Genomic DNA, 288,358 nt, shown 5'->3' with positions numbered 1-288,358 from the left:
CAGAACTCCTGGCTAGGGATGCCAATGAGGAAATGAGACATACGACACCTTACTTATCCTTGATACACACAGGAGACAAAGTGCCTAAGGACACCGTTATCCAAAGAGTCTGTGCATGAGGATAGCAGATGGAAGAACAGGACATGCCATAAGCAAAGAAATCAAACTACAGTTGGGATCAGCAAGGTGGTATGTATTCATAGTGTCTTCAAAGATCTTATTTACCAAGAACTGAAATAGTTGCAATAATTTTTGTGCAGTAGATTCCTTTCCCTTCAAATAGTAGAGATGGCCTTGTTCTGCTGACCTCTGGTTCCATAAAGAATAGGCATGATGTGATGTACGTTCAAGTTCCAATATACAAACCAGTCTTTAAAAGTCTAAAACTAAGGCTGTAGCCAACTTCTAAGGCAGGGATTCAGTGGTTCCTCCCATTACTGACTGTTTTTAAGGCCTGTAGGGTGCTATTAAAAGCATCTAGTCCAACCCCTTCCACACTGTGGGTCACATTATTTTATCTAGTGATAGGAATTTTTGCCAGGCTTTGAGAAATGAAATCCGCATCTCAAAATTACAAGGAAAAAATTGATTCTAAAAGCATCTGTGATATTTCTGCTTATTACTTTAAGAAAATGAAAGTCTGCAAATGTACTGAATACAGCGGAAGGGTGCTTGAGGATGAGGGAACTGAAGGATTTGGAATTGAAGTCTTTAGCTTTGAAAGATGAAACTTTGAGGGGATTTTGCCATGTCGCAGAATCTGTATCTTATAACACACTGACAAGTCACAGAGGTAGGTGGAATGTGCTTTTGAAAAGGGCACTGCTGTTACAATATGTACCATACTTCTTCTATGTCCTTTCTTCTTTCCTTCTCAGTAATGTACAGGAAATGGATAAAGTAATAGGTGCATTTTTCATAAAGTAACCTGGAATATCTGGTGTCATCACTGAGAGGATCTGGATTCTTCTCTTGAAACACTTGTATATACTGGTGTGATGTGCAGACAATGATGGCAAGTTCACGGTAGAAGTGAATGACAAGTGGGAATGGTCTGTCAGCAGTTGCCTGGGCCAAAGTGAAAAAGTGAATGAAGAGGAAGAGAGGATGGAAGGAAAGAAAGAAGGAAGAAAGGAAGGAAGGAGGGGAGAAAGCATGCATTGTTGGTGATACCATGGCTCAGTGGTGTGTTTATGGTCTGTGCACGAGTACACAGTTTCTGAAGCAGAATATGACAGTGAGTTCACTTGGTTAAAGCATCTGTTTCCTAAATGAGTGGCACTTGTCATTGCACGCAACTGATGCTTGGCTGGACTACCTGAAAAGGAGAGCTAAAGAAATTGGGCTTGCCTAAGGTACGAGCTGTGCTGTGCTTGTCAAGACCGTGTTTGTCAGGAAAAGTCAAAATTCATGGACACTCTTCACCATGTTTTGCAGTGAAGCTACAACAGAATAATTCCCGTTGCATGGTTTTACCTTGTCTCTCCTTCCAACCCTTTTTCCGATTAAAGCACAACAAGAGAAGACCACACAAGAAGCATTAGACTCAGCATTATTACACTAGCATGAGCATTAGGCAGAGTCAAAGATGAAATAAGCCCCATTTTATAATCAAAAGAAATAAAATTATCTGAATGGCATTTAAGAGAATGCCAAATGCCAGCTTGGCCTGAAAATGACCTAGTAAGAGAGTCAGTAGCATTTTGCACCAGCTCAGTATGACCTGTGCGCTTACCTGAATCCCCTCTAGGTGGTAGGAGCTAGCTTGAACATCACATAATATCCTTTTATACTAATTCTATGCAAATGTATAGGTCTTTCTTAGTTTCTCTTTTCTCACTCTCTTTTCTTCACCTTTACACTGCTCGTCAGATCTTCACATTTCACCTGTGGGCTGAGTTCTGCAGTGATAGCATCTCAGTAGTTTGCTCACATTAGGGTTGAATTCATATTCCACAAAGTATTTTCCCTGAGTCCAGCTGGATCCTGCTATGATCCACAGGCTAGCATTCTTGTTCTCCTTGTTCTCTGTGAAGTCAAAGTTTGTAAAAGGCAGATATGTATTTTTCTGCAGTAAGACAAAATAGGATAAGATAGAAGCTAGGACATCCAAGTATTACCAGAACAATGCACAGAGCTGCACGTGAAAGCTTGATATTTTTTTTCTTTCTTAAGTTAGAGTTATTGAAGATGGCACAATGGGAATTGTGGAATCCCTGGCTGAAAATGCCTTGGAAAGCAATAAATGAAATATTCACACACTCATTGAACAGTGATACTGCATCTGGTTTCCTTGCTTTGATGAACCTGTGTGTCAGGGAGAAACATTAAGTGAATAGTTAGCATTGTTTCAGCTTTTGACACATTTATGCACAGATTCACTTCCCTGAGATGCTGGACAGGGATTTTGAGCTTTCAGACCATTAGCATGAACTCCCCAGCTGAACAGAAATCTATCTGCTATGGTACATTTGGAGGGAGTAGTAGGATGAAATGCTGTCTTCCTCCAGAGGCTGCAATGATATTTGTACTGTGACAAGTCAGAGCTGACCTGTCAAAACACTGTGACTGAAGAGATGATTCCCAGGGCAACATAATCTTCAGCCTCTACCAAGAGGAGGGACATCAGCCTTTTCTGTGGGCCAACTGGTGGCAGTGAGAAAAAGATGGGAGAAATCACAGGAAATTACAGGAAACAGGTAAATCCCAGGGGCTATTTAGGAAGTAACCCATGTGGCACAAGTTCTCTTTGCTTTCGGACACACTGCAAAGAAAGATAGGGAAAAAATGGGATGTGATGTTGGGAAGCTATCCAGTTCCCCCCCCCACCCCCCTTCTGCCTAAGTTATTGGTACCTGGACAGAGCCGGAGAGGCTTTTGGTGACCCTCAAATGGACCATAAACGTACACATCAAGCTCTATCTGCTTTCACTTTCCTCTGCAGGATTTCAGTTACATGGACCCTTGCTCATGGTTTGAATGCTGCACTTGATATAAACAGCTACCCCGACATGCTTTCCACCTGGCTAAGGCTTCTGTTGTTCAAGATATAAAGCATCGTGCAAAGACACAGCCTTAATACCATTTTTGACAGTTAAAAGAGCTGATGCTCCCTCTTGATCCAAGATCCTTGCTCTAATGCCATGATGAAGTAAGTGAATGACAGCCCCCAGATTATCTGGACACCCATATCTGTGCAGGAGATTTCTAACAATGTCCAAGACTGGTTAGGCTGGTAAGTCTCGATGTACATCTTCACTCTATTTCTTGCACTTCTATCTGAATTTGCCTAGTAACAAAACTATATTGACTTTATCTTGATGCACTGACATCCTTCCCCCTGCCCTCCCTTTGACAGCCTTCTGAGCAAATCTGTTGACTGTTTCTCTCCTGAGGATTTATATAGCAGCGTGAGAAGTGAGATATCATAGTAGTTATCACAGCATGAGCTGTCACCTTTCTGTTCATGGAAGTGGATGATGTTTGTATCCTGGAGTGTCCAAGCAACTGTCTTGTTATCCCATCTGATGGTAAACAGCTGCACTAGTTCTCTGGCTGGAAAGCTAGACATGTTTGCATATGTTAACAGGGGTGCCGGTGGCTCCTGCTCCATTGCCCTCTGACACTGATAGTTTAGCATTTCTGCTGCAGTTGGTGGTGTTTCCAGCTGCTTCTGGATGGATAATTGTGGAATTTTGTTCAGTGCATCAGCAGAACGGGCAGACAGAGAGATTACCTAACCTCTGAAAACATTGCAGCAGAAACAGGTCCTTTTGACCGCTTCCCACTGTTTGCCTCTTTCACTTAGTGAGCGAGAATCCTCTGGCTTTAGGTCCAATTGCTGTTTAAAGGTGGGAGGGGGTTGACCTCCGTGTTTCCTGCCCATTTGCCTTTCTTGCTGTACCTGCACTTCCCATTTCTCTGTCTGCTAAGCAGATGCCACACTTGTGGACTGCATGGATGACTAGGGCAGTGGGAAATGCCTCAGTTTAACACTTGCAGTAGCAAGGCAGAGTTGTCACTTGCTGAGCAAGAATTGTGCACAAATTATTGTAATGCATCTGCACATCCTCTGTGGCACTGCAGAAATCATGTGCTTGGCTGAAATCGTTTTTCTTGGAAGAGAGGGGAGCATTGCAATTCTGTTCAGTCCAAACCCTCCTAACTTTTCAGAGACACAGCATCATGAGTAGACCAGCTCGTTTTCCTGAAGCCAAACTCATGCTTAAATAGCATGTTCCATCTTTTCCATGGACCATTTCTGTGTACCCCTGGCACCTTGTATGAATGATCTTTTCTTTGGGAAAAAAATGTTGATAATTACTGAGATAAGGCATGAAGCTAGATCATGGACTCTAATATGTCTGCTTATAGCCATACTGCACATTAAAGTGTTTTGCCATGAGAGCCTGTGTTATAGATCTTGGGAACAGGTTGGAAGACTTCTAAAAGTCAGAAAGGAGATGTCTGTGTGTAGCTAATAGGAAGTTTTTCAAATAGCCTGCCATCTGCATGGCATAAAACCGTGTACTTAGTTTTGGGATTATCATCCTGGACTGCCATTTACTGTATTTTTACCATTTTTTAACATGATTTTGTCCTGAACCTCAGTGAAGTGCTTGACAAGGGGAAGTCGAGTGTGTTTAGGCATGGTAAAGACTTGATACTGCATAAAACTGACAGGATAAACTGTATTTTGGAAAATCAGTAACTGAAGTATGTTGGATGTAGGTGCCTCGTGCACAGAAGGGTGTAGGAAGGGAATTGCTCTGTGAATATTCCTCAGATTTGTCTGATAATGTTTGCTTTTTCACTCTTAGTGAGAGGAAAGGACACCTCATCTACAACTTGCATACGTGTGTGGCATTGTGGCTCTCTTGGTTATGGAATTACTCCGTGAGCAGATGCATCAGTCCCTAAATACCCCTGAAGGGTATTTCTTGGCCTTTTACACATAAATGACGATAAAATGATTCTGAAATCTTTCAACTAGCATGAAGTATAGCTCTGGGATATCGCACAGCCGCCTCCCTGCTGGTTTTATAGGCCCACCCCAGAGCTGGGGAGCAAACGCCTGAGCTCTTGGTGACCCCCCACCGATGTCTCCAAAGCAGCTTTGTGCCTTGTCACAGCCTGTTTCTCACCTGGCAGAAACAGCGTCGAGAGCCGGGTGTGCAGGAGGCAGCGTTCGCCACCGGAGCTGACACTGGGGCTCAATAAACACCAGCGGGATAGGGAGAGGCGGGGGATTCTTTGGAGGAGGTATCGATGTTTCCTAGGTAATGCCAACAAAAGAATGCCTCTGCTAATTGGCTCCACTACAAATATTTACAGCTGTGAAAAGAAGTTTGCCGATCCCACCCCGGTAGCCATGGTTGCCTATCTTTTTAGCTGCTGTTGCGCTGGTGAGAAGCATGAATAGGTTGCAAGAATCCCTCATTGGCTTTGTAGCAGGAACATTTGCGGATCCAAGTGTGGAAGCCAATTAAGCTCTAAAGCTTCTGTGTGTTTTTCTGGTAAGCTTTGCCATTTGTCCTGTTCATTAGCAGGGGCTGCAACAAATCCAGTGCCTATTACCATTTATATTAGTTGTGTGTGTATAAATAACATATTATGCTTCAATATAATATTAATGCATTGGAGAATTAGAATTCCTGTCCTGCAACTATTTGTTTGCAGACCTATATAGTCAATCAACCCCTTGAAGTAGAAGTGTTCGCACAACATGTTTTAATATCTTTTCGGAAATTACCTATTGCTTTCAATGTGTACTCATTCCCGATGGGAGGGAATAAAGAAGACAGAGCCAGAATCTTCTCAGTGGTGTCCAGTAACAGGCCAAGAGGTAATGAGCATAAATTAAAGTACAGGAAATTCCATTTAAATATAAGAAAAAAACCTTCTTTATTGTGAGGGTGGTCAAACACTGGAACTGGTTTCCCAGAGAGACTGTGAAGTCTCCATCCTTGGAGATATTCAAAATCTGAACGGACATGACCCTTAGCAACTTGCCCTAGGAGACCTGGCTCTGAGCAGGAGAAGCTGGACTGGATGATCTCCAGAGGTCCCTTCCAACCCCAACCATTCTTTGATTCTCTGAATATGTCATAAATTCTATGCCTTCAGTATTAACACTGGTTCGTGTCTTGTACAATGAATATTTCCTTTTAAATAATGGATTTAAAGTCCAATAGAGCGAACCCTTAATCACAGAAGGTGTGGTACATTGACTACCACATTACATATTACATGTTGACAACCTGCTAAGTTGTCCTTTGTAATTCCCAAGTTTGCTGCCCTGGTGCACCAAATTCCATCCTCATTTTATGAGCTGGACAGGAGTTAGAATACGTCCGGCAGACTTTGTTCTCAAAGACGTCATGATAGCTAGCCATGAAAATTTAATCACATCACTGCCTGTTGGTGGCTGTGTCCTAAAGTGGGAGTAAGGTATGAACATTACTGGATCAGCTTTCAAGAAACTAACATAATGCCGTATTTTTCAAGAGGTGAATGTCCCCAAAGGTTGCTATTCCTTCCACGCTTCAAGCTTCAGCAAAATATTATAGCATGCTCTAAATGTAAATGCAAAAACTGCAAAATGTATTTCTTTTCAATCAGATGAAATGTGGGTTCCCATACTGTGCTGATATTTCTTCCCCATTTTCCAGCCAGCTCTTGAAAGTGGCTCATAAATGCACAGTGAATTATTAACATCTGTTTGCTTTCACTTTAGTTCTAGAAACTTCTCATGAGGTTTGTACCTTCTTGCTTAATGCAGTGCTTTGATGGGCCTTACTTCTCATGGTTCCTGCTGTCAGCATCGGGTCTTGAGCTGAAACTGATGCTTCTTACTACCTGATATGTGACATAATGTGGCCATTCATGCGGGAACTTTCTGTAGATATGCAATGTAGTTTCAGTCAGTAAATTAAAGATTAAGTTTATGTGTTGGTTTTGTATGTCAGCAATTTGTCAGGAGAGAATTCCATAGTGATTTAGTATGCATGTACATTGGGAAATTATGAATTAGGCTTCAACTCATGATGAATTATCCAAAAGGTGCATGTGCAAGCAAATATGATTTTGGTGGTGACTCAGAGCACTGACAGATGGGATCATAAAGATAGGTTATCTCACTGATAAATCAACCAGTTGGTACTCCATTTTTCTCTAAAGTTCTATTAAGCTGTTAGCATTTCTAATATCATTGGAAGACGTACAGTGCTTTTTTTTTTTTTTTTTTTTTTTTTTTTTTTTTTTTTTTTGCCTGTTCCACAGAACTGTGATTTTTCCTGGACTATAAACAGCAAGGCATGGTCTTTAGTTGCAATAGCTGATCCTTTCCTTTGTCTCTTGGGCCTTGTAGTTTGTGTGCAACAAGAACAGAAATGCCAACTTCAGGAACATGTAAAAACCATTAGTTCCCTTCTTATTAAAATTCTTCTCTTTTCTTGTGATCTTTTTTCCTAACTCTGCCCCATGATTTAAACTATGCCTTCTACTCATTGTTCCTCTGCCTTGAATTTATTCCGTACCATCTCAAACTCAGACTCACGTATTTTTGACTGCAGGAACTCTGGGTGGCTCTTGCTGCTGGAAACATTGACCCTTTCTACATATTCTAAATGAAAATATGAAACAGTTTGACTCAAGGCTACCTGTCTTGACACAGTCTTTGTTGGTATTAAATTGACTGTTGCATATTTTGGAGCTGGGAGAGTGAAAGGTCACCTTTCTCAGATGTATTCAGTTGCACGTTTTGTGTGCAGTGAAATAATGACCTTCCCATCTGCCTGTGAAGGTGTGAGATCATCTTTCTGTCCGATTCTCTTTGCTCTGACTATGGTATTTAATTGCTACCCAGGAATTTCTCAATTTTGTTGAAATTTCTGTGCACTTGTTCTGAGTATTCCCTAACTTCATGACTACGAGAAGATGCATATGGTTACATTCTGCTCTAAGTCTGAAGCACCCTACTCGCTGCATCTGGCAGAAGTAGTTCACTGGGAGCACAACTGAACTAAATGTTGGTATGCTCTTTCCTCATCATTTGTGGCTTCCTGGAGGGATAGCTGATGAAAATTACATGCAACCTTTCAGAAAACTGCAAGGTTGAGCTTTCTTCTGGAGGGAGAGCATTTTTTTTTTTTTTTCAGGATTTCCATTATAGTCCAGTTCATTCTTTCTGCTTGGCTTCCACTACGGGAATGGTAGCATTTCATGATGTTACTTGAAAAGCTAATATTTTTGTTCACATCCCCTCGATACACCCCTTCTGGAAAACACTGATTGCACCCGTGTGGGATCAGTGGTCAGGATAGGATTAATTCCAGTGGAAACCAACTCTCTCTGCTGGACAAACAGTCTTCTACCACTAACTTCATTTTTTCTTTTCTCCTCACATTTGTGACAACTGCCTTATGGAACTGAGCTGGGATCTGCAATCTGCTCTGTTCATATAGAGATACCTGATAACATGTGAATTTTTAGGCTTGGTGGCATTACCTTGTTTAGGCTGTCATTATACTATACACTGAGTTGTTACTCATTCACGCATTCCCTGATGTTCCCTCCATCACGTTTTGGGGCTATTAGCTCATTTCCTGCACATACACCCAAGTTTTGTCAGCTCCAACTTCCTTTCTTCCTTTTCCTACTAATTTTTAGCATCTATTCCTTCATAATCGTTGCTTAGATTTGTATCATTTTTTCCCCATTTTTTTGCAAATGCATCTGCCTATGTTCTGTGCATTGTGTTGCGTTTTACTGATCTTAGTCTTTATTTTTAATGTAAATTGTTACTCAGCATCCATACTTTTTGTCAGTGTCTATCCCATTGCAGTGGGCAGTCACTTTCCTCCCTGTGAGCTTTTGCCTCCACTCTCCTCAGTTATTTTCATCCTTTCTGTCGCTGCCTTAGCTAGCACAGCAACATGGTACGTTTGAGCTGGTTCCCATCCATAGCTGCCTTGTTTGTTTTTTCCCACAAAGGAGGTCAGGTCACTAGGGTCTGGCAAGCCTACCTGGATCCCAAGTGAAAAGTAATGCTGGGGGTGATGAAACTTTCCTCTCGGTCCATGACCACAGCTGACAATTCTGCAGCTCTGCAGCTCTACAGATCTGCGGTTCTGCAGTTCTCACCGTGCTGAATGAGCACAGTGAGAGCCTGACAGATTTCTCTAACTGATCTAGTTAGAAGGCAAGACCAATTTTAGATTACCTTCTAACATACTGTGATGATCCACTAATAAATCCAACCTGATATGCTTCAGCTTTATTTAGGAAGGTGAGATTTGCCCTTTGGTAAGAAGTACTCATGGGTTAACAGATCACACTATGTATGTTTATGAGGAACTTCTTTGGTGGCCTCTCCCACTTGGTACAGAAGTTGCATTTAAGCTTAGGCCCTTGCGTTAGGTCCTTCCCTGGGATGAATATGCCTGTGTCTAGCTTCGTACCTGCCAACTCTGATCTTGCCTTGCTGACATGACTTCCTGGCTTGACACTGAATCTGCCTCATCAGCACAGATATTGTCTGATGATGCCTGGACGTCTGCAAGACCTTGGTTACTGTTACCAGATCTGCTCTGCTGTCCTTGCTTGAGTGCTGCAGGACTGCATGCTTGTCAGTGATTGCATTGCCCCAGGCTGCCTTGTGGCCACCCTCAGCTCCCGGCTCATCTTCCCTTGCAGGGCTGCCCCACTCTCATTGATCCCTGACAGTGTGATAGCCATTGGACCTCTTTTCCTTTGTGCTTGAAGATTAGTGTTCACTGGAGGCAGGTTCCGTATTGCCAGAATAACTCCACATGTGCTGCTGTCATTTTTTCCCCAGATTACTCTGTATTGCTCCCAGATCTGTTTCTATGGTACAAACATCTATCATGAAAGGTTTGTTTCGGTTTGCACTCTCCAAATAAGAAGTTCGAGTGTTTAGGTGTTGATGCTTCTAGCTGTTTTTGCTTTGGTGACTGATAAGAAGAACAACTTTTTTGTATTCTAAGTAATGTTTTCAACAGTATCTAGTTCATCCTCAGAAGTCTTTCAGGATAGTGACATCACTAAGCAGAGGAAGCTGCATAACTAACTGCAGCCTTGGTCTGTGAGCATTTCACTCTTCTGTATAAAGAGATTTCCAAGAAATTCAGTACAGTCTGAACAAAACAAAGCTTTTATTCTGCCTCATTTAAGATCTGCTCTAGAAGAACGAAGAGTGTTCCACCTCTTGTTTACATCAGAGGACATGATCCACACAGACAGTCACACTCTTCCTTCCGGCGGGTCTGATCTACAATTTGAGGCATGTGCAAATGTGAAAAAAACAGAAACCTCGGGGTACTCTGGTCAAAATATATTGCCTTGCATGGAGCGCAGAAGTGAACCTTAGCTGGTAGTCATGATGCAGGGATATTGTCTCCAATCCGTTTGAAATATCTAGGACAAAGATGGCTCCATGTCACAATTACAGCTATCATATAGTGTTAAGAGGTGATTCTGAGTGCTGACTCAGGGGTGACCTTCCTCAATGCCAGTTAATTAATGGCTGTCTGACATACAGTGTCTGATTTCACTGTCAAAATATGAGATTTGTGTGAAGGACTTATCTCTAGTAACATTCCCTGTTGTCCTGCAGAGTTAATTTAAGAGTTCAGCTTTTCTTGGAATAGTACTTCTTTGGACATAACAATAGTTATGTACTCAGTCTTTTAAATACTGAGTTCATGGAGTTTCTGTATTTTAAGTGCCAAGGAAGGTATTATGATTTGCTTTGTAAAACTGTCTATCTCTCTTCATTGCCTACAAAAGGAGTATAGAGAATTAGCTCAGACTGGACTTTAAGTAGCTACAACTAGGTGAGATGAACCCAGTTCTTTATGGACACAAACACCTACAGTGGCAATAAAAAACCCATAAACTTTTCTGCAGACAGACACAGAGGAGATCTTGACCGTGGAAGGGATGACACATTCAGCCTGCCTGCAACCTCCAGGCTCAGATGGTCCGTCTCGTCCATCTTTTCTCATATATGTCCTGTTTGGTACCTGCCACATAGCCTATTGTCATTGCCATGTTACCTGTGGGTATGTCTCTCTGGTCCCCAACAGTCTTGGGGAAGAATGTGATCAGAAGTAATGCTTTGGGAGATTGCTGGTGTTACTTTTCCTCTTCCGGCACATATTATAAAAATGGAGAATTGTGTCAGTGTTTGTGCCAAAGGCTCTTACACATATGTACTAGTTACTCCACAGATTCACAACCCATTTCTCATACCTGTGATAGATGAGAGAAGGAAAGCAGCATCGTAGTATGGATTTCCACACTTCACAGCTTGCTGCTGCTGCTGCTGCTGTGGCTGAATTGTGATTTTTGTCTTGAATTTAGTTTTGTTAGAAGTCTCTAATGACTTCCTGAGATAAGACCACACAAGAGCATAGAGGAATTTAATAACCCCAGAGGACAATTCTGAACAGTTCTGATTTTGATGAAGATTGTGTCACCTAGCAGCACCAGAGCTCCACTATCTTTGTTAATAATCTGGTAGAATAAATGTGCTTTGGCTTTTACTAGCTTTTCAAGCAAGGTGATCCTGATCTTCTCAAGTCTTCTTCCTCCCTCCCTTCCTCCCTTCCTCCCTTCCTCCCTTCCTTTTTTTTTTTTTTCTTTGTTAAGAGGACTTTATGAGTGTGTAATTGAATTTAAAACTCATTATGGAACTTCAGAAAGCAGAGGAAAAAGATGAGGAAAAGAAATGCCAAGTGGAGGCATTCTGTAGTAACACAAAGAGACTTTTGCGATAGGGTATTGCTTCCTGCAGTGAAGTATGCCTGGGAACCAGTGAAAAGGAACATGTTTTACAAGCCACAGGAGAGAAATCAATACAACAAGAGTCAGTGTGCAAAACGAACAACATTTTTTCTGACTCAGCTATCTAAGCAAGGCCAACAATAATATTATTTGAAAGGGTGCCATATGAACAGTGTGTGAAGAGATTGGATTTTCCACCCAATGAAACCAAATTGTGCTGTTGCTGCCTGCAGCTGAATTTCTGCACTCACATGTGAAAAAGATGCTGGTAGGAGAATGCAGAACCAAGTCCCTAGCTTTGCTGAAGACAATAAGCTTTGGATCACATCCTTAAAGCCTGTTACCATGGAGTATGTACAACTTCTTTAGCCATGCTAGGAACAGTGGCATAAAACAAGTCTTGACCTCATCAGCGGTTCTTCCTCTTCTCTGCCCAATAAGCACAGTGACTACCGTTACGAGTTTGGTCACAGAGCTCTGCACAGATGCAGTGCAATTATATCATTTGTGAATCATTTAGTCTTGTTGTTCAGACTAATCATCTTTCCAGCTATTTATAGGTTGCAGCTGCCAACTGGAAAGCCAGCAAACATGGGAACAGTAGAGAAAAAAAACAGTTTGTTAAGTGCTTGTAGGCTGAAAATGAATGCTTTAACCAATCTTGAGGCAAAGCTAATTATTCCTCTAGAGCATAGTTTCCTTGCCAAATAAGAGTCTGCGGTAACACCATATAAATCTCCACCCCAAAATACAGTTGCCAAGGAAGAGTTTCCAAGTTATTCTTCCTTTGCTACTGTACATTTCCTCGCATTTATGGTGTGGATCTTCATCTAAGGAGAAGCTCTACTGACTTGCAAAGAACCATGCTGATTAGTATTAGCTAAAGAATTTACTTCCACCAGTGTGATTCTTGGAAACTGCAGACACTAACATGACTTCCATCTGTTTCAGGATACTTGGTCGCTTCAGCAGGAAGGGAGTGGGATTCATACAGCAGTGTTACGTCAGGGTATAGTATATAGATAAAGTATGCTTTATTTCCTTAAGAAATAGGAAGAGAATATTTCTGCTGTAAGCAATGGGAATGTATAGCTTTGCCCTATGCAGTGAGTGAGCACTGGACCTTCTTATTCTTCCCTTTGCTTCTAGAATTGAGAGAGACAATTATTGTCATTTATTCTCTTGTTTGTGCTTGTGCTTGAATATCTGGCAAAGGAATCAGAATCTGTCCCCTTTCTTTGCCTTACTTTACTTTCCTCTTACTTCAACATGACAAGGCAAGAAATAGCCAAATCTACATATTCCTGCAGTTAGTAGATCAGTCCAAAAGTGTTTTGAGATATTTTTGTGAAACTTCTTTCACTTACAACAACCTTACAACACTTACCACTTACAAGTGGCTGGTACTAACATTTAAATCCTTATTTGTTTAGCAAATGTGGTGGATAACAGTGAAGACGATCCTGGGATGTAGGGTTTTCTGTGAAAATCCTTCTATAGATTGTCCCAAAAAGGAGATATAGCTTCAATAACTTTACTTCTTCATGTGATGTTCTACTTAAAGTAGAAATAAGGTTTCAGGCATCTGATGAATGGAGGGCTGTCCTCTGCTTGCCCCAAAAGGATTTTCCAAGGGAGTAGGCAAGGCTTATTTCATTGCCAGTCAATGTGGGCAGCTTTGGGACATCACCACTGCTTCCATTCTTACCTTGAGATGCTACCGCTAAGCTGATGAGTTGAACCAATGGAAAGGTGAAACATTTCCCACTGAAATCCTGTGGAAAGCAAAATTGTGAATGGAGCCCAGTAACCTGGCCCTCCTCACTGTTGTTATTGGTGCTTCTGCTTCTAGGTGCTTGTAGGTGCTTGTTGGCATTGGACTGAATCAGCCAACGGCCTACTAGTCGTAGTCTAATTGCTTCCTGCCTGACCATCAGGCTGAGGAAAGGAAATAACCATGTTAATTCAATACTTTGAAAATCCAGTGCTGTGTTACAATACCTGCTATGGTCTTCTTTCACTTAGAAGCTATCTGGAATTTGTTACAATTCTGGAGCTCAGTGTCCTGAATTATGGGACATTTAGGGTGGAATTCATCTAACTTGAGTTAAAGCAGTTAAAAAGTAAATGGCTAATTTTGAGCTTGTCACACTGGGCTCCCTGTATTTATATATATATATATATATATATATATATATATATATATATATATATATATATATACATATATATATATAGATATTTTAACAGGGCAGTTTCTCCCATTCTAGGACAGGTACGTCTTGAAGAGTAAAATAAATCAGCTCTGCAGGTACCCATTTCTTCCTATATGACTGTAAGAGAAGCCTGTGGCAAGCAAATTACAAGCAAACAAACAAAAATTCCCAGCTATGGTGTTAGTTTTCCATGCTGGTCATATCTAAATCCTGCAAGAACGGCACCTGGAAAAATATCGGCCTGTGGATGAAATAGATTTTTTGCTAAAGTCTATTTAGTATCCTCTGTGTGCATGAGCATGGAATAAGACCTGCAAGCTCTGACCTTGTTCTCAAGATTTCTCTTCCAATAGTGATGCTCAGTAGGTTGCTGCTTCATTGCTTATTCATGGCAAGAAGCTGTTCAAGATGAGAGATAAAAATAAATCAACAGTATTCTTTCAAACTGCGTGTTTATTTTTAAAAGTACTGTGGATGAACAGCTTTCACAGACTCATGTTGTTGCTGTGCCAACTTACTGGGCCCTTGGAGATGCTGGTATGTGCAGTTTCAATATCATTTTATAAGTTACTGTTACTAACCATACTCATCAGATAACTAACAGAAACAAGTATCAGTTAGCTGTGCAATGAGAGGTGGGGGGTGAGATGAGCATTTGCAAGTCACACACATACTAAGTTCTTAAAGAAAAAAATCCTTATCTCTTTGCATGTCACATAAATTAAGAGATGAAGATGCTCTCCAAACAAATGAAGTGGCTTCTGTTGGCAGCCTAAACATCTGACTGAATGGGTTCCCCAGCCAACATACGGTCTCTAAATACCATCATGCTCCTCAAGCCAGCTGCTAGGCCCAGAGGATGCACAAGGAACAGCAGGGAAATGCATGACATCAAATTTGGAAATCCAGCTACCCATAACATTTATTTTGTGCCTGTAGAAGATTGCTCTAATTTTTGCCAAAGTACTGAGAAGACTGACCCTCTTCTCTTCCTCATAGGACTGGGAATTTTCCATTCATGCTATTCTGAAGACCTTGCCAATTTTCTGTCATGCCTCTGCAAAAAGCATCTTCGGTGTACCTGTACCAGTGCTTATTGCTGAAGATCCAGCTTATCCATTGCTTCTGTGGGATCACATCAAACCTGGGGCTGACCTGACTAAATGTAGATGCCTATACAGGTACACCGGGTTCCTTGATGGTCAGCAAAGAACTGATCGGCATAGTCAGTGATTTCTAGGGTACAATTTTTCTCCTCTTAATGTAGATGCAGAGACCACATTGCTCTCTAAATGTTTCACTGTAAACTCACTAGCTGCCCAGTTAGCTGCTCAGTGTGCTGTGAAAGAAGAGCAAGCAGCATGCATGTGTATTGCAAAGGAATTGGGATAAATGGACATTTACATGTTCCCTCAGCTGGACAGCAAGCCAAAGAATAATTATGGTCCAGCCACAGATGGGTGAGGTGGATTTGGGATTAATTATAGAGGGGGACAAGGATTAATATATAGGAAATTGGAAAATTACAGTTTGGCTTCTAATCTGAGTAATCAGTCCACCTGTTCTGTGATGGCTGGGGTTTGCAACCGCACTGGCTTTTTAATATAAGGGCTCTTGCAAGTTAATAGTCTTCCCATTGGCTTTACAAAATTTGATTCTTACTAACAGCATTGCCAAGTGTTTTTGTGGCATTCTCTTGCTCACGTTTTGTCCCTTTGGTTTGGTCTCTTCTTCAGCAACTCCAGGGATGCTGAGAAACTGCATGTAAAGGAAAAAAAATTACTATTGCATTTCTCTGGAGGAGAGGAGAAGTGTCTGTGCACATATCACTGGTGAAAGGTTTCCCTACAGCAAACCACAACAAGTGTTGGTTTGGGATTGAATGGAGTTGAGGAGATAATCCAGAACAGCCTATGGGTATGGATATGCTCAGCAATTAATGTTTTACTTTTTTAAGTAGGAAAATTTCTGCAACCAGAAAAGTTGAATTTTTTATGTCCTAAGTACTGCAAGGTGGAAAGTTTGCAAATAAGTATGGCCTGCTGAGTGAGGGTTGAATGATGCCTGAGGAGTGCTGGAGAAATGGCAGACCTTAGTAGAGCTCCTGTGAGTGTAAAACTGTCCATGCCTCAGTTTGCCCAGTGCAACTGAATAGCTAGTCCAAGACTGATGGGGTAGAAGAAACCTAGAGAAAAAGAGCATACTTGAATGCCTGCATCCTCATCTTCAACAGCCTTCTGTGGTGCAGCAAACATGATGGTAGAGAATGAAACAGCAGTGGACATTGCACATGTTCAGAGAAGGCTTGAAGACTCCTTACAAGTATATAAACAATTCCTTGCATCAACATGTTTAACCACATGTGTTTATCTTATTTTGAAGTGGATTGGTAATTCATGCTCTTTAGGAACACAATATTTATCTTTTCAGAACACTATTACTGATCTTATTGTTACAAGTGACGACAGATCATATCACTCCATGACAGTTTTTTTCAAATTTTCAAGTTCCTCTTTTTCTGAAAAGTAGACCACAAGCTGAGGTGAACCATTAGCCAGATAAATCTGCAGCCTGCCTGTCCATATTTCTCTCCTCCAAAATTAATTTGGTGTCCTTAGTCTTTCCAGGATTTGTATTTAGGAATGGCTTAAAGGTGAACTAAGTATTTCAAACATGTAAAAGGAATAAATGCTTCACATAAATCTAACTATAATTCATACAATAGTAATAAAGTAGAACCACAATTTTTTTCTTGAAGAAGGCAATAGATGAAGGACTGAGATCTATAGGTAATATTTTCCAAAGATTAACTTTCAGTAGTGATCACCAATAAGAGATTGCTTAGGAGAACTGTACTATAAGTCCTCATCCCTGATTAACTCAACAGAGACTTCTGATTCTTATCTCCTGAGTAGATTATTCTCAAACTTACATTTCTTTGAGATGACAGTCAGGTCTGGTGCACTGATAAAGAAGGTGAAGAATGAATGTTCCAACATTGTGCATTTCACTTAGCAATGTCCAGATGTAGCCAAACTGTTTCACTAAAACTGAAGTCCATGAAAAAATGTCTGCTATGAGAGCTTGGTGAACACTTGAAATTCTGCAAAAGGTTAGTTACAACTCAGAAATATGTGCAGACATCTGAAGGATATCTGAGCTTATTTGCATAAAACTCATGCATGGTCATTCTCCCCTGTGTTCCACCTAAAGCTCTCAGAGCACTGGACAGACAGCTGTGAATTAAACATCCTTTTGTTTCACATTAATATTCTGAGTTAGGAAGGCACTTTGGGCCAGATCATCTGCTGGAGTAAAATGGCTGCTTTCTGTCAAAATGAAGGCACACTGATTTATGCTTGCTGAAGATCTGATCTCAGCCAAACTATCGCAACATGGAGTGCCTGGTTTATTTTTTAGAGAAAAGTCTTCTCAGCATCTCTGTTGGACCATATGGCATGAGCTGGAAAGCAAAGGATGAGGGAGCAAGAAAGCCCAGATAAAAGTGATTTGCCCACAGTACTTAGAGAAGGCCAGGGCTGCCTGGGATAGGACTAAGGGTGGTCTTGCCTGACCTCAGCTACCTAAACATTGCGCATCTAGTTTCAGACAATCATTAGACTCCCCCTTCATCCAGCCGAGAAAGTCACAGGTTCGTCCTCAGTTGCATACTGAAGATGAGTCTTATGGTGTGGAAGAGGAAATGTTTGGGCTTGTGCTGCCCTGTATTTCTGGATCATGTACAAACCTCAACTGGTGACATATTTGAGTTGCCCTCAGATGGTTCTGGTTCATACAGAGACACAGATGTGCAGTGGCTGACTCATCTAACTTGATTTAGTTACCTCTCAAAGGATGGTGTGGAGCACCTTCTCTAGGTACCTGCTTTGGTGGGTTGGTTTGTTTGTTTGTAATTTACTACTGACTGTAGAGGAAGCTTGGAACACTTGGATTTACACGTCAAAATTTCACATGTCTACACAGTTCTACTTTACAATTTATCAAATACCACCTTAAGTTGAATCACTGAAGTAGTGTTTAGCCCAAACTTGCAAATATTAAAGCCATGCAAATCTATTTACTTGAGACAGTAACTCACATATGCCTTTTAAAGGAAATAATGTATAAGATAGCTGAAGGTCTGAGTTTCCACTTTTTCAGGGAATAAATTTAATTTGGCACGTATTTGAATACAGTCATTCTTAACACAAGCATGTTCCTATGACTAGCTAAAAGCAACTCACTTGAGAAGAAGAAGCTACTAGTGTTGCTGTTTATTATCATGTCAGTGTGACTTTTAAAAGCACATTAGGATCATGTTCACTAATGATTGTTGTACCACAGGTTTCATTTTGTGCGGTTATCAAGAGCACAAAATTGTTTCATGGCTTTTAACTCATATCAGACCGCTGTTTTAAGTGCTCACTGAAGCTGGCAGACTCCAACAGGTTCTTACTGGAGATGTTTTTTCCCCTTTAAAGAGTCAAATATTATCTGAAAAATGATCATAGATGTAGTTCTAAAGCCTATTTCCCGCACTACTGAGTTTAACTGAATACCTCCAGAAGTGGAATTCATGCCATTTTAATTGTACAAAAATTACTCTTTTTCTTAACTGGTCCATCATTTACAGGCAATAGAGAGAAACAGGTTCCTCCAGATGGTGGGTCAGCTCATTTCACTGCTGGTGCCCAAGACAGACCAGCTGAGCTGCCCTCCAGAAATGTGTATTTCATTCCTCTGACTCCTAGCAGCATGGTATTTGTACAACTTCCAACAAATGCCCCAATGTCTACTTTAGGAGGGTGAAAGGGCTTTCTGAACTCCATTGTCTATACCTAATGGGCAGCTCACCTGCTACACATAGGCAAATAAATTAAAGTGTCCTAATCTGTAGCTGAATCCCCTCTCCTAAAACAAATCAGATGAATTCTGCCTTAAGAGTGCCTGATTCTGCTCTGTTCTTATAACCCAGAGTGCTAAATTCAGATACAAGTGTCAACATGCCAGCTATGTGAGATGAGACCTCCTCGTTTTGTCCAGGGCAGATTAATGAGATGGGATGGCCTTCCCTAGGCATAAGTACCTTATGTCATATGAGAAGCCTTGAGGTGTACAAGGTTTTTGCCTGGTGTTGGCAAACATGATAAAGGATTTTCCACAGAATTCTGCACTGGCAGCTAGATGTCAGGCAGGTGTAATGCACAGCACGTGATTCCCATTGGAACTATCCCATCCATTGATTCTGACCCATAAAACTAACTATGAATGAGTCCAGAATGGTGTTAGCTGCTCCTGGCCAGTTACAACCATCTCTCCATGGGGTAATAATGGAGTATGGGACAATGATGCCATTTCCAGAAGAAAAAACAGATGTTGATATTACTAAATATTCTTTAAATCAATGCTTGTTTCTTGAATATGTTATGACTACAGCTGTTTTTGTATAACAGCTAAGATTAGGCTCATAATCAGTCTACTGTCAAAGTGGGCATTGCTGCTCCTAGAACAGCCGTAACATGTTCATTCATGCCTTTGTACTGGTCTTGGGAATTTTTACTCCATTTGAGCTGCTAAAGGAGCCCTTCAGCAAGTCAGGAAAGGTTGTTTTCTTCACACTGTTTATGGCAGCTCTTTTTCACATGAAGCTGTGAAGTAATCCACATATCTTCTGTTCACCAGGGTTTAAATACTCACTGTGGATGGTGTCAGAAGAAAAAAGATTACAATCAAAGCGTACCTTCGTTTGGCTAACTGAGACAGTTTCAAGTGTAAAACCAATGAGATTGCACTTATCAGGAAAATTTCCAAAACCACAGCTTCAGACAGAATGATTATCACTGCAAAATATGACTACACCTTAAACCTCCGAGAATTAGGTGATATGTAGAGCACTTTGAGTTATCCAGAACACTCATCCAGTAGCCATATACAATGACTAACCAAGATAACACAGATGTGTTCTGGACATCATGTGTTGCTGCTGAAAAATAAATAGTGTCAAGGAATTTTCCTCAGCAAATGAGACCACTTTCACTTTCAGTAGTGATCAATTGGTACACGGGTTTCCTAGAAAATTTTTGAATTGAGTATCAATCTGCAATAAAACAGATCTATTTTGTCAAGTGGTTGTATAATCCAGTGAAACAGCTAATAACATTCACATGCCTAACTTGACTGGGGAGTTCTGCTCAGCTCCACCAGCAAAATATTCCATCCTGAAGCACCTTGGAAGATTCTCTTTAAACATAGGTGAAAGGATATAAGGACTTTTATCCCTCATTTGTCTCTGATTCTAAGCAATACTCTTCAGCCAGATCCTGGTCCAAAAGATATATAGGCCTGCATCAGGTACAGATGAACATTTGTTCAAAATCATTTGGGATATCAGTTGGTATTTCACAGATTTATGCTCTCACCTTCTGACAATGGGGTTCTGCGCAAACTAGCATCAAAATCGTTGTCCCATTAAACCCAATACCTAAGAGCAAAGGAAAATGACAGCAGTCAAAGAATGGAAAAAGATTTCTTCTTAAAGAAAATTGGTGAGATACTCTATAGATAGCCTGATGGAATGGGATTATTAGGAGATCCTAGAGAGTGAAGAGGGAGTTTTATGTAGAAATTTAGGGATGTCATAATAATCCCCCTCTATCTGGTACTTGTAAGATCACATCTGGAGTACTCCATCCAGTTTTGGGCCCCAGGGCAAGACAGACACTGACAAGCAAGTTCAGCAGAAAGCCACCGAGATGGCCAGGGTCTGGAGCACTTGCCTTGTGAGGAGAGGCTCAGGAAGCTGGGCTTGTTCAGCCTGGAGGAGAAAAGGCTTCAGGGGAATCTTGTCACTGTCTACAGATACCCAGTCAGAGGCTACAAAGAAGATGGTCCTTCTCAGAAGGAAGACAAGAGATTGTGGCATCTTGATTCTTGGAGAGTCTTGACTGGACACAGCCCTGAGCAACCTGATCTGATTAGACCTCCTTCGAGCAGGGTGGTGAACTATATGACCTCCAAAGGTTCCTTCTCACAAAATCATTCTGTAATTCTTTATTTCTGAGACCACAAAGCATGTGTCTCTTCTTGCACTCCTATTCTAGTATCAGGAAGGACTTTAGTGACAGCCTGCTATGTGGAAGCAGGCCTACAGGAGAGTAACAGATGGAGCATTACTTTGTCTGTGCCTTGATGCTCTGGGGCAATTCAGGCTGGGATAAGTAAAAAGCAAGGGGGACCAGTGTTTAAACTTCCATAGACTTCAGTGAACACACAACTTCAACTGGGCATGTAAACTTGAGGGTACTTCTTAGTGACATTTTCTATTACATTTTCCACTGAATTTAAGGCCTACTGAATTTATAAACTCAGTTACTGGAGCATGCCATAAATGTACTTGCTTTCTCTTCTTTCCCTCCTCTCTGATTTAAAGTAATTTAAAAGTCATTTAAAAAACAAAGGTTTTTTGTCTGACACCCACTTTCCCAAATGTCAAGGGACTGAAATAATAAGTTTGTTTGCAATCACAGATCTTCGTGTGATTAATGCAGTAAATCATTGTTGGGAAATACCTCCATACTATTTAAGTACCCTTCAAAGCTAAGGAATGTAGACTGGAAATTGAGATGACTTTTTCCCTCTTTGTATGTCTGTGGGTATGCCTTTATGACTGAAAAGGCTCAATGGATTTTCTTCACATGTATGAACACCTATTGTCAACTAAATAAAAATTCCTCTGGGGAAAAGTCTTTTGATAATTACGGAACATATTTATCTTGTAAAGACATTAACATTGTAAATATGATTATAAATTTTTGATATGCGATACTATCAAAGAAGTGTTATTATCTAAGCCAAAATTGTGGCAGGATTCTTAATCTGGTTGCTGGCAATATTGGGTATGTGCTAAGAAAGGGCTAAAAAAAGACCATCCAAGTTATCACTGCAAAGTACTACACATGACTTGGGAGTGACTTCTACAAACAAGTGTGTGAAGAAATGTATTACCAAGAAACCATGCAACAAAATTACTCGATATGTCACCCATTTGATGAAACATTCAGAGGAGGCCTGTAAGAGGCACCTCCATCACACTGCAGGGAGACGAAAGGGATGGAGACAACCACGTCCCTGAGGGCCACCCTTTATGAGGAGATCACTGAAGCTGACTCAGACACTGAGGGAAGGCAGAAGCTGCTGGGCTTTGGCAGCCTGCTCAAGCTGCAGTCTACATGGCCCACAACTACAGTGAAGCTCAGAATAACAAGTGGAGCCTTCTGGCTCTGTCATTGTCACTTTTCCAAAAAAGGTGGGAAAAAAGCAAAAAAAAAATTTTTTTCCCCAGAATTTACCTTCCTGGGGGAAAACTCAACTTTTTTTTCTAATTAAAAATTTGAAATTCTGTAACTTCCTGTACTACAAAAAATTATTTTCTTACCAGCAATGGGAGTAAATACACCTGATACACCCATGTGGCAAGGCTCAGCACTAAGAACACTGATAAATTAAGCCTGTGAAGGAGTGAGAAGATCTAGTGGGTCCAAAAATCCTGCTTTTGCAGACCACCGGTGTAGATATACATCTTTGAGTATGTTCCACTCAGAAGATCGAGCGAGAAAAAAGCGATCTGGCATTAGCAACTACCTCCAAGAATTTTATCAAAGGCTAGAGACAGCTTAGGCTCTCAGGCTTCCATGAGAAACATCTCCTTGGCTGCTCCAATAGCAACTAAAGGGACAACTTTCTGCCCCTGGGGCTCTCTACAGGGCTGTTACATGTCCGCATGAAGGTATCTGGCCTGATGCATTTGGCGACACCCATGTTAGCAGGTTAATATGTTTCACTTTGACTCTTGCACAACGGGAGAAGTGCCAGCTGCCTCTAGGGCTCTGTCTTGAGGTTTAGCTTTCCAGTAATACATCAAGAGAATTTGTCTGCAGAATTTTGACATGAGTAAATTAGGAGAGGAATTCTCTGCAGAGTGCATTGCTTTCATTGGTGGTTCTGCACAAATCCTATGGCTCTTTAGTAGGCAGGACAAAAATGGAAATTGAAATGCAGCAAAAGAAACTCATGGTCTAAAAAGAGGGCTTGTAGCACTGTGTATCTGACAACTTTACTGCTTGAGTTGTGGTAGACTGCATTTCCATGAATCCCAGTCAAATGGACACCATGTAATATTTAGAAAAAATAATAAAAAATAAAATAAATCTCATACTCATAATAATCTCATTCACAGTGAGCCTGGCATATCGTGGGCATATCCATCCAATTTTGGACATGTGAACATTGACAAATATGAATATGTTACCTGCCAAACATAACTCTTTAGATTGTGCAAGATGATAAATTCCTCCGTTGACAATGGTAGTTGATTTCCTGTGGTGTGATAATGTCGAAGAGGAAATTCTTACTAGGACTGCATGCTTTAGATCAACAAATCAAGATTTTTTATATAGGGTCAAGAAACGCCCAGAAGCTGAAGACATGAGGCCAATGTCTTTGTGGTGACAGTAGCAGCAAGAGGAGTGTTTAGCTAGAAGATATCAAGGAAAAGAGAGGAGGACAATATTCGGAGAGCAGAGACAGAGCTTGCATCATGGGATAATGTCATTTTTAAGTTGCTTTGCTGACTTCTTCAGCAACTTGCTACAAAGTAACTCATACTGATGGTTTTTCACAGCACTGTCACTGATTTATAAGAACTTAATGTTTATATCCCACTGGATAATGCACTAATTATTTTGGGTTTTTGTTACTTTATCAAACACGATAATGATGGAAATCGCATGTTAGAGTAGCTTTTACAGGGGAACACTAGGAGTGTTTTCAAAAAGGGACTATGGCAGTGTGGCAAAAGATTCACATTTTCAGCAAATTAAGATGCATTTACATCTTCAGAAAAAACTGAAATATTTTCTTGTTTCTGTACTTTAAAGAACCAGTACCTCCTCTTTTGTTCACTGTAGCATCTTATGTTAAAAGGACCAAACCGGTGAGTGGCTGAATATTTTTTGATCTGCTGATGGCCAAGACAAAGGAACTGGGAAACAGCAGCCAGGACATACTGTGATTCTGGCCTTTTAAACGAGGGAGTAAGGAAAGAGACTGGATTCATTACTCCAACTTAGATATAGGTGCATTTACAAAAGCAACTGCTGGAGTGTAAAGACCTTCAGACTTTCTCATTATCTGTGAGATGACTGGTCTCACTGCAGGCAACAGAAGAGGAAAATTGATAGACACCTGGTGACAGGGTCTAACGCACCTTCAGGGCATGCTAGCACATCAAGTGTTGCTTCCGTTAATTTATTCTGAAATTCCATCTCTTAACTCCGTTACACTATAATGCATCACAATAGTAACTGCAGTATGAATTTCTTACTATATTATCATTGTCACGATGAACTAAGAAAAATACATAAATACATTAAGACTGACCAAGGCTAATATACTGTGGCTGGAAAAAGGAGCTGAATCCCTTATTCATTTTGGGCATCATGAAGACTAGCTGTGGCCTGGAAAACAAAACTAAAAGGCTTTGTCCTGGAAAGTTGAACAGAAGTTGATGGAAAGAGTGTCTTCACACTGTAATCATTGCTGTGAATCATATTTCAGATATCAGACTCAATGGATCAGTATTGTGATGATATGTCTATTAACGCAGCATGGTCGTGCAAAAAGATTCAGGCTTTATTCACCCTGGGAGCCTAAGTCACTCCCTCCATGCTATGTTCATACAGCAACTTGACTCCCATTCACTCTGCTCTGTGGATATCCTCTGCTCGTGTGATTCCAAAACCACAAATGCTTTGGTAGTATTAGAGCAGGAGAGTGCAATCTGTCTCTATCCACGAAATAAGCAGAACAGGCAAGTAAATACCAGCATGGGAAAAGGCAAACAAGCCTCAGCACATGGGTTACTCTCTCTATGCCACTCCAAAAAGTACTTCCTGCTCCTCAGCTCACCATAGGAACAAGTAGAAAAAAAAAGCATTACCCCAGGAACATAGAAATCAAGTTGTTCCCTTCCCCTGCTTCCTCCCTTGCACTGTTTGGAAAAGAAAAGGAACTGGAATACTGCCAGATGTCACTGCACAGAGGAGTCCTCAGCTGGCGCAGAGCCGGCATAACATTTCTTGCAACCTTGTTTTTCTGATGGGATTCATCTTCTCTAACCTTCACCATCTAATAATTAGGTATCTAATCTAAGCCATTCATTATGCTCTCTCTGGAGTCAATGGGAAGAGAGAGGTTGGATGAATTGCCCACTGGGGGTACTTGTCTCTGTGTGTTGACAACAGAGTCAGCCTAAATGACTGTCTTAGAATAGACAGCTAACTTTTTGGCAGCTAAAATTAAATTAGATGAATCCTAGCATCAGCTGCACTACTGTGACTGGCAGACTGGCTCAGAGCAAGTCACAGCCAGCTAGGGTACTTTAAATGCTCAACAGAAGCCAGGATATTTCTGGCCTCAGGATCACTGAGCATATCTTTAGCCCTGCAAAGAGTTCGGACCAACATATTTTGTCTGTATGTGTAAGTACTGGGGCAGCTAAGTAGATGCCCAAATAAATGAGGAAATAATGATGAATTCAATATGATCTGTGTGGACATATGTGATAAAAGGACAGTGAGCTGCTGGCCTCAAAGAGTTGTGATCAGAGTCACAAAGTCCAGCTGGAGGCCAGTCACTAGTGGTCACCCCAGGCATCGATACTGGGACCAAGACTGCTTAACATCTTTACTAATGAGCTGCATGATGGGACTGAACACACCCTCAGCAAGTTTGCAGATGACACAAAACTGGCAGGAGTGGCTGACACACCAGATGGTTGTGTTGCAACTCAGAGGGACCTCGACAGGCTGGAGAAATGGGGCAACGGGAATCTCTTGGAGTTCAGCAAGGGAAATGCAAAGTCCTGCACCTGTGGAAATATAACCCCATGCACCAGTAAAGGCTGGGGACTGACAGGCTGGAAAACAGCTTTGCAGAAAAGGACCTGGGGGATCCTGATGGACAGCAAGTTGAACACAGGCCAGCAGTGTGCCCTTGCAGCAAAAGCAACCGTTCCATGGGCTGCATTAAGAAGAACATTGCCAGCAGGTCAAGGGAGGTGATCTCTGTGAGCTCTACTCAGCCCTGGTGAGGCCACACCTGGAGTGCTCTGTCCAGTGCTGGGCTTCCCAGCACAATAAAGACATGGACACACTGGAACGAGTCCAGCAAAGGGCCACAAAGATGATTAAGTGACTGGAGCATCTCTCATACAAAGAGACACTGAGAAAGATGAGACTGCTCAGTCTAGAGAAGAGAAGCCTGGGGGGGGGGGGGGTGGATCTTATCAGTATATATAAATGTATGATTAGAGGGTGTAAAGAGGACAGAGACAGGGTCTTCTCAGTGGTGTCCAATCAAAGGATGAGATGCAATGGGGACAAACTGAAATACAGGACCTTCCATTTAAACACGAGAAGAACTTTGTTACTATCAGGGTAGTAAAACACTGGAACAAGTGACCCAGAGAGGTTGTGGCTTCCCCATTCTTGGAACTATTCAAAGCCCAGCTGGACATGGTCCCAGGCAACCTGCTCTGGATGACCTTGCTCTGAGCTAGAGACTTAGGCTAGACCATCTCCAGAGGTCCCTGCTGACCTCAGCCATTCTGTGCAGTTTTGTGTATATTCCATCTTCCTGGTAAATGAAGAAACAGTAAGCTCAATCTGATAAAATGGAAGTCTCTTTCTTTCCCACATTGTAAGAAATTATTTTTTTTGATATCAGTTTTATAGAGTGCAATAAAAAGGAATCACATTGACTATTTCCTCTGAGATACTTTCTGATCCGTTCTAATTGTTCAAAAGTAGAGCAGAACTGGAGCATGAAATTCTGACACATATGTCTATAAAACACATGAATTATACTCCAAAAATAATGCAAAAGAGGACATGGATATTCATTAGATTTTTTTCAATACTTTTGCAGCAGTGGTCATGCTCATTACAGTTTCTCAGATACTGAAAAAAATCAGTGTGTTGACAAAAATCTTCAAAAGAAATTTTAGACTATAACAGTGCCATTGTATGGCAGAAGTACTTAAACACTTGCACAGTCAGGAACCAGAAAAAATTGCTTTGGTGAATCATCTCATTTAACATTAACCTTCTAAAAATGCAGTGTCTAGCCTAAGATATTTGCCTGTATTTTCTCTCTAGTCGGCTCAGAGAAATAAATGCATTAAATTACTCTCTAGAGACATCTTCTCTCTCCATTGATTATAGAGGAAGCCTAAAGGCAGCATTCAGTTGTCCAGATATGGATATCTAATACCACTGAGGATGCCCTGGAATATCCTTCTGGGCTTCCTAAAGAGGTATCATACAGGTACCGGTCCCAGCTAGATCTTATGTCATGTCTGCCACCTCGTAGAGGTGTCTTGAATAACCTCAGTGCTTCTCAGATGGCTGAACTTGAGGGAGACTAATTTATTCTTTCTATTTTCACTAAAATGTTTATATAAAGCCTTGAATGAATTTGAAGGATCTTCATACAGTCACAGAATTAAACATAGTGTTGTTACATAAAAGAGGGACGACTGCTTGAACAAGCCTCAAATTTCTTGTGTACCTGTGTAAAATATATTATGAACTACGTAATGTGTTTAAGTCACAAGAAATACATTTACTGACCTTCCTCTCTTTGTCTTTGCATGGTTTTATATCATTGTTCAACGGCATTTCTCACAAATCTTGTTAATCATGTGGCCATTCTAGATGTTGTTCCTCTTTTTTTATTTATTTATTTTTTCCCCCCCCCAGATAAATAATAACATCTCTTTGCTTGTTGCTCAGAAAGACAGAGCTCATGTTGGCAGGTCCTGGTGCAAATTTGAAATGTGCTTCTTTGAGGTCTCGAGCTTATGAACTAGAAATTCCTTTCTAGATTCAGTCATACTTTTAGGGAACAGTTCCAAAAATATTGAGTCTCTCCAGAATTACAATTTTCATTTCAGATGCTCAGATTTTTGCAAAAAGCACATTTAAGTGTGTTTTCCTGAAATATTTGCACTGGATACATGGTCAGTTAGGCCTACAGATACCCTGGCCAACACTGAACATTTAAAAAAGGTATCAACATTTGGTTTTTACATTCTTCCCAGGTCTTTTTGCACTCCATAGAAGGGGTTAGGTTCCTGGCTGTACTGAATCACCTCTGGAGATGTATTTCTCTTTGTACTGGGTGTAGAGGGTACACCAAGAGACTATGGGTATAGATGTCTACAATTCACTTAATGCAATGATTCCTTCAAGACTTTAAAATAGCATAGGCGGCATCTAGCCTGAGGGGTTTTTCCCCAAATACATTTAAGATACAGATTCAGAAATATTATCTTACCTTGTACAGTGATTAAGCATTCACTTAAATTCATTAAAGACAGTGGAAACTGAACATATATAAAGCAGGTTAATGGTGAATCATTTTCTCTAAGGATAGCTGTGATTCTAATGTTTGAATTCCTATCCTTATATTGTAAGAATAGTTTTAATTACATATTGCTGCATGTATAATTTTAAGATAATTATATAGCAACTAGATTTAGTTCTTATTTACTTATCAAGCCTGAAGAGCTCATTTAGCAATTACTTAATATTCACCTAATGTAAAACTGTCCTATTAAATCTAGGCTGAATATCAGAGACTTTCTTTTTTCTTTTTTTTTTACTTTTTATTAGACAAATTCAGAACTCTGTAAGGAAGGACTAGAACTGTCAGACATTTACAGAGGAAGAGTATCCAATAGTTGATTATTATAAGTCAGTTTGGGTTTTCTTAAAGAAATGCATATGACATACATTTATTGATGCTGACGCTGACCAGAGAGGTCACAGTATGTCTCCCTTCCCAATAACACAGTGTGTGTGGTGTATAAACTTCCAGCTGTGGGATAGAAGCATATCTACCACTCTCTGGATACAAGCGTCTTGGCCAGCTCTTTGCTCTTAGATTCCTTAGAAAGATCCCATGTGAAGGGGTTTTCCACTGTAAGAGTAAGCAGCCATGTCCTAGTACTCATCTGAACAGGATGAACCAGCTCTAACAGAATTCAGTCTTGGGAAGGAGACACCAAGAGGGGGGAATAACATAGGGGATCAGCCAAAAATAAAGCTGACCACCATTGCACTTAAGCTGATCCACACACGTGTGCACACACACACAGACACACACACATCTCTCTAAATATATGTATGGTACCTTGACACCTTCAAGTCATACCGCAGGCTGTGCCTGAAAGATTCCATTGTTTTCATAAGACTGGAGGGAAATTTAATACAGTACCTTAACAGTATAAAAGTTCAGACATTTATCACTGCAGGATCAGTGCCCACCATGAAAAGGAAAAGAAACTGGAGCCCTTGTGTGTCTTTGAGAGAGCAAATGCTCAAGTGATGACCAGCACTTGTGAACCTCTGCTTTGTAAGCTTTATGCCAGATGCCTTACTGACAAACAAAAGCACGCTGGGTTTAATAGAGTGTACATATCTCAGATCTCGTCCGCCTGCTTCAGGTTTTCCAGCAGTTACCACTGGGTCCTCCTTTGACAAGTGCAGTCGTACTCTGTTTGAAACCTAGCATTGTCTGTTCTCTATAATAAGTCACACACTTGCTCATTGCTAAAGCGTCTGTGATTGTTGCATGTGTGGTAAGCCATAGACTATCCCTTTACCACCTAAGAACATATATAGTATTTCTACAGATACCTCTATGCTGGTATGATCTTTGATCAAACTGTTTCAGAATTTTGTTGATGTCATTTAAGCTCCCTAAAATTTCTGGAGGCAAGGAGATGTATTCTGTTTTTAAAGTGAGCTACACATGTCAGAGAGATCAAGTAAATATATCAGTGAGGCAAGGGCAATCATCAGCATAGATAGGGCACAGACTGAACCTTAATTGTGTTTTGACTCTAGCCAGTCCTAGATGTCTGTGATAAATTCTCTTTCACACTGTTTTATCTGCTTTTTCACATAAGAGGGGTGAATCCCTTAACTAGATGCTATGTATAAGTAAGATATATGTAGTAAGACCTATTTTCCTATTAGACTGAATCCATGGCTCTCATGTATATTTAACATACAGCTGATCTTGTGAGCCATGGTTCACTGACAGCTGCTAAAGACAAACACCTTCATCAACCAATCAATTGAAGGTTTATCTTTTTAGGGAGGAATTAAGATTCTGGTGATTTATGATCATACCTTTAAACCTTGAATAAATAACCATGAATCAGTACAAACCAGAGCTGTCTTGTTTCCTTCCTGCAGCCACGGGACTTGTTGACTCAGTCGTTTGTGCTGGCTAAGCTTCCCAAACGATGTTTTCTAGAAACAAAGAGGGTAGTCCAAGCATTCAGAGCAGGAAGCACAAGCTAATTTATAATAGGATTAACTGTGCTCCACCATCCCCCCTGTGGCTTTGCTGAGCTTTCAGTGGTAAGATCTCTACTACAGCTGCCCTGTTTGATTACAATTCTGCCCATGTCTCCTCTCTGCTGCAAGGCAGGGGCTGGTTTTGTGTTTGTTTGGGTTGTTTTGTTTACCCCACTCACCATACATAGCCACCTCCACAATAGCTGAATGTCTCTTAGCAATGCTGTAGAGAATGGGTGATATTCACACGGACTTCTTTGAGAGGCACAAGTCTCGCCTTTCGTATTTGCCATGCATGACTCTGAAATTACGCAGTGGCCCTATGCAAAACATCCAGCCTTGGGAACTACAGAGTGTGCTATGCTTGGATCTGCTGATCTTGCAGTAGCAAAAGCATGGCTCTACCTGAAGATAGAATAGCTGGAGTGAGATTTGGCCAAAGATCAAAACAACTAAATTTAACTAAACATTTAGGCATTTACATGAGTGGTGTGTTTCAGTCTCGCTGCACTCAGTAGAAAACTAGATCTGATTTAGTTGCCCACCTCTTTGCATCTCATGCCATTTGCAATACTCTGGGTTATCCTGCCTGAACTCCACCTGCCGTTGCAAGAGAACAAATGATACAGAGAAGGCAGAGATACTGAGTGCCTTCTTTGCTTCAGTGCTTACTGCTAAGACCAGCCCTCAGGGGAAGTGTGGGATAGACGAGCAGACAGTGAGGTGGATTGAGAACTGGCTGAATGGCAGAGCTCAGAGGGCTGTGTTCAGTGGCACAAAGTCTACTTGGAGGCCTGTAGCTAGCGGTGTACCCCAGGGATCAATACTGGGTCCAGCATTGTTCAACATAGTCATCAATGACCTAGATAAAGGGACAGAGTGCACTCTCAGCAAGTTTGCTGATGATACAAAACCAGGAGGAGCGGTTGATACACCAGTGGGCTGTCTGCCATTCAGAGGACCTCGACAGGCTGGAGAAATGGGCAAAGAGCAACCTCATGGCGTTCAACAAAGGGAAGTGCAGAGTGCTGCACTGAGGGAGGAATAACCCCATGCCCCAGGACAGACTGGGGGCTGACCTGCTGGAAAGCAGCCTGGAAGAGAAGGACCTGCGGGTCCTGGTGGACAGCAAGTTGACCATAAGCCAGCAATGTGCCCTTGTGGCCAAGAGGGCCAGTGGTACCCTGGGATGCATTAGGAAGAGCATTGCCAGCAGGTCGAGAGATGTGATCCTCCCCCTCTACTTAGCCCTGGTGAGGTAACATCTGGAGAGCTGGGACCAGTTCTGGGCTCCTCACTACAAGAGAGACATGGAGCTACTGGACCAAGTCCAGCGGAAGGCTACTAAGATGATGAAGGGACTGGAGCATCTCTCCTATGAGGAGAGGCTGAGAGAGCTGGGACTGTTCAGCCTGGACAACAGAAGGCTGAGGGGGGATCTTATCAATGCGTATAAGTGTCTGAAGGGAGGGTGTAAAGAGGATGGGGCCAGACTCTTTCCAGTGGTGCCCAGAGATAGGATGAGAGGCAACCGGCACAAACCGAAACATAGGAAGTTCTGTCTGAACATGAGGAAAAACTTCTTTACTGTGAGGGTAACAGAGCACTGGAACAGGTTGCCCAGAGAGGTTGTGGAGTCTCGTTCTGTGGAGATATTCAAAAGCCGTCTGGACACGGTCTTGGGCAACATGCTCTGGGTGACCCTGTTTGTCCAAGGGGGTTGGACTGGGTGATCTCCAGAGGTCCCTTCCAACCTCGACCATTCTGTGATTCTGTGAACACGGATCTTCCTTAGCCCCCAAAATCGGATCTGCCCACCCTGTTATAGATGTCTCAGATATCCTAGGTTGTCTCAAATGGTGTTACCTGACTGTATGAGGGTAACTAAACCTAGACCCTGTTCAGAAAAGTCTACAGGATGGTTCAGTGCCTACTTTAGGATAAGAAAAGGATGAAATCTGTTGCTTTAACTAGACCTCTCAAGTAAGATTCATTTGCATAAACATATGCAGTTAGTGCCATTGTAGGGACCGCCGACTATGACACCTTGCCTACAGCTGCTGCTGAAGAAGAAAAGAGGACAAGGTCATTCTTCTATCACATTTGTGAGCCTCATGTAGTTTTCTTAGATATTTTAAGGTATCCCCAACGACACTGTATGCCTTTGTTGAGGCTGATGAATTATATCCCACCTTCACACTAATGAGAGATTGGGTACTTAGCTAACATGTAGACATCTCCTTGCTGACACATAAATGTAGTTGTTTGTTAGCTGAGTCACGCCATTGGTGTCACGAAGAAGCAGCTTAAAAATTCAGTGTTTAATCATGACATCTATTAGACTGGCCCTAGAAATGGTCATTCTTATAGTGGTGGCTAAGGAGAGTGGGTCACATTCTAAAAAATTTAGGTGTCTGCACCTGTGGCATTCTTGATAGACATTTTTTAACTTTTGAGCATCTGGAACTGAAGGATTTTTTTTTTTCCTTTGCTTTTGAACAATTCTGGAAAAATTGCGCCCACAAAAGAATTTGGAATCCCACTGCACCTTGCCAAGCATTTTCTGCCAATACAATCTCATTAAGTGTGAAAATAAAAAATATTCTAAGTACAGAACACCATCACATTTTGTAAAGTTCTGAAGCAGTGGCAAAGGATGACACTCTCTTACTTCAAACCTTTATCCAATTTATCTATTAGATTATAAAAAAAATATGAAAAGGGATGTGTATGGCTGTTTTATGCCTAACACAAGAGATCTCATTTCAGTTCACCAACCCAACATTCTCATGAAAGGCTTTTTATATTAAATATAATGTAATGCAACATAACATAATACAATGTAATGTAATGTAATTTATTTAAAGATGCTATAAAGTGATTAACAGTCCCTTGCATATACTATTAACTCACAGGAATAATGTGTCTCTGTAACGGCCTTAGAAGAGGAGGGGAAAGAAAATCTGTATCAGTAGAAAATTTATAGGCAAAGTGTTTGTCAGAGTTTCTTGACCCTCACATTGGTAATATCTCATCCAGCTCTGTGACAATTATTAAATGGCCATGGGTTTCTGATAACCTGCTGTTACTGACACCTGTGTTTAATAGCTTGTCTGAGACATTGGTTAGATGCTCTGGTGAGATTAAAGTTCCATCTGACTCAGCACCGTGCCTGAGCAAATTTATAAAAAAAACAGGGCCAATATAACCTGGTCCTTGCCTGGACATGTTCTTTCAGCTCCTGAAAATCAGCTGTTTCAGTAAGCTGACTTTTTTTTATTTAAGAAAAGCAATTCATGTTGTTTGGATTCCATAGTTCAGAGGCTAAGCAGCTCTCCCATGTCTGTACTCTGAAAATGCAGTTTTGGAGAAGACACTTTAATTTCATTTTGGCTGTAGTCTTGAAACTTTATCAGGAAGCCAAAGACTCAAAGAACATTCTAATGTCAAGGCTTTACTGTCTTCTTTTTTTTCCCACTGAAAAATGAGTTAACAACTAAGTCTGTCAATAGTTGGTTCTCATAAAATCATAGCCATTTTCATTATACACTTTTTAGCATTATCACTGTGATTCAACAGACACTTTGTTCTTTCAGAGTTTCTGATTAAAGTGTGATGTGAATGAATCTTTAGAAACCTTTCTATATTTTTTTCCCTATATTTCCTGTATTGGTGCTAGAAACTATAATCAAAATCATTGCATTAAAAGACTTAAAATAGGACATGGTCTCATCTCCTTGAGATACATTTCCCTCTCTCTATGACATAATGCTGGGGTAAGATTTCTATCACTTTTTCTAAAAGTTAAACATTTGAGTTAGTTATGGCAGGTTCATTTTACAGTTAAATAGTTACCAATAGAAAGGATAATTCAGGTCATGTTAACCTAACTACCTGAGCTAGACAACACTAGAGTTTTAGTTATTGTACTTAACTCCTATTGATTAAAAAGGGTGTCAAGAATGACCAGCTCCGATTTAGATATCTACCCATTAGGAGTTCACATTACAATAGATAGATCCCAGCTTTGGTAGCTTAGCAACATATAATTAAAAGGGCACTTTGACCATCTAGGGAGGCTAATCAGGGAGTCAGTGACTGGAGATCATAAAAGGAAAGGTCTCTTGTCAGTCACTGTACAGAAAGCATTAGGCAGAAAAGAGCCTGAAGAGAGAATACTTTTAAGGCAAGCAGAGCCAAAAATCAAAGAAAATCTACTTGAAGCAGGGAAAAAAGAGGAGGCGGGCAAATAAGAGAGACTGGTTCAGAGGAAAAAATCAGATTGAAGATATCTTGAAGAACGGCCTATAGTGATGAGGAGTCTAAGGCGGGAAAATGCCCATTCCATCGTCCAGAATAAATTAATATGCCTATCATGCTACTTAAATGAAAGGTAATTTGCCTATGCTTAATATGCTTAAAATTCATAGACATGGGGCGGGGAGACCTGTCTTTCTTTTGTAGAGAAGGGTCCCCCCCTCCTGCTACTTTTGCACCCAGAAAGGGTACATCATTGCTGTTGAGCAGCCTGTTTAGAATGAGGGAACCTGAAAAAAAATGAGTCCTGTGGATCAGGAATCAGGATAACAGCTAGTGGCTGATTTGAGCAAAGTTTGCTAGGGCTATGTCTGCTATTTTTCTGTAAGCAATTTCAGAGCATGTGATGTGTAGTCTTCCTGTGGAAACTGGAGCACTGAAGTTTGAAGCAACCAGTTTTCTACTAGGATAAACGTTTGTTGTAAAATAGCATGTTCAATTTAAACTGCAGCAAGGATTGTTTCTTCTCCGAAGTAAGGAATGGTTCTTTTAAACCAAGCTGCCTAGCTATGCCTAGATCACTAAGCTGAGACATGAGAAATACACTTCTGGGTTTATTCCTGGGATATTTTGGATGTAACTTTTCTTTCCCATCTGTAAAATGGGAATGACAGTATAGTCATCTGCATCTGCAGATCTCAAGGCCTTTTACAAATATGAAGTATTCCTATTTTAATTCTTCGATTTTTGAGACTGATTAATATAAAGACTCGGGAGAATATTTTGATCATCGAAGGTAAGGAGAACCACCAATTTTCTTTGATTTTGAAGGTAAGAAAGCACAATCAGTGCTCCATAGAACCAGACCTTTCAAATTATCTAACTCAGTAAAACTGATGTGCTGAAACTCATTTGATTCGGAGGGATTTCTGTGAGTTTTATTATTTGGAAAGTGCTCTGAGAGACTCCTGAGATGAGAGAACCTATAGACAAGTAATGTTTTTATTTTTCTACTTCTCTTTTGTGTGCTTTTGGCTAATCAAATGGACATTTGAACTCATTTCTAAGAACAAAGAGATACAGGGAGTGCCATTAATATCTTGATGTTTACTGTTCCCAGTAATTGCATTTAGCAGAGTTTTCAAAGCAATCTTCCTTCTAAACATGGTAAATGCAGGGGGTCAGGTAAATGTTATTATTCAGTAAACATTGAGGCTTTCATGGTAACATAAGGGGCACGTGAGGAGACAGGCACTGAAGACCTTAATTTCCACTCACTACCTAAACAAGGATTTATTTTTGCATTTCAGCTCAATAGTGCTTAAAATTACCAAGGCCTACACCAGGGAAAGAGTCAGTATTTCCATGTGACACTTCCTGCAGTCTAAAGAAAACAGTTCTGAGCCTGATAACGTAATCAAGTCATTCTGGAGGGAGAGGAGCACCCTGCCCTAGAAGAGTCAGTAGTCTGGGGGTCACAGCTCATGTCTTGAGTGTGACAGACTCACATTTGAGTCTCTAGTTCTCTTGCTACCGGAGAAAGATTTGATCCCACCTTTTCCAAACGGGAGTGTCCTGTGGAGTGTCCGTTCATAACTCTCTTGGTAGGGCCAAACTCAGAATATTTCTCACTGGTGTAGCTCTTCTCCTCACATAGGCATGTCTCATCACCTTGTGGAATTCAAATGGACTTCTGTGGAAATAGTAAAAGGTGCATCTCTAGGGGTAAAGCCACGCCACCCCTGCCCAGCGTTCAGTCCCAGCCCCACATCTGAGGAAGGGGAAGGAAGGAGGAGGAGTGGGCAGAATTTTCCTAAGAAAAGGCAGATTTTTAATCCTAGAGTTTTCACAGAAATTTTATATATACCTAAAGCTCAGCTGGAGAAAGAGGACCACAAAGAAAAATGGAGTGATTAATGGATTGACACCTTCTGGCATCTTCTGGCAAGAGGGTCTCAGGTCAGGATCTGTTTATCAAGCCCAGTCCATAATATTCACTTTGCAAGCACTGGAAGAAGAACTTCTCTTGACTATCTATCTCTTTGCTTGATAGCTAATTAGTACAATGAGCACAGGGTAAAATCCTAAGCAGAAAAATAATCAATAACAATTATAGCTGAGGTTGCAGATACTGCGAGTTTTCTTCTCATCTCTTTCAAACTCCTGATGGTCCTACAGCTCAGCCTTGGGACAGAAGTTTGTAGACTATCAAGTCTGTAAGCTTTGATGCTAAGTGTATGCAAAGAATTCTTTGTGACAGTTTCCCTGTCTGGAAAATGGGTTTAATGATACCTTTCTTCTCTCTCTTCTTTCAGCCCTGATAACAAAACAGATCATGTGATGGTTAAAATTAAATCATTTGGACAGGATCAGGCCTCTTGAGATGCAAATAATAAGTCTTATGTAGTTACCAGGTGACCATGTCAGAGTGTTATCTTTCCTCCTGAATGATTTTCTATTTATTATTTTTTTTAATGCACTTAATGGGAAAAGGGAACAAATGTTTCAGCCCTGGGACCTCACTTCAGGGTTGCACATTGTACAAAAGTGCATTATGAAAAACCTTTTATACTAACTGTAATTAGAGATAATCACCAGCAGTCTAGCTGTTCATTTTCAGGAACCAGGCATAGGAGATTATCTCTGTTTAAAATGTCCATCATATTTGTGCCCGCTAGCATGTTTTTATAGCAAGCACTTCTACAATTTTACTTAAGGATATGAAAGAATAATTTACAGCATGGCTAAGTACCTGCAAATATGTGGTGTGGAAAGCCCACTTTAGCTCTGATGCTTGGAGAGTAGCAGTGCTCTTCTTGCATAAAATTAGATTGCGGCCTGGTCAAATGAATTCACCTATTGATTCCACTTTATGGGACCTCAGTAAAGTAACTTTACTTTCTGTATAACCTGAATAACATTACTCAATTCTCTCTACCTTAGTTTATCAATTTACACAGAACAAAAGAGTAGGACATAGTAAAGAATTACTACCTTAGATGAGATTCATGTCAAACAAACTCTTGACAGCTAACATGTAGACATGTACCAGGCACTCTTTCTAGCCAATAGAAGCACTTTTAGGAAACAATTCATATGATCTATTTTAGAAGTGATCTGTCCCCAAAATGCCTTTTTCTCTCCTTCAAATATAAAGGGAGCCAGAAGTGACTAGAACAAAGGTAGACATCTGCATTGCACATGTCTGCATTTAGTCAGATCAGTCCCATCCCTTGTATTTCTAAGATGTGGATGGTGTCAGGTCCGAGGCAACGTGGAAGGCAAATATACACATGGAATACAAATTAAGGAATATGAGGAATTATCCCACTTTATAGCTGAAAAATGGGACACAGCTCAAATGACTTGATCTACATAATGCAGGAAGCAAAAGGCAGAACCAAAAGCAAACTCAGATTTTTCTGAATCATCCTACAGGGTTTTATTTGCAAACTACACTTACTGTCAGCATAATTGAAGTAGCAATTAATACCAAAGTAGCAACCTTAAATAACTTGACCTAGGCAAATCACTGAGTCATCATTCTAGTTTGATATTTGTCTTGCTTACTTTGGAGGAGGAATTACTTAGATACCATCTGTGTCCTTTTAGCTGAATTCCAAGAAAAAAAAGATAAAAATGTGTTTTAAGTAAATCTAATACTTTCAGTCACTCTAGTTAACAGCCATGTGCATCCTTGTTACAAATGAGTGCTCAGGAAACATTCAGGAGAAGGTCTGGCATGTATGATAGAGTCACAACCTGTGGCTTACCAGTTATTGGCAACAGTAAGGTAAGATGTCTCATATCTTTATGAGCATTCTTTTACCTTTGCCTAGAGGAAAGTTCGGAGGAAGTTCATGTTATTTCTGTTTCTGTTCACTGATTTGCAGTTGTGCAAATATTTTGCCTAATGCAGTGTTACAGTCCTTTGGGAACTGGACTGAGTCTACTGGACACATTTCTCATGATCATTTTGTCCATGCCTATTAATCTCTGTAAAACAGTTCCCAGTCCTCAGGACAAGATCCTCACTGTATTATTGTGCAGTGCCAGAAGCAGAAAAAGCAGTAATTTGTCAGGAAATGAGCATACTTATTTAGAATGATTCTACCTAAGACTTTTTAAAAATAGGACCCTAAAATTAAGCCCGTAGATTCATGTCTTGAGTACTGCAAAAGGTCTTGCAGTTGTGACTTCCAGAGGCTCAGAGTATGATACTCCTGGAATTTTATAAAACAGATCAGTCTTGATTCTTACCTTTAATTAAAGACCCTTAAATGAATTTCCTCTGCTAGGAATGTCATCGGCATTGAAGTGGATGTCTTCAGATTTTTAGAAGGTCTTCTATAGCAAAGGAAGAAATGCCACCCAACCTTTACAGAACTTATAATCAAAGAGAACATGTGCAAAGAGCCAGAAGAACATGTGCATTTGATGTTACACTTTGTGGTTAATACTAATAGATCATTGTTATCTGTGTCTGCCTCCCTATTGTTTGACATGGTGAACCTATTCTGATCAGAGGGAGAACAAATTGCTGCTACTCTTATTTATCATGCATCCCAGTTGTACAGCTATTAATTTGAACACAAAAGGATTATTTTTGCCCATTAATCTCCTGTATCTCCATGAGTGAAACATCAAATCTTTAAATCCTATCCACCATTGGTATATAAAGGGTTTCTTAATGAAAGCCTATAAGACACTTATTATCTAGTTGAGTTTCTAAGTAGAAGCTGTGTTGTGCTTAAAGCTCAGTTGGTAGAAGAGATTTAAACCTGAAGAAAACAGAATATGTGGCTCTAGTTCAAAAAAATCTAATAAGCATATGCTTAAAACCTAGTAATGCATATGCTTGAAGTTGCACATAGTTGCAGCAGTCAGCTGAATCAGGGGTAGAAATCATTCATTTGTTTTTCAAATTCTCGATACAGCCAACTGAAATATTTGCTGTTTTCCTATCACTGGAAAGAGCAGTTTAAAAAAAAAAAAAAAGTCTTCTCCCTTTTCAGCTGAAGAAATCCCTTGCTTTATGAATAGATTTTCTATTATATTAGAGAATGAGGTTCACTAAATATCATATAAATCACATAATAGTTTTGCTTAAATTTACTTTACTGTTAACTAACCTGTAGACTCAGGGAGGAAACTGAATTCACGAAATTTCTAAAAATGGCTTTCTTAATGATTTTCATGTCAAATGTCATATAAAGCAAGCTTGACAACTTTTTTTGGCTAGGTTGTAATTATTCTATAACAGTAACAGAAGACAATCCTATACTGTAAAGTAGGAGAAGATTGTATAGGGATAGAAGGAGGGAGAGCTCTTCAGGTAATTCTAATTTCTCTGTCTGGTGGAGTCACTTCACCCCAGCAGAAGGTCAGGACCTGAATGTGCGAATTACAGGCATCAAGTAACTGCTTCAGCTTAATGAAATGCAGAATGCAGCACAGTGAGAAATGAAAAGTAGCTTGATGTAGTTTTAACAGCTTGAGGGAATGGAGTAATTAAAGAACAAATAGTCTACATATTTATACAGTGTGGGCAACAACACTGAGGATAAATATATAAATCTTCACCAAACTGCTCTAGTTGCAAAAGTAATTTAGAAAGGAAAGAATAAGGATCTCCTTTAGTAGGAGACTTTGCAAAATCTGGTTTCCTTTCTAACCTGTAGATTCTCTGGTGTCAAATATTGTGACTGAGAACATCCTATCCTGTAGCTGCAACACCAGCTGTGGTCTGTCTGCTCTTTCTTCCTAGCTATTGTTAACGGTCTTAATATCTTTGAAACATATACCTCCTGTCTAACCGTGGTTGAATCTGGCCAACACAGTCAGTGACTAAAGGGACTGGCAGACCTACAGCAGGATGGCAAAAGCTTCCTTTCCTTAGGAAACCAATCCAGAAATGATGGAGACTTCTTTTGTGTCTTGCATTTTGTAGCTTATTAGAGGTCCAGCAAGTCGAAATGGAACTGAGAGCAGATTTTGGCTCAGCAATTAAGAGTTAGGAAGTATATAATTAAGGTGATATTACAAGTCTGTAGTTCTAATCAGAACCTTATAAGCATATAGACATGTGGATGTCCAGGGCTGCGTGTGTGCAAGAATATCTCACCTGGGAAAAAAGCTGTCCTCTAAAGGTCTGGTGAGGGGACAGCTGAGAAACAGGACAGATTTTATAAGTCCCTGCCAACTCCTTTCAGCCATGCGAGCTTTGCAAAAAACATCTGCTGTTCTGGAAACCTGACATTCCCGAATCCCTGCAGCCTCGGTGCTGGTCAGTCTCAGGTCAACTGCTCCTCTCAGCTCTGCCTGCCCTCCCCAAGGGCAGGAACCCTGCAGAAGGTGCAGCTTAATTGGCATGAAAATAAGTGTGGAGGATCAGAACCTGTCAGTCTCTTTTCCCTGATTGTTGCTCTTTCGCTCTCCTCAGCTACTCACCACTCTGTGAAGGTGTCACTCAGTGCTGCAGTTATACAGTCTCTTATTCACTGAGCTTAATATCTTAAGTTGCAAGCCAGGACTGCTGGCTTCAGTGGAGTTTCACACCACTACCTTTCCATAAGATGGCACAGAAACTTGCAAAAGGATAAAGAGTTTGGCTTGCCTCACTTTTGGGAAAGCTTTCAGTCCACATTGTATCTTTGTCTTCTTCATTGGGCCAACTGATTCAAAGAGGAACAGAGTAGGAAATACAGTTTCCAGATGTCTCCACCATCTTAAGCTGACGATAAAGGAACAGGGAGAGGAACTGCACAGAGCCAAATCACACAGAATGCCACTTCAACTCAGACGCTTCAGCATGCCCAAGCAGTGGTGACGACATCCAAATAGTGTGGCTGGCTTGTACTTGCAAACCCAGGACCATAGAGTGAGACAGCCCAAAAGATTCAGTATTTTCTAATATCTCTTCAAATTGTCAGCTATTTCTTCACTGAAAAATATCACATTAACTTATTTAAAACGTCCTGATTCATTAAGGTAATCTTATGATTATGGAAGGCATGGCTGGAATATGACGCCTATCTATGGTCAAGTGCCATCAAGTAATTACAAAAAGGAAATGTTACCGTTTATTCTAGTGCAGCTTAGGTGCACAATTTAATATCTTCGATCTTTGCTGAGCTCCATCTGCTTTCCATTGTTGACTTCCCATTGTCCATTCTGTCAAATCAAAATGGGTTTTTAATTCTGAGGCCAGGTTTTAACATTTGCTTTCCTTCCCTTCCACAGCTCTCACAATTCTAGTTGTGCTCCATGCTGAACTGAGGCCATTCTGCCTTGCTTCTTTAAACCCATTTGTTTTTCACCCATGAGAAATAATGACCTGAAGAAACAGATCAGCAGAGAATCAGGCCCACTGTGGGCTGTATGAGGGAACCACAGATTAAAATTATGATGTTTGTTTTCCATAATAAATCGTCACAATGGCAGCTCCTGGCCTTAATTTCACTCTGTGTGTCACTAAAACAGCAATGGAGAACTGAATCTCTTTCACAATATTTTTACATTCAAGGTTGTATATAGCTATTTTAGACTTCTTAGAGAGATATATTTGTATTCGTCTGGTTAGTTCCTCTTATTGTTATGGACACTGCTTCCATGCTACAAAATAAAAGAATGAAAAGGTATAGGGAGTTTGTTTCATGCTATAACCAGAGATAAAGATTTCTAGATATTTGTGACTTCTTTTGTTCCCTGAATGTAAGCAGCTGTAATGATCTTGAAGGGTTGATAGCTTAATCTCTACGGAATAGTAAAGGTGAAAGGAAAATGTCATACTCTGACAGTAATTGCGTAAGTATGATTAAGCTAAACTACTGAATGAATGCCTACAAACTTTGATTGTGGCAAAGCTAGGGGAAAAGCAAAATTGTTTCCTGCTTCAGAGTAGCAAACAGGAAAAATATATTTTAATTTTTGATATATCAAATGACAGAAGAATGAAACCCCAGCATTTTATTTATACAAATATACTTGGGGATGTAGAATGATAGCTCAAGGAGGGAATTTTCATTGTGCATTATCCAGAGTCATTAAGACAATAATCTAATTTGTGATAATGGAGAGAAAAGGAAAATGTGGATAAAAGTGATGCTGTGAACATGCGTGTGTGTAAATATAGCAGTATGAAGTGGTAAAATACAGCAGTCTGCAGTGATAAACTATGATTATTTTGGAAACTGTGCAAAGACAGCAGAGACATGACCTGTTTTTCTCTTTCTTATGTATTCTGGAGGGAATTGGGAATACTTTGTTCAGTTTAGCCTTATTTTCATCCATCTTTGATTCAACAGAGCTATGTTGTGCTTATTCTCTTGGGTCTAGATCCACAACTGGTATAACTTGACCCAGCACAATTGACTTCACTAGAATCACACCAATTTGCTATATTTGAGATTTTAGCCTGTGCTGATTTTTTTCTTCTTACAATAGCATTTTCTAGTCTGCTGTTGCCTTGTTTTTTTTTTTTTTTTTTTTTGATTTAATATGTTCTTTCACAGCTTATTAAACCCTGTTGTTTGCACACAGTCAATGCAGCAAAGGTTAACATGTTGGGTTATGCTTCCTGATATGAATGCTTTGGCTTGACTGAGGCCACCAGGAAATGATTTTAAAGAGCTACAAATTGCTCACTGGAATCTCTGAAAAAAACTATTGTCTTTAGAAGACTTCAACTAATACCATATCAGCTAAATTCCAAATGGCTGTCAAAAAGTAGAATACGTTCCCTACAATTGGAGGATCATAACGGTACATATCTGTACCCTGTGTGCTTGGTATGTGCTGTAGTGGCCAGAATCAAATACTTCATATAACAGTGAAAGAAATTAGAAGCTGACAGATTCATCATAATTTCATCTGTCCAAGCAGGCCTTTTTCCTGGAAAACTCTTGTGCATTAATTTGTCCTTATCCTTCTCAGCTTCCACTCACCTTGCAAAAGCACAGCAAAGCTGATAAAGTGGCAGGAATGTGGCAAACCTTCTCATGCAGGTGCTATCTATCTCAAAGACTCTTGTTAAATTTTCTTCTGTGAGATGTTGATCAGTGTCTTCCAAAAGGGAAGCTGGTGAAGACAGATTTATAACAGTGTCTGTCTCAAGAAAAACATTTCAAGGGATGGTTTTTGGGCAATAGGGAATGGATGCACGGAGGAAAGGAAGGGAGAGAAGAAAGGGAGGAATCTGGTCCTGACCTGGCATGGAAGAGTGCTTCCTTTTCCTCCTGAAAGCTAGATGTTTTCTGTGGGATGGAAATCTTCTTCCAGGCAGCACACATCTTATATTCCTTCCAGAAAGTTTTGTCTAAGCCCTCAGGGCAGAATCCTTCACCGCACCACCACCAAAAGAGCTGAGGACTTTGAAGGAGTTCGGCACCTGATGGCCCAAAGGTCCAGGCACAGCTGATTCTCTTGGACTGACTGCCACGTGTAGGAGCAGTGTTCAGAACAAGTCAATTATATGCAAGCATATCATACCGGTCATTTTCAAATCCTCCAGTGGTTATGCAGAAATATTCTTTTCTTCATTGGTACAATGGCTAAACTATATCCCAAGGTGTGAATTCTAGCACTTTTTTATTGGCCAGGGCCTGTGTTCCTGTTATGAAGCATGGTCAAAGCTCTTCCACCTTCTCATCTATTCTGTATAAGACATGCTTGGATGCACATTATTGGTCTTTTTCTCTTCAGTTTACAGGTGATAGTAGTTGTTCTGGTGGTTAACTGGAGGGGTTTGAATCTGCAGTTCAAGGCTGTGAATGCAGTTTGTGCCTTTGTGTCTGGCACTCCTTGTTTCAGTTCCCAGAGGGCTGGTCATGATGTTGGCCCTACTGCAACCTCTGACCATGCCAATCAATTTTTACCTGAATTAGTGCATGAACCAGATTACAGGAGGGTGTAATGTTGCTGTGCTTTCTAAAGAGACTCCTTTAAGCACAGACCTCTGCTACACAGTGCCCGTTTTGTGGCTGCTGCATAGCACCACTGTCTCTTGCCTTTGCAAGGATCTCTTACACTAGAGCTGGTTTTTACTGATGAGCTTACCAGCTGGGCCTGCCATGTAGCAGCTGCAGGAGAAATAGTTCCCTGCTGCACTGCCAGCATTTCTATTGCAACCACCACAGCTACATGGTGAGGACATGTGAGGCAGAAAAGGGGGCACTGAATGATCCTTACGTATGAGGTGTTGGCTTTATGGTGATGCTGGAACAATATCCCCATGAACTGCTGTCCTCCCCTTGGGTGGGATTTTCTACACTTCTTGTCTGCAATGCAGACGTGTGTGAGCCTCTTACCCTGGGCTTCCCTCACCATCAGTGGACAAAAATAGCCACTTTTACAACACAGCCAATCTGACCTATATTAGATGTCTAGTTGAGGATGAGATGAATTGAAGCTTAGAGTCCATTGATGGAATTGATTAGATCTCCTGAAGGAGCCCCAGGGGACCAGCTCAGACAGAAGTGCCTACACTGCAGGTGTTTATGAGCAATGAGGTGAATCCTTTCCTTTGCATTGTGATAGATCTTGTCTCTGTTCTCCTTTCACACAGATGCCTAGAGTCCAATTTTTTGTCCAGAGCTTTCTGTTTGCTTTATTTTTTATTTTTATTTTTTTAATTACTATGAAATCTGCACACAAGATATCTGTTGCTCCAGGAATTTCTCTCTTCCTCTTTTTATATCCTCACCTAGAAAAGCCTTTTTTTTCCCAGGCCTCATAATTATCTCCACAGCAACTAATGGGGATTCTCAAACAAAGGGTTGTTTTTTTCAGCTGAAAAATAAGCAGCAGGAGCAGATACATGACTGTAAGCAGCAGAGATGCTGTTTGGCCTGCTTTTCAGAGATCCTGAGCATTCCCTGTTCCGTTCTATTCAAAAGAAATGACTCCAGTGTCAGTTTGAGAGCATAACCCTTTTCTTGCATATTCTTGCTACCAAAAAGAAGGAATTCAGTACACATTGAAAAAAGCTTTTGAATCCCCATATAAGAATTTCAGAGAATATTTTTCAAGGTAATTACACACCTAAGTCGCATGTAAGTCGATCTACTACCTTTATATATTTATTTCTCTAGGAGATAGGTGTATGGCCTGGATTAATCATGACTTTGGAAGTGAATAATTTAGGAGTATAGTCATTTTGACTCCCTCTAATATCAAACGAGACAACCTTTGGAAGGAAAAAATCAGCCATTTTAGGTGCTTCTCCCTCTGTCCCCCATCCTGCATCCACATCCCACTTTTGCATTACTCATTTTCCTAGCCCTAGAGACCAAACTCTAGAGATCTAGGTAGGCACCTAGAGACCATCTTAGATGAAACAGTCTAAGATCTGAATATACTCAGAAGTCTCAAGTGGTACTTTTTAAATGCATACATCTTGATTTATTTATGCATAATGTATAATGTCTTGAAAGTTCCTTGAAAAACACTTCTGTCCTTTGTGTTCAGTGGTAGATCTTGCATTCTGCACAAAATATACTTCACCCTCCTTAGCAATCAAAGACATGCTAAAAGAAGTATGACAACAAATCACCCATCTTAAGCAGTGCTGAGGAAACGATTAGACTACAAAGTGCTTGTGAAAAATGACCTAAGCGTTCAAGTTGTTTTCACTGGGTTTACTATATGTTCTGTTCCATCGAAAAGCACAGATATTTGTAAGGAATAAAAAGGTACTTTGTGGAGTTTCCTTGCAAACCAGGAAGCAACTGAATGTTCTTGTGTTGCAAGCAAGACTGGAGAGGAAAACCTGACATGCAGTGACTGGATAGGCTGTGGTTAGATCTGATTTTTAATCTTTTTACCTTAACTAATCCTAGCAGCTTATCTGAGTTTTCTCTATTTAAAGTTTGTGTAGCTCTAGTTTGTTTTCTAATGCAACTGAGCAGACAGCTTCAAAACACTTTAGATGTGCTTCTTGCAAGGAAAAAGTGCAGAGCCACCTCAAGCTCTGGGTATCTTTGTTCTGCATTTGTACAGCACCAAGCACAAAGTCATTCTCATTCAAGGCAGGGAATTCAAAGCATTATTGGTGTGTGTTATCTAATGCTAAACAATCACTGCAAGTTTAGCCAGTTAGTCAAAAGGCAGCTTGCACTCAGTCCACTCAAATGCCTACATACAATCATTTTACATTTTCTTTTTTTTAATATTTCTTCTCTTGGTAGGGTAAAAAGCCGCGCTGATGGACTGAACAACAGATTTCTCTCGCTTTAGTTGGCCTCCCAGGAAGAAAAAAGCAACAAAATAATTTTTTTCTTTGTCATTCTTAGTGACAGTTGCAGAAATTTTCTCAATTATTTCCTCTGTTCAAGCAAAAGAAAAGACTTTTTTTTTCATCATGAAGAGGAAAAAATATGCTTTTTGGCTGCCTGAAATCACTGTGTGCTGCAGCTTAGAGGTGAGAATGAAGGGTACGCCTAAACGTGTTACTGCATTGTCTTTTCCCTCTATCTCTGTCAATATAGCAAGACCTTGGCAGTAAGGGAAAGGGAAGGGAGGGTGCGCAGCTTCCAGGAGAGACACCAGAAGATCCTGTGAAACACTTCCAAAGAAATCAGTCCTGACATTCAGGAGAGCAGTAACCAATATTTCTAGTGTCATTAGTGTTATATGGCGGTATTGAGAGAAAGCCCTTCACTGAGGAACAGAGTGTTAGGTGATGAACAAACTGAGATTTAAGAGCAGCGTCTCACTGATGAGATGAGGGTGGGAGGGAAAGCAGAGAAGTACTTCAGGGATTAATTGAAATACTTTCAAGCTGGTGGCAAGAACAGAATGGATACCTGTCCCTGGGGACCAGGTCCTAATCACACATCAAATGGTTAAAACACACTTTGTTTATCTTGAAACTTCCCCCCCTCCCCTTGAAGTAACAACAGATTAACTTTTGCATTACAATTGCAATGCAACAGCCTGTGCAGAAGGAGCAAGCCCTCCAAGCAGAGGAGGAGGCAGACCTTTGCTTTAAGTCCTGTCAGCTGGAATTGGTGCAACAGATACAGGACAGGTCAGACACACAAAGGTCACCCCAACAGCTGGCACTCCTGATGCATGGTTCCACCAGCTGCTGTTGCCAGGCCCCTTACTCGCCCCAGCTGCTGGCACCATGGACACAGGGGGCCACGCTGTCACCTGAGGTCTGACTCCAGCTGCTGCTCTGAATTCACTGACTCGTGTCTCTCCAGTTTCTGGCACCTGGTCCTTACAGCACTCACACCTGGGACAGAGAGTGAGATTACAGAGAAAGATTGTTAAGAAAGGATTTAAGAAGAAGGTGGAATGGACTGCAATGATCAGGCACGGGGCTCGTCACATAAACGTACTGACCAGCAACTGCTTACAGCAGCCCCTTTTATACCCTCTCCTCTCTATTCCCCTCTTTGTTCTTCCTTGACCTCCTTCCCTCAAATTTCCTTATGAAGGTTCGTACGCTATCATAGGCCCCTCTCTCATTTAAAAATCATCACATTCCTCTTGTTTCCTCCTTCTTCACAAAGTCCTGGTCTTGCAGTTTCTTAATGGCCCACCAAATAGTGATGGGAGACTTTTGGTCTTGGTCATTGCCTCTGTTATTGCTTGTATGTCAGGTGTGTGTCTCTGTGTGTTTTGTTTACGGCTTCCCCCTTTGCTTACTAACCCTTTTGCACTGAAAAGGTCCTTGATTAGATAACGTTAATGAAGCAGATGCTCTCACGCAACCACATATCCTTACACCATGTGAGAACATGTGGAAAATGCTGCCAAATTCATGATAAACACCATCTACAGCTCTCCACTTACCAGCACATCCATTTATTTCCTCACAGAAGATAGGTTGGTCAAGAATGCTTTTCCCTTATTAAGTTCATGTTGGCTGTTTTTAATCATCTTCTCCTCCATGTGCCTTAAAAATGCCTTTTATGAGGAGCTGTTGCATAATTTTTCCAAGGGTCGAGGTATCACTGATTGCCATGTAGTTCTTGGTACCCTCCTTCTTGCCTTTTTTTTTTTTTTTTAATGGTCATTGGGGACTTCTCTTAATCATTACAAACTTTCAAAGAAGACAGAAGTGGCTTCACAACTGTGTCAGCCAACTCACTGCTGGATACATCCCATCTGGTTCCAGGACTTGTATGTATCCAGTTTGCCAACCTCAGGAGTTTAGCAGACTCTCAAATCACAAACACAGTGCTTGAATTTCTTTCTCTCTGAGACAAGAGAGCTATTTTCTTTTCTGTTCCTCTTTAAATCCATCACCCTAATTATTATGAACAGCCACAGCTGAGGCATACAGTATCTACAACATTTCAATTAGTGCTCTATTGAAAACACTCAGGGCTGCATGTATTCACTATGCCACTTCCATCCATCCTCCTTTTTTCCCTCCCAATCTTAACAGAAGCCAGATGGAAGAAAAAATGTGTGCAGCAAACCATACGTTCCTTTCAGGTCACCACAGCGAGGCATGTAAAATGGATTGACATCGTGCATAGCATGACAGAGGCAAGTTTTGTCTGTCTAGCCCCATTTGTTCAGCTGGAGAGCCTGTGCTTGACAGAAGATAGCTTAAGGTGAGAAGCAGTTTTGTCTGTCAGAGTGGTTGTTTGGCCCACCATCCATGGTCCAAACATGTGTTGTGGATGCAGCTGTAGACTGGAGCATTTCCAGAGGTGTTTGTTCTTCTCCCATCTGGTATATGACCTTCGAAGGCTGTTGGACACCCAGGTAAAGCCATAAGTACAGTGCAGGCTGAAGTCACCTCCTTTCTCCTTTGGGAGAGCAGGAAGAAAATAGTAACCTTTCCCTGAGTTTGCCTGGGATGAAGGGAGACGGTAGTGTATCAGACAAATACTCCCTGCAGTGACGAATTCACAGCTGCAGTGACCTTCTTCAGTTTGGACCTCTTTGTGCCAATGCTACAGAATGAGAGGGCCAAATGTGATATAGAGTATGGTTATTTGTTACCCTCAGCTGATGCTATATACACCCGTAAGCAGTGGACCAGCAAGATCCAACTGACTAAATGTGGACATCAGCATTGCAGACATTTAATTTTGAGGTGGACAACTTCAGTTACTCTCTTTCTAGTCAATGTAGATGCAGGGAAGGATTCTGTTTGCTACTGTAATAGCGTGCTGGTGTCCTGTTTGCATCACAGCTGCACACCAGAAGGACAGAAACCTCCCACACATCCCGTGTCATGTTTGCCAGGCCTGTGCAGATGTCCAGGGTGCCCCTCAACACAAGGGCATCTCAAATGTCGCCGGGCACCTCTGCTTAAGTACATGAACCTCCTTTGAAGTTAGTGGATGTTAAATTGCACCCACATGGGCTAATTCATTTCCATTGCTGGCTGTGTCTTTAGTTCAGGTCCAGATGGCTAAAATAAGATTCCTCTTTTATCAGAGGGAAAAAAAAAAAAACACTGCTCCTTGATTAAAATGTTATTTTATTCCTTTCTGAAAGGGTTCCCTAAATGGCGTGGGAAACAAACTGAAATTTTAACAATGACAAATGTGATCAATATGTTGGAAGAGCTGATAATTTTATCTTTCCAATGAAAAAGCTTTGTCATCCAAATAATAGAAAGCATTTTTAAATAGGTTTTTGGTGAAAAAAAATAGTCAGAGTTATAATTTTAACCAGCTTCTTTTTTCTTCCTGGAAACATTTTTTTCCAAAATTGTAGGAAGTGAGGATTTACTTTTTTATTTACCTTTCTGGGTCATCACTGTTTTCATACTGTTAAGTCTCCCCTATCACACAGAATGATGTCTGTCTCACGGAAATGAGATATTTAGTACATTTCATGCAACACCTCATCAGATGACATTTTCAGATACAGAAATAATGTACTTTACTGAACACCTTAGGATACTCTCACAAGAAGATTAAATCAAACAATTAATTAAAACAATTTTGCTGTGGAGTGAGTATTTTGCTTAAAAATCACTTTAATTTAGTGTAACAGGTTTCTTATGATTCATTTTGTTCTTGTGGGGTCCATTATGGGACTAGAGCATCTCCACCACCCTGGCTGGGCCAGAAGATGCAGATATGATATGGAGATGCATGTGAATGCACCTCAACTACATGCCAGGACAAAACTATCCTACTATGTGGCCTGGCTTCTTTTGGATGGAAGCCTGGCTGTGCAGATGGAAAAGAGAGAGTCTTAAGGCACTGCAGGAAGCCAGGATGAGCAGGGGGACACCTTTTTAGCAGTGTAGACAAAGCTGTTCCTGATGAGGAGCAAGACATAAACACAAGGGTGAAATCTTCACTTGAGATTCCTCTAGATTTCACCAATTATCATCTTCTTTTTTTTCCTTCTTTTTTTTCGGCTGCAATTATTCAAGAAGAGGTATAATTTTTCCCCCCCTTGAGATATTCCCCGATTCACAGTAGTGAGAAGATTTTGAAGAACATGGCTAGGCTGTCTTTGAAGGCAGGGCTCTATAAGAAGTTGCTTTCCTCATCTCAGCTGGAAGTTACAGCATACAGGTAGACTGCAGTTTTGCAGTCAGGTTACTCTGGTCCAGCTGCAGGCTGCTGCTGAAAAATGTGGCTTTTGATGCCAGCTAGGAGTCCTGTGCCGTGTTCTAGCACCATTGCTCGTGCAAGTTGGTGTTGAACTGTATCTAACATCGAATGGATAAGTCTCCCATTTGGAGAACCTATCTCTCCATAAAGTGGGAAAGGAATCTAAGAAGACTAGTTTGTAGCTGGATGGTTAGCCATTAGACACCAGGGGCTGGATAGGAGACAGTTGCCTAAACAAGGTCACCTTGGGCATCTGACATACATTCATGGGGAAGTTGCTTTTGACAGAGGACCCACTGGAAAGCTGTACCTTTCTGATATGGTATCTGAGGGCCAGTCAAGAGACCCTAGATGTCATTTTTTAAGCAATTAATTCCCCCCTGGATGTCTTTTTAGGGCCCTAATGGGCTATTCTGCTGTCCTTCAATCACTGATCTAGAAGGCATTGGTCTCTTCTAGTTCCTGTGTAGTATCTACCAGCCCAATGTGAACATCTTGTATAACCTAGGATGGCTGAAATAGCACTAGAAGCCTAAAATCGAATTATATGGATCAACCTTTTAGCAGCATAGACCATTCTGACAGATTGTCCAATTGTGAGCCCAATCGGAAGAGATTAAGAAAAAGTTCAGTAAAAAATAAAGTCAAAGAGGATGTGAAAACTAAAATTAAAGAGGAAATGATAAAGTCCTCAGTGTGTTAACCAGACCTTCTGAAAATCCTCTTTCCCTCCAGGACAGGGCTTTGTTTGAAAAGAAGAGAGAAATTAGAGAAAGGTCTTCAAGGGAAAGCAACAAAAATGACAACCTGCCAGAAGGTAGGGATGACATACAGGGGAATGATGATGATGACAGAAAACTCTGTGCATGTGAAAAATTTGGCAATATAAATGTTATTTCCAGAGTACAGAGATGCCTGGAGTACCAACCATAACTAAATACAGTGCTGTCAAAATATAGACATTTTATAGAACAAAGGAGATATGAACACCATATGAGAACACAATTCCTTCCAACAAAGTGTTGCAGCTCATTTGCTTTAGTGTGTATCTTGGACTTATCTTTCCTTGTCTTTTCTTTCTTACTTACTTTCTTATTTCCACTCTGTCTCCCTGTCAGAAGTTTTATTCCAGGAGTGCAAAGGCAGCGATAAACGCAAGCAAGTGCCTTTGCCTGCCAAGACTTGGGAAATATTGCTGCTGAAAGATCAGCCATCAGGTCACTCTTAGCACTCATTAATTTGACTATAATATTTCTTATGTAGTGACTACTCAACTGCATAGAAGTGGAAAGCTGCAAGACCATTTCTAGGCAAAAGCATTAGCTAGGCCTGACATCAATAGTGTTAATGGGCTGCTCAGTTCAAGGTGTGGCCAGGAAGATCCAGTTGCTCATAAAGTACACAACTGCATCATTTTTAGGTTTGGCAAGCAGCAAGTCCTCCCTTGTGCATATATTTGCTAAGGGGTTAAAAAAAGAGAGAGAAGATTACTTAAATCAAAGATATCTTCTGCATGACAAACTCCTCTGCAGCCATGTGCTCTGAATAAAATTTTATGCAAAATATGGACTGAATATAAACATTTACTTCTGGATGAGATTTACAAACTTCTCTGGTTAAAAACTTGCATTCTTGTGAAAAAGAGAAGCCTAAATACCAGACAATGCTTTGAGGTTTGTTTGCTTTTTTGTGGAGGGAGATGGAGTTTACAGACACTATCTGATTTTCTTTTTTGGAAAGATTATCAGCACAAATGTAAAAGGAAGATGTATGGAAAATTGAAATTGTTCTATAAATATATGGCCAAAAGGTAATTTTTCTGGACCAGGGAAATAAAGGAAGAAAGGGAGAGAAGGAATAGAGAAATAATGTGAATTGGAGCTCTTAGTATGGTCATAATTGAAAATCAGAACTCTAACACTGAGCGCTCACAAGATCTGTTGATTTGTTCTGCAGAAGAAGGTCAAAATGTTACTCTGCGGAGAAAAAGAATAGTCTTGACCCCCAAATCCTACATGTAGAGACCATCACCCAGAAGTAATGAAGATTCATGAAGCTTTACATTGCTTGGGTTTTGGTCTTTTGCTTGGGCTCTCCCTTGTGCTTGGAAAGAATTTCTAATAGAAGCACATCACATCTCATTATCTTCCTGTAAATATATTTTTTTCGTTCTTTTTTTCCCTGCAATTATATTGCCAATTTAAAAAGCTGTCGACAATGACCTATAATTCTGATTAGTATTTTTGACCAATAGTTTATTTATAATTTTCTTTAGAGATTAACTAATCTAAAAGAATGTGTATGTGCATGTGTGTTTGTATTTCACTGTTTGCATCATGTGGTCTCTCTTCTTGCAGGTGTATTCCAAAAGTTTTATTCAGGCACCTAATTTAGAAGTTTTATCTGTTCAGGAGGCATCTGGGGTCAATGGAGAGATGTTTTTCCCAAAAGAGTGTTCAGATCTGCCAGGATAGCTTCTTGTTAGTCCACCTGGAGCCAGCAGTAGTTGATACTGCTTTGCATTATCTGCAGACAGGTCCAGCATGCTAAGTCACCTGAAGTAGTGGCAGAATGGAGATAGGACCACGTAAAGACAGCCAACAGCTGCATTACTTATTCTTGTAAGAGTTTTAGAAAAGCTTCAGCTGTCCTCATCAATAAAAAAAGAAAAAAAGTAACATATTCCTGCAGGCAAAAAACAGAGACAACTTTTTATATAGTGATGTTGCCGTAGTTTGGTGTAGGATAAAACAGATAAACAACAAAAACAGTCTTGTCAAACACGAGGTTGTTTTACTAATTAATGATTTATAACATAATTATAATCCCATGTTTAGATGGCAGCCAAGGTCTTCCACTATAAATATTTCATAAGGCAATGATCAAAATTCAGATGTAGCAGGTTATAGGAGATGTAATAACATAGGAAGTGACAGAAGGCAGAACCCAGGCCACAGGCACTAGATGTGGAGCTGAGATGTTGAGATGTACCTAAGCAGTTGTGTGACCCCAACAGGAAGATTTAATTAGTCTAAAATAGTTTGTGATGTATACAGTCTTTGAGGATACATTGGCAATGTCATGTGAAGTATCTGAGACCCTCTCTTCTGGAGCTCAGGGAACACATTGAATATAACCTTCTTTTTCAGACCCAGACTTGGGCACCATCTTCTGAGGAAAAATGCCTAAATGAGCAAAGCTCTTCTACTCTCTTCCCTCCGTTCACTTAGTAGCCAAGTGACCAAAATGCTCCCACTAGAAAGGATGGATTCAGCTCTTTACTGCCTCACATGGAGAGAGCTTGGATCTACCACTTCTGGGAAGAGTTTATGGTCAGCGGCCCATGGGTTACTTTAGGAGGGTGATGATGGATCGTGAAGGACCGCAAGAAGGTGAAGGAATGAAGCTGTAAATATCCATGTACACATAACTGGACATTGCCAAACAAAAGCAAATCATGTCTGATGATGAGAAATCACAGCACTGATAATAAACCCGAATGAGGGAAGTTTGCAGGTAGGTGGAGAATGTGTCATTGCCCCAGACATTAAAAGGTGGCAGTATTTGAAAATGAGCTGCTTGTCTGATCCAATAACAGCAATGAGGTGGTTAAGATGAACTGAGAAGTCTTACCATCTTTAATTTCAGTGCTATCAATCTATGATTGACTGTTTCTTTTGTAATTTGACACTTGCTCAATAATGTAGTAGCTCTGGTATACTGCATGTTTCAAAGTTTCTTTTAAAGAGACATCTGGAATTATGTGAAAGCTGTCAAGTGACAGATTTGCGAATTAAGCTATAAATGGAGTTGGGATACGCAATTAGTGTTTCTGACATGTTATCTAATTTTCCTCTGAAATTTGTTTTTTTGAGGAGGGCCAGGTCTGCAGCTAGTATAAAGCAGTCCAGCTTCTCTTCCTCCACTGGAGAGTCTACTTCTATGTTGTGAGGGCCCTTTTTTTTCTTTCAGATGGATATAATCCCAAATCAAATTTGATGGTTTTCCTTTTATGAGGTATACAGAAACTGATTTTAGCAGATGGACAAGATGTGTCTCCCTCTCCCATTCTCCATCTGCATTATCAATCCGTCCATCAATCCTAACAAAAATAATAATCTGAACTTTAAATTATTTCAGTTTTATTTTGGGGAGATTTGTCCATAGTGAAAGTTAGAGTGGTGCTGATAAACAAATATTTTTGTCTGCTTTGACTTCATCACGTTTCTTAAGTGTCTGGAGCATAAAAGCCACAGACTGAGGCATCAGACCTTGCCTTAAACTGTGTCAAATCCAGATGGGATCTTGTATTGAATGAATACCTTTAGCGCCTGCTCCAGGGAATATCAAGACTGTCAATGGTGTAACTTGCTGAGAAAAAGCTTTTCTGTGCAGACCAGCCTTCACTGGACAAAGATCTAATGAACGCATTAGTCCTAATCAGGGCAGCAATCCCAAAAGCTTTGTTAGAATTTGTGGCAACCAATTTATCTGGCAAAGACAAGATATTTTATGTTCATTTGGTGTATATCTTCCTTACTAAATGTTTGTGTCCCTGTTTAAGTGGCTGAATCGTATAAAAAATAGGAGCCTGTTCAAGCTAACAAATGGAGTTCTCTCTAAACCTAAACTACATTTTTTTAAATAAATATTCTAAATTTTTTATTTGGTTTTGATAATTTCTGAGATTTGTTGCACACCACAATTTCACATACTAAAACCAATCCAAAACAAAACAGAAACACCCAAGACTCTTGTTCAGGTCATCTTTTTGTAAATAAAGAGAAATTGTTTTCCATGAGCAAGAAAAATGAGTGGACTCACTTTTGTTGCACATTACTTTAAGAAAGAGAAAGGGAAAGAGAGAGAGAGAAAAAAAAGAAAGAAGAAGAAGGAGAAAGAAGGAATTATCTCTATTTCAGATTACAATATTTGACAAATTTAGAGACAAATTAAATAGGAAATATAACACCTTGGTTCTTAACCTGGAATACGGGAGAGCCGTGAAGATATGGCAGTGGGTCAGGATAGCTCTCCTGCTCCTGTGTTAGACTGTGCTCCCTGTTACTTCTGACACAGGACTAGAGAAAACAGTCCAGCTTTCTGACATAGGGAATGTTTAAACTCATGGAGTTTACAGTAGAAGTCACCATCTAACACGACCTAATATAATCCTAATATATAATATTATATGATCACCTAACATAATGCATGCCAAAGCCCACCTCAGTGTTACTAGCATTCGCACCCTGGTTGACAGGCCAGTATGGTTTTGCGAATCACAGAATCACAGAATGGTTGAGGTTGGACGGGACCTCTGGAGATCACCTAGTCCAACCCACCTGCTCGAGCAGGGTCACCTACAGCATATTGCCCAGGATGGTGTCCAGAGAGTAGCAGCTTTCTTGCCACCGCTTGTGCTGGAAGAAAGAAGAAATCTGCACCAGCCCAGACAGACGGATCATGTTGGTTAGTACCTGCGTGTAGGGGGACGTTGTGCGACCTGCGCAAATGCAGTTCTGTACAAACCAATCCTTTAGATTTCCAGTGTGCTGAATTTCCGTGTATTCACAGAAATAAAACTGTTCCCAAATGCTTTATTAATGTCATTATTAATAACATTATAAGCAAAACTGAAAAGGATCATTTAAGTTTTAAGGACTGTATGGGTGAAATTCAACCCATGCTGAGCTTGTGTTGTCATTTGTGTCTGGCTATAGCATCTCTTCCAGACAGACATTTATTTTGATTTTGAAGACCTCAGAAAGGAAGAATTTATGGTTTACCCTTGGAGTTGTTTACTACCTTAAGTATTAAAAACATGCTTTATTTCTAATATGAAGTAATTCCACTTTAATTTCCAGCCATTCTTCCTGTGCCTTTTGCAACTAGATAAAAGAGCTGGTCAAAATGCCTTATTTCCTTCCAATACAGTATACGTATATTAGAGTGTTATCAGTCATCTCTCCGTCATCTTTCTGATAAACAAAACAGACTGCTTTTCTTGTCTTTCAGTCTGGGATTTATACAATGAAATGCCAGTTTTTACAATAGAGATAGCTCCACTGGAGCTCCTCCCTCTCAACTCTTTGCACCTCATTGGAGATCGAGTCAAAACAGTGGAATCCAGGCCATGATTTACCTCACCTTAAAATAAATGCTTAAAATATGCTATATGACCTGTGCCTGAACAGTGCCTATTTCTAGCAAAAAATATCTGTTTTGGAGATGTTTAGTGTCAATGTCAAAACATTTTCTGTAACCTTTAGTCAGTTAATTTTTTTCACCAATAATCCACATGGGCTGCAGTTTTCCAGGATGAATGCCACTGAAACAGTATAGAGAGGAAAAATAACCTATTATTCTCTTGTTCATAGATCAAAAAATTGCTTCTACCCTCTTTCCCACAGCCTGACTCAGGGTCACAGGGCATCTTATCTGCTTTCCCTCCAAATCCTTTCTGGAATCACTGCTTGTCAAAATACAGCCCCTGTTATGTCTTATGTTGCTAATTCTCAGATGTGTAACTCTCCAAACAGCTGGAAATCATTGCACTGGTCTTCTTGCATTAAATTATTTTCTGGAAAATAGACCTCATATAGAAGTAGCATCCCTCCCCCCCCCCCCCCCCCCCAATGAAAGCCCAGGTTTAATAATGGTCAGCAGCCTTGTTAATTCTGATCATTAGAGCTATCCCGCATCTGGGCTTCCATTTCATCTTGAATCTAGGCTACATCAGGATGTTGCAATAATCAATTAGCCTCACTGTGTGCAAAGAAAAAGAGACCCAGAACTGCTGGATTTTGTGATGATTTTAGCTGCAGTAAAATGAAGATTTGGCCATGTGAAAGCAGTTGCATTTACAAATGCAAAAGTGTCTGCAACACCGAGCTTCCTTCCTGATTAATCCCTTTGCGTGAGACTGAAAGGGTTGTCTATGCACTGTATCAAATCATATTAACATTTATCATCAGCACTGGATAGGGATCTTGCAGTCAGCTTCTAACCTTCGCTTTTAAAGCTCTTACATTTGTCGGCTCATGATCTGAAATGCTTTCCACATCTTTAATCTCCCTTACTAATTTTTTAAGACTATCTGTAATGCCTGTTACCAGGTAGGATATGCAGCTGTAATATTTTAGTACTACCCTTCCTGACATTTAGAAAAAACTCCCCAGTTTGCTTTAATGGGAATGATGGGAATTGATTCCTCCCAGATCTCACCCCCATATCACAGAAATGCTGCACACAGCAAGCAAGTGCTGCTGCCTTTCCTGAGTGATGTATGATGCTGAAAACACCCTGTTTGGGATTTAGGGAGCCCAGGCAGACTCCAGTGCCATCGCTGCTCTGTTCCTCTGTGCAGCACAGTGCGGCAGAGATAACAAGCCCAGCTATAAAACTGCCAGAAACTTAAAAAAAAAAAAAAAAAAAAAAAAAAAGCCAAAACACCATAACAAAATCCAAGGCACTCGGGGGCAGTTCAGCTTCGATTTGCTGCATGCTGTAATTGTTTGCAATTTCAAGGCGATCACGAGAATAATTCCCTGCTCTTTCTTTTTCTGGCCATATACTGCTTGGGAAAAAAGAGAATCAGAGGATATGGGACGTTATGGGATGTTAGAGGGCTCCTGGAAGACAACTGGATGTTTCTGATTTCCTCCTGAAGGAGATGAGGTACAGGTATTTGTCCTTCCCTCCCAGTCTTGACCCTAACCAGGTTTATTTGTGAATGGACAGTTATTGCCTATCAAGACCCAATCGGATATAATGAATGGTTCTGCAAAATAAAGTATTACTTGGAAGAGGGGGAAATTTTTAGGCCATGATTGGAAGACCTTGTCTAAAGGACAAACAGAAGCTGTCACAAACTCCTTGCAAAGATATGCACAAGAGTTGGATCACATTTACCTGTATGCTAGGAAATTAAGCCTATTTAATTGACATTCCTTTGAGATCAGAGGCATTCTGGACATGCTGAAAAGTGGTGGAAAGCTAACAGGATCTCAGAAAGAAGGAACTGTAACAAAACAGGATTGGCAGTAGCTGTTTCACTGGGGAGATGAAGTGATAATGATGGACCTCTAAATTACACTGCTAAGCAGCTATTATATGATAAGAATTTTCTTTCCCAGAGCAGAAGGAAAGTTATATTCAAAATCTTTCCCAAACTTTGTGCCAGATCCCTTCAGTGGCTTGGGTTGTGTTGTTCTTTATTTCCTTTTTTTTTTCTTTCCTATTTTTCATTATTAGTTAATATTCAGATTATACCACCTCCTGTTCACAATCTGAGTATGATTTCTCTGGGATAATGAATGTGCCTTGGACACCTTGACCATAAAGCTTATGCTGTGCAGAGTTTATCTGAGGCCAGTAGCCTTGCTAACATAGACCTAGCATGAATGCAGTGAGATAGCTTTCAAGGTCAGATCTGGTCCAGGAAGAGATTAGCTGCTTTCCCACAGCATGGAGCCCAAGCATATATACTTTGAAAATCAAATGCTGGGCACTACAAGCCAGGTTGAGAGACCTCCTTCTCTCAGCAGCTCTGCAAGTGGCCACTTGGACCTTGCTGGGCTTGCTAACTCCAGCTCAGTGCTGCAAACCATAGCTGAGTCCTGTACACCAAATCGGATAACTCATTGGGTACCAAGTCTTCTGATAAATATTATCTTTCTGGAAAAAAGGCAGGTGGTTTTCCTCCCTCTTGTCTCTCTTTCCCCACTCCCTGGTGTTTATTATGTGCCCATTTCTGTGCAATATGAGTTTGCAACGTGATTGTTTAAATATAAGCTTATAATAAAAGCAGATGTATTATCAAACATAGTAATTAATAAAATTGATCTGTCTCCTCAGTTATAGCCTTTGTGCTTTCCAAATGTCCCACTATTTTAATGGTTTCCTTTTCCTCTCCCTGTTCTGTCCTCTCCCATGGCCATGAATATACAGCTACCAAGGCCCACCCCAGAGGTGAGTGCATCTTTGAAGAGGGCTAAATCCAATTCTGCTGCATTGGTATCACAATCCAAAGCCTTCCTGGACTGAAGATGGGGCTGGTGTCATTGTGTTCCTCCTTTCCTGCTTATTTGCTTTTTCAGAGGCTTAGAAGGTAATAATTTTGAATTACTCTAGAATGATATTTGACCCGTTGTCCCTGATGGCTTGTGGTAGCTGAGATAGCTGAGCTGTTTGTAGGCTTACAGTTGCTATATAGCACTGGAGGGGAAGAAAATATAGCAGTTCACAGACGGGAAGATATTGAAAACCACTGGTTTAGATTTACACTGAAGGAAACAAGAAGGAACTTGGCAAACTGCCTGCCCTGGTTTCTGAACTCATTCAAAAGGGAAAGTCCATATGGACAATAGTGCTTGTAGTTTCCCAGGTCTGGTTACTTAGGTAGCTCCCTAAGAGAGAGACCCCATCAGGTACCTAAAATGCCTTAAAAATCCTAGTCTGTTTATCAGCAATGTCAAATCTGTAAAATACTCCCTTTTCCTTCCCCTTTTATTTTTTTCCTCTATCATGTCTATATATATTTTAAATTCACTTGGGCAGGAGAAATACTGTTGTGTTTGGAAACTGTCTAATGCAAAGAGGGCAGGGGATGAGGCTACCTGAACATCTGTGTGAGCTTCTATCCCTGCTGTAACGCCACATTATCGTGTGTTGTGCTCCGTTAGCAGGTACCGTGCTTCTCTTCAGCGACACGGCATGTTTTTAGCGGTGCCGGATACGAAACCTGTATCTGACTGCCTGGGGGCATCACACCATTCTGAGATGAACCGTGTTACAGGCACAGAGGGTAATTATTATTTCGCCAACACTTTCTTCATTATTCTTCAGGAATCCCCAGGCTGCTCGATTCCCCCGTAGAGCTACGTCCGCTTCACGTTGCAAATTTCTGCCTACGATTCCCCCGCAGCTATAATGAAGTACTTCAAATCAGAGCAACCACTGACAATTTTACCGCTGTGTCTTGGAGGGAATTCTGTGCAATGTGAAATGATTGTGTTAAACCAGACTACTTGTCTGTCATGATGTGGGAAGCTCTTAAAAAAAGAAAAAAGAAGAGAGAAGTCCACAGAAATTGCAGCTCCACAACATATAAACTCTTTATTGCCAGTGATGACATTCTGTTTTGTTTTTTTTTCTAGATTTCCAATCCATGTTCATTCAGAGCATTTCATTATGGTCCTAAGTGTAAAAGAGCAGAATTGATAGAATGATGTGCTTTATTGCTCATAAAAAAAGAACTAGAAATGAATAAAGGGAACATTTCGTGTTCAGAGGAGCTGTGGCTGGAGTGTGTTCTCATGCTTATTGCAAAGAACTGGAGAGTGCTACAGTGTTACTGCCTCCGTGGATTCTTGAAATATTTATCAGCAAAACAGATTCTGCAAAGTTGCTATCATGGTCGTGAATATGTGGAGAACCACGCTCATTTTGATCTCTCCATGCTGCTCACAAAATCTTAATGGAATGTGGATTACCACAAACAGGAGTGCCAATCACTAGTCCCAAAGGAAACAGCAGGTATTTTTCCCAGTGTTGTGTTGTTTTAACTATAGTGCGTGTTTAATTATGTGCCTCCAAGAGAAAGTGGCAAAAATACTATATATTTCATGGTTGCTTTGCTGGCACTTTCTAGAAGAAAATTTCCCCATTTTTACATGGGGAAACTGAGGAAGAGAAGGAGAAATCACATCCAAACAAACCATTGAGGTCACTGCCAAAACTTTAGCTCAAGTCTTCAATACATCAAGCATAGCCATTACTTTTAAAACAGAATCTGCCTTGGCTTGATTCTTGATGTATCTGCAGGATATGTTTTTTTGACTTAAAAGTAATACATTCATAGAGAAATAGATTTGGAAATATTATATGATACTGTAGCAATCTTGCAATCTGTAATTTCATCCTGTATGTAGAACTGATCAAGTGTACACATACTTGGTGAAAAGCTAAGGATATCATGGGAGACATCTGAGAGATGTATTTGGTCTGTGACTGCTAAACACTCATTAAAATGGCATTAGAGATGTGTACTACAACAAGAGTTAACCTTAGTTCTACATAGTATGTGCCCATATGGAGGAGGACGCTGTTGCAATAGTCCCTCCCCATTTATATATGCTAACATTTATACCATAGACACCTTCACTTAGTGGAACAAACCCATCCTAGAGTGTTATTTTCACAGGAGACAAGTGGTGTTTTAAGGATCCCTCCACTAGCTATAAGAGCGACACTGTGACACTCACCCTTGCTATTGAAATGGGTCGAATAATGGCATCCTGGATTTTTAGATTTTCCATACCAATATTTCTAAAATCTGATATTTCACCACTTCCAATAAGGTGGTAAATTTACTCCTGGAGGTTGGGAGATCCTCAGGTGTGACCCAGAGGAGGGCTGCAGAAGCTTCTGAAATGGCCTAAGTGGATCAGATGAACATCTCACCGAGTTTCCTCTTTGGAAAGGTCCACAGAAGAATGAGAAGATGAACCGAGGAAGTGAAAGACAATAGATAGGCATGTGAAATGAGTGTCTTTAAGGCAACAGCCCAGATGGATGGAAGTCAGAGGAATGAAAACTAGGAGAGAGATGCAAACAACTACACTTGGATATAGTACAAAGCTTTGCACTGATTAAAGAGAGAATGTTGCAGCCTTTATACAAGATTTAAACTAAAATGAGTAAGAAAAAATTAGATTGTAAGACAGAAAGTTAGTGAATTTATGATTTTCTGATGAAATAAAGAAGAAGAATGATTTGTCCCAGACATGAGTAGTAGTTGATTCTTGCTAATCTTGCTGTTGCAAGGCAATAAACCTCACAGCCTGCCAATATTTTAGGATGAGAATGCATTATATCTACCTTATGCTGTGTCAACTTGCTAGGATCAGACTGTGCTTTGACTGAACAGAAAGCAGGAACAAAACTGCTATTTAAAATGAGATGTGAGGAACTCTTCATTTCAGATGCTGGATGTGTGTAGAGCTAAGCTAAATTCTGATATATTACCCTGACAAAGATACAAAACAAGTTATATTAAACCTGTTGACTTTATGCACTAATTTTATTGTAAGGTTATGTAAAACAAGCATCACTGATTAAAAAAATGCAAGTTAAACACCTTGAAAATAAAGAGTGTTAAATAATAACTTTTTGGATCTTTTCCCCCAAAGTGACACTCTGCTTTGTCTTGTTTCTGCCACAGTAGGCTGTGAAGTTTGAAGTCTTTTGTTCAGCATGACTTTGATTTTAGCTATTAAGGCAAATAACTCTCATTGTGTTTGTGCAACATGCATTTCCCTATGTAACTCTAATAACTTTTGTTATTATTGTTGAAAGAGAACTGACAAATTCAAGAATCCCACAACCTATTTAAACAAAATATTAGAGCTTTAGTAAGCAAAATCACAAATCTCAGCACAAAATCCAGATGGAAAGATAAGGACAGAGTTTGTTTATTGATTAATTTATTTACATCAGAAACTAAGACAAACAGGTTTCCTTTTCTTCACTTATTGCTATGTGACATGTCTAGGAAGTTTTGGGAATGTAGGGATCTCCTGATTCTGTCACAACGAATGCCCACCTAATTCTGTCTTCAGTAGCGTCCAGGACAAGATACATCAGACGAACGTGTAAGGACCTAATACCTAGGCTAATATGTATTCTGTGTTAGTCTTGCCCTGGTCTTTGATAATTATGGACTGATTAAAGCTTCTAAGTAATAGCTTTAATATCTCCTATTAAATTTATTTCATCATTATTAATGTTTTCTCTGGATGCTTGTGATATTATTATTATTTTCCAATTTCCAATGCAATCATGTCTTACAAAGTATTTCCTTTTATTAGGCTAGAGTTCCCAACTGTTTATTCATCTGACCATCATAAGCTACTAAATTTAATTCAATCACTGAGATCAATGATTTATGTTTGGATAAAGTACCTCCTTAGAGTGACAACTGGACTTGTTTTGTAGACAACTAGAGTGGGATTCATCTTACCTGTCTTTAGATGTTGACTACATAATTACTGAAGTCTGACCCAAGGGTCCTTCATAGTTAATGGAGAGAAATAACACTTTTAGGGTGTGATTTTCTCATTTATTTTACATGTCTCCCTGATGTTGAGATGAATCCTGCACTGATTGTGCTGACTGTATGGGTTAGACGTCTGGCAGATGGAAACAGAGCCAAGGATTAATTCAGCTACAGACACTGCAGGTGTTCATCTAACTTTTGATTAGATGAATCCCTTAGAGATAAAGAATCTTCCCCTTCCTCTGGTATCCTATTCCAGTGGTTAATTTTCTTCCCCATTTAAGAAAGTATTTCTTATGTCTTAAGTGAATTTGTCTGGCTTTTGCTTCCAACCGCTAGCTTTAGCTTTTCTTTTCTCTGCTAGATTTGATAGACCTTAAGGAGCAAGTATATTCTTGCTGTGAAGATTTAATCTAATCTAATATTTTCTTGTAGTCATATTAAAAGAAAGGAGGACAGAAGTCTCATGAATCTGCCATGATTTTTTGTGTTGTGTTGTCATGGTCAGACATTGTATTGTCATGGTCAGAGAAGGGAAATGGATAGTCAAAGACACTATATTCTCCCATAGGTGATCAGATTTCCTATCAATGTCCACTGGACTACAGAAAGTGTCATGAAATGTGTGGACAGCTGATGCAAAAACTTCTAGAAGTGGACAGAAGAAGAATTTTATCTTTGTGATATTTGACAAAGACAGTTGGCTTTCAGCCAGAAGTAGAGGGAAACAATTTAAGTAGAAAAAGGGGGGGGGGGGGGGAAAGAAGTGGCAGAGAAAAAAAGAACCTATCTGAAAACATTTACCACTGATAGTCCAGCGACAAAGCATATTCATCATTATAGATGATGAATAGTCTGGCTTACTAAATGTACGTCAATCTACTACTAGCAACACATATAGCTGTTCTGTCGATGTAAGTGCAAGTGGGAGAAATTTTGTAATAGTTGAAGTCCCATCTTTGTCCACTGCTAATGACTCACACTGGAAAGTATTATTTCACATAATAAACACTATATAACACCTAGGATCTGAGGTAACACAACAGGAAAAGCAAATATATGTAATAAAAGAAGTAGGAAAATGAGGTGGTGAAGATATTCTGGAAGAAATGTGAGAGGAACAAACTTGGTTCTCTAGATAAATGATGGTTTGTTTGTGCCAAACAAAAAGATTACATCAGTTAAAACAACAAAAACAGGCATAAAAACAGCCTCAAACAAGAAAACTTTGTGAACTGCATTTGTAGATGTAGTAGTGAGCTGCTTCTACCACCACCTTTTGATTATGGCTTATCTAACATGAATTTGCTGCTCAAACCAATCATACACCTTCTGTAGCCCACATTACAGTGGTATTTGCTTCTGTATTATCCTACTTTGAAGAAAAAGAGATGCATTGGTCTGCTTCTATAGCTGTATTTTTTTTCCAGCTCTCTGCCTTCAGCAGGAGAGAAAAATCTTCTTCCAAAGGTCTTCCATGCAACAAGAGAACTCCAGATGTTAGACTTCAGTAATTTTGAGTGCCAGAATCAGGGACTATGACCATAGCATTTGGACGATCTTCACCTTGCAAAGAGGAGGGCAGTAAGGATTTTATCTCAAGACAGCCTGTCAGACAAATCAGCAGAAAATCATTTGATTGCAGGGTTGGGAGAGCCATCTATGCTTGCAGGCGAAGGAAGACAGAATGATACAAAGTGAGAAAAACACCTTGTAATTCACGATAATTCTGATAGGAAGTGGGACCTTTGAAGTCAACCACAAACTAGTCATTAATAACTAGCTGTCTAGGGAGGATGGAATGCATCTTCCATCTGCTGCAAAAGGAGACCTGGTCAGAGAGATGAAGGAAGCTCAGTGTCAGTTGAAGATGGAAGCTGGATGGATCAGTGACTTCTTCCCCAAATCTGCTTCACTAGTGCCTTTCTTGTGCTTTAATAAAGGAGAAACTGGCTAGATCAGGACTTATGCCCTAAATTCTCAAGTCATCATTTGCAAAGTGAGAATTTTCTTATGTACTCACCGTAAACCACCTTTCAGGTTTGAAGACTGAGGTGAAAACTTTATAGAGTGGGTTTGATTCTAAGAAAAACTTTAAAAAGTGTTGTTAAGTATCCACACTTCTCTTCCTGATAAAAGTCCATGAAGGTTTGTATACTTGTGGGGAACTCTTTCCATATTTGTTGGAAAACATGAATAACTGACAACATTCAGTCTCCAGGGGACACCTATTTCTTCTAACAGCTTATGGACTTCATCCCACTATAACATCCACTGGCCTAAGGTAAATATTGATAACGCACTCTATCCTCATTTCTCCCATGCTCTACTAAAAAAACCCACCACAATTCCCACCTCAATAAATAAAACAAGCCAAAAAAAAAACTATTTGAAAACTGCAATCTTCTACTTCTCTAAAAATCCTGTTGACACTTATGCGTAGTATATAGCTCTACTGCTCTGAGCAGACTCACTAAATTGGTGGGATGATTCATGAAAACAAAGTAAAGGACACAAGCAAGTGTTCTCAGGACTGTGACCCTAACAGAAGCCTTAATAGTCCTAGTGATCCCTTTTTTGTCTCCACGTAACACCTCCTGTGCTGCAAGCCAGCCTGCCTTGTGTGCTCTGAGATGTCCTTGAGCAGGATGTGAGTCATAGCACAGAGACCGTCCCTAAGAGCTTCTCAGCACTTGGTTGCTGACTTCCAGTTCTGACCAGACCTAGCAGTGCACAATGCATTTTCTTCCCTGCCTTCCTAGAAGGCAAAAGACTTAATTCACCTATGATTATATATTCTTGGCTGCAGTGGTCTGAGAACCAGTCTTCCAGGAACAAAGAAAATGAAATCAGTAGACTGACTCTCATCTCAGCTGAGCAGTGCTAATGTCAGCCGTTGCCTTCCATTCGAAACTTGAGTCTGACTTCGGATGTGACAACAGCAGGTTCACAGGCTCATCAAGACAAAATCCAGAGCCCCGGTCTGAGCTTAATACACAGTTTGAACGCAGCCTGTCTCTGCATCCTTGCTATATTGGAGGTGCTCTTCCTTAACCAGCATCAGCTTTGCATCCTGTACAAAGACAACTTTTTGTGTCCTGTGCTTTCTGAGTCATTGTGTATCTATTCCTCCTGCCCTCTGATAAGGAAAACGGTGCTGTCAGAACATAATCTCTGTTTCTTTTGCCAGATATGGAAAGTGAGTGCCAGATATTGAGATGCAGTGTAATCATTTTTGGTGTCTTCTCCAGTTCCAGTCATATCTAGGTCTGGGAAGGAAAGAAACTCCCAGCTGTTTCATCAAGGACCTGGGAAAATGTCCTCATGGAGAGCTGAATGGTAGAAGGTGGATATCATCTCTTCAGATGTCATCTCTTCATTTCAACTTCAGCTCCCTTTAGCACCATCTGCTCCAATGTTCCTTCTCACATCAGCATAGTGTGATCACATCTGCATGATTAGGCAGTTCTTACTATTTAGAACAAGAATGCATCCCCATCTGGTTGTTTTTACATATGTTACTCACATTTCTCATCCATACTTTCCCCCTGAAAAAATTAACATAAGAAAATCAGTAAGGAGGAGGGGGAGGTAAAGTAGAGTTTAGCAAACACTCACTATAATTATTAGCAAATAATTTGTCTAGAGAATTTGCACTTTGCATTTTCAAAGCTCAAAACTTTTTCGCTTTCTCCAAACTTTCTGCAAACTTTTGGTGGGTCAGATTTCAAGATTGTTTTGCAAGTCAACATAGAAATTGAACCTTAAATACACAAACATGAATGTTTGGTTACCCAACCAAGGAGCAGAAACATTATTGCATAATTAAAGTAAAAATCAAACAAAGTTTTCTTATGAATGTCTGTTGGCTGAACACAGACATCAGAGGGCCTTACACTCACAGAATACTTTAGAAAACATAGTTATAAAAGCAGGTAAGACAATGGACTACATTCAAGGAACTGACTTTGAGAGATGGCTCAACTACCAAGAATGCCACCAGTAGAAGTATTATTTGACATTGATTTGTTCAAGTTTAATAGTAAGATCCTCTTTTAGAGATAATACTTTTGCAAATCATTTTCTCCTAAATAGCAGTATCTTAGGTCCTTGTACTAAGAAACTGAAAATACTAATTAGGTTGCGTATGTGATATACACGTATTACACATTCATCTCACATAACTAGAGGTACTTTAATGAGATTAAGAATATAGCCACTGTGGGCTCCTTCGTATAGTCAGTGGACAAAGACTGGTATCTCAGAGGTATCCCAACACTCACCTGAGGGGTCTATCTCTAGAAACAAGGTGCAAGGAAAAGTCAAAGCAAGGGAAGTCCTGAAAAAACTCACTTATCTAAGTGCCTAAAATGTATCTTGGCCACATAGCAACAGAGAGGTTGCAAGTAGGCTGTGAGAATGCTGGAGATTTTCAGTTCACATCTGAACAGTAATTGAAAAAAATATATATATATATATTTAAGAATCAATTTGTGTTAATCCAAAGCATCTTTTCCCCCACACAATCTGAAAAAAAGTACAAAACTTCTTTCCAAATTGACTCAAGCATTTTGCTAAACATGTCAAAAAGGAAACCAAACTGTCAAAACACTTTGTTGAGAAAGCACTGAAATGAAACTTCTCCATCCTTTTTTTCTCTTATTCATCACACCCAACCTGATCCACTACAATTTTGTTCCTTGAAACTGTTTTTTTTCTTTTTTTAAAAAAAAAGCTTTATTGCCCCAGTTGTGAAAGGAACTCCTGAATAGAGAAAAATTGAATGTCAAGTTACCTTGCATGAGGACGTCAATGGCATTGTATATTTCTGAAAGATGTCTAATGAAGTCTGTGCTTTAGATATGCTCTAAAAATAAAATGGCTGATGCATAAAGTGTCTCTTGGTAGGCTGTGGCTAGTCACAGTACGGAGAGGTAAGTTACTACCTTGCAGTTGTCTACCTGGATCTTCCGTTAGAGGTAACTGTCCTCAAAATTGAGTTGGCAGAAACAAGTGTGTCTCAGCCTCCCAGCTAGACAGCTCAGAGCCTAGTGATCAAAGTCAAAAAATCCATCTACTTTTGCCAATACCAGGTCCCTCAAAAAGAATATAAGGTGAGGGCAAGTATATAGGCATAAGTGCCCTAAATGCTCTCCCAGCATGTATAGAGCTGTGCCTCAGAGACACTCTGAGCCAGAAGTGGTCTTTTGGTATTTAATTGCCTCTATAAACATTTCCTCCATGGATTTGTTTTAAAACTTTGGAAACTTTTAATGTCGTGTAACAAGTTAGGTTAAGATTTTTTATGTTGTGAGCCAGACCCCCACTGGTTTTAGTTTGACATCTTCTAGTACTTGTATTAGGAAGGACAATGAGCATTTTTTTCCTTATTCATCTTCTCAGTGCCAGTCATGATTTTATCAACTTCCAGCATTTTCCCTGTCTCTTTTGAGAGCTGAAGAGTCCTACTCTATTCAGTCCTTATAGATAAGTCATTCCATATATTTGATCATCTTGCTGACGTCCTGTTGTATCTGGTACCTTTTGCCCATTTCCTCTACATCAGAGAAGCTGATACACATTCCCTTCCACTCAATGGGAATGCAGCTTCCAACGGAGGGATGATTCGCCCAATGAAATTTCTTTAACCATCTGATTGTGAATCACAGGAGCTTGTCAGAGGGCATCTTTGGCTTATTTACCTGAGAAGAGGAATGAACAGAGAGGAATGATCAAGAGAGGCTGGGACTCCAGAAAGAGGGAGAATTTCAGATAGGGAAGATAATTTTGACTTTAATGAAAACTTTGCTCTAGACTTGAGGAAGGATAGGATTTCACACTGGCACAGGAGCCTTGCATTTGTCACCTGAACTGTACTCTGCATTAGCAGACCTAGTGTATCTAAGACATCCTCTTGAGGCTGGCAGATTTAATACAGGAGCTACTGGAGACCCACAGCCCTCCTGGACCTGCAGCTGGGGACAGAAAAGATCCTCTAGGGCATCTCAAAAAGCACTGGACACTCATCTTTAGGCAACTGACTGTTCCCTGAATCTTACCTAAGTTGTAGATATGTAGTGAGCCACCAGAGTACAAGGAGCTGTTGACCACATGGAAGTATCTATGTTAGAGTGAGCTGAATATATCCCCAGGCTTCACTGACTAGAGTGACTACATCTCCATTGACTATAATGGGAATGTAATTGCCTAGCTCAGATGTGGACACCTACATTTACCTTTCTTAATCTGCAAGCTGAATCCCACCTTTTGCCTTTGAGATGTTATGTGTTGTTGTGTAGCAGTCTATGAAGGCAGATCAAGGTAAGGTGTGCTTGCCACAATTCAAATAAGTATGTTCTTCTTTATAGCTGACCTGCAAACTAGCTAGCAGAGCGTGTTTTTCTACTGTGCCTATCTTCTGGTGGGGTGATCTTTGCATTCGGAGAAGCTGGAGTCAGAGGCAAGTTAGCCTAACATGCATGCACTGTAAACCAAGCTTAGTATGTATCTTCTCCCATTGATTTTTCAGTGTGGCCAGCTGCAGCATCACCTGTAGCAGCATGTGTGTGAGGAAAGAGTGAGGAACTGATGAGAGAAGGTGTAGCTGTTCTCCAGTAAACCTCCTTACAGGGCCAGGGCAGGAAGAGAAAGGGAAGACGACCGGATACCAGGACTCAGGGCTTTGATTCAGTTAAATTCCCTTTGAGGATGGCCATATAAACAGCCTCCTGTCCAGTCAGGAGTGAATTTAGGGCACCTCAGCTCCTCAGTGATATCTGCTCTCATGCCCACTACTACCTCCAAGCCCCCTAAGGTGAACATCACTGTGGGCTAAACTTCCTTATATTTACTACAGAGTAAGAGTACACACACAACAAGATACATAATGTTCCGTAAGTTCAGACCTTGAGTTAACCTCATTTTAACATGAACTTGTAGACCTTTGTCTGCATACCAGCAATGTCCTATTTAATCAACCCAGGATATTTAGCATTATGCATTTTCCTTTTCTGTGGGCACAGTTCTACTAGTAGAAATGTCTTAAACTACTACAGATCACTTCCATAGCCAGAAAGGAAATAAAAGACTGCCTTTGCTTGCATAATAGCTGCATTTTCTCCCACTCTCTACCTCCACCAGATCTTACTCTTGGAACTAGATGGGATCTGTTGCTGACTGTCAGTCCCTCATGCTGACTAAGATAATTGGTGTCATACTTCACACACATTTAAATGATGATTTATTTAATAGACTGCTCACGAGCATAGAAATAAGGCACCGCAGCCTTAAAATGGCTTGTTTTATCCTAAAGAAAATCATATTCTCTGGAGAGCAAAGTTCTTAGACAGACTCTCCTGCCTATTTCAGTAGGAAACCTGAAACGGATATCAGCTGAGATCATCTAAGGCAGTGCAGTCCAACTGCAGCTGGATTCGAGCCACTAGATGATTCTCTTGGCCCATTGCCCCTCTCCTGGGAAAGATAGGGAGCAGATGTTGGAGCAGCACATAATAATTGAACAGCTGGGAACCTTCTTCCATGCTTAGCATCCCAAGGGAAAATTCCATAGTGGGACTCCTGGTTTTTGAGGTAGCACTGCCATAACCTCTGAAGTTTTGAGGGAGCAAAGCTGAGTTTTTTTTTTTTTTTAATCTATCTATTTATCTATCTATCTATCTACAGGGTGAGCGTAGGTGCTCTTCTTGGGAAGATCAATCACTTTGCTATGGAGATTTCTCTGTTCTGCGTCTTACCCTTTAGGATGTAGTAAAATAAGGCTTGTTGTGATACATCTGAATAAGTGATAGGTGTCTACATCTGATTTGTTTACTCTTGCCTCCCTTTATAGTTTTAGGAAATTAAATGGGATATTATTCTAAGGTAGACATATAAAGTAGGTTTGACAGATAACAAATTTCTCTCACTGCTGTCTCTAAAGACTGCATAGGGTTTTTATCTCAGCTGTCTGATGTAGACATCTAATTCTTTTTTTTTTTCTTTCATTCAGCAAGGTTGCTAAAAAATGTGAGGTGTGGCTAGAGAAGCTGGCATAACCAGAGAAGGAGAAACTGCAAAGGAAAGCTTTGAAATGTCCGGCTGATTCTCTGGCCTACTCCTTGTTGCTGGAATAAAAAGTAGAGCTGCATGCCTCCACACTGTGTCTGTGCACGCATTTCTCAGGAGAAGGTGGCTATGCAGCCATGCATGGGGCTCTCGCTGTGACAGGGGACGGGGAACGTGCACGCTGCCTTGTCCAGTGGTTCTGCTGCGGAGCTGCATCCCCCTCACTGACTTAACATACAAGTGACCACCGGACTGGTACAGTTTTGGTTGCTCTTGTGACTGAATTAACTTGTTTTTCCTTTGTTTAGTCTGAAAACAGGGTAAAGGCAAAGAGAATTTGAAGTGCTTTTACATGCTAATAGAAATGGAAGGTGGAGGATACTTGGAAGGGAGATGCAGAAGATGAAGGGAAAGGGGTGAAAGGCAAGTGGAGGGAAGGGCCTCCACACTGGGAAGAGCCACAGGATTGGTATCGCAGGGGCTGTGAAATTTTACGGTCATTGGAAGACCCTCATAAGCAGGCAGGTGCTCATGCAGCACAGGTCTTAGGGAATTTGGCTAGGGATGCAGGCTTTCAGTGTCTCCAGTTCCTGACATGGATCTGCGGGGCCTGGGAGCAGTATGGTTGTAGAAGCAGAGGGCTCCTCTGGATCACTGTCCCTGCTGAAGATTTTTAGGCTTTTAGTGATCAGTTCCCTGGGTCTGGGAGAGGTTTTTGCTCTCCGCTGAAGGGAGCAGAGACCGGATGCTTTTGAGAGATTCCCTTGCGGGGCATGAGCCTCCTTGCTACTATCCAGACACCAGGCAAAGGACCCAGCTGGACATCCCTTCTCCTCTCACCAGCCACTTTGGTCCTCTCTACAGCTCCGCTCCAGTTCCAGCAACAGGTTCCCCTCTTGCACCGCTTGCTGAGGGGGAGCCTCACACCGTGTAGCCGTGAGACGAGTCTTGTGCAGCCACTGTTGTTCCTGTGCAGTCACTTCCCTTCGTGGGTGTGTGTCCTCCTGGTGTGGGAGGGGAAGGGATGCTTCCCACAAGCTCAGAGGGCTCGTCCTGGACACGGGCCACCTGCCCATCTGCAAACACCATCTGCAAAATGACGCTTCTAGGTGAAATTCCTGCTCCGCTTCCCCTCCCTGACAACTTGAGCTACTTTGTGGCTTTTCTTTGCCACCAACTCTTCTGCAGCTCAAGGGAGAAACTGCCTCCCTCCTCCCTCCCACACTCCCTTCCTCCTTCCAGCAGTGATGCCATCCTCTCTCCATCACTGTATTTTGCTGACTCTGTCTCACGAATTGAAAAATCTGTGGGGCAGAAGAGAGAGTGTTTAGGGGACAGGGAGAAGGAGGAGCTGGGGGGGGGGCAAAGAGGGGGGAAAGAAAAAGAAAAAAAACAAGAGTTTGATTTAAGCAACTTAATTTGAATAAACCCCTCCTCCCCCTCGTCCTCATTGGTTTCTTTCTCTCTCCTCCATACTAATGAGACTAGCCAAGGAGAAGCGATTGGCTCCATGTCGCCTTTCCTTTCCTCAGGCACTCGGGGGAGGAGGTGTTTGCATTTCTCCGCAGGACCAGCTCGCTTTGCAGAGCATTGTCTGGGTATGAGAACCGCGCACACGCACAGAAACACAGCGGCGAGCGCACCATCGCCCTGACTCGCAGGCAGCGCCGCCGATCCAGCCCGCGCCCCCTGCTCCTCCCGCCGCTTCTCCTCCCCACCCCGAAGCCACAACAATTTCCAAAAAAAAAAAAAAAAAAAAAAGAAAAAAAAGAAAAAAAGCAGAGAGAGGGAGAGAGAGAGAAAAAAAAAGTTTGCAAATCTCCTGCCTCCCTTCTTTGCTGCTTTTTTTTTTTTTTTTTTTTTTTGGATTTAGCGATGGCACATTCCTTCATGGCCAGGACATGGCCCATCATCCCCTGTGCACGGGCAGCCTGGACATGAGCGGCGGGAGAGGGAGGAGGAATTTTGCCTTGCCTCGGAGGCGCCGACCCCTCCTCCGCCCGGTGTGAGCGAGGAGGAGGAGGGGGAGGAGGGGGGGGAGGAAGGAGCCGGGCTCCTCTCTCTCCCGGTCAGTTTCACCTCGGGGCCAGCTGGTCAATTTCTCCGGAGAAAGGGTGGTTTTTTGGGGGGGGAGCTGGTCAATTTCAGCGCTCCGAGCCGACCACCCCGCCCCGCCTCGCCCCGCGGGGTAACGCAGCATCTCTCCGGCGCCGCGACGGACTCCCCCCCCCCGCAGCCGCGGTAAGTGCCGCTCCGCCGCCCGCCGCGCTCCGCGTCCCCCCGCCGCCGCCGCCGCCGCCGCCGCCGCCGCCTCCGCTCCGGCGCCGCCGGCAGCGCCGAGCACCTCCGCGCATCTCCGCGCATCCCCGCGCATCCCCGCGCCCTGCCCCGCTCTTGCCCAGCGCCCGCGGGAGGCCGCTTCGGAGCGACGCATTTTTCCCTTCTTTTCTTTTCCCCCCTTCTCTGTTCAAAGCAATACATCTCCCCTCGCGCGCCGTGACAGGTTAACGTGCTTGGTATGGGAAGCACGTCTGTTTTTAACACAATATGGCTGGTAAATAAAACCTGATTGCTAACAGACCCAGCGCTGCTGTTGGCATTTGCAGGCTCAAGGCTCCCTTTGCAGCTCTGCATCCTCACCTGCCGCAGAAACTCTGATTCACCCTTGGACCGGTGCACCGAGGCAGGACTTCTCTATTTTTACTGTAGGGTAGTAGTCAAAACTGATGTTAATGTGCCTTTGACCTCTGCTTGCACGCCTCTGTGCACTTCTCATCAGTATTTGAACAGCTGGCTCTGATATGACCGTCCCTATGCAAAGCACATCCCAGTCGGAGGGCTAGCATACAGGACAGGCTCGTTACCGCTATGCTGTGAATTTAACGTATGAACGGGTCCAGGTATGTACTGGAATCTTAACGGCACTGCCAGCATGAGAGAGATGATGCAGCGTGGTGTTCAGGAGTGGAAAAGGCACGAGCGAAAGCGAAGCAGATTTGTTTAGTGACATAGCGATGTTTATGGCTAGATGATCATCCCACTTGCATAGAAGTTCATCTGGAAGAACTCCCTGGAAGTCGGTGGCTTTCCTCCGCATTGAATCTGCTGGTAAACAGAATCTGGCCGTTAGCTTGAGGTAGAACTGTAAGTAATTGTGATAACAATAATAATAATAAAATGTTAACCAAAATGGATAGGGCAGCAGAGTGACCTGGTTCTTTCCTAGGGAATTATGGATTACCATCTGTCTTGTTTGTGTATGTTAATTACAGTGCGTGTGTTGGACTGATATTGCAATATGCGATGTGACTGAAGTAGTTTGTTGGGGTTTTTATAATCTGCTGGAGTCAACAAAAATACAAATAGATTTGCATTTGATGTTATTTGGGTACACAAATGTCTCCCTTCTGTACCCTTTCTATGCAACACCAGTGAGGTTCAGTGGGGAAATGTTTCCATGGCTAATACATTCTAATCAAAGAGAATATATGATTGCTTAAAGTTACTGTCGATGATAGCAGGAAGGCAAACTGCTTAAAATGATGCAGATATAGCTGCAGAAAAAGAACGCCTTATGCAAGCATCCTTGCTTGGCTAATGCAAAACACACTGGAACTGTCTTGAAAGAAGTTGTCCTAAAGGATGAGTAAAATGACACTGCTCCAGTCTAATGAATAGCTAAGTAGTGCTACTCAGTGCAGTAATGGGAGCTGCATTAAAGTTGGTGACTCCATTTATATCTCAGTTGTAGTTCTGGATTTTTTATATATATATTCACATATACATATGTATATATATATAGTCTTTAAATATATATATATGTATTTCCTGTTTTTATGTGCTGAGGGCAGCAGTTGCTGCTTCGTTGTCCGTTCAGGGCAACGACGATTGATCTGTTATTGTACTGGCAATCTCTCCTGGACGTTGTGGAGTGGAAGGCTTCTCTTGTTTTGTTTTCCCAAATTGAAGGCATGTGTGCAGTGGCTGGAAGGATAACCATCGGCACCGAACTGCCTCGAAGGTCGTGGGGGCTCCTCGGGAAGTCAGAAGGAAAGCCCGCCAGCCCAGCACACTGATCTTTAAGCAGGGAACTAGTGTTGCAATTGCTCCTTGGCTCGAGCCGTCCGGCTTTCGTTGTTGTCCCTGCAAGAAAGCAAGAGTGCTCCTTCTTCCCTGTACATTTAAGATGTCTGCTGTTCGCGTGGTGGTGTCACAGCCGTATACAGCGCTGTGGATCTCCCGTTGGCAGTGTATATGTGAATCTCATAAACACGGAGGCAGACGCCTTGTTGTGGCTTTGTTTCTACCAGGGAGGAAAGAAACAGAGATCTCTGAGATTGTGGGCTGTGCTGTTGATCACGTTCAAACCTTTGTTCATCACATCGCTCTTGATTTGGCTGACTGAGCCGGCGTCCCGGAGATATTCTTTTTCTGGGGTTGAGTTCCATATGTGCCTACGCCTTTGATCAGTTGGGACCTCTGTCCCCAAGCTGATTCATTTGAATATAGCAGATTTTGTTTTTCTTTCCTTCCTTCTGAGCACACTTAGTACAAACAGTCTAATTCCTAAATTAGCTCAGATTATCTTCTGATGAAACCAGCAGTATTTGAATTACGAATCACAGAGGGGGAAAAAAAAAAAGAAAAAAGAAAAAGTAAACTCAGGACAGGATCATGCTGCAACTTATACCAGGGTGAAAGACTTGCAGGAATAAATCAGCTCTTACAGTTTCTCTTGATTTAACAGAAGAGTCATGTACTTACCAGGAGGCTCAGGGGAGTTAAGCTGATATCAGGATATACAGGACAGTGGAGATACTCAATTTTACATCATCCTACTACCTGGCCCAGAGACAACAGCCTCAACCTTTAAGTCAGCAACGCGCATTTTCATACTGGCTTGTGTTCCCTTGTTTTCTCCTTTGGTGTCTGAGATCTGGTCATCCTGTGTCACCTGTGAGGACAGCAGGGGCTGGACTCAGAGCACACTGCGCTCCCCAGGACATTGGAGCGAGCCCTCGCACCGAGGCAAAACTGGAACAACCCTGTCGAAAGGTGTGTAAACAGACCAGTGAGGGGCTTTCTCTTTTTTGCTATCCACAACTTTTGAGTCGTCTTTAGCGGTGATGTGTTGGCAGGGACAGCTTTAATACCACCGTGGTTCAGAGTACTCCTACTACCCGCTATATACGGCATCCTTTGGTGAGATAATTTTCCAGTTCCCTCTGTGCTGAATTCTTAAGAAAGGCTTTGCATGCAAAAAAAGTATTTGGTAGTTGTCCACAACCAGTAATAAATACCAGAATCCATATGTGTGTGGTGGCTATTGGAAACTGTTTGGGTATCAATTGTACACACATGGCAAGAATGGCAGACTTCTTTGCAAAACGCTTTGTGGGGTTTTTTGCCCCCTCTTTGTTTTGCTTGTCTTTTGTTCTCTGACCACTTTTTGTAAATTCGCTCTCTCAATTTAATGACCTGTTTTCTTTGGCTTGAACTTTTTTCTCCAAAAGGCAAGCAAGCGACTCCTGCAAAATAGGCCAGATTCTTAGAGTCTTCTTTTGGTAATTCACTGTAATTTGTTGTTTGTATCCCTGTGCAAACTGATGGGCTGATCTGTAGAGTAATCTGTCTAATAATTTCAGGGTATAGCTCCTGAGAAGGCACCAAATCATTCCATCTCCCCCCCAGAACAGGAGCATCATCACACAGAGCATTTTGTGCTGGGGAATATTCGCTCAGAAAGAATCCCGCACAAATACGCAGACACAGCTGCTGGGACTCTTGTTTGCTGCTTTAATTCTGTGCTGCTGCTGTATCCAAATTCTTCCAGCACAACTGTCCCGGGAAATGAGCTGATTTACATTTGACACCTGAGTTTATCTGCCCTGGAGTCATTCTGACAGTCTCCTTCCCACTCGTTCAGGTGTCAGCCTTTACCCTTGGATGGGATGAGGTATTGCTACTTGAACCATTTTAATGCCTCATTTTCAAACTGTATCATAGGACCGTGATCTTAAACTACTCTGATTTATACATTTAATGCATTTTTTAAAATGTTTTAAAAGGTGTGAAAACCTCTGCTTAAAATCATTGAAATATTTTATATATAAAAAAAGCAAAACAATAATTCTAGTTTGTACTAACATAACTCATAATTCACCCTAAAGATGGTAAAAAGGGGGTAAATATTTATATGGCCTAATTCCTTTTCTTCTTCTTAACAGTAATGATGATAATAACAATAATAACAATGTCTGTTTATAACATGCCGGAAACTTTGTAGTCCAACAGCTCCTTCCTGAACGTACACCGTTACACTTCTGCCATATCTGTTTGGAAGTTTGTCTGTCTGTTGTTGAGGTATTGCACAAAATATCTAAACCACAATGGTATTTGCATTCTCGGGTCACAATTGCTCAGTAGCTGCGAAGGGAAGGATGATTATAGTCCCTTATCTGGGATTCCTTGGGCCTGCTAAAAGGAGCTGAGGATCAGGGCAGCAAAAGTTCTTTTTATCTGCATGCTGGGTTAATAGCATAGATTTTTATTGCTCAGTTCTTCCAAATGAGACAAGTTCTGCTATTTTTTCCTACGAGGGACAGTGTATTCCCTTCCTGATTGCATGGGAATTATGATGGGAAATTTTCTTATTTAGAGGATATGTGGCAGAATTTTGTTTTTTTGTCATAGGTAGCAGACGAATCATAAGGTCCTGCAGCAGCTGGGGGAGGTGTACATTACCCTATTCTCAAGATGAAATCTTGACTCCAAGGAATCCCCTGGCAAAACCCTCATTCATTTCACAGGGAAAAAGGCTTTTGGTCGGGAGGGGTGTTCGGCATACTACAGTGACTTGCATGTACTCTCACTTAGGCATCTGAAAAACTAGATGGTCACCTCTGGGCAAATCCTCCCTGATTCTCTGTACTATCCATGCAGAGATTCCCTGTATTATCCATGAAGAATTCCCTGTATTATCCATGCAGGATGAGTTCATCTCATCCTGAAGAGGGTCAGATGAATCGCTTTACAGGGATTCCTGCAGTAACTGGTGCAAAGCTTCACATCTGAGTTTGGTGAGATGAATCCCACCACATTATCTTGGAGACATGCTTGAGAAGCATAATCCCTCCCTTGCTCCCGCATTTGCTCAGGGGAAGACTAGTAATTTCATGTTAGCTCATAGCAATGACAAATCATGATAGATGCCCAGTTTTCTAAACTGGCTAAGCCTGCTGTGGTGGGGCCCACAGCTTCATCACTGCCTTCTTCCATTTTCCCAACCAGCAGCAGGTTCAGCCTGTCCCTTGCATGGATCATTCATGTCACACATCCCAGGCAACACCCTATATATTTGTATATTTTACTTATTGATTACTTTGGATCTCAGAGGCTTCCTCACTGTATCAACACTGCCTTCAGAGCACATCCAGTTCCTATGAGGGATTTGCCAGCTGAAGCTTGTTTGTCATTCTGTGACCGGGTGGGGACACATCCACACGAGAGTATGTCTAGGACAGCGACATGATTTTTCGCAGGCACACGCAAGCTCGCCTCGCCTGTTCCCTGAGCCAGCCAGAAGCTGTGCAATGCTCCAAGCCTGATCTAATACACCCGACTCGTGAATAGCTACACTGTATGTTGCGAGAAGATGCAAATGAATGCTGACCAGATCTCATTAGCTTAGGGCTGGCACCCTGTGAAATACATTTTGGCCAGCTTGGAGCACTTGACATGCCTAGAATTAGGTGACCTGAAAGCCAGTTTTCTGCCATAAATCAATAGCTCAATGCTTTCTTATTATAATGCACCCTCTGTCCTAAGCTAACAAAATCCAACTGTCCGTTGATAAATGGATTTAACTAACACCTTTCTCCTTAACTATGGCTTTTAAAAATATTTACTGAAATCCAAATAATGAAAAAGGAATACAGACAAACCTCTCACAACACAATGATATGTAGACTGGAATTAAAGTCTCAGAAGTAAAAGATATACCTCTCTACAGCTGAAAGAAATTATATTTATTTAGAAAGGCAATTTGAAATAGGTAAGATATTCTTAACTGTTAATTCATTTTTCTGGAATGCTTTATTAGGCTTTAATAAATCATAACATTTCTGCTTCTGCTTTTGCTGACACTTTTGTGAAGTAGGTTTATAAAAAGACTTTGTTTTTTGGAAAAATACAAAATGAGACATTCGTACTTAGAAGTAAAATAATTTCTTTAAAAAATCCTATAATAATGATATTTATACCCATATATAAATATTTAAATAGGTACAACCTGTGCACCAAAATCCGAATACAAGCATGGGCTTAGTACATTGTATTCGCATTTCAAAGATGCCAGACAGACAACAGGACTTTCTCAAAATTGGCCCAGAAACAAATTATATGAAGAAGCCAGTACAAGTGCGTTATATAAAGGCCCAAGTTAAAGTTAGTAAAGTTACTCATTTCCTGTGTTTTAGAGGACTGGATCTTTGGATTCTTTCCATCTTAAGATGCAGAGGAGATGAGAGAGCCTCAGAAATACCGCAGATGCTTAAGCTCATCATGACTAAGGCTGTGAATGTGTCACAGCTGTCATCGGAGCCTTGAATTCCACAATCCACATTCATTCATTCAAGTTGCATTAAGTTTGACAGCTTGGATGGTGTTTTTGTGCTAGTGAATGGGTTAGTTAGCCGAGATGATTATGTACAGTGGGCGAACAGCTGGAACAAACTTTATTTGAGAAAATAGTACTTGGTGATTGCAGAGGAGAGACCAGCATGAAAGGCCATTATTAGCCATGTTCAAGCTGCTTCTCCATAGCATTCAAATCCCTAGACATTGCTCTGTGTTCTTTAGCTTTTTCTTCTCTGACTTGCTTTTTACACCACAGCTGGATGCAGTAATGGTGGTGATGCAAAAGAGCTTTCAGAGGAGACTACCAAGCCTGAAAGTTACTCAGGAGAGGAGAAGAAATGAATATCACTACCTTTTTGGTTCCCCCAGCAAATGTATCTCTGACAGATTTTCCTCCCTGGTCTTCATCTCCTTTGCTTTCCTCTGCATGGAAGTCTTCCAGGTCTCTTTTGATAAGATAGTTTCTATCCCAGTGACCAGAAATGGGTTTCACCTCACAGGTTAAGACATCTAAAGGTAGGTATGTACTTTGAAGCATTTGCCTATGAGCTAAGTGCCTAAACTCCCCTCATAGTCAAAGAAGATTTAGGACAGCTTCAGTCACCTAAACAGAGGTATCAAGTGCCATCTGAGATCCCCTAGGACATCTAACATCCACTCGGGGCTAGGAGGTATGATGATGATCTACACCGGACCTTTTCTCTTCTGTATGAGACTAGGTGGGTAGCCTGGGGCATTAGTGACACCAAATGCCAGTGTGTGGGCTACTGACTTTGGCCCCAGAGCGATACAGTGAAACAATCCCAGAGGGAGAGGTTCATCTAAATAAATATAGGTATCCACTTTAGAGTGAGCTACGTAGCTCTTTAGCCTGAAAGGTCCTGAACAAACGCCACTGAGATGGCTTAACTGAACCCTGCCCTGGGTTTTTAACCCCTCCTGATGGTTCAGAATGAAATTCTGATTGAATCTTGGAGAATGTCCGGTAGGCATCTGCTTTGGTGAAGACTTCTATTGCTTTTCATTGCTTTTTTTCAGGCAAGTTCTCTGTCTACAGAAGAAATGGAGGGGGGTCTGAGCTGACTAAAGGAAATCATGACCTATTTAGAACAAAAAGATTTCAAAGCACTAGTCCTTAATATTATTCTGATAGGCTCAGCTCCTTCAAGCCCTTCTGGGGAGTTTGTTTCTATGTATCAGTTCGGAAAACCTCTGACATAACCCTTCCTGAGACAAAGTGATTTAATTTTTAAAAATCCATTTGATTTATAGCTTCCTGATCTGGGGAAGCAAGTGTCACATCTTCCTGGCAGACAAAATAAAGGATGCCCCGAAACTAAGTGCCCCCCTATTGACTCTATTGTCTTGATCTTTTTTTCTTTTTTTTCTGATATACTGATGTTTTTCTCACATATTGACCTCTTGCTTTTCTTCCCACTGTCCTTACTGGGTTGGAGTAACATGGGCGTATTTTAACTTCTCTGCTTTTCACAAACAGATTCTGAGACAGACCTCGATAGTTATGTATATGCTGAAGTTATTACGCAGAAGTTCCGTGAGCACCTCTGCTTCATTCTACACCACCAACCCGTTGTCAGAGCTATTCACAGACACAGGAAGTTTAGTGGGTGAAATATGGATAAGATGCTTATGAAAGCAACAGTGTGATAGCTTAAGCAGATGATTTAGTTCAGATAATTTGTATAACATGGCCATTTCCTTAAAAGATGGAAAGGAAGCTCACCTGAATGTTAACATGACCTCCATTTCTTTGGTATCTGACTGGAGAAACTCTTACCTGGCATTTCTACCTGACAGACTATCCCACAATGAAATGTTATAATTTTGATATCTTTTTGTTTAAATCAGAGAAATAACATTCTGAATTTTCAGACAATCGTAGCATAAGTAATTTTGCATAACTTGGCTTTTGCTTCTCTTGTAGTTACTTGCTCTAAACATAAATCATTTTTGTGTTTGCAGATTTTGGGGATGGACCTATTCTTTATATGCTTTCTTTATAGGTAGTGGAGTCCAGACTGCAATTCTTTTCATCACATAGTAGGTTTCTAAAATAATCCACGTGAATTGGACATTTTTCTTTTTTCCTTTTTCTTTTTTTTATTTCTTTTCTCCATTAACTATAAGGAGATACTGGGCAGGAATTGCTGTCAAAGAGCTAGGAAGGATAGGCAAGATGATTTTAAAAAGTGAAATTTGATCTAATCGTTTCATCTACACTGACCAGATTCAAAAGAATCTGCATTCACGTCTTTCTGCACATCCAAGATGATCCATATCACTGTCTTTAACAGCATGTTCAAACTTGCATTTTATATATCAGTTTTGAGAGCTTTAAGCCAAAATCTCACAGCTTGTGGTCCATGGACCAGTTCAAGCCTGCCAGGTATTTCTACACTTTCTGCTGTGCCCTTGCCATTTCCAAAGTGCACCACCCCCCTGTGCTACCACTTCTATATGACTCTGAAAAATGACCAGCTTTAGTGCCTCAGTAGTCACTCAGCCTACAACAGGTAAAAGATCAGACCACAGATCATGACCTATAAACAATACAGGAAATTTAATGCACATGTGTATCAGGACTGGCAAAGACAAAGATAAACTCTGAAAAGGCTGAACCTATCTTGCTGTTCCACATCTATACAAGTTCTCACAATATATAATAACCTACACCTTTCCTTATAATTCATTTCAAGACCTGGCTTCCTAGACTGGTGGAGCAACTGAGCCCAGAATGTGGTCCCACCATTCTCCTAACTTGGCTTCCAGCATTTGTAAACATCATAGTAACCTTTGTACTGAATTATCCTCCTCTATGACCAAAAAGACTAAGAGAAATGACTGATGCAAGAGAACATGAAGAGGAAAAAAAGTCTTTCATGCCCTAAACCAAACTGGTAGTAGTGCTGTCTCCTGAAGCTGACCTTAGCCTTCAAAGAAGATTCAGTCTCTAAAAAGAGAAAAACTCCTTCCTACCCAGCAAAATGAACCACACTGATCTGCCAGCCTATGTAATAATCAAATGAGCAAAAGGGTAAACCAATAAGCATCCTTCCAATGACATTCTGCTTCCCCTTGTGCTATGAATTGTTCGGTATTGTTTTTGCTATGCGTCCTCTTTGTTCAAAGGGATTCAGGCTCTTACCAATACCATGACTTCAGCTGACACTAGGAAGATCAGCTCCTTGACTAGCAGCCATATATTTTCATGTCTGGATTTACAGACTGTCCTCAGTCATTTCACCTCCTATTCTTTATTGTCTGTATCCGTAGACTGCTGTCTTTAGTGATCGTAAGTAACAATACAAAGTAGGTCGAGTACAGTGGGACTTTGCTCTACCTGTTGCTTTGAGTTTTCTCTTAGTTTCCTGTGAGCAGTTTTAGAGGAGCTTCTATAGGATGGTTTGCAATGAGCTAAGGGAAGGAGCTACTAACATTAATGTGGGCAAGGCTGATATGTTTGTCAAATAGATTCTTCTTGCTTGTTGCAGCCTGACCTTATTGCAGTACCATTGAATTGGTAAGAGGTGATCCTGCTTTCTTAATATATCTCTTCGCAAATATCCTATCAATATGTTCTTTGGTTTATTTTAAAATAAACCATTTAAATGAATCAGTCCATATACTTAAACTTGTTTGTTTATTTGGTAATTTCTTCAACATGCCGCTCCAGTAGAGACCAGAACTCGATTGTGAAAGCACAGCAAACATTCTTCCCATGAGACACTTGGAGAGCTTATAGTTTAAAAAGATTTCTGGAAGATATCTGTATCTGAGATAGATCTAGGCATAATAATGTAGGGTGCAATTCATTTTATCCTGGAGTAGGAATATAAAATAAATCAGATGAACTGTTCCCCCATATTGCCTGTTCCCTCCACTGGCCATCAAGAGAGCCTGGGATAACTTACTTATCTGTAGACATCTACAAACTATATGCCTGAAGTTACCAGAAGGAAACCCACTCTGATTTGCCTGAAGATGTATAGAAAATTTGAAGTTGCTATCACATTATCACCACTCTCATAGATTTACAGAACAAAGACCTTCCAAGCACATAGTAACAGATTTTACAGGTTACAGGTTAACAGATTAAAATGAAAAAAAAACCCAAAATATTTCATTTTCTAGATTCAAAGAATTTAAGAGTGAATACTTACTCTTCTTCTTCCAAAGAATTTCTTTAAAGGATCATTATCATTATCCTAAATTGAGAGTTAACAATGAATGATCTGTTGAAAATGCAGAACCTCAGAGCTCTTATATGCTCAGAGCATCAAAGTATCATCCTCCAACATTTACCAGTTGCTTAGGTTTTCCAGTATGTCACTTTATTATCACAGTATGCAGCGACTGAAATTTCTGTTCTCTTTTCAAGGTAGAATACATCTCCCATGATGTGGAAGAGACTGCTTTCAGCAAGACCTGTTTAGCAATGATACAATTGCTTGACTCAGCATTGCATGAATGTTAATTAGACTAGAAATAGTTGGGAAAATAGATAATCATTTACACTGCTGGAATGGGTGAAAAAAAAGACAAAAAGAATCTGCTGTAAGCTGGAAGAATATGATTTCCAAGTGAATTGTCCTCTATACAACTTTTAATAAAGGACATCTTTGAAAAATGAGAGCTGACAGCACCCTTTCAAACAATGCTCAAAGATGGTTAATGAAACCCCATGGCTCAGGGACTGTTCCCAAATGCAGTTTGGATAAGACCATTCCTATTTGGGGCAAAGCAGTTTAGGAGAGTGGATGCAAGTGGTGCCATGTTACTTGGCCTCAAGGCCAAAGAAAGATCCCTGACCTGTTTTATTTTGCAATACAGATGTAATATTAGCGTCCATTTCTTTTTTGTGACCCTGCAGTGAAACCTCCATGGGTTGTTGTTGGCTACTGAGTTGCTTCCTCATGCTCCTTTTCGATCACAAGGAAGTAGCTGACAAAACAGTTCTAATACCAAGGTGGGTGGTGAATTTAGCATAAAAGCAGAGGCTCCTGGCTGGCTGGACAGATAGATTTACCTTGGTAAAGGATTGCTCAGTGTTATTGAATTGCTGACATTGACAGATGGATTCACTGTGGTCCAGCTGTTTACTTGGACAGAATGGCTTTGCTTTTAGACCTTTTAAGCATTTTTGGTCTAGAAGCTGCACAAAGGTGATTTATAGAGAGCCAGATTATGTTTATACATGCAGGGAAGGCAGATAGAAGACTAGAGCTAGGGACACATCAGTGACAACCCTATCTACAGCGAGATGTTCTTGGCTCTTGGATAAACATCACAGAACATAAGTTCTCTTGACAGATGCCAAGGAATGGCAGGAGGTGGAATCTGACACGGACACCTGTCAGTGGTAACGACAGAGAATTTGAAAAGCTCAAATGTTCTGAAACTATTTTATATTAGTGGAGTCTTTCCATGTATTCCATTTGGCCCATTGTCTGCAAGACTTGGCTGAGTCCCCTGGTTAAAATAAATCATTCTGTTCCATAGTTGCAGCCCATTATAAGTTGTATCTCTTTTAAAATAATTCAGCCCCAACAATTATTGCTCACATGTTTCTGACTCTGCAGGAGAACTGGTGATGGGGGATGTCTGCAGGCACACTACTATCCAAATATGTTTTAGCAGAGCACATTGTTTATCAAGTTCTTTGGAATACAAGGAACTCTACAGCTGTGGAACACACTATTTGTGCCTATACTGGGAAACTGAAGTGCATCAGGGAACATCCTGCATCATTGGAATTTGATGATTTAATTGTTAATAGATTATTATTAAATTAATGTAAAATTATTCTCATGGCATGTTGCATGGGTTTGGGTACAGGCCAGCTAGCAATCTTCTTTAGAGTGCCTGGGCACAGAAATTATCAAAGAGCATACATGATTCCCAACAGGCAGTTCACAGGCGGCCACCCTATTTGAAAGACTAAAATAGTTCAACAATCTATAGGTAGCCTGTTCTGTGCCAGCTAGTGTCAGCACCAAGAAAAATCACAGATGCTTTATTAGTATGCATCTAAATTATAGGGGAAAGAAGTATGGCTGAAAACAGCAAAACAACTGAAAGGACGAGAAAACGGTCCATTTTGTGCCTCCCATATTCCTTAGCTCCTATGTTATTCTAGGTCTCCTGGCACTGCTGTTGAACCCTAGGGGGGGGGATCCTGAGGCAAAAACCCTTGGCTTAGTCATGACTCTACGCTTTGATGTCTCATGTTGTGGCAAGTTTGGAATATGGCTTTTCCGGAGCATCAAAGTTCAGCTTCCACGTGAAGCAAGGATGCTGCTGGGATGGAGCAGGAGAGGTCCCCCTTGGCAGGCAGACCAGATTCCCCAGAGAGCTGGGAAGTGTGTTGGAAGAGGGAGTTGGCTACACATCAGAGAGTTTGTGTACTAAACTTGCAGATTCCTACGGAGTCGTTTCCTTAGTGACAATGACAACACGAGCAATTTTAACATATTTTCTTCATGTCTGCTTTCAGTGGCTGGGATATACTCAGAAGTCAGAGTACAATTGGCATTTCCCAGCAGAAAAATTTTCTTTTTTCTTTTTTTTCCCCCTTTTCTCTTCGGGAGCTCATACAGGCATAGAGATAATGTTCGTAAGTCTGTCGTAATATTGCTGGCATTTCTAAACCCACACAGTGATAGCTGAAAGAACAGATCCTCCAGAATTCTTAACACATCTTGTGAATGGTAATGAGTTGGGAGGTTCTCTCTACACAGCAAATGCTGTGGGGCTAGCAGGTAGATATACTTTAAAGCCTACCCAGCTCCAATGAGGACATGCCAACTCTCAAAAACAGGCTTATAATGGGAAAGAGTAGGCAAACGAAATGGAAAAAACAGCAGAAAGCTGTGTTTAAAGAAACAAATCTTGACATAAGCCAGGGCCTTCCATATTTGCCACTATACACAGCAGGTTTGGAAAACAAATTATGGACCTTGATTTAGGGGGAAAAAGATGTCTTATTAGCTGCAGAATTGGACTACTTAGCAATGAGAGTAATTTTTTGTTTTAGTGTTTGCTGAAGAAACTTTGCAGAATGAACATCTACTCTATCTCCTGACGCTGAGTGCAACCAGAGGAGTGAAGCTTTCATTTCCAGGAAAACATAATTTTGACTGAAACTGGCACACAGATGTGCAGTTTGGAAGCTTGGAGAGCTTTCAGAGGTCACAAGGCACAAAGGAAACAGAGGAGTAACTAGAAAAAAAGTGAAAGGACTTACAAGTTGTGACAAGAGGAAGTTCTAAGAAGTGAAGCCCTGAAGTTAATACTGAAGAACAATCTCCATTACCGTGTCTGAATTAGGCGTGCAGTCAAGATAGGCTTCCTCCATAACCTGTGAAGACAGCTAGGCAACTCCAAAGACTGTCTGAAGTCAAAAAAATATGGTTCATGCTGGGTAGGTGCTTAGCTCTCTTCATCAGCTGTAGAACGAGATTAAAATAGCTGTGCTTACAATTCAGAAACTAATAATCAAGTGGGGAAACCCAAGCCTTGCTTACCAGGAACAGTCCAGTCAGTTCACTAACACCACGTAACACTTCCTTTGTTCAGGACACCACATAATTATAAATAAAATTCAGTGTCTTGAGGAACCTTATTTTTCCTTCTATAGTCAGGGTAGAGGGTGTTAAACATGGGGGTGGGGGAGAGTGCATGTTCAAATGAGTCAGTGCTGCCACGGTAAATCATGATTAAAATATGATTGTCACAAAGTAAATCATCATGCATCATATGACATAGTCTAATATAGCAAAGCATATTAAAGTAATAACTAAAATAGATTAGACACTTAAAATCTTGCCAAAATATATTCCCCAGTTATCAAAAGAATTCCCCAATTGTGTTTCCCAAATCAATTCACAGAAACCCTTCTTTCGGGAAAAAAGCTAAAAATATATATGCTGAATGGAAGTGGTACTTAAGACTGAAATATAGATTTCCCATTTGCTATTTTAATGTTTTAATTCAAACCATTAATTTAAAAGGAAATCACTGATAACTATCCAGGAAGGTTAATTAAACTTAAAGTCCTGCTTTGGATCACTTCTGCTGATATTTACTTTCCACGTTAGTGCTTTTGGATGTTATTTTAATCTATCCAGTAAACTGTTCTTGCCCTTATGCAACTACTTTTTTCAATAACTCCCCATTGCGGTGAGTGGTTCCAGTCTGGCCCTGAGTCTTTAGTCTTCCATCAAAAAGCTGATCAGGACTGAATCAGCTCTGGCATGAGTGGATGATAAAATCTGGAATCACAAACTGTGCACTGCATGTGCATTTTACATTAAATCACCCAGTAGTATGCAAGAAAATGAAAGTGATTTTTCTAAGCTTCAGCCTGCCGGGCTTTTTTGTGGGAGAATGTATTACAGCAGAATACCAAATTAGGAATTAAAAGATTTACTAGGTTAAATCAGAGAAATTCCACATGGGATGCAAAATGATATGCTGGTTATGTATTGAGGAAGGGGGAAGTCCGGGGGAGGAAAAGGAACCAAAATAAGAGTTGAATGAATTAAACTGACACTGCACCATTTAATGTGCATGACAGGAATACATGGATTAAGTGGCAAATGAAATGGCAGGAGAATTTACTGTATATTTTCTTCCTGAAACATGTTTCTAGTAACAAAATTAGAACATATGCATTACGACGACCCTTTTTCAGCTGCTCTGTCGAGAATGGCAGAATGAATGTACCAGTTGGTAGTTGAAACAATGAGCATCAGGAGTGAGGAACAGTAGATTTAAAAAAAATCAGCCATCATGTCATATGACAACAAGTGGTTTATGAGCTCTGTAACCTGAAGTATATCTCACTGCTGTAAAGGCCCCTGACCAGCAACCCAGCTGGTCACCAACCAGGCTCAGCCCATAGCTGAGGGCATCACCACCTCCAGCCCACCCCACCGTCTTGTCACCATCCCGTGAATCTGCCAGGTGAACTGCTCGCAAGAGTGCTCCCAAACTTGATTAAATCAGATTGACCTTGGTTAGCAAAGCCCTATTATTTAAGCTAACCCAATTTATCTGCAGTGAATCAGGTTAGGCAAGGCTCATGCAATCAGCTCAGCTGGTAGATTGGAGGCAGTGTAACACAGATTAACAGCTCTAAGATGACTGAGAGTAATGTTCTTTTCAGCAAGGCTACAGCTGGAAAGAGATATGTCCACAGCCTAATGCAGATGTCAAGAGCTGACAGTCACTTGAAGCATTCGCATAGAATTTATATAGGATGGTGGGCATCTCATTTCTAGAGAGGGCCAGCAGAAGAAAAGAAATGACAGTGTTTTCATGAAGAAATCTCAGCTATTTTTCAGTTAAAACAAACAAACAAAACATCTTGACCATCTCTATTAACTGTCTGGAAAATAGTTAAAAAGGAAAGCACTGTCAGTGAATAATAAAGCATATTTTTTTGTTACCACCCACATTGGCAATCAGAGGAGATGCAATTGGTTGTCTGGGGAGATTAGTCCCAGGTGTATCTGTAATACTGGAGTTATCTGGATGTGAAGAGAATGCCCTCATTTCCCACTCAAGTCGCTACAGGAAGAAGTTACTACTCATCTCTTTAGAAATATAGGCCATTTCATTTGCTTTATGGATTCACTGATACGCAAACTGTGAGGGGTAACCCTAGGGCAAATATGCATTAGATCTTCAACAACAGTTTATATTTCTTTGTAGATGAAATAACTTTAAAGACTAGCATTGCCTGTAGAGTGTGTTTATATGTGTGAGCACACTGAGGTGTTTGGCTTGCTTTGAAAAGCAGGTACCAAAAAAGAAGAAAGACATGCTTTCCCAGTTTAGAGATGTTCTGATCTGTTTCAGAATACAAGGAAGATTCTGGCCTCTTGGATTTGAGTCGGATGACTGATATTGAACAACAGATTGCTGGATTTAGGCTTGATTCACCTACATATTTATGACCTCTGAGCCTTAATCTCTTGTCTTTTTCTTTCTTTCTTTTTTGTATTTTGTGGAATTGTTTTATCGTAACCCTGCATTTCTTTTAATTATGATTATTATTTTCATGACTGGCTTGAAGGTAACACAGAATACATCCACTCCCTCACAGAAAGTGAGCCAGAATAATTTCTGTAAAGTTTATGATCATTGCCCATCAAGGAAGCAGAAATTGCACCCTGTAGATTTTGTGACCAGTTGCAGCCAGGCTATGATGCATAAAATTAAAGAATCAAAAGCACAGCTAAAAAAACATGTCACAAAATGTTGGTGTCTTCTAAGTGGGAGACAAGCACACTCACAAATTGTACAAAACATGTTAGGAAAAATTCTTCTCTTCCTACATACCTTTTTCATTTCATGGCCATTTCCTAAATAAGGCAGTCAATAAAATGTCCAGTTCTTTGGACAGGTGTAACTGCAACAAAGCTGTGCTTTGGAGAAGCCAGCAGCACAGTGACTGTGTACCGTCCTACCCAGACCCTCTCACACAGTTTGTTCTGCTTATCCAAAACAGCTTCACTTTGCATTGACTTCAGGCTATTAGACTTTGAATTTTATTTGCCGAGTTGCAATTCTTCCCTCCCTTTCCCCTACTGCCTGTACCCTGATCTCCCCAGTGAGTGACACATTTCAACACAACATACAAACTCATCTCATACTTCATTTATTCCAGCTGGCTACAAACTCTAGGGACAGAAGTGAACTCTGGGACACCTTTTCTACTGTGCATGGAGGATTTTTTTTCATGTTTTTCATCTGCTTGGTGCCTGAACTGAAGCGCTGATCTTTGCTGCAGAATACATGCCCAGAGCACAGCACCAAAAGGCTCTGAACTGCCCCTTCAAGCAGATTTTGTATCAGTGAGTCAAATTTAGAGAGAACTCAGTTATTCCTATCCAGTTTATCAGATTGCTTTCACATTTAGGGTTATCAGGCTGTTAGCCGGTGCACAGATGCACCATTAAACTTTGGCCTGTGTTTTGCTAGCTGACCCTCACATAATGCTAGTAGTGTCTCCTCCTTTGCTTTGTTCTCCTGGCCCAGCTTTAGTTCTCCACCTTGCTGGGGAAAGAAGAAGCCAAGAAGGCTACTTGGATATAGCTCTTTGCCATCTGCAGGTTGAGAAGACCGTTAATAGTGCAGTGGGTGGAAACAAGGGCTTTGGGACTCATCTTAATAAACTGCATTCTTTGGAGACTGCTGAATTGGATCTCCCAGTGCTGGAGATCAATAATGTTTTCTCTCTCTTAGGCTGCTTTTCCTTTTAAAATGTTTTGTCAGATGCTGACTAGGACGGGCAGGTGCTGTGTTTCTGTGTGAAGGCTACCAACCTGAGAAGCAGTGCCTGCCCACAGCAATGTCGCTGTAGTTACTTGAAAAGATTATTTGGAAACCTCTTTATGGAGCATATGAGAAAACAGAGGAAGAATGGAGAACTGCTGTGTTATACACTACGGTAAAACCACAAAATCTTTGGGAAAAATCCCTTGACCTAATGGGTTTCTGGAGGGTCAAGGTTTCACCCACAAAGTGTTTGAAAGGCACAGGTTGATCATCCATTCCTTGAGCTCAAACACTCGGCCAACATTTGGTAATGCTGAAGGTTCAGGATAGTTGTGGTTTTTGAGATCTCTGAACAGTACTACTGGAAAGCAGGTTGCAGACCCATATGGACCTTGTCAGCACTTTTAGATCTTGTCAAGGGAGTTTTCTTTTTTGGAACAATTAACCTAAATAATCTTTGCCTTACATGACTGTTCTATCTCCTTCTTAAGCCAGTATTTCTTTGGTGTCATTCCTGCTGGGCTGGAATTATATATTAAACTCAGGAAGCATGCAAATGAAAACCTGGACAGGATTTAGACTTGACCTAATGTGAGGAGAATAAAGGGAGGTAGGAAGAAAACCAAAAAAACTTTTATTATTAGACACTTCATATTAGACTTTTATATGCTACTAATCAGTTGAGTATATCTTTAATTGTCTGAGCTGAATTTGTATCCTGTGTGTCTGTCTTAGGTCTCTCTCCTCCTGTCCTCCCTCCCTTCTTCTCTCCCTCTAGATCAGTTGATTCTAAGATCAAAGCAAAGCCAAGTGCTTTGCACATTCTGGTGACTCTTTTAATTAAGAATTTCCAATGCCCCATGATTTGGAACTAGGAACTGAAATTTCACAGGAGGGAAAGGATGGCTTTGGTGATCACTGATATGTCTTTTGTTATCTGTCTCAAGACAGTATTTCCCTAAATTGAAAGTCTTTGGAAATGTTCAGAAAATGTTCACAGTCTTGCTGGAACATGGGAGCTGCAATATGGACAGAGCATGCCTCAGCTTGGGTGTGAGCAGTTTGCCTGAACACAAAGGCATGCTGAATGCCCTGAAAAAAATCAGCTTGTGCTTAATATTTTGTACCCAAAATGAGTGAACCCCTTTGGCATTAACATTACTGTGTTGGATTAACCTCACCTGCCTTCATCTGTTTATGGTGTAGACCTCTTCAGTTGAATTTGTCAATTTAGGATTTGCTGAATACGAACAATCAATCCTGAAAAAGATAAGTTGTTGCATTTCTTATCTATACTGTCATAGTACATAGGAAGCACAGCCTTGGTCCGTAACCTGTCATGGTGGTGTTCTATAGGTAGAAGAGAAAAAGACAGTATTTGTCCTGAAAATTGTATAATTTAAGAACATATTCTCTGCCCTTAGCTATGAGATGAATTTAACTGTAGGCTGCATTTTCAGCAAACATAAACCATTGACTTAAGTGGTCCTATGCCTGTAAAGAAGTTTCTCTTCCATATTTTATTGATTGTGACTGTGAAATACAGAAAGTAGCTTACCTAAAGTTGTGTGTGCTAGAATAAAATTACAGTATGTCAGACTGATCACTTGCCTTACTTGATTAGCACTTGTGACTTGCATAATGAAAGTATTTAAACTACTAGCTGGGCTGAACAGGTGGGATTAATTTTATCTAAATGTAAATGTTTCTAACAAAAAAAAAAGCAAACTACTACTAATCTGTTCACTCAAGTCTTCCTTTAAAGCAAATGGAGAGAAATAGGACCAGACTGATCTGATGTTGTAAGACATGTATTTTAGGATGATCTGGACTGTGCTCTGAACTCTACTGGCTATGCTGGCTATGAACCAGTCACTACAAGAGAAGTCTGCAGAAATTAGATCGCTTTTAGGTGTATACATTTCGTGGAATAACTCTCACCCAAGGCCCTGAAAGAATACCAGTGCAGTACAGGCATTTTCACCATGTCTTTGCAACAACTATTTCAAACTGAGCAATGGGCATTTCGAAGATAAGGAGGTTCCAGCCTGACTGAATTTACATCCTTGTATCCCAGGTTTTGCTGGAATGAATGAATCTCAAAGCAATCCAGTGGAAAGTAAGAACAGTTTAGTTGTCTACCAGCCCACATGGAATATCCAGATTCCACGTGATTTTGAAAGGTAAACATGAGTTCATAGTAAGTTCATTTGCATCTGGTCTCAGGAACTGCCTGTCAGTTTGTAAACTTCAGCATCACACACCTCAATATCCATAATCAGAGTTTTTAGCCCTCAGCACAGCATCTGCACTCAATACAGCAGAATAGCACAATTTTATAGATCCCTTTGACTCCTGTTCTCATGGCTTTTAAGTTTCTGTGTATCAGGAGAATTCCACTGTAATAAATTGGAGTTCCACTGACATAAAAAAAAGCAATAATGGAAACAGCTGATCTCTGCTAATTTTCTTTCCTTTTTTTTATTGACACCTGCTGCAGCAATTAAAGGAGGGAGTATATCATATCTCAGTCAACAAATTTTGCATTTCTTCATGTGTGTTTATGTGTGTTTATATTAACCTATTTTGATCCTGCATTGTTGAAACATTCCCAGCTATTCACTTAGAGCCAGATTTTGCTGCTGTATCAGTTAGAATTGTCCCATGGAAATCCATGAGCAGATCATGAAGATGCATGTAGAAATCATTGGGTTTTACAGGCTAATTACAGGCTGAAGGGTTGATTATGTGGGAATGAATTACTCCCATTTGTTTTTACATTTACTTGTTTCTGAAAGGACAGTGGTAGTCCTGCTCTGTTCAGAAATGGTGATGCCTTTTGGGGGAGATAGAAGCACTTCCATGGAACTGGTTGCCAGAAATATGCTAGAAATAACTAGCCAAGTGAGGGTGAAGTTTCAAGGCTGATCCAAGTCTGGGATGATAAAAGAATAGCTTTTCCTCACCCCTCCAGCCCCTCTGCCCCTCATCTTTTCCCTGTGAACAAAACAAATTTGATGAATGTGTTGGGTCACACACGTGCTAGGGCAAGCACATAGGAGGAAAAAAGAAGTTGAGGTCAAGGGTGTGAGTGTGGGACTACTTTGTTCACTGGCCGCTCAGACTTCGGCCAATTCCAGCTCATGATAAAGGCACACCCCAAGTTACTCTGCAGATGTGCAGCCGTTGGTGTTCTTCTAGCTTTGCTACAGGGTACGGGGAAGAAGAGTAAGCACCATGGCTTGGGAAATCACTTTTATAGCATTGAATAATTGTGCAGTGCTACTCAGGATAGTAGGGTTCTCAGCTCCTTCTAGAAGTATTTGAGGTGCCGCTTTTTAATTTATTATTATTTTCTTTTTTTCCCCCAAACAACCTAGAGATAAGCTCAGAGAAGAAAATAGCTCCAATACACTTCTCTCAAAGGGCTGGGATTGCATGCAACATTATCATTGTGTCTTGAGTGTGTCCTTGCTTTGTGAGGAAGAGTGAAAAGGCCTTCGTAACCTGAAGTTAAAAAAAAAAAAGAAGAAGGAAAAGAAAAAGAATCCCACAACAATTCCTATAGACTCAATTTCATTTCTCGCTATGTCAGACTGAAGGAAAGACTCTTGGACTGCCCTTTATGTGAGTAGGAACATTTCTGTCAAGGCCTGAATGCCTCCTGTCTGTCTATCTAAGCTGTAATCACACTCATCACCCATTACCAAGAAAAGCTCAGCATCCTCGACTGCCTCTAAGTTAGCAGGAACAGAAAAGGCTAAGAACACATTTCAGCCTTTCTCCTAAAACACAAGTTCGCTCTGTGCTTTAAGGTGGCTGGATGGGAGCCAGCTGAGTCAGAAGTCATGTGACTGGGAACCTATGTGCATTACCACTGCTAATAATCCAGATGTCAGAGAAAGTGGTTTAGAAAATATTCGAATTATATCAAATCTTCTTACAATTATAACCTTGTTTTTCTCCCCCTCCTCCTTCTGGAAGGCAGTTCTAGGGCATCTTCCTGCCGATGGTTAGAAGTTTTCCTCAAATTCCCAGCTTATATATATTTTTCTGCCAGCACTGACTTTAGTTTCAATTATTTTTCTTCCTCCTTTGTTTATACTTGTATTATGCTCAAGGCTTTCCCTACTCAACACACCTTCTTCTAAGCTAATCAAACTGAGTTTACTACTTTATTAGCTCTCTGCTTACCAAGATGAGTAGCACATTGTCCCAGAGCAAGAATAACCCGTGCGATGCTGAAGGGAATTGCCCATCTTTTATTCACTATAAAGAGAGACTAGCTTGGATGTAGACATTTCACTTCTAGATAGAGAAATTCATGTGACATGAATTTCATCCCTGGTTTTGCAAGAACACATGCTGTGGAAGGTCATAATACTGTCGAACTAGGATATGCAAATAATGAGTTCATTAACTGCAAGTTGGGATATAGCCCAGCCAAACTTAGACCTTTCGAGGTACAATAAAAATAGATGGCAACAGGAAATGTGGGTGGAAAAAAATGAATTAAGCAACTTGCCAGTTCTCCTGCAGTGACTTAACCTTATCTTTCAGTGTAGGAATTAGACTCTTACAATAAAGCAGTATTTTCACCTCCCTAAAGACAGAAGTGACAGTGTTGCAGTCCCAGGCCTATTCTGGGATACATTTCTTTGACGGCTGAACATTCTGTACTTGAGGGATCACAGGAGTAGGGGAATCTTTTTCTCTACCCATTGGGGAATAAGGAAAAGTATTGTATCTACTTTTCTTCCTCAAGATAGTCTGAACTTTGGCCCATGTTGTTCAGATTTGTGGAGGAGGCCAACGGATGGTCATCTGGACATCAGTGTAGATTGCTAAGTCAGAGTGCTTACTGAAGTATAAGATATTATACTCAGAATAGCTCTGCTGTCTCTGTGGGAAAATAACAGCAAGGAATTGTACATATAAAACAAGGAGAGACCATTTGGTTGCCCTCTCTGAACGCCTTGGCAATTTTGCCAGAGTTCCAACATCCCCAGAGTGCCAAAGTTGTATCAAACTGTTTTCTGCACACCAGAGTCACATATTTACTTCTTTGGCACGAGGCAATTGCTCATTGTATTTACTACCTTCTGAGGCAACAGATATCTCTCCCTTCCTTTGTTTATTTTCTTCCTTTAATCCTCTTTTGAGATGGGAAGGGCATACGCCCTGTTTCGCAGAGACAGTATGACCTGAGTATGCTCTTACTGGATCTGAGAGACTGGTTTCTGCCTATGGGTCCATTACCGACTGCACAACCACTCCTTTGGAGCGTATCAGTAGTACATAGTGTAGTGTCATATTAAAGACAGCCATGATATTTCCTCACCAGTGATAGCATGCAACACATGAGCATGTGAATAGAGCACATGAGAACACATGAGCAACTTGAACAGAGACTAGTTTGGGTCTTTGGAGCAAGAGAGCTTCATGATGATAACTTTGTCCTTGAGCTAATCACTTCAGCTAATTAGCCTAAGTGTGGCATCACACTCAAGTGAATAGGCCTCTATTTTAGGTGTTCAGGACTAGAGTTAGATGTAATATTCCAGATACATTGACAAATAGATAAGCCAAATCAGATTTTGCTTACAAATCAGGTAGAGCTTTGGTTTATAAATATACCATTTTCTTCACCTTTTACGTCATATGAGAGCACAGAAAAGTCATCTGATTTGTCTGATTGCATTCTTATGTGAGGTCCTTAACTCTTCAGTTTTTCTATTTTATCAATCAACAATATGTGAAAGAGAATCTCTTTAGTGGCTAACCAACAACAGAAAGAAACATCCTGACCAACAGAAGTGGTAAACACTTCTTAAAATATAGGCAGAAGAGGATTCTTTTCTTACACCTTAAGGCAGTAGTGTGCAGTCACAAGTGATAATGATGAGCACATTGGATTACGGCTGGGGCATGCAGCAATTTGGATCTCCTGATTTCCTGCAGGGAGGTTGTAAGCGCTGCATTGGTCTTCATGTTGTAGACTGTGAATAGGAGCAGTTGGGAAAATTAGAAATTTCTCAGCAAAGATTTTTGAATGTCATCAAACTTCCCATGAGAAATATGAGGCTTCTCAAGCTGTGGATGGCCGCCTTGTTAGGACTAAGTTCCTGACCAGTCCTGAGCTGTGTTTTTCCTGTCTTCTTGATCAAGCCCCTTAAGACCTACTCAGCTCTGAAGTTGTCAGACTCAGAGAGAAGGAAACTAAAAACATAAGAAATGAAGTAAATCAAGTAACTGATGCAGTTGAACAGACATCTAGCCAAACTAGACGGGTTCAAAGCGGAGACGGATGGCAATGTGGACTGACAGGTAACAGTCCTTGCAAGCTCCTGTGTAGTACTGAAAAACAGTGCAGCTACACCTATGACCAGGGCAGGAACTGCACATGACTACTCAAGGAAAGGAAATTAATCAAGTACCTGTCACAAATATTTGATATGAAACTTGGATATGCCAGGTGGAGAATGCATTTTATTTTTTGGGGGGGGTGGGGGGGGGCGGATCTTGCCAACAAGCACTTAAAGTTACGCTGGAATGGAGCAGAATATAGTTACCTTCATGATCTCATATTAGATGCATATTAGCTATAAAGTGCTGTATACATCATGGATGTTTGAAAAGGGCAATTAACCTGCCTAAAAAGGTAAAAAGAAAACTTCTCATACCATGTTTTACTTTGCCTACTAATGCTTCTTAAATACACTGTAGTTTATAGATATTTCCTTGCAAATGACTGTTCATGGTCTTTAAAGAAGTCATGCCATTCTGCCAGTTCTCTGAGGAAGTCAACAAAATAAGGGCAGAAGAGAGAATTGGTAGATGATACAATAGGGAGAACAATCCCTGTCAAGGCAAGAACTGATGGATAAATTTTATGTGTGATGTTATATGGGAGCCTGTCAAGAACGGCTATTCTTGCAGCCTATGTACATGGAGTTATCAATTATATTCCACAGACTCTGCTTTCATGAGTCTCTAGCTGCTATAATTACAAAGGTAAGCTAGAAAAACTTGACCTATGGGTAAATGATTCACCCATGCCCATTGGAGGATGCAGAAAGCCTGAAACAATGGTCATAATAGATTTCCAAAGTCATTATGATGTCTGCATGCTCAGATATCCAGAACGATCCTTTAGATTTCAATATCCTTCAATAATTTATTAACTCTTGTATATATGGGTGAAACACCATAATATGAAGGATAAGAATTATCATATCATGAAGATTTCTTTCACTCATAAAAGCCAAGCATTTTACCTGGAGTTCATCTAAAGAGTTGAGGATCGCTTAGTTTTATACTTCATCTCCTGAAATGGCATAAATTTTCAAAGCTCAAGAAAGGCTGGGCTTTATGATCACAGATATGAATGTGCAAAATATACTGGATTTGGATTTTCAAAAAGTTTTTGATAATATCCTTACTGAAGAAGGAAGGCAGGCATTAGCTGAGGTCAGAAGAGCTGAGCTGCTCAGGCGTATGATTGAGTTACCTTAACTTAAGAGGTTCCTGCACATCAGCTGCCCTCTAGTAACTTCCTACGTGATCTTGCCTATGATAAATGCAAGACAGTGAAACTTAGCCTATTGACAATGAAAGTGGACTAAAATTAAATTGCACTGCCTTTAATTTGAACCAAGAGGCACATGTATCCTTACTGTATATCAGCTGAGAGATAATAACTGGGTAAGTTGTAAAAATCTGTGTATCTGAGCCTTAAACAAAGAGAAAACAAAGCAGCAGGAATATATGATCGTTTCTCAGCCTGATAGAAAATTAATAGCAAGCGTCACAAGGAGATATGCTAGAGTATCCTGTGGAAGGTCTGAAAGATGGTGAACAATATGTTAGAAAAATTTTCAGACGATCAAAAATTGATTCACATCTTCATAAGGTGTAAATTGGCATATCTTTCTTTAATTGGCTGAGTGAAACTTATTAAAATCTGTTCCAGATCTGGCCTATTCAGAAGAGTTTTGAGAGGATTCTTTGAAATGTTAGGAAAATTCTATAACATTAGAGGACTAGGAAATACAAGAGCCAACAGGTTGTATAGAAATGATAAGGGGAGTACTTTGTAAGGACCAATTATAATACTCTTACATCTTCAGGGAATTTCAAGTTAATTGAAACCACTCAAAGGAAAAGAAAAAAAAAATCCCATAATTATAATCAGGGATAGCTGAAATAAAGTATGCACAGAAGTTATTGGGCTGTGTTAAAAAAAGGATTAGAGATAGTACTGAAAGTACGGAAAGGCTATGACATAAATGGAATTCAGTGCTCAGTGTTGCTTACTATCAGCTCTTAGGAGGTGTCTTAAATTTAGCAGATGGAATTTTCTCTGCTCACCCTTGTCTTCCTTAGTAGACAATGGGAAAAAATTGACACTTTCAAAAGAGTAACTCACTTTGTCTAAAATTAAACATCTAGCATTAGGACAGAGAAATTGCTCCCTGGAGATACTTACCTCCTCTCTATTGCCTATAAAGGGAGCCTAGATAGACTGGGCTGAACCGGGAATGTCTAACATTTGGATGTCTAAAGTCAGGTGAGATCCTGGAAACAATTTCCAAATATATTAAGGACAAGAAGGTAATCAGCACGGATCATCCTGATAACTTTATAAGAGAAGATGACTGGCTTGGTGGATGAAGTGAGAACAGTGGATGCTATTTATCCTGACTGTAGTAAGGCTTTTGACAGTGTCTGCCATAATATCCTCATAGACAAACTGAGGAAATACAGTCTAGATAAGAGGACAGTGAGGGGGATTAAAAACTGGTTGAACTGCTGGGCTCAAAGGGTTGTGATCAGCAGCATGAAGTCCAGCTGGAGGCCAGTCACTTGTCATGTACCCCAGGCATTGATAAGGGACCAATACTAGTTAACATCATCATTAATACCTGGACAATGGCACCAAATGCACTCTTAGCAAGCTTGCTGATGATACAAACTGGGAGGAGTGGCTGATACACCAAATGGTTGCTCTGCCATTAAAAGGGCCCTCAACAGTCTGGAGAAATGGGCAGAGAGGAATCACATGACATTCAACACAGGGAAATGCAAAGTCCTGCAGCTAGGGAGGAATAACCCCACGCACCAGTACACTCTGAGGGCCGACTACCTGGAAAGCAGCTTTGCAGAGAAGGACCTGGGGGTCCTGGTGGACAACAAGTCAAACATGAGCCAGCAATGTGCCTTTGCAGCAAACAAGGCCAATGGTATCATGGACTACATTAAGAAGAGTGTTGCCAGTAGGTTGAGTGAGGCGATCCTTCTCTCTGCACTGGTGAGGACACACCTGGAGTGCTGTGACCAGTTCTGGGCTCCCCAATACAAGAAAGACATAGGCATACTGGTGTGATTCCAGTGAAGGGCCACAAAGATGATTAAGGGGTTGGACCATCTCATACAAGGAGATGCTGAAAAAGCTGAGACTTCTTAGCCTAGAGAAGAGAAGGCTAAGGGGGATCTCATGAGTATAAATACCTGATGGGAGGGGTAAAGAAGGCAGAGCCAGACACTTTTAAGTGGAATCAGTGAAAGGATGAGAGGCAATGGGCATAAATTGAAATGCAGGACATTCAATTTAAACATAAAAAAAAAATACTGTAAGGATGATTAAACATTACAACAGATTACCCAAAGCGGTCGTGGCCTATCCTCTCTTGGAGATATTCAAAAGCTGACTAGACACACCGCTGAGCAACCTGCTCTGGCTGACCCTGCTCTGAGCAGCGAGTTGGACTAGACAATCTCCAGAGGTGCCTTCAAACATCAGTGAGTCCGTGATTCTATGAATCTCCCTTATCAATTATTCTTTTTTCTTGCAAAACTTCATTGCTATGATTTCTTTCTTACATAACCTAGGAACAGAAGTTCTCCAGACTTCCATTTCCATATGGGAGTCACAGCATTGGAAATTTACCATTTTCTATTTTTGTAATTACATCTCTATCTTCACTTTGAAAAAACCCAAAGTGTACTAGTAGAATTCATAGGTGTTTCCTGCATTTGAAGCATGCAAAAAGAAGTCAAAGCATAACACACACTTATTCCTTCAGTTAGAAGAAAGACTGCTACTGACAGGTTTTGGGTTTTTTTTTTAATATCAAAATGCCTAAGCCAGGCAGCAACATGAGTATATTACTCTCAACTATATCCATGCACAATGACTGTCAGAATTGTGTCAGCTCCTTGTTTTAATTCTGTTCTCTGAGGCTGAAAGCAACCATTCTTTTGAACACTGAAGACATTGGGTGTTAGAAGAGACTACATGACTGCATCCATCACCAGTAAGTGACCTTTACATCAGTCCAAATGTTAGAATGATGGCTAGATGTCCTACAGGCTGCATCCTTCTTTGTGGACAATCCTGTTACAAAATCCATGTTGCTTGTTGCCAAGTCTTTCAGACAAAGCTGTGACATTTCTTCCTGAGGCCCCAAAGACATTCATGAATAGCTGGAAAGGACTGACCTGTACCTTGTAGCAGTAAATCCTTTCTGAAAATCTACCTCTTTCATTAGACCTCCTGATGCAATTTCCCTTCAACACCTATGCTTCTGTCACTGACAACAGACATGGTGAGTGGAAGCAAGAACATCAGACACTTTTCCAGCTAAGCATGCAAGGGGCAATAGGTGAATAAATGTCTTCTTTGTGTTTAAGAGAAATATAGTGCCACATTCACAGCTGCTGTGAATCCACACAGACCTTCTAAATTCAGTGAATTTGCAAGATTAAAGCAAGTAAACCAAAACAACTTAAAATAGTTAAAGCCCACAAAATAATAAGTGGTATATCAGAGATAGTAGAAAAGTCACGATGTCATTTGTGACTGTCAGTGTAGGGTTGCTCCTTACTGACTACTTTCTATGAGAGAATTTAGAGATCTTGCTGCCTGGAAGAGTCACTTGGTATTCAACTAAATTTCCTTTTATTTTTTTCAGTTACCTAAATATTTCAGTATCAACCTACTGACACCCTAAACAATCTTATTCTTTCTGAAGCCTTTGTGGTAGGCCAAACTTTGCTATTTTGGGTTTCATATTGCTGATCCACACACTTCCAAAGAGACTGAGGGTGGGATTATTCTGTCCAAATTTAGATATCCACAATGTAGATGTCAACATATGAGCTAGCTGTTAAGAATTCCTTTACACTCAAGGGAGAGAAGTAGGAATGCTTAAAGTAGACAGCTAAAATAGGTCAGACAAATTGCTTTCTGCATACGTCTCCTTCTTTCCATTGATTATATAAAAAGAGACTTGAAAACGAGCTCATATGTGAAGATCTGTCTTCCAGGTTTCTAAAATTAGGTGACATGTCCTAGGTCACTGACTGGCTGCTTCCCCAGCCTTGCTTATTTCTTGCTAGTAAGAGTCTCAGTTGGTGTGGGAGAGGTACACCTTGCCCTCTAATATAAATTATGAAGTTGGTATACTTCATTCAGGTTGTTTTCGGAGGGAAATAATGAATGCACAGGATTCCACACCTTCTATTGAGATCCTAAAGAAGATGAACAGAGTATCAATTACATAACTCCTGTTCCTATATAAGCCAGAGATATTCAGCTAGCAAACTTTGTGCCTGTGGAGTTCCCTTCTCTGGGGAGAACTTGGAAATGCAGAGGGAGTGGTCTGTGAACCAGGCAGATTGGTGACAGTTGGAGTGTACTCCTCGGCATCTTCTGTCTTTTGCACCACATCATTCTCCATCCATGTTTTTTCTGCATAAGGGAATACATTTAATTCCACTAGGAAGAACTGGAGAATTGTGCATGGACTAGAAGACTTTGCTTCAATGCAGAGTATCCAGCCTGCACATGCTCAGCTGGTCCTGCATGTTCTCAAAAGCCTTTGGATTTCTGCACTTGTGCAGTAGTTCAGTCATGCTGCAGGAAAAGGATGTGGAGGGGAGCTCTGGCTAGAAACTGAATTAAGATTAATTAATTAATGAATTCAAATTTGGTCAACACTGATCTAAGCCACTGTGGGTCAGCTTCAAAATTTATTGCTTTCCTTCAAACTGCTGGCAGAAATCCCAGAGCACCAAAACCAAGAGCCCAGCAGATCAGGTTGTTTCTTTCTTTTGGGTAAAATCTTAATAGCAGGTCATAACTGCCTTATATGGTTACCAAAAATCCTCTCTCACTCATCCTACACGAGTTCAACTTAGTTCTAGATACTGTATGTATGGTGAGGAGGGAATCTTTTAGGCAATGATTTTTTAATCCCTCCCTAAGAGTAGGAACCCCCGACTTGGAAAGGTCTCACTATCTCTTTTTGTTTGATTAGTGACATCATATTCCACTTACTAAAAAGCTGCCCTTACCATATGCACTTGACACTGACTGGCTTCTCCTGATGGGATTCTTCTCACCAGCTGCTAGGCCTCTACAGCATAAAGTCCACAGATGAGCTAAGCACTCCAAAGTTCCTTTATACAGAGGGGAAAGAAGCAGGAACCAACAGCAGAACACATTTTATCAGAGCTGCTCCAGCCTGCCCATGAAGGGCCTGTTATTCTCCACTGAGTAACACAAAGAACCTGCTATGCCACTGAAGATGTCTACAGTGGAAAGATGAATCCTCCTTTATAGATACATGTTTTTCATAAGTCATCGGGTGACCAAAACAAGCTTTTTTTTTTTCTTTTTTCTTTTTTTTTTTTCCCCCTTCCTATATTTCAGCCATGCTTGAAATAATACCCCGAAAACCTTGTAGGACGTCCCACTCCATTTTGGAAGATCTTGTTATTTCGGGCACCTGTGTTTTTCTCCTTCAAGGGTGCAACCCCTGCACTGTTGACTATTCTGGCTTTACTAATTTTAATTACTGTAGCAGATGCAGATACAAGAAAGGGATGAAGTGTCAACATCTCTAATTTACTAATGAAATTGTAGGATTTGGCTATCAGTGGCATCAGGAGTCTATTTAATAATCCAATTGTTCCTTCCAAATCCCATATTCACATTTTTATTTCTTTTCACAGTATTGAAATGGAGATGCTTTATAAATATTGCCCTTATTTTCAAAAGTTCATCTTTTTCATAAAATATGTTTGACTGTACCTTGTGAGATAATTAGCGATTTATTGGTAATAGAAGGACTCTGAACCTGTTCAAAATATCACACATGTTACGAGTGGCCGAAACTACAGATAACTCTGCAGGTCCAGGGAGCAGGATCTGCAAGACTGGTAGCTGTTATTACCTAATAAGCCCTTGGGCTTCTGTGGATGATATGAAAGCCTCAGTCCAGTTTGTGATTCAAGTTTCCATGACTACCTTGAAGGCAAAAATGAAGTTGATTCATTTACTTTCTCTGGAAAATGTCAAAGAAAGGCAGCAAAATGGTTTGCAGAGGTCCTCCTTGTCTCTTTAGAAGTTCCTCTGAAACTAAAGTAAAGGGGAAAAGCTTCTACTCTCTGTTCTTCAAGCCTGGTGGATGCTAGGTTAAACCAAAGCAGGGTCTTCAAATACTGGAAAGAGTGTATTCTAAAAGTTATCATTTTCCCACAGGATATTTGTCCATTCATTTAGTCAGTCATATCCCATCCTTCCATTGCATTTATATTGTATTTCTGATGCATAATAGTGGCAGAAGCTGACGATAGAATTCAATCTCCACAAAACCCTTTGGCCTTTCTGGCCAGGCCTGTGCACGGGAGTGCCAATTATCAAGAAATAATTTTAAATCCGATGTCTGCTGATGCATCTGTCTGGTTTTCTGTTCCTTCTGCTAATGGAGTGACTTTCCTTTTCCATCTCTCTGCTGCTGAATGTCACCATGGATGTTTTCTGTTCTCCTCAGCTGAGATCTTATCAGTCCCTCATTATTTGATAAACCATCAGAAATACAGTTAAGTAATTAAATTCAGTACCAGAGCAGAGCAAGAGTGACTGATCGAGTGAGGATAGAAGAAGGCAGACCAGTTCAGAGGGATTTTATGAATCATTGTCCTTCATTTAGTAAGGATCTGGATAGAGAGGACAGAAATATATAGATGGCTTAATTTTCCTTTTCTATTTTTTAATTGAAAGACTCTCTCCCTTCTGATTGCTGATGTCTTGGCAGTACCTTGAAGTCAGTATAAAAATCGAGTGTCCCCTGATTACAACGTTCTTTCATATTTCCCTTGTGATTTCTTTATTTACCTTCTGTCTTTAGTCTGGTTTTTTTTACTTCTTCCTCCTTTGTTATATTTCCTCACATTTTCTCTGATTTTTATTTTGTAATACTTTCCCAATATACGTATTCCCATTGTTTTTTTGTTTCTTAATTTTCTTCATTGTTTCTGTATCCTTTGTTCCTCTTTTATTATTAGCTGTGATCACTGTTTTTCCTCTCATATATTTATTCATCTGTTTAAACATTTCTGTAGTTGTGAAGATACATGTCAGTCTCATTTATGCCCACAGAGGTGATAGGTGGTGGAATGCAGAAATCCTACATCAGACAAGAAGTTTTTAATAAAAATATGAATAATAGTAGATATATAAAATGGAAGAAGGACAGTTCTCTGGCTCTGAGACAAACTGGTGTGACAGAGTTTATGTCCATGGGGATAAACTCCCCTAAGCAAAGAGGTCCCATCTTCACTACTATAAATATAAGCAAAGGACCTTCAGCTGACCTCATTTTGGAGCAATAAGGTTTACTAGGTAGAAACAAGATGAAGGGGAGCCATCTCAGGTGAGGAGTGATTAGGGAAAGAAAACAAATAAATCTGAAAGTATACCTCAGGGATAATAGCCTGCCTGTAGTTAGGCGGTCAAGTGAGACCTCTGTGTCACCAAGGTATGAATATATTAGGCAAGATAATGTTTAAAAAGGTGACACTGAGTAATGTGATTTTCATCCAGACAGAAACTGAGACAGAGAGGTTCTCTTGAATATCATATAACTATCTGGCAGCTCATCATGACCCTGACTGGGTGGGAATTTTGAAACACTAGGTCATGGCAGGAGGTGTTTGGACAGAACTAAAGTCAGGACTGTAGTTCTGGTGACATCCTGATCACCTGTTTAGCCTGTTGGCTGAAACCAAGCAGTAAAAGTCACATATATGCATGACACTGTCACCAACGTAAGTCAGTCCTAACTTACGTCATAGATGAATCTCCAGGCTTTCTGAAGGCACATTTCATTCCTTTGTGTCTCTACTGTTAAGTGCCTAAAAAGCTATTAGATTAACAGCTCTGAACATAGATTTTGGTATCTGGACAAGTGATCTCAGGGAGTAAATCATCAAGTCATACAATCTCTTAAAAAGCCTTCAAATAGTCACAGTTTTGAGCCTCTGCTGAAAACCATGAAGGTCAAATCATGACTTCAGAACGGAAGCAGACATTCAGGTCCTTTTTCTGGTTAAAAATGCTTTATTCTGCCTTTCCTTTGGATACAATTTAGGTCTTTGTTATCACAAAATCTATTTCAGTAGTTTCTATGATCCAAGTTATTGATCACACAGCCATGTCCTCGGGCTTTACATTAAATATCCAAGACCAGCTATACAGCTGCAAAACAGACAAGTATGGTTGATCTCTAATATACAAAACTCACAGTTGAGGTGCTGTGTTCTCTGTTTTATGTCCACTTCTTTCTCATTCTCTTCAGGTTTTCTATATTTATAATCATTATCCTGTTTCACTGCAGAGATCTGAGCCTTGACGTGAAGACATTGACAATAGCATCTGCAGAGAGCGTGTGCTTCGGCCCTAATAAGCATTAAAAAAGCAGAATTTGACTAAAGATAAAAATCAAGAGAGATGGCCATCAATTGGAAGACCTGCTTCTTCAGTCTCGTGTTGCTTCCTCTGGTAAGGAAAGATGTCTTTATTTATGTTGTGGTCATTTAAATGCATGTTCTCAAGGCCAACACTTGCTTAAGGTGAATGATCTGTCGTTGACACTGATTCTGGCTTTTTTCTGTGTGACTCCATAGTTTTGGTTAGGTCTTTTCCAGCTTTCTTCATGGATGCAGTAGAACTGTGTTCATGTGGCTGGGCTGGGACTTGGCCATGTAACTTCATTCTTGCCCATTGTCGCCATCTACATAGTGGCTGCATCTAGCCTCACACAAAAGCCATAAGACCACTGACAAAAGAATGTCTTTTCCCTTTGTAACCATAGGGAATAGTATACAACCCCTATAATTAAATCATCTCTCATTTCAGCCCAGTTCTTGCCAGACCATTGTTCATAACTGCTTTTCACTACTTCTGAATAAGCATTTTAGTGAGGAATATTGTGAGAAATAGCACTCTAAAATCCTCTGTCTTGTTCTTCTTAATAGCTCTCTATAACTTTGACAAAAATGCTTTACAAATGCTTAATATACAGACATTTGCATGTTTCTACACTTTAAAAGCCAGACATCTAAAAGATTCTTGAAATATATTCTATTTTTATTTTTAAATTAAAACTATTTAATATAATAGCAACATGTCCAGAATACATTTCAGCATTTTTAGAGTTTCTTGCTGATATATGTTGACTATGAAACAAGTCTTTTACAATGCATAGCAGTCAGCATACAGTGCTGCTCTTTATTTTGACTCACATAAATACTCTTTCTTTCCTCTTAGATCTTATTTAGAGACCATTTTAATTAACAGTATGTCAAAAATTTAGCATTAGTCAGCTAAATTCTGTAGAATGGGAGTGGAAGTGGTAGAGTATTTCTGTTAATCCAAATAATACAGTCTATCGCTTACCATACAAATATCTGATCTTTGGATTAATTTCTAGTTCACCATGCTTATAACTGTTACCTAGCTTTTCTGGTCAGGTAGAAAATATTATTTATAAACAAAGTGGGTAGGCTTAACTTTTATATTGCATGTCTGAGCTAGTCACACTAGACTTCCTCTAAGCTAAAGGCTGGCAGGAGGGAACGACCCAACAACAAACATATTTTAGATGCTTATGTTAATATGAGGTCTTCTGTCTGTCTGCTGGAATTGCATATATCTCTCCATTAACAATAAAGGGAGGTTAGCTCACATGTTGTGTTTTTAGACATAAATTTGATTACATAACCCCACCTTGTCCTTTCTGGTTTGAGACCCAGATATGACAACAGAGCTCTTAGGAATTACCATCAGTCTCACTGACACTGCTACTGGATGCTTATCTTTTACGTGGATAGTATCAGTGAGACTCATCGTACACTAAGTGAAACTGGAAAGCATATTGGTAGAATGATTGAATTCCTGGGTATGAAAACACATTTTTTGTACTGGAAAAAAAATAATTACATGATCATATGAAGGGAAGAGCAAAAGATATTTTTTAGTGACCAGTGAACTTGAACTTTTCAGAATTTTTGGTGTTTAGCTTAAGACATCCAAAAGGTATCTTCTTTTTTAGAGGTGAACTGCTTTTAATTAAGGAAAATAAATGTGACTTAACATATCTCTTGAGCTTTCAGATGACCTTCCTGGCAAATGTAAAAGGACAGCAAGTCACAGTTTCCAAGTGGTAGCATTTCAGGACATAGCTGTGATCGCTGAGCTGGATAATTAGTGATCAGCTCTGGCTTTTGGAAAGAACAGCTCTCTAATGAAATACTGTGAAGCAAACCAGAGTTAATAAGAACAAATATGCTTTTATCTGTGTTGTTTTTGCAATGGTTATGAGCTTGTTTATGAGTGCAAGATTTTATTATAGTTTCCTGCAGGAATACAGGCAATAAAATTAGCTATTTTACACACATGAGCTTTTATATATGCACACATACCTTGGTCAGTGAAGAGACTTAGGCCCATGGCAGATATTGTACTGTAAATTGTATATACTGAATTATTCATTCCTTATTTCCTTTCTGAAGTTTCTTTTCATGGGCTGGAGCTCAAGGAATAGTATGCTATTTACAGTCCTGCTCTTGCTGGGACTCTTTTGTAATGCTTACGGTAACAGATTCTCTCTCCACTGGGACAAACTTGCTCTTCAAACCACCTCTTACATGCTGTGTTGATGTTCTCAGATTGATATTTTCCTGTCATGTAGATTTTCAGATTTTCTTCCAAGGGAGTGGATGTGACACTCCAAGATATTTAGAGTAAATTTAATTATTCTCCTAGCCTCTAAAAGGTCTCTGAAAATATCTTCTACATTGTTTTTCTCTAAACACAGCTGGTACTGTTCAAGAAATTTCCATTTGCTTTCAAGGAGAGCTACTGTTTTCAGCTGTGAAAACTGCATGCCCATTTCATGGAGCACTTCTCCATCCTTCACAGTTGTTGTGGAAGCATCAGCTCCTGAATCTGTACACCTGCATGGATGTGCACTTTTTTGCCTTAACAGTCTTACAGTCTTAACAGTGACTAGGTGCCAATCCTTCCTCTTCCAATTATGTGGAGGCACTAGGGTTGGCTCCCGATCCTAAGCTCTTCTCATGTGCAGCAATGACAGAAGTTATCTAGATATTAAATATGAGATAGGAAGGTGCTAATAGTCCCATTTTACACACAGAAGACCAAAGTGCCCAGACTAAGGTCCAGAGCCACAAATGGCTCAGAAAAATGCAGAGAGGACAAAGGATTCAGTTTCCTAACCACTTGGGTTATGGACATTTTTGATCTGGCCTGCATCATGATTTGTTTTTGACAATCCAATCATGGAAGTGCTTTGCTACACCTTCTCTACTTGTACCATCAGAATCCTATTGCAGTTGGCCCTGTATAGCTCCCATATGCTAAATCAACTGTTGGTGGAACTTGGATTGATAAGACTTGCGTTCTCAAAAAGAATAGGACAAAGCACCAAGTTTTTGCAGCTAACATTCTTCAAAATATGCCCTTGTAATAAGCTAGCAATGTAGCTGAGAGCATGGGTTTAACACGATATATTAGTTAATGATTTTTATAATAGGTGATTGATGGAAAAACCTTGTGTTAGTCCACCTTGAAGAAGATAGCTGGAGCTAAATTTCCTGCAAAGGAGAGGGAAAAAAGGTGCACTAGGAGGACAGTAAAACTCAGGAAATATGTTGAATAGAAAAGGCAGAAACTCCCTAGATAAACTATTGATATTTTAGTTGCATAGAATCAAATACTGTATCTGAGTGTAAGGGAAAAACACGTGAACCGTTAGCCTGCAAAGACTGATCAACCTCCGCAAAAACTGAAATCTTGAGTTACCAAAGCACACAGAAGGAATGCTTTTATTAAGTATAGGCTAGCTGTATGTCATTTTCTTTTGTAGTCTTATGTTTCCAAACCTTGAGCCTCTATCACTAAATGTTGTCTTTGTCCCATTGCTAAATCTGTCTGGGTTTGGGAGGCAGTAAAAAAAGGAACAAAATTGATGGAGAAGCCTAGGTGTGTCATTTTCAGTGAGCTGAGAGACTGATATAGCTCTGTGTGCAGGGGTGGGACCCAGCCATTCTCAGACACGTAGTGTGAGGAGTTGTTCTGCCAACTGTAGTGTCCTGTGGAGAAGTTACTCTCAGGGGACATGAATGAGTTGACCTTCTGCAAGATGGCAAAGGAAAAGAGAGACCAAAGGCTCTGAATAAATTCTGTGGTGCCATCGGCTTGTCACAGAAGCTCCACCTTGACTGGAAGTGGTGTTACTTCAAGACACATCTTCTAGGGATTGGAGTTCATAGCTGAGTTTTGACCTCCATATGGAATATGCTGAACCAATCTCAGGGCACTCTTATGTGTGCATTCATGGAAAATTCTAGGTGGCCTCAAACCAAAGTGTCTATATTGCTATTTTAGTTGTTGTTCTTTAATGTATTTGTTGTTATCTAGACTGTTTATTTTCAATCTCTCTTTTTTTTTGTCTTGTATGAACATGTTCTGTTTTCATCTGCACATCAGTTGTCTTGATCCTACCTACTTTTTCCTTCTGAATTTACTTTCACTGCCATTTGCTTGATTTCTCATTCCATTCATCCGTGATAGCAGTAGATTTTTTTTAAATATTAACAAAAGTTATCATAAAATTTTTGAGGGGACAGGATCCTGAAACATGGTTCCTTTGTGTAGTTCCAAATGTACTTGAGAAACAATGAAATTCATGACTCACAAAGTTGGCTTAGTATATGAAGTGAATTTAAATGTAACTGCAATGCAGGTGTTCTAACTGTCTGTAATAATTCAATCAGATGTATTTCTTGAACTAATACTTGGAATGTCTTGTGGATGCATATTTAATATTGCTAAGCTTAAAAGTTTCGGATGATAAGATATTCCTTGTAGCGTTTCATTAGCCAGGCAACTTATGTTCATCAACGTTCCTAAAAAAAAAAAAAAAAGAGAGAGAGAGAGACAGAGAGACAGAGATGAAAATGAAAGGTGAAACTGATGCCTCTTGTGTACTAACATTGAGGTGTGATTACTGGGTGAGGGTCAGGTAAGTAAACAGAAATTTGGATACGCTGGCAGCGTCTCACAGATCAGAGAACCAGGTCTCTACCTGGCGACGTTCAAGCCTCCATTCATTAAGAGATGAGGAGAGGAACTAGATCTGTTTGCTCAGATCCTGTTTGCTGAATCGGAAAATATTTCTCAGTCTGTTAAAGGTATATCTCTGCTGAGGAGAGAGCTATCTGTATTCTCCATTATTCATGTGTGGCTGTCATTTCCAGTACCAGGGTACATTCAAATAGGACCATCTATGTTTCAATCTCTGCCAGTTTTTAAAGATGAGAGACAGTATTTCAGATGCACTGTTCCACTAGTTTCTCTCCTTCCCTGTTATATTTATGAGGGTATCCATTTTCTGTTGCAGCCCAAATGTGATGTTCCTCAGATACAAACATAAATGGTCGTGTTATTCCCTGCTTTTTAAATAACCTTTTTTTTTTTACCTGTAGGACTTAATGAACCAATTTTTAATGAGTTTATCTGACTTACGGTTTATAAGATCTCATAACTGGACTAGAAAAGTCAAGTTCTCTTTAGAATTACAACAGTCCCTAACACAATACAAACTTACATGGGACTTACCTGTTACTTGTGCAACACCGAGGAGGTTCCTGTACAAATATGGCTAGGGACCTCCTCCAGAAGAGAAAAACCTCAGCAAGCCAAGATGTTGCTGTTGCTACAGCTTTTCTTTTTTAACATAAGGAGATGGTGCTCGGGAAAACCAGCAAAACATAAAGTTGACTTAAAAGTCTATGCCTTGTTAAATACATACATATATATATATATATATTTATATTTATATAAAGATGTGTAATAGTGGGTCGTTTCAAAAAGAAGGTTGAGAATTTCTGGTATGGTCTACCACAAATATCACCTGAGGCAATCCATGTTGCAAAATAATTCTGGTGCCCCTTGATACTATCCAACCTCAAGTGCCTTTCTGAGGCACAAAAATTAGGATCCTCATTTCCAGATGGTACTTAGGCTCTCAGCAAGGTGAGATGGGCACTTTCAGAGGGTGACTGAGTCCACCTGAGATCTCTGCAAGTCCCAGTGTTTCTCAGAGAAAGCCTAGTAGTTGACACTTCTGTCTCAGACGCTCAAAGCTGGTGGGAGACCTTGGTGTGGTATTGGTGCTCTGTCTAGTACTCTGGCATGTGTGATCTCAGGCTGGGGACTTCAGGTGTCAGTTATGATTTTAGTGGAAGGTGTCAAAAGACACACACAGTTAAAATGTTATTAAGCTTATTTTTTAATACTTTTACGTGAATTGCAACTGAAAAAGAAACTCTAGAAATAGGTTCTACCAATGCCTGATTCATAATGCTACGCACACACATAGGTATCTGCATGTAGCTTTCCTTATTTATACTGGCAAGGTATTTGGGTCTTAGAAATTCATGGTAGCAGATTACAAAGCAGGAAATGGCTGCCCTACATTATTGCCTTCACTTTTTTACCCTCCGGTAGTAGTAATAATTTCTGTGTCAGGCAAATAATATGATGACAGCACTGATTTAGGGACATTAATATGATTCTTTTCCCTGCTGGTTTTGTATTCATGAGCTTGGAGGAGCATTGGATGAGCAGTCAAATAACAAATTAGGAAATAAAAAAGATCTCTTCGAAAATGAGCCTGTAAAAAAATTCAGAATCAGTGATTTTTCATGTTGCTCAGCTATTAATATCCAGCACCTGGAGGGATATTATTCAAGTCTATAGCAAGTGTGAGGCTGGCCTCTTCTTCCTTGGGTTTGCTGAGTCAGCAGCCTAAGAAGATTTACTGTAGAGTCAGCTCAAAGTGAGCTAGCTGGGATGCAGAACCAAAGCTGCATTAAAGGGAGGTGGGGAAAGGAAGCAGAAGAGTAGGAAGAGAGGAAAAAATATGAAACATTTATATTACTGCCCTGTTAGGGTCTGGTCTTTTATATGTCCTCCTGCCCCTCTCTCTGTAGCTTATAATAAATAGCTAAATCTTTATTTTTGCTTCCCAATCTGTAAAATAAACACTTCCCTGCTTCTCTTATGGTGACAACTGGGCCCTCCCTGGGGACCAAGTAGCTACCCCATAAACTGCCCTTGTGGAGCATGCAGAATCAGCACTTCCCAAAGGTTACACACCTTAAGGCGTTCCAGACGAGCGGTCCATAGGTTGTCTATGAATTAGTCATAGGGACAAGAAGCAGATGAGAGGCAGAATGCTGCTTCTAGGGCTTCTTTTTCAAAGTAGTAGAGATACAGCGATTTAATCAAAATCTGTGAGGCCCATTAAAGAGAAAATCACTGCCAACCATGAAGCCTAGGTGCTGCTACCGTTGCAGTCCCCAAGGGCAAAGAACCCAACCCAACAAAGCCCTCTTTGTTCCTCTGGGCAAGTGGTGAATAGCTCACTCCAGGCTACCTTGTGCTCGCGTTCCCGAAAAGAAAACAGAATTTCTCTCAGAGCTCTTTTTCCCATGTGGAAACTGCTTAGAAGAGAGGATTTGGGAGATATGGATCCCCTTCAACTCTAAAACATGCTGACCTCTTTGGTACGGTTATTCCATGCTATATAACACTAGCTGTGATTGAAACAGTAAATATCACCTTCCTAATGAATGGGACCTGCCTCTGTACCTGTTAAAGCTGAGCCATATATATAAATGGTGTCAGCAAATGCACTTAGGCCAATATATAGCCACTTAGAAGCTGGATGTCTAATATAGGATATCTATTGATATTAGTATCTACCAAAAACTCTGCTATAGTCAATGGAAATGGACAGACACTTCCAGACAATGGTATATCCCATTCTAAACATCCCTAGGGCTCTCCTTACTGCAGGATGACCAGAAAATTAGCTTAAATTAGACTTTATTTCCTTTAGCTTTTTGACACCTAATCCTTATTGAGTAGTAAGTTACCTTTTCTGGATGTCATGTTGATGAACAGATGAACGTAAGTTCACCTTGCCCAGTGATTCAGCTGTTGATTGAGTTGCGTTATCAGTATCCTAGATCCATCACAAGGTGGTTTCCCACAGTATCACACAAAAGCTGTTTATTACCTTTCCTGGAATAATTAAGCTCTGAATGTGTGTACTTGTTTGCAGGAGGGCAGGTGCCAATGGATTATTAGGTCTTTAGCCAAAAAAAGAAAAAAAAATCTGTTATGTTAAATATTTCAGGATCTTTGAAAAAAGGAAAGATGAATTTTAGAGAAAATGGGAAAATATTTTTCCCCTAAAATAATATCTTTAAAAAATATTTTGTAGTAGGTTGATCAGAATTTTTCTTTCTAGAAAAGTTTGGAGCATTTCATTTCAATTTGAACCCCTTTTTCTATTTTTTTTTTTTTTTTTTGTACAGAACAAAATAAAATTCCAAATAAATATCCTTTTCAAACAAGACATTTACATAACGGAAAAGGAACATTTTCTACTCCCTCTCCCCTTTCTAAGAATGAACAAATAACAATATATTTTTTGGTCATTGATATGGTTTAGACTATATGCTTAATCAATATGTTGTTTCCCGAGGGAAAATGGTCTCAATGGGCATCTTTCAGTCAGATTTTGTTTGTGTCAGTTGGTGGGTTTAATGATTGTCAGCCTTTGTATGCCCTTAGTGGCTGCGTTCACTGTTCCAATATACTTAATATATATGTACGCTTGCTCTAAACTGCTAAAAAGTTCTGCTGAAGATTGCAAAGTGACAAAGTTTTTACTGTGCCTGGCCTTCTGATAACGTGTGTACAATGTTCTTTTCCATCAAAGATTGCTCTGCAGGCTCCTTTAGGAGAGTGAAATTCTTATTAATTCTCCAGGAGCTTTACACAGAAAAAGAAAAAGCTTTAACTTCTGTGTACTCGTTTCAAAAGCTTTGGGTCTCTCAGTCTGACTCAGCATCTGTGGCCAAAATGTGTTATTTAGGCTAAATACAGGCTGGTGATTTGGTCTTTTGAAGACTCTCAAAAAGGTTTGCAAATAATTTGAGCTACTAGTGTTTGCAGATTTAGAGAGGGAAAATTTAGAGGTGTTTTTTTTTCCTTTTTTTGTCTTAGATGATAGCCATATTTGAGCATTTTACATGTTTTAGCTTAAAACTCTTCTGACCTTTATTTTGGCTTTGTCATTTGCTAAGTGCTTGCCAGATAATTGATAATGCAAAATGCATGTTGGATGAGACTAGAGATACACTGAAGCTCAAGGGTATAGGTTTGTGTTTACTCCTTCACAAATATTAAAATGTATTTTTTCTTGCTGCCCTCTGGCTGAGCTCTTTTTATTTGTTGTATCTCTGTTAGCCAGCTTTATGATAATATGCTCCATTACTTAAAAGTATAACAGAATGCATGACATATTTGCACTGTGATATAAACAAAATTCTGATGTAATTACAGGCTAAGATATTCCATTTTAGTATCTCTTCCAGCACTGTAGATGTGTAAAATCTAAACTTTTTTTCCCATCACACATTGCCTAATATGTCTGAACCAATGGCAAGAAAACCAGATGAATGTATTGTGTGCTAATTTAAAATAACTGTTGAATCTGACTGCGTGTCTGCAGCCATCTCTGACATCAAACAGGATTAAATTACTTCTCCCCATGTAACCTACATTATCTTGCCCATGCCATTTGCAGAGCAACTGTGGTAGAGCCAGGAAGTTCACAGAGGCAGGCAACACCAGTGGGAATGTGCAGTAAGACAGTGAAGGGCCTTTGATATATGAAGGAAGGCAGAGTTATATGATCACATCTATGCATATGTGTTTTTTTCTATTTTCCCTCTCTCCAGGGCATCTCCACCAAAATTCTGAATGTGTTGGGTGGTTTCAACTAAATTTGACAGAAGGGCTGAAGTCTCAAGTAGTTTAAGTTTCTAAAAGTTTCAAGCAAATAAACTGCTTGGGTAAAGACAGAGATTTTGTTAATTCCCTAGGGAAAAATGAACTTCATCATAAGCTCAAATCCTCTGATGTTAGACATCAGAGTATCCAAACAGGAGCCCACTCAGGAGACACTAATCCATGCGAACAGTGAGTAAAGCCTTGTGTTACTGCTCCCAAAATGAGTTAGCTTTGTTTTTCAGAACATCTTACAGCCAGTTCAGGTATCACTGGCTAAATGGCAATTAGAGCAATAACCTAAGACGTGAGAGCTGAAAGTTCAAAACCTCTCCGTGCCCCAGATTTAGCGCTTGATTTGAGCAGTGCTGCAGCTTATTGTTCCTCAGTTCTCTACGTGTCAAATGAGGTCGGCTGCACTGCCCTGTCTCTGAGGTGTGGACAGGATAAATCCACTTAAGGCTAAGGTGTGATCAAGTATTGGAGTGATGATGCCAAAGACAGCTGTTTGGAGATATCAGATGTTTTGTTAATCTCAGTGCTAGGCTACTGAGAAGCGCGTACTAATGAGCTGCCTGGAAATCTGCATATAAATACACGGCTTGGGAGCTCTGTGAGAGACCTGGCTTTCAGACATGCTGAGCCCTAGACCTTCAACTAGCCCCTCAAAATGTTGGGTTCTGCATTAGGTCTATTTTGCGGGTCAAATTGTAAGCAAAGACAGCAGTCATATCTGAGAGAAGCATGATGACGTTATTTTCCTGTTCTTTCATTTTGTGTGGTCTTCTACACTTTTTTGTACCTTACCTGCTATCTAACTTACTTTCACCCATAAAATCTATGTACTTGGAACCAGAAGTTTGTCTGCAGTGGCATCTTTGTTGTGGACTGAGAGTACATGGCACGGCAGTGAAGGCAGCACTGGGATCTCTGGAAAAGCAGAAATGGAGATAGTCAGTACACACTGGAGAGCACTGCAAAGGAAGCTGTGCCACCAGCGTTTGCTAACATTAATATGAAGGCTCAAGTATATCTACCTTCATCTTGGAGCTGACCTACTTATTCCCTCTCAACTCCACAGGATTTTATTTGTTCTAATTATTTAACCGTGTTTACACTCTCCCTTGGAAATTTCTTAGGGATTTTTCTGTGAGTCAAAGGAGTAGATGGAGACCAGAAATAATGTTGAATCTGCTTTGGTTTTCTCACTGCTAGCTAGTGGTTAAGATAAATCATTAATTCTGCAGATATTTAATTATAGGAAGCAAAGATGGAAATTCTAACTTTTTTCCCTTTTGCATGCATGGATTTTTCCTCTATCCCTGATAACACTTGTTGTGGACCACGATTATTATTAGAGGGGCAGGTCATGTTGTCTGGATGTCAACTCCTACTGCGCAGCACAGCTTATAACTGGAGGCCCTTGGATGTTGAACAATTTAATGCTACCACTTCAAGGGCTTCAGATCTACATATCTTTTACATATAAGCCACATTATAACTCAGAAATAAGTAGATTTGAGACTCTAGAACATTTACCTTTGGAAAAAAAGCTTTGTACCCTTGCACCTGTGAGCATACAGGAGTGACATGAAGGGACCAGAGTCCCTGAAAACTGAAAATAGGATGAACCATGGGACTGAGTTTTCTTCCTAAAACTGGGAATACATTAGCAGAGGAGAAATAAACTTTTTGGGAGGAAAGGATAAGATTAGGGAGTTGGAAATGAAGGTAATAAGGTTAACATCTGAGAAATGCTGGTCACTTCAGGTTCTGGGCAGGCTTTCACATTGCGGTATCCCTCTGAACCTGAGCGCCAACCTTCTCTGAGACTCTTGTGTTGCCAAGAGCAGCCACCAAGGCAAAGTGATAGCCATGAACTCCTGGCAGGCAGGCAAACCAAGGTCTCTCTCCTGAGGTCATCTGCAGGTATCGGGTGGCTCTCACACCAGGCAGCAATGTCAATCTTAAAGGTGAGATTTGCCTTGCCCTGCTGGGATGTGTATTACATCAGGACTGTGGGGATCCAGGATGGCTGAAGATTTCAGAAAGCAGTATCAGTGAGGTTATGATGCAGTCAGAGCCACTGAGGAAATCAGCATTTTCAAGCCCAGAAATATAAAGGTAGGCTCTCTTGGTCAATATATAAAGACACTATTAAATGTGGCATACATAAATACCCCAGCAGAACCCTTCCCTCTTTCTCTGGGATGCCAGTTTACTGAAGCTTCCGTTGATTTAGCAAGCTGTGTTTGGGAAGAGAGGATTAAAAATATTGAACAACATATATTCTTCAGTGCACAGTAGTAACTGTGCACACTTGGGCATTACAGTTATTTTTCTTTATTCCATCTTTTTTTTTTTTTTGGACACTGAAAAATTGTGTCTTGCTTAAGTATGCAAAAGATTCTGAGTCCTAAATGTCTGTGCATTGCAGTCAGCTGCAAACAGGACAGCTGAAGCATCTGTTATCCTTGGAGAGAGCCCCTGTGCCACCGTGTTCTGCATTAAAAATGTCCTTGTACCTGCCAGCCGGTGTGGCTGTCTTAACACTTTAGATGTCTGCTTCATTTTGTTGGGGATGAACACAACATGGGATGTACCACGGGGGAAATAAAATGCCTCCTGATTCGGTCCTTATCCAGTAAGGTCTCGCTTCAGCTATCTGAGCAAATTTATTTATTGTGGTAGAGCAGAAAATGCTGGAGTAGAATCTGGGTCAAGACAGGATTCTGCACGCGAGACCTGTGGCTTAGTTGTCAGGGTCTGAAAAGGATCCAAGTCCTGCAGACTTTTTTGGAATAAAATCACCCTTTGAAGGGCAGATCTGCTCTTAGAAGACAACCTTCTCCATCCCTGCATGCTGTCCCTCCTTGAAGCAAAACATATCCTGTAATGATAAAAGAACAAAATAGGAATCTGAGATAAGGGTATACAACCTGGCACTTCATGGATTTTTTTTTAGTAACTTTGCAACTGTATTTTGTAACACATCGTATATCAGAACTTCTTGAAGCCTGCTTGAGGATCTGCTCATGTAGTATAGAGGAGTCACAGGTAACATTGTATAACAACATCTCACAAGTAGGGCATAGCACAGCATGTTAGAAAAAAAAAATATATATATATAAACAGGAGGTTTCAGGGCTGGTTTCTGGAGGTCAGGATTTACCGAGTATTAGAAGGCTATAGCTGCCCCAGTGGTATTGTGTAGCATACAGTTTACACCGACTAGTGTGTGATGTGGGACTGGCTAGACACTTCATCCCCCACTGCTAGTCCATCTTTCTGCTCCCTATCCATAGTTTTGCTGCTCCCAGCTCCTCAGAAAATTGATTTATATTGGCAGGTCAGGATTTTTTTTTAGTGTATAAAAAGAAAATGCCACTATGCGTCACACTGAACGTCATCTAAGGTGTTTTGGACTTCAACTCCTGTGACTAAAGAGAGGAATTGGGTGGATTTTTTATTTGTGGGGAGTACAGATCCAATTGCACACTGGTGGGATTGTGTTCCTGTAACACCTAAGCGCTTTTGAAAATCCCAGTTATTGCTGTGTGCCTACTGTGTTTATATTGTGGCTAATACATGGGCGACAACTGATAGTGAGTCTGGGCATATGATTCTATTTAATGGAGTATGTGAAAGCCATATTTTTTACTGTTCTGTTGTAATATCTGGAGTCAGGAATTGAGGTTCAATATTGCACTCTGTCACCTGTTCACTGCATGTGCTTGAGCGAGGTACACTCGAATTACATTCAGATCGCAAGGCATGAGCCTATTTCAAAGCTGCATGTTCTCAGGTCCTGAAAATATAGGTAATGGGATTAAACACAGATCCACATCTCCCAGTGCAAAGCATTATTTGTCAATATACATTGGTTGAAGAGCCGGGTCCTTTACTTTAACAAGATAAATACTACGCAACAGGTAATGTGATTGCTTATTTTCAGTGATTTCTAGGGCATCTTTAAACATATATCGTTTTAAAGCTTACAAATGTCCAAGAGAGAAATATTGCATGTGGCTAAATTACTATGAATCACAAACATACTGACTCCTGGCTGCTGCGTCAGTGCAGGGAATCGTGTTGGTGGTGCTGATCATGCCTTTGGCAACGGTTTGCCTACCCAAAACTTAGTAATTCTCCATCATGATATAATGGCATGTCACCAGAGATTATGTTTTCTGAGACTGTCAAAGAGCTCTTGGAGATCAGGCATGATTAGATCTGGTGCCCAATGAGAGTCTAATACTTCGGATGGCCCATAAAAATCTGAGGTGTTGAGGTGGGAAAACAACACACAAATAACAGCTTTCAACAAGAGTGGGTATGGGATTTACCTCATAAAGTTTTCAGCAGCTGTAGTACAATGCCTACAACTGCACAAGTCACCCTGGGATCTCATTTTGGTCACTAGAGAGAAACAAGCACTGATGTTGCAAGTCTGTTTCCAAACCAAGTTTTTCACCAGATAACTTAGGCCAGAAATATTCATCAACACTGAGTGCCCAAACCATTCACTGGCTGTGAGAGGAGTTTCTTCTGATACATCTCAGCAGCAGAGCAATGAGGCGGTCCTAAATATGGAGATAAGGTAGTGATCATTTAGGCAATCATGACAATAGTACCCCTACTATATTAGGTCATCCGATTCATCTCTGTAGTAGCATTCTCTGTGGTACAAATCCAGACTGAAGGCTTACAGTGGTTGATGACTTTATACAGGGAAAATTTGGAATTTTCTATCACATGGAAAACTCAGTTGTTTCAATATTTTTTCCATCCTGATCTAACAGGGATATATTCATCTATCTAGACATATCTTTTTTCACAGAGTAAATTTCATCACCTTTGAAAAATTTGATTCCAAAACAGTATAATATTCCATTACTGACACCTGTAAGCAGAGTAAAAGCTTTCATTATTCCTGAATGAACTAGATCACCTGAGTGACACCTCTGCTCCTCAACTGATCAGCGCAACATTTTGTATTGCTGGTAGCTGTCTTTGAACCTCATCAATGCTAAATGAGTGTGAATGTTACAGATGCATGGGAAAGCATAATTATGTCATATTCTTCACAGTCATAACTTGGGACTGCAGAGTAGCTCACGTCCCACAGCTCTGCCAGCAATATCTTGCAGCCACCACTGTGCATTCCTCCATGGAAGTGCTTACAGCCCAAGGGCAACCAGAGCCCCATCTTCGTGTTTCTTCCTTATTTGTTCATAAAAGCCTCTTAAGCTGACTATTCTCTTTCCCTGAGAAATGGTAAAGTGTTGCTAGTGATGTTGCTTTTCCTGCATATGGTCTCGCTGTTCATCATTAGGAAGTTTTCCTATACTGTTTCTCTTCCTTTCCAATACCCTCTGCTCAGCTCCATGCTGGCTCGTTTCACTGCGCTGGTGCTCTGGCACACCATTCAGTCTGCTCCTTCATTTCCTTCATGAATAGGTACTTTATTTCCGCCCTCGAGTGTTTGCAGTGGAACAGCAGAGAAACCCTCCAGAGACGGGAACACGAAAGAAGGGCTTATTGAGAAAGCAAGTCTAGGCGCAATCTTTTTTGTAAAGATTTGATTCCTTGTGGGATGTGAGTTTTTTCTTTGTTCTTTTGGCGTCCCCTCCACCCGCCCCACACACACTTTGGCACAATATCTGAAGCAGCATCTCTTAACGCTGAATGGAGGAGTGAATTTGAGAGTGAGCTTGAGTACTTCACATTACCGCCGTTCTAATGAGCTTTTTGCCTCCGTTCTTCAGTGCTCTCCCCAGTCCCAAAGCCCCTTTGGGGAATATTAGAGTAAGAGCTACAGCAAGATGCACTTGTTGGAATTGTTTGTAAGGAGGAGTGAAAGAAAGGAATGTGTGTGATAATCGAGGGCAAATAGCTTTAATTTAATTAGTTCATTAATTAAAGCTTTCTCCCTTGGGTAGGGTATGTGTGTGTGTGTGGAGAAAGTGTTTCTGCAGCCTCCTGTAGCTGTTCATCACACATCTCTGTTCCAAGTGTGACTCAGATGGGATTTCTATTGAACTTGCTGGGAGCCTGCACAAAACAAATTTCCTGTCTAAGATCTTTTCTTGTTGGGCTTTTGTTTAAATGTAATGAAGTATAAATGGGCAAATAATAATGAGTAATAACAATAACTTGCCTTTCAAATGAATGTGGCATCCGGCAGCATGACAAATGAAGGACTCCTAAAAGCTGGTCTGTTTCCCAGTGTCCTCACAGTGAAAGAAGTCTCACATTAGCAAAGATTCCTTCTGCCTTGGCCAAGTGAAACTCATCAAGAGTTCTTCACTGTGATAATCCCTTCAGCTACTTGGTTGCCTTGATTCTGGGACACGTAACAGAATGGGAAGCTGTGTAGATCCTGAGGAAGTCAGATGAAGGCCAGCAGTGTCCTGCGCTGTATTAACAAGACAATAGCCAGTATATCAATGGAAGTGATTCGCCTCTACTCAGCACTTGTTAGGCCACATCTTTTGCATCCAGTTTTAGGTCCCTCAATACAAAAAAGGTGATGATCAGCTGAAACAAGTTCGGTGGAGAGCCGCTAAGATAGCCTATGAGGACAGGCTAAAGAAACTGGGCTTGTTTAGCTTGAAGAAGGAAAGGCTTTTGGAGAGACCTAACAGCAGCATTCCAAAAGCTATGAGAAGGCCATGAAGAAGATGGAACCAGGCTCTTCAAAGTGGTGCATGGCAGGAGGATAAGAGACTACGGGCATAGACGGAAACAAGAGAACAAATTGGATATAAGAAGAAACTCATTTCCCATGAAGACAGTTAAACATTGAAGCCCAGACTGGTTGTGTAGTCTCCATCCTTGGAGGGCTTTCCGGCCCTCCAGCACCCCCCCTCCCCGGTCCTGTGCTGCCCAATGGTGCCATGCTGCCAGGTTCCAGAAGCTTCTCTGGGGGGGGGGGGGGGAGCAGCCCCATACTGTGTTTTTTTACACGCTTCCTTTATGGTTTGCCAGTGCCATGCAGAACTTGTTTTCCAAAATTTGTCTTGTGGCAATGTTTGAGACATTAACATCTCCAAAGGAGACCAAACTACAGCCTTCCTGCCAAGATGGGGGACTGATTTAGCACAGCAAATCTGGGAGCTGGACAAGCAAAATCATCGTCACCTAAATGATTACTCCATCGGCTCAGCAGTTCCCCAGATCAGGGGAGCAGTGTGTCCTAGAGTGGTTGGAGATGGGAGTTCATCTCTTTCTGTTCCCTGCTTTCAGGTGTTCGTCCGACTCTGAACACTTTATCCCAGATTTCTTTAAATATGACCCTCATTTCTCAGCAGGACACAATATATTAACAAAGGTAAAGCCTACCCTCCAATTTTTACTCTAATCATTTCCATTTATTGATCTATCTGAACTCTTCTGCTGAATCTGCATAAAATATGACGATGTGGGGCTGAAGCTCACAGAGCCCAAAGAATGAAAACTCATTCTTTGTTTTCCTCTGCCAAGTACAAATTTCACCAATTTGCATATGCATTATTTTCCTGCAACTCCCGTTAAATGCATTTCTGCTTGCTAAGACAGCCACTTATGGAGGTTTGGATAAAGTTTGTATCTACACGGGATTTCTCTGTGGCTAATGGCTCTGCCCAGAATCTGAGCCTTGTTCCAGGACCGCCCTGTCACAGCCTGTACCAAAACTTGGAGAGTGTCCTGGGAGCAATTTATGGTGGTCTGCACAAGGCTTGTGCCTCTGATAGCCTGCAGCTAGGTCATTCCACTCATGTTTGCTCAAGGAGAGGTGAGAATCTCCCCATGAAGGTTCAGTCAGATTTATAAAGGGCTAAACCACGATTCAGACACTTAAATCCCGTTGTTATTAATCACTTTTGAAAATCAGTGGGAATTACAATGTTGGCAGGTGACTGTCAGCTTTGCAGGCCTAGGCTGACCTCTAAGGAATGAGGGAGGAAGACATCTAGCATGTGTTATTGGGAACTGAACTTTTAGAATTTGAATCTTTGGAGGAGAAAGTCTGAGAAATAACAGGAGAAATCCATTTTACATAATGCAGTTGCAACCAGAACTGGTCATTGAACTTTGAAAATTTACTTCAAATACATTGGGTATAACAGGATTTCTAAACGCTTTTCCAGTGAGTAGTTCTTCCCCTCCAGTAAAAGGCTTCACAAGACATCGTTTGGGATTGCCTGCTATTAGAGATAGGATAAAGGAACATGTTGGTTTAACTCAAGATGTCAGCTCCTACAGAATGCAGAAACTGTACGGAGAATGCCTCATCATGCTCAAAGAGAGGTTTACTGCTGATCTCCAGGATGAAAAGCCAGTTAAGGCAAACTCAAAAATAGCCTGTACCCCGTGTTGCACAACACATCTTTTGTCCAGACCTACCACTTCAGGAGGTATCCATCAAGTGAAGGGAATTGCTGATTATGCTGCAGCTATTTTCTAATCTGCCGTGAGACATGCATCTCTCAGGGAGCCATTCAGTGTTAGAAGGTAACCATATCTTAAATTCATGTAAACTAGCTTGAAAGGCATCAATGGCCTATTTTGGCAGCTTGCTCTGTCTTTTTGTGTAGCATTTGCCTTAAAGCATGGTGTCAAAACTATGCTGCAGACTGTACAATTGTGCCTCGGTTTGAATAAGTTTCTAATCACTTTACCCTTTCACTTAGTCTGAAGTGCTTTGAAATTACAGTAGTTTGGGTGCCATTTAGACAGGCAGACAAAAACGCAATCAAGTAACAACGTAAGGCCCTCCTGGAGACAACAATTTATTTAATGCCAAGCCAGTGTTGTGGGGACCAGTAATGATGTAAATCAGTTCCGAAAAAATCCACATAAACAGAGCTCCTTCCCAAGCACCTATATTTTTAACATGATGATTTGCAAGTCTTGGCCCTAGTTTGACCTGTTGAATCACTGCTTGGTAGGAATAGGGATAAAATCCAGTAATGTTGTTCCCATTGCAAAGTAAGCTTCCTTTCTGTAATCCTCACATACTAATGGACCCCCTTTTTTTTTTTGAGCTAATTTTTTAAAACTGATAGTCGTAATGGAATTAGTAACAAGTGTAATTCAGTGCGAAGTGGGTGATCCGATAAACCTAGTGGATTAAACTCCTCTCTCATATTACTTTAGAGACAACACTTAGACAACAGATGAATCAGAATCTGTTTATAGCTTTTGTTGATGCAAAAGACTGTCCATGAAGTACTTAGTGAAGGGTTTTTTAAAATTGTTTGTTTTTCCCCTGTATCTATTTCTTTGTGCTTTTCTTTATTAACATGGTGCCTGAACAGACACATCCTGGATGGAATGGAAATATTCATTTTACAGAACTCCGAATAAGGCCTTTACAGGTAGAATACTGAAAGATGAAAGAACAACTAATGGTACTGAAATGCTATATTTGATCAGATCTTTGTAGAAATGGAAATGCCAAAGGACTGCACAGTTTGCTATCACATCTGGATTCTGTCTTCCAAATAAATTGCCTGATCCTGGAGTTTCTCAAGAGTACTGGTAACTTTTCTCACTTCTGAAGTTCCACTGAGTTAACTCATGGAGTCAAATCATGTTTTTAACCAAATGTGAATTTTCTTAGAGTAAAATGAAAAGAACGATATATTTTTAAATGACTATATGCAGTCAGAGGGCTCAGGTTTCCTGTCTAGACTTTTGGGTATTTGCATTTTGTCACTGTTCACCACAGGATGACCCAAATTAGTTTGGATAACACTGAGACCTCTTTCAATTCACACCTTTGATGTGTCAAAAAACTTTCAAATCCTTCCAGCCACCCGACCATCTCTTCCCATGTGCAAGTCTCTGTGACTGTGATAACAAGGATAATGTTCCCATTCATAGAGAATGCCCTGTTTTTACACTGAGGAGACCTGTGTCCACTTGATGTAACTAAGGACATGCCTCCAGTGCTGAAATTTAAGTGCCTTTTGCTACTGGCGAGGACATGCAGCGTCCAGGACATCCCGACAGGTGAAAAATCCCCTCACCTGATTCCTTCCCTGGAACATTGGAAGGTTTGAGCAACATCTTGCTCAAACTAGTGACTCTCAAATTTGCTAATCCAATTTACATGTCTAGCTAGGTCAGGTCTGGAAGCAGCACAGGTGCATTAACCTGGTGCTCTGCTCAGGTTTATGGACTAGCAATGGCTTTCTTGATGGAACAGTTCACAATAAAGCAGCACCTTGAGACTATGCGTGAGAGAATATATTTAGGTTGTAAACACGACTGCTACTAATATTGCTATAATACCAAGGGAACAACAAAGAGTTAGGTACTATAAGCTATGCACAGCACATGTCAATTTATTTCTAAAATAGCCACCTTAATAAAAATAAATGAAGAGAAAGAAAAGCTGTCAATTTATTGAGCATTTAGAGTGTCTTTACTAGCTGTTTTTGTCTTTTTGTATATTCTCGCAGCTGAAAAAACATTGATTGCATTTATCATTTCAAAGCATTCATCTGAATATGTTTGTCAGAATTTTATTCTTCAGTGTTTTAAGTTCAGGGCTCCTGTGCCTTAGGATTGACTATCTTTTGATTGATTTTGTGTTATCTATATAAATATTAGCTTTTCAAAATTGCTGTGAGTCAAACTACTTCACTCCTTTGGGAGTAATAATAACCAAAAATATATGAATTTCATGCAATTTCCACCTGGTTTCTTGATTTTTCTCCTATGTGTCAAAGTATTCTTTAACTGCACATATCACTGATATTTTCTGGGAAACTGAAACCAGACTGTCTCTACTGAATTCAGGAAATTGCAAATGTCCTTGAGGCAAATGAAACAAAATCAGGAGGCTATGAAGGATCACGCTTACACTTCCATTTGAACTGTGCTCTGCTGTTCAGTTGTTAAAGACCGACTCAACAGATAAAGGCACAAGCTCTGTGTTCAGCCCATAGTAAATGGAGAAATTAAAAATAATGGATCCTTTTAGGAAATTGTGACAACCTTAATGCAGCTCTGCATTCAACAGAGAAATCTTTCTCTCTAAACAGTCCAAACCTGGCTGCGATTTTCTCAGATAAGGCTCTGCTAATTAGTGCAGAAGGCAGGTAGCTCCTATTCTTCCCTCCGTTGCTGAGGTTATGGTTTCCTGTCTGTCCTTGCCTTCTGTCTCAGTATCCTCACTCCTTGATAAAATTTTTTTGAAAAAAATGATTTCCAATCATTTCCAAATGATTGGAAAAAAATGACTGTTGATGGAAAGTGCTATGCAACAACCTAGAGATGATTATAGTGGGTCATCTCAAAGCATCCTGCCAATAGCAATAGCTTAGGGAAGGCTACAGGGGCAGGTGAAGCATATTACTCCAGTGCTCTCTCCCTGCCTCCAGCAGTTCGCATCGTAAATACCTCCTGGACCAGGCTTATTCATCTGACTAAACATAGCTGTCTACAATGAAAACAATAAAATCTGAGCTATTCGGCTTAGGCTCCCTTTATAGTCAGGCAAGTCCTGGCTGTGATTTACCTTGTGCTAATGAAGATGACCAAGATAGGAAGGATAAATCACAGGCTTTTTCTTTTGTCTGTAAATTGAATCTAAACTGAGTATCTTAAAGGTCTATGGCTGCCCCATAGGATGTCAACAGTTAGGCAAGGTGGGTTTATTCTTTTTAAACATCCTTTGATAGACTTTATATCCATAAAAGTCCTACAAGCATCTAACATTCACAATGTTTCAAAGAGTTTCAAAGAGTTTTCAAACAACAACTTGTTTCAAAGAATTCCACAGGTAAACAATAAGCATGCAAAGAAACATTTTCTCTTGTTTATTTTTAACCTGCCTGCTTAGACCTGGCAAATATAGAAGAACAACTTTTGTAATCTGCAGTTGCTGAACAATATAGAAACTGCTATATTCATATACTCAGACAGCCCCCAGAAGACACCACTTTCAGGTCTGGGCAACTGTGAAGAGTGAGCCAGTATCTGCAGCACAAGCCTTATTTACTTGTTATTTCTCTCTTTTTTTAAAAAAAAAGATATTCTCAGAATTTGGATGATGTCCAACACAATTTTCCCAGTCTTCCGTGAGATTTAGAGGATGATGTAGCAAAAGCCTTTATGTTCTTGGGAGATCCCAGAGATCTGTGACAATGTATATTTTCCAAGCCCTTGAGGGCCCTTATGACAGAACATGGTTTGTTTTGAAGACAAATAAACCTAATATAGTTATGCCTGATGTATCCCACTGAGAAAACTGAAATTTATTCCTGGGAAGAACAGCATTTAAAAATGGCTCTGGATCTTTGAGATGAAACTGTGTAGCATTATCGGTTCCTGCAGACAGAGTGAAGCTTTCCTGGAGAGGCTCATTCGGAAATCACCTCTGTCTTTGAAACACAATTAGGGATGGCAGCTCATAGCTGTCATAATGTCAGACGTGTGCAAATGGCTCCCTCCCTCCTAGCATGCACAACACAAGCATCACCAAACTAGGATGATGTGTGCTTTGGCATCTGTTCTGAGTGAGTGTGAAATGAACTGTGGCAGGTGAATGCATTAGCAACACAAACTGTTCACCCCATCATCTGCTATCACCCCTTCCTGAGAAGTAAAGCTGACCTATGTGGATGAAGCCCCCCAAATAACCTGAAGTACTAGTAGATTGAGTTCAGGTATTGCTTATTCTATTTGTTTGCTTACGCTTAACAAGTGAGGGAAAACAGGCCACTTGGCAGGTACACTCTGCTGCCTCTGTTGTTCTCCATCCTCAAGAGTGACGATCCTCAATAACAGAGATCTTCACTCTGTGCTGGGTATGGGATATATGCAACAGGGGAAGATTGCTTGCCGGGAGCAGGTGACCTATCCCACCTTCAACAAGTGCACTGATTTTCTTGGCGTTCTCCACAGAGTACGATTTGAACTTTAGTACTGTCCCTTTAAATTGATCTAGTGAAATCTGAGATTGTATTTCCCTTAAATTGATATCCCCTGGACATTCGCTACAGCAGGAATAAAATCTTGTATTGTTTTCTGGGAACAGGTCCTGTTCTTATTTTGTTACTGCTTTGAGATTGCTTGCATTCTGTTGGCCACAACATTCCTCTTATAGACTAATTTTTCTTTTCTTTTTTTTTTCCTTCACTTTTTTTCTTGTAGTGGACTACCGTAAAGCTGTAAAGATTAAAAAAAAAAGAGAGATTTGGATCAAGTCATCTTAGTTTAATTGGCATTGCATTCTCTTTTGGCAAGAAAGCTGCCTTGTCTTCACTGGGAGGAAAGGAAGAAGGAACCATTAAGGAATGGACAGGGTGAAAGATTGAGAGAAAGAGCTTTTAATTTAGCTTTGAGTTCTGAATGAGGTTAAAGTAATGCCTAAGACTCATTAGAAACTGATGGAAGTTCAAACTGAGTCTCAATTGATTTCTGATTCCCCTTTGAATGATTTCCTTATTTAGAGGTCCTTTTCTTTCAGCCTTATATGAGGAAGAACTACAATAAAAGAAAGCAAACACAGAAGAAATCACACTTTAACAGGTAGAGCAATGTAAAAAACTTATGAGCACTATAATTCCGTAGTTTAGCCTGAAGTTATCTGAGCAATATAAGGAGTCCTTTGTAGTTTCCTCTTATGTCATAAGGATGTTTTGTTTCTTTTTCTTTTTGGGGACCTCAAAGCTTACTAATATTTCCTCACAAACTTCCCAGCTATTTTAAATCTGTAATTGTTCTCTCTTCACATTTCAGGTCACAGCAACGCACTCCAACTGCATCATTAAAAAGGAGCAAGAGACTTGTCTGGAGAAGATTCGAAGGGCAGCTGCCCTGAACCCACTCAATGACTCTTCTCCTGGTGAGTGCCAGCCTGGGTTAGCACGTGCACATTGATGGTTTCTAAACTTATCCTGTTATGTGAGCACAGGATTCAACTAATATCAATGCAAAACCTTATTGTAATATGTAATATTGCAGTTAACTTAACTTAGAGAGACATTGTAAGGACAATGAATTAATCCATGGGGATGTACCAGGGCAATTGTTGGTTACTATCTAAGGTCAGGAGTTGGCTTCCTTATACGAGGTGATACAGTAAGGTACATCAGTAAGACTAACCCAAAAAATACAGATGTGCCTGGGAAGGTCTTGATAGGCTTTATGCCTTCTTCTGGTCCTGTTGGAAGCAGCTGTCAGGGACTGGACGTAAGACCAAGTGCCTCATTTTTCTATTCTGTAACAGCAATTGCTCCATCCCTTTCACCATCTCAGCAATAATTTCTGCCACTCTCTCACATGGTCTGAAGACCTTTATAGGGTTTAACATTGTGGTGACTGTAATCTTGATAAGGAATAGCTGTGCTATTGCTGAGATAAGAAACTGAGGCAGCAAGCAAAGAAGAAATTAATAGTTTAATATCCTGTCTCATTTTCCACTGACTGCAGCAGGAGCTGCATATGGCCAACACCAAATGAGAGAAGGGCAAAGAATGACAAAGAAGTTAATTGGAAATCAAGGTCCATTTTCTGAATCTTGTCCAAACTGCTAGTACTGTGACTTTAATTGGTAAAACCTCAGAGAACTGCAGATAAAATGCAGTAGGTGTGTGATAAAAGAGGAGAGGCATCTGTCCCCCTTTCCAGGCTGTATGTTCTAATCTGGAAGCAAGGGAGGGCAAGGTGCAGAAATCCGTGCTGCCAGAGCATCCTCTACAGCAACCCATTCCTTCATTTGAACTGCCAGGAACTTTCCCATCAGGGTCCTGGTGCTCAGCTCATACATCAGCTCATCTTTGTTCTGCTTCCCAGCTTCTAGCAAATGAACCTTGTGATTAATAGAACCAAGGAAAACATGTACTTCAGGCAGTTCGTTTCCGCCCCAGGTATGTTCTTGTGTGTTTGAGATCCTCTTTGTTTGTTATGGAAGAGCTTCCCAATTCTTCCTGTGACCAAAAGTGCCGTAAGCAAGGACAGAAGGAGAAAAACAGTTTCTCCCCCACAGAATGATGTCAGAATCTGATCGTGATCCATGCTTCTAAGGATTATGCCATGATTATTATTTTGACTCAAGAACTCAAAGATTTTCTAAGGTAAAAAGAGACCATTCTATCAGCTGGTTTGTTTTTTATGACTCAGATCCAGAGTATCCCCCTTTATTTTGATATTTGGGGGACTATTCAGAGATACTGATCCCCCTTGTCTGTTCCAAATTCAAAGAATGCAGCTCAGACACAGAGGAAGTCTAGAGCCATTGGAAGATGAGGGTTTCTAGCATATTTCTTGTATAAAAGCCATTTCATTCATTTGACCCTATTCATTGCTCTTTCTCCATACTTTTTTTTTTTTTTTTTTTTTTTTTTTTTACTGTTTGTAAACATGTTTTACATGTATTGCCTGTCATCTCTAATAGACTACTAGGCCCATCTCCTGGGTCTGTTAGTGGAATGGAGCACTATTCACCATGGCTGAACCTGACTCTTAAATTAACAGTTACCAAGCACTGTTTGGAGAAGTTTGTTTCTGAAACTCACAGAAGAGGTGGTAACTACCCATAGGTTAAGGCAGTCATATTTGCAATGTGTTGATCCCTCTCAGTTTCCACCAGCTCCAGAAAAGCTACTTTTCACTTGAGAGAAGTGAAAATTGCCAATATTTTGGATTTTTTTGTTATTCATCTGAAACAATAAGACTTATTAAAAATAACAGGTACTAGAGAAATATACTCTTAGCTTGTTTCCTTTCAAAGAAAGCATAACGTAGGAAATAACTCCCCTGCTGGTTAGACGCAACTGGGAGAAGGAAGACATGCCTCCTGGCTGGTGAATAAACTTCTGTTTATTCAAGAGCAAGGAGGAGCATAAAACTACCTCTTCCTCCTTTTGACTAGCTCTCTGTGCAAAATTCCATAGATAATTTTATATGTTAATTCACCTAAGATTTATTTATCCTCAGAAGGGTGCAGGACACAAAATGGGATGAAGTTTTAGGGAGTATATGGAGGCTCAGGTGCATGTGCAAGTTATTGTGGCTTAAAAAATTCTTGCATGTCAGCTGAACTACAGTAACCTCTATAGGCAAGGAAAATACACTTTCTTTTGTTTCAGGTGACAGCAAGTCAAATGACCCTGTATGAAACTTGAGTCTAGGACATGAACAGTCTTTGTGGTCTGTGGTTTGTGGTTTTTACAGTACCTAGCACAATAACATTGCAGATCATGAATCCTACTCTGAGATTCCCCATGGTGCAAAAAGTAATAATAGTAATGGTAGGTTGCCTGGTCCTGTTTAGAGACCTGGTCTTCTGCACTGATATTTCTTTCAGTTAAAAGTCCTGTATGAAAAGCAACGCACTTTGAAATTAAAAGTGGAGGGACATCTTATGGGTTCCCATCTTCTGCATTAATTCAGCTGTCCTCCCTTTGCTTTGCCCTCTTGCTGTGTTCAGCATCTGTGAACACAAATATCAACTAAATGGTTCCCTAGAGCTCCTCTGGGTGAGGTCCAACACAAGCACAATGTTGATGCTGCAACTATAACTACAGGTCTTGAAGAGCAAGACTAGCACTGTACTATGGAAAGCAGACAGCCCACTGAAGTGTTAGAGCTCTGATGTTCTCCCCTTTCCCTCCCCCTCAGGCTCTCACCCCCAGATGTTATGTTCATTACTGTTTTATTCTTCACAGCAGTTTTCTCTTCCTCTGCTGCTGTGCAATGCCTATAATGCTTCAGAAACAATGACTGCCTTGAGATTCTCTATTTGTTTTATGTGAGCTTCATCATGGCTTCCTCCTCTTAAATGCTTTAAACTTCTTCAAGAGCATTTATAAGAGAAGAAATAAGGGGCATATGCTGACCCTATGTTTCCATCCCCTCCCAACCATCACCTACAAAGCCTGGGTGGAAAAGAGAATTTGAAGAAAATGGAATCTCAGTAGGACCCAGAATCTGACTCTTTTGCTCTGGAGAGAGAATTAAAGTGACAAAGGAAAATAATGAAAGCTGAAGACAGATGAAAAGGAAAGGAAGAGAATGATGACTTCAAATTCAACTCTTATCAAGACAGGGGGACCAGGTTATTTCTTGCTATGATATCTCTTTGTTTCAGTTTTTATCTCTATTCTAATGTAGATCTGCACTGAGTTCCTGCTGTAACCTCTTCTTGCAGTCAGATGTCCTTGAGGGTTTTTCTGCTACCAGACAATCACTAAAGCACACTGCTGATCTGTATGCACCCTTCTTTTTTTTTTTTTTCTTTTTCTTTTTTCTTTTTTCTATTCAGCTTGTCTTGACCTTCTTCTGGCCCTGTGGCTGGGAAAGAATGGCACAGGAGTACTCAGATGCTGAATGAGAGTTTCTTCCCATACACTTAGTATGGGACTTCTCTAATTAAACATGGACAAATGTATCTGCTACAACTGAGCAATTCAGCATGTTCCTTCTGTAGGTCTGGATATCTAGTAAGTGGAGTCTAGGGCACAATTCTGCTCACCCTCAAAGTAGATTAGATGGGTTGTGCCCTAAAAGTGCTTATTTTTCTCAATGGATGTATGGAAGTGCGGGTGACCACCTTGGCTATAGATATTTACATTGTGCATGTCTACATTTTTTTCAGATTAATCCTTTAGTTTTTGGCTATATAATCCTGATTAGGTCATGCTAGAGGTCTAAATTACCTGAGAGAATCTGGACCATGATTCTTACCATGGGATATTTTTAAATGTAGATGCCAAATTCTGGTTATCTTATGTCATCCACCTATTTAACTGCCGTAGAGCTACTCACACTTTCGTGAGCAGTTTTTGCAGTCAATGATTCCTTGAACAACGACCTCCAAAGACCGGCTGGTGCTTAGCACCCTGCAGATTGACACCTAGTTAGGTAGTCCCATTCCTCCAGCCCTTCCTCTGAAATATTTTGAGTATATTGCCAGCCAAGTAAAGAAATTCAAACGAAGTAAGTATTTGGAAGGATAAAGTGCCTACAATAATCTTTCTTAAGAGGGGAACTCTATCAGGAAGTACCCCGTTGATATACACCAACAGGAAAGAAACTGATATGGGTGCCAGCAGGGTAGCAGGTGGCACTTAGGAGGTAATGATGGTAATACAGGGAGAGAGAAAATCACAGCCGGACTTTGAAAACTGTTTTCTTCTTCCTATGATGATGGAGCACAGTTTCTTAGTTTTAGATTTTTATCGAGTCCCTCATCAGCCTCCTGTTATTTCACAGCCTTTTAGTTATGTGTTCTTATTTCCCTTGGCAGCACTGGGAAGAATTTATTTCACTGTATGCCTGTGTATGCATGCTTGTGCCTCCCATGTTGATGCAGCTGTACATGGGAACAACAGGACTACAACCATTTTTCTCACACTCATCTTTTAAAAGCTATTTAATTGCTAAGTGCTGGGAACGTGTGGCTCAGGAAATACGTCTCTATACCTAAATCTTCTCTGCTTCACTCCTATTTGAGACAGGATACTGACCTAGATGACTGTGGTCTGACTGAATATGTCTGCCTTAGGGCAAAGATGCTTTTTTGTGCTGCTGGATTTGTCTACATAACACTGCATAGATTGTCTTCTGCTAACTTAAAGTTAGGGATGATAGAAACCAGCAAGAATTTCAAGGTAGAATTGAGGGACCACACAAAACCAGAGTTAGTATTCATGCTCATTCCAGATATCTTTATCATAGAGATCTCCATCTGAGCAAGACACCTGAGTGACTCTCAATAACTGAGCTATGATCAAGTTTTACGCCTACTTGGGCAAATGAAACAAAAAAAGCTGCATTAATTTCTGTTTTCTGGGCATTGACTCTTTCTTTAGCTCTTTTCTGAATGCCTCATGTCAATAGGCTTTTTAGAAGTCTGATCATCAGATACAGTGGATGGGTTCATGTTACCTAATTCTGGTTGTGTATAGTATAGAGGCCTTTATTAATGCTAGTTATTTAGAGTGTGTTTATGCTTAAAGGAAGGAAATAAATACTTACAAGTGATTCACTTGTCCCATTTTAAGCATCCGACTTATATTGATAAGACTTTAGAAGTGCACATTGCTCTCCATTATACACAAAGGCAGTTTAAATGTAGGTCAGATGTAGAAGTCTACCTTATGGATGGCTGAAGCAGTGGGTATGAATCCTACTGATAATAGTGCAGTGATACTGGAATGAATAAAATCTTCACAATTCAGGCCTAAACCAAGCTGTAGGTGCTAGAACACAGTGTTCCAAAAAAAAAAAAAAAAAATCACATTTTCAAATGGAGTGACAGAGCTAAAAGGGATGTTGCAAGCATACTGTAAATTCAGTCACAATAGGGAAGATGAAAGCCTGGTAGTGGGATCATCTGTGGTAGGGGAAATAAAGGGCACAGAGGAACTGTTCTGGAATGATCTACATAAAAGTTTTTTGCCAGTCTCTGCTGGAGGCTGGGCAAACCTCCACTGGGTGCACCACCAGCGAACCACCATTTTTTCCTTATCTCTCAGAAAAGCCTCTAACATCCCCATTCATGATCATAAGCCCTTTTTTCTAATTCCTTTACAGCCAAGCTGTAGTTACAGGGTCATGGCCTGCCCTGTAAAAAAGAAATGGTATAGTAACAATCATTTTTCAGGTGAAGGATTGATAGTAACAGGGTTTAAAAGCATGTCCATGTTGTATCCTAGACAAAATATGGAGAAGTAAATATTAGTGCCAGTTGAGCTGGAAGAGTCCATTGTAGCTCCAAAGCGAGATCATAGCTCTGGTCCTGGGAACAGAAGAGTTGGCTGCAGGGCAGTGCTGTGCTAGTGCAAATCTGCATGTTTTGTTTCCAGATCTAGCTGGGTTGCCATTAGTCTGAGGATCTCTGTACCATACTTCACTGGAGTCTTTGGTAATCCCATGAATCCTAGTGCCAAGAAAATCCATCCTCAATGTACCGCGTCTTTTGCTTCAGTACCACATGCTGCCCGCATTATAGAGCCAAGCCATGGCAAATTGGTGGAGCGTGTGGGGCCATAGGTGCATCATGCAGAAAAAGAAATATTCACTCAAGAAAAATATTTCTGCATGGATTTTCTACAGCATATATACTTTGGTGTCTTTCCTAAGAGTCCCAGCCCCAAATCCTACTAGTATTTGTTTCTATCCACTGTTTTGTCTCCAGGGATATGATTTGTCTTACTTGATTTTAGTAACTAAAAAGTCAGATGTCTAGTCTAAACTAAGACTAACTAGCCAGTGAAGGGCTGTGGGCCCTTGCTCAGGACTATTCCTCTCAAACTGGCTTGGGTTCCTGACATATGTGGGATAAATTGTTCTCTGGAATAGCCTTTTCCTCTCTGCTGAATCTAGAGGAAAGCAGGAAAACAAGTTTAAAATGCATGGTACTTCTAAGATGTTTAAAACTTAGGTAAGGTGATCACCAGCCTGGGAAGGGTCAGTTAAGATGACTCAGAGAAAGGATGCAAGAATTGCTGTAATGGAGCAGAAATTTCTATTAGCTCCTTGGGCAGCAAAAACACATTCTGCCAACACAGTCAGCAGTGTTGTAGTAGTTTAAGTGAAGACTCTCTCCTTTGCAAGCCTTGCAAGGGTTCAGTCACCTTCTCAGTATTTGCTGGACTTCCCCTGAGATAGGTAGAGAAGAAAACAAAAGGTATTAGATTTTAATACCTGCAGCTCTGAAAATAACATTCAACTGAGCATGTGTATGAGCTAGACTATTCCCATTCCATAATACACTTAAAATAATTTCTATCTGGCTCTGCCAAAGATACTACTTTAGTAATCCCCAGAACTGCTGGGGAGTTCGTCTTCAATAATGGAGGAACTTGATTTAAAAGAAAATAAAAAGTGGAATAGATTTTGTCCATGCAACTTGGTAAGATATTGGCTCATATAATATTAGTTTCTGGGAGTGGGACTGAATAAAAGTATTTTTATGCAAACAGTTTATTTACTGAAAAATGCAGCTTCAGGTTGAAAAATAATCATCATTAACAAATTTGGGGAAAAAAAGTGTATTGGCATTTCACTATGGAACATTGTTTCCCTTCAGAAGTATTACTAATTAAATTTAATTAGAGCTAAAAATAAAAGAAATGTTACAAATAAAAATAAAAAGCTAAAAATAAAACTTCCTGTCTGTCCTCTATATTTCATGTCAGCCAAAAAGAAGGAAAAACATCTTACTAAATTGAACGGATTTTTTTCCTTTTTTTTTTTTTTTTACTTTAGCCATTGAAACAAAATATCAATTATTTACACAGCTCCACTTGTGAGTTCCTTGTTTCTATGGTGACAGTTAGTTCATTAAACCACAGCACGTCTCTTTTTTTGTCCAGCGTTAAATAGAATCAAGAAGCCTTGCCTTACCTTCTGCTGTGTGGCATACATGATATGCAAAGAGAAGCTGATCTAGGGTAAATAGGGGCAGCTTCTTTAGAGCGTATACGCAAGCCACCAATAAGTGAGGGGTTTCCCCATATACTTTTGGTTTGTTTGGTTTGGGTTTTTTTTAAAAGACTATATCCATTTTCAAATGCAAAGTGGAGTAGAATCATTTGGGATGATTTTTACCTGTGAGCTGGCTAGACAGGGGGACTGTTTGCATTCATGTTGCCCTGAGCCATAACTGTGAGCGTAGTGTTCTTGAAATATATACTGGGTCACTGCAGTTAAAAAATAAATGACGAATGTCAGCCAAACTTATGCAATGAAGTGAGTGACGGTCATACCTGTGCTTCTGTGAGCTATCAGTACTCTCTGGTTTGCTGAAAGCTGCAAGCTGTGGCCACTTGCAGTCATTTCGCTTTTTTAAAGTTTATAACGCTGTGTCAGAAAAAAATAATAAAAAAAATTATTAACATTTTATCACTGTAGCTGTGTGACCATATATCATTTTAGTATGATTTTAATTAGATCTTTGCAGCCTCCTCCAAACTACGTGCTTGTGCTGTATCCTGTAAGGCAGCTGCTGCATCTGCTCCAGAATTAGATTTATTTCAGTACTGAATTAAAGCGTTCCTCATCATGCAAACTGTGTTTTCACGAAGGTCCTAAAAAACAGCTTATATTTCTGTAAAATAAGTGAGTCGGTTGTCAGATAACTGGATATTCTTTTAAAGGGCAATTCTGTGAAAATGTCCCCCCCCCCCAATGGTATGTTCAGTGACTCTCTGCTTTATTTTCTGACAAAAGTGAGTCTTTATTGCTCCTTTAGCCTGTTAGTCTCAGCTGAAATAAACACAGCAGTGAGGGAGTGAGTTCGATTCTTGCTAGAATCAATGGCACAGTTGACTGGTTTCTAGGATCTTTATTTCTGCTGAGGGAACACGCACTAAGACAACACTGATTGACTTTGAATTTCTCTGCACTGGCAGCGACTACATTTCAGAGAGATCCTAAATGAACCCCAGACTTTGCTTGTAAACTGCGTTCTAGTATCCAATAAGTTCTTGAACCAAGGACTTTTTTTTTTCCCCCTTTATTCTGTGCTTATAGGGAAAATAGCTTGGCTGGTGACTGAGGCTTTGAACACAGGGCAAACGGTAAGGACAATAAGTTCGAGTCCAGGTGTTCTTTTAGAGAATTACTTTGGAGAGCCTTTAGGGCTTGATCCAGATGCACACAGATAAACAGACCATGCCTTTTAAGCCCATAGATTCCTTAGGGTATGGAGGCACCCTGACAAAGGACCTACAGGAGATCTGTGCCTATCTGGAGTGGCAACTGGAGAACAGTTAGGATCCCCTACAGCATCTCAGATGGCACCAAACACCTATGAAATAAAACTGCAAATATGCAAGTAAATTAAATCCTTAAAGTGGCTGTTTTTAGCAGAGGAACTACAGGATTTTTACACACACACAAACATACCCCTCCACAAGGTTATAAGCTAGTTTGGGTATATTAGTAGAATTATCCAAAGGACAGTACACCAATAATTTATGATCTCTGAATGAGCTTATAAAAGCCTAGAAAGATGGAGAAGATACTGATGCATATGCTAAATAGTTCGAAGACAAAATATAAATGTCGATTCCATCTGTAATACCTCAGGTTTGGGCTTCTGTTGCTAATGAATTCACAAAGTACTGGCACTGAATATAACAGGATCTACCAGTGCAGACAGAAAGGCAGATTCTTGGCTGTATTGAGGATACGTTTTATCACTCTGGTGCTATGAAGGATCTGCAAAATACCTGCCGATTCCCATTCCATCCCACAGTAGTTTCCCACATGTAATGACGTGTCTTCTTGATGGTAAGGACAGTCTGGATCTTTGCTCCGTCTTCTGACTCTGTTTTGGGAAGAAGCACAGAAGGGACTAGGGACGGTGTGGCAGAGACCCAATGTGTGACACCAGGTGTCATCAGCTGACAGGACTATGGACTTGCAGCCTGCACAAAACTGTTCAAAGAAGAGCATGTGTGGGGAGCAGGGCTCCAGTCAGTGACCCGCTCCAGGAAAGCATGATTGCACACGTGGTCATTCACTTAGACGTGGTGACTGCTCACCTCTCAACCATCTACACCAGAGGACAAGGAGAGTCATCAGGCATCACATAGTGACCTTCCACTTCTGCCTTGTCTCTGTTCAATCCTTAATCTAGTCTATTATTAGAGATAGATTTAATAGACTTACCAATGGCACAGCCCAGGAAGTGAGCTGGTTGGACCTCATTGCATGGGTTACAATGTGACTTTTGTGAGCCTGCCATAAAGGTGACATTGTTCGGACTTCCTTGGTTATTTTTCTATAACTTGATAAGGTGATGAGAAATATATAAATAATAAAATATAAATAATATATAAATATATAAATATAATATATACATAATAAAATAGGTATTTTTTTCAGAGAGACAGGATGGAGTTTATCTCATGGAACTTTAGATTTCTATGACAAAGGCATTTTTATCTGGGCTACTCTCCCCAGGCTGCCTTCATAATCAATGGACAGAAGTTGTTTTTTGAGGGAATGAGTCATCAGAGCTATTTCAGATGTCTGCTTTCAGATGAGAAACATTATTCTCTAGGATTGCCTATTTCTATTTATTGCTACAAAAGTTTTGAGGACTATTCAAACATAGCTGTTGGCAAGTGGTCAGACGAACCCAATTTGGCAAACACATTTGTCGGTTACTCATTGCTTTGTTAATGGGAATGGTTACCTCTACTTAGATCACTAGTGAGAGATCGCTAAATGTGGTGGGAACAAGAAAGTGTTACCATCAAGCTCAGTGGCTTTACTTCAATCCAAACTTCATTTGATAGATTTTCTGCATACTGTTAAGAACCATTTCCTTTTCACCAGTGTATGAGCTTCTGGAGGAACTTGCTGACATGCTGGTTTGGGATATTTGGAATCATTCCTCTCCTTATTAATGTATACTGTAGGATTACCTGGGAAGCTGTAGTCATGGATAAGATATCGTTAGACCAGAGACCCAAGAGGTAGTTCACAGCCTATTCTCTACCTTTAAATGTCTTTTTTTTTTTTTTTTTTTTTTTTTTTTTTCTGACAAGACTTCACCAAGCAATGATATTCTCACACAGGTGACCTGGGACTAAAATTGCCCAACTGTACAATTTCATTTCTTGTTTCAACTCATTCTGAACTACATCAACTCCTTCTTAATATACCTCCCTTACAAACTTAAGCCAAGAGCTTCATTATATGAAACTGCCTACTCAATAATATATGTAATTGAATAAGTGTAATAATTTGGACTCCTGACAGATTTTGCATATTGATTTTTCCTCAGCAAAATAAGACTGAAGAGCAGTAAGTTAAATCATCTTCAGACAGATGAGCAAGCTACAGCAGTATAACAAGTTATTAACAACTCTGTCTGCTAAGCAGCAGAAAAATATCTGCATGCACTCTTCTCAGCATGACAAAAATGAGATAATTCAGTCTTTCTTACCTTCAACAGCGAAGATGCAAAGAAGCTTGCATGCATAATGACACTGTATACACCAATATCTTGAGCCTTTTCTCTGTATCTGAGCCCTGCTTTTCCACAATATTGTTTGTATTCCACATCACTGGGAACTTAAGCTATCCTTTCTTTTGTTGGAAATTACCATGGGTCAGATGGCATTCTCCTCTATATGGCACTGAAGAGATATAAGATATGGAGACAACCAATATCTGCTGAACTTCAGGGCCTCTTCCATCACTGGATGAGCAAGGCATCAGGAACTGCATGTCCAGTATTCATTATATGTGTTTTAGCTTCTGTGCAAGGCAGGATGGGGGTGGGGAGAGGGAGATCCCTGGCTTTGCTCAGGAGACACTAGCTAACACTGCTGACTTAGCGTGGGCATGGCAATTTGCTGCTTGCAAAAAAAGTAGAAAAGAAGATGTGCAATTCCTTCCTTAAATTTCCCTAGTGAAATAGAAGAAACAGGAGAAGCAAAATGGAATGATCTCTCAATTTCATAGTTTTACAGCCTTTTGTTTAAAAGTAGAATTTACATTAAAGAATGTGATGTTTTATTTCTTGGGTCATATAGGTTAGTGTCCTGAAGTACCACATCCTAGACAGAAGAATTTTATACATTATATTAGAAAAAAAAGAACTTGGCCTACAGATCTCAGCTGTTATGGTTCTAGGCTTGGCTTTGGATTTCACTTTCTAATATGAATTCCACCACAGAAATATATTATTCTTTGATGCAACAACAATACTTTAGTCTGAAGGTGGAACTCATCTCAACACACATTAGCAGCCTGAAAACAGAATATCTAGTTAAAGCTTATCATGTAGGTTCCCTCCTTAGCCAAAAAAGAGAGGTGATTCAGTCAATGTACCTTTGACATGTATTTAAGGTAATCTAATAATTTCACATACTTCATAAGCAGGATATTTATATCTGATGTCCTGCTCTTGTGGAATTCCTGACCTAGAGTTTTTCACATTTCACAGCTATGGGAATATTAAACATTTTACAAGTAATTTTTTCCTTTGTTTTCAACTGTATGCATTAATCCTACCAGATGGTAGGAAAACAGTAGAATTTAGGAAAAGGATTTAGTTAACTAGCCATCCAGACTTCTGAGTGATCAGGACTGAGTTAAAATAAATGCTTTATCTGCTTCTTTTCATGTCTGCATTTTGTTTCTGGGTGCCATGATGACTTGTGATTTTGACAACTTGATGAATTCATTGTGCCTTATATATTTAATGATGAATTAAAGTAATTACCTGCCTCTTGCACCATAATGTAGATGCGTGTTTTAGAGGCACTTTCCCTTTTAGCACAAGTAATTGTGAGCCTCCAGCCCTATGGAAATGTCCAAACAGACTTGTCTCCAAGCCTACAGTAGATTTATAGCTATAGCCAGCTTGGTTTTCCCAAAAGATCAATTACACTTATAAAATTTTGATAAATCTTAAAATAAACATTCCTTTTACCAAAATAACTGCAGCAGACAAATGGGCACTGTGACAGTTGTGTGGCCAGCTCCAGGAACAGTTCTTACTACCTTACAGATTTAATTCTGTTCCTGTCAACTTGCAACCTAAAACTCCCACTGATTTCAACAGACATTTTCAATACATGTTCCAGCAAAGAAAACTGTATTAGGCTTTATATTTACAGGAAAATGTCCTTCTTGGGGAACAATTCAATTGCCAGATGTTAGACGTGTAATTTATTGGCTGAGTTAGCTGACTAGTACCCCTAGACTCTTTATACAGTTGATGGACAGATACTGAGATTCATCTTGCATATTAAGACACTTAACTCAAGGTGTCATGATCTGCAAGCTGAGCCCTACCCAAGGTGTATCCACAACATCAGACAGCTGTTTTACTTCCAGGCCCTTGGTTGCCTGTTTCTACACAATTCACATATATCTGTTTCTTCTCTGCCTACCAGCTAGTTTTGCCAGGTAAAGGCACGTGTCTGAAGTTCAGTGGTGCAATTTTCACCCTTCAAGATCAGATAGCTGAGTCTTTTGGACAAGCACCTGGAGGTGCTCTATTCAGCAATCCTTTCCTCTGCCTTTCTGATTGCACTGAGTCTGATTTTCAGACTTCCTGAATACTTGCCTCTCCCACAGTAGCAGCTTGACATCTTTGATAATCAAGCCATGCATTTCATGCTGACACAGTTGCTAGAGTTGATTGATTCACTTTCTTTAGAGAAAAGCAAATCAAAGCATGCACAGTAAAACAAAGCAACTAGATATCACAATGAAAACAAAAGGCAGTGTTAGAATAATTTTTAATTTATGAACAAGGGAAAAGCTGCAGGTAGTATGATTTAGTGAATAGCCAGGCCCGGTGTGAAAAAATATTGAAAATAGAAGTCAATACACAATGAAGTTCTTCAGAACAGAAAAGTGGTCATTAGAGTATGTAACGAGACTACCAAACTATGTGACAACAGCACAGCCAAACAGGAATTATGACCACAAACAATTAATTAAAATGCATTGAAAGACTGTTGCATACATTTTGAGAACATGCCTCATCTTTGTTCCCAAAACATAAAAGCACTTGAATCCACTCCAGCTTTTCGGTCATACAGCCAAATGACTAATATAATTCTACCCCTTTTCTGCCAACCTGCAAACTACTTTAAAACAGAACCCATTGTTATTGTAACTGAATAAGCTGGAACAAAATTAAATACAGTACTCTCAGGGAGTAGAACTATTTCTTAATCTTCCTTATACAGGATATATCAGACTCACTCATTTGTGTCCTATTATTCTTTAAGGATCAAGAACTGATAAAGAAAAGTTCAAATGATACAATTACAACAGCTAATCACTCCTGTACACACGGAAGTGGTTTCTTGCTTGGGTTACAAATGATGCAATTACTGTCTGTTTCCTAAGTTTGCTTCTACATATATTCTTAAACGGTTAATCCTTGGACAGTGACTAACCTATCTGAGGGTATATATAAATATATACCAGTACACTATACCTATAAAAATATATACCTATATCTATAAATACTTCCTCAAGTCTAGCTGGGTTTTTTAACAGGGAGGAGTTTTTTGTCTGCTCAGTAATTTGACATCTGTCCATGCTCAGAACACCATGAAGAAATCTGTTATCATTTTTATATGACATTGAAACTATCACAGTCCCTGGAAGTCAAAACTCATCCAATGAGTGAAATAGAAAGAAATATCTGGACCATTGCTGTATGTCTCATGAATGCAGAATTGTGCCCTATAGCATATTTTTCTAATCCTTTGTCCAGATAATAATATCATAGACAAAGAGAATTCCTAAACTTCCTTTGTGAGATTTTAATTATAGTTTATCCTGCCTGTGTGTAGGAAATGATTTTGACCTCCACTGGTCCCTCTAGCTTTGTTTTCTATTTTTCCATAATTATTCCAAAGTTCAAGAAATATCACCAGGAGGAGAGTAATAATTGTATGTATGCAAACTTCCACAGTAATTTATTATTTCATATGTAAGTGTAATTCCCTGCCCACACACTTCTACAAGAAGCATCACAAAGCAATTTCTTTTCCTACTAGGACTTGAACCTCCTCTAGTGAGAAGGGAGGGAGAGGGATTAGTATACTCAGTTGTCTTAATTCTCCTTCACATTTCTTTTTTAATCCATCTTTCTAGCACTGCACCAAATTTTCTTTCTAAACCTCTAAATTCTCCAAAATGATTACTCCTCAGTGTATGAGAGATTCATACATGGAGAATCTCTTTGACTTTTGTTAGAATTAAGTCCTCATTTACAGAAGTAGACAAAAGAAAAATGAGGATCTTCAGATACTTTTTCCTGAAATATGATTAAGATACACATTCTTCCCAAAACACCACTTCCTGCCTTGACTGCTGATGTAATACTATCATCTTCTATACTGGTTTGATGGAGAGAGTGACTAAACCAGCAGTCTTGGAGTTTTGATGCATTTCTATATGTAGGAAATTCAAACTGATGTTACCGTTCCTCTACCATAAATGGTCTAGTAGTGATGGCAGCTTCAGTGCTCTTTAATCACTCTCCCATTTCTTTCTCTATCTCCCACTCATTAGATAAGGAAAGATAAATCTATCATGCTTGTGCACAAAGGACCTGATCCAAAGGCTGTCACAATCAACGGAGTCATCTTGCCTCTAGCAGTTCAGGTTTTGGGACTTTCCTGTGTCGGTTTCCTATGGGCATTTGCACCTAACATTCCTCAGTTTCAGGGATCTAAACCACTGGAAATGTCTTTGATCTCTTTTGCTCTCTTCCTGGGACTCATTACGATGGTTTCATTTGTTTGCTTGCTTGTTTTATTATACTTTATTATAAGCTGTTGGGAGAGGAATATATTTTAGCTTACTTAATATTGAGTTGCAAGCACCATGTACACTTTTGTTTTTATTTTTTCCTTCTAGATTAAACATATTTGGCCTGAGTTTGCTGGTGATAGAGCTGGTCTGGGTGTGAGGGTGGTTCTCTCTCAATGTATGTCCCGTTCCAACTCTTCCTAACCCCTCTATGCAGAAAACCTTTCCATCATACTGTCTGTGAGAAGCTAACGTACAAAATGTGAAACGCGCTAAGGTAAAAAAGTGGAAGCATCCACTGCTCATCACCAGGATAATGAGCATGATATATCTTCAAGCTTTAATAAACGTCTCCTTTGTCCTTCCTGGTCACGCACTCTCCCCTCTGTCTTTACCTATTGACACCCCTCACATTGCCTTTTCAGTGACTTCAGGTGTAACCTGGCCAGATCATGATGTTTAGCTTCACTTTTGACTGGAAGATGTCTAGTAACTGGAAACTTCATGATAACTAGTATTGTTTCCTTTAGTCGCTTTCATATTGACCAAAATCTCCTAGGTGCACGTAAATCTTTATAAGGCGGGATTGGATTTATTTTTCAGTATTGTTTTTCATTGTTCACTGAATCCATTGTGGGCGCAGTCAGAGAAGGTCAGTATGAGACAGGAGATAGTCCTCCTTAAACTCTGCCACTGTGATTGAATAGGCCTTTGTTTTGAGATTTCCTTCTCAGTTGCTCCAAAGCCTTCAACAAAATGCAGCTTCTCTCTTGTTCAGGAGTATGAAATGGAATGTGTTAACATGTGTCTTAAGTACTTTTTAAAAAGCCAGTTCATACTCTCTGTTATTTCCTTTGTTTCCTCTACCAGATCACCAAGTCCCATGGGTTCTAATAAGGAATTGCTTGACTCACCACTAGAACAATTTCCAGGAGAGATTATGGAATTTGCACACTGAAAGAAATTAAGTTATTTAATTCAGTCATTTCTCATTCTCAGAAGATTTGAAGGAGTAAACAAGGAATAAATGCCTCTCAAGTGTATCCGCATTGGCGTCACTGTAGTTACATCAGGAATGAATTTGGCCCAAGATCTGTTATAAGTTATCTTCTACTACAGAAATGGCTTTTCCATTGAGATAACTCTATTTATAAACAGTATAAAAGTAAGAAAACGTGGTGGAGAGGTGCCTGTATGTGAAGGGGCAGCTTCCTTCTGAGTTGTGTTACAAGTCTTGCTCTGGAGAGTGTTTAGCATTTGACGTCACCATTTATTTTGTTTGTTCTGTTTTGATTTTTCCAGCTGTAAAAAGAGCAGAAAATCTTCTTACCCTTTGAGCTGCCATAAAACCTAAATAACAATCATTTGTAAAAGCCTTTGAGAGAAGTTAATTTATGTGCAGTAGAATTTAATATGAATTCTGAAATTATAAGTTATATAGCTCTTAATGTCATTTGTTATTTTCAGTTGTTCGATATCTGCCTGTTTTGCTTTGTCTATTTATCCTTTAAGAAACAAGTCCAAATTCCTGACAAATGTCTGTGACTAGGCAACTGTCAACCTCAGGCTTTGTCTGAGTAAGTCCCATCTAAATCCTGTTTTACTACGCTGGGATTTTTTAGATTGAAGCACAGCCCCATACTGAGACATTCTTCCAAAGACTGTGTCCTATTTTAGCCCCACTTCAGTATTATTCTGGGATTTGTTAAAAATTAGCAAATCAGAGGAATGTGTTATTTTTTTTCTCCATTAGTGACAGAACAAATTTTAGGCTCTGACTTCATTACTAGCAGACCTTGATACTGAAGAGACTTGCTACTAGATCCTCTCCTCATTCTCTTCCATACAACCAAATCCGCTTTCTATGTTCAGAGGAACAGAGACTCTGAAAAGACCATAAAAACATGCTGATTACATTTCTTCTTTCTCTGTATCCATGGCAACTAGTAATCCTAGTGATCTTTACAGATGTCTTCTTCACAGACCCATAAATCTCATAGTGGGCCAAATATCAGCTACACTCCATGGGTTGCAAACGTGGCAATGAAGAGATTAGCTACATAGGTTGGAAAAATTCCTTGCCCACAGTCCTAATTCAAAGCCAGGATTGGTTGCGAGCTACATTAACACTTCTGAAAAATTTACATGCACATCAGTTTTACTTAAAAAAATAAAAATAAATAACATAGGGACCTATATTTCTATCCAGCTCTTCTGCAAATAGTCAAAAATAGGCATAGGGAATGTTTGTAATTGAACCTCTTAAAGGCAGGACATGGTTGATAGCACTCCACCCTGTCATCCTTAGTCAATCACTCTTTATGGGCAGATTGTGTCTGTGGAGTGCAAAATCTTTTTGGGTAGGATCTGGCAGAGGAACACAGGGCTTTATGAAAAAAGAACACATTTTTGTTCCTTACTGCATTATTTTCTTCTCAGATGCCCTGTAGTTCTGCACATTTCAGCCAATATTTTTACCATACTCTTTCCATAAATGAATTTGATCCCAACGACTTAAGATTTCTACCACTGTGATATATGCAAAGCCTTCTAGACAAAGATGGACTCTCCTTATCTTTTCACATCTATCTCTCAGCGTGGAGAAGTAAGGGAAGATAGGGTCAATAAAGAAAAGTTCATTACCTCTGCTTCTCCTAGGAAAGGAGAAGCTGGAGTCAGAATGGCCTGGTGATGGGGAAGGAGGACAACAGCCTAGGCAGCTTCCACTGCTACCAGCAGAAGAAGGAATAAGGGGTATCAGCTGCTGCCAGGCCAGGCTGCCTCCAGCACTACCCCATTATCTCACATAACCCATGCCCTGAGTGATGCCAGATCGTCTGCAGCTGGCAAGCTTGGCACCGCATCTGCTTTTGGCAGCTCGTCAGTGGCGTTCTGTCTTCCAGCAGCATTGGAATAAAATCCCCCAATTTTTGGAGCAGGTTCACAAAGTATTTCTGACTTCAGTGTTGCAAAGTGGTGATGTTCTCATAGAAAAATGACCAATCCTTTTTATTATACTTAAAGAAACTTAAAAAAACCTCTTAATTTCCCAGTTTATTGTCATTTTACTCTTTTTCATAATTAAATAAAGAAATGTTCCCAAGATTTTGCCAAACTGCTGTTTCCCTTTAAAACTCTCCAAAGCTCACCTAAGGCCAATTGGTTGGCAGCACTTAAAGGATTCTGGAGATTTTATTGGATGATATTTCCTTGGCAGGTAACAATGCGAGAACAGCAATAAGCATGAGCTTGGAATAAATATCCAGTGACTGTAAAAAATTAAATAGCTTCAAAAGAAGAAGAAAAGGTTTGTACCTCTCTAATTACAGCTAACAGCTTCTGTCATCTAAAAGCTTTTTTTTTTCCCATATATAAAAAGTTCAAGGAAAGAAAAAATGGTATTAGCCGTTCCTTCTGAAGTAAGTTTAATACAAGAAGTAGACAAGAACCTTTCACCCTCATGAGGAGAGATGTCGTGGTGGTTGACTTGCTGGACAAATGAGAAGATCTAGGTTATTTTTCTAACTCTGGGACAGACCATGGGAAGATAGAGGGGTGTGTGTGTGTGTGTGTGTGCGCGTGTGTGCAAGCACTTATTTCCCCATTGAAACAATAGGAATAATGATAGACATCTATTTTGTAATTGGTGAGGCTAACTCTTTAAGTAGCTGGAAGGTGAACCAAAACACTTGAGGGACACCGAACACCAAAAATGGGTGGAATTCTCTGCTGAACAGTGAAATAAACTAGTTCTCAGTTCCAAAAAATACAATTTACTTTTGGTAAATGCAACGTATTTCAGCTCTGGAAAGGTAAAGCCTATTATCTTCAGCTGATCTTTTTCTGCTGATATGCTATAAAAACCATTATTATATTCAAACAAAACCCAGAGTGTCTGTTTCCTTCACTTCTAATTTTTTGTACAACCAGGATTAACTTGGTAGATAAGAGCTAAAATATCTCAAACAATTTTTCCAATAATCTCATTCAAAAATTAAGCTGATATTTTTAATAGTTCCTTGAAAATATTGTTTCACTTAAGAAGTCTCAAATCTCTGAAAATAACATCCTATAAAACAACTAACTTACTGATAATGAGGCATCAGTAGAAAATACTATCATAGTTTTAATTATCATTATGTAAAGAATACATTTTAAGTGGTCACAATACAGTGCTGGATAATTTCATACCAAGGGACCAACAGTTATCTAGAGAAAGCCAATAGAAAATATGGGCCAACTGCTTGACCAATTTATTTTTCTTCACATGAAGCCCTAGTCAAGTCACTTGAACTGTACATGTGGAATTTCTCTGTTCCGAATCCTGATAAGCTGAAGCTTAGTCCCTGCTGGTGCCTTTTTTAATCAGTGGAAAAAAAATAAGGATCTTCAGAGAATAATTTATCTTAGAAACCCTCTAGCAGGGCTCTCCAGAGGTGTCCATTCCTCTGCATGTACTGTAAAAGAAGGCTAGAAGAATTCAGCTCAGATTTTGATATCTAAATTATAGGTTCTCAAGGTGAAAGAATACCAGATTAGACAAAACAAGATGCTACTTGTTGGTGCAACAGCGGCAGATTTTGAATACAGTAACAAATTCCTGTTATAATAGCTGGTCTGGATGGCATATGCTGAATGAATAACTAGACTGTTGTTCAAATCATACAAAAACTATGAGAAGGGAGCAAAAAGTAATAATTGGGGAAGCAAAAGATTCTTTTTTATTATTCTCTACTCTTAGCTTCCCATTGTACTTGGTCTTCTAGTTCTGTCTTGTATTTAAGGTTGATATATATATTTTCTTCCCCTTGGAAATGATCGGGCATTCTCTTTTCCTACATAGAATGTCTTCCTTCAGTTGTTTTCTTTGTTTTTTGGTTGTTTTTTTATAACTTAATCTGGATTTTTAGGTTTTTTTTTTCCTTTCCTACCCTCCTATGACCTGAACTTCCAAAAGAGGCTATTAAACCTGAAAGAGTTGCGAGCTTGTTGCCTAGCTGGAAATACCTGCAGAACCTCCATTTCCATAAAACAAGCTGCTATAAGATGCCTCTATTTTGAAATGTCAGTCAGTTTTGAAAATTTAGGCCTCATACCCAGGCCTTGCTAAACATTTATTTATTTTGGTATTTACTTAGATTTATGAAAGAACAGGAAGTACCTATCTCATATTCCTCCTCTCTGTGAAAGCCTTTTTACGTTGTATGCCTTTTAAAAGTTATTGTGCATCACATAATTCAGTTTAATATGTTGGCTTGTAACATTACATTTCCTTCGATATTATTCTCCTGAAGGCAATATGACCTTGAAGGTGATATTTTAAACTAATAAATGAGGAGAGGAGCTGAAAATCAAACTGAACACTGTAAGTCAAATGGATTGATTTTCACCTCAAGCCTTTATTTACATATATGAAAAATACAGAAGTATCACGTTTATGTATTTGCACTTGTTTCTTAATTTTCCAAGGAAATTATTTCTTTCTTTCTTCTTTCTTTTTTCTTTCTTTTTTTTTTTTTTTTAAATGTATTATCTATTCGCTTTTGGCTGTGTATCAGTCCATAAATCTTTTTGTCTATTTTCCTATCACTCCACTCTTCACTCCTCCCTTCACTCGATAATTTTGAGTTGCATGTTGCACTAGGAGTGGGATGTTATGGGTACTGCAAGGGGAATCTAAATGCATAGCGCGTAAATGAGGGTATTACAGTAGAGACACCATGGGAAAACAAAACACAAACCTAGAAAGAACAGTGCATAGTTCTGGTGACATAACAATTCTGTCCTGGTTGAAGATAGGCTCTATATTCATCAGATTTAAAGTGAGGTCCATTCCTTGAGCTCAGGGGACTTCAGCCACGGACCTGCATGAGATCTGACTTTATATATGACACTATCAAAACTGGGACTCTTCAGACAACCCCTTGACAGAGGCAAAAAAGAAGATATGGAAATTTAAACTATTTCAGAAGAGCTTTTTGTCACTGATATTCTGCAGAGTCTTCAGCTTTTTTATTGTCCTCTCTTGGGGCTTGCCCAGACATTTCAGGTAGGAAAAAAGCCTTTCAGCTCCCAGGAACAGCAAAGCACAGAGGAGGCATTTTGCTCTGAGAGGCTTCATTTGAAGCTAAAGGCAGGAACAAAGCTTGTTTGAGCCTCCATGGACTAGAATAGTTTTAATGCTATCCCCTAGGTTTAGTTTTAAAGAATGTCAGAAGACTTTACAATGATAAATATCCATAGTTTTCACCTTCTCATGAAGTTAGGCCTGTCTCCAAGAGAGAGTTGTTTTTTCCAGTGGTTGTCAAGTCAGATTCATCATTGGTGCAGCCCTCTCAGCTTCAGTGGTATTGAATTTAAACTTATTTGTCACGACCTTCACATGAGATTCATATAAAAATGCATATTGTACTTCAGATAAAATCAGGCTTCTGCTTTTTCTGGTACATTTAGAAAGAACACTACAAGGTGGACCCAGCCATGGGGAACTTACAGTCTGAACAAGAGTTTTATCTCACTTTTACACAAAGCAACTTGAGGCAGAGATTGACCACATGGCTTTTTATATGCAGCCACTGTGGTTTGCCGGTGGTTTGGGTTGCGCAGGAGCTGTGTGGTTGTGCTGGCACCACTCACAGCCTGGGGTAAAATGCCTTGGTCCTCAGTTGGACTCCTTCACTCTGGGTGGGAAGACAGTTAATTGGGACTGCATAGCCACTGGTTAGAGTGCAGAGTTGATTCATGTCTACACCAAAAAACCACGCAGACCCTAAAGATAAAACATCTGGTTGCAGCCACTTAATAGGCAGCTATCTCAGCTAAGCTAGTTTTTGGCCTCTTTCTATTGAATGTAGTCCATGGACAGGGGGAAGTACGGTAAGAGGGTAATTCGCCCCCACTGCCACCTTAAAATGGGAAAATCACCATCTGGAAGGTCTCTGTCCATGGCCTACAAAACAATCTTTGTTTAGCTGGGTGGGGGTAAATGGGTAAGTTTTAACCATGTAAGGTTAAACACTCCTGACTATACACTAATCAACCACTTCACATTTCCTCAAAAGGCAGTTTCAAGGGATGGCCCCCAAAGGGTCATCCATCCTTTCAAAAAGGAGGAGACTAGCTGAAGAAGATGAAGCACACTTCTGCTCATGCTGTAAAGAGGGTACAGGTGGATAGCTAAGACAAGATGCAAAGCTTTTACACCACTTAATGTTACCTGATATAAGTCCTCGCCTCCTTTTCTGACAGCAAAGTTTAGCAAACATGATTTTCAGTCTGCAGGTTGCAGTAGTCATGGAAAGGGAAGGCATAGCTTGTATTCCTCATGAGATGCCCTAGTTGCGAGTTGATCCTTCTTGGATGTTTTTTTTCTTCACTCTGGCCCACACAAAAACTTATGTTTTAAAACTGTGTTTATTAATTTATTTATAACATGCTAAGAAGCAAGTAAATTAGCCCACATGGAGCTGCACCTTGCTGCTTGAAGTGTCTGAGCTACCTCTTTCAAAGCGAGCTTACGTATCCCTACCTTGATGCAGTGGAGACATGCCGTCAGTGCCAGAGGAGAACCCCACTGGGCAGTTTCACACACAAGTCACGTTGGTTTCCGTGGGCAGATTTTACCCAGCAGGAGTTCCTGGCTGTATTGTGGTTTACAAGCATATGCAAGGGATTTGCACACTCTGGCCTTTACCATGTTTAATCTTTTCGTAATTATTTCTTTGCTCTTCTAAATTTTTTTAGTTTAAATATGTTTTTCCAGATGGGATCAGGCAACGTTCTCATTGATGGTGAATTCTTTTCTATCTCCATCACTTACCTGTTTTAGTAACATGGGGGAATTACTTGGCTCTCTGCTTCTCTGTCTTTCTGTTCCAATGTCAGCTCATCGGGATAAGGATGCTTTCTAGCACTATGATCTTGCAGTGTCATTAAATTGGATTATTTTTCAGCTGTGCATGGTACTATCACAGTACAAAAACAGACCTCTGGTATCACCAAATTTCATAGACAGTGAAGTAAGTATTTATTTCACTTTTTCTTTTTTCATTTCTTTTCTGCAGTATAAGGATTTTCTCACTTCTTTTCAGGTTCTTTTGCTATTCTATTACTATCTCAGTGTTTGGTAGACAACTGAAGCTCAAGTAGTAATAAGAAATAAGAAAGCTTTCCCTATTTCTACCAAAGGCATTTAATTTAAGGGAGCAAGACTAGCAGGTGGTTCTCAGAAGATCTCATTACCCACTTTGATTGTTTCTAACACCTCTTGGAAACAAATGTCTCATTACCTTGGATATTTACATATCCTTTGCTTTTGTAGAGAGTGCCAGACATCCGTGAACTATAAACCTATTACTAAATGTCTTCAGATTTAAAAGGTAAATACAGTTCCTACTGGGTGCACAGATGCTATCTATCAAGGACAATAAAATCTATTAGAGCTCAATTTGATCTGTTTTTCCTCTTCAGTATACTGATTGTATCATTAAACTTTTCAAATTGTGTTTTTTGAACCTTTTGGAGATGTTTTAGTGAATCACAATATTCATACAATGATATCCTCATCTATTAAAGTAATCAGCCTAGGGTAGGAGTGAAAGAAAGAGAGAAGAAAGAAACATAAAGGATTTTTTTTTCCTGTCTCCTGCAGTGATTTAACAAGTGTTTTTGCAATAATATTTGAATTTCTCGTAAACTTGCAAAGCTGACTGATTCTTAACTAAGAGGATCAGGATTTTTATTATTTTATTCTAGTAATCTGATGCTACATCCTTTAATCTGAAAAGATGATTATCACCATTTTATCATACGCCATCAATATAACGAGTGTTGTTTGACACTCACCAAGTACTTCAAAAACTGTGCAACTCAAAGCTGTCCTTGGTTACCCATCCACTGTGTGTGCTAACATCTGGTTTGTATTTTGTGAGGAAATGTCAGGCTTGATTCTCTGTCATTGCAGCTGATAGGAAAAGTACACAAAGCCCAGTCCTGTGAGCATATATTCTCCAGTGATGGAAATCTTTTACCACCACCAAAGTTAACAAAGCCCCCACTTTTTTACCAGTTGATCACCTGGCCCATGTTGTGTTGTACTTGTCCCAATCTGAAAATGACATTCTGAAGAATTATCTGCTTTTACTGAAGATCTTATTTTCTCCAGCACATACTCAAAGAGAGAGAGAGACTATCAACATAAAGCTACTTACGAAAGCATGGAGCTTGCTGCTTTTAAGTTGATAAGATTATGTGCTTGATCTCAGCATCAAATGCAAAGAAGCAGTGGAGATATTTAGATTTAGTATCTCTTTCTTTTCCTGATGAGGTAGAAGATGATTCTCTTTTAAGCATCCTTTGCTAAGTCATTTTGTGGACGTTATTGGGAAACTTGAAGGATTGCTCCGAGTTTTTTTACTATACTGGTAAAGCCTTCTAGGTTTATGAGCTAGTAATGTGGTGACTTCTGGTTTACAGAATTACAGGAGGGGTCATGCACAGAAAGCTGCTTCTTGAAAACCAGTTATAGTTTGTCATGTTTCTGACATTAGTGCTCAGAAAGAAGCAGAAAGTGGCCTCCTGCACTTTATTTACGATAGCAGATAGGAACTAACTTTTTCCTATATCTTAAGAGAAGAGACCTTCACCAGTCCTATCATTGCCTGGTTCTGCATGCTTCTGGTTCTGAAAGTGTTTTGACTCCATATCATGTAAGGATGGACAAGCACGATTCACCTGCGTGCTTTGTTTCCCATAAGAAGAAAACCCAATGTGAGGGCTGGAAGGGAACAGTGGTATGCCATTACTTCCTGACCTGAAGAACTGAGAGCCAAAATAGACCTGGATCTATACAACAATGACTGGAAGTTGGAACTGGAAAATATCAGATTAGAAATAAAAGCCACAATTTTCTAAGAGGAGAGTGGTTCTTTGCCATATCAAATCTTTAGTTCAAGACTTGCTACCTGAAGCCTAGTCTATAAAACAGTTGTTAAGGCCCTGATATTGCATATGCAAGATTAAATTCTGTCTTTAGCTTATGCAAGAGAACATTAGAGGTCAAAATCATCCTTTTGACGTTAAGAGTTTATATTCTTTAGAGTAAAGGCTGCAGTAAATGTAGTAAAAGATATTATGCCAGTTCCATTGCTAATGAGCAACTCTTCTATGCTTAATATTTTCCCAAGAAAAAAAATAAGGTAAAAAAGAAGAGCTTTCCCCAAACATCTGCCAAGTTGGCTCTAGTACAAAATAGAATCTCTTCTTTTGTTTCCATTCATCTTCCTGGGTCAAATTCCAAAATGTGCAAGTACCCCCTCTTTGATAAGGATTAGAGTCATCAGAAATTCACAGAATTTAAATCAAAGATGTGATTCATAAGTAAAATGCCTAAAGATTTGACCAAGAACTGCTGAATTCCATGTTCTATGGGAAAAGCAATTTCCGATGTATATTGGAGTGATTTAACTGTGACTAAGTAATGCCAGTTTCTGCCAGAGGAGAGTTTGGCCACTACTGTACCACGTAACTACTTAGTTTTTTATGCTATTACTATCAAGGTGTGTGGTTTGGGGTTTTTTTTGTTTGTTTGTTTTTTGTTTTTTATTTTTAATTCCAGGGAAGTTTATCAGAAGAGGATACCACTAATTATTTTAAATAAGCATACATTTATGGATAAAAGGAAGACCAACTATTAAGTCTTTCTTTTTATGAAAAAAAGAACTGGGTTTACATCACAATTTTTTTTTCTTGTCTTCTGTAGGTTGTCCAGGAATGTGGGATAACATCACATGCTGGAAACCTGCAAGTGTGGGTGAAATCGTTTTTGTCAAGTGCCCTGCACTGTTCAGATTTATCATCTCCGAAGACGGTAAAGTACTTTCGCTTTTTTTCCTTGCGTCCATCTGGTACATAGCTACAAACACCTCCTGCTGCAAGGCCAGCAGGAATATTCAGCCTGATTGAGGTATCCACTATAACAGGGAAATCAAAAACTCCTCAAAGGTCTGGGGTTGGTTCAGCTTCAGTTTAGAAAACACAGTAGAAAACCAGGATGCTTGTGGGTATGTGTAGGTGTAGGGGATGGAGATGTGTGAAGAAAACCTTTGCAGACTGAACAATGTGAAAACATCACCAAGTCTAATTGCTAAAGGAAATGTTCTGCCCTTGGGTCTCCACAGAAATCAATGAGAACTAAGATTGTGCAAGGGTCTTAGATAGATAATCAATGTAATTTAAACCTCTTTTATAAAGAAAGCATCAGGACCTGATGCTAAAACTTCAGGGCTTGGTTCTGTTCATGTCTAAGGTGAACATAGGCATGAGATGACCAATGTGAGGAACTCCCCTGTTGAGGGGCCTTGGGAAAGGTCAGTTGCAATCACAGACTCCTGAAAGGATGCAGAAGCTCCATCATGGCTCTTTGTGGTCAATAGAAATGAGAAAGCAGCACACTGTCCCTATAACCAGCACTGAGCAAACAAAAATTTGCAAAGTTGCCCAGGGAGCAATTTAGTCAAATGGACAGTTTCTACTTCCAGCATGCATCATTGCCTGACAGAGTTGTCCCTTTTCTTGCAAAACATACTGCGTATGGTCAGCCAGGCTGGCTGGCGTGTTCTTTCCTTTCTCTCTTTTCCCCAGTAACGCAGGCTTGGGCCAAAAGTCCTAAAAGCTTGCCATAATGGGTAACCAATCCCTATCAGACCTCTGGCTTCAACCCTTCTACTCCGCAGTCCTTGCTGTCAAACCAGATGTTAATAAAAGAACAGCCTACCTTGGTAGTAATAGTACTAAATGTTTGACCTAGTTGTTAATGCTACCTAGTGCCTTTTTATGGGAAGTGTCTCTATGCAAGCTGCTGTTTGCATGATACCAAAAAGCCCTTGTCCTTTCTCATATTTTTTTTCCTTTGAAATCAAATGGGAATTTGACGGGTAAAAATGAGAGGATGTGGACAAGAGGAAACAATTACTAAGTTATTCACAGCCTGAATGTAGAGTGATTAAATAACCTCTTGAAGTCCCTTAATTTTTTCATGATTCAACGAAATGAGCTTCCCAGGTGAATGCCTGAGATGGGCTGCATTCTCCTGTCAGTGTTAGTTAACAACAAACCTTTGGTGATAAATAACACAGTTTTGTCCAGCTTCTCTCAACACCCAGTCGGGCTAGTGTGGATCACTTAAATAGCACTTTCCTCTGAGGAGGAAGCTCACCAGCTTCCATTTGGAGTCTTTTTTCCCAAAGACTGTTTTGCAAATGAATTTCTCATTGGCGACCTCAAATCACAAAGTCCACCTTTTTTCTCAGCATTGCCCCACACAGAGCGCAATGTGGGTGAGATAGTAAGAACTTCATGCATGGATCCAGGTGTGCCGAAATTCTCACCTTCAGATGCAACCATTTTAACTGATCCAGATGCCAAAGCCAGCAGCAACACTCTTGTGAAACAGAAAGAAACTTATAGCTGCTCATTACCTCACCTAGATTTATCCATAAAATCACAAATGTCTTCCCTAAAGTAGTCCTCTAGACTCTGTAATCAGTGGAGAGACACTAAGAGAAAAAGACCCACCAAAGGCAATTTATGTTACTGCAAAAGGCTGATGGTTCTTTTAAACTAGGCACCTAATTTTTGATAGGGAAAGAAAAGTCCCTCCTTTAGTTATTAGATATAAAAATATAATTACTAATGTAATTAAATGTGCTTTAATTATAGCCACTATAGTTAAACATAATCATTACTGCTGTAATATTGGTTCAGTGGGAGGAATGACACTTACTGAACCATCCATGTTTAGTGATAATAGAAAAAAACGACCTTCCAGCATCCAGTGGGGTTTGTATCTATCATGGAAAAGCAGATATTCTTCCCTTCTATAAGTTTTTGTGTGTGGGGGGGATGGTGGTGGTTGTTTTTTAATTCTCCAAGACTTTATCGCCAGTTTTCACTGGCTGCTTGTCATTCAGCCTGATTGACGCACCAGTTCTGGTGGTCCTCTGTGCAGCAAATCCACCAAACCAGAAGTTTTGAAATCCAGTCATCAGTGATGCTTGTAGTCTGCAGGCAGAATACTTTTATATTATTTACTGTGAATCAGCAGATGGCTGATTTATCGTTATCTTCTGATATAATTACAGGAGGCCTGCTTCTCAACACAGGGCCTGTCAGCATTTCCATTAGGAGCCTTCCTTTTCACTGGCTTGTAATCTGCTTCCCTTAAATATCCTCAAGCTAAAGCTTGGTAACATAGGCAGTACTTTTCTCTCTTTCTTTCTCTCTTTCTCTCTTCTCTTGTCCTTTTTAATGTGGAGGCAATGCTCAGAGTTAATGCTAGCTTGATAATATGGAGAATAATGCCATGTACATCTACAGCCTGTCAAAACACCTCAGCCATAGACCTCTTAGCTGTTCTTTATTTCAAGCGATGTCACTGGGTTAGTCCTACTTATATCTCACATGCATATGGTGCTTTCTCACTTTTACTGGTGACATTTCTTTTCTATGGTGCTGTCATTTCTGGAGTAATTAAGGCTGGGAGAGTTCTTGAGAAACCATCTAGTCCATCTCCCTCCTCAAAGACAAGATTAACTCACTGTGATCTATTCCAATGCTTAACTAATCTTTCAGTTGGAAAGACTATATTGCTTTTTATTTAAATGATATTTGCATTTTAGAAAAATAAAAATGTTTCTTTCTATAAAAATGAAGAGCTCTACCTTAACTACAGCTACGTAAATTAAAGGGCTGAAATCCATAACGTTTGTAAACAATTTGTCCCAAATTTACAATCTTGTTCATGTATTTTACTTCACATTTGGCCTCTAGCAGGGTGATAGTGTGACCTCAAAGAAGGAGTAGTCATTCCAGTGTAAATATATATACTGCTTTCCTTATCTCCTCACAGGATCACTAACAAAAGTGGCAGCTGTTATCACTTGTTGTGCTGGGTTTGGGGTGTTTTTTGGACATCTGTTCAGTAGGAACAAAACCAAGATTCATAATTCATTAGATAAACAAATAAACATTTAATCTGGAGTAGTTTGAAATCTCTACAGATCCAGGCTAGATTTGCACTAGTGACCCCAAGGTGGAAATATCTGCATCCATAATCACTCTCCTGAGTGAATTAACATGATTTTTCAGCAGCATTGCTGCTAATTTTAATTAACAAAGTATATTTGCTTCAATGAGGGCTTAATGAAAAAAGTCACATTTTATGAAGGTTCCTTAAATAAAGGCTTATTAGATAACTAAATGTTTCTAAGACATGGCTAATCACATATTTTAGATTGCTACAGTATTCTCTTGCTGCTGCTATATTTCCAGAATATGCAAATAGGCTAGCCATTGACACTAATATCTATTAATAGCATATTCACTCTTACTAAAACAAAATTGTCATATGACCCAAAATCATTTTTACAAACAGCTGCAATAACTTTAATTTATATTTTAAAATAGTTCATCTCATGCAATACAGAACAACCTGTAGGTATAGCTGTTTGGATAGCAACAGACAAATCATATGGGGATGGGTTTATCTTAAAGAGGGGGTGGAATTTACCTCACTTGGCTTTAGATATCTAAAAGGTATATGTTTCAGTTTGAACTGATCACATAATCATGTTGTCCCACAAATGGAAAGAAATAGGTACTTGCAGAGGATATTTCATCTAACTGATCTCTAAACTAGGGTGAAGTACGACAAACTGTGATGTTGCAGTGCAGTATGACGTAGCTAGACCTACAGATGGCCCCAACACAGTGAGCTGCGGTCCCAGATGGAAAATTTAATTTGTTTTGTTATTTTTCCCTTTTTTTCAGGCAGTGGTGATACTGCCTGGGAGAGGAAATCTGCAGATGCCAAAACTGTGCTCTTCCTTCTTTGTCCTGCACAGCTGAGATATTCTGGAGTGATAAAACCTATAAAGCCAGATTACTGGAATGGGCCATTGAAGGAAATGCAATAGCCAGATCAGAAATGAGCATATTCTTTGGCCTTCGATTTGCAGTAAAAACTAATACAGATGATAATAGGCAGTTTCTGAGCATTGCCATATGCTCCACATTGAGAAACTGCCTTTATTCACAAATCCAAATAATAAATATGATTAGCTCTCACTGAATCTTCCAGCTATTCAGCATGTTTATCCAGTGCTCAGTCTAGGACACTACCTCCTATATTCAAAAGAGCGTAAGTACAGAGAACGGTTTACGCTGTAAAGCAGAGAAAGCTTATACAGTTTCTACTGAACACATAAAGCACCTCCTGTGTTGATACCAAGACTGAGGTGCTTAGTTAAAATTCAGTAGAATAAAGAATACATCCAGGTTTTATAAAATTTAAGAGGGATTGATATCCCATCGTCACATTTTTTGAACCCAAATGTTTGAGGGTTTGCCTTGCTGCTGCTCTGGCAGTCTGTGTATGACTTCTGTGCTTATCCACCAAGCTTTGTTGTACTGGAGAACAAGACACTGGAAATACTCTATTACTGATCCCATTAAAAGCACTAGGAAACACTCAAGCACTTTGCTGCAAGAACACCAAGCCTCACATACTCTGCATTAGAGAGATCACTGTTGGATGATGGGATTCATGAATTCAGGGTTAATTGGATTTGAGAAGCCATCCATGGCTTTTCTCTCCCTTCTGAGTTTGGATGTTATTCCTGATCAAACTAAATAGAATGACAAGAGAGGGGTTAATGAGAGGGTAAGCTGTATTATATGTATGCATGTGGAATGCCCTTCTGTGTCACTTATGGGGAAATAGTCCTGGGAAAGTCTTCAGATGCTGACTACATACCACTGTGAAAATGGTACATAAGTCTCAGATTCAATGAAAAGACATTAAGATCCTTTGTTTTCCCAAGGCAAAAGCTTTTCAGAATATCTCCAAGTTAGAGTTTCTCTTAGTTTGGCTAATTTATTGATACTTTTTGATATAGAGAAAAAGAAAAGATGACTGTTAAAGATCAGGGGCTCTCTAAGCAATAAAATGCATCTGGGAGATTGTGCACTTATTTTCTACTGAAGTAGAAGATGCAGGCTTTCTTTGCTACTAGCTAAAATTAAGGTCAGCATTGCAGCAGCCTGAAATTGGAAATTGTGTTTGCCTGTCAAATAGGCAAGGCAAAAGATCAATGCAAAGGTCTAGATTTTCTGTTCAAATATATCTCACCCCTGGTGGGTTTTTCAGCTTCCTGCAAGAAAAACTGAGAAGGAAGAAAAACACTGGAAGCAAGAAGCATTCCCTGAAAAACAGGTGTGGTCCATCCCATGGAGTTCCCACCATGGGAATAATAATGAATCATCAAAGCTTAATTATGTTTTGGAGCATCCCGGACTGTGCATACTGTAGTTTCATCCTTTGCTTCATATAGCATCCTACACAGCATTCAGAAGCCAAGTCCACTGCAACGGTAGCTGCTTTGGACAGCTTTCAAAGCCATTAGCAGATTGAATACGTTATCACTGATAGTTTTCAGCAAGTCTCAGAAAGGATCCCAACACGAGAGAGTTACAAGGGACCTACCAAGCTGAGAGGTTGCAAACATCAAGTCTTGGCAATCACCTAGGACTTGAGATTCAATAACTGTGCTTACCAGATACCAAGTTCCTTCCTGCTGGTTTTAATCTCTAGCCTTTCCACAGGCAGTAAACTGACGGAATTGCCTCAGCTCTTCCAAAGCAAGCAGGACAAGTTTAAATTCAGCGTGCCTCCCCTGCCACAGCATCACAAACTCTATCTGCATTGCAGAGGAAAATTGAAGGAAAATATTGCCATCAAAGACTAGTAATCCTATCTACATTTCCAATTAGCTGTTTTGAGACTTTATAGATACTTATTAGAGGAAAAGGACATTTTTGGCCTTTCTCACCATTCTATGGGAATATAAGAGATCTGTGCTTTGTTCGATATCAAACATGCAGCCTGACAAAAAGCAGCGGTGATGCTCTGGTGTGAGAGGACATCCTGCAGTGGCCAGGGAAAAGCTGTAACAAAGCTCAAGGCCCTTGGGAATGTGTTTTAAAAAATAATTTGGCCTTGAAGAATTTAAAAATTGTGCTCCTCTGGGAAGTTTCCAAGGGCTTCAACCTTTCCTAGCTGCCTTTATTCTCATTTCTCCTCTTACTCTAGTGACTGAAAAAGCTGATTGCAGGCTTTAAGGTGTGGTGAGCACACACTCACACTTACCTTTAGGTAAGTGTGCTAATATGCTACTGTCTGTGGGACTTCACAATAATAATAATTAATAAGCTAATAAGCTAGTTTGGACAGGATTTCTTTTTTCTTTTTCTTTTTTTTTCTTTTTCTTTTTGCTTTTGCTTTTATCTGAAGTATAATCCCTACCTCCCTTCTCTGAGCTAGGAGCCTCTCGGACTGTACTGGCATTTATCCTGCACTTTGATGGATGCTCCTGTGACAGCCAGCTTCATAGGAAGGATACAAATAATGTTTAAATGATGCCTCGCAGTTGCTATGGTGACCTTAGTCCACTGATAGTTTCATAGCCTTTGATAAGCAAGAGGAAAAAAGAAGAAAGGCATAAGCTCTCTTACATGTTATTGATCATATCATTACAACAGTCCTGCCTCCCCTAGCCCTATGTACTACAGCCTTTATGTTCTCCCTGTGGGACCTCACTGGTGTTCTCTCATGATCTCCAGGAATTTTTCACTGGGTCTTCCTGCCACCTTGTCATGCAGCCACGTGCTCTGAATTACTTACAGGGCATAGGAAATACAGGTTTATACATCAGCTCCATCACTCTCTCTACTGCAATGTTTTGCACAAGCCGCTGGGTAGCAAAGCACTTGCAGAAGGCCGTTCATCTCATCCCACGGTAGATGTCTAAAACAGATTACCCCCTGGAAGTGCTCATCTCTTTGCTCTTTACAGAAGGAGGCTAAAGACCAGATTAACTTGATACTTATCTGCTGGCAGCTAAGTTAGATGGGATGAATCTGTCCCACTGGATCAGATCTACAAATATGCTTAGGCACCAGCTCTTATCCAAACATCTAAATATGAGTCATGCTTCCTAATCTGATGCTTGTTTCCTCTGCCTCAGTTTCCCTGTTTATAAAGTACAGTGAAGAATAACACTTTATTTTGCACGATCACAGTGTGAGCACTTACAAACCCCTTTAACCACATAAATGGTAATATAGAGTAAACACCAAGTGTGCTCATGACTTAATATGCAGTTTAAAGTATTGTCTAACGGATGTGAGGCCAGGGAGACCAACAACCCTGGACATACTTGAGGGAAGTTCTTAGCACAGGGAAAGCTGTGGGATACTTTAAGTCCACACACACTGTAACCTCGTCTGGGTGACACTTTCTACAGATGTGTTAATGAGGTTGTAAAGATCTAGCAGCTGAATATGGATCACTTTTCCATGAAAAATGAAAGTGGTAAAGCGAAGGAACAGGGATGGTTAGCTTGTGTGTGTGTGAGAGATGGCGTACCTCCATATACATGAGTGGGCAGAGGGCGTTAGACGCAGCAGGCAGAGTGCATGAGCTTTAGCAGTGCGAGGAGCTCGGGAAGCCCCAGCAAAGCTGCTGTCGAAGTAGACTGCTGTTGCCGACTGCAGCTCTGCCAGCCGGCTGAACAGATTGCCTGGTGCTTAAGAGCAGCACGCAGCAACGGGAATGGGAGTGAAACGGCGCTGTGGGGTGCTTGCTGCAGTCAGGCAGGAGAACTAGCTGGGTTATTTAATAGATATTTATCGGTTAAATGTTAATCTCCTAACCAGTGCTATAGAAAACAGGGAAAGGTTGGATTCCTGCATAACCGCCTCACCATCCACATCTCTGGACAGCACAGTAGTAGGTCATTGTAGGAAATGTTTTCCATATTCTCTCTCTACTCCAGTCTCTACCCTTCCGGAGGGACTGGATCTACATGCAGTGAAACCAGGCAGAGCTTTGCACATTGACCTCAATGCTGTCAAAATCCAGCCTTTCGAAGGATTACCTGTGTGGACCTCCAACCAAAAATACCAAGAAGGGAACAACAGCAAAAAGGCAGAAGCATGAGCAAGTCATTTTAGGTCGGAGTAGTTTGTGAAGCCTTTCATTCCCCCGGCCACTAATAAGGCACAAATTTTGGAACCAAAGGGTTAAATGCAAGTCGTGCTCAAATAAACAAATCTATGGGAGATAAATCAGTTGCCATGCCAGCTGACACCGAAAGCAGCCAGCACCGAGCTGGCACGTAGGAGATGATCTAAAAGGCTGCACCGAGCTCCGAGGCTCAGCGTACACAGACTGTTTCCTGGCTCTTGCTTTGCCAGTCCTGCTCACTTTAAAGCAGAAGCAACAATTGCTTGCATTAAATTTCCCATCCAGTGATGGATAATGAGAAGGTAGTTGTGTTTTCTAGGGCTCAGCAATTAAAAAAACAGGGAAGGAAGTGTAATAAATGGGCAAGGAAAGGGCATAAATGATCTCAGTCTCTGCCACTAACTCTATATATCTCCCTTGACAAGTCCTTTAATTTTTGTCTTGTTTTCTTGCACCTCTTCATCTAGAATAGAAATAAGCCATATTAGTTACATGTGATTTTTCCATTCGATCGTTCTAACCGGCAGTTCAGCATTCTGGCAGATCTTATTTAGGGCCTTTAAGTAGTACTGCAGATAACACCTAATTAATAATGACAGTTATAGCTCTAATGGAAGATTTGCTTTAGTTCTGAAAGAGTGATGCTTACCTATTCAAGCTGGTCAGATAGTGGATAACACTATCTGTCAATATACTGGACAAACCATCTTGTGTCAAGGGTACCATTAGCTCCTCCAAAGCTTATTGACTATTGCAGGCAATTATTGATTTAAGAAATGGTGACATTGTTTAATAGCTGCTATTGGCTCCACCTTTCTATAGTTTGGGCTGTGTTGTTATTGCTGTTAAAACAGCACGTTTGTTATGTATTGCTATATATGTGAGGAGTCCAGATGTTGGTGTAAGTCATGAGTGCAACACGAATTAAAATCCTACTCTTCTTTAAAAAAGTGCTTTTCGGGAGGGTACTGAGAGTTTGACTCCTGTTTCAGGGTGTGCTGTTGAATTGGTATGGGGGAACTCATATCAATAACTACTTCTTGTTCTACAATACAATTTGCGATATTGGGCGATATGCTGAAAAATGAGATATCCAGACTCCCTACAACCTCAAACTTCCTAGCTCAAATGCAAATTAAGGCCTTGTCCCTATATAGGTCAACATATTAAATGTTAAGCACAGAAATAACCCAACTAACTTTATCACACTCTCAGACATGAGTAAACATACTCACTGGCATAGTTTCTGTCATATTAGCATCCTTAAAACCATATTCTGGTTTAGGATACATAAACATATGGCATCAGAGAGTGGGGCAGCTGCAGCACTCAGGAATTTAAAGCCAGATGGTGGCTGTACATTCCCTCACACTATATATATATGTGTATATATATGTGTGTGTGTGTATGTATATATGTATAAAAATAAATTAATAAATAAATAAATATATTTATCCTCACACTCATTAGATGGGCTTTGACTTTTAGCTGCAATTCAGAGCGTAATGTTCAGCATAAATCTAATTGACTTTCCAGTGGCTGAACTTATTAGTGAAAATTAGGTTGCTGGATCAAGTCTAAAAGCCTGTATAATAAAAGGTTCTGCAGGACTTTTCTTAAGTACATTAGCAAAGTCTCAGCTATAGAAAATGTATGTTAATAAAATGGAAGTTTGGTCTTACAGCGCTCAGAAAATTAGTGTTGTTGAAAATGTGAGTCATTTCATAATGTCCAAACACAGCAAAATGCAATAATTATTTAGCTACATATAAAATTGATCATATTAATATAATGAATATAAAAATGAATATAAATATTTATATAGTAAATATGAAAATCATAGAAAATGTTATTTAAATCTCTATTGCATGAAGCTACATTAATATAATGTTCTATAATGATATTATATATATTATATATAATATATCATGGAATTCAAAATCAACTAAAATTCTAACACAACTAAAACCATCTACCACCACTATTTAGACTGAAACAGTGGTATTTTTTCTTTCTTCTTTTTTAGATTATAGGCAAAAAATTAGCTAAATCTACATTTGAATCTTAAAAATAACTTCTTTTTTTCTTAGCAATCAATGTAACATGCCAGGATGCCAAGAGTACCAAAATTCAATCAAATATTTCATACTGCCCTGATCTTCTTCCAACAAGAATTGTAGACCTCAGGATTTAAGCCACACTTCAGGATTTAAGCTGCCATGCTCTGCAAATGATAAACGAAGACTGGATTTTTCACGAGTCAGATTGTTCTTCGGGGTCTGTTTTTGTAGCTTCCTCTAACTTTTCTCCTGTGGGTCACCATAAGATATAGGACACTGAATGAGGTGGGGTTATGTAAGGAACCAATTTCTTTACGAACTATTGGTTTGAAGGGCAGGAGGCTATAGACTTTATGAAGACCAGGATCGAGCAACACTGGCTTGATCTCTGATCCTGTGCCTACTAAAGCCACAGGCAAAACTTCCACAGGATGTCCTAATTTTGGTATTCTGAATTTAGATATTAGCAATATAGGCATCTACATCTGTCATCTCCCTTCCTATTCCATAGACATCTCCTCAGTGGAGCTTTAGATGATGGAAGAAAGCGCAGGGGAATGACACCATCACAAATGGACAATAATGGAGTCCACAGTGGCTAGCTCAGCTGCAGATATATACTGCTAAAGCTAGGTGAGATGAATACTACAATGTTTGGTAAACCTGCTTTTCAGTGGACTCAGGAGGCACTCATGTCTGCCCAAAGCACTCAGCAGAGCCACTCCTGTTATTCTCATGGGAACCTGGAGCAAATCTTAGCGCTTCTGCTCTCTCTGGTTCTTCAGACTGATGCAACAGGTTGAACCACCCGTCAGAAAGTGCTTGCCTGGAGCATTGCCAATGTGTCTTCGGTGTTAGCTAATCAGTCCAGGATTTGAAAACAAGAAATCTCCCATGTGAAATCTTGAAAGTGACTGGAGTCGGGCAGAGAAGCCAGGAGACCGCGGGCATTCAGACCATGGTTTTCAAGATTAGTCCTCCAAAGTAATTCATGGGTTGAATACGCAGGTCTGATGAAGACACCCATTCGAAAAACACAGTGCAGCCCACCTGAAAAGGAGGGTGCTGAAAAAGATTGAAGGGGGTTGAACAAAAGCTTCAGCTCAGTTTTCCTGGTTTTCTAGACTCCCACCATCATGTTCACACTAAATCCTTCAATTTCAAATTTAGAAGATCAGAAAGCACATCTGATTTATTTTAAGTGTGTGTGTATGGGGGGAGGACTGAATTTAAAATTATTTCATGGTGAGGGTTTTGAAAAGAGACAAAATGCATTTGATGTTGTACTGAAAAGACTCCCTCCAATATTTTGTTTTCTTAGATGCTGCCTTTCCACTTTTCTGTCATATCAAAAACAAAATTTTTGTAGAAGTTAACTTTTTAATGAATAATAAAGTCATACAAATTGATGTATAACTTTTCTAATCCCTAGTTAAGAGCTGATTGTATGATCAGGGTTAAGGAAAAGAAACCTGAAGTCCTGTGGTTATTCCAGAGGATATAGAACTAAGCTAATCTGAACATTTAATCTATTAGCTAAGACATTAGCAACACTTTTTTTTGGTTGTATTTATTCGGTGGACACTGGCAAAGCTATCACAGCCTAGTCCAGGTCCTCTGTGCTTCCCCGCCTATGATGCAGCAGCACCACTCAGTGGCTTAAGGTTTCCCCAGCTTTTTATTTTGGAAGCAGGATATTCAGCAGGACCAAAAAAAAAAAAAAAGAAAGAAAAAAAAGGAAAACAATTTTTAAAGCACATCTGAACTTTTAAGATTTCCAATTGTAATGAATGTATTTCTAAAATATGAATTGGCATGCATTTTTGGTGCTATATCTTGGAAACGGGTAGGCCTTTCTTAATCCCCCATTCCCCCCAAAAAAATCAGAAAAAAAAATCCCATTTCTATTTCTTATACTTTTCGTAGAATTTGATAACCCTCCACAATAACCAGAGACCAAATAATACAATGCAATGGACCATCTTATCATTTCCACTTTCCAGTTAGAAATGTACATTAACTATCTTGAAAAAATAATTTAAACAGAATGCTCTTACAGTTATTCTCTGGGCTTTGATACATCTGTTTCTCTTGTCGGAAGCAAACTATTATCTGGATCAAATAAAGTATTTTTATTCTCCTAATTTCAGGTTGGGAAGTAGATAACGTGGGACAAAGTCATGCAGGTAAGAACCAGTCCTGCTCATCATCTCTTTCAATATATCTCTGTTCTCAAAAATTGTCTGTAGAGCACATTATAATCTGAGATGATTTAAAAGTTAGCTTGTGTACCAACTGTTGTGATAACCAATATATGTAGTTCTCATGGTAGCACTCTGACAAAAAATAAAGGTAAAAATCTGTTATGTTTCTAGAAATCAGTTTGATCTAACACAGAAACACAAAATTAAACCATCTTACTTAAAACCAATTAGTGATTACTTGTTATGGATGGATGGAACTCCGTTTTCCTGAATTCTGTGGTAAGTGTTCATACTTAAATAGTTATGGAGTTTGTTAATCCTAAAAGTAAATTTCTAGAAACAGAATGTTTTATTTTTATATTTTTCTAATAAAATTGGTCTTCATTTGATTATATGTCCTTTTTCAGCTAAGTGCTAGCTGTTTGCAGTTGTGACTGCTGAACTTTATAGGTTCAGCCTTGATTTAAACTCACAAGTAAAACTACGTTTACTTCCCCAAAAGAGAGAATCAAGAATTTATTGATATTGGGCCTGATCCAAACATTAAATTCAGTTGAATTCTTCCCACAGAGATCCGTTCTGGTTCTAATAGCAAACACAGTCAAAACAATTTCATGCCAAATTTCTACTTTTATAGGTGATTATGACCTGCTGGAAAGCGCAGCCCAGTCTCCCATAGGTAAGAAACAGAATCTGTGATTGTTTCTCTTTTTTATTTTAACTCTTCTAAAAAGGAAGTTCCAAGCTTTATCTCCTGCCAGTTGGGTATTATTTTCTAATCAGTTCTAATTATGGTGACACATTTCCTAGTGTGTTACTTTTACCCATATTATGAAAATTTATTCATCAGCTATCAAGCACTGTGATCTAGCAAGTATATTGCTATAAATTATATCTACCTGCTTAACAATAATTACTAAATGGTGTTAAGGAAACTCAGCGCTGTGAATCACTGGTTATTTTCCATAGAAAACTAGGGATGAATGTGCAAAAGTAATTTACGAAAATTTGCCAAGTAGTGCAATGTTCTTAAATGAATGTTGTGATTAAACAGATATATTCTGTTTCATGGATGGCAAACAGATTCTCTAAAAATAAGGTCAATGCCACTGTTATGAGCTACTTGGCTAAACCGCTCTAAGAACATGAAGCGGCACAACCTTAAAAAAAAAAAAAAAGATTGAAATTTCTATCAATTCTGATCAAGGTATAGCCCAAACTCCATAAACTGTAATATTTCAATAAAAAATGGTCCATTGTGCTCTAGAGGAATAAGCTCTAGTCTTTCAGTCAGGTCACTGAGCTCTGATAAGAGTAATGCTGGTTAAGAAGACCACTGAGGGTGCCATCCCACCTCAGACAGCCTCAGTAACAAAGTTAGTCTCAACAGACACTTTCCCTCTTCTATCCCCAGCTCTTACTTCCCAATATACTTTTAAGCCCCTTGATTGTGTCAGTGAAAGGTATTTAGGAGCTATTCTTTAAATGAGATTAGCCAAATCATTCGGCTAAAAAGAGAAAAACGGAAAGAGTTTTTCTCCTCAGCTTGAAGGTTCCTCACAAACACCTGGTTTAGCACAAGGTTATAAATTGGGATTGGCACAAATAAGGGGGAGCAGAGGAATGTGAGAAGCTCTGAAGTAGGTTTGTTCTCAGGGAAATTGTAAGTGAAGCCACTCAGGACATCTGGAGATGTAAATGAACGTGTCACTGTCAGAGATTCCCACCCTTTCTTTCCTTTCCTATGGACCCTTCTCACAAGGTCACTCTCAGAGCAGAGCCTAAGCTTTGAGACATATGGGTGGCATACATTGTCCACTCACTGTAGGGGAGCAATGCAGCTGCTTCAGTATAGACCTATAATGCTACTTTAGATATCCTACAGCATCCTGCCTGGCATCCAGCTGCTGCTCCAAAAAAATCTGGCGGACCTCTGTTCAACTAGCGAACCCTATGCAGATGCCTCAGAAACAGATAGTCTGGGTCATCTCAAATGGCATGATGTACCTATATTTAGGCACTGGGCTCACCTTCTAGGCATCTGAAGTTCAGATGTCTACATCAAAGCTATATTCTCTAGAAAACTTTCAGAGACAATGGAGAGACATGGGCACATAGGGCCCCTTTTTTTTTGATATCCACCTGAGGATGAGATCTTTCATGGTCTAGAGACACTGCCTTTATTGATGAGATTCTTTTTGCTCTCTGGTAAACAGCTGTAGTAATAGACATCCATTGGCACCTACTGTAGAAATAGGTCATGAAAGATGTCATTAAAGATTAAAGATGTCATTACAGCCTTCTATGTATAGTCAGATAAGTTGTACCGACATTTGTAGTGAGGTTTTCTTTGGTCACACACCAAGGGGAAGGGAGGGTATGTCCTGTGGTTTGCTTCAATAACTGCAGTTCATCTCTACCTGACACTTGCAATAGGGGACATCAGCAGAAATTGCACTGAAGATGGCTGGTCTGAACCTTTTCCTCATTATTATGATGCCTGTGGCTTTGATGAAAATGAAACAGAGTCTGATAACCAGGTGGGATTTAATTTTATAATTAAAAACAGGTTAATGAGTGGGGCAGTAGGCTGTTTTTTGCTTTTTGCCCAGTCTGATTGTGTCCTGATTTGATGGTGATTAGAATGAAACAATCAGATATATAAAATGGTATAAATATGTAAGAAGCAAACTTTTAATCTCTTCCATCCCAATACCAAATTTTTAATTGTTTTTTTGACAATTTTTTTTGAACAATTATTTAATTGAGTTTTTAATGAAGATATAACTTGTAACTCTTCAAAGCATGGACTGGCCCCTATTTCTTCCCCTATTGACAAAGGAACTCCTTAGCCAATTACTTGTTTCTGCAGATACCTGCACAGTGGTCACAGAGATTATAGATACCCTTTGCTAGGTCACTGATAAATAAACTTTACAAAATGTGGACCCAAGGGTACGTCAAACATACAGCAACCCATGCGGATAATGTACAGTAAGATATGAGGGGAACCAAAAGGAGAAAACAACCAGGCTGTTCAAGAAACAATCCTGTTTATGGATCCCCCTGCACTTTGACGGGGTAAAAAAGATGTGACCGTAGGTGAAGCTTTTAACACTGTACTGTTTGTCTCCCAAGGATTATTACTATCTATCCGTGAAGGCTCTGTACACAGTGGGATACAGCACTTCTCTCGTTTCCCTCACCACCGCGATGGTTATCCTGTGCCGTTTCAGGTGAGTCATGATATGAGCGGTGAGCCATGATATGAGCGGTGAGCCTTTCAGTCACTGGAGAAAAGAGGGTTCATTGGCCCAAAACATTTAGTTTTTTTACCTCAACGACTTCAAAATAAGAGGGAGAAGCCCTTCACTGTGGGTGTTCCCTCAGGAGGCAGCCACTCCAGTAGTCGTGTTTCAGTAGACCGCAGTTGGGTTTGGGTCTCTTTTATGCTACCGTGCCTGCTTTCAGTTCTGCTGGAAAATCCCCCAGATTCCCTTCTGCTGGAAAATCCCCTAGACTGGATAGGTTTAGGGTCAGTATTATACATGCCTGGCTTTTAGACATTGGGATGCTTAGCACCAGGGTGCTGGGAGCTCTGGCCACGCAGTAGCTATGCCTAGTGTGTTATTTCCAAGACAGAAAAGTCTCTTTTTTTTCTCTCTTTTCCTCTCCTTTGTTCTTTCCTCTCCAGGAAGCTTCACTGCACTCGGAACTTTATCCACATGAACCTCTTTGTTTCATTTATCCTACGAGCAATATCCGTGTTCATTAAAGATGGGGTTCTTTATGCGGAACAGGATGGTAACCATTGTTTTATCTCAACTGTAAGTAAAACTAAACTCTTTTGCTTTATCTTTTCAGTATGAAATAACAAAAATAGTGAATGAGGAAGCAGTTCATAGGGTATTAGAGGCTGTGAACCTGTTGGGAGAGAAGGTACTTTATGGTAAACTTCCCTCCCAGTTCACAGTAAAACAGTGGAAGGCATAGCCTAATGATATAATTAGTGTCCAGGGGTCTACACTTTAGGACAAATCAAAGAGTTTCAGTTTCTGACTCTATTCAGGTAGTTTCTCCCTTTCACAGGTCTGCATAGCTATAGGTTGGATAAGAGCACAATTTCCTTCATCTAAGGTCTAGATTTTCTCCAGGGACTTATTTTCTCTGGATAACAGGGGGTCAGGTGTAAAAAGAGTGACCTTTCAGGCATAGAAAATATCCCTGATGGTCATACCTACCTCTGCCAGTCTCAAAAAATCATCAGCATTAGCTATGTGTTTGTCTCTGAAGTCTTTTCAGTGTGTAGTTTCATGGAAAGCAGTCTCTTTCACTGATGCACTTAACTATGTATTGAACGTAAAACCTAACTTGGTCCGCACTTAAAGGTGTATTTGATCTAATAAATCAGCTCACTTGAAGTAATTATGATGGAATTATAGTGAGTTCCCAAACTGAGATCTCCTTTGTCCATCCAGTTATGAGCTAAATGCCCTATGAGTCACTTCCATACAAAAAGTGCATTTGTCTAATTTCTTAGTCAGTCTTTTTTTTGGTCATTTAAACAAGTTTTTGCTGTTAAGCCTACTCAGTGGTTGAACTGAACTCTCATTAGATCTAAAGTTTGTTCAAACCTCTCTTCTAACAAGGGCACCTGCCTCATTGTTTTGAACGACCTGAAGCATAACACATATTAAAATCAGCAATCTAATGGCCAGATCTTCAGCTGGCATAAACTGGGAGAGCTTCTTTGAAGCAACTTGAGTTATGATGGTTTATACTGGCTGTAGACTTGTCTCAGAGGATGGAGTACAATTGGGAACTAGTCAAAACTGTCAACCTCCCACTGGCTCAGGAAGGATCTTCCAGGTTGTAGGCTGCTTCTGCTGTGACATGTTGAAAAGACAGTTTTGTAGGCCTAATGGTATCTCCCTGGGATGCAACACTGGAAAGGCAAATGTATCCTACTCTTGCAGAGTCAGGGTAGAGCGTGGTTTCCACCTGAGGCTTTTAAAGTGTTTTTTTTTCTTTCTTTCTTTGGTCTGCTGCTTTTCCCTCCAGTAAATGAATGAAAGTTTCTATCCTTCTGCACTGTAAATCACTCTTCTTTCTTTACACTTAACACTCACTTTCATTTTCTGTCCCTGAGTGACAATTCCTACAAATTGCATGGAAGTACAATTCTGAACTCCACGCAGGAGGGGGCATCCTTTATACTCCGACTCTCAGGGCTTCCCACAATCATCTTGCCATTTCAAATCCTTCCTTAGGTTTCTCGGTAAACAACCGGGTGCTTTTCTTGTCTGCACTTAATTCCTAGAAGAGGGCTTAAATTTAGCAATTAGCGTCCATTGTCGATGTGAACTTCCGCTATAGCAAGAAGTTCTCAAGCTTTCTGCAGGCACTTGTCGACCACCTCCCATGGATAAAATTGGCTAGCTGCCCTTTAAAGCTTCACCACCTAAGTGGCCCCTCACACTCTTCTCACGCTTTTAAAACTTTACTATTGAAAGTGTATAATACAAGTCTCAACTGTGCTCCTCTCCACTGATGGATTTGGAGATGTTGAAAGCATTTTCTCTCTCTGACAAAACAACATGGAAATAACTTTGTTTTTGCTTGGTTCTCTGCAGGTGGAATGTAAAGCTGTGATGGTCTTTTTTCACTACTGTGTCATGTCCAACTACTTCTGGCTTTTCATTGAAGGATTGTACCTTTTCACTTTACTGGTGGAAACCTTTTTCCCAGAGAGGAGATATTTCTACTGGTACACTATTATTGGCTGGGGTACGTGACATTCCTTATGTGTAATGTGTCTTGCTGTGCAAGAAACTTTCTTCTTTCTCTTGAAAGTTTCACTGCAGGTAGAGGAATGAGTTGCTGGATATTTCCACATACCAGCTTGAAGTATAGTTTTAGTCTTTGGGCCATACCAAGGGCCATTGCAGACCAGACAGTGTTGTGTTTCTTTGTCTAGGCAGATTTTGAGCTGAAATCCAGAGGATGCTGCATCTCTTGCTGAGATGTAGTCAACATCTGAGAATTGCATTCTATAAGAGCCCTTCCTAATGCCCAGTTTTCCTTAATCAAATCTGAAAAACTAAGTCTAGTCTGTATTCTAAGACTTCATTTGTGACTTTCTTCCAGCTAATATCTATATTGAAAGCATATCCAAAGAGTATCCATGTACCTGAGTAGAAATGGAAACTGGCTATGTTGATAGAAAACAAGATTTATTTCAGAAAGTCCAGTTCTACAGTGCTAACCAATGTAATTGCTTTTCCTGATAGACTTCTAGAGCTAAACTGATGCCTGTAACGTAATAATTCAAACCATTTTGCTGACAGTTTGTTTTGTTTTGTTTTGTTTGTGCAATAGTCAGATGGTGGATGCAGAAGAATCCATTCATTTTAAGTGCACCCTGAGACACCTAAGCTCAATATTTTTTTAATATTTTTTATATACTTTAACAAACTTACTTCTGAAATAATCTGCAAATAGAAATATCTTCTTATAATCCTATATATTCATGCATAAAACCTACAGGTAGCCCATATTCCTTAAACTATTCTCCTTTGAATACAAATCCTCATGCAACCTGAACCTTCAAGTAATCCACAGGCGGGTTTCTTGTTCAGCTCCTGGCAAAGACTCCCTACAAAGGGGGAAAGGGATAGAGAAGAATGAAGAGACTGAGGATCAGAAATAGCCTCTGGCATATCAGAGGCTGGGAAACTACTGCCCTTGTACTAACCACATGCAGATGTATAATGACAATATTGCTCAGATATAAGGCCATTTTCATAGAGAACTTGTGGGTTACATATATGATAATGTGAAAAATATAAAAGAAAGCATTACAGAAATCTTTGCAAATGAAACAGAAGTCAGAGATTGGGTTTCTTTAGCTGAGTCTGCACAAATTTCACGCCTGTAGGTGCACGTCAACGTGAGAATATTACAACAGAGAATATCAACTGACAAAAGGATTTTTCTGTTTCTGTAATGAAAGAACTTCCTGAATAGACTTATTCTGTAATGCAACCTCAAAATTTTTGGTCTTGAGTTTAATCCTGTCAATAAGATCAAGCTGTTCAGTTTATAGATTTCACCTTGTGTTCATAGCAGTATCAATAGTATCCATTAGTAGCACTAAGGGAATCTCCAAAAGTGTTGTGTTTTTGGTTTTGTTGTTTTTTGGAGGCCTCAGCTCTCTCATTTCCTGTGTATTTCAATTTGTATTGAAGTTTCCCAAACTTGGTTAGAGCAATTGGCACTTTACATGAACAGAAACTGTTCCGGAGTTTGCATTCAAGTTCTGAAGTTATTCAGGGCAAAAACAGCCCCTCGGCTATGAGCTGAGGGAGAGTTGAGTTGAAGCAGCAAGAAGCATAAGCTCAGCATTTTTCAGGAGCTGGATGTTTATTTGTTTCTTGAATTGTGCTGAGCACATCAGTGTCCACAATTGATTAATGAGAATTACGTATGGCTGTGTTGATCCAGATCATTTTGTTCTCCTACATGCTCAATACATTGGTAATTTCATGAGGTAGACTGCTTGCTTGCTGGGATCTTTAATGATGCCTGCTCCTTGCTTAGGACAGAAATAAAGCCAGCGAGAATAGCACTTTTCTGCTGCCTTTAGGGTTTATATGTTTTTTAGTGTTACTCAGAAGCTGGAAAGAAAGTGATAAAAAGTCATATATATCTTTCTGGAGTAAAAAAGGCAATGTGAATATATTCAAATAGCAGGTGGTCCAAAACTCCAAGCTGATCTGAAATGTGCATTTTGAATGATATCATGACACATTAAGTCTAATTCTGCCTTCCTACCCATGTTTCATATTTGGAACTCCATTACTGTCAGAATTTCTACAGTGGAAACCACTGCAAGCTAGAGGGCATGTCAGACCCATGACTGATATTTAAAGATTATTTTTATTAGTATGCAACTATTGAGTGCACAAAGATCTTGGTGTTTTTTAGGTATTCTCCTGTGAGAGTGGCAGACTTCAATCTAAATTAAACACGCATGATTCCTTCTCCCAAAAGCCATCATTTTATTTCTTACTATCATTTTTCTTTCAAACCTACCTGTGTGTGCTTTTTTGAAAGAGCAAGGCTTCATCAGTCATCTAGGTCCAAGAGGATATTTTTATTTCTGATAGTGGGAAGATGAGATTTGACAGAGCATCACTTAAGTGGATTCAGGCGAATGACTAATTAATGTGACATCAACACAGCCTTGCAAAATGTATGAAACATAATTGTGCTTGTCAACTTATGACAGTCTCATTCACTGCTGCAAGCTGGGGTTATCAAAGTCCATGTTTTGTTTGTTTTTTAGCACCTTCATCTTTCCAGTGGTGCTTGAGTAGACATAGGCAGTTTTCTAGTCAAAGACTTTATTTGCCATAAAATATAGTCTCAACTTACTCAGGATTTACTTGCAAGACCCCATTAATTTTTTTTTTTGAAATTTTCTACAGAAAAAAAGCACCCTACTTGTGCTTTCAGAAAGGAAAATCAATCCCATTTTCTGAGTGGATTCTTTTTGTTTTGATTTTATTTGTATTCTACTTGTATATTTTAAAGGTTAAAGAAATCTCTGAAATGGAAATAAAACACTCATGCCCAATATTCTTTTTGCTAGTTTTTTTTTTCCCCTCAGGAAAAATTAAATATTCTCATGATTGATGGAAAAATATTCTCTATTGATTTGTTCTGGTTCAATAAGTAAAGCAAAAATCATGTGTTTACACAATAGAAGATTTAATGCAATATATGCAAACCATTTACAACAAAATCATGTAAGAATACCAAAAATACAATATTGCCATTACAGCTCTACATCTGCCACTCTGCAATCATTGCATAATCACAGTAGATCTAGACAAAGAAGCTGATGTCACTGATTTTATTTTGTACAGGGTACGTTTTACTGTTAACACAACAAGACATAATACAACAGCTTTGAGAAATAATGATCTGAAACACCATTGTTATTTTCTGCAATCAGTTTTAGTTATACAATCCCACCAAGATTAACCCATCCTCTCGCTGAGACATGTTTCTAGACATGTGAATTAATCTAATGGACTGCATTGTTTGGAGCATGAGTGGTAACAGGAAATAAAATCTCAATGGAGAGGTTGTAAAGAAGTACTCAATGCTGAGCAGATAAATAGATCTAGACTTATAATAATATCACCATCTTATCTTCTGCAGGCACCCCAACAATTTGTGTCACTGTCTGGGCAGTGCTGAGACTTCACTTTGATGATACTGGGTATGTATCACCACGTGAGAAATCGTTTCACAAGCGTTAAGCGTGATGGCAAGGATGGAAGAGAAGTCTAGTGATCAGAGCACAGGACTGAGATTAATTTCTCATTCCATTTCTGATACTGTTTTGGATATGCACATAGCTTAGGCCCAGTATTTAGTCCAGAGTGCTTTCTTGTTCAGCTGCATAAATAGACATAGTTCAGGGTTTATGTTCTTATGCCACCAGTGACCTCACTGAACACAGATGTAGGCATCTACAATGCCAGCAGGCAGCTGGCCCTCAGCTCCCTGCTCAGTGAAGTTAGTGGAGTCCACTACATGGTTTATCTCATACTAAAAGAGCTGTCAGCTGAATCACACCTGGTTTGCCTCCCTCTCTCCAACTGAGAATGAAGGAAGGTGACGGTCATGAGCTCAGTTACAGAAATCGTTGAAGATAGTTCTGATGAGGTGAGTGAATTCCACACAAGGAGTTGCTAAGCTTAGATTTACAAAGGCAATTAGGAGTTTAGTCTGCAGGTCTGCAAAGATCCTGTATTCTTTTCTGAAAGACCTGAAGGAAAGGCTGCTATCAAGATAGTCACACACATCCCAGTATTCAGTAGACTGACAGGTGTGACAGAACAGCAGACACAGCTGGTAGGAATGCATGTGTAAATAAACCCTGAATATCAGCCAAACTTAGCAATGTTTTTTTCATGAGAGGTTATGTGTGAAATTACTCAAATCATAGAAAAATTGATGGGGAATAAGGGGGTTCGAATAAAATTTGGAAAATCTGTCCGTGTTCATTGGAAAACCTTGATCTGAGTGAAAGGTAGCATCATGTGCCCAAGTCTCATTTCCAAGGGACTTCCAAACACATTTTAACTTCCCCTTCTCTTAGAGGTTCTGGGATCCAAAATTTGCACAAGGCTCACGGTTGTGTTAGATTTTCTTCATCCTCTTTCTTTTATGGTCTTTTTGGAATGCACATAAAACCCTTCCTCCACAGAGGATTCCATTACTTTGACCCAATGTTCTGTTTTGACATTAAAACAAATTAAATCACTTATTTCCATGCAAAACAAGCCAGAAACCCCTGTTGTGTCATTATTATGATTACAACACTGGTCCTAAATGCATTAAGCTCTCTTAGGAGTCCAAACAGTACTTGTGCTTTGCGGTTAGGGGGAATATCTCACAGAAGGAAAAAGAAAAAAAAAAAACACCCTCTCCTTTCTTTTAGAAGAGCTACTTAGCATGCAACACATTTAGGCAGATTCTAGCTGAGCGTCTCAGTGGTTACTTTTTAAAAATCAGCGAGCATGGTTCTGGGGGTGGAGGAGAAGCCAGCATGAGCCTGAAAACATTGCAGAAATTACATAACTGGGAAACCACAGTCACAAAGGAATGGACTAAAATACAGACTCTGAGTCTGAGTCTCCTCTTGCTCGCTCCTTAAAAAGCTGGCACAGCTCCTTTGACTTCAGCTCCTGATTCATATTGCTGGAAGCGACAGGTCTGGGGAGATAAATGCAACTGTCTGTTTATCCAGAGCTGTGCTACTGAACTAAATGGAGTTATTCCAGATGTCCACCAGAGATGTAACAGAGATCAGACTCTAGCCTTCTCAAATGAAAATGACATACCTCCTCCCTCCCCCATCTCTCTAGCTTCCTGCCCTTTACCCCTCCTGAAAAAGTGTCCTGTGCTCCTGACCTCTATCATAGCAAGGCATTGTTAATGAAATTAGAGAGCCTGTTTACGTAGTACAGCTTGTTGGCTGATCTTACAGACTGCTTTGTTTCGCATTGTTTATTTTGTTTTTTCCTCCTGATCATATATGTCTAAGGAGAAGGTGGTGTTTCTTCCACAACATCCATCTGGTAGACCTCACAGAGCCTGGACCAAAGAAGTCCTTAAAAAAGCCTTTGTGTGGCTTCACCTGATTCACTGTTGACATTTACAAGCTTGAAATTGGCAGCTGAACTTCTTGGGCAGGCACCCTGTAAAAGGAGAGGAATAGGCCAAAGGAGAGGAATAGGCATTTCTAGGGAATAATTTATCTCTTCCTGAAGTATGTATTTCAGATGTGTCAGTGGAAAAAAGTCTGCAAGTGCTGATTTGTCCTCGTTGGAATCTGGTGTAACTAGCTGGGTTGTAGACGTCTTCAACATAGATGGCTGAAATTATAGCAGGAAGATTCCTCCCCTTTTAATTTCACATTTTGACCTGGGCAGATTGTTGTATAATGTTGCCTATTTATATGGCTAAACTAATATTAAAGTTGGCCCAGATTCTTCTCAGGAATGATCAACTTGCTAAAGAATTTCAGGTTAGGATTTACATGTGTCTTAAACTAACAGACTGAGCTTTGCAAATGATGGGGAATCTTCAGAAGTAGCCACCTGATTTAGAAATGTGCACCAAGATTTTCAAAAATAATTGGTGATTTTAGGTGCTTTTGTTTTGTGTCATACAACTGTAGATGATTGAAAAGAGCCTGATTTCGAGACAGTGGGTAAGAAGGGAGGTACCCTGCCTCTGAACTTTTGTCCCCTTTCAAATATTTCAAGTTGGGCATCCAAAATGAGGTAACTCGAAAATGTTACTTTACATTTGAAAATCTCATCCATAAATCCAATAGATTTTGGCGGGGAGGAGAGGGGCTAAGTTTCTAGGATTTGCAGATAGAAGGAAAAAAATGTGATTTTGTGTGATTTTGACCCCCTGTCTTTACATTTCCTCTCTTCTCACTTATACCACCACACATACACTTACTGTTTGTTTTGTCAGCATCCAGTAAATTATTGCATTTATAAGTACACAGGAAATTGCTAAACCACACATCACTCAGCTGCTTGGGATTTCTCTTACATGTGCTTGGGTGATGGAATTTTAACTCTGCCTCCTCACACTTATATCGTCTTTTTTTAAAGTTAGGGGTTTTCACTTTTCCATGAAATACTAGCAGACTGCCATTTAAATGACATAAAAGTTGCATTAAGCTCTCATGAGATCAGCAGTGTTTTATTCCCGCATGTTCCTTCAAGCTGTTATTTGGCACCTAACAATGCACCATGACAACCACTGCTAGTATTTCTGGCTGTTGTCCCAGTGGGAGGGAAACCCTCCTTCTCAAAATTTCAGGTGCAAAGTAGACATTTTTTGGGATTTCATGTCTTCTGGAAGGGAAGAAAGTGGGGATGAATGAAAGAAAATTTGTAACTGACAAATGTTTTTTTGAGTCGTAATGAAAATACTGTGCAAGGCGGGGAATAAGACTTTTTTCATCGATATTATTTGCCTAGCTTTAAAAATATACTAAGGCTGAAAACACATATATGTGTATATATTTACATACATATACATATGTATAACCTCCTGTAATTAGTTTTCTCTACAAATGAATGTCCAAATGGACCTATATACAATAAACTCCAATAGAAGCCTCTAGTGAATCTGAAGGAAGATTTTAAATGCACAGGTAGAAATGCTATTTGAGTATGATCACTTGCTACTGACCGTTTAAAAAGGTGACATAGGAGCTGACCCCAGCTTCTCTACAGGACTTGAACCTTCTCAGATGAATCTCTTTTCTTTGGTAGGACTTGCCACTCAAAGACTGGTGAACCATTCCTATATGTAAATACAATCAGCTTCTAGTCCATCCTGGTGTACTAGATATGTATGAGTCCTCATGTCAGAGACAGAAATCCACATTCATATCTGTTAATCCTGGACGTGCGACTTAGACATCAAACTTCGGAATATTCAGTTCTTACCCTCCGAGGCATCCCTGTCTCTCTGTCCTCTCCACAGACATGCTTGGGTTGCCAGATTCTTAACTAAAGTGTCTCAAGTAAGAGTCTGAGATCATTTGGGCCTAAAGGACAGATTTTCAAATGTAGTGTCTGAAGATAAAGAAACATGCATAGGGTTTTTTTCCAAAATGTCTAAACTGTTTAGCGACTTAAGACACAGAGCTGGTACTGAAATTGCCATTTTTAGATGAGTCAGGTAAAGGCTGTAAAAGAAAGCTGCACCAGGGAGAGACTAAGCTGTTACTATCTTTTGAATCCAAATAAAGTAGTTTAGGTACAAGTTTAGGTACTCCCTCTCTCTTCCTCCTCAGAAACTGTGGTAATTTTATTAACTTCCTTGTCATAGCTTTATCTTTTTCTTTCCCTCTCTTTCCCCACCCCATTCTTTCATTCATAACTGCAGCTGCTGGGACATGAATGACAACACTGCCTTATGGTGGGTGATCAAAGGTCCTGTGGTTGGATCAATCATGGTAAGTAGCACTCAGAAGAGGCATTTCTTCAACACTTCTGAGGGGGAAGGTAGGATCAGCTTCTAACAGCTTTACAAACTGTGCTGGATCAGCTGTGCTGCACTAATCAACAGCTTGTCTGAATGTCCACTATTTCCCATGCAAAATGCCAGGCAATTCCATTCCTATAAAGATGGTTAAAATATAAGTTAAATGGTGTTGCATTGGTTGCAATCAAAGAGTACTCAGACAAGGAGTTATTCAGCTGCTTAAACATAGACACCAAATGCCGTAAGACCATAGGGCATCCAGGGCATTTGCATGGGGTTGACAGATATGACACAGGATATATGAGAGTCCTGCATCCTTTGGGATGGCAGCTGAAGGCCAAATGGGATACCTCGGGGCGTCTAAAATGACACTAGATGCCATCGTCTGGGAAACTGAATTGCATCTTTAAGATGGAATTCATTTTGCAGCTAAGTTTATTTTAGGTTACATTCGATTTGTAATAGTATTGTGGACACAGTAGAAGGTGTCCAACTGTCAGCAAGTACCTAAGCTTTCTTCAGTTGATGGAAGCCTTGGGTTTGACTCAAATAACTCTTGACACCTATGTATGGACAGCTGAGATGCTCTAAGATACCCTGCTTGGTCTTAAGCTGCTGCTCCAAAAGAATATGGGAATTTCAAATGGTATTGGGTTGTTCCATTTAGGAAATTAAATTTGTCTCTTAGTCAAAATGGTAAGTGCCAATCTAAAAAGTTGTTTGGATTACTACATATAGACGTCTACTTTTGGGCATGCTAAGTTGCTCTCTAGACTCCAGTGACTGTATTGGCCAGGTTTTCTTTTACTGTTGGGAGAATTAGACACCCAGAGGACCGACAGATATATGCACAGAGGTGTCTTCATTAAGTGTGCTTATTCTTCTCTAAAGGACTTGGGCATCTCTTTAAAGAACAGTTACCTTCACTTCACAGACATCAAACATTAGAGCGATCTAGCAAGGTAATCGTGAGCTTCTCCATCCATTTGTAGTCTTCATATCCAGATGGAAAATTCTCCTGATAGAGAGGCTGACTCTGATAGAAATGCTTTAGTTTATTGGTCTCCTTACAGGGTTAAAAGGTTGCATTTCTGTTTTGTATGAGACCAGCTTAAATTTCATAGCGTTATCTTCTATCCTTACGCAATTATGGAGTCAGTGACAGCCAAATCTGAAGTCCAAATATCAGAATAAATTGTTTTTACTTTTCATCTCTAAAGCTTTAAAACTGTGCCTGTAATGAGATGATGTTATGAAGGAGCAGATGCCCAGGATGAAATAAAATAAGAAGACATGTAGAAGATCATAAAATCAAGACATTAGAGGCCGTGCCATCTTGGGACAGATTCAGGCAAGCAAAGGGAAAGTGGCACAACTTGGGGTTTTCAGCCAAGGGAGAGACTAAATTGTAGCTGAAGCAACCACTAATGGCTGTTGTTAAGCTGTGAGATGCCTTAGTTCAGAGAATGAGAATTAAAGATGCTCAATACCTCTTACCATTGAGACCTTTGCTGCATGGTTTTGATGTGCAGGGATCTTTCTTTTTCTTCCTTGTAACGGTTGGCAATAACGAATGTTGAAATCTTTTGGTTTATGTTTGTCTTCTCTGCTGCTTGCAACCAGACACATTATTCCTTATTTTGGCTTGTGTAAGGGGGATATTTTTGCCTGGATAGGGGCAATATGCCCTTTGTAAAGTTATCCCATTACTCCTGACCCTATAGAGCTCTTAGGCTGAAGTTTGGAGAAGAATAAGGCAATAGAGCCATGAAGTCACCATGAATGTCTCATTCTCATACTTTTAAAAAATATAGCATTGTCATTATTTTTTCCTTTCTTTTTCCCCTAGATAAACTTTGTGCTTTTTATTGGCATAATTGTGATACTTGTGCAGAAACTCCAGTCACCTGATATTGGGGGCAATGAATCCAGCATTTACTTGTAAGTACAAATAAAACAGTAATCAATTCAGATTTCTAATATACACATAGGAAAAAAAATCAAAAAAAGACACCTTGACTGAGTTCATTTGACTTTTGGAAAAGTCAGAGGACCTATTAATGTGCTTTGGTTGATTTTTACTTTTTTTTTTTTTTAGTTCAAAAGCCATTAAAATTCATTTTAGTGTTGGCTTTTATCTTTCTTTAATGAGACTAGAAAAAAAAGGATAAATACAAAATAAAATATGAATGCTAATTTACAGGTCAGTTGTCTGGAAATTAATATACTGACCAGGCTTAAATATTATTATATTCATAGGACAGTCTGCTGTGCTTCATACGTTCAAAGGACATGATCCAAAGTTCACTGAAAGCAAAAGGATTTGGTGAAAGGATTTCATGAACTTTGGACCAGACTCTAATTTAGGAGGATCTCCTGAAGTTACATACGTTCCTGTTTCTGGTAATTTTGAATCCATTCAACATAAGCTAAATAAGTCCCCCACATACTCAGAATTGCTTAAAACGTTACAACAAAACTTTAAATTTTTCCATTAGAAGTTTTAAAGCTGTTTGTGGTTTATTTCACCATTTTTTTAAAGCTGATGACCTTTTAGTTAGTTTCCACCTCATTATAAGACTGAGGTTGGCAGCTTGAGAAGGTTGTCATTCACACCTGTTTTGAATGTATGCACTCACTCTGCATATAAAAATAATTTTATCATTATTTTTTACAACTATGGAAAGTTGCAGCGCATTTTGGTGTTTTCTTGGCTTTGCAGCCTAAACACCACACACATTTGCTTTGTAATTTTTTACAGGCCGTAGCAATTTCTAGTGCACATAAACATAGCTGAGACTAAATTTTTTGATTTAACACCAGCTTCCCTCCCTAGTAAAGAAAAACCCGAAGTACGAAATCCTTAATTAAAAATAAAATATATCAGGGTAAAGTAGGAGGCCTTATCTTGTAGGGCTAGTTTTTAAAATGATATGTCTGGGGATCAATTTCACTCTCTTATACCCAAAGTATAATTGTGTGATCAATCTAAATGGCCATTTTCAGGTGAAAATCTGTCCTCCAACTGCCTATTTTTCCTCCCCTTTCTTTGCTAGTGTCTCATTTATATTTGCATGAAACAATAACATTTTTCTGCATCACTGCTTTCCTCTCCACAGTCAGACATACACTCCCTGAAAGTATTTCCCTTGAAGCTTGCTCTGTGTTTCCACAGACACAGATAATTCTTTAAAGTCATTCTGCAGGTGGACGTTTCTCGGAAATATAGCTCAGGAGAAAGCGTAGTGAATAGGTTAACTGTCTCCCATGCATGGTTTGCCTATGGTTTGCATGAAGACTTCCCATGTATGTGCTTCTGGGAAGTCATCCCGTGGATCTTAGTTTGTGATTAACCCTCAAGATGTGCAGAGCTAGTTCTTATTACAACCTTCTAAGTGCATGTTTGGTGTCTGCTGCACATCTCTCACATATGAAGCAAAGCATGCCTTAAATTCCAATGATCTGAGGAGGCTATAAAACATCTTTGCCATTTTTTGATCAATATGGTGACTGGGTTTTACTGATACTTTTCCTATGTGTATAGTTAACAACCAAAACCAAGAGAAAACATCATATTTTCTGTTTCATTCGCTGCCATTATTTTTCATATTTCTTTGCAACTTTATAAATGGGTGTGTATAAATTGATCTTGCATTTATGTATGTGTTACGAAGTGGAGTGTTGTTTATCCAAACAGATTCAGCAACAGAAATGTCACACTGAAATGATAAAAGTAAATGAAAAGAGTAAGTCTGTACAGACATACACCAGGCGTAAGAAGCATTTATGCAGACATATTCTGCAAAAAGAGAGCTGTTAAAACAAAGGAAAAAGAGAGATCACAGTATGGTTATGTCACCATATTGAAATCTCTGTGGCACTTAGACTGTGGTCCATATTAAACATTTTCCGTGTCCTATTTTGTTGTTTCTAACTATTAAATGCTTAAAACTCATTTCTTTATCACACAAATATGCAAAATACAGATCAAATAGTCCTTGCTTAGTAGACTGATAAACCCCAAACAAGATGCCTGCTAATAATTACTTGTTTGAGCCTTATCTCTTCATGCTAATGGATTGTTTTGAGAATCCTATTGTTAAATTCAAACCTGCCAACTTAAATGAGAATATCTCCCCATTCTCAGATTGAAACCACAGACATTATTGGCATGAAAAAAAAGTAAAAAATGAAGAAAACATTATTGCAAAGTCCTTGTCTCAGCAGTATCCAGCTGGGCACTATAGAATTCAACAGTATCACAGTCTTTGTAATTAAAAAAGATAGTAGTTTGATCCCATTCAAGTCATACCATTAGACCAAACTCTTCATCCAGGTCTTTATCGTACAACAAATTTAAATACTTTGCCACTGGTATATAAGATGAACCAGTCACAGTTCAGAAAAGATGCTCAGCCTGTTTCCAAAGGTAATATCGTATGATCTCTGCAACAGTGATTGTGGTTTACACTGGTGTCAGTCTCTGGAACCACCCTTTATCTGGAAGTTATATCACTGTGTCTGAGCCTCTGCTATCAAATGAGTGCTCGTCACTGAATTCACTTCAGTGCAAAGTCATAAAGGATAACTTAAGCTTTCTGCAGTTGTTTAATTTACACCAACTGACTTTTTACTCGTGGAGATAAAAGATATTCACACAATCCCTTGCTGCTTCTCCAGCATGAGGGTAACACCTGCACTTCAGGTGGTAAGAAACTGGAACACGAGTTTTGTGACTTTTGTAGTGAGTAAGTGTCTGTGTGTCCATCAGACTAGAAAGAAGCACACGATGAAATGCTTTATTGCTTCAGAGACTTCAAACACTTGAAATTCATAAGTTTATGTTAAAATTTGACTCCCGACTCCAGATAGATTGCCTATACAAAGTCTACAACCAGGTTATGAATTAATGTAGCACTGGTTAGAAGTCACTTGTGTTGCCTGCTATACCAGCAGTACTCTTTCCACACTTGTGCAAACCACCTGTTACTCAAGAATTCCAGTTGAAAAAGAAAAAAACAAGCAAACAAAAAACACAGGCACAGATACAAAAACTTTGTTATTGACTTTGGAGAGGATTTATTTTCTTCATATCTGTATGGTAGGCTGTTAGGTACAGGCCTTTTTATTGATGAATTTTGTTAGGAAAATCTGTACAGAGTTCTGTTTTGTAGACAGTATGGTCATGATTCTGCAACTCTCTTAAGCCTGTATTTGGCCTTACAAGCCTTAGGGATATGCTTAAATTCAACGATTCATTACATATTGTTACGACAGTTCATTCATTATTAACAATCCCCTCTACCGAAGTTAGCTGCAAGCTATGGCAGGAACACTGCAGAAGAGTGCACTACCGGGGAGCTGATGCTTAATTAATATAGTGTAGCCACTAGGGATTGCAAGATTTGATTTTTTCTTTTATAAAAATACTGCATACAATCAGCAGCACAATGCTGAGTGCTTTACTCCCATTAAAAAAAATAAAATAAAAAAATAAAAAGACGTTCTCTCTAAATAACCTTCTTGATGATCATTATAGGTAATAGTCTTTGCCTTTAGGCTGACAAAATCTTGGAAACATTTAGCTAATTCCTAGCGATTGTCTACAGCAGTCAAATGCTTTAGTGATTGTTAACTCCCATTTTACCAGCCTGTGTGTTCAGTCATTCATTAGCAGTCTCATGCCTAAGCAACCTTTCATCACACATTTAGTTCCCCTTCAAAACTTCCTGCATGCTGCTCATCCCATTTCAGATTGAATGGCTCAAAATGTGTCAGATCCTGAGACAACAAAAACTCTATGGTTTTTTTAGTGATTTAGATAGGAACTCCTCCTTATGGTTGAAATGACTAGGGTTAGAGTCATCGAAAATATCTAAGAAGTCAAGGTAGGAATTAAAGAGAAGAAAAAGAAAATAAAAGCCATCTTTGCTAAAGTTCTTTTTAATTTTAAGAGTCTTTTTTCGTTTCTATTTATTTTTTACCTGAGAAATTCAAGCAGCTTTCATACTTCCTCCCAGTAATCATCACAGTCGTCATTTACTTCTCAGAGTTGGCAGTGAATGGCCAAGGACCATACCTTTTTTTTCTTGGACTGTGTTCTGTTTTCAATTAATCTTGTATCAGTCCTGAATAGTTCCACTGAGTTAAGCATCAAACCAAAGCAAACCCAGTAATGCAAATGCAATAGATTTTAATCTGAGTGAGAAGCTCTGAGCTCCTCAGGTGGAAGTTGCGTGAGAAGCTTAAAGTGATATTGATTTTATTCCTGTTGTGGGTATGATAACTAGCTGCATAGTCCAGACAGGTTTGTTGCTCTGTTTTGAGAATAAATTATATTAATATTTTTAATCTCTCACTGTTACAGTCATGGCATACTTGGTTCCATAGTGCAAACAACAACGAGTTGTGTTTGCACCTGTATATTCAATCCAGACAGATTTTACTTAACATGCTCCCAGATTGAATGCATGTTCTGCCTCATTGTTAGAAATCTCTAATTGTGCAGTTTGTAAACACTCTGAACAAGCAGTAGATTATTTAGGGCCACTGTTACACCATAGTTTGAAAGCCAAGTAGCACCTAGCAGAAGTCCCTAAATCCAAAGTGCACTCACCATTCTGTGGATGGGAAATGCATATTCACAACCCTACCATGGATGGCTCAGCACACAACATGTCACGTCAAACCCACATTATTTGCACGTCCTTTCATGCATCAGTCCCTGAGCTGGAGTTGAAGTTAATACTAATAATTATTAAAACAGTTAGTAAGTTTATCCTCCAATATATCATTATCTGTCACGTGAGAAACCCAGACATGGGTCCAATATGACATGTCGGAATCTGCTTTCAGGCATTCTGGTTTTGGTTAAGGTGTTGTAGGGGGAGTACCTTCACCCAAAAGAGTCATATTCCTATAGAAACACTTAACACAAAATTAACATCCAGGCTGTTATTTTCACAAGCATTGTTGCTTTGCTGAAAGCCTCACTACAGACAGAAGAGCATCTAAGGTTGTCACTACCATAAATCACTACAGTAAATATGTCAGTAGGTATGCATGATGTAGATGCATGCTGGAATAATCCTTAAAAGTAAAAAGATGCACACATCTCCATCAAGCCTTTGCTTATTCATCCATTATCAAGGATCAAAGCATAATTGACTGAAAAAGCTTTTTTCTTTTTTTTCTCCAACTTATCGCTCATAGTGTAACTTGGGAGGGGAAGGCTTGTTTCTGCTTTTGCTTCAACAGATTCTTCATCCTAAATCTTGTATCACATGTTGAAAACTCAAAGAAAAGAAAATAAACCCCACATATATCTAGCTAATTCAGGTCTACGTCATTCCTCCAATCAGCATCTTGCTGGAAAGAAAGGAGAAACATGGCATATATCATAGGTAGGTATGATTTTACATATGGTGCAACCTACAGGGTTAGGGCAGCAGAAGCAATGTTCTAACACAAGTGTTTTGGTAAACAACACTCCTCTGCAGTTCACCTGCAAAGTCACTGGACACTCAGTGATTCATTCTGCTACCGCTTTGTCTTGCTGCAAGTGCTCAGACTACCGGCATTAATAATTATCACCAGGGTCTTTACGGCAAAAGTCTCATTTCCAACAAGAAAATGGCAGATGTTTGACGAATGGTACATTCATTAGCACAGCATCTTAATTTCTTAACCCCAGGTATTATGTTGTGTGAGGTATTATCGGAGTGCTGGAATGTCCACTAACCCGGCAATGAAAGGGACTCGTCTCCCTGGTCTAATTCTTTTCTATCACAAGAAAAGACAATGGAAAACATAGGCAATGCACATTTGGTGTCAGTGCATGATCAGCAAGGTCCTAGTTCTCATTCCTAAGAAATACTAGGAAAGCAGATGCTTGCTACTTTGATTATTTTTAAGATTAATTATTGTTGAATTTATATAATGTTCTAGAGAATATGTTCTCACTCACAACTACTATACTTTCCATTTACATTTCTCAAGACAAATTATGTTTTTGGATGGGTTTGGGTGTAGGTTGTGTTTTTCCTTTTCTTTTTTTAGTTTTGGGGGCTGGGAGGGGGGAGTTTAGTTTTAATTTGTGCCAAATCTTTTCAAAAAGGGATTGGGGGGTGGGGGAGAAGTGTGTCCTAGGAATGTAAGATCATGTAGGCTGTAGTACCACAATTAGCAAGAATATAACTACACAGGGATTTGCTTGTTTTCAGAGAAAGTACCTGAAGACCCTACCCTGCTTTGATTACTTATCTATAGAATTGCTGTGGCCTAAATTACTGTAAATCACACCAACTCACAATATTTACTGTTTTTATAATGCTCCTGTGGGCTGTTATTCCCAATGAACAGCTGATGGTCTGATGTAAAAGGCAGGGGGTACACAAAATCACCGCCAGTGCCTATGGCATGTAAAAGAACTTGAACATACATTTTCTAATGTCAGATCCAGCTTCCTAACTTCCAGGCTGTCCCTTGCTAGAGGGATATTCCAGAAGAGAGGATATATATTTTTAAAGGAAATTCCATTCATTTATAATGAAATAACAGTGCTTTACTAGAGCTTTGGCAGGCTCTGATCTTTAAATTATTGATCACAGCGCATAACTTCTTTCTCATGGTTACAGGATCAGCTGTGATGTATGCAATGTTAACAGGTGTTCTGCTTCTGCTATTTCAAAAACCTTAGAAAGTGGTAAGACTGTAAGTCTCTTGTCATACCTTTTTAGCCTTAAGCTGAACAGGAGATTCCTGTATAATGGAGGCTGATTGCTGTTATTTTCTATTTTGAAATAGTAATGAAAAATAGGATGACCCTGTCTTTAAACACTGCTTGTGCACATTGCTATAAGGTATTTTTATGGGCAATTTCATGGTTTCAATGGATGTGTGGAGAGAGAAAAGGATATAACTCTGATTTATATGTGATATGTGAATCAGTTCACTTTTTTTTTAAATGAAGGGTTTAAAAACTAATATTCATAATCAACAATTCTCTAATAGTGACTCAAATCTTCCACTTGAATCCATTACAATCTGCATCAGCCTTAAAGAATAAAGTTCTCTGTCCACAGACTATGTACTAAATGAGCAAGAGCACAGATTTTTTTTTTCCCCCATTTGTTAGAAAAGCAAGCCATGAACTGGAAAAGAACATGTTTACATTAAAAGAGAAGCAACTAACAGACTTACTTAGCCTTTGGTCCTTCCTGAGAAAAAAAAAAGCAGATGATGTGCCAGTCGGTGAGGGAGAAGACACTGCCGTGTCAGATTCAACAGCGAGCTGCTCTTTCTAGGAATGTTCCCCCTATATTTTTAAGAACAAACAGTAAGGTGAAGTTCGATACACTTTCAACATTTCCAGCAGGGGCTGGATTAGTCCTAACAGCCCTGTTTCAAAGGAGGTTTAGACATGAAAAATCTAAGTAGAGTCTTTTGAATTCCTGTTGAAATATTAGCAGCATACATCTGAATATATAGGATCTAAATATCTTTGAGAGTCTGTATCTAAAAACTTCTGGCTTGACTCCCATCGCTGGTAAGGAACAGCACTCAACACAGCTGAAGGCTCAAGCCAGTGTGATTTGTACATGTGCTTTGTATCCATGCCTGAGTACCTATGTAAATATAGGTCTATACATACATATACAATGTTTGAAGTGGTATACATACATAAAATTATTCTATCATTGCTTTCTAAAATATCACAAATACTTTAGCAATGTGCACAATAGAAAGGTTCTTACTTTAATTAGCAATCAACTTAAATATACTTGACCAAGTTCTCTGTAATATTATAACTTGTCAAACCTTTGAGTTTCATAATTAGCAAAAATGAAGTAGGATTCCTAAAGAAAATGGAGAACAGGTCTCCTAAATATGTTCCTGAAGTTACTGCACTTCACCTAAGTAAATAATCCAATTTTGATCTATACTGGTAAACTTCAGCTGCCATTAAGATCAGCAGAACTAGAAAATGTTCTGTGCTAACAGCCATGTATCTTGACGAGTTATGATTTGGGTGCCAAGATTTCCAAAAGTAAATAGAGGTGATATATCCTTTATCAAGACTATCAGTTTACACACTATGGAAGATAATCTCAGCAGTTTCTGAGATTCAGATCACTTTTTAGAAATCTCAAACTGAGAGCTAACTTAGGAGCATCCAAGTTGTCCATTCTGGCTGTTCTCCCTTTCCCTCCTGCATTGCTCATAACTATGTTAGTTGTTTCGCATGTATTGTTAGGCTAAAAGGGAGAGATTTTGAATTTTACTTGTCCCAGATCAGTTTCCACCCTCATTTCCTGGAATCGGTTACCTAGGGTAAAGGTAAAAATGGACTCAAAGCAACCAGTCATGCAGCAGTTGCTACTAGACTGCAGAGAATGGGGAATAATTCTGACATCTCTGATCTTAAACGTGCTTTGAATTTCCCTCAGAGCTTGCTGCACAGCAGTATTCATGGTCTTCCATTTCCTTTTTGCTACCATTCATATTCTGTATCTACCATACTGAGAACAAGAGGAGTTTAATTTCCCCTTAGTGTCTCTGCTTCTCCTTGTCATTGATTTCTCGTGCCTCACTTCAGCAACTAACATACATCACATCCAGTGGTTTTGGTTTTATGTCTGAAGATTATTTGGAGGTACTCTAAACAAGGCCATATTCGTTAGAGGAATGGATGGGCCAAGAAAGATGGTGCTGTTGCAGTACAGAAGGTTCTTTGATGTGGAAGGCTGAACTTCTTATGAGGCTCTCACTAATGATACACATGAAAGGAACCGTGGGATGTTAACTGGATATTTGGTTAATGGCCCCAAAATAAATTCCTTCTGCCATGGAGATCATGGACACAAACTCAAAGGCCGCCAAGTTACAATGGTTTAATACTGAGCTCAGTCTCAATGAAGATGGTTTAAGCAAATGTGTTTTACCTCGTGTTTGGCACAATCTAAGACTGCGTATATGGCTCATATAATAGTCTAGTAATCCAGTTGCTATGCATCTGTACATTACTGAGAAATATTGTAATTCCCATCAGTATTTCCAATGAAATCACTGGGATTGTTCATATGATCATAAATCCACAAGCCCAGGCCTTTGCAACTGAGGCAGAATTCTCATTTTTCATCAGAGAGGGTTAGAGAGGTGGGATGAAACTTGAACCACTGTCTGCAGGGATACCATGTAAAGTGTAAGGCAGACAAGGCAAAACAAGCTAACTGAAATCTCAGAGCTCCAAATTATGTAAACATAATGTAGCTACACCAATGATGAGCTCTGCTGATTGACAGGGCTAAGACCTGTCTATAGCGTTTGATTGTTTACTTCTTGTGCCAGACTGGGACAATAAATTATCTGTGGGTTTTGTTTATTTATTCATTTTAAGGACAGTGAGGCATAAGTTAATCACATTCTCTGATTTTTATGGTTGGATTTGGACACGCATATTCTTCATTTCAAACAGCAAACCTAAATTCAAACTCATTCAAGAATCTCATTCGGTGTAGTACATTTTTCTCTCTAAACACGTTGCTGTCTTTTACCCAAACGTTACGTTAATGCACCTCCATCAGAATTATTCCATTATGCATGACAATAGACTATGCTCTGGGGTAAGTGAGAATAATCTAGTTTGTTAGAATAGGTTCTCCAGTGTTAATGTATAGGAAAGATAGGTACATGTAATACTGATGTTACAGTTCATTAAAAGTAGATCTTTGCTTGAATTATTCTTCTTTCTATCAACAGTTTTCTTTTCTAGAATACAACTAAACCTTAATCTTTATTTCTTCATTCTTTAATCCCTACACACAGCAATTGCTTTCTCCATCCTTGTCTGCCCATTCTATAGATGCTAGTAAAACTGAGAATGACCAGTGTAGAGTTGATTTTTGGGCTTTCCTTGACCACTCATCTTCAAGCCTCAGTTCTGAGCAAAACTCAAGATTTTTGGACAAATAATTCCAGTTTTAATCCATATTTATTAAATATTCATTTTCAACTGCAGCTATACTCTGTAAGTGGTAAGTCAGCCTCAGCGTCTGTGGAGGTGACGGTGGTTTCCACCAGACAGACAGTTTCCATGTCAAATTCTAGCTGTAATTAGCATGCCAGATTTCAATTATAAAGGATTAAATCTAAGTTTGGTGGAATTAAGATGTACGCTTATGTAGGGTATTATACTGTACATCTTCTATAACATGGGAGCTTTGAAAATCACAAAAGAACCTCATGAGATTTCCGCATTCCTCTCAGCTTTCAGCTTGAAGATGTTCATTGACTTTGCAAGTACATAGATACTAAAAGTACAAATCTTCTTTATGTTCCTCCAAATCACTGAGAAAAAAACAAAAAAACCTGATCCACTGATCTGTGTAAGACATATCTACTCAGAACAAAGAAGAGAAAAACGAAACTGACCTCACATGTTAAACCAATTGAAGAGACCTCAAAGACTTAAAGACCACAAAGTCAGACAATAAACAACCTCTACTACCCATTAAAGTTAAGTGATTTTAACGGGTTTTGGACAAGGGCTATAAAGGAGATCTCACATGTGGTTTGTCTGGCTGTTCTAAACTTATTTTTGGGTTATTCCTAGGTGTGAGAAGAGAGTCTTGGAATACCTCAAATCTCTCAAGGCTTTTGGATTGGTGTGTTGTAGTGGGAAAAGTAGAGCTATAGGTAAATACTAGGACTTTGACAACAGCTAATGAGCTAATGTGTCTGGGACTTTTGGACACGTTTTCAAGTGAACAGTAGAGAAATAGAGTTGCTGTTTTTACAAAGTGCAGAAAAAGTGGTTGTACTTTGCAAGACAGAGTGGGATGCACCTGACTTTATAAGCTAATTATGCTGGGTTCCTTCTACGATTAGTAGAGATCTACCCAGTCTAGTGAATAAGGTCCTTGGTACAACTCATTTCATTCTAAAGATGATGTTTAAGGTCAGATGAATCTGACTTTTTTGTTTGTTTATATCCACTGACTGCAAAGGGAGCATGAGGTGACAAGATAAGAGGTAGATATCTATATTATAGACTTCCACAGTCAGATGAGACAGAATTAAATAAACACTTTGGAGGGATGCACCCTTGCTTTTTATTCTGTGTCTGAAAGAGCTGGGTAACAGGAGTGTAGTTGCATGAACTGGATTAGTGCCCACAGTCAAGTCTGGGGAAGGATAGACTTCTATAATCATCACCAACTTTTTTTTCTACTCAAAAAATTATTTCAGTTTTGTGGACTGTTAATATCTGATCTGCAAGTCCAGGGTTTTTGTAAAAGTAGTTTGTATTTTGGCCAGGAAACAAGTTTAGCTTCAGGAAATCCTTAGAAATTGGGTATCTAGAAAAATAATTCCCCCACCCATAGTAATACCAGCCATAGGTAAGGAGGTACATAGCATAAATAATAGATGATATAACTCCATTTTTCAAAATTTTTTCTCTCCTGTACAGACTTTCTGCTTTCACCTTGGTTAAATTTTGCTCTTTCTTCAGTACTTTATTTCAATATGTTTTCTCCATGCTCCTTCTCCTACTGCCACATGTTTATGAAGTGACAAGTTGCCAATGCTATTTGCAGTGAGGTTGCAGGGAGTTGTTTGAGCAGGATGCACAGAGATTCTTAATGAGGCACAGTTTTAACTTGTATAAACCAAATTCTACCTTTGCTGTTTTTTCCCTAAGGCTCCACCTTCAGCATATTCTGAGACAACCCACAAACTCTGCCATTCCCTGTGTGCTATTACTGACCTGAATGCAAAACCTTGATCTTTTCGTTATGGGTCTACATGGCCTTGGTAACAAAGCATAACTTCATTCCTGTGAATTGGCATACTCATTTTACCTCTCTTAAGCACCTATGAAAAGCCTACAAACTCTATACAAATTAATTGCAACTACCTTTGCCACATATTATTTACTCTCTCATTTGCACTAACTTGCCGGACGTCTAGGTGTTCAATCTGACAAGATGGTCTTCAGCCACATCAAGCATCACTCATTTCATCCTGGGACTATTTAACTTTCTCTTTCCCCTTCCACCCTAGCACCCTCCCTCTTCCTCCCAGAAGCAGCTGCAGTCCATGCACAGGACACATGCGGTGAGACTCAGCTTGTTTGCCTTTAGCTGTCTAAAGTCTCGTATTGAATCTAAATAGTCTAGTTGTTGTCTATGGTCAAACCAAGAGACCTGGGCACCTCCATTAGACTATGCATCCCATATGTCTTAGACACCTCTGTTACATAGGTCAGCTCAGCCTCTGGAAATGCCTATTTCTTTCCATGACTGAGTGAGCTAAAGGTGACAGCTCAGTTTAGATTCCTCTTAGATGGATATAGCTAGATGTCACCAGTTCCATTCTGTGTGTGCCTACAGAGGTCTGAGGATCCTGCCCTAATCTGTGTAGTGTCTTAACATCCATAATCTCATTTATATTATTTTTCTCTTATTCAGCTATTTTTCTCTCATTCCCATTTCTTTCTAGTTCCTGCCTTCTCTGCCTCTGCTCTCGTTCTTCATTTTCTTCCTCCATTGTTTCTGCTTTGATGAAAGGAAAAAAAAAAAAGAAAGAAAAGAAAAAAAAAGGAAAAAAGACTTCTATCGATTCTGTATTTTAAATATTTTGGGTCACCTTATAATGTCCAACATCAGGAAAATAATTCTTTTAAAATTAGATAGGATGGTGGAGAAAAACAAACTAACAGCAGTGAAATAGTAACATTTTCCAATGAAATGCTACCGAAGTTTTTCGCCACAAACCAATATCTGAACCTTCCCTCACTGGTTTTGGAGTAGCAGTTACCGCTCAGATATTATTTTCAGAATCAAGTCTGTCCTTTTCAATAATTCTAGCAAGCAAACAAGCACTGCCATGTTAGTTCTACTCACTAGAAATACCTGTAATAGAAAATGGAAAAACCAATCCCTACCCCAAAAAACAGAATATAATCAATAGAGGAAATGTGGGTGAGAATTATTTTTTACACATTACTACAGCAATATTAGGCATGCCAGGGAAGAAAATGCCCCCCTACAACACTCCACGACTAAGATTTTTTCAGACTGACTATTGAATTTTAGGTGTTTCAGGTTATGTAACTTAAAATATCTTAACAAACACTACTTTTTGTCACATGCTGTGGTAAAAATTGGTCTGATAAAATGTGTTTAAACTCAGGTGAACAAAAAATGAGTGAGATATTCAAACTCCATTGTCACTTTTGAAAATCTCAGCCAAAGTAAAAAGGAAATGTCTCTAAAACTTCAATCCTTGTTCTTGATCAGTCTTAATTCACAGCTCAGTTCTGTGAAATCAGACATGTTATATGAGGCAGTGGAAAAATTTATCAGAGAAATGATTCTGTAAAAGTGACACCATCATTTTCATATTTACTTCCTCAGTATTACCCTGAAGAAACAAGGTTCAATTCACAAGTTGAAACATAATTATTTCTTCTATTTGCTTGATGTGTACATCCCACAATAGCATATTATTTTCAGCTCTTATGCTACCGTCGCTAATAAATATTATACACTCAGAACATAACCGTCAGCTTTTGATTACCCAAAAGGGAAAGAGAAACTCTAGTAAATGGGATTGGTTTAAGAGAGTTAACAGTAGAGAGAAGTATAATCTGTTTTTTCAATTCGTTCTACTTTATCGTTCAGTTTATAAAACACATCTTCCATCTATGGCTAGGCGAACACAAGTCATAGACTGTGCAACAGAAATAGAGTATGATTCATAGATGTTTGCCTTGTAGGCAATTGTGTTTAAAAAAATCATAGTCTCCTTTATAGTCAGTGGAGATCTAGTCAAGGTAGTCAAAGGAGTTTGGTGTGCTGTTCATCCTGTCCTAAAGTGGATATCTAAAATACCCTTCCCCAAAAGTGTCTATTTCTCTCTTGACTGCTTATTCTTTCTGATGTTTTTAAAGGCAGCCAAGGATGTCCGGCTCAGATAGAAATCTATGGTGTAAATATCCAACCTTCTGTAAGGTGAATCCTACCAGAAAAAACAAATGTTCAAAAGGAAATAGAAATCTTCCCACAAACTTCAACAAGAAAGCAGTTTTTTCAATTCCCATGTGGTTTTCAGCCTGCCAAAACATGTACATCCCTACATGTACATCTCTACATGTACATCTCTATCCTTCCATCCCTCAGATCTCTTGAGATACCTCACCAAATTGTTACAAGACTATCCTTCTCGATAGATAACTGCAAATGTAAAGACCCCATTCTCCATAGCACTCTTGCTATAACACAACACGCAGAGGTTGTGGTCTTGAGCTATAGGGTATGTTTCCGCTACTTTTACAGGCATACACCTGTCTTACTCTGTGTGACATAAAATAGGAATTACGTCTGAACTGGCAGTTGCACCTGTAGTTTTCATACTGAACTCCCATCCCCACATATGAAAGAAGCTGGGCTGAGAATCACTCTTGGTGTCCATACTAGCACTCTCCACTAAAAAGAAGTTATTCACATGTTCAGTATTTAGATGTGAAAATGAGAAACATCTGATCCAAATCCATCTTAGATTAATTTCCATTCTACAAGTTTATGTTACTATTTAATTGTTCTCCACAAGTGTGCAGTCAACTTTCATTTAATATATTGTTCTGTTACACCCTGTACACTATCAGACTGCAAAGGTCATGTGTATTTTTGATGCGTAAGGCTGACCACCTGCCTCCAGGTTGTTCGATCTCTGGCTTGTCTGTGAATCAACACATCACGATTGCCCGCAACATCCAGTGCTTTTTTTTTTATTTATTATTTTTGCTTCGGTTAAGCAGCTGGTTTGTGCTATAATTTCATTCCGTCATGTCCGCTTTCCACCTTTATGATGTGTCTCATAAATGTGTTGAAACTGTCATACCTTGGCCTGTTCACAATATGCTGAAAAAAATGCTAATCTTGTCATATTTAGCAGCTGCGTTCAGAAATGCTACTGTAAGCCTAAGAGGGCTAACCAGCATTCTTGCAAGATGTCAGAACTATCAACCATTACCCTGTAAGTGTACGCAATCCTGTGACATTACTGTGTTTGTATGACGCATGTTGCAAAGAAATGATTTAATACTAGCAGAGGGGTAGTAATTGGAGAGCAAGTGTTCATTTGGTTCTTATTGCATGTAGAATTTTTTGTTGTTCTGTGCTTTTGCTGATGCACCACGATCAAAGATTTTAAGGCTATTTGTGTGAAATTTCGTAAATTATTGCTGATGCCATTTATGGTTTTGGATAGTAGTTTCCAGCTCTGATCCAAATCCCTTGTGTCACTGGGTGTCTTTCAATGACTTGTATAGGTTTTTGAATCACTTGCTTATATCCTTCAATGCATGTATAGCAGTTGTTAATTACTCCTAATTATACACTGATGAGGTGAGCTCTAGTCACACTGAGAGGAAATGTTTTACTAGAAAGTTTCGTAGAATGACTGTGGTAGGGCAGGAGTGAGTGAATCAGACTCTCATTCACAGCTGAACAACTTATACCCATTGAACTCAGGGAAACTGTGTCAGTATATATCCAGGGGTGAGGAGAGCATAGGAATCAGTTCTATCTAAGGTTAGCCTACTATCTAAATATTAGATATCGAGTTTGAAATCAGTGTCAAAGCTCCATTATTTGCCCATGGAGAGTGAAGCATCAAAAAAAGTGAACTAATGCCATTTAGTTTAGACATTTATGAATTAATCATTTGATCATAGTGCGTCTCACTCGGTTACTTGTACAAGTCCATAGGATTAGGTTAGACAAGACATATACCTTTCAGAAATCTCTTGTATTCTGTGTTCTTTGATGACATTTCTCTTGCATTTTATGGCAGTCTTCTGAGTGAAAATCAATATTCTCAAAGAGGTCCTGCTGCACTGATCCACAAGTATAGCATTTTGCTGGAGAATAATCAATAGTTACCTTTGTCACCATTGAAGAACAAAAGAAAATGTTGTCAGAACTCATAGCTGCATATTTTATGATGTTTGATAGCCAGCAAGACCCATTTTAAGCATGAAAAAAATCTTTCTTCTTCTGTGATTTTGTCACTACAGAGTAGTGAAGCCACCAGAAGATTCAGCCAACAGACTGACATTATACAAGAGCAAATGGAAGAAACAGACAATAGGAGACAAGAGTAGTCAGAAAGTCAATTTTCTAAGCCCAGAGAAGCTCAAAGACCAGAAGCTCTTTGCCAGTTAGGTAAAAATCAAACCCACATTTAGGAGGAGACTGTTTTAAATGTGAAGTTTACCACTTAATCTACATCCTGATGCAGCATAAGCTTCTTACAGGGCTTTTGCAGAGAAACAAATTCCCCACTAAGTAAATACAGTATGTTAGAAAGATGTCAGACTGACAGCTCTCCAATGTGAAATATTCTATCTACTCAGTGCCAAGGTGTATTCAACACGGTGAGGAAGCCAGAAAAAAAAACCTCCCTGTATGCCATCCCATAAATGTAATTAAACCTCATTTTTTGTGTCAAAGTATGAATATCTCAGTAAGCCTCCACAGCTTTTAAGTCCTTAGTCTGTGATTTATACATGAGAAAATAAAAAAGCTGTAATCAGTTACTGTGTTTAGGTGTTACCTCAAGTCTGCAGAAGTGTTCCTACACACCTAATTAATCTTTTAGATAGGAGATGTACCTGTCAGGGGCACAACTGAGTTTCTTGAAAGTCACATGCCAATTATGTTTAGCATCTTCTAGATAAAATAGATACATTCATTAAATCCCAACCATACCAATCATTTTACTACTAATGGCATCCTATATCTTCATGGTTTGTTCTTTATTCTTCTATTTAAAATATTGTCACTATTATTTTTGTACACATTCCTCACCAAATCTGGGGCAAGACCTGGGATTCCTCTAATCTGAGCTTTAGAAGCTGACAGTGCAACTCTCCATATGACAAACTCAGCCTAGATTCCCTTTGTAGTGGATGGAGAGACCGTTAGGTTTCTGATGAGGTGTGATATAGCTGACCCGTTTAAAACCTGCTTAGGAAGAGATGACTCATCCTTATGAATGCCTGTTACTCTTTATTGACAATAAAGCTAGCATAGGTGTGGAATTAATTTAAATAAAAAATTGTCTACTTTGTAGGGATCTAAATACTTTAAGTTAGTCAATATATATCAAAAGATGCATGCAGTAGGCATCTGATGGAGTCTGCAACGGGATTCACCTTAATGAGATAACACATCCACATCAGGCCAGAATTCTGCTGTAAAAGTGCCTGTTTCTCTATATTGGCTTTAAAGACATTATGTTACTAATTTAAATATAGATATCTACAGCATGTATGTCCAAACTTAGATGAGATGAATCTTGTTCTACATGACTAGTTCAGACCTTGATGTCTTCACTGTAGAAGTCTATATTTGATCAGATTAATTCCACTTAAGGCTTAGCATTTAAACCGACCCATTCTCTTAGTTCAAAAAAGCAGACCCAGATAGCATAAAAACAATTACATATTCCTTCAAAGGCTATACCTTTGCAGATCTTTTGCATCCTTTGACAGTCTGTGGTATTTTGTCTCAAAGATATGAGACATGAGAACCTCTAAGCCCAAGGTGAAAAATTGTTTGACCAAGTAAAAGTTATTGTGTATTTTATCTTTATCTTAATAATATCCATTAAATCTTATAGAAGTTACAACAGTTTTTGTTAAGCTACACAGTTTTCTGATTAGTTCAATAGAAGCAGCACAAGAGAAATGGCACAAGTCACATCTTCAGTGCAGAGGGGTTACTTGGAACTGAAGGAAGAGTAATCTCTAAGTCTGTCACACTCTGTTCTGTACCCTCTATCTCAGAGACAGGAAAAAGAATGACGACCAAAAAAGTCCTTATACAATAACTTTCTTAGCTATAGGTCCCTTGGTGTAGAGGACTTATGTTTTTAAAGTTAGAAGACCCTCCTATTTTCTATTCCCTTTTAATGTAAAGGTGTCTTTCTGTAATTTATATTGGTTAACAGAACATCCTCAAAAAAGAAGTGAGGGGAAAAACAGGGGACACCATTATCTGTGTCTTTTTGGACACAGATTAACACTTTCTGGAAGGTTCACTTACATAGTCATTCTATTGGAGAGAATTTCATTTTAGGACATTTTAGAGGAAAACAGCAGGAGAACAATTGAATGTCATCTTCAATGAATGCTGGAAAATGCCTTGCTTTTTTAAAGTAATCTTGAGACATTTCTCTCCCTGATGGAATGTAAATATGTTTTTTGCTACATCTCTTGGAGAGCATTTCTATTCTAAACAGCCATTTTAAGCCCAGTTGAGTGATTATTGTCTTCAGAGCTCTTGGATCTGTCCCCTGAGTTCCTTGCTTGTCCCAGAGAATGTGTAAAGAAAAGAGGATGAGTATCTGTGGCTGTTCCACAGCCAAGAATTTCAGTGCATTCTTAGCTTTAACATATTAATTTCACCATTGCACATAATCTTTCTTGTCTCACAGATGCTGCTTTAAGTCCTCTTTCTTCCTAATATTCTTGAAGAAAGCACAATTCATCATCATCCACGCAACCCTTAATAACCTCTAAGATTATTCTTACCATTCTTACCAAGACCTTTTTCCTCTTCATAGATCTTAATCATCTGTAATTTTCAGGATGTGCTAGTTCTTTTCTGTATACTTTCTTCTACTTACTTCTGAATACTTTTCTGTATTTTCTTGATGACGTTTATGACAATACTGAAGACAATATCTCAAATAAGCTGAGGTTGACATTATATTTAAAGATCCTGTAAACTAATTGTATGAATAATCAGACATGATTAATGCCAGAAAACTGGCCTTAGAAAAAGCCTTCTTCCATATTTTTCTCAAAGCTAATCCCCTATGAATGAAGTGAAATCCAGTATGAATGGTAGAGGATACACCATGTTAATAGGCAAATACATTCTGACTTTTCAATCAACATGTTATCTCTATTTTTTTTTTAATTAAGTCTGTGTATACAGGGTCACTGATTTTTGAGAAATGATATTTCTTTGTCCAGTTTACTACCTCATTGATTTCTTTGTAATCCATGACTAGTTTAAGACACTGTTATATGCCTTGCATACTTTTTTGTTTATGAAGATAGTATTGTTTTATAATCTTTTCCACAACTTTTCTGTTCTTTTTCATTCATCTGATTACATGTCCATAGAGAAAAAGGACTAAAAGGGAAGTTGAAAGGTCTTTAAACCCATGGCTTTAGGTCAGTCCTATATCACTTCCTTTTTCTAGAGATCACCAAAGTTGGAGATTCTGTATGCTCCTTATCAACCCATTCCAAGGTTTTCCTCTATCTCTTGTTCAAACAAACAAACAAACAAACAAACCCCTTTTTGGTTAATGTCTAACTTGATAATTCACAAGAACTGTGTCCTCTGGCTTGTGACTTGAGATTTGAGAGTTGGTGTGCACCTCACAAATGAATCATATGATATTTAGTACCATCTAAGGGCAACGGCTGTTGTGTGTTTATCACCATCAGTGCACAAAGCATGACTGAGGGTCACCAACAAGGAACTAATGTCCCATTTCTAGTTTAGTGTTGGATATGCTCACAGACTTCTTGGAGGTGTATTAGTTAAACCTTCACTTTCAGTGACTTACAATTGCACAGGTAATGAGCAAATTCAAACCTATATGCAATCTGTCATATAGATATAAGCAGATTGAAAATTTAAAATTGAAATAGTAGAGAAGTCTTCCAGAAGGCTTTACAGCTTTTTAGCTTTCCCTGTCCTCCATCTATCTCCTTAACTTACCTGAAGGGACTCCATCACTTTTTGTTCCTCTTTGAAAATGGCCAAGAGGTTACTTTAGGCCACTTTGTTTTAATAAAGCACTTGCCTCATTCAACAGTTCCTTTTTCTTGGGTCTTTGCTGCTGCCCAATCAGCAAATGACACTGACCAAAGCTGATGTGAAAGTCCTGTGCTGGACCCCTCCATTTCTCAAATGTCATCCATATTCAGATACTGCTCAAAGGTACACACATTCATTTCCAGCACTTTTGCCTAGACCGACAGGATCTGATTTCCCTCCCAATCCCCTTTATTCTGATGCAATGGAAATTAGTTACACAACAGAATTACACTTAAATTTCTAACTGTATAAATGAAACCAAAATCACAACCTTGAGGAATAATCATGAGTTTAAGAACATGTGAGGTTTTTTTGCTTTATTTTTGTTGCTGCTCTGGGTTTTTTGGTCAACGGAGAAATAAATTCACGAAAAAGCAATTCTACACACTCCACTGGGACTAAGCAATTAGGCGAGAGGGCTATTATTGTGTTCTGGTAGCAGTTTGAATCCCATACCAAAATTACCTTCCTCATGTCTGGCACTGTAGAAAAAATCCTGGTTTATAATAATGCAAACCAAAACAACAATACAGAGTATTAAGTGTTATTAATGTGCTGCTTCATACTATTATTGTACCAGTATAAAGAAGTGGGTGAAAACTACAGTGTGTGTAAAATTATTGTTTGGGAACACATGGGAATGTTGCAAATGTATATGCATAATTATATAATGTGTATATTTACCAAAAGGCAGGCAAGAAAACATTTGCTGGGTTTTTTTCTTTAATTAAAGCACAGGTTGTTTATTACAAGGCTGCATTAAAGTTCTTTCACTCTATTATAACAGGAGACTGGCTCGCTCTACGCTACTGCTTATCCCTTTGTTTGGAATTCACTACACGGTGTTTGCTTTTTCTCCTGAAAATGTCAGTAAGCGGGAGAGACTAGTGTTTGAATTGGGACTGGGATCTTTCCAGGTGATTATACAGTGAATTCTGCTTTTGTTAAAAATAAATCTGTGTTCGTTATGACCACTTTGCATGCATAATTCTCAGACTGTGTGTTTATTCATATATGCATATGCTTTGTAGGCTAGGATTTTGGTTTCTTTTTTTTTTTTCTTTTTTTTTTTTTTTAACTCCAGCTATTTTCTGACATCTCCTTAAGGATCTGAATTACAGTTTTTTCTCTCCCATTTATCTAGGGTTTTGTTGTTGCTGTTCTCTATTGTTTCTTGAATGGGGAGGTAAGATTTTTAATATTTGACCTCTTCCACCCTCACCATCCCCATCACATTACCTTGTGGGACTAACTTTCTTTCTAATCCTTAGCTGTAACTCATCACGTACCATATTCCCTGATGCCTTAGTCCAAACCTCACAGTGTATCAGCAACTGAAAGAGCAGTTTCTTCATTAAAGCAAAGCATTGTTCTTGCCAGAGATGATGGCCCAGATTAACGCTTTCTAACAGAGATAGTTAAATGACTAGTTTCCCAAGACGCCTTGTTGATTCAACAGAGGGACAAACACCTTCAAGGAGAGGCTCAGATCTTAAATGGGCTGAAACTCTCTGAAGGTGTTTATCTTTCTATTGACTACAGAAATATCTATGAGCAAGTTTCTGATTTAGGAACCTTACTTAAGTGTCTAGGGCTATGAGGAATGGACACTGACCACTCTGGCTAACATCATTAAGTCACTTGGACCTCTTTGCATGAGATGAGGATTTGGCACTTTTTGTCACTTGACAAAACCCTTATCTGCAAATACAGGATAGTGCAGTTGCTTAAGTAGTTGCTATTACTGCTAACAAATGTTTTGCTAGAACCAGCTGGGTAAACTCAAAAGAATATTCTATATAGAACATTGTTATTTTAGCGATTGATTTTCTCCATAACGTAAAAAAAAAAAAAAAAAAAAAATTGTCTCTAAAAGACAGCAAAAATTTAAAAGTGATCTTCATTGTTTTACTATACATTTTTTTGCTGATTCTTTACATTTTGTAGCCTACTTCAGATACTTTTAAAGGATATTTTTATGAATATCAGGCTTGTCACTGTAAATAAAGAATTGTGAATTACATTTGTGACAGCTACGCTTACAAGTGTCACCTTTTGGTTGATGAAGCTTTGGTCTTGCATTTAAGAGCAGTTTTGATAATTGTCCAGTCAGGCCTTTGGAAATTGAGATTACTGTGATCTTTAATACAGTTCTACTAAGTAACAAAGGCAGAGGAAAGATTAAAGTTGTAGAATGGCTTCCATCTGCACTTAGATGTTGAAATATTCAACATCTAAGGCTGGGGTAACCATCCTAGGCTCATTTAATTGTCTATATAGAGAAGGAATAACTTCTAGAATGTGCTTTATCTCACCCTGTGGTAGGTATTTAAGACAGGGCAAGTGAATTGTCTTTCAGAGATGCCTGTTAAACTGACTTTAAAGAGATTTGTTCCAAATTTAAACTTCTAGTTTCTGAGTATTTAAAGAAGGAGAGGATGAACCATACTCCAGACACCTGGTCTTGTCTTCATTCAGTGGGTGACACTAGTTTATGCTGGCTGACCTCATTGTACAGTATATAGTACACAAAGTACTATACTTGTAGAAGTGTTATTGGAGAAAATGGTTATCATATCATATCACACTATGTAAAATTGATTACCTTGTCATGGCAATTGTAAGCAGTATCCTGAACAGTTTGGCAAAGATGAATTTATCATACTGGACAGCAATATAAAAACTTCTCCTTCATGCAACAGTACTATGCTGTATCTTTGCCTACCTATTCAATCCAACTCTCAAGCTCAGGAATACACTATGTAATTGGGGTACAGTATAAATTAACATTTACAAAGCGTTTTCCAACTCTTCATTTTTGAAAACCTGAAATTATTTCCTGTTAAACTTTTTTTGTAGGTGTTTGTATGTGTGTGTTTGTGTATGTTTATATGGAAGTGCTAATCAAGCTTAATTTTGATACACCTGTTCTGATCTGCAAATTATCGTGCCCCTGACTGCATTCACTGGACTGAATATCTTGAGATAAAGGTTTTCTGAATTAGTGGAAAATTACTCCCCATCCAGTGTTGTCTTAAAGGAAATATACACAGTTCATCCCTTTTCTTTTCCATTCATCCACTTCTATTATGCAATCTAATAGGAAAAGACTTTTCCTAAAATCACCTTTTTTTTTCTTTTCAGGGAGGTTGAGATCATTTATTATTACCAGCTTTAGAGCAATAGATATTCCATGCTTGTTTGCACATAGAACGCAATAGATTGTCCGTACTTCAATAGGAGCTTAACTCATTTATCCAAGTGATTCCTTCTAAAAAAAAAAAACCTCCCAAAAAACAAAAACAACAACCTGCTTAAGGTGGTGAAGCAAACTTACAGGTCATCTTTGCTGATGGGCTTAGTCAGGGTGCCTCACAGGTGACTATTAAGGTAGGATTCCTTCATGACATAATCCCATGTAGCTCAGAAGGTGAGTTCTAGATGACACCTTGCTGGAATTGGTGGCTGTGTTGATATTCCACCAGCTGGTGTTACTGTATATCCATTTCTTTCACCTAGAACTATTGTTTCATCTGTTGCGTTTCTGTGAGTGTTGAAAGAATAACCAGAAGGTCTTGTCTAAAGCTAATGTGGAGATAAGTACTTTCCAAGATGGCCTACATGGTGCGTCAGAGTTCCTGTAAGCCTTTCTCTCGGATCATAGCCAAACTGATATGGCCAGAAGAATTAAAACCATTTTACCCTCCCTCTCCCCCCACAAAAAATTTGAGAATGACTGATGTCTATAGCTGTTCAGACCCCTACCTTGGTATTCCACTCCCTCCTGTTTATAAATTGCCTACCCAAGGTAAGAAAGGGTTCACCTTGGGTGTATTACACTGTCATAGATGCAAACGCTATTTTCTTCTGACAGAGGTAATATATCTGCATGCTTCTGTCTAATTGATATCTATTTATACACTAACAAAAATGGAAGGTTAGAGCTATTAGAAGGATAATGTAAATTTGCAAGTTTCCACCCTGTGGTTAGGATCCATGTGGCTGAAGCACTTGTTTAGCATTTTGGCCCATGCTAATCCATTTTGACAACTGTATTAGTCTAGGAAAATCTATCAATGACTACTAAAGACAAGGAGAGCACCTTTGATATAGCAGATTTACTGTAGGGTGAAAATTATATTGGGGAACTATCACTACGTCTTTGCCTGTTCTTATGATCTTTTACTCAGAAATATGGTATAGTCTACTGTCAGTGATGGATAATAGGCTGGACTAGTATGAACTTTCTTATGTTATGTCCTTACAGTCTTATGTATCTGTGTACACAGACGTGTGCATATGCCTATCAAGTGATGCATGAAAAGTGGCAAAGCTGTAGAATCATTCCTCTTTTTCTAATTGGACCTCTGACCATCTACTGTTTTACCGTAGAAGATTTATTCTGCCCATGTAAAAAGCTCAAGGGAAAAGAGAGTATTATAAAGCTGACATCTACTTAGAAGAGATCTGAAAGGAAAAGGCAAAATTTTCAGTAGATGTGCATCCATTAATGACAGGTGTTTTTCCATCTAGCATGTTTCTCCCAGAGCCTTCTTCAAAACCAAATGAAGTCATAAGGAAGAGTTCCCATGAATGTATTTGTATTTGAGGATGTAGGTCCTGAGGAACAGTTTAACAGAGAGACCTCCAAAAATGAGGAGCAAGAAATGCAATTACAGTGAATCAATTTATTTTGATACATATGGGAGAGGTTCAGGCATTACCTGAAGATGGTCTCCACCTATTGAAAGCACTAGGATTTTACTTGCGGTATCCGAAGCAATTCTTGGCAAAAGACAAGCTACCTTTGAGAGCAGGTTATTTCATTGCTGTCCAGAATCATTTGGGTGCTAGTTTCCTTGGCTCCTTTTTATGTGTTTGGTAGTGGTCACTGGTGAAAACACAATATCTTTTTCCGAGAGCCTAACACAATGTTTCTGTTGAAGTTAGTGTTGAACAGGTCTTCCATGAACCTGTGGGCTGATTCATTATGGATTCCCAAATTATCTGAGGTCAGACACAGATTCCAGGCAGTCATTCTCACGGCCTGCCTTGCCCTCCTTGAGCATAGAGAAATCACCTCGCATTTCACTGATATGAAGAATTTAACAATAACTTTAAACATTTTTTTTTCTGAACTTGCTAATTTGTCAGCATGTCCTCGAGCGGCTAAGTACATAAAAAATGACCTTTTGAAGTTTCTCCCTAAAGGTGCAATCAGAAATAAAGAGAAAATGGAGGAGCTGGAAAGTCAACCGGTATTTTGCTGTGGATTTCAAACATCGTCATCCTTCTCTAGCGAGCAGCGGAGTGAACGGGGGGACACAACTCTCCATTCTGAGCAAGAGCAGCTCTCAGATTCGGATGTCCAGCATAAATGCGGAGAATCTAGCGACATGAGCAGCTAAGGAAAACAAATCAATCAACAAACAAACCAAAAAACCATCCCTTTAAAAAGAAAATAAAATCATAGTTTTCATGGTGGTGAGGGTCTGTTTTTCCCACCCTTCCCTTCCCTTCCCTTCCCTTCCCTTCCCTTCCCTTCCCTTCCCTTCCCTTCCATCTCCTCTCCACTCCTCTCCTCTCCTTTCCTCTGCTCTCCTCCCCTTTCTCCAAAATATCCTTGATGTTTGCAGAGGCGAAAAAACAAAGGAAATGTATATATATATATGTCTTTTTAACAGTCACTGTAAATACACAACTGTAATCAAGGCCATTGATGGAAAAATATTTACAAGATAAACAACAGGCCAAGCCCACCCACTCAATGATTTACATTTCAGAGCATCTGCAAGTAATCCGTTGTCAGTCAAAAGTAACAAGTGATTGCTGTGCAGTTGTGATTCTTGGTTGCCATACTGACACTAATCTGTGAATGGACATGATCATTGTTATTTTTCAAGTTGGTTTTCATTTTGTTTTTGGATTTGGCTCGGTTTTTTTCTATTCAAACATATCTTAGCCTGTCCCAGTCTTTTGGCATGTGAATCTCTGTAGTGTTTCTCTTTTGAGTCTTAAAATAGAGTCAACAAGCTTGGGTTAATCACACCAGCCAGTTCAGGAAGGACTCCAGAAAATCAGTATCATGGCTGGATTTAGTCAGATGTACTCAGTGGACTTGAAGAAACTGCTGTGCCAATATGAAGCTGCATAGCTGTCATCCATCAGCGGGGGGGACTCCAGGCAAGAGAGATGAGATCAGCTAACTTTTTCCATACCCAGGGACATTTCAAAGGATGCTTTATGTTCTAGCTAAGCTGTGAATTTTTTAAAAGGGCCGTGAAGTTGATATATATCTATATTTTTGGCATTGACTGATTGCTAAGTCAATTGATAGATTGACTGATTAGAATATTTAAGTAATAAAAATAATTGTTCCCTCACTCCCACCTTAAGAGCAAAAGTCAGTTCCAGGATGGTCTTTCCCTCCAGATAACCTTGAACCTCTGCATCTGTGCCCAATACATGGTATGTTTTTAGGTAGTGGTGTCACACAGTGTGTGGTGCCTTTGCGACCTGGTTGACATCTGTGTGTTATGACTCTTCTTTGCCAGAGCAAGAGGCACAAGAGCGACCTGGCATGATCGTCTTGAAAGGTAACAGTCATCAGCATTTGGTGAGCAGCTAAACTGAATAATAAGACGTTATAGAAGGAAAAGATAAAGACTTTGGATGACTTCCCACACCTGGCAGCTTTCCTTCTCTTTGGATATTCTGTTTGCTTAACCACAGATGTTCTTACTGCTTTTGTTTGAGAGAAACTAAAACATTCTTTCCAATTTTGCCTTGTAGTTAAAGCCACGACTGGTGCATATCTACTTCAGTCAAATGTTGATGATGTCAATTCTTAAAAGTCTTTATATGGTGCATAAAGACTTTGAGGACAGTACTAGCTCTCACTTCATTGTGGATTTATGAACTGATATATATATATATCTAAATATATATATATGTGCGTGTACGTGTGTGCGTATATTAAAAAACAAAAATGAAAATGACATTTCAAATGTGAAGTTATGAACTCAAACTAATAGTAACCAGGAAATTCAAAATTCAGGTTTGTTCTTTGGTGTTAGTTGACCTGACCTTGAAAAAAAGTGAGACTCAGAATTTCAGTGTCGGCTGAGCTTTTAATTTCACTGGTTTTTGTTAGTTTAGGTTAAAAACTTTTAATGTCATTTTAAGCATAGATTTTTTAAAATAATGTTAGTTTCCTTATTTTTAAAAAGGAAAAAAAGGGTCACAGAAAGTTGTGAAAGAAGTATTAATTATAATACTTAACACTTATATAGTGCTTTATGGGACATAATCTGCTCTCAGCTGCAGCAGTGTAAATGAATGTAAATGAAAGTTATTTCAAGAACATTAAAGGAGTCGCTCCTGAACTCATTTGAAATAGACAGAAATGTTGAGATTGACTTCATATTGGTACAGGATCATGCTCTTACGAAACACTTACACCCCAGTCCGGTGAAATCTCCCCTTGTACAGAGGACCAGCAAAAAAGGCTTAAGTCACTTAAACATACTCTGGTATCTTAAGTGAGACTTACATGGCCCAGGCACCTTTTTTTCAAGTCTTCAGCATTGGTTTGCTGCTTTGCGAGCAGAATTTGTCCCCCTGTGTTCCAGACTCTGTGCAAAAATCACTGAAGTATTTTTAGCTGATAGATTGGATCTTCCTCTCTCATTCGATGCTGCTAATAGCTACTTTAGAAAGTTTCCCAAGGAAGCACTTTGCAGACCAGAAGGACATGGTAGAGAGAGATGGGGAAGATCAGATTTATCAGGTAAATGTATACGTATACATTTTTTTAAACAAAACTAATATTAGATGAACAGATAACATTTAGTTTTGTATTTTCTGTAGTATGGGCTTTCACAAGGTATTATATTGACAATACTGTAAGTGTATTATTAAAAAAATCAAAAAGTATATTTTGCATGAATGGCTGATAGCCAATTTTCAAGCATTAATAAATTAGAACTTTTGAGAAAAAAGATGTTAAATAATTGCATCTGGTTGGAGACTTTTTGTGCCATTTTCGGCCCAGAGCAAGAAGGTGTTTGGATCTTTTTCTTTTTCTTTTTCTTTTTTTTTTTTTTTTTTTTTTTTTTTTGAGGCTTTTCTGAGCTTACTTTTGGCTTCAGTTGTTCTCCTGGCTGTCCTACAGTACTCTGCAATTTGAGTTGGTGGATCTCAGTCCAGTGCCTCGTGGGCAAGTGTCCACATCAACAAAACCACCCGCCAGTCACCTACTGCAGACCAGGTCCTCAGCTAAATTAAAATCAGTGTGGAATAACCTTTGCCATTGTTAGAACAAAGCCACTTTGTTTCAGCTTGGGATTTGGTCTCAGTGCATTATTATTACTATTATTTTTTGGCAGTCTCAGCGAGAGAGGCCAAGGACTGAATAGTCGTGAAGACTTGAACTTGCCCCTTAAATTCCTAGAGCCAAGGCTCAGAAGCAAGGCAAGTAGGAGGACAGTGAAATGGAAATTTCTGCTGTTGCTGTCCCTGCATTTCATGTTTAATGGACAGATTGAAGTCTTCGGTACCTTTCACCAGCACTGAATTTACTAGAAGAAATAAATCGTATCTCTCTGTATATTTAATATACACTACATTCTATAAGCCAACCCCTTCTAATATGATTTTTTATTGGAAGTTCTGACATACTTGCGAGGGTGGCTTTCCTTAGTCACTCTAACTTTCTCAGTGTTATTGGAAAGATCAGACTTCAGATGTATATAGTTATCTAAACCAGAATCTGATGCCATCGCACAAATTACGCTCAGAAATCTTTATGTTGAATGTAAGCTGAAGATGCTGGACATGCATGGCCACCATTCACAGTGGCCACCATTTCTATTTGTTTCATGATGGAAAAAACCAAAAGGTGGTTTTGCTTCTAAGTGTGTGTAAATATTGACTGAGTGTAACAGTGCATTGTTTGATTTTTTCACTGTGAAATATATTTTGGAGTCAGAAAGGCTATGTTATTAAAAACAAAACGTAATTAAAAGAAAAAAAAAGTGTGCAGTGCTCCCTGAGCCATTTTTTTTTACCATGCCCATAATGTATTTCTTGTCTCATGTTCTTCTTTTGCTTTTGTAAATGTACAAAACCCTTCTGTACTGCAGCTTTTCTGAATATTGACTGTATCTAACCACCTTTTGCTGTGGAGTACTGGTACTAGAGAACAATTAACATCCCAAAATGAAAAGCAAGACCTGTATTTCAGAAGGAAAAGGTTTGTTTCATTGCTGCATGGTGACCTCAACTCCTTTTACCTTCAGCTGTTTATGTGTTTAGTATATATGAAACTCAAAGCCCAGGTACAGAAACTTCAATACCTAGCTGTGCGAGGCTTTATTTCATAGACTAAAAATGCCAAGTTGCTCTGCCTCATTTAAGTATTTGTATTTGAAAACCTAGTATTAAGATGGGGTGGCAGGAGATGGGAGAGAGATCATGGAAAGTGAATCCAGAGCGGAGCACAAAAAAGGTGCAATGTGGAAGTCACATTCAGATGCTGTTTTTGGTGTCTAGCTCTTCCTCTTTAGCAGCTGTCCTTCATTTCAACAGAAGAACTGATCCTTGAAATCACAAGGCTAAATAACAACCAGAAGGGGTCAGGAATCGCCTGTGTGGATAATTCAAGATTGCATTTGTAAAGATAAATTCTCCCTGGACCCTCTCCATCATCAAAGGCAAGAGGGAGAGGCCTTCACAGTGGTGATGCAGAGCAGTTGTTAGATTTCTGCTCAGCATCTGACATGGGGGAATCTTGGTTCTCTTCATCAGTGATGAAAGGAGTCTGGGGAAATGAGCCTTTGCAAATGGACTACCTTACTTCTGGGCCTGAAGAGTTTGACCAATGACTATGATAACTTAAAATGAAATATCTGTGGTGAGGAATGGGACTTGAAATGCTCCACAGCCCCTGCAGTTGACTTCAGCAAGTTTTGTGCAGGCCATTTTCTGTTTCCATATTGACTTGTGTCAATTTTGGAACAATTTTATATTGGCCAATATAAGTGAGATCTGAGTTGTTACACAGCTTCCATGAAACTATGTATGTTTTAATCATACTTACTTAGTTTTAATTGATGAAGTAGTATTGTTCATGCAACCATAGCACCTGACCCTGCAGACCCTGCCTCATGGGAATGGGCTCTGCTATTCCTTGCTTTTCTGCTTTCTTGATAGCAGTGTGATTGGTCATGTGAGAATGGAGCAGGACTCACTTTCTATGTTTACACCTCCAGACTGAGCCTTCCAGAGTGAGCAGTTGTCATAATTTGCCATGTCCATGGCCATAGATAATGCTGTGGCATTTTATAGAATTGTCATACCAACAATGTATGAAATTCTGCTTCTGCAATCATGATTGCTTCTGCCCTTGAATACGAAGGGCTGTGCAGCGACTGTGGTTAACTCACAGGTTCAGTTTTCTTCATAAATTTCACAGATAAAAGAAAAAGCCAGAAGGAACAAGAATGAGAAATATTTGACAGTTAGAGCTGTTGGTCCTCTGACCCTCAGGTGCTGCAGAGCGGCACAGTGCCTTAAGGACACTGAATCTGAAGGAAACTGTGGTGACCTTTGTTTTCATATCATATTACTCCCACTCCTAAATTGATCAAACCCCATTTTAAAATTTAACGGGCTTTTCTTTTTTGCACCTTCTCCTCCCACTGGAAAGCTGCTGTAAAACTTCAGATTTCTGGAAGTTAAAAACCTTTTGCTAATTTCCAAATTAAAATAACTCACATCTATTTTATGCTCCTTGCCACTGGGCTAATCTTGCCTCCAGTTCTTTTCTCCCTTCCTGAAAACAACTGCATTTCAGATAAAGTATACAATTTGTCTTTGATTACATAGCAGAAAGACTAAAAATAATGACATTATTAAGTTATATCTGTTTCAATTCCAATCTCAACTTCAGCAGCAAAAACAACGCAACGGAATAAACGCAAAGGTATGCAAATCTGCTGAGAACAGCAGGAAACTTAACCAGAAGCAGCATGCCAAACAGTCTGCAAAGAAAAAAGGAACAATACAAACTAGGAGAAGTAATTCTAAATCCTGAAAGTGTGTAAATGAAATTCAGTTTTTGAGCAGCTTTCCTTGTTCCAGCTCAGGTCTAAAGCCAATCCCAATCTTCCTTTTTTCAAGCTTCAGTTATAACCTTGCGGGAGATCGTAATGTTGTTTCCAACCAAAGGGATAGGAAACTTACTCAGTCAGCATATTGCAGGAAACCTTCACTGTCCAAATGGACAAAAATATACTGACTCTATCAACTTGTGAGATTTTACCATTCATGTGTCGGGCACTGTTACTAACTCCTGACCATGACTCCAAAGTTCAAAACTTTGCCCATGACTCATACAGACATGTAACTTTACACTACTACTCTGGCCCAGACCTACCAAAAACTAGATGCAGAAATTTCAAGGGGCGCACCAAAGAGAAGACTTTCCATAGTGATTTCAAATAAGCAGTGACAATAAAAGAAATGCAACAACCTTAATTTAATTCGCTTTGTTTGCCTTGTTGTTTTAAATTATTTTTCACTAGTGTGTAACAGACAATCGCTTACAGCAACGGTTTCCAACCTATGGTCTGTGGAGACTCTAGAGCCAACAGGCTGTTTCTGGTGTGCATGGAAGATGATTAAGGAAAATAAGTTTATACATTGTAAATAGCAATATACACTTTTAAGGCTTTTGAAGGGCTTTTATTTTACCTGGAATTAGGTGAAGGCTCCACAGATCAAAAAGGTTGAAAACTACTAATGCAAGAAGATGAGGATGAGTTGCTATAAGCTGTTTTCCTGAGAGAATCTGGATGAGTGTCTTTGGTTTCTCAGCTTCCTTCCTATAGCTTCATCCAATCTGTGATGAACCCCTCAATGCCTCACATCCAGCCTCCACTGTGACAAACAGTGGTGGAGAGGAGGTGGTCAGGAAAGCAGAACCCTTGTTAGTCAGGTCTAATCACAAGGAGGATCTATAACTCAGTATCCCAGAAGGGCTAGGATGAAAGGGAAGTATAACCAGGTCTCCTTCTAGCCTTCTCACAGTGGGTGATAGGTTTGAGAAGATGCAGGTGGAAGAGGTGCTGCACCCTAGGTGTGCCTGCATACTTTCCCTTTGTGTCCTCAACACCAAAACAAACATGCAAGCTCTGGTTTCACAGCTGCCATGAAGTCCTCTTACATGACGAAGTACAGGATCCAAATGCCAAAGATAATCTCTCTACTTTCCACATTCAGTGGCTGTACCTAGAGAATTCAACAAATTAAGCTTTTTCTCTCTGTTTCAATAATGTGATTTCATGATATTAAGACTTTCTTTTTCTTCCTGAGAGTTGTTCATATGAACAAGGCCTCCAAAGCTATGTTGGATATTTAAAATCTTCTGTTGTATTACAATGCAGAGCAATAAACGTGACCTTAGCAGAGCTGTTATAGACCAGACAGTCTAAAAGGGAGCAAGACATGGTAATACGGACAGACAGAGCAGGATAAACAGGGCACCCCATGAGATCCTGCTTGGCCTTCTGCTGCCAGACCAGACTGGGGTCTCCTATAGTTCCTATGTCATTTCTCTGAGCTCTGTGTGGATATCTAGAAAACTCTAAGGTATCTCAAAAGTCCCCTCTATTCAGGAAGTTGAATTAAACTCATTGAATGTGATTCAGCTCCAAGTTCAGACACGTGCATTTGAGTAGCTACACTTAGGTGTCTATCTGAGAACAGTGTCTGTCACTCTCCTCTCAGTCTGCAACTACAGAAGAGCACCTAATGCAAAGATACAACCAAATATCCAGTTCTACCTGATTTCCAAAATATCTCCTAAAACCTATATCACATGGTTAAAAATCCTGCCTGGTCTTGAACAGGTTCTGTAGGAGACCGCACAAAAGAAAAGCCTATATCTCAACAGCTATATTTGCAAAGCTGCTCAGGCAGGCTCCAGAGGTGCAAAAATCTCTAAGAGTGTTACTTTTCAAGGGCTATAGTTAGATTTCTTTTTCCCTTTCAACATCAGGCATTTTCAATCCTAGGCATCCTGGCCTGTAGGCACAGTCCTGGGGAAGATCCTATGCCGCTAAGCAGGTACCTCAGGAGGCATCCACATCACCTAACTTTAGACATCAACAAAGAAACAGCCTTCCTTTGATCTAATTGTCCCACTTTTCCTTTGTAGTCACAGGAAAAGAATGAGCAGTTTCAGCCTATGAGCCATCAGACATATTCTAGTTGTCTACTCAAGAGTAAGATGTTTCATACTTTGCAAGTGTCTGTTTCTTTTCACAAGGAAGTCTAGCTGACCAGGTCATAGACAGTTGTTTACAGTGTGGAAGTCTACATGTAGGTAGACAAATTCCACCCCCTGGGACATTTGTTCGGTCATTATTGTTCTGTTTCATGCATGGTGAGAAATAATGCTCTTAAAAGGCTTAGGGGTGGCTTCTGTTGGAGCTACCAACCAGATCTGGGGGAGGTGCATGCCCGATAAAGGCTTAATAGTTCTCACCAAGCACAGTTTTGGGGAAATCTTGTTCTTTAAGTCTGGTTGCATTCCATGTGCTCAGCATTTCTGTGTCCAGAAACAAACCATGGCATATAGTGCATGTGAAGTGAAATAAATTAGGGTTTTACCCTCTGCTTTTATCAGTCAGGCACATGCAAACAGTTTGGAATTGCATTTATGAATAATGTTGAGAAGATATGAAGCATGAAGTAGTAGTTAATGATGCTCTGATGTTAAGCTCTGTATATGTCTGTATTAGAGAGCTAAGCTACATATGCATTGTACTTTATGTATGGAAACACATCAGCAGAGTTTGAACAATGTTTTGAACCTGTGATCCTTTCACTTCCTTTGATTAATCTCACAATTTCCCATTGGCTTTCTTTTGGGGAATTCATCCACATGAAGAGTTACTGTGGGATATGACACTCTTCAGTGTCTGAAGTGACTTAGGCTTCTGGACGTGCCTGTTCCAATGGACTTTGTCCTTGCAGAGGAATCTCAACAGGCCTTTGTGTGCTATAATCTGTAAAAACAAATGTTTCATATCTTCAATCTCTCTCTCTTTTTCTTGTCAATTTAATGGTAATGCAACATGCTATAGCTCTGAGAAGAGTTGTGCCAAGCTACTGTATGTAAAGCTGTATTTTGGCTTTTGAATGTGCCAAGGTACACACTTACTGGCCTGTTGGGTCTAATGCTGACCTTTTTGGTCACAACTGGTTTAATCGATAATGGCATCTGGGTTTATTCAGCTTTGTTATGAAGTGGAAACACAAATATCAGTTGCTGCTTTCTAATCTTTTTTGTGTTCCAAGAAATTGTTTTTTACATGTATACTGCTGTAGGTGACAAAATAAATGTATTATTATTTTGTGTAAGTCCGTTCTGATATAAAATTGAATCAAAGAGGACTTTTCTGTCTGTGAAGTTACAAGGTAGTGAATTTCCTCCTAAATCAGCAGGATGGACCTTGTTTTTTTTTTTTAAAAAAAAAAAGAGTTAGTTCATTTGTCATGGGAAGGAGTCGCTGCATTCTGCTTGGTAAACCCAGCTCTGGAGCAACCAGGCACAAAACCTTTGTTTTGTTGGCCATGCACATCCTCGCTTCACCCTCAGGCAGTGATGTTAGGAAGACGTTTAGCACACTGCATCTGTATAGAGGATGAATATGGTCTAATATTGCTGATTAACATGCAACGCACTCTCCTTTGTAATTAATAGCACAAATGGTTCTCAACTTTGATCCACAGATCCTTTGAGGATTGTATATTATTTCTAAGGGGCCTAAGCAAGAAAAGAAAGTCTACTGTCCTCAAATAAAGGCACTGCCAGTTGGAAAAGGTGGAAAACAATTGCTCTATAACACATCTGGTATGTTTTGAGGCTTCATTTCTTTTCTAGTCAAAGCACATTTTTTTCAGGTTCATTTTTAAAAGATCAGGGACATTCACCCTATTGTAATTGGACTCTATCATAGATGAACTATTTCTGAGTTACTTTTCTCCTGCCTCTTGTTCTCAGCTTCAGCTGCTAGTTGTAATCCTTTGTTTTACCCCTGTGGATGTCTGATTCCTCCGCAAAGGCTACATCTTTCAATTGCTTTTCTCAATCATTTGTTTAGCTGAGGTACTGACCAGGTACTTAACCAAGTACTGTTGGGTCTCATCATTTGATGGGGCAGTGGATATATTGGAACCGAAGTTAGAGACGTGTCAGTGAGCAATGAGCCTCGGCTGCTCCCTAAGGGATGAAGTGCCCAGAGGCAAGAGCAATCACACAGCGAGGTGAGCAGGACAGACCTGGAGATGGTGGCCAGGCCCAACCCAGAGGACAGACCATAGAGGACATCGGGCAAGTCCACAGTGAGCAGGCAGCTCCGATGTCAACCGGGAAGTCAGTGCACAGGTCGGGGTCTGGGTAAAGATGGTCCAAGGCTGGGCATGGCTGTGGCTGAGTTGGAGACCAGCACTTCTATTGCAGGAATGGGGCCCTGGGATGAGCTGAAGTGTGATGAGGCTGGGTGGTTGCCCACAGTCAGGTTGGGGTAGAGCAGGACTATGACCATGATGGGGCTGAGATGGGGCCTGGACAGGGTGAGGGGACACCACGGGGGGCTGGTCAGGGCCAGGGAGACCTGTCAATGCCCTCAGGACCTTGGCCAGATGGGCCTGACTGCACCTGCTAGTTACACAACATCATTTTTACTATACTTTGAACAATTTTAATTACCTTATGGACATGGATTTACTCAGTGAACTGAGTCACAGCCCTTTCTATGAGCTTTGGATGGTGGTTGTGTTTCCCCTTTCACCACTTACTTACAGAAGGGCTGCACCAGTCCCCACCAAATTAAACAGGGATTTCAGCAAATGCAGAATAGGTAATGCTGGAAAGGGCTTGTATCTAAACCATAACTTACAGAAAATTACACGAGATGACCGAGATCAAAGAAAAGCACGTGGATGGGCATCTGGGATCAAATTTATCCCCTCTGAGTTTGTACATCTAAAGGTTACACATATAATCTAAGGCTTTCTTAGGTTCCTGTTATGGGTAAAAGGCAGGAAAAAAGGCAACTCCAAAGTGTATTTTAGCCCACTCTAAAAGTCCTTTGGTAACTATCCATAATTTTAAAGAAACAGTGCCATTTTGTAGCACATTTGTTCCAAGAACCTGACACCAGGAAACCCTTATTTACTGGTCCTGTCAACACACAAAGGTGAATTCTGCCTTAAATCTCACTTTATTTTTCTGAAACTGAGTATTTCTTGCTCAACCACTTAAAAGTTGGCTTTCTCGTAAAATTTCAAGACAGGAGCCGTTTTGCGCAGCAGTATAGTAGGTGACAAGAAAGTCATACTGTGTTGGTGAACACTTGGTGAACACTTACAGCAGTCCAGGCAGCCCAGATCTGAAGAATTCAAGCTATGGCCCCCTTTAATATACTTTACATATAAGGTAGAATTTAGCCTACAGAGTAAGACTAAGGGAATAGGTAGGTATGTGCATGCGGGTTAGGTGTCTAAGCTTCCATTACAGATAATATAGACCGAGGGCAGGAACTGGTTTCCTAAAAGTAAGTAGCTAGTGTAATTTTAGGCACTGTGAGGTATCCTGTCTGACTTTCAGGTGCTTATCCAGGAGAGTACAAATATCTAAAAATCTGTATCATATCTCCATGACAGTGCAGGTATCTTGGATGCCCACAAGACATCTCAAATGACATTAGATAAGTACATTTATGCAAGTGAATCTAACTCCAAAACAATAAAGTCGGTTATATCTAGAAAGCCATATGTGGCCAAATGTAGGTGCTTACTTTAGAGAGAACTGAGCAGCTCATGGATTCTGCTAACTCTATTGCTTATACCTCCACTGGCTTAGATATCCAGCTCATATATGCACTGCAACATACAGATGTCTAAATTTAGCTATCTATCTCGTGAGCTGAATGCCACCATTTCCTTTACAGACACAGGCATTTCTCATCACAGCAATTCATTTTCCTGAAGAAGATGATTTTCTCTCATGCAACATAATCTTAAACTGATTAACTGTTTTATCCGTTTGTTTGATATGCATGGAAATTCCAAACATAAGAAGCACAAGGGTGGGATTCATCTCATCTAGCTTTAGAAATCTACAGCTGCTTTGGCCATTCTCCAATCCCTTTGAAGGCAATGAAGATCTACTTGAAGATGAAATGAACCAAGGGCTGGACTGCATCAGCTATATCAGATATCCACTGAATTTAGATAGCATAAGGAGAACAGCTCAGATGGAGACATTGCAGACACCACCGTATAGTCAGAGGCATCTCTCCTCACGTTCAGTTCATACCAAACACTTTTAAATGACACATTTGGACAATCTCAAGTCTGTATTTCCTTCTCAATGTCGGAGCTGCCTTTGATCCCTTGATGGGTTTCAGAGAGCCTCATAAGTAGACTAGTACCATGTGCTTGTTGGTTACAGTTTCCAGCTCCTCAATTAGTTCAGCTCTTCTGGGAGGATAATCAGACCTCATGTTTTTCAGGCTTTCCTTTTAAATAGTTTCTGCTATCTCTCTGCACCCCTCTGGAATCCAGCAGTGGGTGAATAAGGCAACCTTGAGGTAGCTCAGCATTGGCAGTGGGTAAAGCTGCTTGCTGGAGGGCTTACTTCTAATTTGCAGTTCTAGAAAAAAAATAATGCTGACACCGTAAAAGTTAAAAACCTACTCTCAGTAAGAAGTTTCAATAATTTCAAGAAGCTAGTCTCTGCTGCAGCATCAAGAACAACTGCTGAACTTGTTGTTTTTAGCCTTTCCAAGTTGTCATGTAGTTTGTAAAGGGATTTAAAGAGAATATCTGAAGGCTTAGATTGTGTAAAAGATTCTAGGGGATTGAAGGAAAATATTTTTCCTAGTTGTACATTTAAACATATATATTTAACATATATGCTGCAACCATTCTTTAAAAAAAAAATAGCTTAGTCATTTAGATCCCATTTGGGAAAGGACATGGCTTCGATCTGATTTTAGGCGTTCTTTTTGTGAACGGCAGGCAAAGCTTTGGTGCACTGCCTCCAGTTTCTGGACTGCGCGCGTTAGGAGCGCAGTGTGCCCAGCACACGCCGCGCACCACGAGATGGCAGTGCCTCCGCACAGACCAGAGCAGCATTCCCAGACCCCGCTTACCACAACGCCTTTGCTGCCTTCACAGGCCTGCTATGAAGCAATACATCCCTGAAACATTCCCCACCCTTGCACACACATCAAGTCCTTACATGTGTCATCAGGAAGGAATCAGCAGCCTTTCCAGAGCCAAAAAGAAAACACTTTATCCAAAGAGCTATTGCACTCCCCAGGATCATTAACCTTATCACCAGCTTATTCCAAGTACAGGCTTCATGTAAATTATGCAACTGATGGTTTGAATATATGCAGAATAGATTCATATAGTCCTCAACTCTAACATTGCTTACACATCCTGCCCCAAAGTGATGGAAAAGTAAAGAACTTGGAAATGCCAAAAGGAGGGATAAGGATGGATGAAGGGACACTGGACAAGATTGCAGAGCAGGGCGTTGCTAGGGTTGCAGGATAACATTTAAGGGATTGGGTTGGATCTGGGTGAGATGAGTGGTGAGGGTGACTAGAAAGAGCTTGAGGCAAGAGAGGAAATTTGGGAAGTTTGTGAATGTGGAATTAATATGGTGACAGTAGATGAGCAAAAATTGAGTTGTGAGGTCTGTCAGGAATGGTGGGAGAGCTGGAGCTGTTGAACTGGTTAAGGAAAATGAACACTGGGTGACTAATGGAAAGATCCTTTATGATAAAATGGGACCCACCACCTTTGCTTGCCATCATTTCTCCTTTTACTGGATCCTTGGATCCAGTAAAGAAGCTTACCAGCAATAAAAGCAGGTAAGATGTAGTGAGATAAGTGATCATAATGTCAAATGCAGACCATCCTGGGAACTCAGCTGTGAAGTGGGAATGTCTGTGTGTTGCAGATGATGGGCACTGTATAAACCACAAATTTGGGTGAGAGAGAAAATAGAGGGGAGCTTGTACTAGGAGGAGAAGCTTTCAAAACATAAAGCCTCAGGCCAGAAATTTTTGGAAGGGACATTCCCAGGTCAGCTGAAAGCAGAAACATAATTCACTCCAAATGTGTTGCCCTTCAAAGACTAAATACAGGATATGGGTCACTTCCTTCACATAGAAAACTCAATAGCATCTAATATAGCTACTTCCTCAAGAAAACATTAAGTGGTCAAACACTGGAATTAATGGCCTTACCTATTAAATGGATATAAGCAGGGTGCACACACACTAATGGTGCCTTGGAAGAGGTGTGGGGCATTAAGTCAGGCTGCAGGATCAAGGCACTGTAATGTAAATCTTTTTTTGGGTGAAGAGGTCATAACTGTACCTATTCATTAGCTTCAAAACTGTATCCATAGTAAACACAATTATGGGACTCTCCTTTTCTATAGTCTCAAATGAAACATCCAAATTGACATAAGATAAAGAATTAAAAATTAAGAAGCCACAACAGCTGTAATTATCACTTGCATTTTATAGGTGTGCATCACACAAGTGTATCCAAATCACTGTGATAGGCAACAGAACTTAAGCAACGTAGGAGTGAGAATTACATTTACTACAAACTAATAAAGTGGTCAGAATAGAAAAGAAAACACCTTATAGAGGACATCTGAGTCTTTGGGACAGAGCGCATGAGTGCCTAATTGATAAAGGAGTGATCTGAATGACAGGAATAGAAATCTGGACAATTCGGTTTGCTTTAATAAGAGGACCAGAAATGAAGCACCTAAGATCACTGAAGAAGTTCCCATAAAGCCCAATGTCCTCTGGCCTAAGCAATTAAATGAGAGCACAGGAAAACAAGGGACTTGAGCACTAGTTTTGTTTGTTTGCTTGTTTTTTCTGTTTTAAGCTAGGTGGATATTCCAGTTCACAGAACCCCACAGTTGTACTTGAATGGTCACAGTTTCTAGCAGCACTTTCAAGTCTGGGTGCAGGTTCTCCTGGGAATGGTCCTACCTTGAAAGAAACTGGCTGTATCTAGTGAACCCTTTATGCCCTTTCTCTGCTTTTGGAGAGTTTGATGTGGAATCCAAGTCAGCCTTGAAGAAAGAGTAAGGTCCCTCAGAAAAGTGATGCAAGGACTGGACTGATTCATTCTGTGGTGCATACTCTGCTTTATTAGACCATACTGCTTCCTTGATAATTCTGGCCCCAGAAACATCTTTCACCTGAGACATACATAATAAGTTGAGATACAATGGACAGAACTGAGATAAGAGCAGTCACAACAGATCAGTCCATCCTCAAAAGGAAGCCCTAAAATAGCTCAAAAGTACAGTTTAATTGTGGATTTCACTGACTGATCCAGTTGACCTTCAAGATTATGGTGGCAGATTGTCTGTTCCAGCAACACGTCTTTCCATGAACAAGAAAGGGCTTGGGGTTCTTTGGCCTAATTTAATCTTTCTTACAACAGACATGGAAGAAAAACACCAAGTAGATAATGATATCCATTCTTTTTTATGTCACTCTTGAGATGCCTTGAGACTACTTTTAAAGGATGCTGCTGCTCTATAGGTAGGTGCCTAGCACTTTCCGGTGTGTAATTCCCATTAAATTGTCCCAAGCTGTCTCAGAACAATGAGTAAAAAAATCACTAATCATTGCTGCAGACCTTTGCCACTGTGTCTAAAAGTAGTTGTTTCAAACAAAGATTAGGAATAGTTCTCTTGTGAACTAGGAATTCTGGGAAACACTAGCAAAAGTATGATATGCTGGGCACCCCAGAGGGTGCTAAGCTGTTAATTCACACCAGATGAATATTTTGCTTTTTATTACAAATTAGTGGATTTTGTGTGCTTAAGGAGAGAAAGGATCAGGGCTGTGGTACTGATCTGTATGAGGTGAGAAAAGCAGCTCACATTCGGGACAAGAAATTCTCAGAAGTCTGCTGACAATATGGAAATCCATGACGAATCCAGACTCGCCTTCTCTTAGGTAGTATGTAACAACATCACAGCAACTCAGCCTGCTAGATAAGCTCAGACAGAAGTTACACCATTCTGGTACACAGATATTTTCCTTTTCGGACTGATTTTTTCAAGCAGTGATAACTGAGTGACGTAGTTGACTGGACTGTTTTCTCTGGACAAAGTCCCATGTTTGTGTGTGAAGTTAAGGTATTCTTGATACTGCCATTTACACAGTTGTTTCTTTAGCTCGCTTTGAACCTACAGAAAAGAAATTTAAAAACAAAGAATCAGAAAATTGAGACTTAGAAGGCATTGAGGATAAAAGATGCCAAAATGTTTGCTTGAATTTAGATTACTATGGGCCAGATGCATGGAGGCTGCTAAATCAGTCAGGATTAAGCCTTAACACGTTTTTAGAAGGACTTAAGCTATGTCCTTATTTGTGTTCCTAAACAGACTTACTTTCCAAAATCCAGAGTACAAAAGGGAGGTCGTTGATAGTAATTTCTTTCTCTATTGCTCCAGGCCTGCTTCATAAATATGTCCACCTTTTTGTGTAATTTTTACCTTCCCTCATACTGAATCTCCTGAGCCTTCTTGCCATGGCCTGCTACATGCAATAAGTCCTTGTGCGTCCCTCTCTAGGCTTTCAGCCTATTCAAATTGAATAGGCTTTTAAACATCCCTTACTGACTCTGAAAGACTCTGAATCAACGTGAACACGTGTTGTGTTTCAGAGAGGTCTGGGGGATGCTCAAAAGCATAGACAAAACTGAAATTTTTAACCATCTGACATATAACAGGTTGGTCAAGAGACAGGAACGGTGAAGAACCACGGAGAGGAAGTCCCAGGACCACTGTTGACACTTTTAGGAATGGAGTGAGAGGAGTAGGGTAAAGTAGCTTCTGTTGTCCTCTATAAACCAGCTTGCACTTAAAGCAGGAGCAAAGGGAGTGCAAGTAGGTGCAGAAAGCAAACAGTCTTTCCTCCCCTCCCTTGGGATAGGGGTCAATCTGCTCCCCTACACAATTGCTCACTGTGCCCTGTTACCTCATCTCTGTCTGCTTCTCCAGCAAGGGAAGTGACTGTCTTGAATGTCAGCAAAGTGCCTTGCAGATGCCATCACAAAGAATATACGGCAAATTCCTATAACCACATAGCTACCATCTTCCCTGGTTGGCATTAATAATGAAAATCTAAGACAGTGCTACAGTTCTAGAAGAATTAGCACAAACCCACTTGAAATTAAATGCCTAAATAAACTATTAAGCGAAGCTGTTAAGTGGTGCAGGGGGGTTAGAATGGACAAATCTGACTTATATACTCTGACCTTGGATCATCTAGTAATTCTGTTATCTAATCTTCTACTGTGCAGACACACTAGACTGGTGTATAGAAAGGAGGGTGGGACATTCAAAAGCACTTATTTTGGACATGAGGCCCCCTCAAAGTAACTGGCAATATCTACTCTGGAGAAGTCCCCGATTCTGCCATTAGCATCAAACCTACCAATGACACAGACATACCAGCCTCTATGTGCAACTTCAGGTGTGGAGAGTACATGTCCTCTGGAGTTTTCAGGACTCTAATAAATAAAAAGAGGGCTTCCTCTACCAAGCCAGTGCTCCAGCATCCCAGCAAGCTCAGGACCCTTCAACATTCCTATGTACTTCATTCCACAAAACAGGACGCAGAATACCAGCCCTCAGTTTCATCCCATAGACACCACCCTTTTTGCCAGCAGCACAGTCTCGTGCTGTTATACATACTTAAAACTGAAGAAGCACACACAGAAAATAATTATTATGTATTAAAATTGCAGGGAAACATATGAGATTCAGGGAATATCCAGTGGCAAGTTACAAGGATTGGCTGATCTGCTTTAGAAGCAGTTATTCTTAATTATGGACCTAAGCCAATCCGTACCACTTGACCTTGGGGGCCAGAGATCACTCACTCCTTGGCCCTTGTTTAACACCCACTAGATTAGCATGCTGCCAGATGTGATATGCAAGCAATTTAAAAGGTGCTGGCAAGGAGTCTGTGTGGACAGAGGGCCAGTGGGATGTATAGCATTCTGTATATACAGTTAGTCCCGAAGACACTCTCTAAGGGCAGTTTTGGCATGGGAGTAGCATCAGCATGGCCATTATGAGTTATTTTCCTAAGTAACAAACACATTTTGGCCATCACTCATCGCTGGGTAGGATTCCTCTCGCCTACCTTTAGCCTCTCTCTGAGAGGTGCCCAGTCTAAGCTAGTCACCAAGGCACACTCTACAGTGAATGGAGAGAGAGAGAAGCACCTTCAGTGGGTCGTGCCTCCCACCTAACCCACGCACTTTTCTGAGGATGAGATGAATCACCTCATGGAGGTGTGTTTTTACATTTTCCCTGGGCTTTTGTTTAATTCTGCTCTTTTGGGGAAAGTGCAAGCAAATTCTGGCTATCCATGCAGTGTTTGCACAGGGAAATCCAGATAACTCTCCTCCTTTCTGTGAGAAGCTGTTTGTTAGTTTTTAAAATGGTAGGCAGTCTAAAATATACTATAGGGACTTTATCTGAGAGTTCTAATAATGTCACAAAAACAGGAAAGGAAAGGATTTATAACAAGACTGCTGAAAACACACAAGCTGCCTTGGAGAAGAAAGGGAAAAGGAAACAGAAAGGGAAAGGATAGAAACCCACTAAGAGAAACTGGAATGAAAGAAAGTACAGACTGGTACAAGATTTCCATTGAGACATCATCATGAGAGCTATCAGACATAAAGCAGAAAGAACCTCCCCTGACAGCAAAGTCACCCACCATTTGTAAAGGGTCACTGCTTCAAAGCTTATTGTGTGTCCTTCTGTCGAAATTACATGAACACAGATAAAGCCAGCAAAGGTATCAGGGAAAAAAAAATGTGTATTTCATGCTTTCAGGAGCAGATCAAAGTACAAATCAGTTCTGGGAATAGAAAAAAAAAAAAGAAAAAAGAAAAAACAAGGGAAGACCATGAGTTTCAAAGGTTTTGATGATCTTATGTACTTGTTACTCACCTCTGCATTTGAGAAGCAATATAGGAGTGCGACAACAAAGCCCTAGGACAGGGAGGGTAGGGAGAAAAAAAGTCAGCAGTCAGGATTTGAAACAGAGAATCAGGGAATGACATCAGCATTCATTCATAGTTTGATTAACACAGCAAATAAAGACATATATATATATATTACACACACACATATACATATGCATGTGTGTCACACACCCACACACCCACACACATATAAAACTTCTGTTCCAGTGGGATTTGGGTGATGTGGCACAATTTATTGGGTTTTAACATGGATGAAACACCTCCATGGGCTGGATATTTATACTTCTGCCCCTTTTGGAGACACTCGGGTTTAATCCATTGTTTACCATATCCTCTTTAGATAAACTGGCAGTGCCTTCTATCTTATTCTCATCTAGTGGGTGAGGACCTGTTCTTGTTTGCATCCTTACTGCTAAATTATCCTCTTTCATTTAAAAGAGAATGCCTATGTTCAAACAACCTGTTGGGAATGGTCTTGGGTTCATATGCATCCAGAACTACCATCAGGCATCGTCTGGGAGAGTGTTAATCAGCCCAGACCCAAACGATTTCATAGACTGTGGGCAATCACTGGACAGTGCCAGACTACAGTATATTGGACTGTATAATACTGTACACGGTATTGCATGTATTAGAAAACTGAACAAGACATAGCCCTGAGCATTGGCCCACAATCCTCCATGTTGCTAAAATGCCAGCATGGTCTATGGTAGAGCTTTGGCTTAGGCCAATATAGGTTTTCCCTAACAGTGCCCAGTCATGGCTGAGAGGTAAGCAGGGAAAAAGGATCCTTTCTAACATGTATGAACACGGATATGCTGTTGCAAGGGAAAGGGGAAGGAAAAAGATCTTAGCTATTTGGTGCAACTTGTGCCATACCCAGGGAATGGCCTCTGGCCTTCCCAAATCTGAGATACTGCTTTGAATAGTGATATAGCAAAATAAGAGAAACAAACAAAAAAAAGTATTAGGAACTCCTAACAGCTGAAGGATTATTATTATTTATCAATCCTCTTATCATCACTTTTATTTTATCCAGAATTAGTTTCAATCAGTTCATCTTAACCCATACTTTTATCTTCATGGCATCATGTAAGGCACCCAGTCATTACTATTCAATAAGGGTAGATGTTGTATTCTTTTCTTATTAGTAATGTGAAGTCTGAGTCAGAACTTATAACTAGCATGAGATTTTAAATAATAAAAAGATAGGGGAACAAACAAGAGAAAGAGCTTGTGAAGGAGTAAGATGAATGTGTGTGTTGAATTTAGACATTATTAACACCTGCTCTAATAACCAGTCTTAAATACAAAACTCCTCAAACTGTGGTGTTTAAGTCCAAGCCCCTTAAGACTGATAAATTTTCGTCCAGCTTACCTGAAAGGAACCCAAGCCCAGCTCAATATAAAGTCGAGCTTCCAGACCAGTGCTTTCTGGGAAAAATGCAAATACAATATAGTGCACTCCAAAGAGAGGGATCAAGAGTAATGTGGACTTAGCAAGTCTCCTGGCATACCAAGAACAAAATAACAAGACAATGTTAGCAGCATGTAATTAATGATAACAATTATTGGAACAAAATCTACTACAGAGGATCAACTTCAGAGTGCGGGCAACTATGTCAAAAAAAAAGTTCTGGAAAGATTACTTTCTGTCACTCCCGCCATCAACATTTAGTGAACAAAGATGAACAAATCAGGCTACAAGTTTTCTGGACTGACCTTCAGTGGTTCCACTCCCTGCTAAAATTGCAAAGGCGAAGTCACACAGACAAGCGCTCTGCTCTGTCCTTCTGAGATTAATCTCAATCAGATGGAGGTAAGTATCTAAGCTTCAGATGGATGTAAGTATCTAAGCTTCAACATCTCTCAATGGTTACCAACTATTAACCATCCATGGGACTTGATTCAGCTGCTTAAACATGGGTGTCAAGGCCATTTAAGATGACCTGGGGTATTCTGCTTGGCCTTCAGCTCACGCCAGAAGGGCACAGGTTTCCTGTAGCCCCTGTGTCATGACTAACATGCATTCATGGATGTCTTAGGAAGAGTCAAATATTTTGCTAGAGTCCTCGGCTGTATTAATGACTCCTCCATTGAATGTGTTGGAGATTGTGAACATCAAGGATTAGATTCAGTCAGCATCATGCTACAGCTGAGAATTTACAGTAGAGTGTCTGTATCTATCTTTTTGTGGCCATTTGTGTGTAAAGGTCTGGATACATTACCTGAATACAGTTAGTATTTAGTCTTTCAAGCTGGGTCATTTGGAGCCTTAGTACTTTATATCAGACTTCTCATTTCTCCTCTTCCCCCCTCACAAGAAGAGGAGGGCTGTGTGATATTTGGGATGAAAAGGGAAGTCTACTTTTTATTTGTTCTGGGAACGTCCCTTTCCACTGGTAAGGAGTGGAACATTTTGCAATCTTGCTCATAAATCATCTCTTAGAGCAGCTAAAATGGGTCATCACCAAGAGACCCAGCAATACTTACACAAAGTGGCTTGAATGGCTCCCTCCTCCCTCTTGAGATTTCAATTTATGGACTAGAATTCTGATCACATTAATAAATATAATAAAGTTAATCTGAAAAGACAAGACAGGACCTGTAAACCTATTACAATATGAGAACATATCCTCAGTTAGTACAAATTATATTAAAAAACACAGCCACAGGAATTACACTGATATAAACCAGTGAAGATTTGACCTTTGATCAAATCAATAGCATTTGAAATATTATTTATTTTTCCCATCAATATGCAAACATTTGTTCAATGTTGAAAGAATATAGGCCTGCATATCTCAGTGCCATTACATATCTGGTATTAACTCCTTATGTTCCACTTTCAGCACCTAGAAGGTCTTATGCGGTCTAAATAACCCCTCCTGTTCCCTTTGTTGATTATGAAAGGGATGATAACAATTGCCATCTGAAATGACATAATGTTTGCTTCCTAAATTTAGATGGAATGAATCTGCGTAAGAAGTAATTTTTGTCTGAAGTTAGCATCCTAAGAACTTATTTTAAAAATGTACTAGATAAAATGACCTACATGTATTTCTTGTATTAAACTAGCTTCATAAGACCTAGAAGTCTTGCTGGTATGGACTGCCTTTCTTCAGAAATGGCTTACAGAGGTACAGACACTATGATCTATGTGATCTATGGAATGGAGGAGGCAATGTGACTCCATAACCCTCTAGAGTGACTCTAGAAAACCTATGATTTGTCCTTCAGATTGTGATTTTAGCTGTAAAGGGGCAGGGGGAGGATGCTGTACAATACTTTCCAGTTCTTTAAAATGCAAAAAAATTTAAACATAGCAATTGACAGAGCATTTTTCCAATTTACAGGAAAGAGACACAAACTTAGCTTTATGATTTCAAAAGATGCTCAAGACAACATGCAAAAACATACTAATACAGTTAGCAGAATGGGGCCTTTGATGATCCATAACACTACTCCGTTTTCATCATCATCCCAACATCTGAAACAGCAAACAAAGACAGTAAAGTTATCTATTCCATGTGGCCATTTTGCAACACAGGGAACTATTTCTTTCTCAGGAAAGGAAAGTGATGGATATTAAGTTTTCAAAGGCTTCTCCCAGTCCTCCCACCCCCATGCCTCCTGAAAAGTTCCTGTACAGCCCACATAAAAGGATGCTGATTCATCAAGAGGCAAGGGTTGAAGAACCAACACAAAGTCAAAAAATACACACTTTTATTTTCAGGCTTCTTTCCTACTCTCCTGTTGAAAAGGTGAATATTTTGCAGGGTACAGATCAGAGAGTGAGCTACTGTGCAGCCAGGAATGCAATGATTTGCGGCTTGTAAGGTAAACAGGTAAGAGAAGTCCAGACCCCTAGTAAAGGTATCATGAAGGGAGAGGGCAGATTGGGCTTTTGGCCCTGGCATCAAGGCTGTTCACACATTTAACGCTAATAACATTCCAGTTTTTCCTTCTTCCAGTCAAGTGCTCTACATGCTAGGTTATACCAGGCTCCCTCTTTCTGGACTTCCTGCTCCAGTTTTGTGACACAGAATGCTTGGCTGCACAGTGATAAAGCATCCAGACAGCAGCTTATGTCAGCGTGTAGCATGTCTTTGACCTGTGAGCTACGTGAGTTCAAAACAATGCTGGCTGAAGAAACTGGATTTTCCATTTATTAGGCTATTAGGTAAAAGATGAGTGGTGCCAATATTGTGGCTTCTTTATATATCTAATATCAGAAGAGCAATCAAGCGAATGGAGGTATCTGCAATGGGTTTTATCTCACTACGTGTAGATGCCTTCATCATAGCTATTCAGCTACATTTCCTTTCCGGTCAAGGGACATCAACACAGCAGAGGAGACTATGGCATCTTGCATCTCATGTTAAAGTGGACATCAAAAATATATAAGAGGAATAAAGCCCTAAGAAAGTCTATTTCTTTCCATGGACTAAAAAGGGAGAACACAATGAGTAGATCAGATATAGACATCTAAGACTCAGTTTGGTTGCCCACACATAGCCATCAAGAGCCATTGGCTAAACTCTAGTGTATCCCACCTGTTCTTCAGCTACTGCTACGGAAGGGCACAATCTCACAAAAATTGTGCATGTTAGCCACACGTCTTGGACACTTTACGGAGTCTGAAACCAGCTGCCTGTGAGCGACTAGTAGAACCCCTACATTATAGCGTAGCTAGAATCCCACTTCTAATGTGTAGGCTATGGGAAGGCACTTTGCTGGAAGAGCACCCAAAGTTCAGACAGTGAAGTCTTCAGTCCTTTTCTTAACCCTGTGAGAACTTGTCTGAGCTCCTGCTCATTCTCTCCACCTTTTGCTGAACTCTATTCATAACTATCTTGTGCCAGATTCTGCCACTACTGATTCAACAAATTAGCCCACCAAGCTAGCAATGTTTTTTTTTGCTTGGAAGAGGGGTGGCAGAACAGGACAAGAGTTAAAAATCTTCCTCAGACCTCTCCTGGTACAAAGGGAAGCACATGCTGTGGAAAGATAGACAGGTTCCACTTATGAAACACTAAAATGTAGAACTAGTCTACTGCTGACATAGTGAAGTAAAATAAAGAAAGCAAAATAGGATGTGCCAAATGAAGTGGACTACAAGACTTGCTGCTTCTACATCATTAGCCTGAGTCCTGAGCAGGTAGGTATGAAATAGCATCTTTTCCAATTGATCATCCATATAAATGACCTGAAAGCCTTCTGGGTATCTCTTAGTAAGCAAGCTTCTGCTTTATACCTGGCCCCCATATTAAAAGATATAAAAGACTGAAAGAACTGAATGGAATTGAAAGAAAGAACTACTTACCAAGACAATACACAGTTGTTATGCATGTACAAATTTGAAGAGATTAGGATGAGAATTTTATGGCTTTTTTTTAAACAGAAGCAGGGATTTTCTTAAAACCTAACTTTTTCAACTTCTGGATGTTAGGAAACTAAACAAAATGTCCATTCTTACAGTGACATGTACAGACTTTGGTATTGTCAGCAGAACACCGAAAATGATTTTCTCAATTATTTGCTTTCAAAATTTAAAGAGTAGAGGCACAAATTTTGGGGGGACAAATGTTTTTTTCTTATCTGTTGTTAATCTCGAACATTTCCATGTTAGCAAATCAAAATGCAATACAAAATAGGTTGTCCTCACGTTCCTTACCCAAACTGTAACTTACCCTGTATTTTGGTGATGGATTCTTGTGAGGACCCAAGCAGACATCACAAGAGTGGGAGCTCCTGGACAAATCAACATGGAACACAATTTAATATTCTTTTTCTTACTATGTCCCATGGAAACTTTATTGCAAGAATTTTCACAATGTCTACACAGTAAAGTTCAGACAACGAGCCAGACAATCTTGCAATGACTTTACGAAAGAATTTAACTCTCCATTCAGGGCAAAAAAAAAAAAAAAAAAAAAAAAAATCTTTCCTCTCCACCCCCCAGGAGAATTAAAACAAAATGAGAGAGAATAAGGGGATACTTTGGAACTACGTTTTCAGAAGTAACATCTGAGTATTACTGGAAGGTTTGCATATGAATTATGAGCACCTGTGAAGTTTGAGGGATCATCTATTTAACTAGAGCTGTTTTATCCTGTGAACTGTTGCCAGCATGCAACTCTTTGTACATGAGAATTTATCCTAAAGTGTCTCTACTATTCACTGTAGACCAGTCAGCTGATGAACAGCCCATGAAAATTTGTTCTAATGAACCCATTATCTAAGGCACAAGAATCTGTGATTTCTAGTCTCTCTCCATCACTGCTTATCCTTCTGTATTTGTGGTTAAATAGCTATTTACAAGATTTTTAACATAGTCCTATAAAGTAGGTAATTAACTTTTGCTCTCCTTTTCTGGAATTGAATTTCCAAAGGCTAAGTGACTTTCAAATCTTCCAAAAAAAAAGGATTCTGAAGTAGGTCAAATTTTCACCAATAAATCAATAGAAATTTAGGTAATATCTGCCTAAATGTCATTTAGGATCTATAAGAAAGGCACAGAAGTCTTCCTTCCTCATTTTAGGCCTTTCTTTGAGGTCTCAAAGCCAGGATCATATTCAGACCCAGTTGCCTTTTTAATTAATGAATAGAAATAGTTACATCCATGCCACCTAAAATCTGAGTTGCCCCAGAGAGGTCTGTCACTTCTCATTGACTATAAAAGGAGATGAGGATTACTACACTCTTAACTGAGGTGTTTTCTTTATTGTGTGAAGTTTTTTTGTGATTAACCAAGTCCTAAGCCTCTAGTTCCAGGCAGTCAAAATTGGAGTAGAATCCCCTTTTGAAAATTCATCCTTTCTTAAATTCAGTTACCTAAATAACATCTAAAGATCTGAAGATGCAGGCAAAATTCCTGTTCACCTCAGAAGAACTTGGATTTTACTGCTAAGCCAAAAACGTCCTGCACCCACTCATTTTGGCAGCCTCCACTTTGGAATGACCAAGGTGACGTACAAGAACATCTAGAGCTACAATAAACAATTCTCTGAAGTGAAAGAAATGTTATTTTTCTATTATGTGCACATACTCTGACAATTTGACAATTCTGACAATTTTAATTGCTATATAAACTTAAAAGATTCTTTAAAGCCAGGTCTCTGCAAAAAATGCAATTTTTGCTTCCTAGACCAGAACTCACTTGAACTAAGATTAATATATTGAATTCTGACTACTAAAAGCAAAATGCCAACTTAAAGTTAGTCATCTAAACTTCTTTAGTCAGTGGAGGAAGAAGAGATGTTTCCAGGAGGTTATTCAGCCACATTAGTCATCTGTTTGAGAACTGGATTAATTACCATCATGGCATGCCCACCTAACTCTATTGACTATCGGAGAAACTTGGGGAGAAAGACTTTAGATTCGATGACTTTTAAATGACTGTAGTTGCATGAAATTAGTCTCCACCATAAAGATGAATGTTGCAGTCTCTCGAGCGGAAACACTGTGCTCCCAGAAAGCCACTATATCCTCTCCTTCAAAGTTTAAAAATGTGAAACATTTAACAAAATAGAAAGAAAGGCAGAATTATGGTATGGTTCTGATATGGCACTACTGCATGAATAGGCAGACACCTTTTATCAAAAGAAATCACCTCAGAACAAATATTTTATCTAGTTCTAAAGTGAATGGAAATACTAAACAATACAGAGTGGAAAAAAGTACTAACCCCAGCCAGCAAATATGAACCACCATACATACTGCTTATCAGAAACAAAGGTCAGCAAAAGCAGTGTTTGCAGGTATATCCCTTCTATAAGAAGCCAGAAGAAGTTGGCTAAAATGCTGAACTGAAAGAATGCCACAGCAGCCTTACAAGCAACCTGGAAATGTGGAGGAAGAAAAAAACATTAGATCTTTCATTGGGGTTAAGGGTTTTTGGGTTTTTTTCCACAAGTATAAACAAAATTCAACATCGCTACACAAAAACGAAGGAAAAAACACAAGATTTCAGTAGGTTTGGGATTCCATCATTTCAGTTGACTTTACTTCACTTTTTTTGAAAGGGAGAGCTCGGCCCTTTCTTATAGGTGAAACTCTACTGATAGAAATGGATATAGCTCCATGAGAATCAAAGCTGTACATCATACACCAGAGCTGAATGTGACCCATAGCACTAGTTTTTTTGGTTTGTGTAGCTTATTGTATAGGTCATTTGTTTTATCATTTTGGTTCTAGCAAACTGAAAAAGAATGGGATAAAGAAATCTCCATGCTTCCTTCACATCAAGGATTAAACACTAAATCAAGGAAAGAGAGAGGGGAAGATTAGTACCGTTGACATTAGGCAGTGGTCCATGCTTTCATCAGCAAACAAAACAGCATCTTTGGTGAAAACAGCAATTGCTCTCAGGATAAAGGAGACAAACAGGTGCATATGGATGTAATTCCGTGTACAGTGGAATTTTCTGACATGGGAAACAAAGAAGAAAAATTGTTCTTCAAGAGAAATTTCTTGTGGTCTCATCAAAACACAAATAGGAATATGTAGTGACTTCAGACTTTCCAAAGCAAATATATGATCTATCACTACTTGAGAGGGTGCTAGGCACAAGACAGTAGAGCAATCATGACCTGTTTAGGCTAATAAAAGTGCTAGTATAGTTCTTCTTGAATCATCACACATTTGAAGGAGTCAGCAGCAGCAGGGAGTGACTCTGAGACTCTTGGGCTGTATTGCAATAACACCTTTTAATTATCCTAAACAGCAATTTTTGTTAAAAAAGCCTGCAACAGGCTCTTCAGCCCCTTTCTGGCTAGAACAGAACGGAGCACTGAATGGGTGTGAGTTGCATGGGATGGCTACCGGAGGAGTAGCTGCCTTTTCCTAGACCGCCCTGGCCACACAGTTTGATCTTGAGCTGAGGGAATCTCCTTCAAGATTTGGACAGATCAAAGTGTGTCCTGGGTCCTTCTGCAGCTATGACCTCTGAAACTGCCAACACATGCCTCCTAGGAAGCTGTTTCTGTGCAGGGAAAGTTTAGGGCTTTTGTTCAAGTGTATCGGAGCTAATAAAAAATAGGCTTCTTTTCCTAATAACCGAAGTTATCAAACATGACATTAAAATTTCTTTAAACTTCTTCCACAGCTCCCATTTACAGGAGCAATGGTCTTTCACAGAGGGAATGGGCAATTTAGAATGACTGCAGGTTCAAGGCATGAGACATACCGAGTTTCTGCAGAGTATGTCCCTGCTAAGCACTGGAAGAACAGTTACCTTATGTTAATGGTGATAACAGCCTAAGGCATTTATACTGCATGGATAGATTGCCCAGTCAGCTTTATTTTAGCATCTGCAGAAAAATGCCGCAACTTGAGTGGAGAAGAACCCATTGCCATCAACAGAATGTAATGTCTCAGGAGGGTTTGGAAATAATTTAAAATAACAACAACAACAACAACAACAAAAACAGAGAGGGCTTGAAAGGAATAAGTATGAGGCTCTCTTGAGACATCCTGAAAAGAGATCAAATTTTTACCTGAAGGCAGCAAAGACAATTAGAGCTGTAATGAGTGAAGTCACTGATGCTGCATAGCCAGCAGTGTAGACACGCCAAAATGCAGAATAATATGATTTCTGTGAGAAAGAGAAAACACAGACCAAGGCTGGTGGTTATGCAGCATGCATTCTGGTGTGCTCATTTCACTAAGATGCACTTGTCTAATTTAGGCATTCCCATCACCTTGTGTTGCTTTGGGTACTTCAGATCGGCATCGAGGTTTTTCCCTTCCTCACTAACATGCCTTATTTTTTGAATGCTACATGAGCTTAGGCGCGAGACCAGTTCCACAGCCCACAGCTCTTCTGAAACAGTGACTTCTTTCAGTATGTTCAATAGGAAAATGTTAACTTTGTAAGTAACTACATTTTCCCCTAAAGGCATACGAGGACTCTCGGGCACGGAAGCCTTCAGATGGGTGATTTGTGAATCAGTAACTTTTGGAACAGGGCCAGACTCTACTCCATTCAGATCAAAAGGATGTTTCCCACTGAATTCAAAAGTGTTGTTTTTCATAAATAGAAATAGCTGAGCAGCAATAGCTAATAGAGAAATAAAACTTTCATTTTGCATGTGAGGACACCGAGACACTGTGAATAAGTCACCTCTCAATGTGGAGATGAGAAATTTAAGGCCAAGACAACAACCTCTCTGTCTTTAATTCCTTGGAAAAACACAGTTCATTCAGTGGCCCTATACAATAACACTGCAAAATTCATCACAGTTCAATTTTTTTTTCATTAAAATATCTTGTATCCCAAGAAAAATGAAGCATGTTTGTATAGCTTTAGCTATGCAAATATTATTCTGTTTCACTACAAGATCACTTAATTATTCAAAATCCCAAGAAACCAAATTCTCTGAATCCAGGTAAATTTCCTCTTTGTAAATTCAATGGACACTTTGTTCTCTAATTGATCCAAACTCTGTTTATCCAAAAGGCAGCAACTCTACATTGAGACAGCCATTAGCAATTTTAAGTAGATCCATAAATAAATCAGGTAACCCTGACAACCTAAGAATCATCCTGGTGTTTCTGAAATACTCCTAGTGTTTTATACAGTATTTCTGAAACAAAGGTGCAAGATAGAAAATACATCCTTCAGCTAAAGAAGGAAACATTTGGAAGCCTTTCATATTTTATTGTAGGGTATCTAAAAAAAAGTGAAATATGTAGAATACATCATGTGTTCTCATGGCAGATACAAAGTATGAACTAGCGGTTCTCTTGCAATGTAAGTGGGATTCTTCTCACCTTTGTCCCCATGTTTACAATGCAGTAGAGCTTATTCACCTTGTCTTCCCTTTATATATCCCGTGGATATGAGTGGGATAACAAACTAAACAGCCACAGCACAGACATGAACTTTGCCCTGAAAACCTCCACAGTGTTAAAATGTAAATACAGTCCCTTGCCTGATTTCAGCCTAGGCCATGTAGCACAGACTATATCTGTGCACGGCTCACTGACATAGCACAAGTCAGGGCCTGCTACCCGTACACAGCTTGGAGAAAGCTGCCCTGATCTGGAGACTAAGAAAGTTTAGCTATGTGGATGACAGCCCTGCATGCCAGCTGGTCCCAAGGCTGGAGAACACTGTGTGCTAGGATATACAGCGCCTGGAGAGCCGTGTGTCCCTTCTGAAGTGGTTGCAGGGTTTCCAGCAGTGCTCCAGAATCATTTAATGCGTTTATCTTTACAGCTTCCCTACAGCATAAAGTGGAAATACCCGCATTTTGCAGGTGGGGAATTGAGCCCATACTGCTTACTACAGCTGTGCTCAGGTTTTTAGGTTCATGGAGCCAAATGGATTAAGCCAGTTGTGTCTACACTTCCTAAAGATTTAGATACTTGAACTCAAACTTTTGCACCTGAGCTTTCATGCCTGGAGAGATAAATGGTTTAGTCCAGATAACAGCCAGAGTGTTAGTGATATGTAGATAGTATAGGCAATCAACGGAGGGCTTCAGCAAAAGTTTGAGGTCAAGACTGACATGATAATAAAGTTGTAGTGGAAAGCCAAAACCCATCTTCTAATGGCACTTGATGTCAATTGGCCCAAGAGAATTAGATGTTGAAGGGAAGGGTGTCTGTCAAATTGCAACCCTCCCCAGCTTTACATGTCTTACTTTGGCCTGCAGCAAATCACTTTCTTCCACTGTGAATTCACAACTCTGAACACTCACAGGGAGTTATATAAGTTAGACTTTTCTTTCATAGATTGGCGGGGGGGGGGGGGGGGGTTAGTTGCTTCTATCAAAATACCACAAGAAGGGAAGAAGGCAGTGATGGTAGTCCAGTGGTCAATGCATCCATGTGAGATATATGAGCCCTGCTGGATACAGAGTGGAGACGAGGGCATGGAGACACTCTTATCCCCTTGTGCTGAAACCATCCAATTTAGCAAGGGTCTGAACTCGAGACAGAGGCAGAGAGCACAACTCCGTAAATTAGCGCCTATCAGCTCTGCAGCAGAGGTTACCACTGAGACACTAACTCCACCAATGCAGTGTGAGACATCCCCTTCCTGGAGCCATGGATGATGATGAGGAAGGCAGAAATTTAAATTGTATGGAGATATGAGTGAAAAAGAAGTGCTGCTGCAGCCTAATGGAGCACCTAATGATGCTCTTTAGACAGGAGAAAATGGGAGTTCATTCTTACTCCTTTAAGTGCCTAATTTAAAGAGCAGAAATACTCAGTGGCATCCAAGAGCTCCTCTCTAAATAAAGTGCCTCGACCCCTGTGCTATAAAAGTATGGACACTTTTTTTTTTTTTTCTCTCTCTGACTCAAAGAAAGTCTGAAAAAAATTATCAACAGGAGGGATTCAAAGGGCTCTTCCCTGAAAAATTCCCCACAAACTGTTTGATAGAGCTTCCTTAGGAGGTGCATGATATGGATTCAGATCCCCTCTGTCAGTGAACCAAGGTCTTTGTTAGCTGGGACAAGCAACCTAAGCACTGCTGAGTGATACCAAGAGGAGAGAATGGATGGAGAGGAAAGTGGCCCTGCTACCTCCTTGTTCCATGCTTTGCATCGAGCCTCGTTTGTTAAGCAGGCTCTAAATGCACATAAAATTTTGGAGCTTAGCATTGAAGAAGGATGATAACTGGAGTCTGACGGGACATAGATGTGAGGGAGCATTCAATTGCTCAGCACGTTCAAGAGAGGATGCTCTGAACATGCCCACAAACAGGAAATCAAAAACTCACCTCGTCCTCAGGGCCTTTGCTGGAACCTTCATCAAAACCACATGCAATGGTGTAAGGTGGGAATGGTTCTGACCAATATGACTCCTCTGTACAGTTTCTTTGAAGGGTGCCTTTAATGGTGAAATATATTAGAGAATGAGTTATGGATTTTTTTCGTTTAAATTTTGACAAGAAATAACATATTTCTATTCCTACTTCAGTTCTTAAGTTAGATACTTACAGGTCTAGTCATGCTCAGCAAGATTAGCTGTAGGGAATTAATACTATTCCATACACCAATCATTTGAGAAGTTGAGACAGATGTTCCCTTTCATTTCGAGATGCAATGGAGCATCTACATTTCATATAAGATATTCATTCAGTGAGTTCAGTCTTTATAGAGAGGAAACTAAATTAGGCAGTTTAACCTGCAGTTACAACATAGTTTGTGCCTGTGAACAAAGACCTGAGCTACTCAAACTAGCTCTGAAGTTAGATCTAATATTTGAACTTAGCCTTGCTCTGACTGGACAGTAGGACTAGATGGCCTCCAGGGGTCCCTTCCAATATTAATTATCCTATGACTTTATAAGTCAGTGATTCTATGATGTACAAATAGACAGTTTATAACCTCAGCAACCTAGTGTGATTACATGTTTTTTTAGTCCACTAAAGAGACCAGATAGTTTCATGCAGCATAACACACCAAAAGAGTGCCAACCTTGCATTGACCATAAGCCAAGATGCATATCTGGATAATTACTGTATGCTGGCTGACATAAGATAGCACGGTAAGTCATGAAGATGCATGTGCTGGTGAATTTTTAACTATTATAGTTTATTTTGAAATCTATCTGCAGAAAAACTATTGACAAGATCTATCTAAAATCTGTCTACAGATAAAAAGAATAAGAGAAAAAGTCTTGCCATGGATATTGGTGATTTCTTCAAAAAATCCTGGACAGGGAACTTTAATCACTTCCCCAAAAGTGGCTCTGGGCCAGCAGCTTAGACCATCCCAGTCTCTGGGGCACCCTGGAAAACAAAACAAAACAGAAAAACCTCTAAATAAAGAAGCAGACACAGAACATCACATGGCTGATCTTCCATAGTGAGATTTTTTGTGGCGTTCCCACTAACTCACATGCATGAAGAGTCACAACAGCACCTACAGCTCTATAAACGAAGGATTGCATTGTTTTCCTCTTTGTCTTGAATGCAGCATCTCTCACATACACGCTTAGCATTCCCCCACCTTGTCTTGTGAGACAACGTACATGAAATTGAAGCAGGTGCAATCTGAAAGTCAAATCAACTGTAGCTCTTTCCGTTGTCAAAACAGAACATAAATGACCGAAATAAAAAATGTGGAATAATTATTAGCACTTGAGATTTCTCATTACTGGATTCAGGGTCTGAATGAAAAGCATCAGACTTAAAAACCCAGCCTTAGCCTCTTAATTGCATGCTGATGGTCTATCAATTCCACCTGGCTTAAAGGAAATAATAAAGCGGCTGAAAGCCTGGTCTCACAGAATGAACTGGATTTTTTTTTTTTTTTTTTTTTTGCAATGGACTTCAACAGGGATTAGATTCAGCCCGATGTGAAAGAACATCTCTCAGCATCCTCTGGAACAACCCTCAGCGGGAGTACATCTAACTAGTTGGCATTCATGAGGTTCCCTAAACCAGAGCTTGCTGGTTGATGAGACAAGGCACACCACTAGCTATGAGTCTCATAACAAGTGTTTTCAGAAGAGAGAGTTAATCACAGCTCTGATGTGATGCATTGCACTGAGACTCAAGCTGCGGTCACGCAGTGTCTGTTGGTAAGTAGGTGTGGGTGCAGCACAGAAAAATTATCAGTATGTAAAGGTGCCTGAACCAATAAAAAAAGCACTGTGCCGCAACAGAAACTAATCTCTAGGTAGTCGTAAGGCGGATATAAAACAGTGCATGGGTTTCATTTGGGAGGTGTTATTTTGTTTCACTGATTCTTTTTTGTTTCCTCTGTGACTGATGACAAGGCAAATCTAAAATTGTCAAGAGTTGAAATGTGGAAGTAATATTACTTTTCTGTAGCTAAGCAAAGTTACTCTCTGGCTTCCAAAAGGATAGTACCGAGGCTCTCCCATAGGACTACGCTCACATCACCCTCGGGAGGGTGAAATTCTTGGTATCCCCAGTTTGCCAGATGGGAAAACAGGAGCCTGGATTCATTATCCTTAATTTTAATTGTCTAAAATGTGTTACCTAATCTAAGCTATGTTCCCTCTCTAATCAGCAGAAAGAGACAGGGACTTCCAGCAGATGATTCATCCCACATATTGGCAGCTCCTTTCTGAGGATGGGATGAATCACTCGCTGCATGTACCAAGGTGATTATAGCCTGAACTAGGCTGCTAATTCTTAAGTGACTGAAGTTAGGTAATGACTGAGTTAGGTAATGTGAATCCCACCTACCCATGCAGTGGCCCACTCTTTTAAGGGACTTAGATACCTAAGGGACCCTCTTACAGGGACTAAAACATCTCTGAAGAGCTGGGCCTAAAAAACTAACCTATTTGAGAACATGGGGTTAAAAAAACAGAATCAGGTAACAATATGTGGGAGTTGTGCCTAGATGTTTTAAGTCCCAGATCTGGCTTCATTTCCAGTGACTGCTAAAGTTAATAGCAGGGAAACTACTGAGTGCAGAGGCAGCAAGAGCATCTTACCCACTGAGCTATTCAAGAGACTAATGACTGGGACATGCCACCTGAGACGCCATAAAGACAACTGCAGCAGGATTTGTATCAAGTAGTGTTGACACTGCAGATATTTAAGTCTGCCTCAGTCACCCAGGGCTCTTTTTTTTTAGACAATGGAGAAAAATAAGTATTTTTAGAGCTTGATTCAATTGACCTATTTTACACATCTACTTCAAGATGAGAGGAATTGCACTCTGGACACTACTGATGGCACTCATTACACTGCACAAAGCGAGTAATGAGGAATTAGTTTGAATTTAAAAGTCTGCAATATAGATGAATTCCACCTCTGATTATCTGCAGCTGCTTGGAAGTAACTCTTTACAAATCAGAATCTCTCACAGTGTTTTACGTGCAGTTCCTGAAAACTGAACCACAAGCCAGGGACTTTTTAAAAGTAGTAGTCTATTTTAAAAATACCATAAACAAAATGGTGAGTAGGAATTGTTTTTTCCAAATCTAATGATTGTTTTTTAAATGTACTTAGAAAGGCTGTATTTACAGCCAGTTTTCATTAAAGTCTTTCCATCTCTAGCAGATAGAAGGTAGAAAGGAGAACTTTGAGAAGATCAGAGTTGGCAAGGTTCAGGATTTTTAAAGAGTTAACAGAAGTGTGAGGGCTTTTATACTTCTTTGAGTAGCTTTTGCTACAAAAGAGATTCCAAAATCATATAATTTTTTTTTTTCCGGTAAAAAGTAAAACATTTGGAATGTCATGCTGTACTTTTCAAACAGAAAATGCACCTGATAAATCATTATGGAAAATGCCCAAATTTTGCCAGAACTTTTTTGAATGGTTAGTGGGTGTTCTGAGTGCAGAATCTGTTCAAGAGACATTCTGGACTTAACAAGAGTAGGGAAAAAACACTAAAATAGAATAGACAGCCACGAGATGGACACTAGGCATTAGAGTGCTCGGTTAGCTCACAGAGAAATAAATAGGAAAACAAAGGACATATTCTGGGGTTGGTGTCTAAATTTCTGTAGGTTGCTAAAGGTGGGCTTTCACATGTTCCAAGGTGGGTGCAATGTTTCTGCTCATACCAAAAGTATGAGGCATCTTCATCCCATAACTCCTCAGCAGAAAATGAGCATCTGATAATTCATGCCGACTGAAAATCACGGTTAGATGGATTAATATTTTTGTAACAAAAGCTAGCTAGAAAAATATAACTGCATTTTGGAAAGGATTTGGACATTCTGAAATTTCAGTTTGAATCAATTCAAAACAAGCCTCCCAGATGCATAAATCCTAGCAAAGAGAACTCACCTCCACACACCATTTCTTAAATATTTTATAGACTCTCTGAAATATTCATTCTAATTTTCAAATTTTATATCTGAGCATATAGTATATTTCAAAATACCACAGTAATAAGTCATTAGAGGAGGGAAAAAACAAACAAAAAAAACCTCTGAAAATGTTGAAAGAGAATATCTTGAAGTAGACAGGATTTTTTTTTTTTTTTGAAAAGAACATTTTCAAAGAAATTGCACTGATTTTTTTTTAAGCAATATAATTTCAGAGTTCTGTTTAATTTCTTATGTGGAAGCTTTGAACATAAATAAAGAACACACAGAATACTTCATCAATTTAAGATGTTACAAAAAGGATTTTTCCGCCCTAATCCAAGTATCTAAGGTTGCCAAAGTCTGAACCAGTTACCTGAGTCTCATTCTGTAGTTGGTAAAGAGAAACATGCCCCCAGAGAATGATTCATCTCATCCTAAAGTAAGCACCTAAGACAAATACTATGAAGCATGTTCTAGAGTCACACATCTTCCTCCATTTACTATAAAGGGGAACCCTTAAAGACTAGTCCAGACTTAGAAACTGAGCTTTTAAAGAAGTCTGAAATTAGTTAATATGAGGCCTCAGCCTGTAAAAGCAAAACAGCTATTCAGAGACTATATAAAATAAGAATGTGGAACCAAAGCTTCGCTCAAGAGAACAAATAATACCTTCACACTCTGCCCCTGAAGTGATATGAGATATTCATATCAGAGCTACGCTTTCAGGACTGTTATTTTACCTTTAAAATCAGGTGAAATGGATTCATTCTTTTCTAAGCAGAGAGCCTCCTCTTTCATCACTTGTTGGAATATCTTGCATTCTGGATGGATTCCCGCAACCTCAATAAAGAAAGGACAAAGCAAACCAAGAAGTTTAGTGATTATCACAATGAATAGATCCAAGTTTACTTCCAATTTTTACCTCATGGCTGATACTTTAGGGTCTGAGAATGTGAAAACTCCAGCTGAAGATTTTTCTGCAAATAGGTTATGTAAAGGAGGGGGAGAGACAAAGAGAAAAGAAAATGCTATCTTGCACATGTATCAATTTGCATACAGTTGTGGGTATGGATACTCTCATGGATTTTTGTCATGTAACAGTTGAGCTCATGCAGCACCTTTTCTCAAAGTTGAACATTTATACCATCTCCCATTTCCACCTACCTTTTTCACAAAACTTAAATGGATTTCATAATCTTTGGATCTTCACCTCTTTATCAACTCACCAAAACTGGACAATGAATTCATCAACTACTGGAACAGTCACACTGAGTCCCCCAAACATACATGAAGCCTGATCACACAGTCTTTGTTTCTTCCCTTAAAAGGACAAATAAAAGGAAATAATTTTCTTTAATCATAAAGAGGATTTCTTTAGTTAATCAGTTTGGGTGTTCAGAGGTATGTATTGGCAAAATTTTCCTAATTACTCTTGGGAAAACCCAAGAATCAGTTTTTCTCTATCGAAGGAATTAGCCACAAGCCTGACAATAAAGGTTTAATTACTCTCCTGGAGGGGGGTACCTACTCTGCCTGGATGCTGAGACTAACAGAATGCCTTCTCAATCTTCTTTGAGACTTGTAGGCATCTACGTATGACCTAGTTATCTGGGCTTCTTTTACAGTCAATGGAGATCTAAGGCATGTTTCACTCACCCGGAGATGGTTAGCGCCATTTGGGATGCCATAGGGTATCCCACCTCTCCTTCAGCTGCTACTGCCGAAGAGCACTTGTCTTGTGTAGCTCATGGGACAACTTTGCCAGCTCCTTGTGGAAGTCTCAGTCACTCCAGGATGTCTTAAATAATGCTACACACCCATGTTTAGGCAACTGAGTTGCACCCATAATCAACAGAGTCCATAGTCTAGAAAGCAACTAAACTGTGCTTGGACAACTGAATCCTGCCCTAAACCTCCACTGGTTATAAAAGGATCTTCTGCACTTATAGAGTCTTACATGGACTAGAGCAGCAGGTTTGCTCCTTTGCAAGTTATGCTCTTTGAAGCAAAACCAGAGGCTCTGGGGATAGTGATTTTAATTGAAATGATGGATTGAAGGCTTTCTGAGACATTTCTGAGGAAGACTGAAGGCCATTCTAAGCCTCTAATGACTTTGAAAATACAGTACAGATGAAAACATCACTGCTATATTGCCTTTTCAGTCGCAGGAAGTTGATTTATTGGCCTTCAGAATGTTTTTTTAGTGAGAAGTGAAACCAGGACTTCTTTTAGCCTCAGCAGAAACTTTGCTGGCAGTCATGTAGACTATTGCAATTTTGCAATAATATCTGCCTGAGGGAAAAAAAGAGAACACAACTTGATCTTTAAAAAACTTTAAGAATTATTCTAGAACCCTACATCTAGTTTCTAAAGTAGCATGGACAAACTGCTTTTAAATATGTAGCCCTAGAGATCAGTCATATATCCTAATACTAGAACAGAAAAAGGATTAAGGACACTGTACGAAAAGAAAATTAAAATATGGTGTTTTTCATGCATTCTGCTTCTCCAGTGGGTAATTTTAAATACATTTTATAAATCAGCATGAGTAACTCTTAGAATAGTACCTCTTGCTGTTCAGCTATAGTGACACAATCCTGAAATGCAATTTTTCAGATTTTAATAGGATCCCTATATATCGCTTTATCTTTAAAAGTACAGTTCAATTTCCATTCTGCCTATACAACAAACAAACAATTTGAGTAGCAGTGACAAAGTGATTGCTACACAAATCCCTTACCATTTAAATTTATAAACATGGATTCAGCTGGACAGGAAACAAGTCATTTCTTCACTTTCTATAATTTCTGGACTCTGTTGCAGCTGATGAGAAACTGTGTTTGGAATATTCTTAGGCTTGATGGTTAAAAGTCTTAACAGCTCCACACAATGCTATACAATTTACCATCTATACTGGATCCTCTATCCAGCAAAAGGCTCAAAGGCAATGGCCAGTCACTACCCAAAATGAAATCAAACCAATGAAAGGGGAAGTGATTTGAAAGGTCTTTGAGAAACAAGCATTTGGGACAGATGGGCTAACTCAAGCTTCCTCCTCATACCAAAAGTGCTGGGGAAAGTGCAGGCAGACATATAATTTATTATGAAAACTTTCAGAGGAAGAAGTGTTATCTTTTTCCAAAGGACAACTTATGCAAGACACAGCTGGAGCACAAATGAAGGGGCTAAGCAGCTGTGGTCCCCAAGTGCATTTTCTAACCAGGAATACATGTGCCAGGCTACCTGCTGCTCTGAAGGAGGCTACATCTCTCTCTCTCTCTCTTTTTTTTTCCCCTCCCTCTTTTAGCAAATCCATATCAGTTGAACCAGATCCCCAGTCACCATAACTCAGCACAGCTCTGCCAAAATCAGTGCAATCCGTGTACAATATCTGCATGTATCAGACATACCCTTCCCGTAGGGGAGTTGTGCATTGGTTTTACGCAGGACATAGGACTTGCCATAGCAAGTCAGATCCCTAGTCTATGTAATCCAGTCTTCTGCCTCTGAGAGAAGACATGGGTCGCAAGCAATAACAATTTTAGGATTTCTGAAAGAAATTTGCTGCTTATACTCAGCAATGGTGAGATTACAGTCAGTCCCGCTACCACTGATAGTTTAGCAATTAATCAGAATGCACACATCTTGTTTGCTTTTGGGGTACTGGATTTGGGGTGGGAGGAGAGTGTGGCTGAAATAATCAGAGCCCTGAGTTTTTGTCATAGGTTAAATATTACGGACACTTCAGTTACAGATATAACCTTCAACCTATCCTATAAGAAATGAAAAAGAGTCTGGTGTTGTTAACAAAGAATCTTGTAGCCTTACTGGAAGTAATCCCACTGTTATGGGGAAAAAAAAAGGAAAAAATGACACACACATACAAGAAATTGAAAACAGCAATGATGCTTCAATTTGTTGGTTTTCCTCAGGCTTTAAGAAAAAGAGAGGCATTAAACCATTTTACAGTTAAAGAAAAGCCTTCTGGCCAGAACATTACTTGTGATTTGTTGACTGTGGCTTACTTATGTTTTGTTATTAATCTCATAGTGCCTTGAGATAACAGTGCAGATTTTTCCTCTAACCTGCCTGAAATAGGCTTTCTAGAAATCAGGGTCCCAGCATTTGTTGCTTCTCCACGTGGTGAACTTTGGGAGGCATCTGCTGTTAACCATTGAGCTCTTGTAGGACAAGAGTTGCTCCTGTTGACTGTAGAAAGGGATAATTTAGGAACCAAAGCAAAGCAGAGGTTTGAAGGACTGGGGAGTCCAATCTGACGCAGAGGCAGCTTTAAAACAATATTCCTTGGCTCAGCATTTCCTAGTAGCTAGACAGCTTTCAAACAGTACGCTGGCATGGACCTTGCTGAAAATCACATTACGGGTGCTTCACTCCAAGGTTTATACAGAAAATTTAGAGGTTTCACACAGCATCGTAGACAGCACTCCAGGAACTGGGCTTTGCATTGCTGAGCATCACAACGCTACAGTCTCTTTGCTGGCTTGAACAGTAGTGATCAGCCAAAATTCACAGGGGTACCTTAAATCTAAGACCTAACCACTAAAACAATCTTTCCTGGAACAAAGCAATCACAAGTGAACATGAAAAAGTTGCCTACAAGAAGAGTGGGCATGCTAAAAACCTGAGACAGAGTTTACAGAGCCAGATTTTGGACTTGTAAACTTTTCTTTTCTTAAAATCCATAAAGTTAGAGCACTGACCTGAGTGGTACGGTTACTAATAGGAAGAAGCATAAGATTGGGTTTTTATTTCCTCTATAACATGCTAGTTCATCTGTTTGCCCACATATAAACAGTGAAATCAAAGCTCATGGCACTTTGCATTGTGATTTTCTCATGCGTCATGGATTGGACAATGTCAGATTTAGCAAGCACTGGGAAGACAGCTTTTTCTAGCAGCATTCCCATGCCATACTGCAACTTAGTAAAGAACAGTTTTTTCTGCGAGCTCCTCCAAAGATGGTGTCCCTATGTTGCTGTGATGGTAGAAGAACTGTAATTTAGATGTCACATAAAAGAGATATCTTCACTCATTAGAAAGTCCATTAGCACACTAGGGGAAAAGTAGGAACATTTTCTATGCTCTCTGAAAACAAGGGCCTGTTAAGTGTTTCAAAGCTGGGCACCTAATATATTAGTCACTTTTGAAAAAGCAATTCAGTGGGATCAGAGAGTCAGGAATAAATTGGTTACATGCAGTACTTTTTGAAAATTAATCAAAACTGGAAGAAGTGACTGAATTTGCTAGCAAGATGGGAAGGTTTCAAGAATTTAAGGGGTCTTTCCAGTGATCTGATTTAGTTTCCAATGCAATGCAAGCCAAAAACCTCACCAGTAGGTTCTGCATCAAGTGGATAAATCATTTATTAAGAGTATTTGTCACTGTTCTTTTTGCCTCTGTCTCTATAGCTTGCATTCATCTCTCAGATCTCACCTCAGATTTCCTGTGAAATCATCTCTGTACTCCCTGTTCTCCCTGTCTCTGCTTCCTCAGTTAAGTTTTTCTGATATGACTCTGATGGCTGAATATTTAAGTTCTCCCCCATACACAAAACCGTAGCTGTCTGCAATTCACGTCACACTGACTCCCAGCTTGGAGGATTAAATCTCACCCGATATTTTGGGATACAGAAAGGCACACCTAAAACATCCAAAAATCCATCACCTCCTGTCTTTTCTGTTGTGGAATGATGTGTTCAGTCACTCCTGCGATCTGGCCCGTGGTACCAAAAGACGCAGTCCAGACAACTGCTGAATATGATCTGAAATATATGCTTCTTTTCAACAGAAATTTTGATGAAATGGATAGTGTCATAGGATGAAAAACCGGAAAATGAAAAATTTTGAACACAAGTCTAATCACTGAACAAGTCAAAGAAAACCTTGGCCTTTCATAAACTTTTCAGTCTGTTGAATATTGTCTCATCAAGATCTTCCATAAAGCCTGTCTCTCTCCATCTGCTAACTCCTTTCTGAAAAAGCCAAGTATTAATTAGAAAGCTTTGAGACTGGGAATGACAGAGCACCAAAGTCAGGGCCAATGTTTCCACCGACTTTGAAGGGAGTTGAGTTGAACCTTGAGCTCTGTAAAATCCTGTCCATTTCAATGCAACTACATTTGCAATCACTGCAGTAAAGACCTTCCAATCCTTTGTGCCCTAGGAGTGATGCTGGGATATTGATAATGTGATATAAGTAGTATTACGTATCACCGGAAATTAGAAGAAACTATAAAAGCTAACCAAAGATTTCTGATGTAGCAAAAAAGTTCACTGCTCAAATGCCCTTAAAAATTATGAGGATCCACTTTGTTTCTGCCACTTGTTTAACACTCTTAATTCTGACTGACTGTAAAGCATGAGGTCAAGGTCACCATGGCAGTGACACGACACCAGTCACAGACGATGTATTTACTTATCAGAGAAAGTCCTGCCCTTAACTTGAAGTCTCGTACCCAAAACTTTTAACCCCAAAGGTAAAAGCCTATTTCCAATCTTTTTCTTCAGTCAGTTAAATAGATTATTTCAGGAGTCTTTTTGGCTGAAAATGACTACCTAGAGGACATTTTCAGTGTTTGTTTCCTCTCTCTAACTTGATTACCTACCGAACAAGAGAGGCTGAGACACTGATTGCCTTACAGTCTTCATTTAGAGCAATATCTTTTCAAGATTGTTTTTAAGACTTTGGAGTAATACTTGAATGCTCTTCTGTGTATTGGATTGCATTTATCTGACTATATTTCATTGCACAGCTTTATACTAAACAATATCTATTATAATACATATCTCTATGTCAATGTATATATTCACTCATAGGTATTCTGTATGTGACAATATAGGCATACTAATATATTTTGTTCATAAATCACATGTAATTAGTTTTATCTTGAGAAAAATGGAAAGGAAATGCATTAGCTTTATACTAGACTTGGTAAAACATTTGATTACCACTAATACTTAAAAAGTAAAGCACACTAAGACCCGAAAATACTCACTGTCCTTTGTCACAAGTATTCCTCCATACTAAAGAGAACTTTCTCCCTTTCTGTGTAGCTCGTTTGCCTAAAGGTGGGGATTCATGTCGCTTGAGTCAAGCCAGCTGGAACTTAGACACCTGAGTCTGTCCGCAAGCTCGCTCAGCCGAAGTCCTAGTTATTGTTCATGTGGTGCTTCCACCTCTTCCCAGCGGTGTTAAAGGAGTCTAAATGAGTAGCTTTACACAACAGTCTTAATTTTAAGTAGATAATTTTAGACAATTAATATAAGCTCCCCCATCAACCTCCTTTAATATTCGACGAAGGCAGACGGGCAATCCCAGGGAAGGATTCCTCCTGCCTCTCAGACACCTCCGTGAAGATACAGTGATGCACCCACTATACAGGAGCCTGTCTGTCTCCATTAACTTCCTCTGGGCTAAATAACTGCCCAAGCAAACTGATCCTTCCACACTTCCGATTCCCTATGAAGGGGATTTTCAGGTGTGCTGGGCCTGGATTGCTGTAGGAAGTGTCCCTCCAAAGCAGATTAGCCAACTGTAGCTATATCAGGAATTTAGGCACCTAGCTTTTTTGAGGTGGGGGGGAATTAAGCACCTAGCCATGGATTTGGATCCATGTGTCTACAGCCACAAGAAATGCTGTGTTAAAGCAACTGTATAGCTCAATGATATCCCATTAATGTTTCCATTCCCACCTCCATTCCTTCCCTTAGACAGAAGCCCTTCCCCAGAAATGTGAAGAGCTATTAAATGTTTGGAGAAGAAGGCAGTTTAGCTTAGTGGGAAGGATGGTGAATGCACAGTCTCTTTTGTTCCTCACCCTTGGTTTCTTGAGACTTCAAACTCTTTAAGACAGGAAATGTCTTTTTTATGCATTTCAGCACCCACTTCTCAATTTCTTGTCACTTACAAGCAAATGGTAATTTTTGATGTCAAGGGCTTTATTCTGCAAGGCACAAAGTATATCCTGAAACATATGGCTCCCCGCAGAGCTGATAGGAGTTAAAAGTGCCCAATTTCACAGAGGAAGTTTTCATGATGACTCTTCCAGTTTATTTTCACGTCAGAATAAAAAATTATTTAGAGAATCTGCGTTGGAATTCTTCCTCCTTGCTGGTGTGATCCCTTGACACATGAAAGGACTGTTTACTTAAAATGTCCTGTGGGTCACTAGTCCTCCCCGACTTTCTGACCTAGAGTGCAAAGCTTCTCACCAGACCTGGCTGGAGACACTAAAACCACCAACACTTAGAGCACTGGCTCTTACCAGACATGCAGTTGGAGTTCATATGTAAGCAACAGTTTGATGCTAAAAGCTGTGTGGATCACACATTTTGAACAGCAGGGATTTCTCTTCTCTCATCCCATATGATAAGTATTTTATTATGGACATGGTCTGCTGCAATATGCTAAAATGTTAAAATGGTGTCTGGCAGCCCACAGATGTGTATGATACATCGCCTCAGGTTAGCTCCGCTCTGCAGAGAGCTGCAAGCATGGATGTGGCTATGCCTCTGTAAAGAGGTGAGTCCACATACCAAAGCTGCTCTACCTGTAGCAGCCTAAGACTCCAGACTGACTAGTTTTCCCTGAAAGAAGGAGATTAGACATGACAATAATTGTATATAACAAGGTTTATATAGCAAGGATTTATATCCTATCACTCGCAAATAAAGTTGTATAAATACAGAAGAAATCCAGAAGTCTCAGAGGTAGAAAACCAGAGTCCCAGAGGATGCGAGAATTCACATCTCCTATCTTTCACCTTTTAAAAGTTAAGGATCAAACCTATTCTGTAATCATTTACGCTCTTGTTATCATCCATGTTTGAAAACAGGCCCTAGAGGAATATTCATCCCATCTATCTTTCTTAGGACAAGACAAAATGCTTCCCTGGAGGTGACTCTCCCCCATTTCCTACAGACGGTGTCTGAATCCCAGCCTACACTAAACATTTAACTGTGAAATCACTAAAGTTAGAATTAATGAGTCCCCAGGAATCACACCCATAGGAAGGTTTCCAAACAGTTCTCTAAGCTGAAGATTAGGGGAAAGAGGAGATATGACTGTACTTATACCTACATCACCTTTTGCTAACCAGCCCAGGCAGCACTAGCAGTGGATCGTGGGGCTTAAGGAGATGTATACATGCTTGGATTGCTGGTCTGGATGATATATCCCCCCTAATCGTTAATGTTACAATCTCACCTGCTGCCTCCAGTGCAGAGCAGACATAGGAGCAGTTCATGCTCCTGCTTGGTGACATTAAAGGCAGCTACCTTCAGCAGTAAAAATATCAGTGCCCTCTCAAAGAGGCAAAATGTCCCAAATCCATCTGGAGAAACTATTCCCTTCTAGATATCCTCCTTCTTCAGCAAAGTTGCCTTTCTCAGGACAACAAGGGCAACAAGCCATCCCCCTTCTGTCCCTCTACATCTATACTAGGGCTACTCAGTCTAGGGATGCTTTTCTGTCCATTGAAAACTGCAATTCTAACAAGTGAAAAGACATTTATTAATAGCATCTGAAGGCTGGGGGAAAAAAAAAAAAGAGAGAAAGAAAAAGACATGGTCAAACCTCTAACTCAGAAATCTTTTCTTCTTTCATTTTGTTTTCTTTTTTTGTTTTCTTTTTTTTCCCCCCTTTCCTTGTCTTTCTGCCTGCCCCCTGTCCCGGTGGGGCTGACAGAAGTTGCCGTGCCTCCGCAGCCCCCCTCGCCCCGGACCCTTTCGGGGCAGCCCCCGCGGGGCAGCGCAAGGATCAGCCAGCTGTGCCAAGCCAGATGTGCGCTGCGCCCTCCCCACCGCAGACCCGGGGGGGGCCCCTTCCTCCCCCCAAGCCGGAGGCAGCCGCCGGGCACTCACCAGCGGCAGCAGCAGCCAGCGCAAACTTAGCATCCTCCGCAGCATCTCCGGGCCCTCCCCGCTCCCGCTGCCTGTTGTGAAGCTGCCAAAAGCCGAGGCTCAGCCCGCCCCCACCTGCCCAAGACCCGCCCCGCAGGAGCGCCTCGCACCTCCCTTCCCGGACGCCTGGGTCCCTCCTGGGGGAGCCCGGCAATTCCTGCTCTCCGCCTGCACCTGCCTGCCCCTCAGGGCCAGGCTCGTAGTGGAGGGAGGGAGGCACTTCGGCATCCCCCGCCCGGAGCCAGGGGATTTTGAACCCACCCTGGTGAACCTGGCTGTCCTCCGGTCACCCACCTCCAAAACTGCAGGGAGCCAGAGCGCTGGCCGGTCTTTGTAGGGGGTGTTTGGAGGCAGGTGCTCTCTGTGCAAGAAGAGATGCTGGATTCATCTCTCCCTCTGCTTATGAGTCCGTGCTTGTGGACCACGTCAGCAGGTTTGCAATGGATCTGGGTTTCAGCCAGGTCCTAGAATGGTATTCCCTGGGGACTCTCGCTCCCCTCAGCTGGAAAATTTAAAGCAGTGACCCTTGGAGCCTCTCTTCTCCAACCCGCATAAGGTCTTTCTGGCCCTAGTGTTATGAAGATGCCTCAAATGTTGCTTTATTTCTTTGACAATTGTTTTGGTGCAACAGGTAAAGGCTGAAGCCTTTCTTTGCTATGACTTGGATTTTGTGAAAAAGGCACGCACTCCAGTAGCTCCATGTCTCTCTTGCACTGGGGAGCCCAGCGCTGGACACAGCACTCCAGATGTTCAATTTCTTGTCCAGTAGGAGCTCCAGGTCCTTCTCTGCAAAGCTGCTCTCGTGCTGGTTGGCCCCCAGGCTGTACTGGTGCATGGGGTTATTTCTCCCCAGATGCAGGATTTGGCACCTCCCTTTGCTGAACTTCATGATGTTCCTCTCTCCCATTTCTCCAGCCTGTCAAGGTCCCTTTGAATAGCGGTGCAACCAGCTGGTGTATCAGCCACTCCTCCCAGTTTTGTATCATTTTCATATATCAGTCTATCTTCAAATATCTTCAAATATCAACTTTTTCCTTCTGTCTTCCCCCATCTTTCTTCAAAAGTGTGTAGATCTCCTATAATTCCTGTGCTGTATTTGCTGGGTCCATGCAGGTATTTCAGATATACAAGGGCATCTTGAGTGGCACTCTGTATCTATGTTTAGGCAACTGAATCATGCCAATGATATGCATAAATTTCTCTCTCAGCTCCCTGACTGTACTGACTAGATCACTGTCTTTTATAATGGGAATTTAGACACCTACACATGGACAGCAGTATCAAGATGCTGAAATTTGGGTGTTTTATCTCAAGATGTACTCAACCTTAGACTTGCAAATCGAAGGAGTTTGGATCTAAAATTAGATAGTAGCCCCAGGCTCATGCTAGAGAGAGAATCAATTCTACAACCTGTGCAGAATAGAGGGGGGTGAAGGCACGGATTTCTGTGATAACATCTATAATCTAATTCTCATTTAACTCCTCTTTTCTATACGCCTGTTTTCCACCAGTCCATAATTGCATCTGATCACTTACCTGTACAGATTAGACTCAGACATTTCTCCAAAAAGTAAATTTATCATAAAATTGAGATTAAAACAAGTGTGTGTATATATATATATAAAAATTGGATTTTGACTGTTTTTCCTCTTCTCTAATGGATGAGTTAAAGTTGTTGCCAGCTCTCACAAGTCAATAAGGTGCTTCTGGCCACACTGAAACAACTTTCAGGATCCCACTGCACAAAGCAGACATCACACAGTATCAGGCAGCTCCTAACTCTAAGAGCTGCAAAGGAAAATGGAAAGTCAAGACCTACCAAATATCCTCAAGATAGGGACATATTCTAATTCCTGCTGAACAGTATTTGACCAGCTTAAGTATCCAAGATCAAAGAATAATGTAACAATTTAATTTGGAAGGGACCTATGGAGGTCTGGCCCACCCACCTACCATAACAGGGCAAATTTCAAAGTCAGGTCATGTTGCTCAGGGCCCTGGTAGTTGCATTTCTAGAAATATCTCTCAAAATTCAAAATGTAAATATGAAAATGCAATCAAATGAATATTAATATGACAGTGCAAAAATTTTCAAAAGTATTCCAATAATCAAGGCCCCTCATGTCACCTTGATCTTTTAGGTCATCATAACCAGTCTCTCAGTTTGGAGAAGAACCAAGTGAGAATCTGGTTTTCCTTTGTGTAGTTTCTTGACATACGTGGTTATACACAGCCCTTAGGAGAAGGCATTGACTCTTCAAGCAGAGGTGGTCTATCAGTGTTTCATGTCTTCAAGATTTTCTTTCCTCCACCTGTTTTTCTTATCTGATCACCAGATGACCTAAAAAATGGGCCACATTCCAGTCCTTGAGCTTTAAAAGCAGCAAGCTGGAAACTCCTTTTGTAAGAGTTTTTTGTGTGTGCTAAGAAAGAAAACAGTTTACCCTTGGTGGGTTTTTATAGCATCTTTGTGTAACTAATGTGGTAAACCTCACCTACATTCGAGTCTCTGAATTTCTTAATCTACTTATTTCTCTTCATTCCTCACAACAGATCTTTCTGTAAGCCAAAACCTTATTTAGAAATCTAATTTGGTTATCGTATTTATTAGCTTCATTCATTCCACTCTGTTATTTCTCTGTAAGTATCCAAAGAAGATCCAATAATGAAATAATGTAGGAAGGTAACTATGCTTCTACTAATCTCTTGTCTGCTATGATGGATTTTGCTACGTTTTGTCACAAAATAGTTCCTCCTTTGATAAGCTGACTGTAACTAAATGATTTCTCCCCAAGCAACTATAGGATAACTAATCTGAGCTGTGGACTGCCTCTATTTTCCTACTGCTCTACAGAACCAACCTGGGCCCAAAATGTAACACTGAAAATAAACGTCCTTTTATTAGCATTAATGAGTGATCTAACCATTATGACCATGTGAAACTTAATCAATGAGGCAATGGACCTGGGATTCTTGCTAATCCCTGTCGTGGATGTTCTGAATCAATTGATGCCATTTAATGAAAACGACTTGACATTTGCTGAGCTGCTTAGAACCTTTATAGGAGCTGGAGAATGTGGTTTTTTTGTTGGGGTTTTTTTGATACCATATGCTACCCATATAAGACTTTTCCATAACAAAAATCTTCCTGAAATGCAACTGCATTTCCTCTGAGTGCATATACAGCACCTTAGACAGTAGAAATATAATGCTTCAGAACTACATTGCAATATGAGCCATCAGCCAGAGAATAAAGGTGAATTTACTGACATTTTAAAATAATCTTTTGATGAATTTGACTAAAGGCACAAAACAAAAAGCCCTGGAAGGATGGAAAGAAGGCTGCAATTACTGAAAGCACACAACCCAATGGTTAGGCAGAACATGACATTACAGAGCAACATATTGCATCTATAATTAAAAACAAAGCTCCACTGTATTTTAGAAATGGAAGGTTTATAAAAAGAATGAAAGCTTTATTCCTGTTGGTGATCTCTGTGCGATGTTGTAGGGAGTGGGGAGAAAGCAGGAGATAAGACAGTCAAAGAAATGGATTGCTGTGTAGATGTTAAAGAGTTATTGCACTATATATTGAAAAACAACTACTTAGAGCTGCATGAGGATAATTTGTCCAATTCATTTTCTGTTTATACTCTAGCTGTGTTATCTACTTCCTATTTTTCTTGGGTAAAATTGACTTCTGCTGTGTACTGGGGCTCTGGCTCCATATGTACCCATATTCTACCTGGACTGACTCCACAGACACCACAGAAATATAAATAGAGATGCAGTCCAGTTTTGTTCTCTCTCTCTATAATTAGAGCTTAAGGAGTGACTATTGCTTGCCACCCTGAACAGTGATTTCTCTTTGTTTTCCTCTGCTCTGTTCTTTCCATCTGCATTGGAGCTTGGCTTGCTCTTAGAGTATAAGCTTTTGGAGGCAGGGGATCAACTGCCCTTGAGCTGCACGAAGAAATTCCTGCGCTGACAGATCCTGGTGTATGAATTAGGCAGAAGTGCTAAGTATTATTATAATATAATCTGTTACTAATATATTACCACAATAGGGAGAAACAAAAGCAAAAGACAAAAAAAAAAAAAAAAAAAAAAAAAAAAAAGAGGGAGGATTGCATCCTGACTATAGGACCCAGTTTGGTGTAGATGAAAGCCTGTATGGATGTTAAAAATAGCAGTACTCACATCTCATCATTTCTTATTCCCATTGTTGTCATCCCCATTTTGATGTCATGACTGAGCCATTTCTGAAGCCATGAAGTGAATTAGATTTATGAAGAAGCCCTGCAGAAAAGAGATTTTCCTTTCTATCATGGGATTTTTCAGTCAGATCAGTTCTTCAGTCTGGTTCCCCACATAGTCCTACAAATACCTCTTCTGGCCAAACACAGTGGCAATTTGAAGATAGAAGTGAGTGGCTGAAAGGAAGGGAATTGTTTCCTTTGATGATGGCATGAGTTTAAATGAGCACTCAACTACAACATCAGAGGGCTAAAAGAGGAGCTGCCAAAGCTTAGACTGATGCCAACACCAAGTGTTGTGTAGCTTTACTTAGACATCCAGCTCTGGATGTGGAGTTCACAAGCCCAAACTGGATGTCTAATGGAACCCAAATTTGTGTCCATTGCCAGCAAATGAGCAGAGCTCAGTACTTCAGCCCTGGCCAGCAGTCAGCTTTTGAGCTGGAGGACACATAACCAACCACAAAAAAATGCCAGACAGGGCCACACCAGTGTAAGTGTTAGAATTAGTTATGACAAGAGTCATTGTGTCCTGAGCTTTGGAAACAGTTATGTCATATTCCTGTACATCGTTTTATTAAAATAGGCCTTATCCTGCTTCCATTTAAGATTCTCTAGGGTTTGTATCTGTCCCCCACTTGCTGTCCCAGAAAAATTCAGGCAACCCATATATCTTCCACTGTAGCTGCAAGATCCATGTGAATGTCTTGGGTTTCTGAAGGTGTCTGAAATGGTATTAATCATCTATATCTGTAGTGACTGTCAGAGAAGCGGATCCCTTTGCCCATGTGGGTTCCATCCCATATGTTCTAATATGTAAACTTAATTCCATCCGAAGTCTAAGATGCTTTCTGAATTTGAAAAATATATCCTGCAAATATCTATCTACTACAAAACTACTATTTAGATTCTTTTAAAAATAAACTCCTTTAATCTTTTCAGTGTCTCTTTTTTTAAAAAAATCTGTCAATAATCCCTTCTCTATTTCTGATATCTTATTTGTTGAATAGACAAGTCATTTTTTCAAACCTAAGGGAAGTTACTTTTCCCAGTGACATACACTGCAATCTTCATTCCTATTAATAGTCTCTGAAGAGTTGACAACCCAGCTGTTCCTGTCCTCAGAAATAGTTGTATGCATTATATTATTCATTTGTTTTCTTGCTTTCCTCTGGCTGTTTCAACCCAAATTCATTTCTGTTTTTTTTCAAGAAAAGTAGAACAACACTGATTTTTATTCACTAAAATCTGGCTTTAAGACTAAACTGGCTCCTTTCATGGGGGCCAAGAAAAGATTTATGCTCCTATTAGGCTTTAGCTGAGTCTACAAAATAGGAGATAGGTTAACATGAGTAATCTAATTTTAACAACACAGAAGTTAGGCAACTAGTCTAAACTTGCTGTATCAGTTCCCCTTATGTTTAACAGAGAGAGAGAGAGAGAACATCTTGTGTCCAGGCATTTCTCCCTGATGATGGCTATTTCTCCACCGACTGTAGAGGGAGCTCAGACAGCTATCTTATCTTAGACCTTTACAGTAATGCTCTTGTCATCTAACTTCAGACATGAATAGTGTAAATATGAACTGATTATTCAAGGCACCTTCAGAGCCACACACTTTTAAATGCAATTTGTCTGACATGATTTAGATGTCTACAAAGGATGAGATAAATCATTCTGCAGAGCCTATTCCTCCCCACTGTTTCAAAAAGGAGGATAGGATGATCACTCAAATATACTTGTGTACATTAGGGGTGGGATTCCACATGCAGATTGGACATCTGGTATCAGTGCCTATCTGCTTGAGTGAGCTGGAAAAATGAGCTCCCACTGTGGTCAATATCTAGTCCAAGCTAATCATCTAGGCTTGCTATACAGTTATGGGAAGGAGATGGGATGTTCCTGCTCAAAACTCATTCCTTCTACATAGTGATAGGGGGAACTGATTCCTAGAGCATACTGTCTCTTTGAATGACTTCAAAGGGAGATGAGAGGGGGAGCTCATTTCAGGCACTGAAAAGTTTAGGTATCAGCATGTGGGTTTCTAGAAGGCGCTTAGGTCTTCAAGCTTCCGTTAGAGTCAATAATCATCTAAAAGCAGGCACCTTAATTTAGTCAGTTAAACAGCTCTTTAGACTCCATTGGCTGTATTGAATAGGTTCCTATTCACTATAGCATGACTTTAGACACCTTAAGGTTCAGTTAAGTTTCCCAATAATAGGTGTCTAATGCCAATTTAGATGCCTCAGTATATTTAAGATTTTCACAGGAGGCTGGCAGATATGAAACAGGCCCTTTTGGTAGCATGGACACTGAAGGCATGGCAGCTTGAGGCTAGTTAGGTAAATGTCCCTAGATTCCTATGAGTGGGCAAATGAATCAAGCTCTGAGATCAAATAAGATACATCCCAGCCAGACTAGACATGTGACTTAGGGTGACTTTTAACTTTTATCTTGGATAAGGTGAATCCCACACCACATGCTTCTCAAAGATGACTTGAACTAGAACAAAGCCTGACCGCGCTCCTTTACTTAAACCTGATTTTCTTCCTGTTATGGTTTTGTTCCACTGTTTCTCCTTAGGATGCTAAGCTTCTTGCATGGATGTATCATTTGGTCACAGTACACCTACAGAGATGATTTCATTTCCATTATTTAAAGCAGCTCCTTCAAACCCACATAAAAATATGTATAAAGTCTGAGGGTACATGATCATTAGAATTTTGTTTTATTACTTAGCTGTTGTATTTCTGCAGGTTACAGGTATAACCACCTAAGTTTTGTACTATTAACCTTCGGACTCTGTATAAGAAAGGGATGAGGTCCATGATTACCTTTATGTCTGCACTTCTATTCCCTCCACATGTACTAAACAGCTGAAAACATGTAAAGTTTGTTTTCATCTTCATCTTTCTAAGTGTGGTAAAATGCCTGTTCATAGCAGAATGCATCTTCTGTGTGATTTTAAAGATGCGACTACGTTAATACAAACACTAGCAGTTGAGAGAGTATTGCTGAGGTAATTTATTTCTATTCTTTCAATGAGAGATGCTACTACACATGCCTAATTATCCCAGTGTGTTAAGGCTTATTGAAATAAGCTTTGGAAGAAGAGATGAAAAGGAGAGTGGACCTGTCACATGAGCCATAGCAGGATGTTCGTGGGCTCTACGGTACTTTCCTGGCAGTGGCAAGCCAGAGTGCTCTGCCATCAAAAATTGTAGCAGAATGCTGTTTGCTTTGCCTTCCTGTGTTATTCTTTGCATTAAACATCAGAAAATGTAGTCAGTTCCTTTATGCATACACAGAGAGAGACACTCCTTCCTCTGAGCAATGCACAGGAGGCACTGCATCCACTACTAATTTTTCTAAAAAGAATAATAAATAAAAAAAACCCCCAAACCTTGTGTTCTAGTTCTTCCTGTCCTTCTTAGAGTTGTCCTTCTAGCTTCCCAGGTCAAATGGAGAGGTCAAAGCCCTTGGATGTACAGTGAAGATGACAGAGCGAGCACCAGGGCAAATGGTGTGTGCTACTTTTACGCAGTCAGTTAACTCAGAAATAAATACCCATGAATTTTCAGGAGCAAAGGGGATAGTATGTGATATGGGTGCAAACATATTTATGGAAGATTTTTAGTGTCTAGGAGAAGCATTACTTCTGGGAGGAACCATATAAAATAAGGTGATAAGGTGTCACATGGTTATGACACAAACACCTTATGCATGAGTGTGATGAGCTGGCCAGTTTCTTAATGAGTAATGTAAGGAATAAACCGTTCCTTAGTAGGAGAATGATGAACTGTTCTTTTTCGTTAGGTAAGAACTGGACCATTAGAACAAGATCACTGGCTATAAACACATTGATTTGATCTAATTATTGGTTATTAGATAAACAATATAAAATAACTAAATAGCAATAGATGAGAGGACAAAACTGACAGATAGTCAGCCACCATTCCTAGCTAATGAATTTATCTCTGATTCTAGAAAATATGATATTCTTCTCACCTTCCTTAAGTTTCCACACTGCAGACGTGTACAGCTCCCTTTACACTAAAACAGGAAAAGCAGGCACTCTTAAGCATCAATCTGATCTTTTTCTTACATTTTTATTTTGAGATTAGACCACTTCAGTCCTGTGTGCCCCTCATTGTACTGATTAAATGTATCCCACACAGAAATCCTTTATGTGATCTATCCCCTAGAGACTCATTATTCTGAGAGCTGGCATTTTGGAAAAGAAAACTAAAGAAATATTAAATCATAACAGGAACCAAAAGCTTTCCTGAGAGGGAAACTTTTTGTGCCCAAGGCCAAGCACTGTGAGCTATGCGCAGGGGGAAATTGGTTGACTCAATTTCTGGGAGTGCAAAATGTTCTAGTTGAAGATTACTGAGTCACAGCCCTCAGATGGGACGGAATCCAGTCTTATAGAGATGAAACTTTCTTGTAGGTCTCCCATCTAAAGCTGTAGCCAAAGAGCACTAGTATTTGGCCTACACCTTTTTTTTTTTTTTTTTTTTTTTGGTAGGGTGTCTAGAAAGTAACTACCACAGGAAAGCAGGAGGGCGATGAATTTCTAGGGTTAAATAGAATATTTTTTCTGCATCTATTGAAAACATGTCTATAACAGCCTACCCTCTTCTGCATACCTATCTGGTCTATGGATGGAGAACTTCTGAATGCTAAAACAGAGAAAGTTACAGGTGCTTTTAGCTAGTTTTCTAAAAAGATGAAAGTCATAAATATGCTCATTTTTTGCATGTTACTCCATGTAAATTGTGGCCTTTAAGGGAGCTACAATGTGAAAGGTGGGGAGTACCTTGGATTCTTGGACTCCAGAAAACTTTAGTTCTTTTCTGGGCCCTTCACATAACCCCTTCCTGGGGCCTGGGCAAGTCACACAGGGTAAGATTTTTAGACATGCTTTTGTGACATGGGCATGGGACTGAGTACTATATAAAAGTAAATCTCAGAGGCAGAAGCCCTGGCTCTGTGGTTGCTGGATGCTCCATAGTATGGCTGAAAGCCTTGGTACCCTGATCATCTTTTTTTTTTTTTTTTTTTTTTTTTTTTTTTTTTTTTTGCTATCAAAACTGTGTTTCTTGAGATTTCGTCTCACCTAACTTCAGCATCGAGGCTATCTCTTATGATGTGGTTGGACATTGGAGCCCAGATTATAGAAGGCTTTAAACAGAGGCAATCACACCTCTAAACTTTCACAGAATCATAGTATTGTTGACATTGAAAAGGACCTATGGAGACTGTCCAGTCCAAACCACCCTACTCAAAGCAAGGTCAGCTACAGCAGGTTGCCCAGGACTGTGTGCAGTTGTGTTTTGAATATCTCCAAGGATGGGGACTCCACAGACTCTCTGGGTGACCCATTCCAGAATCTGACCACCTTCAGAGTAAAAAACTGTTTTCTTATGTTGAAATAGAATTTTCCGTATTTCAGTTTATGCCCACCGTATCTTGTCCTTTCACAGCATACCACAGCAAAGAGTCTGACTCCATCTTTTTTACTCTTCCCATCATGTGTTTATACACATTGATAAGATCCCCCTGAGCCTTCTCTTCTCCATGCTGAACAATCCCAGCTGTCTCAGCCTCTCCTTGCATGTCAGGTGCTCCAATCACTTAATCATCTCCATGGCCTTTTTTGTTGGACCATAACTTTCCATCTACATCAGCTGGCAGATGCAAGACACTACTGCTCTCTAAGCACCTCCATTTTCAATGATCTTGGATGAAAGCCTTATATTAGTTTCTTCCAGTCCCTAAAAATGCCAAAGTTAGGTTTCGGCTCTGGAAGGGCATCTATCTTCTCTCTCTTTCTCTTTTTCTACTGATTAGTGGGGTACCTAGGGAGACTGGCCCTTATTTAGCATATCCAAAGACTGACAAATTGAATATCCCCTAGAAGCTGCCTTGAGAAGTACATTTAAGTAACTGCTCAATCTAAGGTACCACACATTTAAGAAACAGAAATTCATGCAAACTCTTAGGAGTTCAAGTGTTTTCTGTTTCATTAATACTATCTGACAGGCTAATAATGGCAAAGAATCCAATATCAATAAAGAAAAGCTATCAGCTTTGACTGTGAAAACTACTACAAGGACCTCTTTCTTTCTTTATTCCTTTCTTAGCTATTCTCCTTTCCCTCCTTGCCTGTCTTTCTCTTTCCTTTTCTAGTATTGATTTTTTTTCCCCCACCAGAAGAGATAAAATATAAAAGAAAATCTTATGGCTGTCAAAGGGTTTTCAAATACCTCCTCTTAGATATTTGATGAAAAAACATATTCCAAATAACAACTAACAATGAAGAGTAATAACAACAAATAATTAATGAACAGGCCCATTTATTAGTGACAAAACATCTCTTTATGAAAATTCTGCCACAAAAATATAGAATCCTGTTATTCTTGGTGCTTAGCTTTTATGCAATGTTAACACATGTGTGGTGGCACCAGGTAATTATCACTTTACCCTCTGATTCATAAGTGCAGGAAGTAAAATCCATGAACCTCCTTCAAGAATAAACCAATGAAACAAAGAGGAGTTTTTATCTTGCAAAATTTGTGAACATGCAACAGCTTAAGTAATTTACAGAAAACCTGTAAAAATTAGATTTTTGACTATCCTGGCATTTCCAATGAAATAGAAAAGAAATCTTATTTTGACTCAAAAGTGAAAATATTGTTTAAACTTTTGGCAAATCAGTAAGTCAAAATACCATCTGTGGGGGTATGGTGAGTGTGCATGTCAAATTTAAGGCTGTAGTCATTGCTTAAGTGAGATTCTATTTTGAGCAAGCTTAACATTTCAATTGTACATTTCAGAAGAACTGATTGTATATTTTATTGTTCTATCTGCTCTATTTTTTGCTATTAAACATTTTTTGTAGAAGCACAGCAATATGACATGTTGAGAGTAAGCGAATGCCATTTTGAGTGCTACTTGAACATCCTGGATATGTTTTATTAAGAAAACCGAAGCAGTGGAAGCGGAAGGCTATTCGATCGAATTCTGTAACGCAGGTGATGTTACCTGAGTCTTGTCTAACAAATCAACCATTACTTGATTTAGTAATTTCATATGATCAAAAAACTAACTACATTAGTTCCAATGTAAAGTATGTGGTAAAGATGCCGTTTTCTGATTATGCTTTTGTGCAGTCCTTGCCCATTGTTACTTTTACTTTTCTAGGAGCCATCACAAATAACAAAATAAAACTGTGTGAGGAAAGGATTCAAAAATCATTTTCTTCCCATTACAAATTTCGTGTAATTCAGCTGTAAGGTTTTCTGGAGAGAGCTGCAAATAGTTAGTGCAATGCACAATTATTTTCAGAGAATTAAGGGTTTTTTTTCCCACAGCATTAGCTGAATAATGCAAGAAAATTCTTACAGTAAATGCACATGAAACATAACTACCTGAAAACCAAGTCAGCATTAGGATTGATCTATACCCAGGAGAGGAGTAATAGAAACTACATTAAAAACAAATCAGCATTATGATTGATTTACACCTAGGAGAGCAGTAATAGACAGCACTATATGTATGCAATGAGCACAGACAAGCTTACATTTTGAAACTGTGAAGCTTTAGTTTTTCAAACTTCATGCTGTAGGAACTCATTTATTTGCCCCAAATTTCATTTCTTTTAAAGGCAATTGTAATCGCCTTCCTCTGCCTTCTCCCACAGCATTTCAAGGCCAGTAAAATATCATGAACTTGCAGTAGTTGGTCGAGAGATTATAAAACCATCAGGTTCCTCTTAAGCAGGGATAATTCCATTTATATTGATAACAGCTAGTTTTTACTGCGGAACAAGGTGAACAGTTTGTCATTTATATATATCCACTGAACCCTTTTTCTTCTTACTTAATTGTTCATAAAAAGATTTTAATTCTTCCTCATTAATTATTCAAAAGCTAGTGAATAATTCTTGCATCCTGACCAAATAATTTTGACTGGAAGCTTAAGGCAAATGATGTGTCTCTGTTCTCAGATCAGCCTAGCTTAGTTCCTGGTCTTAGTTTGCTGACACAGAGAATTACAATGATTATTTCAATATTTGCTTTTTGTGTAATATGTAACATCCACTTGATGCTATTGTGAAGGTGATTTTTTTCCCACTTTTTCTTACTCTCCCAGGGAAACACATTTGTGGAATGTGATAATAAAAAACAAGTCCATCACAAAAGCTTTAAAATAGTTTCGGAGAAAAATTCTTCAGTGTTACTCTGATGTGCAGGAAGAATCAACGTTTACACACAAGTCAGCCAAAATCCCAGAGTTGCTTCCAAAGACACAAACGGATGAAAAATTGTCATTGTGTATATCACCCTTGACAAATACCTGCTTTTACTGGCAGCCACCTGTCAATTTTTAGGGCCAAAAATGGCCAGCGGTCATTCAGAGGTTAGCAGCTGAGCCTAATAACTTGTGCTTGAAGTGATCGATTTGGGTAATGAATAATTAAGCCATTGACCACCTTGGCCCAGAACATTTTGCAGAAGTTGCTGAGCTGCAAATTGCTGGAAGCTGGCCAAGTGTTCTTGGAAGAGTCACTGCATAGTTGTTCTCTTCTTACACTTTTCCTGAGCTCTCTGCTATGGTCACTGTCAAAAAAAGAGAGTCAGCTCTATACGCATTTGCTCTGAACTATACCAGTGGGTTTTTTTATGTTCTTAAGCTTTTCAAAAAAAAAAAAAATCTTCTCAAAAATAAATATTTCAGTGCTGGAAGGTTGGTTCCCCTATTTGAATAGAAGCTCTTTGAACAATCATGTTTTAGCATAATGTTTGCCATTAAGAGGCCCTGAATTTTCTCTGAGATATTCTTAAGCAAATAATAAAACAACAGTCCCATTTACACTCGCTACTAAAGCTGCAACTCATGATGCAAATGCTAACCTGCAAATCAAATGAAGTAGAAGCAGAAGGTAAGCGAAGGCGAATATACTAAGCAGTCCAAGCCCTTCTGTAGTGCATTGTTAGTTTATTCTTAGCACTGCTTTTCAGGCAGACATACGCATCCTGAAAAGATAACTGATTACATCCTTGAGTACAGGTCTGGCCCAGGAACACATCCTCAGATCTTTTCTTGGAAACATCACCACCTCAATTCAGGTTGAAATGATCAGGTGATTAGTAGGTTATTTCTGCAGCCTCCCATTATAATGGATATAAATATCACTTGTAACTACAATTCTAATTTGAGAACAATAAAAACAGCTCCTGTGGCTTCTGTTAATAAATAGATGGCAGCGAGCTTTGTATCAAGGGCTGAAATGTTTCCTCCTAATGCAGGGTTTGTTGTTATTATTGTTTCTCCTCTGGCAATGGAGAGCTTGTTACAAGGGAAAAGCAACTGAGATAGAATCATCATAATTAAAAAGACATTTCATAAAGCATGAAGCTGCAACAGGAAGACTGTCCTCTTTTGTATTGGTTAAATACAAGACTACTTAGTGGCTTATGGAGACTGAGGGGTCGGTGGTATGTGCCCAAGGACTGTTTGTTGTGTTTTTCTGGTTGCAATGGTGAATTAAACAAAAAGAGCTTTATGTGGCAGAGAATCCACAGTTCTAGTGAGGAAAAAGAAGGCAAAAAATAACTGGTGACCTTTAAAAAAGTTGGTTATACAGGCAGCCCATACATCCTCCCTCGATGCTGCTCGGTGTACTTCCTTGCCCGTGCATTGTCTTCTGCTGTGAGACCTGACAGTAGGTGGGCCAGCATCACCTCTCATTAACAGCTTCGTGCAGTTTCGCACTGATCTGTTTGTTCAGAGCTAAAGGTCTTGCCTCTGACAGGTAGCTGACACATGAATTTCATTCTAGAAGTGAGCAAGTGCTAGTGGTTAGAAAGAAAAAGGAAAAGAGTGCATGTCAGGGAATTACTGAACTGAGATTTTGTAACAGAGGACCAGGAATAATAGACTTTTCAGCTTGCTATTAATTCTTATAAATGGAAAAGATTAACTGGTTTGGGTTTTTTTCCCCCCTCTTTGAAGTATATCAGCACAGTAAAAAATTACAGGTTAAAAAAAACCTAGAATGAGTAGCAATAGTTTGTTTAGATTCCATTAATTCTTTATTTTTTAAGTAAAGTTGGTGGAAAATCTCAACCCATTTGGATGCAAATGGAAAAGGGATATGTTGGCATTAAAAGATACTGAAACAGAAAGTTGAACTTACTGAGGATTTTTAAAGGTGTTTTTGATATTTAAAACAACTTGGAAAAATCAATATGGATTTGCAGAAAATCTTGGCTGACATGAATCTATTTTCTAGTGAGAACTTTCATGCTAAAAATGTTTCAATCCCTGAGTGGTAAATGGTGATGTACTGTGACTGCAAAGCCAGACAAAAGAACCTCTTTAATATATTTATCACCTTGGTTAAGAAAGCATGGAGCAAATACTGTGAGGCATTAGAAAGTAAATGCTACACGTATGTGCAAAACCGAGGGAAGTCAAGCACATGCTTGGAATGCTGCAAGAAAAGATGCTGCGTGTAAGGAATAGGTAATCAACTTCTTAACATGCACTTGCTAAATAAAATCACATGAAGTAATTTTAAAACCAATAAATAATCATCTTCATTATGGACCGCCTTAGGGAAATCTTAGTTACATCAGCAAAAGGTGTACATATCACAAGGGGATTATTATGCCTCAATTATTATAACACAATTATGCCTCACACATTTATAAACCTGGTCAAGGTTGGTATAAGCCCAACTCTCTAAAGAACTGCTGGCGCATAAATACACCTGCTAATTAATGACAGTCCTGTGACCAAGGGAAAAAAGAGCAGACAAAGTTAAATCAGAGATATAAACATCCTAGACATTGACTTTTTTGAGGAGCACCAAGCAGCCCGATAACAATAAAAAGTCATCAGATTTTATTGTTGTCTGGGCAGTGGCTTTTCTGATAAATTACAGGAATCCCATCCAAGGAAAGCGTTCACTCAGACTTTGAATCCTACGTTGGTAAACAGACCTGCGAGGCAATACCTGGGGAGACCGTCTGCGAATTATGTCTTGCTCAAAACTGTACTTTAAAATATGGACTCAATTCTACAGCAGAATCTGAAACTACATCCAAAGACAGAGGAGGCTGGTTATTTTATCACTGAATCCAGCAGAATGCCACCATGGCAAGGCAATGACATAGCTTGTCTATAACCTAAATTAAGTACCTTCCTCCTCTGCCCACCTCCAAAAAATCCTCAGCCAAGAACTGTTCTTTAAAATAAAGTTAGGAATTTGCCAGCTAAATACAACTTTCCATTTTTTCCCCCCAAAATACTCTTTATTTGTTTTTGTTTTGGTTGTGTGATTGCTCTAAAAATATGGTTCTTTCTGTGAAGGGAGATCTGTACCCTCTCCCCCACTCTGCATCCTGAACCATCAGGTGACCTCAGAGAACATTTACAGGTTGATTAGAGTCCTCAGAAAAGCAATCAAGTAAATGTCAATGTCAAAGAGCTATCACCTGTGAGGTCTTGACCGGACATTACTGTCAGGAAGGCTAAAACTCCCTCAACGTGTGAAGACGAAGGGCTTCAAAGAACCAGGAGAACCATTTAATGTCAAAAACTCTGGTGTTTATGGAGTTCAGGCACATTCTGCACAACGATTTTTAGAATTGTGGTTGGGACTTTGGTGTCTGTATTTTTACAGTTCTGTTTTGAAATGTAGCTCTGAGTAACATACCCAAGTCTGGAGAGGGAAACCCGAGCGCTGAACCTTGCTCCCACTGCATTCTCGTGCTATGCACTCCACCAGAGGACCACGGGTCGCCCCTCAGCTCGGAAAGGCTCAGCCCCCAGGGACACAATCCTTTTCAAGTTACTCAGCATCTCCAGCTCCTGGAGACGTCAATTATCACTTGCAAAGCTGTGAGGAAATAAAAAAAGAGAGAGAGAGACCTGTAGCTGCAATGTGCTGACATGCCAACCCCTTCTGAAAGAGCAGACACCTTTCTCTTCCTGCCATCGTGTCTTGGGGAGTTGCTAGCAAGTGTGTCACTAGCAGAAGAGTTTCCCTCTAGTATTTCCCTTGCTTTCTGGATATTTCATAAATCGCTGGCCGTCTGGCTCTGCGACACTAGATGGAGCTGCGTATCCGCTAAAGGCAATGTCCCATCTCTGCTCCTGTCCGCAGAGGGCGGCCGAGCTCTTCGCAGGTCTGATCATCCTGTCCGCGTGGGACCACGAAAAGGTGTTTTCAGTTCCGTGGAAAACTAGTCAGGGATTTATAAGGGTTGTACAGGGGCATCTGAAGAGTTTTGGAGGCAGATACAGGCAGCAAGTTTGATTCAGTCCCTCTGAATGATGATGGGACTTTATTTTGAACTGTCTTGAGCAATCCAGGGTCTTGAGCAACCAAGATTTTTGGAAGCAAGCAGAGAGGGGTACGGTCAACAAAGCACACAGCAATGAGGCTGAGGATGAAATGTGTTTGTGATAAGCACGGCCTTACGGTGCTTTCCCAAGTTCAAAAGTCTGGATGGGAAAGCAAAGATGGAGGTCACTAAAAGCAGAGCTTTTGAGAAGCTGCAGCTTTGCAGAATCTCAGAAGGCAGATTAATGTCACCTCCGTGCTTCCTGCCTTCAGTGGACAGTGTGGCCACTGGGTTAATGGGGCAGCCTGAATTGCCATGCTGACCTGCCTGCTTCTGTCACTTGTGAACTTATTTCTCCCTCCTGCAAGGAGCTGAGGAGGAGACAGAGGACGTTACAGGGCAGCTGCTGTGAGCCCTTGAGGTTCCCATCTCATCTCTCCTCTTTGTCACTGTCCACCAAACTACAGAGCTAATTCATGCAGCTGCATGGTCTGGTGTTCAACCACAGCTCCTTGACCTGTGCAGAAAGTCTCCAGAAGTCCCAGGTGATCACCTGGAGATAGCCTAGCCAAATATTGAGTCCAGAGATGCTCAGCTCCCAAAAGCAAGTGCATTCAGCTGACCATGGTCCCTCTATCACTCAGCTCCACTTCTAGCCTTCCTGCCCTATAGTTAATGGAACAGCATAAAAGATAGAGCTGCTTCAACAAAGGGCCCACGAGGCAGTCAAAGCTTCAAGGCATTGCCATAATAATATCCTGGATGAGGGTGATAATATACAGAATGGCAATTCTTCAACAATATTTGAAGTTTAGTCCCCATCTCAAAAGCAAATCAGATAGAGGAACTTTCTCCCTCTAGGATACTAGAAACATTGTGAAAAGATTTAATGGTAGATGACCCTGGTAAGTCATATACTTTGTGTAAATATACTATATACATTACATATAATATATATGTGTCTGTGTGTTTATATACATGTATATATATGTATTTGTATTTACCTTCCATTGGTTATTTCCATGTTTATTGGTTAGTCACTCTAGGAAGAGTAGTCACTGTCACAGACGGTATATTTGTGGAAGAGAATTAGTTGTCTTTTTACTGTTCTGCCTATCACAATAATAAAGCTAGGCAAATATGAGACCTGTTAGGGAAAGGGTTTTTTTTTTTTTTTTTTTTTCATTTGATCTTTGTTGCAGTATGATTCTAATTTACTTTTTGGAATAATATGTAGGAACCCTCTGTTTGTAGCAGTGAGGACTTTTTTTTTCCAGTGACTTCACATGCAGCAAGCTTCTGTCTTAATGAGATACCATGGGCCACACTTTGAAAAGGGCATATTTGTGAGTAACTTTGGCTCACATGTCCATTATCTGCAATCTTGTATGATAGCAACATCAAAAATCTGCCCTTGTTCCCAGCAAGTCAACAACAAGATTGCTTCCAGCTCTAATGAAGCAAAGTCTGGAAGCAGAAGTGATTTTTTTCTTATTAGAATGACAGGCACAACTGGAAAAAGCAAAAAAGGTTTTGAGCATCCTTTCTTTTCTTCAAATCAGCAGTAACAACAAAGTTCAGCCTAAACAGAGCTTGGGAACAATTGCTCTGTTTTTTTTCTTAACCTTAGTTGTGCTACTCAGCCTTAACATGAGCAGAAACAGGCCCTGAAAACAGTGAAAATTTTTGATTCTCTGCCTAAATCTGTAGATAATTATTTACCCACTTGCAGATAAATTAGATGCCTGGGAAGTTTTCGCTAAAGTATGCTCATTTTCATTTTGTACCTGGGAGAGATAATGCCATTAATCTTTTTAAATTGACTCAGGCCAGTTAAATTGGATGCCAGGCCAGCAGAGCTGGTTTGTACTAACCAAAGTTATATTTACCTTTCCATTATGTAAAGTCCTTTGGACAAGGAAACAATGAGTCATAGAAAGAAAGTCCATCTAGAAAAAGGGAGAGAGAGAGGAAAAAAAAAAAAAGAGGTAGAATACTTTTAAGTAGAGACTCTAACAAGCTACTAGGCTAATTAGTTATGTTTAACTCTCCCAATTCCCCATTTTTTCTTGCTGTTTGTTTATTTTATTTTGTTTTTTTTAAAACTTCAGATGCAACATAGAAAAGTCCCATACATTACCAAAGGCTCCTTGGCAGTGCAACCAAAATTGGATATTCCATCCCTGAAGCAGTGAAGCCAGATGACTCTTTCTAGGGAAAAGTAGAGTGGGAGAGCTGAGAATCAGGGTGAGGGAGCTTCAAAAAACCAAGTTTTTTATTCTTCTTGCTCCTGGGGAGTAGGAAAGGTGTTTCTGAGCAGGGTGGTTGAAATGGGCCATCTCCCTGCAGTACAGCTGGTTCTGTACCTCCAGCTTCTGCCCTTTGGGGGCACACTAGGTAGCAGAGCCTTAGCTTTTTTTTTTTTTTTCTTAGACCTCGTTTGCCTCTTGGCCACTTTACCTATGCCTTTCACATAATAAGCTTCAATAGTATTTGGACACTGTTTGATCCTCCTTAAACATCACAGATTTATTTATTTATTTATTTTCCCCAATGAACAGCTTTATTCTTGTAACTGGCTGAACATAAAACTTGAAATCCAATTCTGACCAGCAAGTCCAAATGTGAATTCATGCTATCAAGTTAATGAGAGAAATGATTTCATAAGCTTATACAGGATATGTTATAAACACAAGCATGCTATAGACTTTGGGAAAAAAGGTCCATTGAAGAAGTTATGCATCAGGGAAGAGGACTTGGCTTGTGATTCTAATGGGCACACTACTGCTTTGAGCTCTGTGAACTGACTCTCTTTCTTAAACCTTCTGTCTGATTGCTTTGAACATCTTTTATATACCTGCTTGCTGGTGAAGTAGGCAAATGTGTTGTTGTAAGTGTTTCCGTGCATTAAAAAGTCATTTCTGTTCTAATCTAGGATGACCACTGATGGCAGAAAGAGCTGAATTAAACCTGTAATTAGAAGAATCCCATGCTGTTGCAAGCACTAATTTCACTTTCAAGCATGTCTCTCTGTTTTATCATGATTGTTATTATTATTGGGGTGTTTTTATAGAACTTGCTATGAAATGTTTCTATTTAACCATAATTATTTTTAAGGATCTTTTATAAACACAAGCTATTTTCCCATCTTCCTGATTTTTTTTTTTTTTTCTTCACATCTGCCCTGCACTTTCAGGATTTTTAGGGAGAGATAACATGTATTACTATAGCTGTTGATATAGAAGGAAAAAAACCCTTCTGTCATATCCAAAGACCGTCATGGCTACAACAATATGCTACAAAAATAAATCATCCCAGCATATTATGTCTCCTGCTTTAGTGCAGTCCAGTTCAAGGTGTTGCCTGGACATTGCTGGACCTTAAGTTCCCACTGATATCAAAGACAGAGTCCCAGGTCCAGACTTGTCTACCACATCTTTATTTCTCACTGAACTGAGGCCAAAAGAACATAAATGTATCCATACAGCCCATATTTTGCAATGATACAGGGGATTTTTTTTTCCCCAAAAATTAGCCTACATTTTTTGGTTTTTGAGTAGAAGAATGGAAAAGCAAAATTAATACATATGGCAGCCCTTTCTGAAAGACTGAGAAGTTCATCTTCTCCTTATCCCCAGGCAGAGAAGATCTCAGAGCATTCTTTTATCTCAGTGCTTCGGTTTGGTTTCCAGTTGTCCTACTTTCATATGTACTGTCTCTCTTGTGGGTAGTTATTGTATCTCCTGCTTAACATGACTCAGATGTTTGCAGAACATGAAAGTCCATGTTCACGATTCATACCAAGTCCACCATGTGAAATGACCATCAAGCAGCTGCTGCTGTTTCAAAATAAGATGAGAATTCCTTCAGTCCTGGAGAGTCAACATCAAAGACAGACAGGAAGCTGCATCAGAGCTGTCATCAAAAATAACACAGACACCTCCCACACAGGAAAACTTGGGGGCAGGAAGGGTGGGAGATCACTCCCAATCAATGTCTTTTTTTTATTATTTTTAGAAGATTTTGGTTTTGTTTTGTTTAAATGTTGTTTTTGATGAAGCTTAAAAAAGTCAGATTGGAAAAAAAAGTCATTTTCCATCCAAAAATCACCAAGGAAAAATGTCACCCGCATTTACTCCCAAATGAATGGAATGAATGAGGAGTATTGAAGGGTATACTTCAGCTCTTTGCTTTATACAGTAATAATAGTTTCGGAGCAGGGATAATATCTGGATAAAAGCAGACAAGGTCCTTAGGGAGAAGTAGTGTCATTTTTTTATCCCAGTTGTCCTTTTTTTTCCTAGCTGTATCAGCTGAAAATACTGAATTCTGGAAGGGACCTTGTCCAAGTCTCATATCCTTTCCCTATATAGCTTCTATTGGAAAAAGGCTACTACATTAAATGAACTCTTGGTCTCACTGTAGTACAGACATTTTATGTTCTAATGGTCCTTCTTGCACGTCTCATTTTACATATGCACAACCAAATGCTGCAGATGGACACATGTAAGTGCGCTTGAGATCAAAAATGCCCAAGATCACCAGTTAACCCAGTGTGTTTCCCGTAGCTTCCAATTCCACCCTGCACCAAACATCCTTGCAGATCTGCGTTTTGAAACCTAAGTGGGGTCCTTCTTATTGCTTTGTCAAATCCAAACACAAGTGTCTGGAGAGGATTCCTGCAGGAATTTATTAGTCTTACCTTTCTCTTGCACTAACTGCAGACACCACACGTCCTTGAACCAAGCACAGTAATACAGCACACCGGAACTGGAAGCATCAGGTGCCTGCTCAGTAGCCATCATTGGGCATGGATTTTCCCAAAAGTTGCAGAAACAGGTCTGCGGCAGCTCAGGCTGAATGTGAAAATCAGAGCACCTCAGCAGAATGTCAGAAGGTGTCAAACCCCACCTAGCCTATGATTTTTTTTTTAATTAGAGGAGAATTTATTGTGCAACTGTGTGGTTTCAACTCTCCTTTTAAAAATGAAGTTGAATGAAGAAGATTTAGGGAGCTGAAACAAGTTTTTCAGATGCATTGCAGAGTCCTCCTGCTTTCGTGTGCCTGCACAGTAATCCTCAGTGGGAGTTTTGCTTGCTATCCCCAGAATTGCAGATATGGGCATGTGGATGTGAATGTGAAAATGGGCAAGTAGGAGAAAATTACAAGATCATTTAAGAAGTAGTAGGTGTGGTTTCTTTTTTTGAGGAGTGGGGGTCCCAGCTTCTAGCAACTAAACATTATTGTCTTGCTAGTATTATCTTGATATTAATTAGCCTACAATGTTTCTGTTTTGTACAGTATCATTCTCTTAAACATCTGTTGCATTATATTCAACACACACATCTACTAAAAATGTTTCTGCTGAGATCCCCCTAGCTAAAAAGCATTAGAGTCACTGAAAATGGCTATGTCCTTTTTTGTTTTTGTTGTTCTCATTCAGATAATTCCTGCTCCTGTGCCTTTTGCTTTACAGTGTCCCATCTGGTGACCCAGATTAGCTGGCTTTCTCCCAGGCTTTATCTCACTTCTGCCTCACTTGCCTAAAATATCCGGTTGTGCTAAGGGCATCCTCTTTTTTTTCCAAGCACACACAGAAGGCTTTTTCTGAGGGTTGCAGTAACTTTCCAAGATTAGCTTCATTTTCCTCCCCAGACCAATTCTAGAAGCCTTTCTAGCTAACCTGGCAGAAGGGGCAGTAAAAAATGACGAATAAACATCAGGGTGCCTATTGGTACAGGGCTCTACACTCATGTGTACGACTTCATTTACACTCAGTGCAAGAAGAAAAGTATACATGGGTCTGTCTCAGCTGGGCCTGTCCTGGGGTCCTGTCCGTGGGTCTGACACTGGCTGGGTCTGTCGTAAATGCTAGTGCCTCCCTCAATATCAAACATATCAGCCGTTCACATGGGAAAACCTGTTAATGAGGCTGCTAGCAAGGGCAGAGCACCCTCTGCATGGCTTGTGGGACTTCGAACCCGTGGGTGCAGGGATGGCTTAGCACAGTCAGCCCCATCAGGCAGGTTGCTCTGGACCTCCCAGGCAGACACAAGAAAGGACGAAGCACAGTCAGCTTATGAGCCATATAGCTGGGGTCCCTGAGACCAGATCAACTAGGAACTCTTTGGAGGAGCCAGGAGAGGGAGAAATCAAGACTCTTTAGGACTGGTTGAAACTCATGTTAGTGCAGGAAGCATTTTATTCAGCACCTACCCTACTTCGCACTGATCTCCACGGTGCTTCAGCATATAAATAATGATATTAAGGAAACATTAGACCTGGTTGTCTGTACCTGTCTCCTAGTGAGACAGAGCGAAGGCTGGGAACGATTTACACCATACCACTGTGATTTGGACATTCTTTCTTTAATTCTGTAGACGGCTTCCAAGCAAGCAGAGTTTCCAAGCAGACACCCACTATTCTATTCCAGGCTAAAGTTCAGCTCCCCACATCCATCTTTTGGCATTTAGATCTCAGCCTTTGCCCGCTGCGTGCTGCCATTAATATTTCCTTAACCCTGCCATTCTCCTCGCCACCCGCGGCCATCCCCTCGCAGCTGTTAATAGGAATGTCGGCTGTGGGGGGAAGCAGCGGGTGATTTATCAGGCCATTAAGCTTCTGTTAGTGAAGCTCTTTCGGCTATGGGATCTGCTGTATTTACTGAATTATCTCCAGGCTTTTGGTCCTACTGGGTTAAGGCACTCAATATTTTAGGGAGAGGAGGAACACGCTGAGCTAGGAGACAGATGTAATTACCACCATCAACACACCAAATCTTGCTGGAGGGCTTTGTGGTGGGGAGGAGGAGGAGGAGGACCCATCAGCTACACAGCATCATAATCACAATTTCCTTAGCCAGCTCATTTAGCCTATGAAGTGGTCTTTGCTGTCCAGGGAATCTTAATAACATACTTAATATCTGTTCTTTTTTATTATTATTATTATTAACTTGCTCCATTTCCAGCTCTTTATGATTTTTCTTTCCTTCAGTTGCAAACTGTATTGCATGTCTGACCTAAGAATCTTCCAGTTGCCTCTCTCCTTTTTTATTTCAAAAGTTTATATTTTGCCCTAGCCAAAGGTTGAGCTAGTTTCCTTCCTTTCAGATTTGGCCATGATTCATAGTTGCTTGGCACATTGCAGACACAAAAATGAATTATTTTTTTAATTATCACATTTTCCCCTTTACTTCTTGAGGCACAGTATAAAGATACAAGGAGCTTGTTTACTGACAGATATTTACTGCAGTTGGGCTTTTTTGTTTTCCTGGAGTAGCTCCCCGTGTGAGTACCAAATGTGAGGGCAAAACCTCATATTGATCGCATTAGGATTCTTAAGGATACAGAGGGTCAGACCATGGCCAGGAAGAGTAAAAAGTACCAGTCTGGGGCTTTGGCTTAACTTTTGCTTCCCACCTAACTTAAGTATTCATAAGGATACCTACTCCAAATAAAGTGTTCTGGCCAGTGTCATAGGGCACAGACAAGACAAGACTAAACAAGGTGGTACTTTCAGCAAATGCTGTTCTCCTGTCAACTTCTGCAGAGAAAAATAAGCCTGCCGCATGCTTTCCTGAAGCTGAGACCAACTGATAACAAATATAGACCTATCATTAAAATCACTGGACCTATAGGTACAGGTGCGCTCATCAGCACATTGGACGATTTACTTTGCAATCTAGCTTGTCCAAGTGAGCCCCCCCCCCCCCACTAGTCCTGGTGGTTTGCCTCTAAAACAGCTCTTTTGAATTTCATTCTACACTTTTACTTCTTCTGCTGAGACAGTGACCTGCTTGGGAAAGGGCTCCCAAGTCTGTGTTCAGCATTTTTGTTTGTTTGTTTGTTTGTTTCTCGTTTGCCATCCCTTAACATTCACCCTAAGTAGTGAATTTAAGTTTGCTGTGCTTGGCTTTTTGTAGAGCCTTTAGAAATATTTTAAGATTTTCACAGATCTGTGGACTGCAGATTGAAAGTCACTGTTGGATGTACTTATAGCTTGATGGACTGTTCCATGACACTGTAATACAAATGTTGAAAGAAAATTCACTAACTATTAATGAATATGGCAACAGAATTGAGAGTGAGGAGTGCTAACTCTTCTTTGATAATGTCTCAGTTGAGTGCTTTCACCCTGATCCAAACACAAACAAGTTAAGATGTGAGCAAAGTCTGGTCAAGGTAGTCATACATGCCCAAAAGAGTTCTTCATCTATGCCGTATTGTATAGAAGGATGGAGGAAGGGGATGAAGAGTAGTGGTGATAGTAGTAGGAGATGAAGTGTAGTGCGATGGATGTGATGGAGTGATGTGCAGTGTGTTTAAAAACAATTTTAAGAAGTACTAACTCCTTTGTCCTTCTCCAGTGGTTTCCATTTGAGGAACTCAGCATGCGGGGGGGGGAGTCTCAAGTCTGCCTAGTTTGATGACCTTACTACACATCCATGTCCATGATAAAGCACGTAAATGCTTTTGAAACTGTGGTTGCTAGTGACCAGCTTCAAAATCATATCATTAATGAACAGCAAAATAGAAAATTTATTTAGAAGTCATAGTGTCTATGGTGTTACATCTGTGGTGTTCTACAGAAAGAAGCAAGAGAAGGTTTGTAGACAGGAGGTTTATTTTAGGCAGCAGTAAAATTTTATTGGACTAGATAGTACAATAAGGAAAAAATAGAGACACTCGTCAGGGCTTGCATGCTTTGGTCTAATAAAAAATATTAGCTCCATAAATAAACTCCTCTTGCATTAGAAGTCATGGTTTCCACCTCTTCGCCCTACTCATGAGAAGATTTTTGTCCTTTCATTTTATTTTATTTTATGCTATTATCCAAAATCATGCTATGTTACACCATCAAAGAAGGACTGAGAGAGGATGTTGTTGGGAGGTAGGTGTGAAAGTATTTTATGTAAGAGCTTAATGCACTGATCCAGGAACTGGGACACATGGGCTCAGTTCTTTCCCTGCACTGAAGGGGTTCAGACCCAGAAGCTGACATGGATCTCCAGGCAGCAGGTAATTCTGTGTGTGACCATCCCCTCTCCAGCTGAATCCCAGTCACTCTGTAGGAAGTAGCAGGGTTATGCAGCAAGGAATACGAGCACTAATCTGCTCCAAGTTCCCAAGTCCTACTGATCTGATTATGTTTAGAAATCTTTATAGGATTTCTTCATTGTTCTATCAGTTAAGTCACAAAGATGGGATTTAAACTAAAGCATAGTAAGACTGTGGACAAACTACCTAAAAAGTAAAGTAAAAGAAAAATAGAAACTTTAACTGTGTGAAAGAATCTGTGATACTGAGCAATTAACGTGCTTTTTGATTTGTTTGCCCCTAAGCCACCGTCAAAATTTCTAAGACAATTATATTCCTTCCTGCTGGTGTTTTATGTCTTGTCAACTGTCCCTAATTAGTGCTTTGCTGAAAACGCCAGTAGCATTTTACAGATATACAGTTTTCTAGCCACTGTTGTAAGGATCATAGTAAAAAAATTAACAGGTCTGCAAGAGAGCCGTTTCAGCCCCTGACTGATGCAAATTAAAGACAACGGGATTGATTGTGCTTCCAGACATAACTGTAAAGATCAAAGGACCTTTCAGAAACTTGTGCTGCCTGCCTTGAATAAATCTAGCATTGCAATTCTGGCCACATTCACAGAGGGAACATTACACCGTCTTATGCAAGGAAAAGTTTGGATGGTGATATATTAGCTTTTTATTTGACCATCTGAGATACTTGGGGAATACAGACAAGGTGTTTGACACGCTTGCTTTTCTCCAGGTCTCAGAAGCAGCAAACTTCAAACTAAGCAATTGCTCTGAGTTTAAATTAGCTGTGTTAGTCAATCAGACATGTTGAGGTGAGATGATGGTTGATATCTGAGGGGCAGAGGTATAACACCCAAGGGAGAATTAAACGGTGCGGAGAGACAGCTCAGTAACTGTCACCTCCATAAAAGCATTTCTGTGCTCTTTCTTCTACAAAAGGTGGGAAAGACCAGTTACATAGGTTCAGTCCTGTCAGAAATCAAGCGTGGCATAAATTGTTTGTGGTCATGTGGGCAATACCAATGATTATTTTTAGGCATGTGATCAGTGAGAACTACTAATATGCTTTTGCCCTTTCACAAAGTTATGTCAGACTCAAGGGACAGCTCCAAAATAAGACCTGAGTAGAACCTGGGCACCTACATTTAAAACTGACATCCTCAAAACACCTGCACAGCTGCCACTTAGCCTTAATCTGCTTTTCAATGCTGAAATGCCCAGGCACCTAAACTTGTGGGCTGTCTGTCTCTGAGCATCTCAGTCTTGACAGTGCTAAGGTGTCATAAGGTCTTATATATAAACATATAAGGTCTTATATGTTTCCAGCATTTTTCTTCAGTGTTGTACTGATCCTCCTTCTCCTTCCTTGAGCAGCTAAGAAGGAAACCCTGTGCTCTTCCTGGCATGAGCCAGACTTGCTGTTAGTGGAGGAAACACAAGGCTGTGAGAAGAAAACAACAGGCATTGTGCAAATTTATATATGCAACTTTGCCTTGTTAAGGGAATGTAAGAGCTTTATTTCCAAAATTCAACTAATTTCCAAAATGATCTAACTGTTGAGAAAAAGGAATGCAGAACAATTTATTGTGTAGATATCCCCAGTACATCTCCTCCCCCATCAGCCACATGAAGCCTCCCTCAAGGAGGAGTAGCAATAACTGCCTTCAGTCACGGAACTCAATTCCTAGGCCCTGGAGGAGGGCTGAGAACAAAACCTGTACAGAGAGGGAGGGAAGTGCTTTATGCAGCGACACAGCCATTCTCCGCACCCTGCTTCCCATCTTGACTAACCTGTCCCCGTTTACAGTTGGTTTGAAAACATTGAACTCATACCGCTCTCGATTTCTATTGCAAGAGCAGAAAAAAAGTTTTCAAAATCCCAGGGTTACCTGGAAACAGTGTTTAATTCTGAACATAATGGTGCACAACTTAAACTTTTTTGCAGTGAGTGAAACATGCCTTAACAGGGCCTCTTCCATAGGAAGTGGGCACCCGTTCTTCTGCAAGGCAGGCCAGGCTGGAGCCCCCAACCTGGAGCATGGCTGGAAAATCTGGGCCTCCTCTCTCATAGCCAAGCAGTTGGAAGGCCATGGGCCACATACCTGTTTGCCCTGGTGTACTCCTCATGACCAGAATGCCACGGCACCTCCTCCACTGTCCTGTGCATAACTTCACAGCACAGCTGGATCTCGATCTCTATCTCAAAGTGTCTCTTTTGGCCAGTTCTACCCACAAAGCTGCAGTGAACTGGGAACCGAACCACAATCATAGCTGTAAAGTTTTGCAGTGCTATAGCACCAAGATGCCTACAGTAGAGATAAGTGTATTCCATAAAGCCAAAACCAACAGGTTTTAGGAGGAGAGATTAATTGGGAAAACAGTAGGAATTGCCTCCAACCTCTTGCCCCTCCATGGAGGGGAAGAATTAAGGGTCAAACTATAGCTTCCCATTGTGTCTTAAGAAAGAAGGTCTGAATTGAGGAGGGCAGAACTAATCTTATTAAATGACTGCCTTGGGAAACATTTGTACTTTTATCAGTCAGTTTAATTAAACTGTATCAAACTACATCTAGCCTCATCCTGTTTCTCTAACAGCATGGAGCATTAATGATGAGGCAAAGCAGGAATGAGTGCTGGTGCCTGGCTTGAATACTCTTGTTCTGAGGCCTTCAACAACCACACCACTCCACTGAACTGAATATGGATTACTGAAGACCTTTGCTAGTACCTCAGTAGCATTTCTGACTGTTTGAAGGAACCTCGTGTCCTGGATCTACGGTCAAGGGAAAGGCTGGGGGACACTTGAAGTAACCAGAACGGCCTCTGAATTATTCACTGTTCCTTGACATGATTGTGCTTCTATTTGGAAAAGTGTTCCCTTTGTGGTAGCTTTGAACTGACTCTACGTAAAAAATAATTCCTGGTTTTGCTTACCCAGAAGCAACTCCTGTTCAGGCCACCTGTATGTTGCTGTAATTTCATTGGTTCCAATGGGAAGCAGATCTTAGCTCAAGGTTTATGTTGTCTTGCAATGCAAATCCCCTTCACATTTTCCTCTAGTTTTAAGGACACTAGTGCATTGTTATGTAGCTCTAGCACTCTAGACAAACTTGGAATTAAGCTTTCAGAGTGGCTTAATGTAGCTCAAACATTTCAGCCCTGAAATACCCTGTAGTTCTCCTTTTTTTGCTTTTAAGGAATACCTCCATTTTGCCATGAGGCTAAATCCTGACTAAGCAGTTTGATTCTTCTTTTACTGACTTTTTCATTCCACCTGTCTTCCCAGAAACTCTCCCAGTTTGCCTAAAATAATTTCCTTCCTAAATAACAGAGCTAACAAAGCCCAGGGTCTCATGATTGTGTCTCCAAATCCCAACTACCTACAATTACAATAACACCTACTTCTTCTTTCTATAATTCTGTGCCTATAGGCAAGATTATAGGGAGACATAACATCTGCTTCCTAAATACTAGTAAAGGGCAATACATACCCTGGTTCATTCCAAGTTATGTATGTCCTGATCAGCCTGCTAGCACTTGCAAATTGTTTGATTAGATCAAGCAAAATAAAGAACAGCTGATCACATAGCCTTTTTGGCTGGTTGGCTGGTTGGCTGGTTGGCTGGTTGGTTGGTTGGTTGGTTGGTTGGTTGGTTGGTTGGGAGGGAGGGTTGTTTGGTTTTGGCTGTAAGGTGTTAATTTGAGTTTTTGTCCTTTAGTTAGATTTTTATGGTAGTGTATTTATCTCTAAGACTGCAGGAAATAGGATGAGGTTTCTGAGTGTCCTCTCAATGGATTTAGTGGTGTTTGGGAGGTGGGGAAGTGTATTACAGATTATTTAACATGATTTATAATAATTGTTGGTCCTGGAGGTGCACATGGACCTTCATATTTTCTATACAGCTTTGTTTGTACGTTACCCTTTTGGATATTGCTTGTGGTATGTGAAAAGCTGATAGGGCCTAAGAGAGGGGGTGTGCATGTTCCTGACTTTGACTATAGATTTAGAAAGGAACTTTAGGTTTTCAGCCTAGCTTATAAACCTGGGTTCTTTGATACTTCTAAGTACAGCTATTAGCATTAATACAGCATGGTACAGTTATTTTAATATTTTTTCTCTGGAAGCTTGCAGAAATGTTTATGTATTGTTGGATCTTTTGGGTACTGAAGGTGAAAACGCTGCCTGTCAAAGCTGAGGCTGCTCTTGGTGGAGATGAATTGAATGAACTTGACAGTGCAAAAGGCTCAGAAATCTGAGTGCTGCTCTTGTTCTTACAGGACTTAGTTTATTGCTCTCACTATCCCATTTCCATCTCCCTCCCCTTGAGCTAACAAGCTCAGAGTTGCCTATATTGCTACAGCCCCAGCAGTACTCGGCACTTTTTTTCTTTTGAACCAAATAGTTAGCATAACTGAATTGCACTTCCAACAACTGTTCTCAGCATTTATTAAGCTAGAAATGTGTTATTTCTGTTTCAGATCCACCTCATTTCATAAAAAGTAAGGACACATAAGTCATCAGATCTTCAGGTTTGACTTTTTAAACAGAGTTTGGCTGGCTTTTTTCTTTCATGAAATTTGTAATGTTACAAAGCAAAAGTAACTTTTTTTCTCTCTCTATTCTGTTTTTTCTTTTTTATTTTAATGTTGCTGCTGCCATTGGCATTTAGTCAAGGCATCCAAACTCAATTTGGTCTAGCTAGATTGTTTTCTCTATTTATTGAAAGTAAATATCCGCATAGCTTAAATGGATCTGTAGGGACATGCTGGAATATCCGTACAATCTTTATATAGTTCATCAACATCATCTGTTCTTCTATATAGTTCTGACACTTTTACAACCCCATTATTGAAAGATCTAAGCATTTCAGTCTTTTATCTTACCAGCTCCCTTAAGAGACAGGGACGTATTATCATCCTTCTTTTACAGCTGGCTGAAGCCCAGAGGATAAAGCCCAAATTTATCTCTTTCTTTTAAGTGATGTTCTGTCTGTTCCATTTCTCTGACTCAGTCATTCACTCATTTAGGGACCATAGCTCAACCAAGAATTATTAAAGGTAAGTAGATTTGTAAAGATGCAATATTGAAATCACATTTAATCCTATCTAAGAAAAAAAATCAAGTGTATTTGGGAAATGGCATTTAAGCATCTTGGTTACTCTAATCTTTTGATACTATATGAAGATGCACACTATATTCTCATAAGTCTGACGTAAAGCAACTTGCACAAAAGAATGTTGGGATCTGCATTAAAAGCAACTAGATTTGAACTTTCAGGTTAACCACTGTCCCAGTCTCCACTCATATGCATCTATCAAATTGTCTTTGGTGATTTTTTTTTAATTGTTTTTGACCATATGGTACAAAATTTCCCCCTTCAAAAAAGTAAAGAGTAGAGAAGAATGCCAGGCTCTCCTAGTTGTCTGTCCTTTTTGTGGTGTCAGGAAGAGTGTCTCTGGCCTGAGCTGCTTACTTTCTTTAGAAAGCTGCATGGGCTGGAGAAACTCTTTCACCCCTATCCTTGTGTCTCTGGGTCTTTGTTATCATAGAATGAAGCGATGCCATGTGGGAATATGGAATATTCCTGGTCACTTTTGTTCTTTGATTTATAACTTCTCTATCTGTACACACAGAAGAAAAGACCCATTCTCTTCTGTGAGAGTTCTACTAGCACTTTGGTACCATAGGGTCGTTAAGATCATTACTCTCCTTTGCAATGCCAAAAAAAAGATAGAAATAGAAGATTATTCTGTAAAAACTCCTTTAATGAAGCTGGACTTTGGCTGAACTTCATGCTGTACCAGGACCAAAGAAAAAGATGACTTCTGTCCCAAAGAAGTTATACCTTACTTGGTCATTTAGGATGCAAGTTTCTAATCTAAGCTGGTTATTTAGGCTACCTCTAGACTTGATGCAGAAGGTGATTCAAATTCTCCAGAGGGCGACTGATCCCAGTGAAGTGAAAGGTCAAAAAAAGGTAGTTGAATGTCTCCTGCCCTTGATTCTAGACAACTGGTTTCAGCTATACATTTTGGGTGATGGAACTTGGGTGAGATGAATCCTGCCCTAAGACTGAAGTGGAACAAGCTGTACTAGTTATAACAGACCATACTGATGGTTGTGTAAAAGCTTATCCCACAACTTCTGAGACTTTAATTTTGGTTCCATTAAAAAATAATCTGGTGCACCATATCAGGCTCAGCCCTGTGCCTGCCTTTGCTGAGGCCACAC

At 39.8% G+C, this 288,358-nt stretch overlaps 2 protein-coding genes across 13 annotated transcripts; one reads left to right on the top strand and one right to left on the bottom strand.

The window, feature by feature from the left end:
* Nucleotides 1-73,848: 73,848 nt before the first annotated feature.
* Nucleotides 73,849-214,685, top strand: ADCYAP1R1 (ADCYAP receptor type I). 12 transcript variants are annotated; one of them, XM_064505676.1, is made up of 17 exons: nucleotides 73,849-73,968; nucleotides 107,995-108,158; nucleotides 131,286-131,391; nucleotides 157,558-157,665; nucleotides 170,090-170,125; nucleotides 170,781-170,822; nucleotides 172,580-172,683; nucleotides 173,282-173,379; nucleotides 173,838-173,970; nucleotides 175,777-175,930; nucleotides 179,372-179,432; nucleotides 183,641-183,710; nucleotides 185,589-185,680; nucleotides 200,696-200,779; nucleotides 206,435-206,564; nucleotides 206,792-206,833; nucleotides 210,846-214,685. In XM_064505676.1, exons 2-17 carry the CDS (start codon nucleotides 108,108-108,110, stop codon nucleotides 211,053-211,055), a joined length of 1,521 nt encoding a protein of 506 aa, XP_064361746.1. In that variant the 5' UTR covers nucleotides 73,849-73,968; nucleotides 107,995-108,107; the 3' UTR covers nucleotides 211,056-214,685. The 12 variants fall into 12 exon arrangements, with proteins under 12 accessions (XP_064361746.1, XP_025952132.2, XP_064361750.1 ...); XM_026096347.2 differs by having other exon boundaries at nucleotides 73,852-74,611; XM_064505680.1 differs by lacking the exon at nucleotides 200,696-200,779 and adding an exon at nucleotides 191,101-191,142 and having other exon boundaries at nucleotides 73,852-74,611.
* A 10,568-nt stretch (nucleotides 214,686-225,253) lies between these two features.
* On the bottom strand, nucleotides 225,254-284,395 carry LOC112980738 (vasoactive intestinal polypeptide receptor 1-like). Its single transcript, XM_064508059.1, has 14 exons — nucleotides 284,229-284,395; nucleotides 283,896-283,971; nucleotides 247,281-247,380; nucleotides 243,425-243,532; nucleotides 242,519-242,628; nucleotides 239,283-239,380; nucleotides 238,078-238,210; nucleotides 237,473-237,626; nucleotides 235,476-235,536; nucleotides 233,203-233,272; nucleotides 232,276-232,367; nucleotides 231,161-231,290; nucleotides 229,748-229,789; nucleotides 225,254-226,963 (listed from the first exon to the last, which is right to left on the bottom strand). Exons 1-14 carry the CDS (start codon nucleotides 284,393-284,395, stop codon nucleotides 226,775-226,777), a joined length of 1,530 nt encoding a protein of 509 aa, XP_064364129.1. The 3' UTR covers nucleotides 225,254-226,774.
* Between the last annotated feature and the right edge of the window lie 3,963 nt (nucleotides 284,396-288,358).

This window comes from Dromaius novaehollandiae, chromosome 2 (genome assembly GCF_036370855.1).
Source record: "Dromaius novaehollandiae isolate bDroNov1 chromosome 2, bDroNov1.hap1, whole genome shotgun sequence".
Classification (NCBI taxonomy): Eukaryota; Metazoa; Chordata; class Aves; order Casuariiformes; family Dromaiidae; genus Dromaius; species Dromaius novaehollandiae.
Note: the sequence above shows the minus strand (reverse complement) of the source record. Positions and strands in the feature narration are given on the sequence as shown.

Coding starts and splice junctions, on each gene's coding strand:
- LOC112980738 (XM_064508059.1), bottom strand. CDS start 284,395: ATGATTGTGGTTCGGTTCCCAGTTCACTGCAGCTTTGTGGGTAGAACT. Junction 233,273..235,475: donor ATCCATCACCAAAATACAGG/GTAAGTTACAGT, acceptor TTGCTGTTTCAG/ATGTTGGGATGATGATGAAA. Junction 231,291..232,275: donor AGCCATTCAAGCCACTTTGT/GTAAGTATTGCT, acceptor TTGGTATGCCAG/GAGACTTGCTAAGTCCACAT.
- ADCYAP1R1 (XM_064505676.1), top strand. CDS start 108,108: ATGGCCATCAATTGGAAGACCTGCTTCTTCAGTCTCGTGTTGCTTCCT. Junction 170,823..172,579: donor CGCAGCCCAGTCTCCCATAG/GTAAGAAACAGA, acceptor CACTTGCAATAG/GGGACATCAGCAGAAATTGC. Junction 175,931..179,371: donor GTACACTATTATTGGCTGGG/GTACGTGACATT, acceptor TATCTTCTGCAG/GCACCCCAACAATTTGTGTC.